Here is a 223,927-nt window from a genome sequence, read left to right as displayed (position 1 = left end):
TTTGACAGATGTAACTTGCTGCCTGACAATCTTGCATGGATGCAGTTCCCTGCCTGCAGCAAATGCCCTCGGTTGTAGGGGTCCTTCTGCCTGAAAATCCCAATTGTGAGCCAGCAGAGAAAATGGTGACACTTTGCATATAGAATAGAATAGAATTTTTATCGGCCAAGTGTGACTGGACACACAAGGAATTGTCTTGGTGCATATTCTCTCAGTGTACATAAAAGAAAAGATACCTTCAGCAAGGTACAACACTTACAACACTTAATGATAGTCATAGGATACAAATAAGCAATCAGGAAACAATATCAATATAAAATGTAAGAATACAAGCAACAAAGTTACAGTCATACAGTCATAAGTGGAAGGAGATTGGTAATAGGAACGATGAGAAGATTAATAGTAGTGCAGATTTAGTACATAGTTTGACAGCGTTGAGGGAATTATTTGTTTAGCAGAGTGATGGCATTCGGGCAAAAACTGTTCTTGTGTCTAGTTTTTCTGGTGTGCAGTGCTCTATAGTGTCATTTTGAGGGTAGGAGTTGAAACAGTTTATGTCCAGGATATGAGGGGTCTGTAAATATTTTCACAGCCTTCTTTTTGACTTGTGCAGTATACAGGTCCTCAGTGGAAGGAACTTGGTAGCAATTATTTTTTCTGCAGTTCTGTTTGGGCAGTTTGAGCTTTTTGAGTTGGCACTCAGTTCTGTTCAGTTCTGTTTAGTTCTGTTCAGAATGAATAGGCATCTCCCCCATTAACAGATGCTAATGCAGTCTGTTATTAACAGCAGCTGCCTGCAATTACTGCAGGTTCAAGTCCCACCAGGCCCAAGGTTGACTCAGCCTTCCATCCTTTATAAGGTAGGTAAAATGAGGACCCATATTGTTGGGGGCAATAAGTTGACTCTGTATATAAATATACAAATGGAATGAAGACTATTGCTTGACATAGTGTAAGCCGCCCTGAGTCTTTGGAGAAGGGCGGGATATAAATGCAAATTTTAAAAAAAATTATAGCCCCAGGGTTCCCAAAAGACACCTACCACCACACCTCAAGGCAGAAGATGATGAAGGGCAGCTTTATTTATTTATTTATTTATTTATTTTGTCACAACAGTATATATAAGCATTGACATGTAACAACTATATAATATATAAGCATATATATGAGCATAAGTATGTAATAACTATATTAATTAGATATAAATAATGAAAGGGAATAATAGGACAGGAACGGTAGGCACGTTTGTGCTCTTATGCACGCCCCTTACAGAACTCTTAGGAATGGGTTTGTTAAAGCTTTTGGGATATTAAAGATATTAAAGATATTTAAAGCTTTCCATCCCTTATCCACTGTTACCACCAAAAATTGGAACAGTCATTTCACTCGGTCATTTCAGTTGACCCAGTCAATCCGTGGCCTCTTATATATGGACTTTTGAGATAGTTCAGACATAATAGGGCCGTGAAAATATTTGCAGATCCCTCGCATCCTGGACATAAACTGTTTCAACTCCTACCCTCAAAACGACGCTATAGAGCACTGCACACCAGAACAACTAGACACAAGAACAGTTTTTTCCCGAAGGCCATCACTCTGCTAAACAAATAATTCCCTCAACACTGTCAGACTATTTACTGAATCTTAATCTATTAATCGTTTCATAGTTCCCATCACCAATCTCTTTCCACTTATGACTGTATGACTATATGACTGTAACTTGTTGCTGGCAATCCTTATGATTTATATTGATATATTGATCATCAATTGTGTTGTAAATGTTGTACCTTGATGAACGTATCTTTTCTTTTATGTACACTGAGAGCATATGCACCAAGACAAATTCCTTGTGTGTCCAATCACACTTGGCCAATAAAATTCTATTCTATTCTATTCTATTCTATTCTATTCTATTCTATTCTATTCTATTCTATTCTATTCTATTCTATTCTATTCTATTCTAATAGTGCTTCACAACAGAATCTCATCCATCAGCCGTTTGGTCATGATTAAAGTGTTAAATAGCATGGGTTAGGGTCAGGGTTAGACCTGGGTTCAAGTCCATGAGAACTTGCTGGGGGGGCTTTGGGACAATTGCTCTGTCAGCATAACTTATTGTGTGGTGTTGTTGCAGGGATGAACAGAAAAGACATCCCAGTGTAAATCATTTTGAGCTCATAGTGAAAATCAGGATGTTACAAATGTAGTGAACCGTTATGTCTATGAATATTACAGGGAGTTCTTCATAAACAATAAACAGAAATGTTTTATCTAGGTTCTCAGCAGCAAGCATTTCTTAATATTTTGAAAATGATAAGGAGACTATGTTTGACATACAGCTTTTATATTTGATTTACTGAGCAAAGTTGTTTTTCATAAATACCACTTCTCAAAAATGGCTTGGAACAAGATACTATCAATGGAATTTTACTGGCCTGTGGAATGTGACAATTCTTTTGGTAGAGTCCTCTGTAGTTATAGTAGTACCCGCTTGCTTGTTATGCAAGGTTTGAGAAGAAAGAGATCTCTCTCTTAGTTAAATATGCCCTCCGAGCATATCTAGTTACTTACAATGGATGGATCTCAACTTGAAAAGCATGCCAGTTTTGCAAAACAATGTATGGTAAATGGCAGGCAACCAACACAAGCATTTAAGGGTGATAAGTTGTTCTACAAATTCTTTACAATCTTTAATCAACTATGTAGCCATTTTTTGTGAGGCAGCTCATCATTACTTTAGTTTTTAGGATATCAAACTAAGATTATAGTTGAGTGTTTGTATACTTACTTTAGTTCTGCTTTTACTTAACTGGACTTGCTTCAGTAAAGGATTGACTTGCATGTCCTTTGAGGATTCTGCAAAAAAAAATATTCACTCAAGTTGAACAATTCACTTTAATAATCATTTGTACTTGGTCTAGTTTGTTTATCCTAAACTGGCTGAAAAGCAATCCAATAAAAATAATCCTTTAAAAAGCAATTTAAAATGGTACTGTATATACTAACCATATATTGACTTATTTGAGAGTTTTCTACACTGATTTTTAAAAAGAAAATGCAATGCCAATTGCAACACATTTTGGGAAAGAATCAAACTTTGCTGTAGAAACATTCCAATCTGGATCTTGTTGCTTTGGTTTTTTAATTGCATTTCCTATCCAGGTGCCAGGAAATAGTGCATGGATCTCAAAGACGGGAAACACTGAATGGTTTTATTCCCAAACAGTGCACCTTAGTTAATTCTCAGTTGGATTTCCTTTAATTGGATGTCATACTTGACACATGAAAATAGCTTTTAAAATAAGCCAGAAAAAAATTTATATAACCATTTTAGGAGATTATAATTGCTGCATTAGAAGGATATTACTGAACTGGGAATTGTGAAAGGTTTATGAAAGCCCTACTAATCATTCATGTGTCATTATTTCATTTTTCTGGAATGAAATCTGAGATAATACAGATAGTCCTCAACTTACGACCACAATTGAGGCCAAAATGTATTTTGCTAAGTGAGAAATTTGTTAAGTAAGTTTTGCCCAATTTTACAACTTTTCTTGCCACATTTGTTAAGTGAATCATGGCAGTTGTTAAGTTAATAACATGGTTTTTAAGTGAATCTGGCTTCCCCATTCACTTTACTTGTCAGAAGATTCCAAAAGGTGATTTATATGGCCCTGGGACACTGCAACCATCATAAATATCAAGCCGCTGAATGTCAGTCATGTTACCATGGGGATGCTGTGAGGGTTATAAGTGAGAAAAATGGTCGTAAGTGACTTTTTTCAGTGACTTTTAACTTTGAATGGTCACTAAATGAACTATTGTAAGTGAAGGATTATCTGTACTATATATCTTACAATATATCTTACTATGATTCTAAACACAGCCACATAGGAGTAGTAAGGGGCAAAAACATTGCTACTTTTCAAAATGAAAAATCAGTTAATTTCCCTAGAACTGTGATGGCGAATCTACGGCACGCAGGCCATAGGTGGCATGCAGAGCCATATCTGTGGGTACACAAGTGTGCCATAGCTCAGCTCGTTCGTTTGCGTGTGCCGGCCAGCTGATTTTCAGGCCTTCTGGACCCACTGGAAGTCAGGAAACGAGCCATTTCCGGCTTCCAGAGGGCCTCCGGGGGTGGGGAAGGTGGTTTTCGCCTTCCCTGAGTTCCTAGAAAGCCTCTGGAGCCTGGGGAGGATGAAAAACGGGCCTACCGGGCCCACCGGGCCATCACGTGCCAAAAGCGGGGGGACCGCAGGCATGTGTGGGGGGACAGGCACATTGAATTATGGGTGTGGGTGCACACATGTACTCCCCCCGCTTTTGGCACGTGACAGCAAAAAGGTTAGCCATCACTGCCCTAGAACTTGGGTGTCAAACTTGCGGCGTCACGTTGCCATCATGTGATGTATCATGAGTCGTCATGTTTTCTCCCTTTGCGGAGCTGGGGTTGGGTATGGCCTGCATGTGACGCATTTGGCCCATGGGCTGCCAATTTGGCACCCCTACCCTAGAACAAAAGGCAGATGCACGATTCTCCCACAATATTTTATCTTCAAAGTGAGATGCTATAAGATAGGTCAAAGATAGTAGCCAGTCCAAAGTCAATAGGCTTCAAATCAGAATGAGGATTTGAACCTGCATCTTAATTGATTTTAATCCAGATTCTACTCATGTGATTTCTGGTATTAACCTACCACCATCTCCAAGAGAATTTCCAGTAACCGAGTGAGACAAATGTAAACAATCAAAATTCATCTCATTGTGAATTTTGTGGTACATACAATATTAACCTGTTTAGATCCTGGAAATGTAAGCTTTAAAGAAGAGGAAAATTGAGAATAAAAACTTCTTTTGTTTTTAGTAAAGGACAATGTTAATCAATTCAAAGTATATCATGCCTTGTTGCTGTTTTTCCTCCTTGTTTAACTTTGTGAGCTTCCAAAAAGCAGATTATGGTGCATTGTAAGAAATACATTTGTTATCTGTTAGAAGAGAGAATGGTACATAAAATTCATTCTTGTTGAAAATAACTTTTATAGGAAACATTGTTAAATCCTTGCACTATATTTAAAAAGCAATTAATTGCATTTTTCTGCAATACAGTAATAAAACTTGTGTTCTTATGACCAAGCTGAAGAAGTATTGGCTGAGTAAGCCACATTTGTTCAACTTTCCTTATGTGAACTTACTAGCACATATGTTTGTTTTATAATTTTAAGTAATTTATTGATCTAAAAACAGAAATAAGTAGGATTTTCTTCTGCAACAAAATATATATTATCTGAAACAGATAAGATTGTGTTTCATGAAGCATGAGCAAAACCTCTGAAATTGCAACCTAAACTTATATCCAGCATTGGTTGCTATTGTGTAATCCGACTGAATTTAGGTATTTATAAGACAGGATTGCTTACAAACAGAATAATGAGATATTGATATTTATTAGGACATGCATGTTTGCAATACTTTAAAGGAAATGCTTTTTACATTGTATGAATCCACTACCTCTTAACTATTTACTAAAACATACAGAAATCTGAAAAATATTGCAGCAGCTTTAAGAGTTATCGTAAAGAGCACCACTTTAATGATTAAGTTGATTAGAGAGTATCTTCTTTCTTCAAGGATATGTGAACACCTGAAAATATATGTGTGTGCTTTGAAGAATAGCATAAAGGTGCTATATATGTACAATTCTAAAGTGCTGACTCCAACTCATATCTTTAATAATTGCAGTTAAGTAGAGCTGAAATACCAGTATGAATGGTTGGAAAATTATTCCTTATCACAGAAGTGGCAAGGAGTCTCCATAACTAATACATAATCACCCTGTAGGTAGATTGCATAATGGAGAAAGAACACTTCTAAGACAGCAGTAGTCTGCTTATTTTAAAACATTCATAAGTTATTACCTGCACTGTGAGTTTTGCTCTACCACTCCTGACCTAACCTATCTTCTAAGCATGCTCAACACACTTGAACCAAAAGTGCTTTTCACAACTGTTCTTAGTTCAGCAGATGCTAAATATGTCCAAAATGCAACAGTTCATAGATAAGGCGGGGTACGTAGTGGGTAATCTTTCTTTGAACAAAAGATAGAGTAACATTTACTCTATCCCTCGCATCCTGGACATAAACTGTTTCAACTCCTACCCTCAAAACGACGTTATAGAGCACTGCACACCAGAACAACTAGACACAAGAACAGTTTTTTCCCGAAGGCCATCACTCTGCTAAACAAATAATTCCCTCAACACTGTCAGACTATTTACTGAATCTGCACTACTATTAATCGTTTCATAGTTCCCATCGCCAATCTCTTTCCACTTATGACTGTATGACTATAACTTGTTGCTGGCAATCCTTATGATTTATATTGATATATTGATCATCAATTGTGTTGTAAATGTTGTAACTTGATAAACGTATCTTTTCTTTTCTTTTATGTACACTGAGAGCATATGCACCAAGACAAATTCCTTGTGTGTCCAATCACACTTGGCCAATAAAAAATTCTATTCTATTTAAGTTGGATCATTTCATGTTGCTGTGATGCAGAAAATAAGTTTATTCCCTGGGAAGGCCAATCCAGAATTGCCTCCAGATGTTATATGTCCGAATTGCTTTAAATTTGGCACCATGCAAAGGCTGGGGTGCATTCAATACAGGTGCTGTTTTACCCCATCCCCTCAAATACAGGACTCACCATTATTTTTGCTAAGATTGATTTATACTCCTTGCTTGAAAAATATATCAGCAGCAAGGTAGCCATTAAATGGCCTTAGGACAGAGGTGTGAAACTCGCATCGTCACGTCATCATGTGATGTATCACAACTTTTTTCCAGGGGTGAAATGTAAAATTTGACACCCCTGCCTTAGGAAGAAGCCTGTAGGCGTCAAACTATTGCTGAATTACATTTCTAATAGCTTGTAAAAAAATGCAGAGTACAGTAGAACCTCTGGTCACGAATGCTTCTGACCATGACCAATTCGGGTTCCGACCAAAAAATTCACATTTTTTTTTCCATGGCCAATTTCCCCTTCCACGCCATTTTTTTTTGTAAGTGCCAAATTTCCAAAATTAGGTTTGTGTCATGACCAAATCAGGTTATGACCAAAGTTATGGAACAAATTATGGTTATGACCAGAGGTTCTACTGTACAGTAATAATTCCATTTCAGGTAGCCAAAGTTTTGTCAACAAATTATATTATATTGCTGTTCCGCTACATTTGTACTGGAATAGTAATTGGTAAAGAAGTTACTATTTGTCTAAGACCCAAATATAGCAGCTGTTAAATTCACAATTAATCTGACTGTTTATCAGTCAGTTTATCAATATAGGAGAGGCTGTATATCTCTCCATTCACAAGAATATTAAGGAACACCTCAAACCTTGATTACTTACTTGATTACTTGATTATCTAAGCATTACTTACTGTATGCTTAGAACAAGAAATATTTATCTTCCTTTGGCAAAAGTCCATTCTATTAGCTTTTAAAGAATTGCATTAAAGTTAAGGTCATGGATGCTGTCCTTTTAAGATTTCCAAATGGTTCATCAAACAAATCAGAAATACTACAACCAATATTTGTTTTCTATACAGGATTACATTTGATTGCCAAACAATATGTTCATTACCATAGAAAGAGAAGGCACTCACGTTTCTATTTTTTTGAGGTCTTTGAACTTTCCAGATGTGAAGGATACTACATGAGCTATAACATATCTTGGCAAGTTTTCTCTCTGCTAAGAATATTATGTACATCATTTATATGTGTGTGCACACCTCAATAGTCAATCCTGACTCATGGTGACTACATCAGGGGTTCGCTGCTGGGGGTTTGCAGGGGTTTGGGAGAACCTCTAGCTAAGATTCTGTGCAGTTCAGAGAACACCCAAATCCACTCCTGGCTGGTCGCTCCCACCCCACCCCTCCCAGGAGTCCCTATGCAGCCCATTTTGGCCGCAAGTAAGTGCAGGGTGCACATGGAGACTTGGGAGGCTGAAAAATGGGCCTACCGGTAGTTCGGGAAGGCTGGAAATGGGCCCATTTCCAGCCTCCAGAGGTCCTCCGGAGCCTGGGTAGGCTGTTTTCGCCCTCCCAGGGGCTTGAGGATAGCTTCTGGAACCCGGGGAGGGCAAAAATGCCCCCCCCCCGGTGCAGGAGGCCGATTAGGCCATGCCCATCATGGCCACGCCCACCCAGCAACCAGGCAGAGAACCCCTTGCTAAATTTTTTGAAGCTCACCCCTCAACTACATGAATATATCCCTGCAGTTTTTACAACATTATCACTTTCTTCTTCCTAGGGCTGTGAGAGAGTGACCAGTTCAAAGTCTTTTAGCTGACTTCCATGCCTAAGGAGGAACTAAAACTTACGGTATCCTGGTTTCTAGCCTGGTACCTTAACCACTACATCAAACTGCAGTATTTGTTTATTCACTCAATTTATATTATAGATATAAATTCCATTCTGGGTAGTTAAACAGATAATTCTGACAATAAAGTAGGCAAATTATTTGTAGTCTGCATAACCTGTGATAAAGCAAAAGTATGTAAGAGACTTTCAAGGGCTCAGCTAGGAATTTCCTTCTTTAGTGTCTATTTAGAACTGAAATAAAGAAGTAACAGCCAAGTATTTGTTGGTTAGGAATTTGCAGTGGACCACGCTATTTGATTCCATCGAAGTTTATATTCTACTACGATATAAAGCACTCAACTCTTTTTTTTGCAAGGTATTATTTCCTTCATATTGACAACTCTGTACAATTAATATTTGCTGCATTATTATTGAATTAATATAAGAACATCATCTTTGATCCATATGCAATCATTGAGAGGAGCAGAAAGAATTGCCAAAACTAGTAAATATTACTATCTGATAAAATAATTATCTAAATCCTTAAATTTATAACTTATCAAGAAAGGAAGGAAGGAATTATCCATGACTAAGCTTTAGAATCTTAACCTTTACATGATAAATAAAAATCATATACCTCAATTTACTACCACAATTGAGATCAAAATTCCCTTCGTAAATCATTGCAGTTGTAAAGCAAATTCTTCATGTGACTGGACCCTATTTTATGACAACTTTTCATTAAGTAAACGTACAATTTATTTATTTGTATTCAGTTTTGTTCGCCACGATGTAAAAAAGATGTTGAGACTCTAGAAAGAGTGCAGAGAAGAGCAACAAAGATGATTAGGGGTCTGGAGGCTAAAACATATGAAAAACGGTTGCAGGAACTCGGTATGCCTAGTTTAATGAAAAGAAGGACTAGGGGAGACATGATAGCAGTGTTCCAATATCTTGGGGGTTGTCACAAAGAAGAGGGAGTCAAACTATTCTCCAAAGCACCTGAGAGTAGAACAAGAAGTAATGGGTGGAAACTAATCAAGGAGAGAAGCAACTTAGAACTAAGGAGAAATTTCCTGACAGTTAGAACAATTAATCAGTGGAACAACTTGCCTGCAGAAGTTGTAAATGCTCCAATATTGGAAATTTTTAAGAAAATGTTGGATAACCATTTGCCTGAAATGGTGTAAGGTTTTCTGCCTGGGCAGCGGGTTGGACTAGAAGACCTCCAAGGTCCCTTCCAACTCTTGTTGTTGTTGTTGTTGTTGTTAATTTATTTATTTATTTAGATTTTTGTGCCCCATTTTTATTATTTTTATAAATAAACTCAAGGCAACGAACATACTAATACTCCTTCTTCCTCCTATTTTCCCTATAACAACAACCCTGCAAGGTGTGTTGGGCTGAGAGAGAAAGTGATTGGTCCAAAGTCACCTAGCCAGCTTCCATGCCCAAATTGGAACTAGAACTCACAGTCTCCTGATTTCTAGCCTTAGCCACTAGACCAAACTGGCTAGTTTAGTTCTTAAATGAATCATGCTTCCGGTTCTTGATTGACTTTATTTGACAGAAGCCAGCTGGGAAAATCACAAATCAAGATCCTATCAGCACAAGATGCTGCAACTGTTGTAAATGCTAGCTGGCTGCCAAAAGCTCAAATTGTGATTATGTCATCAGTGAATACATACAATGGTTGTAACTTTAGGGACTGGCTTTAAATAACTTTTTCCAAGATTGTCATAACTTCCTACTGTTGTTAAACAAACAATCATAAATAGAGGACTATGTAATTCTTTTCATCAACATTAGGCCACCTGGAAATACAATACTGTATATACAATATTACGATATAGTCAGCAAGTTATTCTCTTGTCCTATTGCAAATGTCTTCAATCAGTTGCATCTTCTATTTCAAAGTTGCTTTGTGATGATCTCTTCAATTTTAAACAGTACCAACCAGGGGTGAAATCTAAAAATTTCCCCTATCGGTTCTGTGGGCGTGGCTTAATTGATGGGCGTGGCCTGGTGGTCAGTTGACGGGTGGGCATAGCCAATAACAATAAATAATAAAAATAATAAAGTATAGAAAGCAAGAGGTACCAAAAATCAACTTTCACACTTTACACACACACAACACAACACAACTGACACACACACATTGTAAAAGCAGTTATACTTCACTCAAAATGGCCCCTGCAACAAGCAGGAACCTCACACAGCCACAAAAAGCTCAAAAACCAACTTTCACACTTTACACACACACACCACAACTGACTCACACACACACAAAATGCTACATAGAGCTTTGTGAGATTTTGTGTGTTTGTGTAGTTAGAGTGAAACACTACAGAAACACACCAAATCTCAGAAAACTGCACAAATATTTTATTATTTTATTTTATTTTTAGATAAAAGCAGTTAAATCTAAAACTTCCTTAACTTTAAATTGCTATGTCTAAAAAAAAAACTTCTTAAAAAAACCCCCCTTGCTACCGGATCACCCGATCCGGTCCAAACCAGGAGCATTTCACCCCTGGTACCAACCCAAAGCATGACAGTAAACTACTTGCTTATTGCAAAAACGCCTTGAAAGGGGTGATTATGATTTATATGATACAGTCCTTTCCTCTATTTCCAATATTAACCTTTTTTTTAAAAATGGCCTAATCCAAAACATTTATTAAAAAGCAATTCTTATAGGAAGAGAATGGTATTCATTTCTGAATAAATAAGCTTAAGATCAAACTATTTCAAGATAGTGAAAATATCTGGGTAGATTTTTAAGGTATTATGCCTAGTAATTTGGATTTAATTTCTAATCCAAAACAATATACTTTATCTGATTTGCCAGCAAACATGAATGTACTCTGCTGGAATATAAGCTTATAAAACAAATATTTTAAAATACGCTGATTAATGAGATCTGTAGTCCAGCAGTTTTGGAGGTTCAGGATTGTAGAAAGCTGCTTTAAACATAGAAACAGTTTTCTAAAACGATGCAAAGTATTTTCTAATACATTCTATGCTTTCAGAGGACTGTTAAATGTACAAGATATATTTTTAATCATTATTGTTCAATAGTCTACTCTGTTTTATTGTAGTGCAATCTATTTAACGAAATACCCATTGTATTTACAGCCACTGTAAACATTTTTATTTTATTTATTTATTTATTTATCTTGCATTTTCCTTTTGCTCAGCCAAAGAAAATATACTGATCGCTTCATGCTGTTTCCTGTCTGCTTTCTGTGCTTCAAGGTCTGCAGCAGTGAAAAGACCATCAGCCATTCAGCTCCAAAACAGCTGGAAAGGAACAAAAACGGGAAATGATGCTATGTAGAAATGTCCTAAGTCTGGAAAGGACAGCTTTGTAAAGAATATCTTAGAAACAGTTGCTCCTACTCCTATATTTCTAATATTCAGGTCCATATAAATATTCTCGAAAGACATTCTATATATTGTGTGGTATTTTCAACTTTGTCAGTTTGTAGATGTGTGGACTTCAGCACCCAGATAAGCTATGGCTGAGGAATTCTGGGAGTTGAAGTCCACACATCTTCAAACTGCCAAGGTTGAGAAACACTATATTATTGGAACTGTTACAAAACCAACGAACAAAGGAGCAAGCCAAATCTTTCAACGTTTTATTCATAACACATCAAGTAATAACACTGTTGTAAACTTTGGAAACTTCACAGCCAGCTTACTATATCAAGTCCTGCTTCAATTGAATATATAAGAATCCACAAAGTTATCAAAATAACAACTTGGGTGTCATAACATCATCAAACAAATGTTGTGCTTATATGTTTGTGTTATATGCACAAAAGCTCACTTTTTGCTTGTATGCTTGTGTTATAAAATACACAAATAATAGATGACATCAGTTACATATTAATAGCATAACATGCATGCTGTTATACTGGTTAATAAGTAAGCAAGATCACATATAAATCATGCTAAATCATTATATCTATTTCATTTTTATTCCACCTTTATTTTGGTCAACTCAAGGTAACATACATCTTTAACGCCGTTCATAACCACCTTATATGATAGGTAGGTTGGATTGAGTGCCTGGCCCAAAGTCAACCAACTGATCTTCATGCTTAAGGCAGGACTAGAATTCACAATCTGGGCAGCCAGCATCTCACTATACCCAAATTTGACTGTCTAATTTTAACCATGATTTGCTGAGTAAACAAAAATGGATAGGTTCATGCATCATGTTGAACCATAAATCATGGTTTATAAACTATAATTCACCAAATCAAAAAAATTAAATTGTGCCTTAGTATATTATAATAGGGATATATACTTCCATTCTAGTTAAGCAGTCTGCTAAGCCATATAAGCCGTTAAAAAGAGCAATAAGCCACTAACTATAGTATATAAATCTCAATGGCTAAATAATGTCTATGTCTCATGAAACCAGATATTTCAGACATAACTCAGCTTATGTCTATGAAGTTAGTGGTTTCCTATATCTTCTTATATCTTCTTTTCACGTCTCTTCTCCCTCTGGTATGATCATGCATCATCATCAGAGGTGGTATTCAGCAGGTTCTGACCAGTTCTGGAGAACCGGTAGCGGAAATTTTGAATAGTTTGGAGAACCAGTAAATACCACCTCTGACTGGCCCTGCCCCCATCTATTCTCTGCCTTCCGAGTCCCAGCTAATCTGGAAGAAATGGGGATTTTGAGTAACCTTCCCCTGAAGTGGGGAGGGAATGGAGATTTTACAGTATCCTTCCCCTGCTACACCCACCAAGTCATGCCCACCAAGCCATGCCATGCCACCAAGCCACGCCCATAGAACCAGCAGTAAAAAAAATTGAATCCCACCACTGATCATCATTGTCAGGAAATTGTTATTTGCCTAACTAGTTGGCCAGGCAATATATAAACTAACTATGTACTGTATGTTTGTATAAAGGCATGATATTGCTTTAAGGCTGTGTTGCATCATGCAAGCATCCTGATTGGTTGAGCTCTGTAGCCAATGTATAAAAGGACTACTAAATTATGGCTTGTGGGGAATCTACAGGGATGCTACAGCATTGTAACCTAATGACATGCTGCAACTGTATATTTGAACTTTATGATCGTTGCTTGATCATGGCTAGTTACTGATTCCTCAGGATACTGACTGTTGTGAATTGAACTGTGTTTTGCCGAACTGAAAGAAGACTTTGTTTGTTGTGCAAGTCTACGTTGGTAAGAAGACTTGATATTTTTAACATCCCTGACTGGCTTTATATGTGTATGACCTGGATTGTTTTTGGACTATGTCTTTGCCTTTTCCCTAAAAGTAAAGGAATATCAAACCCCAGTTTGTCTGCAAGTGACTGTTATTGTATATAACCAGTCTCAGTCGTTTTCATGCGTAGGGTACTCTGCTCAACAGTCCACAACCTCGGTTGTGAACCCAGATTACCCTTAACAATCATACTATATTGTAAGGCCTTTTGTTCAATTTGTGTTGTGTGATCTCCATTGTGATGTGCAAAACATGGTTTATAAGTTAGCATGTTGGGTAAACCCTGCCAGTTGTAGCTTGTTCAAGAGATCTCATAAGAAAATCATGGCTTAGCAAATCTGGAAACCTAGTGTTTGCATGCATATTAGATTTACACAACCCTAGACATTCTGTACAAGCAATATTATCCTCACATAAGTCAACACTTGTGTAATTTGTATCAACAAGCAAAAAAGTCTTGGGACACCAGAGAAAGAATTGAAAGGGTAACACAGTCCTCAAATTACAACAACAATTAGGACTTGAATTTCTGTGGCTAAAAAATTTTGTTGCTAAATATTGCAGTCATTAAGTCATGGCTAATTTAAGATCTTTTTCACAGTGGTCTTTAAGTGTATTACCATGGTCATTAGGTGAATAATGCAGTTGTTAAACGAATCAGTTTTTGCCATTGACTTTGCTTGTTAGAAGTTGGGAAGGTCACAAATGGCAATCATGTAACACCGGGACACCACAACCATCATAAATACATGCCAGTTGCAAAGCACCCAAATTTTGCTCATGTGACCTCTGGGTACATTGTGATAGTCATAAGAGTGGGGATCATGCGCAAGTCTTTTTTTCCCCCAATGTTGTCATAATCTGAATGATCATTAAATGAGTGGTCATAAGTCAAGGACTAACTGTATGTATTTACTTGGGGTGGGATGGGGGATAAACAAAAAGGTTCAAATAAACAGCAAAGTAGTAAAAGGACTATAGAAACAAATTTGCTTTCCCTTCATTGCCTCATCAGTTTGAGGCAATGAAGGGAATTGCCTCATCAGTTTGAGGCAATTCCTCAAGAACATTATCACAACCCTGATGCTTTGTAGCCACTTCTGAAGCTGACATTTGTCCATTCTTTTCTAGAGCAATCATGTTACCTCTGTCCATATGCAGAGAAAATTGTGTTTTGATTCCATGCATGGAGTGATTTTTCTAACCTTTTTGATGCATAGTGGAGTCACGTCTTACTAGTTAAGTTGATGGTCTTTGAAGCCAGTGGTTATAGCACTGAAGCATGGAATTTAGAAATTGTACAAAGCTGCTACTGAAGAACTTGAGCCAAGTGTGATGATGAGCCAATTTTAAATCTCTCCTTAAATCAAATTGTTGTGGCTCCATTCAGTCTTTCCGTAAGAACTTGCTGTACAACGATGAATGTTTTGGCTTTTTCTGTACAACATAGTACTTGAATATGCCTAAATTACTTTGAGGCATTTGGCCTTTTTTATTTACTGACTATCAGAATTCTAGAAGATACTTGTGCCAGGAGTATTCTGCTTACTAACTGACCCCAATGTATAAGTCTTTTGGAATTCTTCCTTGCTTGAACAGGTAGTTAAAACTGTTTCTATACTGCTTCATCTTTTCTTTCTATGCCACTTCTGGAATTTGCTAATCTAAGATTAGCTATGTGAAGCGGGAACAGATATGATGTTCTCCAGATGTTTTACTCTATACATTCACAGTCCTTTATTATTAACTTGGATGACTGTAGCTGATGAGACATAAAGTATAAAACAGGGATCTCCAAACTTGGCAACTTTAAGACTTGTGGACTTCAGCTCCTAGAATTCCCCAGCCAGCCAAGGAATTCTGGGAGTTAAACTCCACAAGTTAGTGTCTGTTTTCAGTTAGGGTCTGTTCACTGTTTTCAAATTGGAACTATTAAAATATTAGGCCACGTACTCTTTTGTAATATAAACATTTTCTTCTGTTTGTGTCTATGAAGATCATATTAGTTTAAAAACTGATTGAACTAAATATTTCCCATTTTATTGAAGTACATATCTAGCTCTATTGTACATGTAGCTTATCTCTTATACTTTTAACCATCTATCTATATATTTGAATACATGATTACGATTGAATACAATACAATAAATAGACGCATGGTCCGTGGTCAATAAGGCCCCCCTAATATATGATCTTATCCAGGGGGGTGCCACGGACCTTATGGGCGTTACGGAAACCTGGTTGGGCACAGAAGGGGGCTTGCCCCTTGTTGAAATGTGCCCACCGGGTTTCCTGGCATTCCATCAGCCGAGGGCCCAGGGTAGGGGTGGGGGGGTGGCGGTTGTGATTAGGGAGAGTCTAGAGCCGAGGGAGACCACTGTACCTCAGATGGCCGGGTGTGAATCCCTCTGTGTGAGGTGGGGCCATAGGTGTCAGATGGGCTTGTTTGTCACGTACCTGGCTCCTTGCTGCGTGACAGCTGCCCTGCCCGAGCTCCTGGAGGTGCTTGCTGGGGTGGCGGTTGAGACCCCTAGACTTATTGTCATGGGGGATTTCAACTTGCCATCGACCGGCATGTCATCTTCAGTTGCTCGAGAGTTCACGGCTTCCATGACGGCCTTGGACCAGACTCAAGTAGTTGATGGCCCCACTCACAGTGGGGGTGGCACACTGGATTTGATTTTCATCTCTGGTCAGTGGTTGAAGGATCTGGATTTGAGGGATTTAATCATCGAACCTTTGTCATGGTCAGATCACTCTCTCCTTCACCTGGACTTTCTGACCGCCACTCAACACCACAGGGAGACGGAACCAACACGTTGGTTCCGTCCCAGGCGCCTGATGGACCCGGAGAGGTTCCAGACGGAGCTTGGGCCGTTTCCTGAGGGTCTGGCTCATGGCACGGCCGAGGAACTTGTTGCGGCTTGGGAACGGGCCGCGGCGGGGGCCTTGGACCGTGTCGTGCCTTTTTGGCCTCTGACCCGGCGTAGGTCTCAACCAGCTCCCTGGTTCTCCGAGGGGCTGAGGGGGATGAAACGCCGGAGAAGACGCCTAGAGAGTTCCTGGAGGTCCAGTCGTTCGGAGGCTGATCGGACACTAGTTAGGTCCTATACTAGGACCTACCTAATGGCAATGAGGGAAGTGAGACGTTGCTACGTCTCCTCCCTCATTGCGTCGGCAGATAACCGCCCGGCCGCCCTGTTTCGGGTTACTCGCTCTCTCCTTCAACAGGGGGAGCGGGATGACCCGTTGCAGGGACGTGCTGAGGAGTTTAGTGGTTATCTGTACGACAAAATCGTTCGGGACGGCCTGGACCAAAATTGGGTAGATCCGGGTGGGATGTCAGAGAGCCGTCTTGTCGAGACTATTTGGGATGAGTTTGACCCTGTGGCTCCTGAGGACATGGACAGGTTGCTGGGTAGGTTGAACGCCACCACATGTTTACTGGACCCGTGTCCCTCCTGGTTGGTGCTGGCCGCACAGGAGGTGACACGAGGCTGGCTCCAGGGGATTACGAATGCTTCTTTGTTGGAGGGGGTCTTTCCGGCCGCCTTGAAGGAGGCGGTGGTGAGGCCTCTCCTCAAGAAGCCTTCCCTGGACCCAGCTGTTTTAGGTAATTATCGTCCGGTCTCCAACCTTCGCTTCGCGGCGAAGGTTGTAGAGAGTGTGGTGGCATGTCAGCTACCCCAGTACCTGGAGGAAACCGTCTATCTAGACCCGTTCCAGTCCGGTTTCGGCGGTTACAGCACTGAGGCGGCTTTGGTCGCGTTGGTGGATGATCTCTGGAGGGCCAGGGATAGGGGTTATTCCTCTGCCTTGGTCCTATTAGACCTCTCAGCAGCTTTTGATACCATCGACCATGGTATCCTGCTGCACCAGTTGGAGGGATTCGGAGTGGGAGGCACCGTTCATCGGTGGTTCTCCTCCTATCTCTCCGATCGGTCGCAGACGGTGTTGACGGGGGGGCAGAGGTTGGCCCCGAGATGCCTCACTTGTGGGGTGCCTCAGGGGTCGATTCTCTCGCCCCTCTTGTTCAACATCTATATGAAGCCGCTGGGTGAGATCATCAGTGGTTTCAGTGTGAGGTACCAGCTGTACGCTGACGACACTCAGCTGTACTTTTCCACACCGGACCACCCCAACGAAGCTATCGAGGTGTTGTCCCGGTGTCTGGAAGCCGTATGGGTCTGGATGGGGAGAAACAGGCTCAAGCTCAATCCCTCCAAGACGGAGTGGCTGTGGATGCCGGCTTCCCGGTACAGTCAGCTGCAGCCGCGGCTGACTGTTGGGGGCGAGTCATTGGCCCCAATGGAGAGGGTGCGCAACTTGGGCATCCTCCTGGATGGACGGCTGTCTTTCGAAGACCATTTGATGGCCGTCTCCAGGAGAGCTTTTCACCAGGTTTGCCTGGTTCACCAGTTGCGTCCCTTTCTAGACCGGGATGCCCTATGCACGATCACTCATGCTCTCGTGACATCTCGTCTGGATTACTGCAATGCTCTCTACATGGGGCTCCCCTTGAGGAGCACCTGGAGACTCCAGGTAGTTCAGAATGCGGCTGCGCAGGTGATAGAGGGAGCCCCTCGTGGCTCCCACGTAACACCTCTCCTGCGCAGACTGCACTGGCTGCCTGTGGCCTTCCAGGTGCGCTTCAAGGTTCTGGTAATGATCTTCAAAGCGCTCCATGGCATAGGGCCGGGCTACTTACGGGACCGTCTGCTGCCACCGAATGCCTCTCACCGACCCGTGTGCTCTCACAGAGAGGGACTCCTCAGGGTGCCGTCGGCCAGGCAGTGCCGACTGGCGACACCCAGGGGAAGGTCCTTTTCTGTGGGGGCCCCCACCCTCTGGAACGAGCTTCCCCCAGGACTTCGCCAACTTCCTGACCTTCGAACCTTCCGCCGCGAGCTTAAGACACATCTATTTATCTGCGCAGGACTGGACTAGAATTTTAAATTTTTTAAATGTTTAAATTTTAAATTTGGTTTTAAATGGGGTTTTATTATTTATATCTCTATTTTAAATATTCGGCCTATGTAATAAGTTTTTTAAATTAATGTTTTATCTTGTATATATATATGTTTTTTAAGTGGGTGTAAACTGCCCTGAGTCCCTAGGGAGATAGGGCGGTATAAAAGTATGAATAATAAATAAATAAATAAATAAAGACAAACTCCAACAAAATATAGAATAATTTCTGAAAATTAAAGTGCCAACAAACTTGAAGATTATGGATGAAAACATTTTATAAGGAATATAAGCCCTTATATCAGGGGTGTCAAACTGGTGGCCCGCAGGCCAGATGTGTCATGTGCAGGCCATGCTCACCCTAGCTATGTGAATGGGGAAAATGTTGCAAAACGTCATCTGACAACAATGCGATGCCGCGAGTTTGATACCATGCATTATATGAAAGTAACTCAGGCTAACATCAACATTGCAAGAAAGGAGATCCAAATAAACCAGAGTTCCTTACTTTATGCCATGCTCAAAATCTTCTGTTTGCAAAGAATTCATTAGATAGAACCAAAATGTGAATCTGTTTAACTGGAATGAAAAAAGTGAGAAAAGAATACAGTTTTGAGCGACATTCCATTTATTTTCTCGTCGTCCAAGAGCTTCATTATCAGGAAAAACAGCATTGCTCAACATCCACATTATTTCAACAATGATTGTTCCCAGAGGAAATACTTCCAGGCATTTAAATTACATCTGATGCATTACAATCAGATGCTATCAGTTCAGAAATAGGACCACAAATGCTTGCAAAACAAAAATCCAACAGCTATAAAAAAGGATTTACTGGAAATCGACTTACCATGCTACTCAGTCAAAAAATAACTATTTGTGTGAGAATTTCAATCTATTATAGATATGTAAAATTTAAAGATACAAGATTACTAATATTAGAGCTTGTCTTCTTCACTGAGAAACACACAAAGAGAACATCAACTAATAAGATCATAATGATCTACTATCAACCCAAGACTATTCTCTTTATTATGCAAGTTATCATAGTAGTCAAGTTGTCCCAAAGGTGCTTTTTCAAGAGGCAACTGGACTTTCTTATTTTTCTTTGAAGACGTTTTGCTTCTCATCCAAGAAGCTTCTTCAGTTCTGACTGGATGGTGGGGAATGGAAGGATTTATACTTCTTGCAGACAGCTGGTCATTTGCATTCTTTTAGAGTGTCATTGAGGCCACTTGGAGGTTTATCTGTGTCCCCAGGGTCACCTGAGTAGTGCAAATGGATGTGGAGCCTTCTTGGAATTGCTGAAAGACTATGTTGTAGACTGGAGATAGATGATGTCATATCCCTCCTCCTCTGTTGAGAGAGGGCTGTTCAATTTTGACATAGATGGCCTCTTTGACCTCTCTTTCAAACCAATCATCCTCTGTATCCAAAATATGGGCTTTGCTGAGTGGTCTTTGTCTTTTAAATGCAGATAGACTGTTAAATCTTGTCCTGATTGGTTTGTTCTGCTATGTCGTGCCATGAATTTACAGTATGAAGTGGTTGTTTTGTTTCCCCAATGTACATATCTGCACATGTCTTACTGCATTGTACTGCATACACCATATTGCTCGTTTGTGTTTGAGTGTCTTATCCTTTGGGTGGACAAGCTTCTGCCTTAGTGTTGTCTCTTGAAAAAGCACGTTTGGGGCAACCATGACCTGGATGACTAAGAATATCCATATACATAGTAGCCAAGTTGTTTTCCCATCCATATTTTCATATACCCTACATAAACGTAAAATAATTTCTGAACTTTTTTATTTAGGCAAATTCAGGAATGTCCAAGTGGTAAAAAAATTAACGGTGATTATGACCAAGCAATCAAATCCCAATGTTTTTACAGTTTTTTACAAAGACAACATAGTCACCTGGTTGTAACCACCATCTTGTTTTTCATTTTAATCCTCTCTGCAAACACCCCTGGACCAAATTGTGAGAAGATTAATAATGTTGCTTTATTAGCATTTTTCTTATATGCTTACCGGACAAAGAACCTGAAAAAAATGGATCCTTGTTGTTGTACATGTTGACAGCAACAAAAATGCATTACACACAAAAATGGAAATTATTCCCACAATGGATGATTGGTTGGAAAATCTGATAGAATTAGCAAAGATACAGTGTTTCCCGGAAAATATGACCTATCCTGAAAATAAGTTCTAGCCTGATTTTCATGCTGTGCCTAGTATAAATCCTACCCCCAAAATAAGCCCTAGTTAAGCACCACCCAGTGGTTGTATGAGTTGGGGTGAGGCACAGGCATAAGAATCAAGCGGGGAGGGGGGAAGCTGTCCCATGTGTCCCACACCAGCTTAATTTAGGACCTATCTTGCTGCTGCCTGACTTCTTCTGCAGCCGTTTGTGGCCAGATACCACATGGCACATTGCACGGGTGCTGCCATTTGTGGCAGGATGCCGTGTGGTTCATCGTGCCAGTGCTGCTGCTCATGGCAGAATGCTGCAAGCCTCATTACAATGGTGCTGTAAGCTTGCAGCAGGATGCTGTGAGGCTCATCACACTGGTGCCATCACTCATGCACGCAATGGCACAACATGCCATGCAGCCTCCTGCCATGAGCGGCGGCACTGGTGCAACGAGCCCCACGATGCCCTCTCGCAAGTGATGGCATTGGCGTCTTAAGCTATGTGGCATCTGGCCACGAGCTGCCGCAAACAGCCGCAGAAATTGGGCAGCAGTGCAACAGGTGTTGGGGTGTGGGAAGTGTGGATGTGGTGATCCTAAGGTAAGCAGGTAAGACATCTTACCAGTAAGACCTGGTGTTTATTTTGGGGCTGAAAATAAAATAAAACTGGGTCTTATTTTTGGGGAAACATGGTAGCTAAATTGCTGTTTTAATAAAAAAAAATAACATGTCCAACTTTGTTTCCACTTGGAACCTGCTTCTGGATTTTGTGCTTGAGCTGAAAAATATATATAAAATTTTGACTTTGGGTTTTGCTGATCAGATAGCTTTCTTGTTATAGAGATGGCTAGCATATATTACTATGTAAAAGTAAAACACTGATGGTGTAATGTTATCTTATTCCACTGCACTAAAAAATTGGAAGAGAATTCTTTTCTTTCTTTTTTCTCCCTTTCCTTTCTCCTCTTCCCTTTTCCCTCCCCTATTTGCCCTCTATTTTCATTTTCCTTTGTATTTTATATCCTGATAAACCTTTATACAAATTTGAAAAAATAATATTGCTTTATTTATAGTTTTGAAACTGGGTTCAAAAAATTCATTGTTCAAGTTTTTCCAAAAGAATAATAGTCATTCTCCAAAAAGTAAATCATTTCCCCAATCTGCATTCCATTTCTTAGCTTATAAGAATATGCACTTCTTATGTATTATTCTTATATTGCTAGAATATATGCACACAGGTTTAATAGCATATAGAAATCTAGAAACTCCAACAGCTATTGCCCTTACAGAAAATAAAGTGGTTTACAATTTATCTTGTTGTTTGAAGAGAGAGGGAGAGGGAAAGGGAGAGGGAGAGGGAGAAGAGAAGAAATTTTTCAGATCTGGGCAAGAAATATTACTAATTCTTAGCCATGCTTGAATTGAATTAGAACTAAGGAGAAATTTCCTGACAGTTACAACAATTAATCAGTTAATTAATTGCTTCCAGAAGTTGTGGGTGCTCCACATTGGAGATTTTTAAAGGAAGAAATTGGACAACCATTTGTCTGAAATGTTTTCCTGCTTGAGCAGGGCTTCCAATATTGTTCTGTTAATGAGAGTGCAATGACCAATAAAGAAGTTTCCATACATCTTGTGTGTGTGTGTGAGAGAGAGACAGAGAGAGACAGAGAGAGAGAGAGAGAGAGAGAGAGAGAGAGTTGAAGAGAGGGGGGAGGGAGTGGGAGAGAGAGAGGGAGGGAGGAGAGAGAAAGAGTGAGAGAGAACACATGTATAAATATATTAATGTTTTCTGAAATCTACTTGGAAACTTCCTGAAAAAAAACTCATCGTCAGCTGCCAAGGAGAAGGGAAAAAAGATTACAAACTTTTTCTTTTGCTTCTTTCTATGCCAAGTTAATTCTAGAACTTTCAACGAATTCCAAACATATCCAAAGATAGTGTTGCTATAATTCGGCTTAATGGGAAAGCCAGCTGGAATATTTTTCCTTGGAGAAAATATCAAGCAGTTTCAAGAAACGTTTAAGACTAAAAACACATCTCTGCTTCTCTGGGAATAATTAGCCATTTGTTTCTAATTAGGCATTCTAGACTGCCTAAGATTGACTGTTCGTACAATTCCATTGTTGGGTATTATGGCTTAACCGAAATATTACTCAGCAATGGATTTGGGGCATTTGCTCCACAGGCCAGGATTTATTTGTTGGATTATCCCCGCTTCTTTTTTATAGAAAGTTAATACTTAGTATTCTTGCCATGCATTTTTCTCCACAACAGCCCTATGAGGCAGACTGGCCTGAGAAAGAATGATTGTTGTAATAACTGTTTATAAAGATTCTGAATCATGCAGCTCATGGTTGTTCCAAAGGTGTTTTCTAAAAAGGCAACTGAATTTTCTTAGTTTTTTTTCCTTGAAGGTGTTTCACTTCTCATCCAAGAAGCTTCTTCAGCTGTCTCAATGATTGTTTCGTTCAAAAACTGAGATTCTGGTCTCAAGTTATGACCACAGTTGAAACCACAATCTTAGTTATTGAACAAAACTATCATAGACTGAGACAGCAGAAGAAGTTTCTTGAAAAAGACATGAAAGAGTTTTTAAAGGAAAAGCCAAGAAAGTCCAGTTGCCTTTTGAAAGAGGACCTTTGGAACAATGATTGTTGTAATGTTAACAAAATGTATGAAATTTCTTAAGGTGCACTGAGCATTTCTCAATACTTCTCAATCCTTTATTGTCTAGCAAATTCTTTCCGAAAGACAGTGATATTTCTAATGACCTTAGCTAGGACTAAATTATCCTTGCTGAATCCAACAGAAGCTTTGGATTTATTTCAGTTTTGCATGTGTGGAGATAAAGAATTTCTGCAACTGCAATCAGGAATGCCTTCCAGATTGCTTTCTCGCCCAAAAATATTTTCTTTCGGTTGTGTCCAGTTCAAACTTTGAATGGTTAATCTAATTCCTTGGAAGCTTCAAATCATCTACTCTCCTATTCTTAAATATTTGTAACTTTATCTTTTTCAGCAATGTGGGTAAATCTGGCAGGAATCCCAGGACAAGATTCTGCTTTAAGGGCCCAAGAATAATGGTACACCAGCAGTGTGCAATCCACAAGAAGTCTGCTCAGAAAAAAGTCCCATTCAATTCCCGTAAATTGGAATAAATGTGGTTATTAAATAACAAGCCCTATTGGAAAATCGCTGGATAAGCCAACACTACTTGGCTTGTATTACACAGCTTCACTGCTTTTTAAATGACAGCAAGAAAAAATTCAGTTGAATGTAACTAGTCTTACTTTCAGATTGTTATGCATTGGATGGTGCAATTACTAATTAACCTTTTTAAAACTAATAAACCATTTTAAATTTAAAGCCAATTTCAGCGTCATTCACCCCACTTCCACAAGACAACTGATACAGTTTGACATCATGCAGCAATTGCAATCTGTATAACTTCTCTTTGACTGCAATAAAAAGAAGAATAAGTTCTCAGTTGCAACAGGTTGTCACAGCTAATTTGGCCAGGGTCTTCAATTCCTGAAATTAGCTTATAAAAGTGCAGTTAAATATCACCACATGTTCTACCTACCTTTTATAGAAGAATATTTAATTGCTATCTTACACAATTTCCCCAGTTTATCTTGGATCATGAAAACCTTACTATTTTCAAGCTAGTTTGTCCATAATCAACAGAATCTTAAGGTATTTTTTCATTTTTTAAAAGACTCTTTAACCAATAAATGCATACTAGCACGCATTTACATTACATATCGCATATCAATTTACAGCCTTTTGTTTAGTGACTGTTCAAAGTTACAATGGCACTGAAAAAAGTGACATGCCTGTTTTTCACACTTATGACCGTTGCATCATCTTCATGGTCATGAGTTCAAAATTCAGACATTTGACAACTGACTCATATTTATGACGATTGCGGTGTCCAGGGTCATATGATCACCTTTTCCAACATTCTGACAAGCAAAGTCAATGGGGAAGCCAGATTCATTTAACAACCATGTTACTAACTTAAAAACTGCAGTGATTAACTTAAAAATTGTGGCAAAAAAGGGTTGTAAAATGGATCAAAATTCACATAACAACTATCTTGCTTAGCACAGAAATTTTGGGCTTTTAAACCATCTGGACAATACTATGCTTGCAACCCTAGTCAATTTAATGGAGCCATGCTTTCGTGAATGTAACTCGGAAATGTGTTTAAGCAGACTAAATGGGAGTTTATTTTTATCCATAGGTGTTGCTAATTTATTTCCTAGTTATACTATTTACATGATAGCTTCCCATACTATATAATACTTTGGATCGTTGATGATTAATAAATTGCTGGCTTCAGTGTAATTTCTTATTTAAATTGGTCGGTTGAATTTTGCTTACTTTGGATTACCAATCCGTTAGTTTCCATAATTTTGAAATCTTATTAGGAAACTGCCAATGCTTATATTTCCATGCTGATTTGAATATATTTCAGACTTTTAAAATCTTTTAGCCTCTACAGCCAATTTCCATTTCTTTTTTCCTTGACCCTTAAAAAACTCATCTACAGAAGTTTGGTTCTGTATGGTTGGTTGCACCATGAATCCATTTTTCAAATATTCAGTTCTTTATCATATGAAGTCATTCTGGGATCATTCCTGTCATACAGTTCAAGCGAGGATTTTTGAGTTTGCCTCATGATAATCCCTTGCAAACACCTCTTCTCAATTGGTTTTTAAATCCTTTCACTTAATTTACAAAATTAAATAGATTGCTTCGTGCTAAATAAAATTAAATGCTTAGATTGCTCCATTTCCAAACTGGCTGTTTTTAGCTTCTCTTTGCCTACAGTTTGTATGTCTCTTTTTAAAAAAATAGTTACTTTTTAAATTGATGTTTATATTTTTTTATATTGGTCATTTTTTGTATGTGATTTTATCCATTTGTTATGTACTACCCAGTGTTGCCTTTGCTGAGATGGGCAACTATGATAATTTCATAAATAAATGAGTGAATGAAGATCTGATGCAACATGACAGCTTTTCAAAATAATTTACATTATTAATGACTCTGTCTTTTGCTTCTGATGCACAGGATCACAACACTGCCTAAATGTGAGGCATATGGACAACTGTGAGGCAATGTGTACTTCATCAGTATCTGATGAAGTACACATGGATGAATAGCCTAACCACACAATCTGGAATTTGGCATTCAGGTCTGAGAAGTATGAGAGACCCTCAAATAGAGAAAGGCAGGGTTCCATTGGGATACTATACAATATAACTAAAATGAAACGAATTCAGGCTGGTCTCTCCCTCCAGCTGTCGGTCAATATATGAACAATGTTCTCCATTAAAAGACAGTCTTTACATATATGCCCATTTCCGTATTCTCTTTCAGGGTAAACAGTACCAAGCAGATCTCAGAAAAGGAGTAAGAACTAGTAAGACAATGAAATTAAAGCATGAGAAATGGGAAAAGAAATACAAATATAAGTCTAGTTTATACCAATGCCTTTGAGGCTTCTTCCCATACCCCTCTATGCATACAAATCATCCCTACTTCAACCATGACTACATATTGTTGCATTGCTTTTAGTTCTTTAAACTTTTCACCTCTTTCTGAGGATCTTATCAGCTCTACTCAACTATGAGCTTCTTTATCTCCTTTCTTCTCAATTTATGCACTCTTTCATTCTTCTAACCTGCCTTCCATTCAGGACCTGTATACTGCACAAGTCAAAAAGAGGGCTGTGAAAGTATCTACAGACCCCTCACATCCTGGACATAAATTGTTTCAACTTTTACCCTCAAAATGATACTATAGGGCACTGCACACCAGAACAACTAGACAGAAAGACAGTTTTTCCCCACATGCCATCATTCTGCTAAACAACTAATTCCCACAACACTGTCAAACTATTTACTAAGACTGTATTAGTAATATTAACATAACATCAGAGTTGGAAGGGACCTTGGAGGCCTTCTAGTCCAACCCCCTGCCCAGGCAGGAAACCCTACACCATCTCAGTCAGATGGTTATCCAACATTTTCTTAAAAATTTCCAGTGTTGGAGCATTCACAACTTCTGAAGGCAAGTCGTTCCACTTATTAATTGTTCTAACTGTCAGGAAATTTCTCCTTAGTTCTAAGTTGCTTCTTTCTTTGACCAGTTTCCACCCATTGCTTCTTGTTCTACCCTCAGGTGCTTTGGTGAACAGCCTGACTCCCTCTTCTTTGTGGCAGCCCCTAAGATATTGGAACACAGCTAGTCCTTCTTTTTGTTAAACTAGACATACCCAGTTCCTGCAACCGTTCTTCATATGTTTTATCCTCCAGTCCCCTAATCATCTTTGTTGCTCTTCTCTGCACTCTTTCTAGAGTCTCAACATCTTTTTTACATCGTGGCGACCAAAACTGGATGCAATATTCCAAGTGTGGCCTTACCAAGGCATTATAAAGTGGCACTAACACTTCACGTGATCTTGATTCTATCCCTCTGTTTATGCAGCCCAGAACTGTGTTGGCTTTTTTAACAGCTGCTGCACACTGCTGGCTCATATCTAAATGGTTATCCACTAGGACTCCAAGATCCCTCTCACAGGTACTACTATTGAGCAAGGTACCACATATACGGTACTGGTGCATTTTGTTTTTTTGGCCTAAATGTAGAACCTTACTTTTTTCACTGTTGAATTTCATTTTGTTAGATAGCGCCCAATGTTCAAGTCTGTCAAGATCTTTCTGTAACTTGAGCCTATCTTCTGGAGTGTTGGCTATTCCTGCCAGCTTGGTGTCATCTGCAAATTTGATGAGTTCCCCATCTATCCCCTCGTCCAAGTCATTGATGAAGATGTTGAAGAGTACTGGGCCTAAAACAGAGCCTTGGGGTACTCCACTGCATACTTCCCTCCATGTGGATGTAGTTCCGTTGAGGACTACACGTTGAGTGCGGTTGGTCAGCCAGTTATGAATCCATCTGGTGGTGGTGCTGTCTAACCCACATTTTTCTACTTTATCTAGTAGTAGGTTATGGTCTACTTTATCAAATGCTTTACTGAAGTCCAAGTAAATTATATCGACAGCATTCCTCTGGTCTACTAATTTTGTCATTTTGTCAAAGAATGCGATAAGATTAGTCTGGCATGATCTGTTTCTGACAAACCCATGTTGGCTTTTGGTTATTACTTTGTTTGCTTCTAGGTGTTCGGTGATTCGTTGCTTGATTATCTTTTCCAGAATCTTCCCCGGTATTGAGGTCATCTTCCCCGGTATTGAAGTCAATTAATATTGAGGTCAATCAAGTAATATTCTTTTCATCCTTCCTAGTACCTATCTCCTCCCACTTATGACTATAACCTTGTTGCTTGTATCTTTATGATTTATATCAGTGGTGGGCTCCTGAGATGCATGTTAATTTTCTGAGCACTTTGGAGATCCAGTTGTTAGAAGAAATCTTTTCCCACTTTACTGGGCTAATCCTGCAAGGAATCCAGGAAGGAAAGATTCTAGTGTGCCTGTATTTCTAGCCTAATCCTTAACTCAACTGCCGCCTCTGTTGCTTTAAGTGTTTTCAGAAACTGCCCAGACTTTCTCTCTATAGCTGAGCTTCTCCAGAGTTTCACTCCCACCCCTGAGTTTTTTGTGGTACTTTTATTCCTGGGGCTTGAACAGCTATTTACAGAAGGGTTGGCATAGCCATAGAAGAAATGGCTGAGAGGCAGGATGCAAGCTTGGCATTCTATCTGATTTTTTATTGCCTTTTTGAGGGTATGTGATTTTTCCTTAAATCTGGATGATTACCTTAGGACCGTGCTGGTGAACCTATGGTACACATGCCACAGGTGGCACGCAGAGCCCTCTCTGCAGGCACGCCAGCAGTCGCTCCAGCCCAGCTTCACCACACATACGCGTGCGCCTCCCACCAGCGAGCTAGTCTTTGAGTTTCTGCCATGCATGCGTGGGGGCAGGGTGTATGCAGGGGACACATGCGCGCATGCGCAGGGGGCAGGGCACATGTGCGTGGGTGCAGCAGGGGTGAAATTCAGCAAGTTCTGACAGGTTCTGGAGAACCGGTAGTGGAAAGTTTGAGCAGTTCGGAGAACTGGCAAATACCATCTCTGGCTGCCCCAGAGTGGGGTGGGAATGGGGATTTTGCACTATTTGCTATGCCCACCAAGCCACGCCCACAGAACCAGTAGTAAAAAAAAATTGGTTTTCACCACTGAAGTGCAGTTTGGTGCAGGAGGCTTTCCAAGCCCAAAACGGAGCATGGGGGGGTGTCTTGCGCAGTGCCCCAGAACCCCATTTTGGCTTCCAGGTTGGTTTCCAGAAAGTCCAGTTGCCTCTTGAAAAAACACCTTTTGGACAGGAGTCTTTTGCATTGCTTCAGAGTGGCCAGGCTACAAGATTGCTCACTGATAATGAGTGGATCCTCCTTCCAATTTGTTATAGTTTGCTCTCATGATAATACGGCATGGTAACATGGCCCCAACTGTAGAAAGTTAGCACTCACCCCTCTCCTAGAAGAATGAAATATTTTGAGAAATATTAAAAAGGAAGAATATATTTCCCTGAATGAGAAATGGAGAAACATGTTTTATTAGAGGGAGAAAGCAGCCCCCATCTTTCTTAATAGCCCACAGAAGATGTCAGCACTTAAGAGATAAAGAGATAGATAGCTATATTCATAGGCAAAATTTCCCTGCATCAATGTCTGAACAAAGGCAGAATGGGGTTAGCCCTCACTCAAGATGTCAGTTTGTTCATTTGTCTGTTTAGTTCTGCATTTTGTAGCCCAAATATGCCCACCCACTTTCTGGAGAGCTTAAATGACCTCTCTGCTAAAGGATTTCACTCTACGAGCAAGAGGTGGCTGTATTTTAACTATTTTAATTCCTCAATGTGCTCTGGCACCTGCCTGATACCTGGGTTGCAGGTATTGCTGAGGAAAAGGAAGGTATTCAGACAAAATGGTTTAGCTTTCCATGATGGCTTTGACTCATTGATCTTCAGTGTGTATCCCTCCATTTCTAATCTAATGATTGATATTTAGGGAAGCTTTTTGCAAACAAAGAAGCTTTTTGTATTTTTATACAGGTAATCCTTGACTTAAAACAGTTCATTTAGTGACCATTCAAAGTTAAAATGGCACTGAAAAAAGTGACTTATGACTGTTTTTCACACTTACGACCGTTGCAGCATCTCCATGGTCATGAGAGGCAGGGCGAGGCTAAGCACCCCTCGACGTGAATGACATCAAGCTGGCCATGCCCACTCAGTCACATGACCACCCAGCCACACCTACCCAGCCTGTCATTAGGGCAGAGAGCCAGTTATTAAATTATGTGAAGCCCACCACTGATTTATATTGGTTTTTTTTCCTAGTATGATTTGATTGCTTATTAGTAACCTAAGACTATCACTAAGTGTTGTATCTTATTATTCTTGATGAATGTATTTTTTTAATGTACACTGAGAGCATATGCACGAACAACAAATTCCTTGTGTGCCCAATCACACTTGGCCAATAAAGAATTTCATTCTATTCTATTAAAGGAAAGGAAAGTCTTAGATCTGAACTATTATGCCTAACTCAATGATATTACGTCTAAAGGAGCCGTTCTAAAGATGAAGCAGCAAATCTTGCTCTTAAACTTGCAGAGAGAGGGGAGCACAGCTATGGCAGTCTTTAAATGGATCTTTTTCTTACCTAAATAGCATCTTTCTTGTCTTTTTTAAAAAATAATTTTTATTCAACATTTTTCACTTTTAAAATCACAGTTACACTTTTACAGCTTTCCGTTATCGGAATTTTTTCTTAAATTCATCATATCCTTCAGCTTATTGTGTATATATGCATTCTTATTTCTTAAGTATTTATTTATCTAATATATACAATATATACATATATACTGCACTCTAAATATATATTTTTTCATTATATTATCTTCTTTTAACATTCACTAAACATTGATTTTGGACTTCTTTTCCAGGTAATTATACCACCTATTCCATGTCTCATAATATACTGTTTCCTCTCTGTCCCTTAATTCCATTGTTACTTCATTCATTTCTGCACATTCTGGCACCTTTTTTATAATCGTGTTTAATGGAGTGTGTTGATGTTTCCAATTTTGGGCAAATGATATTCTGACTCCCGTAATTATATGAAACATAAGATATTGAATTTCTTTACTCATCTTTCCTTTTATAATACCCAGAAGAAATAACTCTGGTTTCAAGTCAATTTTTAGTTCAAGCATCTTTCTTGTCTTATGCACAACAATTTTTCAGCTAGTGGACGACTTCCGGTGTCCAGCGGCAACGGACGTCTGGAAGGCTTCTCCTGCCTCCAGCGCCCGAATCCGGCCGCCGCCGAGGCCCTCAGGGGCCAGGTGTTCCGAAAAGGACACCTGCCGCACGGACGGCTCGCCAGGGGTCTCCCAGCCGACATACAGGACTGGGGGGACCGATGCTGGCGCGTCCTAGGCTTGGCGGGGTTTGGAGGCCACAGGCCGCGGCCATTATTTTGGTCGTCGCCTGGGCCGCTGTGCCCGTGACACCGGGCATTGGATTTATAACTGCAGCAGCCTGGTGGTGAACAGGAACGGAGAAGAATTGAGGAGGAGAAGGAAGGAATATCGGTGGCGTGGTGGAGTGCTCCGGAGTGCGGGGGTTTTCTCCCCTGCGGTTGGAAGGAGCACGAGTTATTCTGGAGAGAGGAGAACTTAAAATAAGAAGATTACGGTTTTGTGGAGCTCTGGAGAGAAGAGGTGATGGAGAAATTTAGGAGGGAAGGTTTGAGGCCCCTCCTTCTGGGGAACAGTGGTGGCGTCCAGCTTCCGCCTTCACTATGAGAATTTTGATGACATCACTTCCTTGACTTCCTGGTTGACTAACTGTACTCTGGACTCGTTGCTCCTGTGAGTGCCCCTGGTGGATCCGGAGGAAATTACAAGGATACTGTGCCTGCCTGAGGATTTTGTATTTTTTTTTTTCCTTAATGGCAAAGGTCAGAGACCAACTGCTGGAGAGATGGAGAATTTTGGAAAAGTTATCTAATATGGACAAGAAATTGGATGAAATAAGAGCAGAAATTGTGACTATCCAAAAGGATTTAAAGGATACTCAACAAGTTTCAGCAGAAAACAAGCAGAAAGTGGAAGGTTTGGAGGGTGAGATGCGGGCAGTGCAGGAAGAGAGGAGGCGACAGGCAATGCTGTGCTTGGACTACAGATGGATAAAATGTCTTATTTCCTTAGGTTTCAAAATTTGGAAGAAGTGGACCAAGAAGACTTGAGAGATGTTGTGACTAAATTGTTGGGAGAATTTCTTGGGAGAGGTGTTGATTTCATGAATTGGGATGTGGATCGAGTTTATAGAGTTAATTCGCAATATGCACGCACGCATGCAGTTCCCAGAGAGGTTCATGTCAAATTTGTGAGAAGAGGCGAGAGATGAAATTCTTAGAAAACATAGGAGTGGGGCACTGATTTACAGGGGCAGGAGATAGCCATTCTGAGGCAGATTCCCAGACAGTGCGTGAAAAAGAAAGAAATATTATTTTTGTCAAGCAAATTGTACCAGAAGGAGTGGGCTTCAGATGGCTGATGCCAGAGGATTGATGATTTTCGGGAGGGCATTACGAAAAAATCAGTACAATTGCGGAGGCTACGGCCTATGTGGAGGAACACAAAGCCCTCCTGGAATCAGATGACCCAGGAATTGAAGAAGGGAGGTTATAGATCATGGGGCGGAGCGGCTGCCGCTGTTGCGGCCCTGGAGTTGGGTCAGGCTGAACCCAGAGTTCTGAGATCCAAAACTAGGAAGTGATAAAGATATTTGGGATTGTGTTGGTTTTCCTTATTCTCTTTAGTACGATATTCTGTTTATTCTTGACCCTTCTTTATTACGTATTTAAAATTTGTAAACTTAGCTACTTCGTGTTACCTGCTTGCCATATGGCTGTTGTATGTGTTAAAAAATTTGAGTAAAATTCTTATTTTAGATAAGAAAAATGAAAATTTACCATACCTGATATGTATTTGTATAAACCTTTTTTTTGACTAATAAAAACTTTTTGAATAAAAAAAAAACAAAAAAAAAAAACAATTTTTCAGCTAGTGAGACCCAATGCTCTTGTTATCTACTGGAAGAAAGATTGTCCATGTTCAGACTGGACAACTGAAACAGGTTTCCACATATAGCTGAGTTGTCCTTTTTAGGCTATTAACTTAGGTTGGGCTGATGAGAAGTTTTGTTAGATTTACCTTTTGGTACATTTACAGAAAAATCTAGAAGATGTCTAAATTTTAGGCAATTGTAACTGTCATAAAATTGTATTTTAACTCCAGGAGCACCCAGTGCTTGATCTACCTCTGTACAAATTGTTATAATTTATTCTATTTTTTATTTATTTATTTATTATTTAAATTTATATACCGCCCTATCTCCCAAAGGACTCAGGGCGGTTCACAGGCATATAAAACATCAGTGTACAAAATTAAAATAATCTTTAAAAAACTTATTCCAGTGCCCTATCATTAAAAATAGAAATATAAATATTAAAATCAATTTAAAACCCCTATAAAATTTAAAATCTAAGCCAGTCCTGCACAGATGAATAAATGTGTCTTGAGCTCGCGACGGAAGGTTGAAGGTCCGGAAGTTGACGGAGTCCTGGGGGAGCTTCGTTCCAGAGGGCGGGAGCCCCACAGAGAAGGCCCTTCCTGGGCGTCGCCAGGCAACACTGCCTAGCTGACGGCACCCTGAGGAGTCCCTCCTGTGAGAGCGCACGGGTCGGTGAGAGGTATCTGGTCGCAGTAGGCGGTCCCGTAGATAACCCGCCCTATGCCATGGAGCGCTTTAAAGGTGGTCACCAAAACCTTGAAGCGCACCGGAAGGCCACAGGTAGCCAGTGCAGCCTGCGCAGGATGGGTGTTATGCGGAGCCACGAGGGCTCCATCTATCACCAGCGCAGCCGCATTCTGACTAACTGTAGCCTCCGGATGCCCTTCAAGGGAGCCCCATGTAGAGAGCGTTGCAGTAATCCAGGCGAGACGTCACGAGGCGTGAGTGACCGTGCATAGGGCCTCCCGGTCCAGAAAGGCGTATGGCGCACCAGGCGAACCTGGTAGAACGCTCTCCTGGAGACGGCCGTCAAATGATCTTCTAGAGACAGCCGCTCATCCAGGAGGGCGCCTAAGTTGCGCACCCTCTCCATCGGGGCCAGTGACTCGCCACCGATGGTCAGCCATGATTTAGCTGACTGTACCGGGATGCCGGCATCCACAGCCACTCTGTCTTGGAGGATTGAGCTTGAGCCTGTTTCTCCCCATCCAGACCCGTCGGCCTCCAGACACCGGGACAGCACTTGATAACCGTTGGGGTGGTCCGGTGTAGAAAAGTACAGCTGGGTGTCATCCGCATACAGCTGGTACTTCACACCGAAACCACTGATGATCTCACCCAGCGGCTTCATGTAGATGTTAAACAGAAGGGGCGAGAGAATCGACCCCCGCGGCACCCCACAAGTGAGGCGCCTCGGGGCCGACCTCTGCCCCCCTGTCAACACCGACTGCGACCGGTCGGAGAGATAGGAGGAGAACCACCGATAAACGGTGCCTCCCACTCCCAAACCCCCCAACCGGCGCAGCAGGATACCATGGTCGATGGTATCGAAAGCCGCTGAGAGGTCTAATAGGACCAGGGCAGAGGAACAACCCCTATCCCTGGCCCTCCAGAGATCATCCACCAACGCGACCAAAGCCGTCTCCGTGCTGTAACCGGGTCGGAAACCGGACTGGAGCAGGTCTAGATAGACAGTTTCATCCAGGTGCAAGGAAACTGATATGCCACCATACTCTCTACAACCTTCGCCGCGGCGGGTTGGAGACCGACGATAATTACCTAAAACAGCGGGTCAGGAAGGCTTCTTGAGGAGGGCCTCACCACCGCCTCTTTCAAGGCGGCGGAAAGACACCTCCACCAAAGAAGCGCTCGTAATCGCCTGGAGCCAGCCTCGTGTCACCTCCTGCGTGGCCAGCACCAACCAGGAGGGGCACGGGTCCAATAAACATGTGGTGGCATTCAGCCTCCCCAACAACCTGTCCATGTCCTCGGGGCGACAGGGTCAAACTCATCCCATACAATGTCACCAAGACCACCCTCAGTCGTCTCACCCGTATCACCGCAATCTTGGTCCAAACCATCCCGAAGCTGAACGATTTTATCGTATAGATAACCGTTAAACTCCTCAGCACGTCCCTGCAACGGGTCATCCCGCTCCCCTGGTGTAGGAGGCGGGTCACCCAAACAGGGCGGCTGGGCGGTTATCTGCCGATGCAATGAGGGAGGAGGCGTGCGCCTCGCTTCCCTCATTGCCACTAGGTAAGCCTAGTATAGGACTTCACTAGTGTCCGATCAGCTTCTGAACGGCTAGACCTCCAGGAACTCTCTAGGCGTCTTCTCCGGCGCTTCATCCCCCTCAGCTCCTCGGAGAACCAAGGAGCTGGTTGGGACCTGCGCTGGGTCAGAGGCCGCAAAGGCACGACCCGGTCTAAGGCCCCCGCCGCGGCCCGTTCCCAGGCCGCAACAAGTTCCTCAGCCGAGCCGTGTGCCAGACCCTCAGGAAATGGCCCAAGCTCCGTCCGGAACCCCTCCGGGTCCATCAGGCGCCTGGGGCGGAACCAGCGTGGCGGCTCCGTCTCCCTGCGGTGGGGGATGGCGGGCAGAAAGTCCAGACGAAGAAGAGTGATCTGACCATGACAAAGGTTCAATGACTATTTCCTTTAAGTCCAGATCTCTCAACCACTGACCAGAGACAAAATCAGGTCCAGAGTGCCAGCCCCAACGTGAGTAGGGCCATCAACTACTTGGGTCAGGTCCAAGGCCGTCATGGAAGCCATGAACTCCCGAGCTACCGTCGATGACGAGCCGGACGATGGCAAGTTAAAGTCCCCCACGACTAAAAGTCTGGGGGTCTCAACTGCCACCCCAGCAAGCACCTCCAGGAGCTCGGGCAGGGCAGCTGTCACGTAGCAAGGAGCCAGGTGCGACCAGCAAGCCCATCTGACATCTATGACCCCATCTCACAAAGAGGGATTCGCACCCGGCAATCTGAGGTACAGTGGTCTCCCTCGGCTCTAGACTCTCTCTAATCACAACCGCCACCCCACCACCCCTACCCTGGCCCCTCGGCTGATGAAATGCTCGGAAACCCGGTGGGCACATCTGAACAAGGGGCACGCCCCCTTCTGGGCCCAACCAGGTCTCCGTGCGCCCATAAGGTCCGCGGCACCCCTGAATAAGATCGTGAATTAGGGGGCCTTATTGGCCACGGACCGTGCATTGCATAACATCAGCGAAGGCCAGGGCCCTGAGGATCCTGACCATCCGGGAACGGGAGAAGTTTGAGGCTCGGGCGCGATCGCCTGTAGGCATCGGCGCGCACCCCTAACACGATATGAGCCCCACTTCCGCCATATCTGCCCCTCCCCTTACCGTGGAAATAGCACCACCCTCGACCAATGGAACACCGACTCCCCATGACCTCGGACCCACCAACCCCGCCACGAGCATGTGCAGGAACTGGACTCCCCGACGGGTTACCCCAACACCCACCCCTTCCTCCCACCCCCAACCCAAGCCCGTCGGTTTCCTCTCCCCTTAAAATCCCTTTAAAATTCCCTTAAAAATCTATTAAAACAGCCAATTAAAACCCTAAGCCTCCTATTTTTCGCATGCCACCTCTCGGGACTCCAAAGCCCGTCCTCAAGGTGGGCCCTCGATAATCTGGAGGGCCAAACCCGCGAGAGAGGGGCATCTCGCAGGGCAAGAAGGTCAGCCGTGGTAAATGTTCGCATCACTGAGACGGTCCGGGCAAGGCCCATCCTGGGCTGGTCAAGTTGGCAGCAAAAGTCATAACAGATGATAAAATGACCATGACCAGTCTGTCCTGATGGGAAATAGTTCGAGATAATCCATGTGCGGTAGATGACAAAACCGCTGACTCAGTCAGTTCACCACCCCATACAAACGACCTGGGGTGGGCTAAGGAAGAAGGGGAGAGGAACGATGGTAGGGATGTTATAAAGATGGTAAATAGTGGAGGGGTGTCCGCTGGACCCGCGGGCCTTCCTCCGGCGCTGCCACATATCCGCGCCACTAGGGCAAGGTCACAGCCACCCTGGGCCTATCGGGCCATCCGCCACTTCAAGGCACCGGGGCAGGCCGCCGCCGCCCACCGCCTCCGCCAGGCCATCGCCACCGGAAACGCCCCCATCGCCACCGTGAGCAGGCCACTGGAGCTCCCCCAGATGAGAGGGGGACACCCGTCGCCAAATCCGCCAGCAGACCCAGGGCTCACCGGTACCAACGCCCGACGGAGAGGGAAGGGCCAGGCCGCCGCCCTCGCCACCGCAGGATTCAAAGAGGCCGATGGGGCCCGGGCGGCCCTCCAGATCTTCATTGGGGCGCAGCCCCTCCGGGGCTCCTCCCATCGCCACCGGAGACGCCCAAAACTCCAAACCCAACTTCCACTGGCCAAGTCTTCCAGGCAGGGGTCCCCTACCCCGCCGCCGCCCCCGCCGCCGCCAAACCGCCGAAAAAGGCTGGCGGTGGCTCGGCAGGCCGCTAGGCCGCCAGGATTACCTCCGTGGCTCCGCCGTGACTCCGGGGCTTCTCCCAACGCCCGGAGTCGCTGGCGCCCAGCCACCCTATTTACGGGTGGCTGGATCTTCCTCCATCAGGGCGGGGGGCCTATGATGGTATCAAGGCCCCCCCCAGACCCAAAAAGAGCCCGGAAAGGCCCGTCGCCGCGCCCCCGATCAGCAGGGCGGCGCCATCTTGGACATGCGCATTCTACTAATTCTTTTGTCTTTTTCCTGCTTTTACCAATTGTGTTGTATTTTTAAGTCTCATCCTTGACTAAAATAAAATAAGATAGACTTATTGAGAAATTCATCAACTCCATTCAATGACAAATTTCTTGATTTTCTCCTTCTTAATCTATTTGGTCTTCCTTCACATGCTTGTTTTTCATTTAGCAGGAATTTGATGCTACTTTCTCAGGCGGTTTAAGAAAAACTAACTGGCATTTGTGTCATGGCACTGCATAAAGATGTAGCTGATGTGTTCTCAAGCACATGTAGAACACTAGAAGTCTTCAGGTTTCCACCTGCTATTGAACAAAAAAACCCTTGTTATTCCAGCAATTCAGTTCAGTTCAGTCAGGGTTAATAATTGTCAAGAAATAGCAACTGAGTTGGAGAAAAGTGTGTGACAAATGGATATAAATATAATGAAAGATTCCTTAAAACTGTTTATATTCAGATTCTGTGAGAATCTTTCTATGAAAGATTCTGCATAATGTAGAACTTGTAATGTAAGGTACTCTTTCTAGTACCTACCATCCCACATTTATCAGCCCTTTAAACATTGCTTTCATATAAAAAGGTGCAATTAAGTCATAAAAAGGTTGGTATTATTTAACTCTATCTAACAATTAGTTTCCACCTGTAAATTTGCTACTTATTTCAATTGCAAGCAAAACATCATATAATTATAAACCTTCCAGAATGAAAATTGTGTCAGCAAAGGCTGCCTTGATTCCAACTGATTTTGAATATGTATTTAAAATGTGTTATTTGGATAATTAAATAAATCAGGCCAAAAACATTAGAGCAAAAAATCCTCATCATGTTTTAGAAACATATTAAATTTGTCGACTTGTCATGATTAAAACCACTTTGGTGCCCAATAACTGACAAATTGTATGATATGTTGATTTATCTCTATGATTTTTTGTTTCAAATCCTACTTCTGGGATTTAAATGACCCTATAGAGTAACAAATGTGCCAGAATAGGCAAAAAATTGAGAAAACATATCTGATAATATTATGCATCTGTGTGAGAGAAGCAGAGAGAGATGGATGGATGGATGCTTCTATGCCAGAAGAGTGTGTGCTCTCTCTCTGTCTCTCTGCCTCTCTCTCTGTCTGTCTGTCTGTCTGTCTCTCTGTCTCTCTCTCTCACACACACACACACACACACACACAAATGATACTTCAAGAATGGCAGTCCAGTATCTTAAGGAAGTAAGGTATGCTATTAACACCTTCTTTTAAGCAGCTATTGATAGTCAGTTTAAATAGAAATAAACAGAGAAAGTGACTTCAGATACCTGCAGTTTCTTTCCCCTTCTCTCTTTAGTGGAATAAATATGCAGGCACTTGTTTCTGAGAAACAATATTGTGGATTGTTTAAGACTCATTGCATTTGGGAGGGGTTGGCAACATTTGAAGAAAGAACGCCACAATTTGGCCTCATGACCTTCCAGAGGATCGCAGGAGCTGTCTCAGGATATTATGCGGTCACCAGATAGTATGGGGATAAATTTTCAGCCCGTTTTGGAGAAGAAGGATGGGAAAGAGTCTTTGGAAAGTAAGCTGCTCCCATGATTCCATCCCAACATCTCCAAATACCCCACCAAGCTTAAAATTGTGCCACTAAAATCAAGCTGTTTTGCTTCAGAATTTTTGCTACGCAATCAATGTGTGCTGGATATGGGGCACAGCATTTGTGAGATACAAATTGTCTCTGCCTGCAAAAAAGGGAGGAGAAGATATGATCAGATTGGGGAATCTGTGGACTTTCAGATATTGTTATAATTCCCAAGATAATAAAGATGGATTCAGAGATAGAACATGAAAGGACATCATGGGTTAGATCTGGAACGAACCTTATGGAACACTATGCAGATTGATTGGGGTTTCAACCAGGGCTAGCCAGGATGAGAACCATAGCCACCCAATTGAAGTTCAAATCATTTATTATTTACAAATATTATATATTTGATATTTTAAAAAGGGCAAGGCTTTGATCATGTGGCAGTGGCTGCCATTTTGACACTTTTAACCTCTTCCCTGGTAGATAACCCTGGAAGTTAAAGAGTTCCAAATATATGCAACCATTATAAAAAAAAATAATTTTCACATGTTAAAAACATCTTTCACCAAGTCATTCATATCGCAATAATTACAGAGATTATAAAGGACACCATTGATGATGTATGCATAACAATGTTATATGTAAATCCCAAATATATGCAAGCCTCAAATTCACAAGCAAGAGTAAATTACTATTTTCCTCTATTTGTGCTGATAGTGAACCATATTTTCATTGTGCAAAGAACAAATGCAAGTTTGAATCAGCTTGTGAAAGCTGAAGCCAAAAGATATACTCCTGTTAATCTGTCAAATATCAGATTACCAGAAAATTGTTTGGAACTCTTGAGTTCTCAAAAAATATCTGTGCATTTTTCTCTTCAGCCTTGACAAAAATGTAAAGTGTGTCACAGATATTAAAGGTATTTTTGGTTTGTTACCCAGCTTGAGGTAGATCCTACTCAAACCTTAATATAACACTAGCATACTTGCATCAGCTGTGCCTGACCCTGTCAGGCAAAATGTAGAACCAAAGCCAATTTACAATTGTTAACTCCATTGTTTTTGATTAATTATGTACCCTCTAGTCGGCGTTGACCATTAGCAACCACATCATAGACAGATTAGCCTCAGGAAGATCTCTTCCCAATTGGGTTGTCAGGTCTTTCAACTGTCCCCAACTGACAGCTTTATAATTCAGCCCATCCACTTGTTAGGGTTGATTTCTTCTCTTTCCTCCAACCCTTCCCAGCATTATATAGCCGCCCATCTCAGTTAATTGATCTGACTATAGGCCCGTGGTCTCCAACCCCCAACACTCATTCGTGGTGTGCCAGAAACCAGGCTGCACAAACAAGTGAAGCCCTATCCATGGGATTCAGGCAGCATAGGAAACCATGCCCCCTCCAGTTCTCGGAAAAAACTCTCTCCACGGAATCAATCCCTGATGCCCAAAAGTTTGCCGGTCACTGCTATAGACTTCTTCAGAGAGCTATTTTTTCATATAATATATCCTACTACCATTAGCAAATAGGGATTATCTCCACCCCCAATTTTATCTTTCACCAGAAGATGTCTCTGTTGTTTCATTTACGACCTTGCCAGAAGAATTAACAGCAAGCTTTCCCATGAATTATAAAATGATTATAATACATGGAAGTCAATTATCCTGCTCGTCTACTTTTATAATGTCAGCAACAAACAAATTACTTTTCTGTCAGAAGAAGAAAAACCAGCGTTAACAGTAATTGTGCTGTCAATGAAATGAGGTTGTGAGGTGCACAATTCGTACAATATTATAATAGTTTTAACATCCTGCCATTCTTTTCTAAACATCCTGTTAATCGTATAGTAAAAATGAAATATTTGAAGTTGCTGAAACTTGATTTACCTCATGTCACGAGTTCCTTCCAAACTTCACCAAATGTTGATGATTTATTTAAATCTGCCCAAAATATGGCACTTTAAAAATCAGCTTATAGACAGCATTGGAAGGCAAGCCATACATTTTCTTTCCCTTTCAGATATTTGACTATTATTTAAATCTTCAAGATTATTCCCAGGCACACGCTTTGCTAACAAGCATTTAAAAAAAACAAAACCTGGCAGTAGCTAAGCACAAGCTCTGTCAGTGGCACAGCTGACAACATCCATTATGCTTCAGCCAAGGTTGAAATAGGAATAGAGTGAAAACCTCCCTTTTATCTCCCACCTTTCTCTCAGCCTTTCTCCAAGAATCACGAGGTGGATCAAGTGGATTTGTCCAAACTCATTTTCACATTTGCCTTGAAAAGGAGGGTAAGTGGGTATTTTTAAGGCAATGCAGTTACTTTTTTGACTGGGCAGAAATGTAAATCAGTATCTAATTTTCAGCTCTTAGTTTGCTTGCAAGTACAAAGCTCAGATTTGAATCTTGCATTTGCCTCATCTTTTATTCATTTTACTCAATAAACTCAGCTGCTTTTTTGGGGGGTGGGCAGTGAAATTAATTAAATTAACAAGTTGGAAGATGAGCCTTCACTGGAAAAAAATCATGATTTTCTACATATCATAATTCTGAAAAGTATATTCAATGAGTTCTCTAGAACTTCTAATACAGTATCATTATAAAGCATAGACCAGGGGTGTCCAAACTTGGTCCCTTTAAGACTTGTGGACTTCAACTCCCAGAGTCCCTCAGCCAGCAAAGCTGGCTGAGGAACTCTGGGAGTTGAAGTCCACAAGTCTTAAAGGGACCAAGTTTGAACACCCCTGGCATAGACAATGGAGTAATCATACAATGAGGCCTGCTGTCTTAGCCTCTACATGCAAATGGAAATTTTCTATCATATCTGTAACTATTATGATACTGTTGACAAATGAAAGGACAAAGCAGAGGTGGGTTTCAGCAGATTCTGACCAATTCTGGAGAATTGGTAGCGGAAATTTGAGTAGTTCATAGAACCGGTAGTAAAAATTCTGACTGGCCCCACCCCCATCTATTCTCTGCCTCCCAGGTCCCAGCTGATTGGGAGGAAATGTAAAAAAATTTGGAACCCTCCACTGGGACAAAGGCATATGAGCAAATAAACAACAAAGATTTTAATATTTTTACTGGAGAAGATCTAGAATTATCTAGAGGTGTCTTTGAGGGGTTCAAAAAAGCAAAGTTGTAACTGTGCGACAGAAGCCCCACCCCCTTTTCATGTCCACTGCATGCTTGATGAGCATAAAAAGAGTTAAGGATCTGACTGTTCAGTCACCTCTGCCATCTTGCTCCTTAGACCCACCCATGCAGAAACCTTGAATTCAAATTTACTTCTTTAGGTTTGATACATTTCTCCTCCATGTTATCCATATCATCAGATTTGCAGATGACACCAGGCTAAGGGGGAATGGCTAACACATGGAAGATAAGATTCAGAAAATCTCGATGGATTTGAACACTGGGGCCTATCCAACAAAATGCAATTCATTGGTGAGAAAAGTAAGGTCCTACACTTAGTCAAGAAAAACCAAATACACAAGTATAGAATAGATCAGCAACCTTAAACACTCAAAGAGCCACGAAGGTCCTAACCGGAAGCCCCCCCCCTTCAATTCTGGAGCTGACCAGAAGTCCAGTTCCCCCACCATAGAGTCTCCTCCTAGCGTGACGTCCTGTTTTCCTCTACCTGTCCTAACTGAAAGCCTTATCAATTGTGGAGCCGACCAGCGACAGGGAGCAGCAGCAGAGGGAGGAAAGAGCCACATGCGGCTCCAGAGCCACAGGTTGCTGGCCCCTGGAATAGGTAGTGCCTTGCTCAACCGTCCTAACTGCGAGAGGGACTGGGGTGTCCTAGTGGATGATCACTTAAGTATGAGCCAGTAGCAAACACAGTCCTAGCAGCATCAACGAAGGGATAGTATAAAGATCACGAGAATAGTGCCAGTTTATAATGCACTCATGAGACCACACCTGGAATACTATGTCCAGTTCTGCTCATGATACAAAAAAGATGTTGAGACCATAGAAAGAGTGCAGAGAAGAGTGACACAATGATAAGAGGTCTGGAGGATAAACCTTAGGATGAACAGCTGAAGAAGCTAGGTATGTCTAGTCTAAATAACTCAATAAAAGCTATTTATCTGCTTTTGTTTCAAGGCAGTATTTATTTATTTATTTTTATTTATCTATTAAATTCATTTGCCACCCACCTATCTTGCCATAGGGCTAGTCTGGGTGTTGCTGTTTTTTTAATAAAAGCTTTTAAAAAAAGATTTAAAATCTTTTTTACACTAATCCAAATCATTCCAGACTGTTAAAAAAATATGCAGTATCTTTCAAACAGAGAAATGACCAAATGTCTCCTTGCTTTGGGAGAAGAGGCAGTCTTCTCCCAAAGCAAGTCCTGGCATCTCCTTTTTCAGTCCTGGCATCTCCTTTTTAGGTGAGCGCTGGGCTTTATGTCTGCTTGGACCAACATGCTTTTCCACTTCGCTATTTTGGAGCAAGTAATGAGCCTGATTCAACCTAGTGGGAACAAGCAAACTCACGTGCTTCCACATTACACACCCAGTGTACATGTGCACAAAATCAACCTTCATATAGCTGCTACCTTGGCTTGCTGCTTTATTAAAAATGCAGCACATTTTGACATTTCCCCATTTTCATATTGCCTTTGATTTTTGGGAATCCACGGATTTGCTCACCGCACAGCAACTTAGCCCCCTGAATAAAATGGAGGAACCATCAGCCTAGCTCTGGTTTTTGAGTTTATTCAATGTTCATTCTTCAGCGACTGCTTCGTATCCATTTTTCCTTTCCATATCAGTCCTTATATTCTAAAAAGCTGGATCATTCTGTTGGGGTAGAGATACGTGGAATAATCAGCACAGCAGAGGATGTATATCACAGCATGCAGGAAACATAAACAAAAAGTTAGTGAGGCTTCAATTGCATCGTCATAGATACCATCTTGATTTTTAGACCCACCTCCTCACAGATGCCCTACTTGCTTTGGCTTTGCCCTGTCTTCTCCCATAGATACATGAACTGACATTTGAAGCAAGCCCAATACAGATAGTTGTCGACTTACATCAGTTTGTTTAGTGACCATTCGACAGTACTCAAAAAAGCAGCGGATGCCACAATGGTTGTGTGACCATTTTTCACACAACTATTGCAGCATCCCTATGGTCATGTGATCAGAATTCAGACACTTGGCAACTGACTCATATTTATGATGGTTGCAGTCTCTTGGGGTCATATGATCACCTTTTGAGAACTTCCGACAAGCAAAATCAATGGGGAAGCCAGTTTCACTTAACAGCTGTGATAAGAAAGGTTGCAAAATGAAGCAAAACTCACTTAATGCTTCTATCTCACTTAGCAACAGAAAATTTGGCCTCAATTGTGGACATCAGTTGAAGATTGCCTGTAATGGGCAAATATATTTGGTGGTGTTCTGACCTAGGCTTCCTTAGACAGTATATAGCACAAACTTAGTTCTGGCAAACCTCTTTAATTCAGACGGCTGTGAATTATTGTCATTCCCAGTTGAAAGGCTTATCAGTCTTGCAGGGGAGTGTTTACAAACAGTCACCTTATCTCCCTTGGAATGCTGCCAGAGAACTGATTGCCACACACAGGGCAAGGCCAAACTTAGCACAGAGTCAAACGGAACTTTTCTATAACTTTTACCGGCCAGATGAACTAATTGCTTCCTGCAAAAGCTCACGTCCCTTTCGCTTCTCTTTTATGTCTTATGGGAGAGGCCAATCATCTCCAAGCCTTACTCCCAAGTCGACCCTGTTTTCCTAATTGTTCTTGTCTCTTGGCAGCTCTGCGCATGCGCACACTAGGAACAGGCTCAAGCTGTTCTGCCTCGTTGAAATCAGACTCCGGTGACAGCAAAGAACTACCAGATGGCCTTGGCCTCCTCTCTGCCTCCAACTCAGAGCCATCGTCCGAGCCTTCCCCAGACTCCAGGATTGGCCCAGGTTCCTCCTCAACCTCCTCACCATCCAAATCTGCTGCCAGCTCTGCTGGCCGCTGGCGGGCCACAACAGATGGCATAGACAGCATTGCTAAGTATAGCAACCATGTCCTTCTTCCAAACAATGTGAGAGGTGGGTAGTGAATGTTAGTGATGGTTTGACACACTTTCCTTTGTCATTGATCTCATACCATATTGTGAAACAGGCCCAAATAGGTAGTAGGAAACTCAGTCCTTGAAAAAACAAACAAACGTTGTTCGAACAACTGAGAATTACTTCATTCCCAGTGTAGTTCAACTCAAATGAAAGCAAATTTCTCCCAACACAAATTCCTCAGTCCTATCGCAAACCTTGGTCCAATTAGGCAAACTGCCAAAGGCCTTTCTTGGCAAAAGTTCAGAAATAGTTCAGAAAAGTTCACAAAAATAAATACAAGACGTAGATGAAGAAGAAGACGAAGCTACCAGCGTTGTTTTCCGGCAAAGCCCAAATGCCGTTGCTGGTCTGTTTTAAGCCTTATGGGAGGGGCCAGTCATCTCTTGGCCCTGCTCCCGAGTTGTATTTTTTGCTTGAGCTGCTCTTGCCTTCTGGCAGTTCTTCTTATGCATGCATTAGGAACAGGCTCTTCCTGTTCCTCTGCTCACTACTATCAGTCTCTGGAGGCTCTGGAGTCCGCACTTCATTTCCAGAAAGCCCTGGCCTCACCTCAGCCCCATTGCTGTCCAAATCTGTTGCCAGCTCCGCAGGCTGCTGGCGGACCACAACACACCAGCTGCCCCAGGATAGACACAAGTAATACACTAGTTTAAAAGAAAATATTGACATGATCAAGCCATCAATGCCTGAAGTACTGTGAGAGAATCAGCCTCTGGATGAATACCCCAACACAGTGAATCTTGTGTTATTTAGGTAATTGTCCCCATCTGACAAATATGTATATGTAACTTACTTATTTGTACATTAAATGACGATTTGATGTTACAGTTGAGGATGGCTGTTTGAGATCTGTGACCAGGAATGTTGTGTCTGTGCCCCCCAAGCCGGGCCCCCTGCCAGAAAGTGACATGGAAAGTGAGGGGGAAGGGCCATCAGGACTTACCTCTGGAGCACCGGCTTCCCTGGCTCAGCTCCAGGAGCCAGAGGCAGGCCAGGTGGAGTCCCCTGACTCTTCCCCCACCGGCCATGCCTCCAGACCCGGCTGATGGCAATCAGGCCTGGCTGGACCCTAGGTTTCGTAGGCAGGAGAGGTGGGAACAACAGAAGCAGGGTGGGGCAGGCCTAGGAAGTGCTGAGTCACGGAGCCACACCCCACAAAGTATAAAAGCAGCCCTGGCTGCTCTTCTGCTCCGTGACAAGCAAAAATTGAGCTGAACTAGTTGACTCGGGGAGAAGAGAGCTGAACTCTTTGACTCTTGGAGAATTGAGCTGAACATTCGGCTTGGACTGCTGACTTCCTGGTTGCCTGGCAACCCCAAGATAAAAGGGAGACTTTGGCAGGCAGCTGCAGATTCCCTGCCAGGACTGATAGCAGCCGTGAACTCAATTACTGGCTCGTTTAGCCAGCTTGCGTGGCTGAGGCCAGGAGGGGACAGAACAAGGAATAAGCATGAATGTTGATTAAAACCTTTCCTGTCTTTCCCCGTACCACCTCCCATAGCCCCATCCATCCAAGAAAGAATATTAACCAGTTTGTAGCTACTCTTGTTTTTCCCTTTTTTTCTTCTGCTTCATCCAGAAAGGAAAACAGCACAACCAGCTGCTTTGAGGCCTACAAAAACAAAATATTACTGCATTATGCCCTGTGACTAATTTTGAGGTCTACAGAAATTTCCTTAAATGAACTTACCATTTTTCTATGTGTCAGATTACATCAAAGCCCAACTGCCTGAGCGAAAAGCTCAAAGGAAATCAAATAAATTAGGACCGCCATGATTATTATGACATCATTCCAATATTGCCCAATATCCCCCTCTGATGTCTATCCATTTCCTCCTCTCCTTTTATGCAATTTATCTACCCCCCCACCCCCCACCCCGATGCTAACAGGTTCTAATCGATAGTACACCGTAGCTTTAGAAAAGTCATCATAGGGAAGAAGGATTTCATTTTAAAAGATTAATGGTACTTTTTTTGCTAATGTTCCTTGTGTTGTAATGTGCTCAGAATCCTATGGAATGAGTTGGGCAGCCTTATAAATGTGCCAAGAAAATGAATCATGAAGAAACTAAGACTGATGACTTGAGAGCTGTCCTACTTGTACCCATGAAATATCTTCCAGGAGTTCTCATACCAGAAAATCAGATAAGGCCAAAATTCAGGTTTCAGGAAAATAAGGCTACCATATCTGCATTGGAAAATCTTGGGACCATTAGATGGGAGCAAAGAGTTCTGAAGTCATTTTCTAGTGACTCCTCAGGAAAGAGAAAGCTGTTTATGTGTTTAGATCTATCCCTATGAGATGTTGCAGTCTGCCTGACTTTAATTGCATTGGGCCTGCATCTGTTTCTGCACAGCAATTAACTTTTGTGGTGGCTTTTCATAAAATGTTTTTCACACAGAGACAGAGAAAAAATAGAGAGAGGCATACACAGTTTTGGGAGGTTCTTCTTCCTTTTCATGTTGCTTGTCCTCTGCCAAAATATCTTCTGTTTTCTAAGTTAGAGAAATGAGAACAAATAGTCATTTCTTTGTTAAACACTTCAGGCTAATCATCTATGACAGTCAAGTTTTTTTCTGGGAACTTTTTTTTTTTTTTTTTTTTTTTTTTTATTCAAAAAGTTTTTATTAGTCAAAAAAGGTTTATACAAATACATATCAGGTATGGTAAATTTTCATTTTTCTTATCTAAAATAAGAATTTTACTCAAATTTTTTAACACATACAACAGCCATAAGGCAAGCAGGTGACACGAAGTAGCTAAGTTTGCAAATTTTAAATACGTAATAAAGAAGAGTCAAGAATAAACAGAATATCGTACAAAAGAGAATAAGGAAAACCAACACAATCCCAAATATCTTTATCACTTCCTAGTTTTGGATCTCAGAACTCTGGGTTCAGCCTGACCCAACCCCAGGGCCGCAACAGCGGCAGCCGCTTCAGCCCCATGATCTATAACCTCCCCTTCTTCAATTCCTGGGTCATCTGATTCCAGGAAGGCTTTGTGTTCCTCCACATAGGCCGTAGCCTCCGCAATTGTACTGATTTTTTTCGTAATGCCCTCCCGGAAAATCATCAATCCTCTGGCATCAGCCATCTGAAGCCCACTCCTTCTGGTACAATTTGCTTGACAAAAATAATATTTCTTTCTTTTTCACGTACCTGTCTGGGAATCTGCCTCAGAATGGCTATCTCCTGCCCCTGTAAATCAGTGCCCCACTCCTATGTTTTCTAAGAATTTCATCTCTCGTCTCTCTTCTCACAAATTTGACATGAACCTCTCTGGGAACTGCATGCGTATGCGTGCATATTGAATTAACTCTATAAACTCGATCCACATCCCAATTCATGAAATCAACACCTCTCCCAAGAAATTCTCCCAACAATTTAGTCACAACATCTCTCAAGTCTTCTTGGTCCACTTCTTCCAAATTTTGAAACCTAAGGAAATAAGACATTTTATCCATCTGTAGTCCAAGCACAGCATTGCCTGTCGCCTCCTCTCTTTTCTGCACTGCCCGCATCTCACCCTCCAAACCTTCCACTTTCTGCTTGTTTTCTGCTGAAACTTGTTGAGTATCCTTTAAATCCTTTTGGATAGTCACAATTTCTGCTCTTATTTCATCCAATTTCTTGTCCATATTAGATAACTTTTCCAAAATTCTCCATCTCTCCAGCAGTTGGTCTCTGACCTTTGCCATTAAGGAAAAAAATACAAAATCCTCAGGCAGGCACAGTATCCTTGTAATTTCCTCCGGATCCACCAGGGGCACTCACAGGAGCAACGAGTCCAGAGTACAGTTAGTCAACCAGGAAGTCAAGGGAAGTGATGTCATCAAAATTCTCATAGTGAAGGCGGAAGCTGGACGCCACCACTGTTCCCCAGAAGGAGGGGGCCTCAAACCTTCCCTCCTAAATTTCTCCATCACCTCTTCTCCAGAGCTCCACAAAACCGTAATCTTCTTATTTTAAGTTCTCCTCTCCAGAATAACTCGTGCTCCTTCCAACCGCAGGGGAGAAAACCCCCGCACCGGAGCAGTCCACTCACGTTTACCGATATTCCCTTCCCTTCTCCTCCTCAATTCTTCTCCGTGCCCTGTTCACCACCAGGCTGCTGCAGTTATAAATCCAATGCCCCGGTGTCACCGGGCACAGCGGCCCAGGCGACGACCAAAATAATGGCCGCGGCCTGTGGCCTCCGAACCCCGCCGAGCCTAGGACGCGCCAGCATCGGTCCCCACAGTCCTGTATGTCGGCTGGGAGACCCCTGGCGAGCCGTCCGTGCGGCAGGTGTCCTTTTCGGAACACCTGGCCCCTGAGGGCCTCGGCGGCGGCCGGATTCGGGCGCTGGAGGCAGGAGAAGCCTTCCAGACGTCCGTTGCCGCTGGATACCGGAAGTCGTCTCCGGAACTTTTCTATTCAAAATATTTGCTTCAGGTCATACACAGTAGCATAACATGTGACTTCAGTAATAATATTCCTGTTTAAAAATATAAAACATGCTTCATTGCATCGCTAGTTTGGTACAAACAGGCCAGGGTATTTAAGATAGGTCTCCATCAGAGGTGGGTGTCACATACTGTAACAACAACAACAACCGACAGTTCGCCCAGCACCGGAAATGTGAGCGCAGTGCGCAGTCACTTCGCTCACACACGTGCCACCTGCACGTGTGTGTGGCGTCACAAAACATGTCAATTCACTCTCACGCGCCATCTGCTCATTCGCCCGAAATGGTCCGAACCGGCAGCAGCCCATCACTGGTCTCAGTGCATGTTATGGAAAAGTGCTTTCAGTTCTGCCTGACACAGTTGTAATATTTATATGTGCAGAGTTGCATCGTTGATGACATTAAAGCCAAAGGAAATGCAATTTGATTTTTAGTTTTAAGATTCACTTTATCAAAAAAAAAAAAAGCCTTTAGAGCATGTTATATTGTTAATATGTATAAAGGTATCTGAAGCTGGGTGATTGTGGTTAAAGATGGTTAAGATGATGGTTAAAGATAAAGGTAAAGGTTCCCCTCGCATATATGTGCTAGTCGTTCCTGACTCTGATGAAACGCTCATCTCTGTTTCAAAGCCGAAGAGCCAGAACTGTCCAAAGACATCTCCGTGGCCATGTGGCTGGCATGACTAAACACCAAAGGCACACGGAACGCTGTTACCTTCCCACCAAAGGTGGTCCCTTTTTTTTTACTTGCATTTTTTACGTGCTTTCAAACTGCTAGGTTGGCAGAATCTGGGAAAAATAACGGGAGCTCACCCTGTTACGTGGGACTAGGGATTCGAACTGCTGAACTGCCGACCTTTCGATCAACAAGCTCAGCGTCTTAGCCACTGAGCCACCACGTCCCTCACTTGCGCTCTTTTTTACATGTGCAACATACCTTTAGTTATGGGGTTCTGCCTACCACCTTGACTTTTTTATTATTTTCCTCCCCTGGCTACCTCAAAGCTCTTCAAAAGAAAAGGGAACTTAACTAACTTATTAAGCAGATTTGATCAGTAAGTAATGGAGCTACAGGTAGTTTTCACGTAATGGTCATACTGGGACAGGCAATTCCATTACTATATGATGTGGGCTCTTTATCATGCAAGTGTGACAGGTTTACAACCTCACTTCTGCTACAGTTGTTAAGGCAATATCCAAAACTCTCTTAAACTGGAAGAAAACCCTCCCTGTGATGCTGACTCTTTTATATATCTTCCATAGGATAAATGTGATGAAAAACTACTCCCCTTTTAACTTTTACGTGAGCAGAAAAAGCAAATGTTCTTCCTAAAAAATAGCTCTCCTAATTATTCCCCAATCAAAAAGGAAAAAAATGCAGTACAGAACCCAAGCTGTTTCATATATTACTATTTATAAATGCTAGTGGAGCTGTGATTTAATAAACTTCCTATGATCTACAATGGCTAAAAATAAATTTGGTCTAAAAATGGAGACTCATGCTGCTCACATTGCCTGTTGCAAAGCACAAGGAAATAACTATACCTTTAGCATAACATTTTATAATGACTATTTATATAAAAGGTTTTAAAAACCCTCCAGCTTTATTGGGTATTAATGCTTTTCTGATTGTTAGCTACCTACTGTAAAGAAAGATTGGGGATAAATATTTAAAAATGTGAATTCTAATTCTAAAATTTTAACTCTAATTCTATTCAAAATACATTTGTAGTTCCAGCCCCACTTCCTTTTGGACTGGGTTCCTAGCAGAGAGGTCTATGAGGTGGAAGGTGATGTTCAAACCACCATCTCAACTCTTGGCTTCAATATAACAATCAGATGCCCGAAGATGTGTATCACTTTTTAAAATAAATATCCTACGGCTTTAATAAATTTAACATATTCAGTAGAAGAATATGGAATATGTCTTTCCATGTCTTTGTGACAGGATCGTATGTACAACAAGTTAAAAATATGTTTCTCTGACTTACTTCTTCAATTCTATCTCTCAGGTCAATTTCCACAAATGATGACAAGTCTTTCGGTAGTTGCTAAGACAAAAGAAAATGCAATATAGTTGAAAAGCATCTATGGATGGAATTGCATCTTAAATATAGAAGGGTCTAATGAAAAAGCAAGAAATACTTTTCATAAGGAAAAGCGGTTGTTTTGTTTATAATTTCATTGTTTCATTGTAAAGCGAAGCAATATCAAAGAATTATGTAAAACTCAGGCATCTCAAATTAGCATCTTTGGCATTTTTCAAAGCAATGAATTTGCAGGAGGGGAGGGAGGAGAATATTGTGAAATCCATTGCTAGAGCAAATTTTTGCTTTTATCTTCCAGTATACAGTACATCTTCTGTTTCAGTTTCTGCCTTCACATTTAAACATAGATTTTTTTATTTTTTTTAAAAAGCTGTTCAGCTATTGGCAGTGTTTTCTCTATCACAAGCTTGTGACACTGATGCGTTTCTTCTCTGTTTGGTTGTTATCATTTTGTTTGCTTGATTAGTATTTCTAGCCAGCTTTGCCAAAAGACAAGAAGTCTATCATTTGCTTCTGCCACCCTGGGGATGTCAGAGTCCCTGCTTGTCCTGCCATCGTGGTGTGTTGATAGGATAGGCATAGGAAGTGTTGGCAGGAAATATGGAACTTTGGAACGGGTAGTTATTAAGAGAGTATCATTGTTCAGAATGTTCTAATTATCATCTACACTGTTTGTGATCAATTTTAGCAAATCTTCTCAACATCTGAGCTCTCCAGGACTCGGAATCCGTGGGGGCAGGGGGGAAAGAGAAACAAGTGTTGTAATGTGCACCCAGATGTTCTCACAAAAGTAATCTATGTTGCCTACTCTTCATATATAAAAATTTTCCAGTTTAGCAATTTTTTCCATTACGGTGATGAAGTTATACTCCACTGGACTCTACTTTCAGATCCTCTCTTTTCCACATTACTTGATCCTTGAACAGAAACCACATTGGGTAGCCAAAATCTAATGGTCTAGACTCTAGCCACATCTAATTAAAAATAGAACAAAACAAAATAAAAAGTCTTAAGTGTTGTACATCAGAAACCACCCTTCTATCTTTTTTCTGAGAAACGGTGGGGACTGTAATGCACTCATTATGTCAAATCCAGCTGTACTACATCTGCATCAGCATAGATTTGCCCACTCTTTCATTAGCATGAGGAGATGGATTGACAATGCCATTTATTTAGGACCTGCATCCGTTTTGCTAACTCTACTCCCAGCTGCAAAACTCCAGTCACTATATAAATCTAACACAGATGAACAAATAATGAGCCACATGATGCATTTAAGGAATATACCATTCCCAGTACAATATATTGGTTAACACAGAAATTATTTTAAAATCCCTGTTGTCCAACAACCTTTTGTTTACTGCTGTCCACTATAGCAGAAGCAACTTGTCCATGGCTGGTCTCTTTATCTTTGTTAATTTCACACACTTTCTTCTTTATCACTTTCAGACTGGATGGGAAAGGAAAAGGCAACATTTAATCTCCTTGCCTAGGGATTCAACTAACAACTGAAAATAAATTGGAATTCAGAGCAATAGCTTATATTTCATCTTTTTAAATATATTACTATAGAGCAAATAACATTTTATAATGACTATTTATATAAAAGGTTTTAAAAACCCTCCAGCTTTATTGGGTATTAATGCTTTTCTGATTGTTAGCTACCTACTGTAAAGAAAGATTGGGGATAAATATTTAAAAATGTGAATTCTAATTCTAAAATTTTAACTCTAATTCTATTCAAAATACATTTGTAGTTCCAGCCCCACTTCCTTTTGGACTGGGTTCCTAGCAGAGAGGTCTATGAGGTGGAAGGTGATGTTCAAACCACCATCTCAACTCTTGGCTTCAATATAACAATCAGATGCCCAAAGATGTGTATCACTTTTTAAAATAAATATCCTACGGCTTTAATAAATTTAACATATTCGGTAGAAGAACTGGAGTATGTCTTTCCATGTCTTTGTGACAGGATCGTATGTACAACAAGTTAAAAATATGTTTCTCTGACTTACTTCTTCAATTCTATCTCTCAGGTCAATTTCCACAAATGATGACAAGTCTTTCGGTAGTTGCTAAGACAAAAGAAAATGCAATATAGTTGAAAAGCATCTATGGATGGAATTGCATCTTAAATATAGAAGGGTCTAATGAAAAAGCAAGAAATACTTTTCATAAGGAAAAGCGGTTGTTTTGTTTATAATTTCATTGTTTCATTGTAAAGCAAAGCAATATCAAAGAATTATGTAAAACTCAGACATCTCAAATTAGCATCTTTGGCATTTTTCAAAGCAATGAATTTGCAGGAGGGGAGGGAGGAGAATATTGTGAAATCCATTGCTAGAGCAAATTTTTGCTTTTATCTTCCAGTATACAGTACATCTTCTGTTTCAGTTTCTGCCTTCACATTTAAACATAGATTATTATTTTTTTTAAAAAAAAAGCTGTTCAGCTATTGGCAGTGTTTTCTCTATCACAAGCTTGTGACACTGATGCGTTTCTTCTCTGTTTGGTTGTTATCATTTTGTTTGCTTGATTAGTATTTCTAGCCAGCTTTGCCAAAAGACAAGAAGTCTATCATTTGCTTCTGCCACCCTGGGGATGTCAGAGTCCCTGCTTGTCCTGCCATCGTGGTGTGTTGATAGGATAGGCATAGGAAGTGTTGGCAGGAAATATGGAACTTTGGAACGGGTAGTTATTAAGAGAGTATCATTGTTCAGAATGTTCTAATTATCGTCTACACTGTTTGTGATCAATTTTAGCAAATCTTCTCAACATCTGAGCTCTCCAGGACTCGGAATCCGTGGGGGCAGGGGGGAAAGAGAGAAACAAGTGTTGTAATGTGCACCCAGATGTTCTCACAAAAGTAATCTATGTTGCCTACTCTTCATATATAAACATTTTCCAGTTTAGCAATTTTTTCCATTACGGTGATGAAGTTATACTCCACTGGACTCTACTTTCAGATCCTCTCTTTTCCACATTACTTGATCCTTGAACAGAAACCACATTGGGTAGCCAAAATCTAATGGTCTAGACTCTAGCCACATCTAATTAAAAATAGAACAAAACAAAATAAAAAGTCTTAAGTGTTGTACATCAGAAACCACCCTTCTATCTTTTTTCTGAGAAACGGTGGGGACTGTAATGCACTCATTATGTCAAATCCAGCTGTACTACATCTGTATCAGCATAGATTTGCCCACTCTTTCATTAGCATGAGGAGATGGATTGACAATGCCATTTATTTAGGACCTGCATCCGTTTTGCTAACTCTACTCCCAGCTGCAAAACTCCAGTCACTATATAAATCTAACACAGATGAACAAATAATGAGCCACATGATGCATTTAAGGAATATACCATTCCCAGTACAATATATTGGTTAACACAGAAATTATTTTTAAAAATCCCTGTTGTCCAACAACCTTTTGTTTACTGCTGTCCACTATAGCAGAAGCAACTTGTCCATGGCTGGTCTCTTTATCTTTGTTAATTTCACACACTTTCTTCTTTATCACTTTCAGACTGGATGGGAAAGGAAAAGGCAACATTTAATCTCCTTGCCTAGGGATTCAACTAACAACTGAAAATAAATTGGAATTCAGAGCAATAGCTTATATTTCATCTTTTTAAATATATTACTATAGAGCAAATAACATTTATACAAGGGGATGATGGCAAAAATTTCCAAATGGGAATTGCAGCTCTGCTGTTTTAGTTCTGCATATTTTTTAATTTGTTGGTTGTATGATGGACATAAAAAGGAGGCAGCGCTATGACTGTATTGCTGCGGCTGCCATCTTGCTTATTGTTATCCTCTGGTGAATGATTATGATGCTGTACAGCTCAAGCTAAAACAGAATTAAATCAAACAGGAGGAGAACAATGTAATAAGATTCAACAAAACTACCAAAATTAAAATTACTACCAGGTAAGAGTTGGGGGCTGGGGTATTGTGTCACAGCATTGCTCTTATGCCAGGAAACCTCAGGGAGTAACACTGGGGGTCTTCCCACCCGATAGCTATGCTGTTGGGTGCCATGTTCTACCCTCCAATTTTTACATTTCTATGAAACCACTTGGGATGGTCATCACGGGTTTTAAAGTTGGTTGTCACTCATATGCAGAAGACCCTCTGATGTGATAATGTCTCAATAGGGGAAACTGTTCAAGTCCTTGAACCAATGTTTCCTTCAAGGATAGAATGGATGGAGCTACTAAACTGAGGCTGGCTCTACTAAAATGGAAATATTTGTAAATATATTGAGGAGTTTATTTGTTATAAATAGAGTTGCATGTTCTCTGAAAAAAAGAGTACTGCATTTACTTTCAAGGCACTCTTATCTCTTACTTTACATTTTCTTTTTTGTTATTAAAATGTACCCTGTCTCTAAAAATAGGTGAAATGACCTTCAAGTAAGGTCCTTCAATTGCTCCTGGTAATATCTTGGTCACATTCATCACATTTTCTTGGCAAGTCTATGGAAAAACTGTTTGCCATTGCCTTCCAGAATGTTTTTGGCTTCTTCACTTTAATTTCTACTTAAGGTCATTTCTATATGTTTACATAAAGTCATTTCTACGTATTTGTGGCATTTCCATGCAGAGATCCCTTCTGGGGAATAGAATTGCTCCATTAAGACTCACAATAAAAGCTGACAATGGTTTTGGTGCAAAAGAATGAAGGATGCAGTGATTATGGTGGCTGATTCTACAAAAGAATTCCAATGAGTTCAATATGCCCATCAGTAATTCAATTATTAGAATGAAACTGAAAGGTTTGAGCCACTGTTAGAAAGCCATTCTGTCTATCCATGAGTGTACTTGAAACATTGGTTGTTTTGCATGATTGTGCTGTAATAACCATGGGTTGTTAAATAATACACAAAGTTCGATTTACATGCCAAATTGAACCAAACCAAAGAAATAAACTGCAGCTTAGCAGGTTGTTTGGATCCAATCACTTCTGTCTGCAAATCGTGGATTAGGGCTTTATGTGTTTCAAATGCTGTATTAGTCCAGATTGTTTTTTTCCATTTATGTTTTCTTTTAACCGGTATTAGATTTTGTATGCTATCCAGAGTTTGCTGAACTGGCAAAAAATATTTAATGAAATGAATATTATGCAATCTCAGGTGACTATGATTTGGTAACCATGGCTAAACAAATTTTGCCTTAACATGAAAGCAAACAATATATAGGCATTGTACAAATCAATAAATTAGAATTAAGAAAACAATATTACTGTAATTCTCATTAGATAGCCAATGGAGCTGGCTGAGCATAGGCAGGGTTATAAGTACATTATTGTTACACCATTAGATTGATACCATTACTTTCACAGAATTGTGATAATAATATATTGTATGTGCAGAATTGTGACAATAATATATAGTATGTAAAGTGGATTAGACAAATATATTCTAGGTAAACATATTCACAGCTAGAGTAGATAGTAGCAGCTAAAAAAGAACCCTCAAATACTTGAGCAACATGACAATTAGAGAAAGAATGAAAGTGTGTTGAAGGCTGTTCCCTTCAAACTCTGTTTCGCTGTCACATCTGGAAAATCACAATGAAGAACAGAATGTTGGACCACACATCCAGACTTATTCTTATATTATTACCAAATTACACTTGCATCGGACTGTTACATAGAAATGCTTTTTACCAGCGAAGATCTTCTTCTGTACTCAGTACTTCTTCTTTACCTGAAATTTCTAGAAAAAGGAAAAGTTACATTAGATTTGTAAATAGAGTCCTGGAATCTCATTTTGTTCCAAAGACTGTCTTACCCCCAATAATATAAAAATTGCAGGGCGGATATCAGAATATGTAGAATTAGTAATTTCTGCAATGAGTAAGAAGTTACGGCTCTTGTAGCAAAAGACATGGTGGCTCAGTGGCTAGGACGCTGAGCTTGTCGATCGAAAGGTCAGCAGTCCAGCAATTCGAATGCCTAGTGCTGCGTAATCCCTAGTGAGCTCCCGTTACTTGTCCCAGCTTCTGCCAACCTAGCAGTTTGAAAGCATGTAAAAAATGCAAGTAGAAAAATAGGGACCTCTTTGGTGGGAAGGTAACAGTGTTCCATGCGCCTTTGGTGTTTAATCATGCCAGCCACATGACCACAGAGACGTCTTCAGACAGCGCTGGCTCATCAGCCTAGAGTCGGGAATGACTAGCACATATGTGCGAGGGGAACCTTTACCTTTACCTTTAGAAAAAGGCAGAGAACTACAGTATCTTGCAACCCAAAGGTGCTGAAAGCAAGCATGACCTGGATGACTGAGAATCATCATAGACACTTCTTGTTGCAACTAATTTTTCAATTAATTATACTGATCATAGCACAATGTAAGGTTTTTTTTCTCCTCGCCAAGCTATCTAACTGGATAAGGAAGTCTTTTTTTTTTTGTTAAGAGCAAAGTTTAATGGAGGCGAGGTTTAAACAGACAAGTAGAACTGTGACAAACGGTTACAAATGTTCTTTCTCAAATGTTGTTCAATAATATGATTTCTAAGTTTCTTACCTGCTTTCTGCAATGTCTTTTCAATTAGACCAGCTAGTTCAGGCTTCAGTGCATGACTGCCAAGTCTGACACTCTTACATCTGTGGAGATCAGAGCTTTCGGCAACTCGGTGGGTGCCTGGGGATAGCTTAGTTGCAAAAGTCACACCTTGGAGTCGTTTCCTGTGTGCCATAGCTATAGCCTTTGGCATCTTTTGAGTCTTCATGTTAACTGATCATGGAGAATAATGAAGTCCTGTTTAGGTTATATATTTCCTTAATGTGCCTTGAAAAGATGTGGCTTTTATTCACACTGAATTGTTGCAAAGTTTCTATGACATCACAAAAGAGACTAAAACAATTGTCACAGTCACCAACACTGCTCAGCTTGAAGATTCTTCTAAACCTGGTATGTATTCAATTTGGGATTTTACTTTAGATATCAAAATTTGAGGCAGCTTTTAAAAATAGCTGGTATGATATAGTGATTCAGGAAATTAGTGTTACTCATATTTAATGACAAAGAACTAAGAATAAAATAAAAACATAACAGAATAAATTTCTACTGCAGGATTTTGGCATTCAATTAAATGCTTATCATTGCTAACTATCTCCAATACCATTACTGATTTTTTAAAATACAATGTAAGCCATCTACATAATTTTGGGCTTTGTCATTAAATTCTTTGACTTTCCCATTACTCTACAAAATATATCGTTCAGAATTCAGCTGCTGATACAGAAAGACCATATTCCTTTATTTAAAAAAAAAGGAGAAAATACTAGGAAAAAGATGGGGAAAGGAAACAAAAGAAAACGAAAGATGCAAGTAAATCCATTTCAGGAGATAAATCAACTGAAAATAATGCAACAGAAAAATTGAGAAGGAATCATACATGTTTCCATTTCCAAAAAATTCTTTACATAATTACTTCTGTGATGTTAAACTATGAACATATGTATATGAAATAGCACTTTATTTTTGTATTCCTTTCTTATTTTTCAGACACTTAGCAATCTAACAATGGATTAAGTAAGGTCAAGCCTTTTAATTAGGTAGACTTACCTAGTAATTTTATACTTATTTTTATCCAATGCAAAAATGGACTATCAAATAATTTAGTTGATTGTATGCCTATAGCTGTTTCACATATTAAATTTAGTTAATCTTCTATCGTATTAACCCTTTGAGGGGGGGTGGGTGGGTTTAAGATACTGGAAGCTGAACACTTAATTATTTACTTGATTACAGATAGTCCTCGGCTCACAACTACAACTGGGACCAGAATTTTTGTTGCTAAGCAAAGCAGTTCAGTAAATCTGACAGTTATTAAGCTAATTCAGCTTCCCTCAATGACTATGCTTGTCGGGAGCCAGCTGGGAAGGTCGTAAATGGTGATCACATGACCCTGGATATTGTAACCATTGCAAATACATGCCAGTTGCCAAGTGCCCCAATTTTGATCATGTGGCGGTGGTGATGCTGTGAAGGCCAAAAGTGCAAGGACTGGTTACAAGTCACTTTTTTTAGTGACTTGTAACTTTGATTGCTTAATTGGTTGTAAGTTGAGAAATACCTATATTTACAAACATGACAGCTGATTCTTAAAACATATTATTTTGCATTTTCTTCCTTACATTATTAAAGAATAAGAGTGGTGTGGTGGCCTAGAGGTGGAGCTCTCACCTCACAATCAGGAGGCTGCGAATTCGATCCTAGGTAGAGGCACATATTTCTCTCACTGGGCACAATGAGACTATATCTGCTGCAAACTCTGCATTGGCGACAGGAAGGGCATCCAGCCAGTAAACACTCAGCTCCATTCAGTTGCCCTGACTCCACCCTGATTCAAGGGATTATGGGGTCATTAAAAGACAAAAAAAAAATTATTGAAGAATTATTTCTGAACAAATATAACTTTTCTTTTTTTAAAAAAATGGATTGTTTTGTTTATAATTGAACCAATTGACACTAGATTTCATTGATAGCCAAAGCAATACTGTTTCTCTGCTGCTTGTGAGCCGTGGTAATGCAGTGGTTAGAGTACAGTACTGCAGGCTACTTCTGCTGCCTGCTGGCTGCCTGCAATTTGACAGTTCAAATCTCTCAGGCTCAAGGTTGACTCATCCTTCCATCCTTCTGAGATGGGTAAAATGAGGACCCAAATTCTTGGGGGCAATATGCTGACTTGTAAACTGCTTAGGGAGAGTTGTAAAGCACAAGGCTATGTTGTTTGAAAACAAAAGCAGGCTTTGTCCAAAGTGAATGAGAATTGGCTCATTCACTTTGGCTATTGCAGTTGATTAATTGACTGATCAAAGAGATAAAGCCAATATCCCTTCCGAATTCAAAGTCTTTGATATGTTGCTGTAGCCACTGTGTGTACCTAGCTGAAGATTCAGCTTCCACCTTTTAAAAAGGTTGTCAATATTGAGTTTGTAATGAATACACATACATTTTTCAGAAATAAAACACTTTTTAATTGGCAAATAGAACACACATTGCAGGTCATTAGTATTTTGTCAAAAGACTATTAAGTTACAAATACATTTTAAAAAAAACTGGCAGTTTCAAATGGCAGTTCAGAGCACATGGTGCTGTTTTCCCGTAGCACTTCTGTTGGCAATTGATAGGATATAAATTCTCACCTTGTAGTTTCCTAATGTAGCCTAATGCTAAGAACAAGAACCCTTAAAAATAGATGCTGCATAAGAGATTTGTCATTCTCTTCTTTGTATGGATTTGAATATGTGGGGCTGGTTTTGCAGACATCACTTTTAATATTAGAATCCAAAGAAGCTTTGCATCAAGTTGAATGTTCATTTATTGTGGTCCAAGAATTGTCTCATTTAGCCTGTAATATACGTCGCATTACTTTGACTTTTGTCAAAGCCCAACATGCAGTGAATCAGACTCTTAGAAAAGCTACAACATAACCAATCAGCTATATTGGGTTGGATCCAGAGCGTTAGCCATATCTAGGTTAACTGAAATATACAAGGCTTATTATGATGGTCATAATAAACGTTCTAGCTATCAGTGGGGCTTAAAGTGCAACTAACTTGATCTGGGTCCAAACCATTTTATAATTTTATAGCGCACATACACACACCCACATCAAACCCCCCCCCCCATATTTATTTGCAATAATGAGGTATGCTGCACATTCCATTTCACCTATTCAGGAGAACTTGTGGAGAGGGGATGTTAAAAGATCAAGGTTGTGATTGTATGGTTGTCATCTTGATTTTTTTTAAAAAAATCTTATGCTCTGCATCTACTCATAACATATTAACAAAAGTACAACTGTATGTTAATGTGATGAAAACAACCCAAACTAAACATATCTTTCATTATTGAAGCTGGATGATCTCACAGTTCTTGAAATACTTTTTGTTTAAATGCTTATATATAACAATCAGTAGTGCAAGGAGAACAGGAACTTCGACCTCATGCAACATTCAGTATAAAGCTTCAATAACTTTCTGTTAAGATCTCTTTACTGATATCTTGCTGCTTACACCTTATCTTGCAACTTTAAGGGAGCATGAAGAGTTAATATTACATTATAACTTTGCCGTCTTGTTTGTTTCATATGGAATGTTTTCCTACATTGATAATACTTCTGTGCAGGTTGTGCAAACCACCTTGTAAAAAATCTTTGTCTCTATTCCTTGCTGAAATGTTTTAGTATGTTGCAGTCAACCTCAGTAGAGAAGAAATAGTTTTTTGTATCAGAGACTACAACCATTCTTTGCTTTCCAAATTCCCTGAGGAAGAACCTGGTGAGGTCACCTACAGTACTACTTATTAAGTCAACTTTTCATTGATTAATTTTATCTCTAATTTCATCTGTAAATATCATCAAAAAAGAAGTGTGTGCTCACTTCACTCATTGAGAAATTGCTTATAGTTGATTTTATTTCTTACATGGAAATACAACAACAGTAAGAAATATATTGCATTTGAAATGGCCCTTAAATAGTAGAAAATCGTTAATTCTGATAATCAAACCATTGTTTTTGCAACTACTCTATGAGCATTCTTGTATTATACATACTTAAGTTGTTTGAATATGTATTTTTTCAGGTTTATAACATTTTAAGTTTATAGGAAAAAATAGAAATTGATTGCCTTAGTGGAAACAACTTTGTATCAAAAAATTCCAGGGAGTACCATTAAATAGTAGACTTTCTTTTTAGAAGCCAGTTCTTCTTAAACCAATAATATGCTGCTAATGCTAACAAAATACCCTGTTGTTCAGTCTTCTTAGGGTCAAGGCAAGCTCCAGTGAGGGGAGATTACATCTATAACCAACTGGGCTTTGCTTCATTAAAAAGCAAATGCTGCAAAGCTTTTTCTAATTGCTCTGTGGCATAATGCAAAGTAGCCCCTAATCAGCCATCAAAAATTAGAAATCTAGAAAAAGGCTCTCAGCCATGTAAAAGGAGTGTGGAAGTTGTCAATATGAAGTCCACAGGCTTTGATCATTGAACTGATCGCTAGATTCCAAGAAACCAGAGCAACACTTTTAAAAATGCAGAACAACACATATGATGAAAACCACCTAGAAGGCAGAGTTCCTTCATCTGTTAACACCAGATGAATAAAGTGCATAGCAACAATTGTAATAGTTCTTGGAGAGAGAGAAAACACTTAGCAAGCCTCAGCAAGCTTGACATTTGATATGTACATCTTGCTACAGGTGGCTTTTCTCTTTCTTCAGTCCTTCAGCTACACCTTCTAATAACTTTCTTCAGACTTCAAATGGAATGAGCTGAGATTTCTGACTGTTGCCTTATGTAACTTTGGAAGCTCTTGTCACCAATGGGGTGTTCCCTAGAAAGTGAAAAGAAAGAGGAAAAAGATGAAGGAAAGATTGACATGTTTATTCTTAATTTTCAGATTAAACAGCAAAATTCTCCACAAAAATATATTGATCAAAAATTCTGGTACGAATGATAGGATATTATTGTGAGATGGACATGCCTGTACAGTACATCATTTCACATGATGATTTAAAAAAATAAACAATGCATAATGGAAACCCATGGAATGAATGAAAATATATATATGTAGGTCTTGGCATTTTCGGGTCTTTTCCCGTGTAAGGTTGAGAGTATCTTGGCGACATTTCGACGAGGTCTCACTCATCATCTTCAGGCTGGTGTCTTCAGCTTCGTGCTTCTCGAGCAAAGAGTGGTTGGACCTGCCGTCTCTCTATAAATACTGGTGGGGAGGTGGGGAGTGTTGCTGTGAGCGGGTTGGTTGGATGTGTGCTTGCATCCTGATTGGTAGATGGAGTGGGTGTTTGCAGATTGGTTGGCTGTTTCGTAGCATCCTGTGTGGGTGTGGTCCTGGTCTTTTGTTCCTGAGCTTTGGTGTTGTAGCCTCTGAAGTTCTGTGATGTGATGTCTTGAGCAGATGGCTGTGATGCAGCATCCCAGGCCCTGGTTTGGCTCCGAGTCCAAGGTCCTGTCATGTGTTCCTGGTGTGTGTCAGCCTGCTTTGTGTAGGGATCGGAGGGGGGAGCAGCAGCCAGTGGTGCCAGCATGGTCTGGCTTCTGGATGGTGGTTGTTTTTCATCTGTGGGATGGGTTTGGGTTTGAATCTGGTGACGATGATTGGTGGTGGCATTGTGTGTTGTCCTGGGTCCGGGGTCAATTTTCGTGGCTGGGACTCGTTTGTTGACCAAGGCTGGTTTCCAGATGTCTGGTAGGCTGGAAGTGTCGTCCCGTTTGTTCATATTGTGGGGGTGTTTCTCTATTTCAATGGCTTCCATAATTATTCTCTTGTTATAGTGTTCAGTTTTGGAGATTAATTTGGTTCCTTCAAAATCAATTTTGTGTCCTGTGGTTTTAAGGTGCTGGAAAAGGGAGGAGGTTGTTTCTTCTTTTCTGATTGCGTTTTTGTGTTCTGCGATGCGTGCATTTATTCTCCTATTAGTTTGTCCAGTGTATGTGGCTGGGCAGATTTTGCAAGGTGTTTCATAGATTCTTTGGTTTTCTAGATGGATCTTGTCTTTGGGGTTTCTTAAGATGTTGGCTATTTTTTGGTCTGTGCAGAAAGCTGTCGATGTTGTGTTTGTGGAGAATTTTGCTGATTTTATCTCTGGTGCCTTTGATGTACGGGAGGAGGACGATGCCGTTGTCTTGTTCTGTGTCTTGGTTCTTGGGCGGTGTCTCCCTTTGGATTAGGCTGGTAATTGTGTTTCTTTGGTATCCGTTGGAGAGTGATAAGTTTGTGAGAGTGTGTAATTCAGTTTTCAGGTGGTCTTTGTCGGCTAGGTGTCTGGTCCTGGAGATGAGAGTCTTGGCTACGGAGCTGATCTGTGCAGGGTGGTGATGTGATTGTGCGTTTAAGTAGCGGTTGGTGTGTGTTTTTTTCTGGTAGATGTTGTGTCCTAGGAAGCCACTGAGTTTTTTGTAGATTAGGACATCCAGACAGGGGAGTTGGTTGTTAGCTTCTATTTCCATAGTGAATTGTATTTTGGGGTGTAGGCTGTTGAGATGTGTGAGGAAGTTGTCCAGTTTCTCCTTTCCATGTGGCCAAATTACGAAAGTGCCATCTACGTATCTAAGCCAGAGTTTGGGTTTGAGTTCAGATTTATCTAAAGCGTTGGTTTCAAAGTATTCCATGTGTAGGTTTGCCTATGCATGTATATAGCCGACCAATCTGCAAACACCCACTCCATCTACCAATCAGGATGCAACCACAGATCCAACCAACCCGCTCACAGCAACACTCCCTATCTCGACCAATCTGCAAACACCCACTCCATCTACCAATCAAGATGCAACCACACAGCCAACCAACCCGCTCACAGCAACACTCTCCACCTCCCCACCAATATCTATAGAGGGATGGCAGCTCCGACCACTCTTTGCTTGAGAAGCATGAAGCCGAAGATACCAGCCTGAAGATGATGGGTGAGACCTCGTCGAAAGATTGCCAAGATACTCTCAACCTTACATGGGAAAAGACCCGAAAATGCGAAGACCTACATTCCTATGCCCGTCAAAACCTATGAAAACACACACACGCACACACACACACACATATATATATATGTATATATGTTTTCTGAGGTTTTCACGGGTGTTTGTATATAGGTCTTTGGTTGTTCGGGTTTTCTCCCGTGTAAGATTGGAAGTGTCTTGGCGACGTTTCGACGAAGCCTCATTCGTCATCTTCAGGCTTCAGCTTCGTGCTTCTGGGAGCAATGTGTGATCGCAGCTGTTTCTTCCTTTTAACTGCTAGTGGGGGTTTGAACTGATTGGGTGGGAGCTTGGCTGTGCTCTGATTGGATGGGGTTTTTTCTGTGCTCTGATTGGCTGGGTGTGTGTCCTGTGTTGGTGGGGGCTTGGTTGTGCTCAGTCTAGTCTGTGCTGCAGGGGGATTTGAGCTGGTGAGCTGCATAGCTGTTGTTTGGCTTTGTGGTCGTGCTACATCTTCATAGTGGGTGTCAGTCTGCTGCATGAATGGATTGGAGGGGTTTGAAATGGCTAATGTTGCAGCTGCGGTCTGGCTTCTGGTCCTTGGTCGTGCTTCATGATCAGTGTGGGTTTGGGTCTGCTTTCTGGGTGGATATGTGGTGGTGACATCCTGTGTGGACCTTGTGAGTGTGGGTCTGCTGTCCTTCCTCGTGTTAGGAACTCGTTTGTCAATAAGGGCGGGTTTCCAAATGGCTGGTAGGCGGGAGGTGTCATCTCGTTTGTTCATGCTGTGTGGGCGTTTCTCTATCTCAATGGCTTCTCTGATTATTCTGTTGTTAAAGTGTTCAGTTTTGGCGATAGTTCTGGTCTTTTTAAAGTCAATATCATGTCCTGTGACTTTAAAGTGTTGGACCAGGGAAGAAGTTGGTTCCTCTTTTTTGAATGAGTTCTTGTGTTCTTCAATGCATGCACTTATTCTTCTGTTGGTTTGTCCAATGTATGTGGTGGGGCAGGCGGTGCATGGGATTTCATATACTCCTTGATTTTCTAACTCAATTTTGTCTTTGGGGTTTCTTAGGATGGTGGATATTTTTCTGTTTGTGCAGAATGCTGTCTTGATGTTGTGTTTGTGGAGGATCTTGCTGATTCTGTCTGTGGTGCCTTTTATATATGGGAGGAGGGCTGTGCCGTTTTCTTGTTCTCTGTCTTGGATTTTAGTGGGGGGTTCTTTTTGGATTAGCTTGGTAATCTTATTTGTTTGGAATCCATTGGATGTTAGTACGTTAGTGAGAGTGTCTAGTTCGGGTTTTAGGTGTTGTTCATCAGCTAAGCATTTTGTTCTGGAGATGAGTGTCTTGGCTACGGAGTTGATCTGTGCTGGGTGGTGGTGTGAGAGTGCATGCAGATAGCGGTTTGTGTGTGTTTTCTTCTGGTAGATGGTGTGTCCTAGGGAGCCATTGGGTTTTCTGTAGACTAAGACATCCAGGAAGGGAAGTTGGTTATTAACTTCTGTTTCCATGGTGAACTGTATTTTGGGGTGTAGGCTATTAGCCATTTCAAACCCCTTCAATCCATTCATGCAGCAGACTGACACCCACTATGAAGATGTAGCACGACCACAAAGCCAAACAACAGCTATGCAGCTCACCAGCTCAAATCCCCCTGCAGGACAGACTAGACTGAGCACAACCAAGCCCCCACCAACACAGGACACACCCCCAGCCAATCAGAGCACAGAAAAAACCCCATCCAATCAGAGCACAGCCAAGCTCCCACCCAATCAGTTCAAACCCCCACTAGCAGTTAAAAGGAAGAAACAGCTGCGATCACACATTGCTCCCAGAAGCACGAAGCTGAAGCCTGAAGATGACGAATGAGACTTCGTCGAAACGTCGCCAAGACACTTCCAATCTTACACGGGAGAAAACCCGAACAACCAAAGACCTATATGTATATATGTATATATGTATATATGTATACACACACACACACACACACACACACACACACACGTCTTTGTAAGCAACACAGATCGTATAGCTTGAAAACCCAGAGATTTAGGGAATAATCCCATGATTGTCTGAATTAAGATTTGGCAAAATTAAACTGTAAAGCAAGAACAGGAAAAGACACAGAGTATGTGATTTGCCTGCACAGGAGATGCCTTATTACATTAAAGAAATATGCTGATAGGAAGATTGTGTTAGAAAATGACAGCGGCTATTCTTGTAGTGAATGAGTGAAACAAATAGTTTTGTGCTGAAATTACAATTTATCTTTCTCGGTTAATGTGGCAGAAGAAACAGGCCATTAATCCATCTAACTGAATATGCTGTAAATAAAATACCAGCTTCTCCTGATATTTGGCAACTTTCTTCAGAACAAAATAGCCTGATATTTCACTGTTTGTCTAGTTTCCTCTGTAAATATCATGTAGTATTGCAAGAGAAAGGGGGGATTGCCCAAGACATTATGATTTTTATTCCAGTATTGCTATGGATATTTATTTTGAAAGGGATGGTGGTGGTGGCTATCACCATTTGAATTACTGCTGGGCATAAGAGTAATTTATAGCTTGTAACTTCCAAGGATTTCAAATCACCAGGACCAGATGGATTACACCCCAAGGTTGTGAAGGAACTGGCCGACGAGATATCAGAACCACTGAACTGTATCTTTCAAAGATCCTGGAGCACCGGTGAGCTGCCAGAGGACTGGGAAAGAGCTGATGTAGTTCCAAACTTCAAAAAAGGGGAAAAAAAAGATAGATCCAGGAAACTACAGACCTATCAGCCTGACCTCGATACCAGGGAAATTCTGGAAAAGATAATTAAGCAATGAATCAGCGAACATCTAAAAGCAAACAAAGTAATAACCAAAAGCCAACATGGGTTTGTCAAAAACAGATCATGCCAGATTAATATTATTGCATTCTTTGACAAAGTGACAAAACTAGTGGACCAGAGGAATGCTGTCAATAAAATTTACTTGGACTTCAGTAAGGCATTTGACAAAGTAGAGCATAACCACCTACTTGATAAAACAGAAAAATGTGGGTTAGACAGCATCACCACCAGATAGATTCGTAACTGGCTGACCAACCACACTCAATGTGTAGTCCACAAAAGAACTGCATTTACATGGAGGGAGGTATGCAGTGTGGTATCCCAGGGCTCTGTTTTAGGCCCAGTACTCTTCAACATCTTCATCAATGATTTGGACGAGGGAATAGATGGGGAACTCATCAAATTTGCAGATGACACCAAGCTAGCAGGAATAGCCAACACTCCAGAAGATAGGCTTAAGATACAGAAGGTTCTTGACAGACTTGAACATTGGGCGCTATCCAACAAAATGAAATTCAATGATGAAAAAAATTAAGGTTCTACATTTAGGCAAGAAAAACAAAATGCAGAGGTACAGTATAAGTGGTACCTTGCTCAATAATGGTGACTGTGAGAGGGATCTTGGAGTCCTAGTGGATAATCACTTAAATATGAGCCAGCAGTGTGCTGTAGCTGCCAAAAGAACCAACACAGTTCTAGGCTGCATAAACAGAGGGATAAAATCAAGCTCACGTTAAGTGTTAATACCATTTTATAATGCCTTGATAGGCATTATAAGGCCATACTTGGAATACTACATCCAATTTTGGTTGCCACAATGTAAAAAAGATGTTGAGACTCTAGAAAGAGTGCAGAGAAGAGCAACAAAGATGATTAAAGGACTCGAGGATAAAACATATAAAAAACGGATGCTGGAACTGGATATGTCCTATCTTATGAAAAGTAAAACTAGGGGTGACATGATAGCAGTGTTCCGATATTTCAGGGGTTGCCACAAAGAAGAGGGAGTCAAACTGTTCTCCAAAGCACCTGTGGGTAGAACAAGAAGCAGTGGGTAGAAACTAATCAAGGAGTGAAGCAACTTAGAACTAAGGAGAAATTTCCTGACAGTCAGAACAATTAATCAGTGGAAAAACTTGCCTGCAGAAGTTGTAAATGCTCCAACACTGGAAGTTTTTAAGAAGAGATTAGACAATCATTTGTCTGAATTGGTGTAGGGTTTCCTGCCTAAGCAGGGGTTGGACTAAAAGACTTCTAAGGTCCCTTCCAACTCTGTTATTCTATTCTATTCTATTCTATTCTATTCTATTCTATTCTATTCTATTCTATTCTATTCTATTCTATTCTATTCTATTCTATTCTATTCTATTTCAAGTAGGAATCTTTGCCAGCCATGCCTGGAACTACCAATAGAAGAGAATACCGTGTTTCCCCGAAAATAAGATCACCCAGAAAATAATCCCTAGCATGATTTTTTAAGCATGCACCTAATATAAGCCCTACGCAAAAATAAGACCAACTTAAGAGCCTGCCCACTCCATCCTGTCTGTTTTTGTTTTCCCATGGCCATGGCTGTGATGGGGCAGGCAGCCGCATAGCACATCTGGCAGGCTGGACCGCATGCCTCCCCCACAATGCCGGATTGCTTTATCTTTAGAAGGGGAAAGCCGGCATGGCAATGGCTGGAGAATGGGGAGAGGCATGGGTGGCGAGGCGGGAATGAGGTGGAGGCCTGGGTCGGCCCTCCACCAGGCTGAAACAGGAGATAGAGCAGCTAGCCAAATTCGGCTTCAGGCGCAATGAATTAAAAAAGAGAGAAATCTTTGCTCTGATGTCTCCCTCTCAAGCCAGCTGCAATCACTCCCAATCGCTAGCCTAATCTGGCTTCAGGCACGATAAACTTAATAGGGGAGGAGTCTCCGCTTTAATGCCTCCGTCCTCAAGGCAATCGCAAGCAGTTCAGATCGCTAGCCAATACGGCTTCAGGCGCGATAAATTCAAAATGAAAATAATTTTATGGTTGGGGTCGCTACATCGTGGGGAATTGTATTAAAGGGGTCGCCACATCGTGGGGAATTGTATTAAAGGGGTCGCAGCACTATAAAGGTTGAGAACCACTGAGATAGAGGGAGGCAGACACCCAAAAGGCATTGTTCTGTGTGCCTCAGATCAGTAGCGTGCTGTGGACAGCATAGCTGATGTGGGTTGAGCGGTTTGAATTGTGGGGATTATCTAGTTGGATAATGAAATGTCTGCAAGAAAATAACCAGAGAGCACCAAGGACTCCATGTATTTGGAACTTCAAACATTTTCCTGTAATGCATGGGCTCCAATATTGAGCTATAGCCTTCCACAAAGCATTTAGAATGCTTCTCTTTGTCCAAGAAAAACTCATTTTTGCATGCAATATTCAGCAGCACAGATGCTTTAAGTGCTGCTGCTCTGAAGATGTCGATGCAAAACTAGTGTACTGTTAACTTCTTCCTCTCAAGAAAATCATACTGCTAATTGTTAATGATTTGAAATTAGCCCGCAGAAAACTGCCATTCTATGAAATGAACATCATTGGCACATGATATATGATGGTGGGGCAGAGTGACAGGCTCAATGACAATGCCATAGAGGAACAGATGGTGGAAATATGTTACAAATATGAACAAGCACTTTATGAGCAACCACTCAAGAAAGGCAACAAATCTATCCATTGCAGGCCATTAGTAAACTGAAACTTAACCAACATTCCTTGTTTCAGGGAGCCAAGTGCTGTTTCAACAGTGCTTGAGAGCATCCCACACTTACTGGCTTCCGTATTTTGTCTTCTTGAACTTATCCCTCTTGTACTGGGCATGTTCCTGTTCTAAGGTTTTAACATTTGCTATTATCTGTTTTAGTGTCTTATAGGTCTCTTGAGGATCATCAATGACAAAAGTTGAATATTCTTCTTGCTCTGGCCCATCATACACTGATTTGCTGCCACAAGCCTCTGTCAAAAGAGATTTCAAAAAAGAAAGATTTATAACTTGTGAGTCTAATAAGGATTACACATAATCAGGATTCAGTTAATGCTGTATCCCGGGAATGACAAGACAATCTTAAGAATAAAATTGAATAAGAGATAATACATCAGAGTAGTTTGACCATATAAAGAAATCCTGTAAGATCAGGTTTTCATTTGAAAATCCACAGGGAGTCAACTCCAAGCTGGGCATGGAGATAACAGTATTCATAAGGGGACTGCTAATGAGTTTTTATTGACAGTAGCAAATTACCTTCCATTACTGATATTAGCTAAATATTTATTTTACAAGATTTGTCCTTTTTTATGATAATGTTATAAGACATACAGAATACATTATATATTTCTCTGCTTTTAAAGCTACCTAAGCTGATGGCCATTAATAGCAATATGAATTCCTTCAGCCTATATCAGCCTTCCTCAACTTGGTGCCCTCTTGTAGGTATTCTGGGAGTTCAACACATTTTGAGGCCATCAGATAGGAGAAAACTGTTTTGCAGGTGGCTTAGATAGAAAACCAAGTACAATATTGCAAAAGCATCTATTAGTGTAAAATGTACAACATGCCTAAAGGTCTGAAAATCTAGAAGATTGTAGGATTCTGTATGTACTTTTGCATAGCTAAATTATGGCTTGCTCAGGGAAGGAAGGACTTTATCCCACTATTAGATTAAAGTTTTTGTTATTCACCTTGTGTGGCCTCACCCATACCTCCATTTGGCCAATGGTGGCTCTACAGACTAATGCAGTCTGTTATTAACACAGCTGCTTGCAATTACTGCAAGTTCAAGTCCCACCAGGCCCAAGGTTGACTCAGCCTTCCATCCTTTATAAGGTAGGTAAAATGAGGACCCAGATTGTTGGGGGCAATTAAGTTGACTTTGTATATAATATACAAATGGATGAAGACTATTGCTTAACACATTGTAAGCCGCCCTGAGTCTTTGGAGAAGGGTGGGATATAAATTCAAATAAAAAATAATAATTAAAATCTCATAAATTACATTTATAATCTTTTTACCAAATTATAATCTATCAAATAAGAGATGTGAAGAGTCCTCGTTTTAGAATAGAACTGCAAAATGAAAAGCAGTGAGGTTTCATTCTTTTGATAATGGACCTGTTCTGAAAGTCACCAATCTTAACAGCTGCTGTCTGCACTGAGGGTTTCTACTGACTGGACTGGGACAACCTGCCACCACCAACTCACCATGGCCAACTCGCCACAGGTAATTCACCATGGCCAACTCGCTGTGGGGTAATTCAACAATTCAATAAAATAATTTTAAAAATATTTTAATTTTTGTCATTTACATTTCATTTTGTCTCTCCTTTCTTTAATGATTCTGTTCCACCATTTCTCCCGTATTAGTATAATTCTTGTCCTGCAGTGAGTTGGCCATGGCAAGTTAGCTGTGGTGAGTTGGCTGTGATGAGTTTTTCATAGAACCTCCACCGATAGTAGAAGTTATCTTCCCAATACAAATGGTAGCCATTGTGAAAGGAATGTGTGCAGTGAGAATGGGGGATCCTGGGCAATGCTTTAAACCAGGGGTCTCCAACCTTGGCAACTTTAAGCCTGGTGGACTTTAACTCCCAGAATTCTGGGAATTGAAGTCCACCAGGCTTAAAGTTGCCAAGGTTGGAGACCCCTGCTTTAAACAATTCTGTCTTGAAGAACCCAATTAATAGCCCCACTCTCTCTGCAACTGTAACTTAAAAAAAGAAAACATTCAGGCAACAGCAACTCAGATGATTAACTTCCAATCTAATATTGCCATAAGAAAAAAAAATACAAGTCCTTAAACAGAAAGATCTAAAAGTGTCTTTAGAGGTGGCCCCAGAATCCAGTGCTATCATTAAAATAATGGAGAAAAAAAACTTTGTGTGCAATGTCACAATCCCTGTACAAAAGCAGCAGAGTTTGTGTTGCTTTGGTGCAAAACTATTTTCCTCATTTGTTCTCCTTGCCCTCCTTACCCCACTTTGTAAAGAAAGTGACTTACTCAGAATTGGAGAATGAAGAGAAAGAGAGAACATGTTCAGAAATGGAAGAAAAGTCCATTGTTTTTCAAGAAGTCTCTTAAAATTAGATTTTTATATAAAATGAGTTCTATAGACAAAACAATAACTCATTTTCATACCCACCTTGCATTTTCTCCAGTTTGGTCATATATAGATTGAATAGGGAGTAGATGCGTTCTGCTTCTCTATCCCCATCGATGTCTAATTGTATATTTGCTGGTAGACCCCTACACAATCATTTAAATATTGTCAAGAAATTTTGAAACTCTGTATTTCATTTATGAAACAGTTGAAATGGGTTTTGATGAAGAGAACAAGATTTCACAATCAAATCATTTTCGTTACAGACTGATAACACATTTTTACTAAACTGATATATGAGACCAACAAATTCTCAGGAACAAAATAATGAAAGGAGGAGACATTCCAAACAAGAACCATAACATTTGTATAAAAGAAAGAAAGCATTCTACTGCCTGCAGTATATTTCAGCCAATCAGACTGAGGTTATTAAATGCGTGAGTAAAAATTTGGCAATGAAAACCAAAATTGTCTGTCTGTCTGTCTGTCTATCTATCTATTTATCTATCTATCCATCCATCATCTATCATCAAATTTTTGAAACTGCCCATCTCCCTCACAGAGGCCTACGGCTGTAATAAACTGAAACTTGAACCTTGATCCTTCACAGAGGGATTCTGAGCAGTATGCAAATAAAAAATATTAAAACATAAAAACAGTTTGTGAAATTTACAATTTTAAAAGGGAAGAATGGATTAAAAATTTATATTAAAAGTTAATTACAGTTTAATCGTATTTGCCCTAGTTCAGGAAAAAGACATTCCAAAGCCAGAATTTCCCAAAAGGAAGGACTTTTGTTTTCCAGTCACGAGCACTGAGGACTGTCTTTCTTTCTTGCTGTCAGCTCTTCAAGGCAGGCCAGACTAGAAAACCAAAGCCATGCAAGCTAATACTACTCTTCTTATAAAGCTATTGTAACAGAATCTGAATGTGATTCTCTCCTATCTCCCTTTACTAAGCTAAGAGCTTAGAAAGGTTTTGTCTGTAACATCTTCTTGGTTCTGGTCCACACCCAGATTTCTTTTATCTGACGGTTGTCTTGGTAGCGGTTCTTCTCCTGTTTTTCAAGGTTTTTCCTTATCTCCATTATACTTGCAGATCTTAATACTTCAACAGGTTGAAACTGGGAAGGATGTTCTTTGACCATCAGACTCCTAACTCATTAAGGACCTGACATATTACTAAAATTTTGAAGAATGTTATATATCTGCAGCCAATCTTGGTCCTTCAGGATCACTGTAACATGGGTTCTAAAAGATGTTTCAGACAGAAACCTCGATGCCATGCACTGTATAACCTTTTCCAAATCTCATTCAGGAATGATTCCATATAAAATGCACTGCGCAAGCATGAAATAATCATAGCAATGAGCCACATGGCCTGCCCATCCATGTCCAGGAAAATTCATTCTAAGCCACTAAGCAACTCTATACCTCCAGAAGAAGCACACAAAGAGCACTGATTATGGGATGACTTGAATCAACAAAAATATGCATCTGAATTAGTGCATACTAACAAAATTTTTATTTTGCATTTGGATGATGCACAATTTTGTTGGGGATAGGATTGGTTTTCTTTTTTCTTTTCTTTTTTTGAAAAGGCATCTCTTCTCATAGGATAGAGAAACAGGAATTCTTCTTTTAAAGATGGGGGCCTGTTGCAAGGGCTGCATGCACTTTTGGTAAGAACTACAGCATACAAAAAAAACATCCAAATCCCTTCCTAGCTAACTGAGGATACTCATAGTAAATAAAAAGATCTAGCATAACCTAAGTCCTTAATAATTTCAGTTATAATCCTAGTCTTGTAAGAATTCATCTTCTAAACCAGTCCCATATTGAAAAATTTCCTTCTAGGCTTCTAAAAGGAAAAACAGATAGAGAAGAAAAACTAGGGAGTGTTTAATGCATGTTGTCAGACCTGCCTTTTTATCCATAGCATCAGGTCTCATTCTTTCATCATCCACAGGGATTCGTCTTATCATCAAATACTTAAAGCAAAATTTAAGGGAGGAATTGTCCTTACCCAGTGCAAGGAGTACAACCAGGAGCATTATCTGCTATAGATTTGCAGCACAGCCAGTGCCCATTTAGATAGGCAGAAGGATGGTAGACAGTGAGCCGTTTCTTGTTACACTGGCTAACTTTGGTGAGGATATCAATCCAGTCCTTGGCCTCAACACAATTATTGGCCTGAATATAGAGCACTCTTTCAGGCTGAATCACTTGGAACATCTTAAAGGGAGAGAGATAAAAACAACCAATTATTAACAGGGAACAATACTTAAAATGTAATATTTTAGAAAAAAACTTTTAGGAATATGTATTTTTATCATTGGGTTGCTTAGTGGCTAGTTCTCACTCACACGATGGGCTTACATCCTGAATCCTTTGATATGAATTGTGTAGCAATTTGCAGACTATAAAGTATATTACAAGACATATAGAGACACAGACTCAGACACACACACAAAATTGAGCTGGTCTGAGAAAGCGTGACTGACCGAAGTCGTTCATGGCTAAGATGGGATTTCAACTCAGTCTCCCAGTTTCTACCATGGTGCCTTAACCACTAGACCAAACCGGTTCCTCCAAGAAACAAGTGTATGGTAGGCGCTGTACTTAATAGTTAAGAATGAGAAGTACTTACATTTTTCATTTTGAAGGATTCTTCTTCCAACTTTTCTACCGCCAGAATGTTTTCAATTGGAATGCTGCATAATGGATGATCACCTAAATGGTGGATAATTACAAGAAAAAATGTTTCAAAACTCCCTGTGTATACAAATATATGTATGGTTCAGGTCATAAGTGCATTATTCTGTACCATTTAAATTATTAATCACCATTTCTGAGTTTGGGTTTTTGATGAACTTTCTCCTGGAAAAAACAGTGTATTAATATTTAAATTAAAAGGGAAACAAAAACGTTAGTACCTTTGCTTTTCTGATATGTAAATTCATGATTGCTGAGTCGAAACCACCTCTTCTTGAAATTCTTCATGCCAAATCTTTTCCTGCCTTGTGCCCTTTTGATCATAAACCTATTGTAAAAAAGCCCACAGCAGTTTTACATAAATATATACTCAGCTGGGTCTTTGTCAGAAATTGTGCTCTTCTTATGAAGCGAGCAGTCTTGAGAAATCTCTAAAAGCTGAGAAGCTCTGTACTAAAGAAATCATGGTCAAACCATAATATAGCTGCATCCTCATAAAAAACTACACATTTCAGTTAAGAAGGCACTAGAGAGATAACATCATGTTGATATTTCTGATGGGGAAAAAGTTGCCGTTTTCAACAATAATCCAATCTTCTAAAAACTTAAGAGTAATAATTTGCACTTCTTTTAATTCAATTTTTTTTATTTCCACACCCAAGCTTTTGACACATATTAGACAGCACAAAACTTACATAGAACTTTATAGAACCCTGCTAGACTCATTATACACAAAAAGTGAAACATTTAATTTTACACATTTGGAAAAAAACAACACTGATGTAAGCTCACCCTTCTTTAAGTAGTATTGGTTGTTCTATAATTTTGTGATCTCTCCTTCCGGAGGATGAAATCAAATCTAAGAACTTGGAGCAAACAATGAATAGATATGAAATAAACATTTAACATGGATGTTATCTAATTCTTACTTGTTGGAGCAAGTATGTTCAAGTTTTAAAACACCGATTTATTGGCTTATAAGAAACAGAAAGGAATTAATAATTCCTCATGTACAAATAAAATATATTAAATATCTTATGCTTAATCATATTATGGATCTGCATACATTATGTCTATTTATTCTCCTTAATTTTGATATTTTATTGCAGCTGCAATCGAAGCTGGTGCAATGCTTGCTTCCACATTCATTGGAGGATACACAAATCAGTCTATTTCGACCTGTGCTCTTCAAACATGTGGCAATCCAGCTATTATAAATTCCAGCCAATATAATAGTTTTTAATCTACATTGGTTTAGAATTAAAAGACCTGCAGTCCAACAGGTATGGAAGGCAACAATGAATGAAAGGCTTGAATGTTTTGTCAATGAATTCTGCATAGGAGATGCAGACATTTTAATAAGGGTATTGTCAAATATATTGTTCACAAATGTCTTACTAATCCATATGGCAGATGGTTGACCAGCATAGGAAGGAAAAGGGAAAAAAAACCATCTAGACAAACTTCCCTATTCCAATGTTCCCCAGAGGTATTGGGAGCATAATCTTTAATATATTTCAATGGTGGATAGATGGTTGTTAATTCTGTATTTTATGGCGCCAATAAATCTAGAAGTAACAGAAAGTTGCTATATAGTCTAAAGGTTATTTTTTTTATAGCTATGCTACTGAAAAAAACCATCCTACCCTTCCTGAATGTTCAGATATCTGAGAATGTTCAAAATGATGACACTGTGGCACTATTTCATACGGTTTATTGCATCTCTAAAGATATCTATTGAAGAAAACTTTAAATTAATATGCCAAAACCCATTCAGGGGCCAAAAGATTTATTTCCAATATTTCCCCATCTTTTCCGTTATTATTTTTATTTCTAATTAATTATTTAGAATATACATGCATGTAATTCAGTGTTCATAAAATATTGTCATTCATAAATTCATAAACATTTTTTTAAAAATAATAAATAATAATTTATGGAACTGGCTGGTATTTCCCCAAAGCAGACAAAAAATTGTTTCTAATACTTACATTTTTTACTGCATCTGCATATTTTTGCTCATTAAAGTAGTCATAAAATATAGCCATATATGATTCCTTGAAACTAGCCTGAAATAAAATCACCATTTTGATCATGAAAATTGAGCTCAAAATACAGAAAAAAATCAGATTCATTAACTCATGGATAAATAATTTTCAAAGGTAAAGAAAGGTTTTAAAAACTCTTCCTGATGGCCTAGGTTTTGATTTAAGGCTAGAAACAAGTCAGGAGCATTAGTTCATAAGATATGTGCCTGCAAACAAACTTTAAGCTCTAAGGGGAAAATGGCTGGCCATACTGAGTGGATAATGTGAATCATCTCTCAGGAGTTTTTTGCCGGTTTAGAGAAACTCCTGCATCACAATTCATATATTTTCAAAACTTGCATTGTTTTTGCGTCCCGCTCTTTCTTCCCTCCCCAAGCTGATAAAAACATGTATTTATACAGATTATACTACGATCAAATAAAAAATGTTCCATATTAGTTTATTCTTATTACTATCTGTTCAGTTGCCCTTTCTACACATCAGGTTTCTCCCAAGGACTTAGGACATCTTATTGTATCAGTGTAGTATTAGGTGCAGACCCAAGCAGTGTGGTTTTTTGCAATTAATAGAGGGCAATTTTGTCAACGAACCAATTTTGTAAGTGGCATTCAAGATTTTTTGGCACAGTACCCACTATGCTAATATCCCTGGGACATTTATTTATTTATTTATTTATTTATTGTTTGAATTTATATACCGCCCTATCTCCCAAAGGACTCAGGGCGGTTCACAGGCATATAAAAACATCAATATACAAATTAAAACAAACATTAAAAAACTTATTCTACTGCCCAATTAATTAAAAGTAAAAATATAGATATTAAAATCAATTTTAAAACCCCTCTAAATTTAAAATCTAAAAAAAACTAAGCCAGTCCTGCACAAATGAATAAATGTGTCTTGAGCTCGCGACGGAAGGTTCGAAGGTCCGGAAGTTGACGGAGTCCTGGGGGGAGTTCGTTCCAGAGGGCGGGAGCCCCCACATAGAAGGCCCTTCCTCTGGGCGTCGCCAGGCAACACTGCCTAGCTGACGGCACCCTGAGGTCCCTCTCTGTGAGAGCGCACGGTCGGTGAGAGGTATCTGGTCGCAGTAGGCGGTCCCGTAAATAACCCGGCCCTATGCCATGGAGCGCTTTAAAGGTGGTCACCAAAACCTTGAAGCGCACCGGAAAGCCACAGGTAGCCAGTGCAGACCGCGCAGGATGGTGTTATCACAGGAGCCACGAGGGCTCCATCTATCACCAGCAGCGTTCTGGACTAACTGTAGCCTCCGGATGCCCTTCAAGGGAGCCCCATGTAGAGAGCGTTACAGTAATCCAGGCGAGACGTCACGAGGCGTGAGTGACCGTGCATAGGGCCTCCCGTCCAGAAAGGCGCAACTGGCGCACCAGGCGAACCTGGTGAACGCTCTCCTGGAGCGGCTGTCAAATGATCTTCTAGAGACAGCCGCTCATCCAGGAGGGCGCCTAAGTTGCGCACCCTCTCCATCGGGGCCAATGACTCGCCACCTCATAGCTAGAAATATTTCTATTTTGACTTGTGCAGTGCTACTTTAGAGAAGGCTTTAATTACAGAAGTGCAAATATAATCAGGATACTGAAGTGGAAAAAACCACGAAACACTTACAGACTTAGACTTTGATAAACTGCCCAATGTTTGTATGGTTTTAGAGATCAGTGTCAAAGTTCTTGAAGTTTGTGGATCCTATACAAAGAAGAAAACCACCATGTTATAATTTGTTGTGGAAAACCATAAAAGCTAGCTTCTGGTTTACGTTCATTTAAATGCATTTTCTTACTCTGTATGTAAAGTTTAAGTGAGTAAGTGAGAAGAAATTTTACATCTGGCAGGATTCTCCAGCTACTCTGCAAAGTTTAGTGGCTAGTGGTTAAGGACATTTTATTATTTTCCAGTTTGACCAATAAAATTTTATTTTTTTGGTAGGCAGAAAAAAACTTAAAAGAACAGGATTCTCTTAGTGGCTGCCCCAAAATTTCTATGTAGTTTCCTTTGTAAGACCCAACATTGCAGAATTAAGTAAATATGATATTTATAGAACTAGGCTAAAAATAACTTTGTGTTGAAAAGAATTCAGCCTGGAGAAAATTGCTAATTGCCAATTTGGAAATAGAACTCTTCTTTTTACTAAGAATACAAATGAATAGGGACATTTACAGAATTCCATAACTGAATTATTCATTTAATATTTTTTTCAGCAGCAACCTGCAGCACATTAATAAGATATTTGAATTTTAAAACTAAATTGTTGCATATAAAGAAACAAAAATAATTCTTCACATATGCAGAGGAACAAGTTAATTTTCCTCTGAGTCATTTCTCTGCCATTTACTTAATTCTTGATTTTTCCAAATTTTCACCACTTTTTTTATTTCTACTGCTGGAACAGTGCCTGCCCTTAAAAGTTGTCAATCTTATGGTAAATATTTTTTTTACATTTTATCACCTTTTAGGAATAGCCATGTCTGATATTTGACATGAAGTTTAAACATTCATATTAATATCTTGTGTACATATTTAAGTATTTTCCATTTCAGCATTTGAATTGTAAAAAAGTGATACAAATTATAACCTGTTACTAGCCAGATAAAATCTAAAACCCAAACAATGAACAAGAGCCAACGGTAAATAAGACTCAAGGCCTCAAAGGGGTGGACACAATGGGCTTGTCATTGACCTCCTGAAGCTGAAGTACTTACTGGGTGATGCGGTGTAAGATGAAAAAGGTTTGGAGAAAGAATTGCAGGAGCAAAGAATCTCAGAAAAATAAAGCTGCTTACTGCTGTGTACCTCACATCTGGGTCATCTATGATTTTAAAACAGAATACAAATGAATAGGGACATTTACAGAATTCCATAACTGAATTATTCATTTAATATTTTTTTCAGCAGCAACCTGCAGCACATTAATAAGATATTTGAATTTTAAAACTAAATTGTTGCATATAAAGAAACAAAAATAATTCTTCACATATGCAGAGGAACAAGTTAATTTTCCTCTGAGTCATTTCTCTGCCATTTACTTAATTCTTGATTTTTCCAAATTTTCACCACTTTTTTTATTTCTACTGCTGGAACAGTGCCTGCCCTTAAAAGTTGTCAATCTTATGGTAAATATTTTTTTTACATTTTATCACCTTTTAGGAATAGCCATGTCTGATATTTGACATGAAGTTTAAACATTCATATTAATATCTTGTGTACATATTTAAGTATTTTCCATTTCAGCATTTGAATTGTAAAAAAGTGATACAAATTATAACCTGTTACTAGCCGGATAAAATCTAAAACCCAAACAATGAACAAGAGCCAATGGTAAATAAGACTCAAGGCCTCAAAGGGGTGGACACAATGGGCTTGTCATTGACCTCCTGAAGCTGAAGTACTTACTGGGTGATGCGGTGTAAGATGAAAAAGGTTTGGAGAAAGAATTGCAGGAGCAAAGAATCTCAGAAAAATAAAGCTGCTTACTGCTGTGTACCTCACATCTGGGTCATCTATGATTTTAAAACAGAATACAAATGAATAGGGACATTTACAGAATTCCATAACTGAATTATTCATTTAACATTTTTTTCAGCAGCAACCTGCAGCACATTAATAAGATATTTGAATTTTAAAACTAAATTGTTGCATATAAAGAAACAAAAATAATTCTTCACATATGCAGAGGAACAAGTTAATTTTCCTCTGAGTCATTTCTCTGCCATTTACTTAATTCTTGATTTTTCCAAATTTTCACCACTTTTTTTATTTCTACTGCTGGAACAGTGCCTGCCCTTAAAAGTTGTCAATCTTATGGTAAATATTTTTTTTACATTTTATCACCTTTTAGGAATAGCCATGTCTGATATTTGACATGAAGTTTAAACATTCATATTAATATCTTGTGTACATATTTAAGTATTTTCCATTTCAGCATTTGAATTGTAAAAAAGTGATACAAATTATAACCTGTTACTAGCCAGATAAAATCTAAAACCCAAACAATGAACAAGAGCCAACGGTAAATAAGACTCAAGGCCTCAAAGGGGTGGACACAATGGGCTTGTCATTGACCTCCTGAAGCTGAAGTACTTACTGGGTGATGCGGTGTAAGATGAAAAAGGTTTGGAGAAAGAATTGCAGGAGCAAAGAATCTCAGAAAAATAAAGCTGCTTACTGCTGTGTACCTCACATCTGGGTCATCTATGATTTTAAAACAGAATACAAATGATCATGTTGCGATTCTACTCTGAAAAATGGTTCAGACCACCCCAAAAAAGAGACAGTAATAGATGAAAACATCCCAATCAACCCAGAGAAAAATGTTAAGATGCACAATTGTTGGTAAAAAGATGGCGGACTATCTTCAACTTGCTATCCAAATTCCATTTTGTAAAAATAAGGGGAAAGGTCTGTATATAAGAGATGCTTCTGTCCATGAAAACAAGAGTTGAATATGCCAAGAGTAATCTAAAAATGAACTTAATACAGTGGGAATGGATTTAGGTGGTAAAATAAGAAGTGTCGGGTCAATAATATGCTTAATGACCAATATTTGAACATGTATTCTGATCACATCTGTGGAAATAACTGCAATTCATAATCTTCCTCTGCAGCCAATCTTGGTCCAAACCATCCCGAAGCTGAGCGATTTTATCGTATAGCTGACTGTACCGGGACGCCGCATCCACAGCCACTCTGTCTTGGAGGGATTGAGCTTGAGCCTGTTTCTCCCCATCCAGACCCGTCGGCCTCCAGACACCGGGACAGCACTTGATAACCGTTGGGGTGGTCGGTGTGGAAAAGTACAGCTGGGTGTCATCCAGCGTACAGCTGGTACCTCACACCGAACCCACTGATGATCTCACCCAGCGTTCATATAGATGTTGAACAGAAGGGCGAGAGGATCGATCCGCGGCACCCCACAAGTGAGGCGCCTCGGGCCGACCTCTGCCCCCTGTCAACACCGACTGCGACCGGTCAGAGAGATGGGAGGAGAACCACCGATAAACGGTGCCTCCCACTCCCAATCCTCTAACCGCGCAGCAGGATACCATGGTCGATGGTATCGAAGCCGCTGAGAGGTCTAATAGGACCAGGGCAGAGGAACAACCCCTATCCCTGGCCCTCCAGAGATCATCCACCAACGCGACCAAAGCCGTCTCCGTGCTGTACCGGGTGGAAACCGGACTGGAACGGGTCTAGATAGACAGTTTCATCCAGGTGCAAGGGAAACTGATATGCCACCATACTCTCTACAACCTTCGCCGTGAGCGAAGGTTGGAGACAGACGATAATTACCTAAAACAGCCGGGTCCAGGAAGGCTTCTTGAGGAGGGCCTCACCACCGCCTCTTTCAAGGCGGCCGGAAAGACACCTCCACCAAAGAAGCGCCAGAATCGCCTGAGCCAGCCTCGTGTCACCTCCTGCGTGGCCAGCACCAACCAGGAGGGGCACGGGTCCAGTAAACATGTGGTGGCATTCAGCCTCCCAACAACCTGTCCATGTCCTCGGGAGCGACAGGGTCATTCTCATCCCATAAAATGTCACCAAGACCACCCTCAGCCGTCTCACCCGTATCACCGCAATCTTGGTCCAAACCATCCCGAAGCTGCACGATCTTATCGTATAGATAACCGTTAAACTCCTCAGCACGTCCCTGCAACGGGTCATCCCGCTCCCTCTGGTGTAGGAGGGAGTGGGTCACCCGAAACAGGGCGGCTGGGCGGTTATCTGCCGATGCAATGAGGGAGGAGGCGTAGCTACGCCTCGCCTCCCTCATTGCCACTAGGTAAGCCCTAGTATAGGACTTCACTAGTGTCCGATCAGCTTCAGAACGGCTAGACCTCCAGGAACTCTCTAGGCGTGTTCTCCGCGCTTCATCCTCTCAGCTCCTCAGAGAACCAAGGAGCCGGTTGGGACCTGCGCGGGTCAGAGGCGCAAAGGCACGACCGGTCTAAGGCCCCGCGCGGCCCGTTCCCAGGCCGCAACAAGTTCCTCAGCCGAGCCGTGAGCCAGACCCTCAGGAAATGGCCCAAGCTCCGTCCGGAACCCCTCCGGGTCCATCAGGCGCCTGGGACGGAACCAACGTGTCGGCTCCGTCTCCCTGCGGCGGTGAATGGCGGTCAGAAAGTCCAGACGAAGAAGAGAGTGATCTGACCATGACAAAGGTTCAATGACTATTTCCTTTAAGTCCAGATCTCTCAACCACTGACCAGAGACAAAAATCAGGTCCAGGGTGCCACCCCCAATGTGAGTAGGGCCATCAATTACTTGGGTCAGGTCCAAGGCCGTCATGGAAGCCATGAACTCCCGAGCTGCCGCCGATGACGAGCCGGACGATGGCAAGTTAAAGTCCCCCATGACTAAAAGTCTGGGGGTCTCAACTGCCACCCCGCCAGCACCTCCAGGAGCTCGGGCAGGGCAGCTGTCACGCAGCAAGGAGCCAGTGCGTGATCAGCAAACCCATCTGGCACCTATGGCCCCATCTCACAAAGAGGGATTCGCACCCGCAATCTGAGGTACAGTGGTCTCCTCGGCTCTAGACTTTCTAATCACAACCGCCACCCCACCCCCTACCCTGGGCCTCGGCTGATGGAATGCACGGAAACCCGCGGCACATCTCAACAAGGCACACCTTCAGTGCCCAGCCAGGTTTCCATGCGCCTATAAGGTCCATGGCGCCCCTGAATAAGGTCGTATACTAGGGGCCTTATTAACCACGGACCGTGCGTTGCATAACATCAGCCAAGGCCCAGGCTCTGGGGGTCATGACCATCCGAGGGACGGAAAGGACGGGGATCGGGCGCGCGACGCTTGCAAAACATCGGGTGCGCGCCCCCAAAACGATATGATCCTCCTTCCGCCATATCTGCCCCTCTCACTTACCGTGGGAATCAGGCCGCCTCACCAACAGGAACGCAATCTCCCCTAACCTCCGAACCTATTAAAAACCCACGAGCAGGCGCAAGGACTGGCTCCTCCCGACGGGCTACCCCAACGCCTTAACCCTCCCACCCTTAAAAAGCCCTATCTAAAACCCCACAGGCTCTTTTTTTCGCATGCCACCTCTGTGGGTCCCAAGACCCGTCATTGAGGCCGGCCCTTGATAATGCAGCGGGCCATTCCTGCGGCGGGGGCACCTACGCAGGCGCAAGAGTTCCAAGGCAGAATATCGCATAAATAAATAAGTTAAAAGCATACACAGGAGAGAGCAGACGACGTGAAGTAGCAAAGTAATGTCTGGGGTGGCAAGGTGTAATGCCAAGTCCGGTGGATACCCATCTGCCAAATGTCTTCAGATGGTGGCTGGCTTAAAGCTGATACAAGATGGTATAAGTCGAGATGCAGTCTGGTAGTAAAATGATTGTGGTTCTGCGAAAAGCTCAGTCCTAAAATCCGTCCTAATAGGGTGGTATTCATCTCCCCGTTAAATGGCGTCACCGGTATTTCCAGAGTGGATGTTTCCTCATAAGATGTTGCAAAGTAGGGCCCCAATATCCATTCGGTCTCCAATCACCTTCCCGAACAGTCCCAAAAATGACCATCAGCCAGCCATATAAGATGCAAGGTGACAAATGCAGCTGGCCCATGATTGCAGATGAAAATGCACCCCCAGTCCGAGAAGAAGCAGGCCCCGCTAGGCCTAACCAGGCCAAACTGGGCCAGGACACCTCCGGTGGGGGCCACAAGAGGGATCTATCACAGCGCTTCACCCTAGGCCCTAGAGCCTAGGCCCTCCGCCAAGTCCAAAGGGGTCAGGAAATCAAGAAGAGCTGAGAGCCCAGAAGACATCCAAGACGCCAGATGCCAGAAAAGTGATGAAGCGATGAAGCGATGAAGCGGAAACCCAGCTGCGGCTTCCCAACCACCAAATCCAAGCCGCAGCCTCGTCCGTAGCCAGAGGCCGCCATCCGCTCGCCCATCCCCGGCCTCGTTCCGGCAGGGGGTCAAACTCCCAGACCTCTCCCGGCTGCCCGAGAGATGACATACCGGATCTGGGGCGAAACCGCTTGGCAGGCCCTCTGGGTACCGGCGTCCTTCCTCCAGGCCTCGCTGTTTCCTTCCTCCAGGCCTCGCTGTTTCCTTCCTCCAGGCCTCCAGGCCTCGCTGTTTCCTTCCTCGGCTCCCGCCCGGCCGAATGATAAAATGGCCGCCGTTCGCAGCCCCGCCCTTCCCGGCTTCGGTCCCGGCAGCCGGGGGGCCAAGGGGGGCTCAAGGCCCCTCTCCCGGCTGCTCAGGTGGTGCTAGACCTCACCCGAGGGCGCAGGCTGCTCGGCAGACCGCCTGGGCGTCGCCATCCCCCACTTCACCAAGTCATCGTCCTCCCGATCTCCCGGTTATGCAGCCATCTTGCGCATGCGCAGAGCCATCGATCGATCATGGCCAGTTTATGCCAGAAACTTTTAATTTCGATTTTCAAAACTTGCATTGTTTTGCGTCCGCTCTTTCTTCCCTCCCCAAGCTGATAAAAACATGTATTTATACAGATTATACTACGATCAAATAAAAATAATAATTTATGGAACTGGCTGGTATTTCCCCAAAGCAGACAAAAAATTGTTTCTAATACTTACATTTTTTACTGCATCTGCATATTTTTGCTCATTAAAGTAGTCATAAAATATAGCCATATATGATTCCTTGAAACTAGCCTGAAATAAAATCACCATTTTGATCATGAAAATTGAGCTCAAAATACAGAAAAAAATCAGATTCATTAACTCATGGATAAATAATTTTCAAAGTTAAGAAAGGTTTTAAAAACTCTTCCTGATGGCCTAGGTTTTGATTTAAGGCTAGAAAAAAGTCAGGAGCATTAGTTCATAAGATATGTGCCTGCAAACAAACTTTAAGCTCTAAGGGGAAAATGGCTGGTCATACTGAGTGGATAATGTGAATCATCTCTCAGGAGTTTTTTGCCGGTTTAGAGAAACTCCTGCATCACAATTCATATATTTTCAAAACTTGCATTGTTTTTGCGTCCCGCTCTTTCTTCCCTCCCCAAGCTGATAAAAACATGTATTTATACAGATTATACTACGATCAAATAAAAAATGTTCCATATTAGTTTATTCTTATTACTATCTGTTCAGTTGCCCTTTCTACACATCAGGTTTCTCCCAAGGACTTAGGACATCTTATTGTATCAGTGTAGTATTAGGTGCAGACCCAAGCAGTGTGGTTTTTTGCAATTAATAGAGGGCAATTTTGTCAACGAACCAATTTTGTAAGTGGCATTCAAGATTTTTTGGCACAGTACCCACTATGCTAATATCCCTGGGACATCATGGCCAGTTTATGCCAGAAACTTTTAATTTCGATTTTCAGATCTTGATATTTTGTGATCTTCTCCAATCCTTTGTCTACTATTCTACTATCCCCTGGAATTGCCAGATCAGTTATCCACATTTTCTTCTTTTAAACCACAGTTATATCTGGTGTACTTTGAGCCAAGATTTTATCAGTCTGTTTTCAGAAATCTCACAATATTTTAACCTGCTAATTTATTACTTTTGGTATTCAATGTTTATTACAGGTACATGATAATTTTTACAGATGTTCCAGTGAGTCATTTTGGTAATTATATTATGTCATTGTTTATTAACAGTTTGTGTGATCTTTTGCATGAACTGAGTATATGATCTACTGTTTCTTTTGCTTTTTTGCACATATGCACTTTCAATCATTTGATGGGTTTCAACTGATATTATTATTTTTTGCCCGTTTAAAACTTATTTTGATCAACTCAAGAGGGTCATCATAGCTAGAAATATTTCTATTTTGACTTGTGCAGTGCTACTTTAGAGAAGGCTTTAATTACAGAAGTGCAAATATAATCAGGATACCGAAGTGGAAAAAACCACGGAACACTTACAGACTTAGACTTTGATAAACTGCCCAATGTTTGTATGGTTTTAGAGATCAGTGTCAAAGTTCTTGAAGTTTGTGGATCCTATACAAAGAAGAAAACCACCATGTTATAATTTGTTGTGGAAAACCATAAAAGCTAGCTTCTGGTTTACGTTCATTTAAATGCATTTTCTTACTCTGTATGTAAAGTTTAAGTGAGTAAGTGAGAAGAAATTTTACATCTGGCAGGATTCTCCAGCTACTCTGCAAAGTTTAGTGGCTAGTGGTTAAGGACATTTTATTATTTTCCAGTTTGACCAATAAAATTTTATTTTTTGGTAGGCAGAAAAAAACTTAAAAGAACAGGATTCTCTTAGTGGCTGCCCCAAAATTTCTATGTAGTTTCCTTTGTAAGACCCAACATTGCAGAATTAAGTAAATATGATATTTATAGAACTAGGCTAAAAATAACTTTGTGTTGAAAAGAATTCAGCCTGGAGAAAATTGCTAATTGCCAATTTGGAAATAGAACTCTTCTTTTTACTAAGAATACAAATGAATAGGGACATTTACAGAATTCCATAACTGAATTATTCATTTAACATTTTTTTCAGCAGCAACCTGCAGCACATTAATAAGATATTTGAATTTTAAAACTAAATTGTTGCATATAAAGAAACAAAAATAATTCTTCACATATGCAGAGGAACAAGTTAATTTTCCTCTGAGTCATTTCTCTGCCATTTACTTAATTCTTGATTTTTCCAAATTTTCACCACTTTTTTTATTTCTACTGCTGGAACAGTGCCTGCCCTTAAAAGTTGTCAATCTTATGGTAAATATTTTTTACATTTTATCACCTTTTAGGAATAGCCATGTCTGATATTTGACATGAAGTTTAAACATTCATATTAATATCTTGTGTACATATTTAAGTATTTTCCATTTCAGCATTTGAATTGTAAAAAAGTGATACAAATTATAACCTGTTACTAGCCGGATAAAATCTAAAACCCAAACAATGAACAAGAGCCAATGGTAAATAAGACTCAAGGCCTCAAAGGGGTGGACACAATGGGCTTGTCATTGACCTCCTGAAGCTGAAGTACTTACTGGGTGATGCGGTGTAAGATGAAAAAGGTTTGGAGAAAGAATTGCAGGAGCAAAGAATCTCAGAAAAATAAAGCTGCTTACTGCTGTGTACCTCACATCTGGGTCATCTATAATTTTAAAACAGAATACAAATGATCATGTTGCGATTCTACTCTGAAAAATGGTTCAGACCACCCCAAAAAAGAGACAGTAATAGATGAAAACATCCCAATCAACCCAGAGAAAAATGTTAAGATGCACAATTGTTGGTAAAAAGATGACGGACTATCTTCAACTTGCTATCCAAATTCCATTTTGTAAAAATAAGGGGAAAGGTCTGTATATAAGAGATGCTTCTGTCCATGAAAACAAGAGTTGAATATGCCAAGAGTAATCTAAAAATGAACTTAATACAGTGGGAATGGATTTAGGTGGTAAAATAAGAAGTGTCGGGTCAATAATATGCTTAATGACCAATATTTGAACATGTATTCTGATCACATCTGTGGAAATAACTGCAATTCATAATCTTCCTCTGCAGCCAAGGATATACAGCTATCATGTGAATGCATAATTTAATCTCCAAAATGAAGATATTTAACAGTCTGGATAAAAATAAGGATAATAACAAAACACAAAACATAAGGGAAAGAACATAATCTTCCTCCTTCAACAGGAGCTTAAAGACATATGGGATATGAAATGGGATATATTTCAGTTTCAGTGTGATTATGAGATGATTTCTGAATTCCCCTTAATAATCTTGAAACAATTATAAAGCAATTATAGATGTATCTACTGACTTCCCACAATCTTTCAGCTGAAATAATCTTTTCTCAGCTACATTCCGTTTAGAATTTACAATACTAATAATATCTTTGAAGGCTTTTATATTATATAGAGATTAGCCATCACCTCTTTCTCAATAGCTGCCAAACTGCCTAAGTGGAAGGCAATTGTTGTTAATGTTTATTTATTGGGTCACTGATGATTATAAGAATTAAAACTATAAAATTTTATAAACCTCCCATTTGAAATGTCATCCTGACAACTATTAAGCTTCTTCTGTCATCAACACATCCAGTAATAACATGGTTCAATAGTAACAATTAGTTAATGTCCAATCTCTTGACAAATTTATTCCTCCTTGATTGGTTCCTATTAAACTCCTTCCAGGGATCTTTAGTATTGTTCACTTACCTTATTTGTTCACTGAACCTTTTTTTACTTCCCTAAGTGCACAGTTATTAGAATGAAAATGAGGAGAACACCAATAGTCATCTAACAATAGTGTTATATTTATTTGAAGTTCAGTGTGCTCCCTGAATTTCTTTTTCCAGACCTTTTTTCACCTTTTCTCTTTTTCATTATGGAGACCTGATGGTGTAGTGGTTAGAATGCAATATTGCAGGCTAACTCTGCCCACAGTCTGAAGTTCCATCCTGATGGAACTCAAAGTTCACTCAGCTTTCCATCTTTCCAAGATTGGTAAAATGAGGTAAAAATAGTGCTATAGTCTCATCAAAATGACCCAGAATGTTGGGGGCAATATGCTGACATTGTAAACAGCCCAGACTGTAAAGCACTATGGAGCAGTATTTAAGTGTGCTACTGTTATTGCTAATATTAGAATACTAATTCTAATATTAAATATGTAATAAAGTTGAGCGTCTACTGTATGAATATTAATTTTGACCCCGATGGTACTGTTCTGCTAATTAATTTTTAAACTTTCAAATATAAGATAGACCACAAATCTCATTAAATTTTGTATGAAACATACTATTTAAATAAGGATGTATAAACACAGTACTGTAGCTCACAAGTAAGATGTATATATAAATGTACACACATATCAGAAACATATAAGAGCTATGGTGGCACAGTGGTTAGAATGCAGTATTGCAGGCTACTTCTGCTTCTGCTGACTGCTGGCTGCTTGCAATTTGGCAGTTCGAATTTCACCAGGCTCAAAGTTGACTCAGCCTTCCATCCTTCTGAGGTGGGTAAAATAAGGACCCAGATTGTTGGGGGCAATATGCTGACTCTGTAAACTGCTTAGAGAGGGCTGTAAAAGCACTGTGAAGCGGTATATATGTCTAAGTGCTATTGCTCTATAGTAAACTGGCGTCACAAGAATCTACAATAGAGAATGTTCCAATTAGGTTAAACGGGAGAGCAAAAAAGAGTTTAAGTTTTATATTACCTTGGAAACGTATAGCTGCTGATTCCCTCAATGAAAAAAAGATGTCACACATCACTGTAGGGCAACTGACCCCAGATTTTGTAATAACTGTGAAAATTCGATCTACATACTGCCTAAGATTTTCCTAGAATGAAAATGAAGAACATAAAACATTAATTCCAAAATAATTTCAGACCTTTAAAACATTGAACAAGGTACATTTTAATTAATTTTCATATTAATAGAATTTGATTATTATAAAAATGCCATTACATTAGTAATTATATTACATTAAACTATCTTATACTAGTACAGGTAGTCCTCAATTTAGGACCACAATTTAGCCCAAAATTTCTGTTAAGTGAGACATTTGTAAGGGAGTTTTGCCCCATTTTATGACCTTCATGCCACAGATGTTAAGTGATTCATTGTAGTTGATAAGTTAGTAACCCAGTTGTTAAATTAATCTGGATTTTCCATTGATTTTGCTTGTCAGAACGGTGCAAAAAGTGATCATATGACGTAGCCAAAAGCCTTGATTAATTCAAATTACTTTCAAAAATCTATTCACAAATATTTTCAAAACCATATCCCACATATGATAGTAATGGTATTTGCCATGCAATTTTTCTCTTTGCTCAATTTATGTTACAATCCTCTAGTGTTCCTATATCTAACAAGAAATTTAATCAGATTATGACTTCTTAAATTTTTATTTTGAAATACTATTATATTCATTCATTCAATTTTTATAGCTGCCCATCTCACACATGTGACTCTATGTTTTAATAATATTGTGATTAGCATTGGAATAATATATTGAAACATTGAGCAATTAAATAATGTAAGAACATACTGTATATTACTATCCGAATTATATAGATTTGATGATTGTAAAGAATATGATTAGAATAATTTTGTATGTCTAAATAATATTGGGATTGGCATTAGAATTGTGTATTGAAACATTGAATAATGAAATAATGAATGACTGTATCTTAATACAAATAGATGTAAAGAGTGAAATGTGGGAGGTAGGTTAAAAATGAACAGGATTCAAAGCACCAAAATGGGCAAGAGATGTTGGATAGAAAGAAAACATCTTTAAATAAAAGGGTGACATTATTAAAAGTTAGAATAGAGATAGAAATAAGAGAAAGTGGGAATATTAGTGTATACATTTTTACATAATAAAAGCAATAACAAGAGGGGAGTTTAGAAACTGAATGGTGGTATTATTATGTATGATCAAATAATATGGTGAGTGGTATTTGAAACAAATTCCATATTAAAACATGGAATAGTTAAATAATGATAGACTACAACTTAATATAAATGTGTATTATTATTAGAAATATATGTTGGTTGAATGCAATAACTATGATTAATTTTACTAGCTTTATTTGTATGAGAATGTATGACACTCAGGTGCCACACGATTCACGCATTGATATGTATATGTAAAATAAAATAAAAAACTTGGGGGGGGGAGAAGCAATTAAAAACAAAACCATTGAAATACATTTAAAACTGTAACAAAACAAAACCATGAGAGAGTACACTCCAAACATCCAAAGAATATAATTATATTTCCATGATCCCCAGTCCAATGACAAAACCAGTTTTAATAGCCTTTCAGAAAATCATATAAATTGTTTCTGAAGCATTATTTGGCTATGTTGTGCTAGTAGTTATTCTATATTACACCTTCATACATTTTTATTTTTAAATCCAATTCTATGTCTTTACAATGAATCATGTGTCTTACTTATGGCATATAAAATAGGAGTCCTATCACAATAAGCCATCAGTAAGTAATTTTAGAAATACTTACAAATAAGAATATTCACATTTAGAATAGAATAGAATTTTTATTGGCCAAGTGTGATTGGACACACAAGGAATTTGTCTTGGTGCATATGCTCTCAGTGTACATAAAAGAAAAGATACGTTCATCAAGGTACAACATTTACAACACAATTGATGATCAATATAGCAATATAAATCATAAGGATTGCCAGCAACAAGTTATAGTCATACAGTCATAAGTGGAAAGAGATTGGTGATGGGAACTATGAAACGATTAATAGTAGTGCAGATTCAGTAAATAGTCTGACAGTGTTGAGGGAATTATTTGTTTAGCAGAGTGATGGCCTTCGGGAAAAAACTGTTCTTGTGTCTAGTTGTTCTGGTGTGCAGTGCTCTATAGCTGCTTTGAGGGTAGGAGTTGAAACAGTTTATGTCCAGGATGCGAGGGATCTGCAAATATTTTCACGGCCCCCTTCTTGATTCGTGCAGTATACAGGTCCTCAATGGAAGGCAAGTTGGTAGCAATTATTTTTCTGCAGTTCTAATTATCCTCTGAAGTCTGTGTTTTTCTTGTTGGGTTGCAGAACCGAACCAGACAGTTATAGAGGTGCAAATGACAGACTCAATAATTCCTCTGTAGAATTGGATCAGCAGCTCCTTGGGCAGTTTGAGCTTACTGAGTTGGCGCAGAAAGAACATTCTTTGTTGTCCTTTCTTAATGATGTTTTGATGGTAGCTGTCCATTTGAGATCTTGCGATATGATAGAACCCAGAAATTTGAAGGTTTCTACTGTTGATACTGTGTTGTCAAGTATTGTGAGAGGTGGAAGTATGGAAGGGTTTTTCCTAAAGTCTACCACCATTTCTACGGTTTTGAGTGTGTTCAGTTCCAGATTGTTTTGGTTGCACCACAAGGCTAGTCGCTCGACCTCTCGTCTATATGCGGATTCGTCATTGTCTCGAATGAGACCAATCACTGTTGTGTCATCTGCGAACTTCAGTAGCTTAACAAATGGATCATTGGAGATGCAGTCATTGGTATACAGAGAGAAGAGAAGTGGGAGAGCACACAGCCTTGGGGGCCCCTGTGCTAATTGTACAGGTATTTGATGTGATCTTGCTTAGCTTCACCTGCTGCTTCCTGTTTGTTAGGAAGCTTGTGATGCACTTACATGTGTGTTCCCGTACCTGTAGCTGGTTTAGCTTAGTTAGAAGAATGTCTGGAATGATGGTATTGAATGCTGAACTAAAGTCTACAAAAAGGACCCTTGCATAGGTCTTTGGAGACTCAAGATGTTGTAGGATGTAGTGCAGAGCCATATTAACAGCATCATCTGTTGATCTATTTGCTCGGTATGCAAATTGCAAGGGGTCTAACAGCGGATCCGTGATGGTTTTCAGGTAGGAAAGCACTAGCCTTTCAAAGGTTTTCATGACTACAGATGTTAGAGCAACTGGTCTGTAGTCATTCAGTTCCTTGATGGTGGGCTTCTTCGGCACTGGGATGATGGTAGAGCGTTTGAAGCAAGAAGGAACATAGCACATCTCTAGTGATTTATTGAAAATATGGGTGAAGATGCGGGCCAATTGGTCAGCACAGACTTTTAAGCAAGAAGGAGTTATCTTGTCTGGGCCTGGAGCTTTTCCTGGCTTTTGTCTGTGAAATAGGTCCTGCACTTCCTTTTCTGTGATCACTAGGGGTTGTGAACCCAATGAAATGGGGTCAGTTGTAGGAGGCTTGGCTGTTGTTGGTGTGTCTGAGATGGGGCTTGTGGAGATAGGTGGCTGTAGTTTCCTTTCAAACCTGCAGTAAAACTCATTCAGGTCATCTGCCAGTTGTTGATTACCTTCAGCCTGGGAAGGAGGTTTGCCATAGCCGGTGATATTTTTAAGAGTTTTCCACATGTTTGCTGGTTCATTTGCTGAAAATTGATTCTTTAGCTTTTCAGTGTAGCGTCTTTTGCTGCTCTTATCTCCTTGTTAGTGCATTTCTGGCCTGATTGTACAGCATTTTATCACCTTTTCTGTAGGCTTCCTCTTTGGAATGTCGTAGCTGCTTAAGTTTAGGTGTAAACCAAGGTTTGTTATTACTGTGTATTCGCAAGTTCCTTGTAGGTACACATAGGTCTTCACAGAAGCTGACATATGATGTTACAGTATCTGTGAGTTCATCCAGGTCTGCAGAGGTATCTTTAAAATATTCCAATCAGTGCAGTCAAAACATGCCTGTAGCTTTAATTCTGATTCCTCCGTCCAGGTTTTCACTGATTTAATTATTGGTTTTATGGCTTTAAGTCTTTGCCTGTAAGCAGGTACAAGGTGAATCATGCAATGATCAGAGTGTCCTACAGCTGCACGTGGTAAAGACCGATAGGCATCTTTTAGTGTTGTGTAGCAGTGGTCTAGAGTATTCTTGCCTCTGGTGGGACAATTGACATGCTGAAAGTATTTTGGTAGTTCTTTCCTTAAGTTTGCCTTGTTTAGATCTCCCAAAACAATGGCCAGTGAATCAGGGTGTTTGGCTTCAGCCTCCATGATTTGGTCAGCTAGAGTTCGTAATGCCTCGTTTACACAGGCTTGTGGTGGGACATAAACAGCAATTAGAAGAAATGAGGAAAATTCACGAGGCGAATAGTAAGGTTTGCAGTTGATAATTAGAGTCTCTAAATTGTTGTCACAGAATTTGTAAATTATGTTAAAATCTTGACACCAGGTTGAATTAATATATAGGCATAAGCCTCCTCCTTTCTTTTTACCAGATGTTTCTGGAATCCTGTCTGATCGTTCAATTTGAAATCCTGGAATGTTCAGGCTGCTATTTTCAATTGATTCATTTAACCAGGTTTCAGAGAAGCATAGGACTGCTGAATTGCAAAAAACAGAATAGTATTTGTTTAAGAGGAGTATTTCATCCATCTTATCTGCAAGTGAGCGTATATTTGTTAGGAAAATTGAAGGCAGAGGAGTTTTAGTGCGAGTTCTTAGCTTGATTAAGATCCCAGATCGTTTACCTCGTTTCCTTCGTTTCCGTCGTTTGGTTTTTTTAGTAATCCATGGCTCCGTGGGAATTGCCTCCTCCTGTGTTAGAATCTCCTCCGTGTTTGTAAAGACAGGCGGGGGTGAGATTAAAGAAAGCTGCTCCTTAAAGAAATGTTCCTTAATTTTTAGCAGATGGTCTCGTGAGTAGGAAATCCGTAGTGAGTCACAGAGAACAATTATAAATAAAGAAATAATTAGAGAGCATTTCACCGAGGCAGCCTTCGTCGGCGCCATCTTAGGTAAAAGTGCTTCAATATAGATGAATTTATATGAAACCCCCAAATAGATTATAGTACTGTCTACAATACACACACACACACACACACACACACACATATAAAGCCACGTGTATAGATGAATTTTGATATTTTGATTTTGTGTGAAAATATTAGGTGCTCACATTCTAGAACAGGGCCGGGGGCCAGATCCGGCCCATGGGTGCTCAGATCCTGAAAAGAGCAAAGGATTGGCCCGTGGTACCTCTGCCAGAGAAAATGAGCTCCCGAGCTCCGTTTTCAGTTGGAACGGCCTCCTGCAACCCTCTGCCAGTGAAAACGGAGCTTGGGAGGGCCTCAGGAGCCTGTTTTCTCTGGCAGAGGCACCAAGGGCCACCACAGGTGCCCCTGACACAAGTGACAAAGCTGGCTGAGGAACTCTGGGATTTGAAGTCCACAAGTCTTAAAAGAGCCAAGTTTGCAGACCCCTGATCTAGTCCCACCTAGTTTACACTTGGTAACACATTTCAAGGAGTAATCATTTTCATAGGTGAAAAACTGATTTTTTCGCCATCACTTGAACTACCTACCCGATTATTTTCCAAATTTTCAGCATCTTTCAACTTTACAGGATCAATTTCACAAGGTTTATGGAGCTGGCAGATCTGTGAAAAATAAGAAAGAAAATACATAACTGATATCCGTGTAATGGATTAGTTACCAATGGGATTTGACATGTCTCAATTTTCAGATGAAATTTGCCCTACTGCAGTTGTTTTATAGGAATAAATGATTTGAAAATAATGTTCTTTCTTGGGTTCAGTTTCTTATTTCTTTTTACTTTGGCAGTGACACTAACCATTTTTTTCCCTGATTGAGAAGTTTATAAACCCATTGGAAATCTAATTTCCAATACTGGCTAAAATGTAAATTCCAGTCTTAACTGTGTTATTGACATTGCTAATGTGGTGCACATGATGATTAAGGAAAATTAGGTAAGGAGACAAATATTTAGGCTGTAGAGAAAAAGTTATCATTTGGAAATAAATGGTCTACAAAAAGAATGCAGTTGTAGTTTTTAAACTTTCTCCAGGGCTTTGAAATAATATTTAGTTAGTTAGTTATTCTATATATCTAAATTTATTAGCCACCTAATTCCAATGGACTCCAATGTTATCAATATCCTATCAAACGAATATGTAAGGCAAACAATCTCATTGTTTTGAAAAAGACAAAATATGACTATGACATGGTGTTGCAAACTGCAATGTTTTTTAAAAATAGCATAGATTATTGGCTAGCCATGACATTATAAACTCAGGAAAATGCTGAATCAACTAAAGGAAATATGTGGTTTGCTTATTTCTGTCATTGGAAAAAAGACAAGACAACTGCAATATGGAGATAACAAGTATTTCCATAAATTTAAGAAAAAACATTTTTTCTGGATCTAAAAATAGTTATTTACACCATTTGCTTCTTTTGTATGTAGATTGCATTCTTTTTTTAGAAACAAATGTTTATTTCTGTAACATACTGTTTATATGTTCTTGAGTTGGTACATTGTTGATGGTCAAACACAACCATAAAAAGATATTGCATGTTCTGCTAATAAAGATGAGCTCACCTCATCAATAATAGGCTTCAGTGTGACTTGAAGATAATGCTTCCCTGCTAGTTTCATGGTTTCATCAATGCACTTTGAGGTTAATGAGTTTCCTCTGAAAATGGTGTTTGGATCTCTGAAAGCAAACATCTTGTTAATCATTTAGCCATCTTATAATAAACTTTTAATAAAAGAATTGCAGGAGATACGGGTGTATAATGTATATCTAGAGGCCCACTGAAAAGGACTAGTCATAGTGTGAAGACCACTAATGGTTATCAGCCTCAGTCTGCTGCAAAGGAAGGAGGCCACCATAATTTGCTGGGCACAGATTGTTCCTGCGTAGCCAATCCATTGGCATCTCCATAAAAAGTTTAATGTTGGTATTGCAAGGCATGTGAAAAGCCTATCTGCAACAAACATTTCAGAGATTTCTGGAACATTTCGTTTCTTCTCTATGCCATCCTATCTCACTGTACTAGCGGACTTGTTTGAACTAGTACCAGTGTGTGGCAGTGGTGGGTTTCTACCAGTTCACCCCAGTTCTGGCGAACCGGTAGTGGCAGTGGCAGGAGGCTCCACCCACCCACCCGGACATCACCATGGATGCTCTGCACATGTGCAGAAGGTTCTACTTACGGGACCGCCTGCTGCTACCACATGCCTCCCACCGACCCGTACGCTCCCATAGAGAGGGACTTCTCAGGGTGCCGTCCGCCAAACAATGTCGGCTGGCGGCCCCCAGGGGAAGGGCCTTCTCTGTGGGGGCTCCCACTCTCTGGAACGAGCTTCCCCCTGGTTTACGTCAAATACCTGACCTTCGGACATTTCGTCGCGAACTGAAGACCCATCTTTTTATTCGCGCGGGGCTGGTTTAATTGGATTTTAAAAGGGAATTTTACCAATTTTAATGGGGTTTTAATTGATGATGATTTTTAATATCAGGCTAATTTTGAATAAGTTTTTTAAGGGTATTTAAATTGTGTATATTTGTATTGTTGTTTTTATTTTGCCTGTGCACCGCCCTGAGTCCTTCGGGAGAAGGGCGGTATAAAAATCAAATTAAATAAAATAAATAAAAAATAAATAAAATACGCATGTGCATAAGCGCCACGCATAAGCGTCATGAGCACGTACACGCTCACAGTTCTGAACCGGTAGCGAAGGTAAGTGGAACCCACTAACTGGAACCAAATCACATCTGAGGCATCACAAAACATCCAACTGAAACAAACTCACTGCATCTTTTCTGGAATAGCTGAATTGGCATGGTCCTAAAAAAACCCGGAATAGTAGTTTGCACAAATCTCTAGCATTGATTTTTACAACACTCATCAGAGCATCTTGTGGTGCAAAACTCCTCTCCTTGCTGCCCTCTCTGGCATTAAGATCTGCAGGAGAGATCCTCTTAAAATGGTATGGAAGGCACCTTGCAATATGAGTATTCTCCAGGCCCTCAGCATTTAAGAAATCCATAAAGGAAAAGCTCTTTTGCCAGGCTTGAAATGATCACATTATTTTAATACAGGTAGTCCTCAACTTACAACTATTCATTTAGAGACCATTACAACAGCACTGAAAAATGTGACTTACAGCAATACCTCACACTTACAATCGTTGCAGCATTCCCACAGTCTCATGATCAGAATTTGAGGGCTTGGCAACCAGCATGCATTTAGAACAGTTGCAGTGTCCTGGGGCCATGTAATTTCCATTTGCAATCTTCCCAACTGGCTTCCAATAAGCAAAGTCATTGGGAGATTTGCTTTAACAGCCACATGATTCATTTAATTGCAGTTATTCACTTAACAAACTTCACAAAAGTATCATAAAATTTTGGACCCAGTTGTGGGAGGAAGTTGAGGATTACCTACATTCATCATGTTTTTAAATCAGCTGTATCATGCTTTAAAATTAGCAATTGTAAGTGCTTATTTGAATAGAAAGGCAGGGCAAACTTTAAATGAATAAATAAATAAACTAGAGCAGCTGTTCTTCTGTTAAGTCTGGTCAGCAAAACCCAGGATTCTTCTAGAAAAGCAGGCAATTGAACAGGATAATTGTTTTAGTGCAGTAGCTGTCTATAAGCTGATAAGCCTATAATTCATAGCTGTAAGAATAAATCTGTAGTGAAGTAAGTGTAGAAGATAAATGAGCTATCCAGGCTTCAAGTCTGGCTGCAGAACAAAGAAATACGCAGTTCTGCAGCTTGGTCCAATCTTTCTCTATCAGATTTGCATTCTTTCCTTAATCCATGGATATTGTATCTGGTATCAGCATTTCTTCTTATAATAAACATGTGAGGCAAGTTACAAGGCATTTAATGAAATGGGATCTATCCTACTACTATTGTTCTGTGTGCTCTCTTAGCTAAGTTTTAGGAGAAAATAGTTCCCAGGATATCTTTGGACTACTGCTCTCCTTGTAAAACTATTCTACTGGTTGGTAAAAATAGCATAAGGAATTTAGCTATGGAGCTTAAGGGAAAATATTGACCTTGCTTTTTAAAAAAAAAATAAAAAAATCTTCATCTTTAAACCACTCGTCAGCCAAAATGTTTAGATGGTGCAATTCTCTTCCTATCTTTATTAACCACAATCACAACTTTTTGATGCTGAAAATACTTGCTATGGAATCCTTATCAAAAGCGAATGTGGAAAATCAAAGGCCCATTTGTCCTTATGCATGACCTTCCCCCCAAAAAATCATTATTTGCTACTCGAAACCTCTTTTTACAATACACGCACTATTGTACTTACTGAGTTCTTTTTATTTCTGCATTTGCAATTGCACTAATGAAAGGCACAATTTTGCCATAGTGGAGGAAGAGTCGAACCAGAGGTATGGCTGCCTCCTGTTTTTCTCTGCAGACTTCACCCAGTATGTGGGCAGTTGATGCTGAAACAGGCTAAACAGAGAAAAACAAAAAAGTTTAAATAGAAGCATCCTAAAAGAATTTTTAAATGAACTGCCAAATTCTTAAGAGCAATGCCATTTACATAGAAACCTATGACACAATGTATTGAGGTCTAATTGTATGTGTGTATATTTATCATATTTCTTTCATTAAATGTTAGCTTTTAGTTAAGTGGAATTACAAAAGAAATCTTGTATTTTGGGCACTTATCAATTTAAGATATACTATCTATAACTACATTTTCTCCTTATTTTATCCCAGTCTGGGTTTGTGAAATGGAAAGAGTTTGGCTTGGTTGACATGCTGTATTAAGCCATAATGTAAACACTAACATTATGTGTAAATCAAACAACTATTGCTTTTTCAATAAACTGGTAAAAATAAATGTTTAGTGAAATAAGTTATCTCAGTCTCTGGTATTTTTTGTCAAAGTTGCTACAATATGTTAATATGAGATTTGGACTGCATTCTTCTGTGAGGAAAGGAAATTAATATTTCATGAAAGAAAGCTGAGAGCTGGAAGAGATTTTATAGAGGTTTAGAGATCATGGGGACAGGTCACTCAGAAGATTATAGGAGAAACCTGGCTCATTAAGAAGAATATAAAGGAAGCATTGGCCCTTGATCTCCTGAAGAAATGACCAAATCACAAGTTCAGGAGAAGCCATGCAGTTGCATCTTCTCAAAGAATAGCAAGAATGCTAAGTAGACTAGAGAAAAGGGTACTCGAAAGTTAGAATTAAAATCTAGTTTCTGATACAGAACTTTAACTCTGCTTAGCAGGCCGCATGTAGCTTGTATGTTATGCAGGGCTGCACTGTCAATTTTTCCTCAAAATTTCTGTACTTGTCAGTCACTAAATTAATGTTTGTAAAAACGTGTAGTCCACCCACTGAAAACACCTTCTCCTAATGCTTTTTCTCCAATGGGAATTAAGTTTTTTTGACAAATAAGTTAATGACCATAGTTGTGTTTAGGTATGCTTTTCTATTTCCTCTTAATTTTTCTAAAGATATTTCAGCTAATTTTGTACCCATGCAATAATAACAAATCTTAACATGAATTTGATCAAGAATGTTTCTTGGGTAAAAGTCTTTTAGTCCTAAAGACTTGCTTGAAAATAAATGAAATCCCAGTTTTAGATACCAATTAGCATTTTTCTTTTTGAGCTGCTTGTATGAGACCACAGATTTACGTAGCAAAGAAAAAGAGGAGTAGCAGTCTACTCTGAAGACCTGTTTATTCTGCCACTAATGCATTTTGTCATACCAGCTGACTTACAATACATGTGGGTAGGTTTCAGCTGACCACCTGAGAGATTTCTGCAAACAGCCAGTATTCTATAACCACTGTTTGAAAATTACTGCATTAAGTCAAGGATTACCAATTTAGCAAGACAGTAGCTCAAGGGTGTGAAACTCGCTGTGTCATATTGTCATCACATGACATATTGCAACTTTGCCCCCCTTCGCTAAAATGAGGGTGGGCGTGGCCAGTGCATGATGCATCCAGACCGCAGGCCACGAGTTTGATAACCCTGCAGTAGCTGATTCTAATCCAGTAGTAGCCAACCAGCTATCTTCAGAAGCTATCTGTACGATATGCTTCCTTCCTCCCATAGTTTCTACTAGCTTATTAATCAGGTGATTAATAGACTATCAAAACAATTTACTGCAGTGAAATTCTCCATGCAGGGTATCAACGGCCTACTGATGAGTCAATGGATAAGCTATTGGAGAAAGTTGGGGAAATTATTATTTTCCCACAGTTTACAGATGGAATGCAGAAGCAGGTGGAATTCAGAAGGTGAGATATTAACAGGAAAGGGAAAATAGGAAATTATCAAATGTTCCCTTCTAGGGCCTACTCAAGGAACAAATGCAATGCACATATAAAAACACTAGCTTTTCATTGCTAGTAAGTATAGGAATCCAGAGATTAAAATGGGCCCCCACTGAAGTCTTTTTCTCTTATTCCAATGATCCTGGTCAGGACTGTTGGCTTCCCACAGCCAAATTATTTTGGGGACACAGTCATCATAAGCAAGATTATTTCCTGGACATTTGCTCCAGGGGAGGCAGAAAAATGCATATTTCAACATTTGCCTTCAAATTTGTTAATTAGCAAGGAGCCCATGTTTGCAGAGAGCTTGAAGACATCAGACCGTTTATTGTAAAATGATAAATATGAGAAGAAAGGAAAAATTACCTCAACATCTGCAGATTTTAATAAGAGATCTCTAAGGGGGTTGTAATGCTCTGGAAGAAAGACATGGTCCTCTGTGTAAACCACATTTAACCGTAAAGAACCAAGGTCATCGGGTTTCAGTGTTTTGTTGCCATTAACTCTGGGCTGCAGGAAATACCTAACAAAGGAGAAAAACATAAAACAGCTTCTAAAACTATATATAGATTGTATTGCTTATAGAAAGCCTTTCTTCCCAGTATTATGAAAGAGTCTATAAATGTTTCTTCATATCTTTTCGTTTTTATGTGCCTAAACACATTATGGTTGTATTTCTACTTAAAATTGGATTGGGCAGGTAGGAGAAGGATTTAAAAAAAACACACTAGATAAGAAATCAATTACGACAGGGAGCAAAATTGTTCTGAAACAACTTATAAAGCAATACAAATAAAGGGTAAAATAGTTTAATAAAATAGAGTACCATGCTTCATAACAGCTGGACTGTCGAAGAAATTTGAGTGGCAGCCTCAACTCTCCCAGAAATTCATCTCCAAACTTCAAGTTGCTTGCATTCCAAAGATCAACTCTGTAACAGAGCAAAAGACAGAATGAGAGGCAGAAGAACAAACTCTTTTTCCTCGTCTTTAATATTTTCATTTCCTTCTTCTCCAAAAAATACAAATCAAAATTCAACTAATTAACTAACCAACTCCAAGACAAAAGAGGATGTTTTTTTAAAGCCCAAGCTGAAGCAAACTTAAGAGTATTGCTATGTTAACTGGTAACTCATTTTAGGTTGACACAGTAAAAAGACTTGAAGCTGGTTTCTATCAACTGAGAAGATTGTTAAAGAAACAATAATCTGATTTCAGCATGTGATAAACATATAAAAATGGATTCAGGTATTCCATGTTCACAACACAATGTTTTGGCTGTGTGTATTTGTTCCCATTTCTTCCTGTTGTTTAAATCTAGAAGTTCAGGTTGTAAGATCATAATTCTTATAGCAATGAGTTCATATTAAATTGATGTGAGACACTAGTGAGCTTTGAAAGGCGGGTCATTCTGTTTTCAAACTATCCAAATTTAGCATTGCTCAACTGATAATCTAATGTTACTTGCAGCAAGCCTACAGCAGAGTTAAGTTTAGAGTTAGATGAACCTTTGGAGCTACCACAATCATTGCAGTAACAAAAATCTCACCAGTCCTATTCCTATGCAAAAAGAAAATAAAGTGCTAATGCCCTCTGTCCATATTTTTCTGTACATGGTGTTTGCTTGAATTTGTTTGGTTGTTTGAAAAAAACCCAGAGATTGTTATGATTCAAAGGAATTTTGATAAAAAAATCTTTTCAAAAGGCACTGAAATTCTTCCAAAATTTCTTCTCAGCCTCTTTGTCATCACTTTTCTGTTGTATTAAAAAGTTTCTGTAAATTGCTATGGTGAAATTATATTGGCAGTAATCAGGCAACTTCCCCAAAAGCTCTGATTGAGGTTAAATATTACAACAGGGAATGGATTAGATGTGGTAAGTTCTAAATGCGTGCAGGAAAAGAGAATAATTACTGGCATCAGGAGATGGAAGGTGGTATACAAGAAGCAATCTTCAGAATTGCATGATTCGGAGAAAAATACCAATACTGAATTATTTCAAATAAACTGGAACAGAGACAGAAACAAACTCAACTTCTCCAACAGATGGTACTTTAAAAAAAGAGGGGGAACCAGTTTCAAAGTGGAACAAAACACTGGTGTAGAAATGCCCCAACTGTCCAAGGAGGAAAAGCAAAGGTAACAAATAGAAAGGCACTGCTACTTCCACTCATTGTTGATTTTACCAATAATGCAGAAGGTCCCCAACCTTTGTGGCTTGATGGACCTTTTGCGAAAGGGGAGAGGGTAACTGGGCCATGTGAGTGGTGGGCTGGCGAGTGTACACATGCCTTGCATGAGTGGCGGACCAGTGCACATGCACACAGCTTAACTTGTGCAAGTGGTAGGCCAGTGTGCACATGTGTGAGTGTTCACCGGCCTGCTGCTCGTGCAAGTTGCGCTGTGCGTGTGTACATTCTGGCCAGCCACTCACACACCCCAATTCTGAATAGGCCACAGCCCGATAGTGGGCCACTGGTCAAGGATTGGGACTTCTGATATAAAGTATTTTACCTTATTTCCATCTTGTCAACTTCATCAGCATCTTCAATTTCAAAGTGAGATTTCTTGCTATAGCTGCTTGGCCTAGTAATCTAGCGCAAATAAGAATTTTTTTAAAAATCTGGATCTTATTATTAAGAAAAATCCATTGAATACTTTATATAAGGAACCGCAATGCAATTGCACATTATATTTGCTTCGATTTCATAAATTTAATTGTATTAAACTCCAACCTTTTTAGATAATGCTTTTATAAGCATACATATGAAGCTGGATCACATATTGTAGTGTAAGTTATCTATAATTGTTTTAATAAAGATATATGCAAGCCATTGAAACAGTCTCTATTTGTATACTACTGACTCTTTTAAAATACTAAAAGGATCATTCCTATAAACTGATTTGGCAAGTGAGTTTATTTTACTGTACTTATGTTTAACATTATTCACTTACAAAAAGTGCATTATTTTTCAGATGCTTAAAATATTGCAGAAAAAAATCGATTTCATTTAATGGAGAAAAACAAAGAGAATGTTTAGAAAATGAAACAAAAACAAATGTTAGTTATTGCAGAGTATTATGCAACATCCAGCAGATTAATTGCAATTTGCTTAGGTTTTATATATCCATCATTCTAACACTGTATTTTACTCAGTTTGTGTGCAAAGCATATTGATCACTCACACAATCATTCTGAAGCAAGAGTGACCAGAATTTACTCCTGATAAAGTAAAGCAAAACATGACAATGTAAGATTTCTGTTCATGCCTAGTCGATCCATTCCATTTCTTTCTTGTTTCTAATAGGTAGTAAGCATTGCAGGCAGGTCTCAGCAGGATGATTTACAGAGGATATCTTAACTGGAATATTTCTTCCCTCTCTAACCAATGGCTTGTTCAAAACTTGGTGTTTTCTTAAGTCCAATGTGTGTGATATACCATTCTGTTTATTTATGACTAGTATTTGAAGACTGCAATTGGTATAATAAGAGTATGAATGCCACCCCTCCACACATTTATCAATTTTGCAGAATTCATTCATTCATTTTGACAATCCCCAAGGTAAGACTCATATAGCTCCATGCTATATAGCAGGATTTATATTACAAATCCTGCTCTTGTACATTAAATCCTATATTCCAAATCCTTTTTTGTGTTAAATCCAGAATGACATATTTTCAAGTGGCCTGAGGTCAAAATTCTGAAGAACAATGGCAAGAGATATGAGCAAGAATCAAGGAAGCATGCAAGCAAAATAGCTAAGACATTTGAATGTAAAGCAAATATTTCTCTTACATCCTGGATAGCATAATGACTGAGAATTCATTATAAGCAATTGGACTTTCTACCCCAAAGATTTATGATTCATGGCTGCACAAAATCTGGACCTATGGTAGTATGATTCAAATAGCCTAGGGAACATACATCAAATCAATTGATACTGTTTGTTAAAACAATGTGGTCCTTTCATCTGATGTGACAAATAATCTCCCTCATGGACTCGATCAATTACAAATACTTGAACATTTTTCTTAGTTAAAAAACATCAGGTAATCAATATCCAAATGAGAAGAGGAGGAAACCAACCCAAATTAGTAATCAGAAAGAAATTCAGAAACAAAGTCTAGTGAAGTCATTCCTCCAAATTTTAATTTCATTTTTAAGGATGAAGCAAGCTTTCTTGATTTTTCCCTCTTCCTCTCATCTAGTTCTCTACAATTTTATAAGTTACAAAGCGAAGGATGGAAAACACTGTTGATAAATGTAGAACATTGTTTTCTACCATTAAGACTAAATTTTATTCTCCTTGACCTAGTGGCTAGGAGCTTTATAACAAATAAATATACCCAGCATTCCTATTGGCAATGTAAATTTCAAGTACATGTGGAAATTTTTGTGCAGAAAGCAAAAAAACCCAAACTATCTATAAACAGATATTGGGAGGACTGCTGCTTCACCTGCCAACGTCTTCTATATTTTAACATGATATGAGAACATGGAACTTGCAAGAAAAGTGTTTGCCGATAGTAGAGAAATCAGTGGTGGATTTCTACCGGTTCCCTGTTAGGGCGAACTGGTAGTGGCGGCGGTGGGAGGCTCCACCCACCCACCCGGATATCATCACGGATGCTCTGCGCATGTGCGCACTCACTGTTCCGAACCGATAGTGAAGGTAGTGGAACCCACTACTGAGAGGAATGTCCTGGGACTAGATATTTCTCAATTTCCCAGAGCTCCCAGTAAAAGGTTCTTTTTTTTTTTTTACTTTCTAGAAAGGTTTGAAAACACCCAGACCCTTTGGAATCAAAGTAATTTGGCTTCATCTACTACTAATTTATTATTATCCTCGCTATTCAGATAATAGGGCAATATGTTATTATTGCTATATCCAAGGGAAAACCGCTATCGGTCTGCCAATGCTCCAGACAAATTGTAGAGTTGAAGGCAGGAAAACCAACTGCCCTAAGCAACAACTGAAAAGCTTAGATAGAAGATGAAATGAAGGGAGGAAATAAAAAAAGGGAAGAATTTAGTCTGGCATCCTTCACAGCAAAATAGCCTGAAGGCTCAGTTTCACAGGCTGTCTTTAAAAGGCCTGGCTTTATTCTTTTGGAGAAATGACAACAGGACTGAAGTCAGATGATGGGGCTTATGCTGATGCTTAATTAGCCCCCTGAGAAATCTGGCTCAGTCCTGCAAGAAGTCAAGGGCCAAAGGAGCTCCAGTTTGAAACTCATCTCTCCTTCTGCAATTCTTCTGTATGGCAGATGGCAGTTTAAGAAGAAGAAGAAAAAGAACTCGCATTATAATGACCGCGGCTTAGGTTAATCTGTATTTATGAGTCAGTTTGAACTCATCTTTTTGTAGGCAGATCTAAAATGTAATAACCTTTGGAAGTGATTGCCGGAAGGCTAGAAACACTTTATTTATTTATTCTGTACAGTTACAGAGTGACTAGTATAATACATGAATATTATATTCTGCAATGAAACGTAAGTATATAGTTTATGAAACACAATGGGGTAAACATGTCCCAAGACACTTTGTCTCATAGCCTTAAAATCTGAGGAAGGAGAAGCAAGTTCGCTTGTATAAATAATATGAATACTCATTTCCCCCTGAAAACTGATATTGAATAATTTTTGCCAGACATATCTGACCTTTCCCATCTGAGTCCAGGTATCTTTTCTTATTTGTCCTTGCTGTAAGTGCAGATAGTCCTTGACTTAAAGCTATTCTTTCAGCGAGAGTTCAGAGTTATGACAGTGATAAATGGTCCTACCACCCATGCCCAAAGTTACAGCTTGCAATGCTCTCATGGTCATGTGATCAAAATTTGGGAGTTTGGCAGCCCACCCATACTCACAACTGCAGGGATGTTGCAACTACCGCCACCCACCTATCTCCCCCCGCATCGACGTCATTTTGACCGTGCATTACATCTCCTAGTTCGCGTTCACTGCTTTCTTGCTCTCTTTGCTGACAAGGTGTGTCTGTCCTGACTACTATATAGGGCTGGCTTTGTGTTGTGAAAAACAGGGGAAAAGGCTGCTTTCAGCCTGTTTCTCCCCCCCACCCCCTTTTTGCAACACAAAGCCAGCCCAGTAAGATTCAAGAGTGTGGTGAAAAAAAGGGTGTTTTGGCACACACTGTCCTCGTTAAGTTACCTTATGGTTTGCTTGTTTGTTTGTTTTCTTTTTGCCATATGAGCCAGCCTTATATGGCCCAGAAGCCAGACCTGGCATCCCTCAGCAGCAGCGGGAGCAAGAAGACAGTGGCAAAGATGAGCTGCAATGGCAACGCACCGGGCAGCAGGGTGGTGAAGGCAACTGGGTCTGGGGAAGCTGGGACTTGGCAAGCAGCCCCAGAGCCACACACTGTTTGCCGTCCTGCAAGGCAGGGTGGTCAGTAGGGCAAACATGAGGGTAAAATAGTGGACAGGGTCCCTCTTGGCCCCTTATCTTGTTGAGGCTCAGGGCCAGAAGGAACCAAGTTTGGAATGGCTTTGAATTTGGGTGCGTCCTTAGCTAATGACTGCTAAAATTCATTTAATGACTGCATGGAGACTGCCAGAATTGCAGTCATGTGATGCAGTTATGTGATATCTCTCTTTATGACCACATTCTAAATTGAGGATTACCTGTACTTCAAGGATGGAAAAGCAAAAGGATAATAGAAAATAGTATCCGGACAGATTAAAAAGCAATCAAATATAACAGGTTCATGTGTACATGCAAATATATATACCAACAGATTTTAATGCTTCTTCACATTTCTATGTTCCTAATAATTCCTAACAATTTCCTATCTGCTAAATCAACGATACCATTCAGCTAAAGCCATGAAAGTCAGTCTCTATGAGGAAATTAAGAACTGCAGATTGTATTTATCCATTTTGTTTGCCTGTGTTTTTTTTTACACGTGTTATTTATTTTGGAAATAAATTGAAAAATGATTTGTTTTCTGAAAATCTCCGCTTTGACTATATTCAGTACATGAAAGTTCATTTTGATACCCAGAAATGTCACCTTCCTTCCTTCCTCCAGCCTCAAATATGCTTCAAGGTGCTTTTCAAACGCCTCAGAAGCAGCTGCATGTTTAAAGCATAGGAGGGGACCGATTTATCTTTACTGAAATTATCTATAAATCTTTCACCTAACCCAACAAAGGCAACAAAAACGTTGGTTTTTTTTATTTCTAACGAAGTCATGACACAATATGAGAGTACTCCACCCAGCAATAACCACAATATAATCTCCTCCTGTTAAAAATTCAGAAACTTCTTCCATAATCAGGTAGCATTATTACCATATATTTTTAAAATGTATTAGCAAACTGATTAAACCGCATTTTAAAACTGAGTCAGGCAAAGAAAATTCAGTTCTGAATACAAAGCCAATTAAACAGACATCTATGAGAAGATTCACACACAGTGCATGATAAACAATGGAATTAAAACACCAAAACTAGAAACTTTAGTTATGTATTCAACTTAAATGTATCTTGGAATAAGAGTACAGTGACTCAGTGTGCATTACCATGTATGTTGCAATATTTTGTAAAATCTCTCCACCACTTCTTATAGAATTAATTTCACTTATGAGTCTTATAAAGGATAGAGACACCATAAATTCAATTCAATTAGCACTTTAAAATTGGTTATACCTTCCACATTTTATTAAAATTTTATCACTTTGAGTCTTTGAAGTGGAAATATAGCCATTGATATACCTGCAGACTGAGTGTCCCAGAGGACGTAGGGGGCCTTAATAGATATGATGCATATGTATCCTGCAATGTTCACGATTCGTACTGTACATGTGCATATAGTAGCTGATTAAAATTCAATTCAGCTGATAGCTGTGTCTGCCCCCATGGCATTTTTATCTTGTTCTCCCATTACCCAACCATAGACATTTGTTGTTTTCAGCAAGCTGCATGAAAATATACCATACAGCTTTGATATATTCCGAAATATATTTTTACTTCTGTACTCCTCCATACATCACAAGTACCACACAGATTCATAGTGCGCTGTGCAGGATGAAAACAAAACCCAAGGACTTCTGGCTTCACTTCCTGGTATTTTCCAAGTACATTTCAAGCATTTTCATATCCTGGCCTTTTGCCGTTCTGTACTCTATTAGTACTCTCTGCCAGTACTTTCTTGATTTGTTCTATAAAATCTTCTTCCTTTTTAATTGCTGTCCAGCATTTTCAGGAAGTATTCCTGTACAACTGCTTCCTATTTTTCTCATGTATATATTTCAAGACAAGTATTAACTTCTGAGTAGGAGAAGAGTTGAGTATTCAATCCTACTAAGTATATCTTGCTTCTTCAAGAAGTGTAGATAACACTACTTCTTTTTTTGAAACAAGTTTTATTGATTTTTTTCTTTCACATACATATTTTATGAACAGAGTATTGACCGAATCACATCTTATACAACTTGTCATATCCAAATACTTTAGTTTCAATTTCTGCCAAAATATTCTTTTACCCTACTTTTTTATCTTGTATTAATATTTCTATACTTATTATATAAACAGTATCACCATTCACCCTCAAATCCTAATTTCTTAACATTATTTCAATTAGTTATTTTATCCATTGTTAATCATATATATTCTCTTTTAACTTTCATATTAGTTCGTTCTTCATCCTAATAAGTTTAAATATACTTGGGGTTACCCTTACCATTCTATCTCCCTTATTTTACAACAATCCTTCTTCTCCTTCTCCTATCTTTCCCTTCCCTCTCTTCTTCTATCCTTTTCTACTTTTGTCTTTTCTCCTCTCCTTCACTTCCCCTTCCTACTGTTTCCTCTGTGATATTATCATTGCCACCTGCATCATCACCAGCTGCTTCATTTGTTTCACCGTCTTTCAGTTCTCCTCACTGATACCCAACCACAATGATCCAGAGTCTATTTCCTTTTTCAACCAGACCTCTTATTTTTGTCTCCTTTTTTTTCCTGCGCCAAAAAAATATACGTGCTTCATTTTCTTTTTCAACAGCTGAAGAAAATTTAACCACCTTATGAAGGTCTTTTGCTTCTTTCCTCCTCTCCGAGAAAGCAAGTCATAGGAAACCCCACCCTGAATTGCTTGTGTCAGTGACATTATTCATTGAAGCTTTTGCAGCACCCCATACAAAGGCACCATAAAAGGGCCAGATGCAGAAATGCTTCATCTCTTGGTGTACAGCTCAACTGTTCTGCCTCTCCCTTCTGTTATCTCCTGCCTCATTCAAGGAACCATCACCACTCAAAACTGGTCATGTGCAACAGTTCTGACAACTTTCCTCACCCATGCTTAGATCTCCTCTACTTCAGATCACTGTGTGACCTTCCAAGCCTCTTAATCGCCACCAATTTACCAGCCTCAATTTTCCAGATATGTACAAAGTCAGGTGGAGTGGAGATCTTCACTACTCAGATGAGGTATTGTCCTGTATTTAACCCAGGGGCTCTGCCGCCAGATAAAATTTCTTGAGCCCTTGATTTGAGTATCAGTGAGCTTATTTCTTCTTAAACCATTATCCTATCCCATTGTTCACCATAGCAAAGCATTATTAAAATTAATTTATACTTAAAATATATATGTGCAAACCTTATTGCACTATGATCCCACAAAAAATCTGGACAATATCTGCATAGGCAAATGCAAGATTTTAGTTCAACTAGTAAGGTTCAGACAAGTTATGTTTTTGTGGTTCTATAAGGTTGGTAGGCATGTATCAGTATGCCCTTGAAGTCTTTCCTCAGGGTTAAAAAACTCTAAACTCTGGCCCTACTCAGAAGTTTTGGTCTGAAACATGACTAAGCTAACCTGTGTTTAGATAATAGATAGGATAATTTGTTTTGCTACAGGACTCATTCTCAAGGTCACACATTGTGGACATAAGCAATTGCCAGCAAGAGTAAGGCAAGCGATGAGTAAAACCTGAATCCAAGGTGGCATTCATTGTTTCTTTGGCACATACCCTTTTCTCTCTCATTCTTTCATTTTCCAACATCTTCTTCCTCCTTTCTCTTGCAAAGAGCTGCCTTTTACAAAAAAGACTGACAGCTCTTAACAGAGAGTCTATCTTTTGTGGTATGGAAATCTTTGGAAATCAGACCAAAGCTTTAATCCAAGGTTGACAACTTTGATTTAAATTGTGTCTTTGATGGTCTAAGTAATTGTTTATCATTCAACAAGGTGAATCTCATGCAGAAGAAGTTAGATAGAAATGCAATTAAACTCACATTTCAGAATTGTGGCAGCATGAGATCTGGAAAAATCTCATTATAAAACAGGATTTTAACCATTGCACCTAGAAGTCATACTCTATTTAAAGTTTCCCAATTATGTTTCATATTTTTACCATAGTAATTTTAAATTTTTCATGGAGAAGAGTATTCAGGACACTAATTACACTAATTAATTATATTAAATAATTAATTCCACAGTGAGTAGGTACTTCTAGATTCCAAATCAGTAGAGCTCCATGTTTGTTTGTTGCCTGGAGCAAGGAAAGTGTAAAATTAGTGTGTGATTCAATTTTCATAGTGAATATATCACTTTATCCATGAAATCACTGGATAATATTAAGTAGACAATCAGGCTACAATATAGCATTATTAGGGAGCTACACTGCAGGATAATGGTTAGGATAGTTGAGATAAGTCATAAATGGGCAATGTGCTAAAAGTACAGGTAGTTCTCAACTTATGAGTGTAATGGAGCCTGCCCCATTAGTCATAAACTGTGAGAGTCACAAAATGGGTCATCAACTCAATTTTACGACTTTTTTGTAGCTGTCATTAAGTGAATCACCACGATTGTTACGTGAATCTGCAATCGTTAAGCAAACCCATTGATCACTATGGGGCATTTTTGCTGGAAAAAGGAAGTAAATACCTGTTCTCAGCAAAAACGTTGCAATTTATAATTATGTGACCGTGGGGCACTGCAAAGAGGTATAAATTCAGTCTGGTTGCTGAGTGCCCATGAGACTGCGAGGGGGTGACCATCAGAACTGGGTTGTTAAGTACCCAAGGGGATGCAGTCCATCAGCACTTTGAGCTGTCACTAAACAAGCAATTGTAAGTCACAGATTACCTTTACTTATTTCCATGAGCTAAAATTTAGGCCTTGTGCCTGCAATCCTACTGTAACTGACATGTCAAACTGGAATTAATCACATGCACAATTTCCATGCATCCTATCATTTCCTAAATGTATCCAATACTGGATAGGAACAGCTGAGCCCTTCAGAGGATCTGAGGAGCTATTGTAATTATTGGCATCCTATTCAATACTGCAGTAAAGTGGGAAAACCAGCACAGTGTGAACTGTCAGTGGGAACACAGGCATTGAAGATGACAAAGTACTGATACAGGGCTTCAGGTCACACACATCAAACTCTTTGCTTCACTACTGCACAGAATGCAGCACCAACTGGTGGTGCCGCACAGAAAAAAGAAAAGCACTCAGAGCATTTTCTCCTTTTTTTCCTCTAACAATCTGGCCAGGAACTATACCAAGATAGAGAAGAAACAGTGTTTGCCTCAAACCTGGTAGCTGGCACTAACGTTTTGAAAATGGCCTGTCAACACAAACAATGCTGATGTAGCTGGATCAGTGGTCTGATCCAATAGGAAGAATCTCTATATTCAGCAATTTGCTACTGCACCCTAATCACTGTGAGGATGTTCCTTGAGGATCTAGTAAATTATTTTAGTACACAAAAATAATGAGATAAAAGGATCTAGAGTGACCAGGATTCAGAACTGAAATAAACTTCTGTTCAAAGTTTGCATTTACCCCTCTAGCGATTGCTATCAAGGCAAAAGAAAGTAGGGGGAAGGGGAGGGTGAAGGATGCTAGGTTTCACCTCCCTTCGTTTTTTGAAAAGTCCTGTTATATAATGTCTTTGGCATTCTCAGTGGAAAGGAAGTTCTTTCTATCGAAGCAAAGAGACCTTTTTTTGTGTTAGCATGTTGGCAATCAACCAATGAACTCCAGTTTTGAATTGGTTGCCACTACTGTTTTTAAAGCTTTTTATATTTCCTCTGAGACAACCATCCCATTATTGATATTTTTTTTAAAAAAAAGATCGGAGAGGAGCCGTAAAACCCCAGAGTCAAAAGGAGTCACTTATCAGCACCAATTCAAAATTGGATGACTGGTTCAGAAGTCCCAAACGAGGGGTTCAGAAATTCTCTGCAGAAGAACAGTATTGCATTCAGCTGGAAAGTACATTTCTGCTCCACCAAATAGCTGGCTGGCTCCACGATACTTCAGGCTCTATCTTGAGCACTCTCTAAAATCCAGCAGCTGGCACAGCATGGACCTACGGCGGTCATCTACAGCAAAACATCCCCCCCCCCAAACTTCCAAAATACTAACCTCAAAATAAAATACTTCATCAAACTGTGGGTTGTTTGTCTTCTTTTTAACTTTAGTCTTTTTGACTTCAGATCTGCAAGGAAAAAAAAAAGGGCAAGGCAGAAATGTTACCCAAAATAGGATAAGCTGAAAGGGTCAGGCCCGGTGTTATCTTAAAAGTATGTTTAACAGTGGCTTTTTTGGTTATTTCATCTCCCTAAGCTTCTTGCAGGATGAGACAGGAAGCAGACTTTTAGCTTGTCCATCTCTCTTAGTGCATTTTAAAAAAAACAATTAATTGAGGACATACATATGTACATTCTGCCTTTCCTTTAGTTCAACGAAACCTTATGAGTTTCTGTTGCTGAGAGTGGACTTGAATCTGCATCTCTCTGATTCTAGTCCAACACTTTCTAAACTCTCATCAACAAAAAGCAAGCATTTTAATTATCTTGTATTGAGTTTTTTTCTCATTTTCTTAAAACTTTATAAAGTAATTTATAAAGACGATAACTTCTTCCATGCTCTTAAAAAGTGTTATAGGTCATAATCAGCCCTTTGAACTATGCCCATACCAGTAGTGAGTGGACTTCTTAAAATATAATCACATGACCTGGGGCAACAGCAACAGTTTGATCAGTAGATGTTATCACAATAAAATCAGATTCTCCATAGAGCGAAGTAGGAATTTAATATTAAGTCACAAATTCTTAAAGATAGTTTCAATTTTTACTTATTTCTTAGAATTCTTCACTTAACATTAACCAGATTGAGGAAAAAAATGAATAAGCAATAAATGTTACTAACCTGTATGGTCCTGCTAATGTAACTGTTGCGTAGGGATCACACTGGCCATTCACAATCGGAAGTCCTTGGCATTCTAGAACTCTAAACAAAAAGACAACTATCACATAGATTATCAGAACAGGAAATGCAGCAAAAGGTGCTCTTCCAAATGTTTGTTTCACTTCAAAAATGCAGAATACCACAAATTGCCACATGGATTGACCTTTTGCTATGGAGATGTCTGCAGCTTAAAAAAATATCTCAGAATGGCAGCTTTAATAGTATTGATTGAAGCTCTGCCATGTTTTATGTATGCTCCATGTTGACATATATTAAAAACAAAAAAGATGGTTGCAGGAATTTGATATGTCTAGTCTAGTAAAAAGGACTAGGGGGTGACATGATAACAGTGTTCCAATATTTGATGGGCTGCCAAAAAGAAGAGGGGGGGGTCATCTAGGGATAAAATCCAGCAGGTTTTGACGGGTTCTGGAGAATTGGTGGCGGAAATTTTGAGTAGTTCAGAAAACCAGCAAATACCACCTCTGGCTGGTCCCAGAGTGGGGTGTGAATGAGAATTTGCAATATCCTTCCCCTGCCATGCCCACCAAGCCACACCATGCCCACCAAGCCACGCCCATAGAACCGGTAGTAAAAAAAAATTGAATTTCACCTCTGGGGTCATTCTATTTTTCAAAGCACTAGAAGACAAGACAAGAAACAAAGTATGGAAACTAATCAAGGTGAAAACCAGCTTAGAACTATGGAGAAATTTCCTGACAGTGAGAACAATTAACCTGTGGAATGACTTGCCTTCAGAAGTTGTGGGTGCTCCAATACTGGAAATTTTTAAGAAGAGATTGGATAACCACTTTGTCTGGAATGGTATAGGGCCATGATTGCAAAATGTAATAGAGATAGAATAATAATCAGATAAAATGAACTTTTATAACCATACTTTTTTAAAAAAAATGGGCTTAAGATGTTCTTCAAGATATATTGCAAAACAAAAGACATTAGATACTTTCTGCACTGTAGTCTTCAGTCAAATGTCAGGAGAACAGAGAACCAAATTCAACAAGCATCTGGATAGAAAGCCAAAAGAGAATCACTCTGCACGGCCATACAATTATTCATTCATGTGGAAATCTATAAATGGTCATGTAATTAATGTCAACTCTATGGCCCTTAAAGGGGGACAACAATCTATTGGCTTTGAGCTCAAGAAAGGCAAGTTATGAGCTCATTTTTCCCTAACAATTATGAGGCTCTGGTATTTAATTAAGAAAAGGTTTGGGATTTTTTTCTCTTTCTGTTTTCATTTTTACTAATCTCTGAAATGTAACTAACATGAAAATCTAATTAAATTCATTCCATCATTTCTTCCTCTCATTAGAGGAACTTTAAAGTTGCAAATGGCTTCTTATATTCCACCAAAGGTTTAAAATACAATACATCCCGACAACTATAATATGGATTTCTTTCTTAAATGTTTTACTTGTTCTGATGCACTTCCTGACTCACTGCATTCCAGGCTCACACTCTCTGAATAGAGTGGCATTTAAGAAAAATTATTAGGAGGAAGTAAGGGAGGGAGGAACAGGAGAGCGTGGGTATCATTCTGTCCTTATTCATGGTGTGGAATTTTCTTTGCAACAGCACTCTGCTCCCATCTCACCTACATGTGAAGTAGCCACACAGCTGTAGCATCTTTGCTGGTAGGGAAACAGAAGATCACTCATGTGCCTCATAGGAAGGCAGAATGAAATCAATAGATTACAGAATCTGAGGAATCAAATAATGGTCTCTCGAGACTATTTTGCCACTGTATAATAGGCTCTTCAGCAAATCATATTAGCAACAAGCATCCAAGAAACCAGTTCTGCTTCCTAATCCGACACATTTTCTATTAACCCCAAATCCGTTGCAGAACCATCAGGTACTTATTTTATTTGCAAGTTTGTAATAAATAAGTAGAACTTGGTGGTCTTTCTTGACTAAACTCTATTAAGTTACAACTGCTACCTCCTAACCTGGATGCTGCCTAAGGTTAATGACAGTTGAGATCATTCTCAAAGCCATGTTCTTACGTTCTCCTTCTGTCCTTCATTTAGGAGGAAAGTGTATTATTATCAGATTTACTGGCCTCACAGCCTGCCTTAATTGTGCTTCAGTAACTAAGCCTAGTGATGTTGCTATGCTCATACAATGTTGAGTAGTTTTAGATCAGCAGTGGTGGGCTTCCAGTCATTCTTTCAACCAGTATCATAGATGAGTGACAAAAGAAGCACCAACCTCTCCACTGTATATATCATCAAATGGAATTGGGGGTTGAAGCACTAATTTTGGGGAAGAAAGGAGATTGTTTGACAGGTATATCAATCTTCCATTTCTCTGACCATTTAATTCTCAATTAAACTGCAAGTGATTGGAAGAGCTGATTTGAAATACAAAGCTGAGATGCCTGAACCAGAGATGTCCTCCCCCTCTTGTGTTTGCATGTCTCACATGCTTTCTCTTTTTTGTGATCTCCCAAATAGCAGGATTTTTGGGTGACAAAGCTATCAGTCTCCTGGACTGCAATGTAAAGAGCAAAAGACTACTTGTCCATTCTCTTTTACAGCCCTGCAGGCACAACATCCAGCAGCTAGATGAGGAAGGGGCATTTCCTCCACAATCTAGTTGGACCAACTGGAATTGTAGAGATCCCTTCCCCAATCAGGTCACCTCTAGGCTTTACTAGAAACTGAAGAGCTGCAGGAAAAGGAAGTATTGCTTCACAAGAATTTTAGCTCTGACAGAAATCACCATACACCATAGGCTCCCAAACAGATCCTACCTGGAGAGAAAAAAAATCCATCATAAATTCTGTAGTGATGCTTGTTTTATTCTAGTCTTTCCCACCTATCCTGGAAATACCAGTTTGGAGAACAATATTCTCAAATTTCTTGTGAATCAAGAAAGCCTAGTTCTCCCTCTTTCATCCAATTTCTTAGGCTCTCCTGACCAACTCAGCAATTAAATACAGGCATTCAGACTTTACATAGCTCAATTAATTTTCTAGGCTAGGATTTCCAAAAGTCTCACAATCAGAGTTTGGTTAGTTAAAAATCTTCATTGCCAACAAGCATGAGACTAAACAAAACAGGTGACTGTCCACTGCCAGTGTCAAGGTGCAAGTGGATCTTATATCCACAGTAGTTCAAACTCATAACAATTTCCTTCTGCCCTTTTCACAAATTACAGGAACCAGTAGTCCTCGAGTTACAAATGCAATGGAGCATGTCAATTACATTTGTAACCCGACGATTCGTAGGAGTGAATCATGTAACTTGAATGTGATCACTCCCTGCTTTCGTCCACGCATTCACTAATCAAATGCATGGGTCATTAAGTGCACATGAGGTATCTCAGGGTGGTGAAGGTCATGGTGGGGCCTAGTGCAGGGACAACACTACTGCGACCAGCCACCAAAGGCCTCCCCCCCATCCACTGAGAGACCTTATTTTCTTTTTTCCACCCCTTTGGGTCCCAAGCTGCTTTGGCCTTGCCTCCCCACCCCATCACCATCTGCTAATTTATCTTTGGCACCACATTTGAGAGCCCCGCACTTCCCACACTCACCTCCTAGGCAGCCTTGGGTGGCGGTGTCCTTGTCCAGCCAGGTGGAGAGGCGCCAAACTGGTCTCTCCCCTTCTCTGCTGAGCATGGCCCTGCCCAGCCACTTGCTGGAGTGCTGAACCTGCCCAGGTTTCATAAATTGTGCCACCAAGGAGCTGGAGAACATGGCGTGCAACCACCCCACTCCTCTCACTTGTCAAAAGCACTCCTCCAAATTGTAAGAGGGGTCCTAAACAATCCTACTCTCCAGCTTGGTCGTGTTTCTCTGCCACCACGAAGCTGGAGAGCTTGGCACACCACCCATCTCCCTTCGCTGGTACAAAACATTCTTTTGCTAAATTGCAAAAGGTACTCCTAAATAAACCTGCTTTCCAGCTCTGTTGCATTTCTCTGCCACCACGGAGCTGGAGAACTTGGCACTCCACCGCCCAGCTCCCCTCGCTTGGTAGCATTTGCTCCTGTTTGGACATGAGCACCCAGAGGAAGCTGGTTGCCCCGTCTAGCTTCTAGATCAGAAGGAATGAGACTTGCTGGCCCAGTTCTTCATCTCCTCCCTATGGCCTTGCTGAAAGATCTCCTAAACAGAAATTTTGCACAGGTGCAGAGCGCAGCAATGCCTTTGCAGCTTTGTATAGCACAGGTTGGTGAAACCAGCTCACCCCTCATTGCAAGCATGACTCCACCGGTCTGGAATCTCATTCCCGGCCTCTCCTTCTAACCTGGAACCAGAGGCAGCCCAGGGAAGTTGGGAGGCTGACCTCAAATGTCTGAGTGAAGCTGCTGTTTGTGCTTCATTGCCTTGTGACTGTTAGGCAAGCAAATACCAGGTAATTCTGGTTCCCCTCCAAGCAAGAACGGAACAAGGAATACCTTCCATTGCCTAAACGCTTCTCTTGGCTATGCCACTTAAAAAACAGCCATCCTTCCTGACAACCAAGCAGGGAGTCCAGCTCTTGAAAAGGCCATTGTTATGTCTGAAAGCCTCGCTGGCTCACTGTAACGATTAACTGATCAATCCTATAGCATCGAATCAAAGTGCTCATATCAGGCATTTTAATCAGGGACCGTAGCTTTTTGTCTGGGAAACAGTGTTAGAGCCCATGACAAATTATAATAGCCCAAACAGCTCTGTCCCTACTTTGGAACAGATTAAAAAGCTTTCCCACAAGATAAACCTTGGCTTTCTGAAAGTCTACAGAAGTTAGCTCCTAAACAAACCTGCTTTCCAGCTCCGTCACGTTTCTCCCTGCAGTTTAAGATGCTCTTCTTTTGCTAGAGGAATGGAAAAGCCATGTTGCAAATGGAAGAAACGTGCAGAAAAAAAAAAGTTTGTGGGACTAAAAAAAAAAAATTCAATCAGACCTTCCAACTTTTCATGTTAAAAGATAAGATCTCGCAAAGTTGGAAAATTGAACTTTTTTTCCAATCAATCAGGGAAGGGGAGAGGCCAGACCGGCACTCCTCTGCCTGGCTGGGCAAGGGCTCTGGCACCCAAGATTGCACAGGAGGTGAGCGTGGGCAGTTCGATACTCTCAGGCATGGCACCAAAGTAACATGTTGCAGCATCTCTGCAATCAGGTCACAAGTGCAAACAATCGCTGTGATGTTGCAACATATTAAATTTGGGACCTGGTCGTAAGTACTTTTGGCAACTTTCAACATTCGTTAAGTGAATGTTCGTAACTGGAGGACTACCTGTAATTGTGCTAGGGGACCTTGAAACGGAGTGGTTGTTGACTGTTTATATTCAAGAGGGGGGTGCGGACCTGATGGGCATTTCGGAGACCTGGTTGGGCACAGAAGGGGGGGGGTTCCCCTTACTGAGATGTGCCCACCAGGCTTCCATGCATTCCATCAACCGAGGGCCCAGGGTAGGGGGGGTAGGGATTGTTATAAATGAGGGTCTAGAACCGAGGGAGGTCATTGTCCCGCAGATAGCCGGTTGTGAAACCCTCCTTGTGAAGTGGGGCCATGGGGCGCAGGTGGGCGTGCTGGTTACGTACCTGGCTCCTTGCTACGTGGCAGCAGCCCTGCCCGAGCTGTTGGAGATGATAGCCGGGACGGCGGTTGAGACCCGCAGACTTATGGTTATGGGGGATTTCAACCTGCCGTCGGTGGGCGAATCGTCGACGACAGCTCGGGAGTTCATGGTTTCCACAGCGGCTTTGGACCTGACCCAGGTAGTTAATGGTCCCACTCACACTGGGGGTAACACTCTGGACCTGATTTTTGTGGTAATGATCTGGAGTTAGGGGAGTTAATTTTTAAACCCCTGTCATGGTCAGATCATTTACTCCTTCAGCTAGACTTTTGAACCGCTGCACCACACCGCAGGGAGATGGAGCCGATTCAATGGTTCCGTCCCAGGTGCCTGATGGACTCAGAGAGGTTTCTGACGGAGCTTGGGCCGTTTCCTGGGGAATTAGCCCACAGCTCGGCCAAAGAACTGGTGGCCGCCTGGGAGGAGGCGGCGACCGGGGCTTTGGACCGCGTCGTGCCTTTGCGGCCTCTGACCCGGCACCAAACTCGACCAGCTCCTTGGTATAACGAGGAGCTGAGAGAGATGAAGCGCCGGAAAAGACGCCTAGAGAATGTCTGGAGGTCCAGCCGCACTGAATCCGACCGAACACCAGTGAGGTCATATATTCAGACCTACCTAGTGGCGATAGGAACGGCAAAACATAACTATTTTCTCGCTCTTATCGCATCGGCAGATAATCGCCCAGCCACCCTGTTTAGGGTGACCCGCTCCCTGCTTATGCAGGAGGCTCGGGAGGACCCCTTGCAGAGGCGTGCTGAGGATTTTGTACAGTATCTGTCCGATAAAATCGCTCGGATCCGGGACGGACTGGATGCTGATTGGATAGATTCAGGCGGGATGGCAGGGACGGGTCTTGTGGATATTACCTGGGCTGAGTTTGATCCTGTGACTCCCAATGATATGGACAGGTTGTTGGGTAGGCTGAATCCCACCACATGTTTATTGGACCCATGTCCTTCCTGGTTGGTACTGGCCACACGGGAGGTTACACGAGGCTGGCTCCTGGGAGTTACCAAAGCTTCCTTGTTGCGGGGTACCTTCCCCATCGCCTTGAAAGAGGCGGTGTGAGGCCCCTCCTCAAGAAGCCTTCCCTGGACCCAGCTGTATATTGGCAAACTATTGTCCAGTCTCCAACCTTCGCTTTTTGGCAAAGGTTGTTGAGAGTGTGGTGGCATATCAGCTTCCCCAATACCTGAAAGACACTGTCTATCTAGACCTGTTCCAGTCCGGCTTCAGACCTGGATACAGCACTGAGACGGCTTTGGTCGCATTGGTGGATGACCTCTGGAGGGCTCGGGACAGGGGATGTTCCTCTGTCCTGGTCCTTTTAGATCTCTTGGCGACTTTTGATACCATCGACCATGGTATCCTGCTGTGGCGGTTGGAGGAATTGGGGGTGGGGGGCACGGTTTATCAGTGGTTCTCCTATCTCTCTGACCATTCGCAGACGGTGTTGACAGGGGGGCAGAGATCGACCTCAAGGTGCCTCACTTGTGGGGTGCCACAGGGGTCAGTTCTCTCGCCTCTCCTGTTCAACATCTACATGAAGCTGCTGGGTGAGGTTATCCGTGGTTTCGGGGTGGAATACCATCTGTACGCTGATGATACTCAGCTATACATTTCCACCCCGAACCACCACAACGAAGCCGTCGAGGTGATGGTCTAGTGTCTTGAAGCCGTGCGGGTCTGGATGGGGAGGAACAGGCTCCAGCTCAACCCCTCCAAGACAGATTGGCTGTGGGTTCTGGCGTCCCGTACAGTCAGCTTACGCCTTCGCTGACTGTTGGGGGTGAAGTATTGGCCCCCAGGGGAAGGGTACACAACTTGGGCGTTCTCCTGGACGATCGGCTATCCCTAGAAGAATATTTGACGGCTGTCGCCAGGGGAGCATTTTATCAGATTCGCCTGATTCGCCAGTTGCACCCCTTCCTTTACCGGGACTCCTTATGCACGGTCACTCATGCCCTCGTTACTTCCCGCCTGGACTATTGCAATGCTCTCTACATGGGGCTCCCCTTGAAGAGCACTAGGAGGCTCCAGCTAGTCCAGAATGCGGCTCCCATATAACACCTATCCTGCGTGGCCTGCACTGGCTGCCGGTAGCCTTCCGGGTGCAATTCAAGGTGTTAGTGACCACCTTTAAACTGCTCCATGGCTTAGGACCGGGTTATCTACGAGACCGCCTTCTGCCATCGATAGCCTCCCAACGACCTGTGTGCTCCCACAGAGTGGGCCTGCTCAGGGTGCCGTCGACCAAACAATGTCGGTTGGCGGCCCCCAGGGGGAGAGCCTTCTCTGTGGCAGCACCGGCCCTTTGGAATGAGCTGCCTCCGGGGTTACGCCAACTCCCCGACCTCCGGACCTTCAAACGTGAACTGAAGACTTTATTATTTCATCGTGCGGGACTAGCCTAAGTGTATTTTAATTGTAATTTTAAAGGGGTTTTATGTCGGTCTATGACCGTTTTAGTTAATTTGGCCTACTAAATATTTATTTTTAATTCTTTTTTAAATGTGTTATTTATATTCTGTGTTTTAATATGGCTGTAAACCGCCCTGAGTCCTTCGGGAGAAGGGCGGTATAGAAATTAAATTATAAAATAAAAAAATAAAAAAATAAATATAAGTAAGCAGTAAAAACTATGATCTGAGAATCAACGGATATTAGCTTACAAGCCATGATTTATAGCTTTTTCCCATTCAAGAAATAATATTGTAGTTATTTGATTATTTGTAGCAATATTTGAAGGACACTTCCATTATGCTTGAAAAACATGAAGAAATTGTGTCCCTGAAATTTGCATTTGCTGGACAAGTGTTCCTTCACATATGCTTTGAGACAGATACAGGAATGCCTTTCAAATAATCATTGACAAGAAGCAATTCATCCCTAATGGCTTCACAGGAACCAATCTTGTGTTATAAATCATGAAGCGTCTCTCAGAATGATGCTTTTAGTTTGTAAAACACCAGCTGGGATACTTAGTAGAGGAAGCAGAGGGGAAAAACCTGTCAGTTATAATGCTGTCTTAAGACAGAGAGTCAATTCATTAGTTGCTGAATTGTTTTATGAGTCGATTGTGAAAGTGCTCCAAGCTTTTCTTTTCTTTTCTTTAAGAAAAAGACCATTCAGAAAATCCTTCCATTCATATTTGTTACTATAAAAACCCAGATTCCATTTTCTCCAGTGAAGACGTGACCAGAATTTTAATGAATGCTAATATATAAAGGGATGTCAAAAGAATGACTTTTATGCTTTTTTAAAAAACAACTGAAGATCCGGCATTCTGTTTATATGTAAAATCTCACGTCTTACTTAAAACTCTTTTTGCACAAGTTAATAATTTATGAACAAGAAAGTGATGTTTCCAAATATTTAGAATGAAGGGGCAAAAAAAGACTACACAGCAGCTTTAGTCAACCAGTCTTAAAAACAAGGTAACTGTGTAAGTCTAGAAAGTGTAAGTGACATATAAAACGTTAACAAATGAAAATACTAGTTGCATAAGTTAGGTTAAAGATTTCTCATTAAATTAAGATAGCAACCTATTATAATATTGGAAACAGAGGGAGATGTAAAACACTGGAATTCTTAGTGAATGGTTAATAGTAAAGAAATACAAAAAGGACAAAGCAATGTTATAAGAAAATTAAACTATTTGACTTTAGTATCCTCTAATGAAAAAAATACATCTTCAACATCTGTTAAATTTAGTTAGTTTTCAAGAATAGTAAGAGAGTGAGAACCCATGGAATATTAAATAGAAGGAATTATTAGAGTCTACTTCACTAATCCCAATTAAGGCAACTACCGGTATATACTTTTAAATATACAGTGATATTATATATCAGCCTTAGGGAAATTTACTAAATGTATGAAGAAAAAAGAGAAAAGGAAAAGACGAACACAATAGAGAAGCTGTATGATCTGAGAGATTATAACTCATCTATGAAGGATATTAAGGCAATCTCCTAAACATACCCATGAAAGACTATCCATTTCTTGGTGAATAAACAGAGATTATGTGATCTGAGGGATTATAACTCATCTATGAAGGATATTAAGACAATCTCCTAAACATACCCATGAAAGACTATCCATTTCTTGGTGAGTAAACAGAGATTATGTGAGTAATATAAGGTAGCCAAATTCCAGACTCACTGAGCAAATGAACAGGGGAAGCAAAAATCAGCTCCTAAACAGTGGAGTTTGCACCAAATTTGATAGCTAATACCTTAGGAAGAAAAAATAAAATGTATATATTAAAAAGTTAGAGAAACTGGCTCAACGTAAGAGAATAAAATTTATCAGAAACAAGTGCAAAGTTCCTCACTTAAGAAACAAACAATAAATGTACACTTTTAGAATGGGAGATACTTGGTTCATCAATAATACTTGTTAAGAATATTTATCGAATGGTTACTAGATATATGAGTTAGCAATAGTTGTAAAAAAGAAAAGTTCAGTTTTAGGCAACAGAGTAGCTATTTCCAAATCATGCTAAATCAAGCTAAAAGAGGGCTTAGTCAGTACTTTTATAGTACCAGAAAGATGTCACATAGAAAGTTACCGAAGTCTCGTTTTGCATTGCTCAAGGGTACAAGACATGGAATAATGGATATAAGTTACAGGAAGTGAATATCAAAAACGAATTTCCTAACATAAAAATAGTTTGGTACTGAAATCAATTATCTGGAAGAGTGGCAGGTTTCCTTTTACTGAATGTGTTCAAGTAGAAGTGAGGCAGACCATCTGTCAGGGGGGGGATGCTTAATCTGTAATTCAGTCCTGACAAGGAGCTGGACTCAATGGCCTCTCTAATCCTGATTTCTCCTATGCAAATCTGATAGCATTGCCATTATCTGTATGTAATGTATCTTTTTACTAGCATAATGGTATATTTGAGGAAAGACTAACCTTAATTTTTTGTTTGTTTGTTTGTTTATAAAATATAAAATGTACTTTTAAGTTCTCTGACATAATTTAATGAGATACCTACTCATAGCAGAGAGAATAATTTTTTCTCCACACTGGAAGGAGGATAGAATTCCAACAGCATCAGATGGAGAACTTAAACTTGGCGAATATACAGCAATGGTAAAACTAACAGTATATATTCACAACAGAAGCTTAATCAAATTTAAGCAAAAATGGTTCCCATATATACAGTACATCACAGCAAACACAAACATTTGCAGTCTTGCTTCCCAGGAGGCTTAAATGTTTATAAATCTTGTAAATTAGCAAAAGCACAAACAGGGAGAAGGTAGAAACTGAGTAGTCTTTTTTTCTTTTTCCTTCATTTTAATCTTTTTAATTTTTTTAATTGTCAAATTTACAAATTCATCGTTTTTTTGCAACATGAACAAATAATATTAAGTAATAATATAGAAGAGACCTTAATACTAAGTAATCGGCTTAAGACAGAAACCTATATTGTCATAACAAATATTTTGATGCAATCTGCAGGGCTTTTTAATGTTGTATTCAAATTTAATTAAACAAACTAAATAATTTTATGCTCCTTAACATTGACAATATAAATTATAGTTAATACTGATATAATAGCTCTATTTTTTATCTTCAATAGTCTTAAGTTATCTAAATATCAGTGTTAATTATCTTTAGCCAATACTGTAAAAATACTACTTTCTTGAAATAATGTTATGTATTTTGTATACTTCAAAATAAAATTTAAAGCTATGTGGAAGCACCACAGAAGGCTATGAAGAGTTTTCAGCCATCAGTATACTGATAGCACCCAACTCTGCTAATCCTGACAGGTCGTCCTCAATGTACAATCACAATTGAGCCCAAAATTTCTGTTGCTAAGTGCGAATTTTGTAAGTGAGTTTTGCCCATTTTATGACTTTTCTTGCTACATTTAAGTTATTAACTTAGTAACGTGGTTGTTAAGTGAATCTGGTTTCCTCATTCACTATACTTGTCAGAAATTCACAAAAGGGGATCACATGGCTCTGGGACACTGCAACTGTCATAAATGTGAGTCAACTGTCAAGCATCCAAATGTAAATCACTTGACCATGGGATGCTGCAACGGTCATAGGTGTGAAAAATAGTTATAAGCCACTTTTTTCAGTGCTGTTGTAACTTGGGTCACTAAACGAACTGTTGTAAGTTGAGGATCACCTGTACCTTTTAACTCTAAGATAGCAATCATTACTCTTCAATATTGCCTAATCTCAGTAAAGGGTTAGATGAGGGCTAAGAAGCTGAAATGAAATGTAGACAAAACAGAGTGTTGTTGGTACTGTAAAAGCTAGAGCCTGGGATGAAGTTTGTTCTAGACAGAAGTGTGCTTGGCTGGAAAAATCAGGATTTCCAATTTGGGAGTGTTCCTGGGCCTTCAGCAGTCACCGCATTGCATTGTTGCAATGAGGAATGTGTTTGTGCAACCACAGTACACGAATGAGTTACCTAGTTTGGCAATGAAATGTCTGCAAGAAAACATCCAAGGCTCAGAGAACACCTAAGACCCCACATCCCCCAAAAATTTGTGTAGGTTTGTAAAGCTGAAAAGGGATTTTAAAAAATAAATAAACAAACTCATAAGCATAGGATAAAAATGAACATTACATGAGAAGCGCACTAGCAGTAGGTTGGAGCCAGAGATAAGACATAAACAGAGAAGGGAAGCCTAGAGAGATAAAACTAGAATAGAATAGAATAGAATAGAATAGAATAGAATAGAATAGAATAGAATAGAATAGAATAGAATAGAATAGAATAGAATAGAATAGAATTTTTTATTGGCCAAGTGTGATTGGACACACAAGGAATTTGTCTTGGTGCATATGCTCTCAGTGTACATAAAAGAAAAGATACGTTCATCAAGGTACAACATTTACAACACAATTGATGGTCAGTATATCAATATAAATAAAGTGGAATCTTCTAAGTGAGGATTTAACAGACAAGCCATTCAATCTTGCTCAGCCTACCTCATCTCACAGGTTTATTGATGAGGGGCATAAAGGAGGAAGGAGTATTATTTGTTTTTACCATTTTAAGTTATTTATAAAAAAATAATAAAGGCGGGATACAAATAAATAAAGAAAAATTATCTCTACAACATTTTTTTTTTACCTTTTCATCTGTATTGTCTTATACAACAGCGTTAATTTTGGAGTGTATTCATTTTCTATTGCTTCCAATTTGTTCCTTTGTCCTTCGTAACAGTTTCCATTTAGAAGACATGTTTCCTTTCCAAGAAACTGTAGACAAATACACCATATCTGGACTTTTAAATAAATCTTCCATCTCCACTAATGCTCTGTTTCATAATCATTGTTAAAGTGATACGTGTATGGGAAATTCTGGCATCTGTTAGCTTGTTAAACAAGGAACAACTTAATTATTTGGGCCAAAATGTATGATATTTTGAGGCAGAGAAAGGAAGAATACATAGACATACGAGATGAAACTCAGTATTTTGTTTTAACTCATTTCATCTTAATACTGAATAAAATAAGTTTTGTCCGTGAAATTATTCAGTGCTAATCATCCATTTCGGCTAAGGTTTTGTGAAAATTGCTTATATCCATCTCTATATAACACTGCATCCTAAAAAGGTAGCAGCAAATGCGCAAGAATTCAATTGCTCATAGCAACTGTATTTTGGGAGTGCAAGAAACTGCTTAATATGGATTGATACCATTATTCTAACTTAGTTCCATATTTTTTGTGACAAAGGACACAGATTCTCCAACAATTTCTCAGGGAATAGGACACATAACTAGGTTTTGGTAAGGCATGATTGAGCCACAAATCTGTTAACTTGTCCAGTACTAAGTATCATGAATAGATAGAATCTACCTTTTTTTTAACAGAAAATCTCTTCCTGATAATACCATAGGTGAATATTTATTTATTTATTTATTGCTTCAATTTCTATACCGCCCTTCTCCCAAAGGACTCAGGGTGGTTTACAGCCAAAGTAAAGACAGTTAGTATAATTTTTATGAAATTGTATATTTAACATTCTACTAACAGTCATTAGGAAGATGAATTTGTCCTCCAAATAATTTCTGACTTGTTTGCTTGATAGATTAAAGATATCCTAGGTAGATTTTAAATTTTTTTTTAGCAAAGCAATAGTCTCCCCAAGCAGGCTAACTTTCAATTATCCTTCAATTACATTTTCTGTAATGAATTATGATTATATGCTGAATATTAAGAATATTAACTGTATTAATAATTAGATTAACTGCATTGATTTTATTATAAATTCTAATTCTGTAAATGTTGTCTTGTTTTTCCTACATTCCTTATTTCCTATAAAAAACTCCTTTTTTATATGTAGAGATTTAACTTCATTGACTTAATATGGAGTTTATTATTAAAACTTTCCCTTATCCAAGACAGCAAGGTTGCTGTATTATTTATTGTTCCTATTCTATTCTGTTGTGATGTATTGACTCTCCATTATACAGTTACATGGTGAGTTTCAGGAATCTGTAAATTTCTGGGTGTTGGCTAGTGGATTCCAAACCATATTCCTCTCTGTTTTTCCTAGGGCTGGGATGTAGGAGAATAACTTGATGTACAGGTTAGAAATTAATCTTAGTAATACATATCCCTGGCCTTTGCTGAATGTACATATGTGGGAAAATAGGATATCCTATCGCAACATTGCTGCAGTGCCATTATTTTGCAAAATAAAATTCTTAAATTATTTTCTCTGTCTTTTCCTCCTGAACTGCTATATGTATAAAAATATTCCTAAGAAATATTTCATCTAAAGCAGGGGTGTCCAAACTTGGCAACTTTAAGACTTGTGGACTTAAATTCCCAGAATTCCTCAGCCAGCTTCTCAGACACCCCTGATCTAAAGTGATATAAATGAAGGGGGAACGTTCCTTCACACCAGCAAGGTCTTTTCCAAAAACTCTACACTACTAATCAGAGCATTCAAAACATTTGCCAGACCCATTCTTGAATACAGCTCATCTGTCCGGAACCCATACCACATCTCTGACATTAATACAATTGAACGAGTCCAGAAATATTTTACAAGAAGAGTTCTCCACTCCTCTGTAAAAGAACAAAATACCTTATTTCATCAGACTTGAAATCCTGGGATTAGAAAACTTAGAACTCCGCCGACTCCGACAAGACCTGTGTTTAACACACAGAATCATCTATTGCAATGTCCTTCCTGTTAAAGACTACTTCAGCTTCAATAGCAATAATACAAGAGCAAACAATAGAGTCAAACTTAATGTTAACCGCTTCAATCTTGATTGCAGAAAATATGACTTTTGTAACAGAGTTGTTAATGCTTGGAATACACTACCTGACTCTGTGGTCTCTTCTCCAACTCCCAAAAGCTTTAACCAAAAACTGTCTACCATTGACCTCACCCTATTCCTAAGAGGACTAAAAGGGGCATGCATAAGTGCACAAAAGTGCCTACCATTCCTGTCCTATTGTTTCCTTTCCAAGAAACTGTAGACAGATACACCATATCTGGACTTTTAAATAAATCTTCCATCTCCACTAATGCTCTGTTTCATAATCATTGTTAAAGTGATACGTGTATGGGAAATTCTGGCATCTGTTAGCTTGTTAAACAAGCAACAACTTAATTATTTAGGTCAAAATGTATGATATTTTGAGGCAGAGAAAGGAAGAATACATAGACATACGAGATGAAACTCAGTATTTTGTTTTAACTCATTTCATCTTAATACTGAATAAAATAAGTTTTGTCCGTGAAATTATTCAGTGCTAATCATCCATTTCGGCTAAGGTTTTGTGAAAATTGCTTATATCCATCTCTATATAACACTGCATCCTAAAAAGGTAGCAGCAAATGCGCAAGAATTCAATTGCTCATAGCAACTGTATTTTGGGAGTGCAAGAAACTGCTTAATATGGATTGATACCATTATTCTAACTTAGTTCCATATTTTTTGTGACAAAGGACACAGATTCTCCAACAATTTCTCAGGGAATAGGACACATAACTAGGTTTTGGTAAGGCATGATTGAGCCACAAATCTGTTAACTTGTCCAGTACTAAGTATCATGAATAGATAGAATCTACCTTTTTTTTAACAGAAAATCTCTTCCTGATAATACCACAGGTGAATATTTATTTATTTATTTATTGCTTCAATTTCTATACCGCCTTTCTCCCAAAGGACTCAGGGCGGTTTACAGCCAAAGTAAAGACAATTAGTATAATTTTTATGAAATTGTATATTTAACATTCTACTAACAGTCATTAGGAAGATGAATTTGTCCTCCAAATAATTTCTGACTTGTTTGCTTGATAGATTAAAGACATCCTAGGTAGATTTTAAAACATTTTTTAGCAAAGCAATAGTCTCCCCAAGCAGGCTAACTTTCAATTATCCTTCAATTGCATTTTCTGTAATGAATTATGATTATATGCTGAATATTAAGAATATTAACTGTATTAATAATTAGATTAACTGCATTGATTTTATTATAAATTCTAATTCTGTAAATGTTGTCTTGTTTTTCCTACATTCCTTATTTCCTATAAAAAAACTCCTTTTTTATATGTAGAGATTTAACTTCATTGACTTAATATGGAGTTTATTATTAAAACTTTCCCTTATCCAGGACAGCAAGGTTGCTGTATTATTTATTTATTGTTCCTATTCTATTCTGTTGTGATGTATTGACTCTCCATTATACAGTTACATGGTGAGTTTCAGGAATCTGTAAATTTCTGGGTGTTGGCTAGTGGATTCCAAACCATGTTCCTCTCTGTTTTTCCTAGGGCTGGGATGTAGGAGAATAACTTGATGTACAGGTTAGAAATTAATCTTAGTAATACATATCCCTGGCCTTTGCTGAATGTACATATGTGGGAAAATAGGATATCCTATTGCAACATTGCTGCAGTGCCATCATTTTGCAAAATAAAATTCTTAAGTTATTTTCTCTGTCTTTTCCTCTTGAACTGCTATATGTATAAAAATATTCCTAAGAAATATTTCATCTAAAGCAGGGGTGTCCAAACTTGGCAACTTTAAGACTTGTAGACTTAAACTCACAGAATTCCTCAGCCAGCTTCTCAGACACCCCTGATCTAAAGTGATATAAATAAAGGGGGAACGTTCCTTCACACCAGCAAGGTCTTTTCCAAAAACTCTACACTACTAACCAGAGCATTCAAAACATTTGCCAGACCCATTCTTGAATACAGCTCATCTGTCCGGAACCCATACCACATCTCTGACATTAATACAATTGAAAGAGTCCAGAAATATTTTACAAGAAGAGTTCTCCGCTCCTCTGTAAAAGAACAAAATACCTTATTCCATCAGATTTGAAATCCTGGGATTAGAAAACTTAGAACTCCGCCGACTCCGACAAGACCTGTGTTTAACACACAGAATCATCTATTGCAATGTCCTTCCTGTTAAAGACTACTTCAGCTTCAATAGCAATAATACAAGAGCAAACAATAGAGTCAAACTTAATGTTAACCGCTTCAATCTTGATTGCAGAAAATATGACTTTTGTAACAGAGTTGTTAATGCTTGGAATACACTACCTGACTCTGTGGTCTCTTCTCCAACTCCCAAAAGCTTTAACCAAAAACTGTCTACCATTGACCTCACCCCATTCCTAAGAGGATTAAAAGGGGCATGCATAAGTGCACAAAAGTACCTACCATTCCTGTCCTATTGTTTCCTTTCAATATATGTGGTCGTATATAATGTTGTGACCAAAAAAAAAAAAAAGGACACCGAGTATGCATGTGTAGACAAATCCATCACAAACCCATCTTGCAAGTACATATACCACAAACCCAACTTGCAAGTACATGTAAAGAACTAATACACACCTACTATTAATCATCTAAGGAACATACATGTTGGACAAATGAATTAACATAATATATTATAAGAATGGGAAGGAGAAACAGGAAAGGTGCAAGAAGCAGTGAGGAAAACCAAAGAACATTTAGTTACTTCCATATCATCATTTCTCCTCCCTCATCCCTAAAAAATGCTCCAAACTTCAGTACTGTGATAATAGTTTTTCTTCATAGGTTTGTTAGGGAGGATGCAAAATATGCAATTTTATCAGATCACTACCTTATTACTACTATGTTGTGCTTCAAAGATCTGGAACAATCAACTTCTACGGGAAGCGGTTAGCTTGCGCCCAGGAGCCAGGATGGACAGCTTCCTGTCACAATTGAGCTGGAAAAATTGACTCACTTGTTGAACCAAGATAACGAGATGAGAGTACACAGGTATGTCTCTATGACTGAACTAGTACCAAGGCAGTATGTGGAAATCTTAACAATGCTGGGGTTTCCATAATGGTTAATGCTAGTTGGAGGAACCTGCTTCCACTGGAAAGGAAAACATGAATGCACGCAGCATTTCTTTATCTTGTACATAAAGTTAAGGGACTGGAAACATTACATCCGCACAGGCCAAAAACAATTTAGTCCAAATGCAAAAGAGACTGGCAAAGTACCATATAGAGATAGAGAAATAGATAACTAGTGAGACATTTGCTCCCCTCTCAAACTGATACATTTTTGGACAGAAAATGAAGCCATACAATGTTTGTTCTCAGCAGTGGTTGAGAGAAAAAGCTTGTATCAAAATATCTATGTTAATGAAAATAAAAGACTCTAGAAGCTATTACGGCCCTTGTCAGTGTTGAGGCCTTTCCACAACTTGGTGGATTGTGCCATAGTCCACCTCAATTTGGAGAACAGCAGATTGTACAAGGCAACTCTCAGACACAACCAACTTTTCCTTGGATTATTTTAAGACAGAGCAACACTTTAACAGAACACTTTGTAGTTCTTAAATCGTAATGGGGGGGAACACTCCACTGCAATTCTGACCATACTTTAGAACAAACTGTGCCATAACTCTTCTGAGCAGGTTTTATAGCATGATTGAGAAATGTAATTCTTATCAGAATTACTGCTGACATCACCAAAACTGCTACGATCTATGCCTTTTATTTAAAGAATAGTAACATAAGATTTGGCTCATGTAAGAAAAGCTGATAGCATAGCCTATTTATTTTTTATCAGCATTTCTTGATTTTCTGGAGAGAGTCATGAGTTTCTAGGAAAGATACTTATCTTCTGATGTTCCTGAGAAATTCAGAATGTGTATACAATATAGATATCTCTAACCAAAAATAACAATATCAAAGATCTCATGTGAGTTTGCTATTCCAACCTATACTTAAGAAATAGAAAAAAGAACATCCTCCACCCCAAATCATGTATCTTTTTAAAAAAAAAATTAGACCATCTTTTATTGACTGTATAGTTTGGTGTCTAGCATTCAAAAACATGAATAACATTAATAGCTAAAAAAACAATCCAAACCCAGAAAGAAGGAAAGATCATTCACAGATTTATCCTTGCTAAAATAAGAAAAGCTATCTGAAAGTTGTTAATTATTAGACTTGTTGATCACTTATTGGATACAACAATGCCTTTTCCTAAACTAAGCAACGAGTTGCTTTTTAGAACTTCCATTAAAAAATTACACCTATTTTGTCACACTTAGATAGTTGGTGATTACACTTCAAATCCATACTGTTCTAATTCAATTTTCAGAATAAAGAAAGAGTTTTTTAAAAAAAAGAGTATAGAGAAAGGAAACAGAAGTACTTCTATCCTCTTTTAGTTCTGCCGTCCTTCACTGCCCAAATGGATTCCCCAACAGCCCTAAAGAAAGGCTGTGGTTAAAAAAAAAAACCCTTCCTTTATATATTTCCCAATGATGCAAAAATATAAATTGGTAGCATATGGCAATTATTATGCTATGTAATACCACTATGCTGCTTATGCTGTAGAACAGATTATGTGCTGGTTAACATGCCAATTAAAGGATGTAAATCCTGTGCATCTTGTAAAATTTAGGCTTCATCCAATGCAAGTTTACTTTTTTAAAAAAAATGTTATCAACGGAAAATATATATTCCTATTACATATGTAATGTGATTTGCAAAGTTTATGTAAACCTAAGGAGTATCTGGGATCCAAAAAAATATTTCTGGCTACTCATTCAAGTGGATATTCTCTACTCACTCCATCAGACTAATAGTTTTTGAACCATCCAAAAAGATGGCTTTTCATATTCATGCAGTTGACAATCCTGCTTGAGTTTTTAAACTGTTTGTATCTTTCCCAAGCTATTTGAAAGGTGTATTCCTGTTTACCTTTGGTATATATTAGGATACATATTCACAGTTATTGAAACAACAGTGTTGGTAAATATTATCAAACACCAAGGATACCTACCGTGTAGCAAGTTTATGGCAAATCACACCAGTATCTGTTATGACTTCACTTAGCCTCAATTCTAGATGGACCTTTCCCTGAAATGTAGAATTGCAAAAAATAAGACTGTATGTACACAAGTGTGATTAGTAAAAGAAATACAAAAATATTGAGGTTATTGATGAATAATATGAAATCTTGCAATCCAGCATCAATCAGCCTATCAAACAAATAATGGAAGGAGGGAAATCAACAACAGATAGTTTCAGACAAATAATCATGCTATTTCAGTTCAATAGTTTAAATAAAAGATGTGATTATATATGCCTCTATATTGCTGTAAATTAAATAGGTATTAAATGCTTATATTTATATATACTGTAAATTAATGATAAATGATTAAATATATGCCTCTAAATTGCCTGTAAAGAATTAAGAATAAATGACACTCATGTTCATGATCAGGAAACATCCACAATCCATACTGAGCCAATTATCATCTCAAGGAAAAAAATCCAGAAACAGGGCACAAAGAATAGACTTTAAAAATTGGATTTTATATTTCCAAAAATGGAAAATAACTACAGTATGCGCTTTCTTCTTCTTCCCTGCAAATTCCCAGAGAGTGTCTGATGCAATGCAACATTGTTTCTCTGCACAACCTAGACTACAGCCTAATCTGTATGACTAGAAATTCTCCATCCAAGAACATTATCATCTACAGACAAATTGGGGAGTTTTATCTATCTTCTCTGATGAAAACTTCTTGGAAATGTTTCCCTAACATTAAGTACATAGTGTACATTGTGAAAGCAGTTCCTAAAGGTAGTTTATCTCAGAGGAATGGATAGCATATTTTCTCTGTTTTTCAGTCTGGAAAAAAGTCTATTTGGTTACCTATAAAAGAATTTATTTCACAACTTTCATCCCTGTATGTGATGAAACAGTATCGCATATATGAGTTTACTGTTGATTTAGCAAAATCCTTTGTGAGACCTGACAGGCATATGAACTGCAGCATGAAAATGTCAAGCACTAGGGGAAAACTATGAAACTAGCCATAGAAATTAATTTTCAAAAGCCTACTGACAGTCATCAGGCATGAGACATGATGGTACAGAATATTAAAAAGCACTTTTTTCAAAACACCTTCCTTTTCAAAACAAGAAAAGGGAAGTACTATTATTACTCAGATATAACAATTATAAATAGGCTTGCATTCAAGATTTTAAACGGCTGGGCTAAACAGATTTCAGTTTTAGTAAATTTTAGATGCACTTTTTTTTCTTCTCCAAAAGTCACAAGCAGCCAGCAATACCTAGCTGACCTTGGCTGATCTTAAAAAAGCTAAACTGGGTCAAACATAGTTAGGTGGTGGGTCAGAAATTACTATACTAGGAAATCCCAAGACACCTAAATTGAAAAACAAATATTTTTGAAGCAGACAGTAATCAACAATTTGGAATACAACATTGATACAATCATCTAGTCAATGGGACTCAAGTTTTATTCAAGTGTGACTTTATTTATTTTTTCAAAACAGGTAGTCTTTTTAAAAAAATTAAAACTTCTCAAAATAATAAATACAGCTCCAGACATACGGGAAAAGGGAGTTGGGGTTTATTGGATTTTGTATGGGATTATAGTCTTGTAAACTGCGTGAAATCACTGTGAATTGAGCCATATACATTTTGCTAATAAATAATAAAATAAAATAAGATAAGATATTGCTAATTAGAAAAATATTTCCCACCAAAATAAGAACTAGATGCCATGCCCCACATTTAGGAAACTTTGATATCCTCTCCATCTGCATCCTCTCCATGCTGCATCCTCTCCATCTCCATTATCAATTGTTGCCAATAACTTGGGAAGATGAAGAAATGCAGAATGTCAGGAATAAAGAAACTGTATTTGGTTGCTGTTATCTGTTAAGCATAAACTTTTCTCCTTGTGCAGAAGTATCTGAAGGGTTGTCAAAAAAGTAAAGATGGTATCTGCAATAGGACAACTGAAGTTCCATCTAGTTTTTAGGTGCCTCACAGCTGCCATCTTGAGTTTGACAACCTCCTCTGGACATCCCTTGTATAAACAGATGTAATTACAAGGAAGATAGAAGGATAAATGCAATGCTTTCCCATCTCTAGTCAGTCTCTATGGGGGTAGAAAGGCAGCATTTTTCACCAGAGGCCTTTTTGTGAAGACTGTCTGCAGGTAGTTCTCACTTATGATCATAATTGGGACCAGAATTTCCATCATTAAGCAAAATGGTCTTTAGGCAAGCATTTCATGATTGCACTACTTAATAGATGGGCAGATTGTCTGAGTTCAAGTACATGCTGTAGTTGTAAATGTGGGTGAGCTGCCAAGAGTCCAAATTTTGATCACGTGATGATGGGGATGCTGCAATGGCTGTAACTTTGAAGAACAACCTACACAACTATTCCCTTTCCTTCTTCCCTATGTACACCTGCAATACAAGAATAATGCAAGAATAATATTTGGAGAGAGGATTAAACTTTAACATAATTTCAATCTTTGTGCTTCTGTCCAATACAGACTGCTAGCAATGCCATGTGGAGATGACAGTTGCAAACAATTACTCAGGCATTTCAAGGGTTCAAAACATTACACTTTTTAAAAGTAATCTATGCTATAACCATCTGAGATGGACCTTGTAGAGATATCACTTTCAAAAACATGCAATTTTCCCATATGTCCATTTCCAGAATGAAAGTAGAACAGGAAGTGCAATTGGAACCTTGCTTTTGGTTGTGCACATCATTATTACAGGGTGAAATACTTCAGGGTTCCATTTTAATTCCAGAACATGTCAAGTAAACTGGGTTTTGTGGTTTTCTGAGAATCAAGCTTCCAGAACAACTGTAATCTGTAGTGTTCTGGAAGTGGCCCAACCCTAAAACAGTGAAAGGTTCAACTTTAGTTAAAAGCCATTTTCTTGAGGTGCTTCTGCAGTTCTGAGAGGGGGCTATTGCCAAAATTGGCTCTATTTTATGGATTTTTATCAGCACATGCAAGACAAGAAGGATAAACAGTAAACATCTTGTCTGAACTTAGCTTCACGAGAGACTCCTTGATTCGCCTCCAAATTATCAAACTCAGGATTTTCTCTTTTTTAATTAGATCAGGGTTACTGTCTATATTCAACCTTCTATACCAGGGGTCTGCAAACTTGGCTCCTTTAAGATTTGTGGACTTCAACTCCCAGAGTTCCTCAGCCAGCTTTGTTCCACAAGTCTTACAGCCCACAAGTCTTAAAGGAGCCAAGTTTGCAGACCCCTGTTCTATACCAAAAGTAGGCAGTTAATTTTCCCAAAAAGCCACACAAGAAACTGGGAGTGTTGTAGAAGGCCAAACCAATAGCTGCACTTCACCTACTTGCCCACAAGAAAGCACTTCAACTGAGGCAGTAGTAGGTGGCCAAGCCTGGCTCCATTCATGCAATGACTACCACCACTTCCTCCAGGCGAGAGACAATCATTGCATGCATGCAGAAAAACACTCCTTCTTGCCAACTGAAGGAGCACATGGCAACTGTTGTGTATGATCCCATTGGTGGGAAATTCCAGCGGGAAAACATTTGAATTCTATTGGTGACCAACTGATCCAGGTGTGTATATAAGGAGAGCATCCTGCCTGCATCTTTTGCTGAAGTCTCACTCTAAACAAAAAGAGCTGTTGTCACGAATCCAGTCTCGAACTCCTTACTCGACTAATTAAACACTGGCGACGAGGGTGACCTAAAATTACGATCGGGACAGAGACAAAGAAACCAGCCCTCCCAAGATGGCCACATCTGCCAGCAAACTGGAACCATTTGATCCGGCGGAAGAGTCATGGGAGATATTCATGATAAGATTCAATTGTTTCCTACACTTGAATGATGATAACCAACTACCTGATGATAAAAAACGGTCGTTTTTCCTCACCAACTGTGGCTCGAAAGTATTCCGGATGGTGGTGAAGCTATTGTCTCCAAGGCCAGTCCACCAAGTTGACTGGTCCGTCCTGCAAGATACACTTAAAGCTTACTATGAACCGACCCCATCGAAATACTCCCAACATTTCGATTTCCGCCAGCGTTTCCAGTGAGAGGGGGAATCTATCTCCGACTTTATCGCCTCCCTTCGGCAAGCCGCCTCCATGTGCGATTACGGGGCATACCTAGATGAAGCTTTGCTGGAACAATTCCTTTGTGGCATACGGGACGTCCAGCTGAGGCGGATACTACTGGCTAGACGCAACAACCTCACGTTAACCATCGCAATTGATGAGGCTACGGGATACGAGCAATCAAACTGAGCAGCTGTAAAGATGCAGCAGCCAGGGGTGAGTAAGGCTCCACCAGCCTATCGAGAGGCACCGGTTCATTACGAGTCCGCCCAAGCCCACTCTTCAAGTTCCAACTCCTTCGAAGAGGGGGAGGAAGAAGAGGCAACAACAGTTTGTTGAACAGAGTGTTCTCTCCGGAAAAAAAGTTTTGAGTTTCCCTGCTCTAGCTGTGGGGGAGACCATCAGAGAAACAACTGTCGTTTCCGTGATGCAACGTGTCGCCGCTGTGAGAAGAAAGGCCATTTGGCTCACGTCTGCAGGGCTACATCGCCGATTCAAGTTTCCCGCCAGAGAATTCACAGGGAATGGCGGCCAGCTAGCCAGCAGACATCACCGCGCAAGCACGAACAAAATGGCCGCCAACAGAAGGGCACGTATGCAAACCTAATCACCATTGGCAGCGCCATCACGAAACCAGAAGAAAAAACATACACCATGGTCACAGTGGACGGGAAAAAGATCAAGATGGAAGTCGACACCGGATTGCCCATCACTATCGTATCCTAGCCTATAATTCAAAAGCTGTTGCCGCACATTAAGGAAAATCACCTACAAGCCCAATACCTGCGTATCCGTGATTTCCAAGGCAACAAAGTTCCCGTGAAAGGCACGTCCACCGTAAACGTAGTCTATGGGCAATATAAAGAAAAGCTGCCTATCACCATCGTGCAAGGAAACCTCCCAAGCCTCATGGGCTGGGATTGGATCCGGAAATTAGGGATCGGTTTATTTGGAGTACTCGAGATCAACGCTGACTGCCAATGCAGGAAGGATGACCTTCTTCGCGAATTCCAAGAACCTTGGGCAAGTATGTGGGAACCCCTATATCCTTTAACCTAGACCCAGGGGTAGCACCCATTAGACTCAAAGCAAAAAGGGTTCCTTTTGCACTTAAGCGAAAAATAGATAAGGAACTGGATAAGTTAGTTCAGCAGGGAATCCTCATCCCCATTGACCATGCTAAATGGGAAACCCCCATAGTAACACCTATCAAGGCCGATGGGTCTGTTCGCATCTGCGCAGACTATAAGGCAATGCTAAATAGAGCCCTATAAAAGAGTGCCTATCCAGTGCCGGTTGTGCAACACTTATTGCACTCGTTGGGCTCGGTGAAAGTTTTCGCAAAACTTGACCTAGCTCAGGCTTACCAGCAGTTGCCCGTTGACAATTCCACAGCAGAAGCACAAACAATAGTGACCCATAGAGGAGCATTCAAATGCACCTGCCTACAATTTGGGGTCAGTGTGGCACCAGGACTTTTCCAAAACCTGATGGAGAGACTGTTGCAAGGGATCCCTGGGGTGGTGCCTTATTTCAATGATGTCCTAATTTCTGCTGACGATCAGCACTAGCTAATGATTAGATTAAGAGAAGTCTTGACGGTATTCAAAAACGCAGGACTTCAATTGAAACGAGAGAAATGCCAAATAGGGGTGCCCTCAGTTGAATTCCTGGGATACAGAATCGACCAGATGGGCATCCACCCCACTGAGTCGAAAATTAAAGCAATTAAGGAGGCACCCACCCCCAAGGTTAAGACAGAACTGCAAGCCTTCCTTGGCCTCCTGAATTTTTACGTTGTATTTTTAAAACAAAAAGCCACAGTGGCAGAGCCCCTTCACAGACTCTTGACTAACAAAAGACCATGGTTCTGGGGAAAGGAGGAAGCCAAGGCATTTTCTAAAGTTAAGGAACTCCTGACGGAGGACAGTCTCCTAATCCAATACAATCACACTCTGCCATTAGTTTTAGTCTGCGATGCATCCCCGTTTGGAGTGGGGGCTGTACTGAGCCATCGGTTGCCGAATGGGTCCGAGGCACCAATCGCATATTTCTCCCGAACTCTGTCCAGCCCAGAAAGAAATTATAGCCAACTGGACAAGGAAGCCCTGGCTGCAGTCTCTGGGGTTAAGAAGTTTCATGAATACCTTTTTGGGAGACAATTCGACCTTGTTACCGACCATTGCCTCCTTCTAGGACTACTGGCCGGGGACCGACCCACTCCCATTGCATTATCCCCTAGGCTGACGAGATGGGCATTGTTTTTGGCAGCCTACAACTACAAACTGATCCACCATCCCAGCAAGGACTTAACACATGCTGACGCCCTAAGCAGATGCCCACTGCCAAAGCTAGTAGAGGACCCAACCCCAGGGACACCGGCTCTGCTCATTGACTTTATGACAATGGCCCCATTGACCTCAACCGGCCCATTGACCTCAACGGCCCTTGCAAAAGCTTCACGACGTGACATGCAAATAAGAACAGTCATGGGTTGGGTTCAGAGAGGGTGGCCCACTAGTAGAATGGCAGATGAATTCAAGGATTTTGGAAATAAGAAAAATGAGCTAGCCACACAAGGGGGTTGTTTATTGTGGGGAGACAGGGTTGTGGTACCATTGGCACTAAGATCCAGGGTTCTGGAGATGTTGCACGAGAGTCATCCTGGCATAGTGCAGATGAAAGGCCTCACCAGGAGTTACGTGTGGTGGCCACAACTTGACAAGGATATAGAAAAGTGGATTGCACAGTGCTCTCCGTGCCAGGAGTCCAGACCTGCCCCCCCCTGTCTGCCCCAGTCAGGGAATGGGAACGACCACGAAATCCCTGGTCCCGAATCCACATTGACTTTGCCGGCCCGTTTCATGGCCAAACATTTTTGATAATTGTCGATGCATATTCGAAGTGGTTAGAGGTATTCCTAATGAAATCTACAACATCAGAAGCCGTCATCCGAATTCTTCGGAGACTATTCTCAACACATGGGTTTCCCGACACCCTAGTATCTGACAATGGGCCCCAATTTACGGCCCTACAATTCTAAAGTTATTTGGCGGGTTTGGGGATCCGACACGCGCTATCGGCTCCTCACAAACCTTCAACCAATGGATTGGCTGAAAGATTTGTGAGATCCACAAAGGAATCACTAGCACGTTTGGGGCCAGGGGATTGGAAAGAGCGCATTGACATTTTCTTGACTTCACAGCATGTCACACCTTGCCCAGCCACAGGCCTAAGCCCGGCCGAACGCCTCATGGGGCGCAAACTTCGGTGTACGCTTGACCGGCTAAACCCCAACTACTCCCCGGATAATTACCACGGGGGAGGAGAGGGAACTAGAGAATTCGAAATAGGAAACTCAGTTTTCGCAAGGAATTACTCAGAGGGCCCAGCATGGCTAGCCGGTTACATAGTAGAAAGAACCGGTCCCAAATCATATAAAGTAGACTTGGGGAACAGAAAACTGGAATGGAGGCATATCGATCAACTCCGTAAACGAACAGAAAACAACTCCGGCCCTAACTATCATCCAATTCTTCCAACAGCTGACTCAAACCTAAGAGGACTGGATGACTCACCTGATCCCATCACCAACCCAACAGCAATTATTCCACCAGGGTTTGAAGAAACAACCACAAATAATCCACAAAATAGGGACCCATTGGAAAAGCTGGGAGGCACAGAAAACACCTCCGAACCAATGGAAGAGCTGGGAAGCGGGGAGGGCACCTCCAACCAGCATGTGTCCCCCGCCTCAGCTGAGCAGGTTTCCCCCACCAAACCTGAACTGCGCAGGTTGAGTAGAAACAGGGAACGCCCGAATTATCTACACGACTATTATGACTATTATTACAATTGCTAAATTTGCAAACCTGGGTGAAGTGAAATTCAGGGGGGGAGGAGTGTTGTGTATGATCCCATTGGTGGGAAATTCCAGCGGGAAATTCCAGCGGGAAAACATTTGAATTCTATTGGTGACCAACTGATCCAGGTGTGTATATAAGGAGAGCATCCTGCCTGCATCTTTTGCTGAAGTCTCACTCTAAATAAAAAGAGCTGTTGTCACAAATCCAGTCTCGAAATCCTTACTCAACTAACTAAACAGCAACTGTGCAGAACTGGACCTGACTCAGCTTCTTCTTCTCCTGCTTCTCATAGTGTGCTTATTTGCATTCGATTTCTGATTTCCAATTGATCCCACACATGCTGAACAGGGTCAGCAAAAGGGCCGGAGGTGGTCCAGGAGCCATAAAATGCACAAGTCTATTCTACATTCTCTGATACACCTGACTTGTGCAAACTCTAAAGGAAACAAAGTAACAGAATAACAGAGTTGGTAGGGACCTTGGAGGTCTTCTAATCAAACCCACTGCTCAAGCAGGAAGGCCTATACCATTTCAGACAAATCATTGTCCAATCTCTTCTTAAAAACCTCCAGTGTTGGAGCACCTACAACTTCTGGAGGCAAGTCATTCCACTGATTAATTGTTATGTGTTAAGAAATTTCTCCTAACACATAAGTTCTAGGATGGTTTTTTCCTTGATTAATTTCCATCCATTGCTTCTTGTTCTGTTTTCAGGTGCTTTGGATAATTGATTGACTGCCTCTTCTTTGTAGCAGCTGCTTAGATATTGGAATAGTGTTATCATGTCACCCTAGTCTTTCTTTTCATTAAACTAGACATACCTAATTCCTGCAACCATTCTTCATATGTTTTAGCCTCCAGTCCGCTAATCATCTTTATTGTTCTTCTCTGCACTCTTTCTAAAAGTCTCAACATCTTTTTTTATACCATAGCAACCAAAGTCCATGGATCCTCTATGGATCAGGCACACATTGTATGTGGCCTACTAGGCAGCCATGTGCGGACTGTTGATGTTTTTTTTTAAAGTCAGTGAATGAACTGTTACACTGGATCACTCAGAAACGAGGGCATAAACTCAAGCCACAAACAATTCATGTTTATCATTCTTTTCTGTTTTCTGATTTTATTGCAATTTATTTGATTATTGTGAAAGTCATACACCCTACAGATGATGAATAATGATGATGACCACGATACGTTAAACCAAGGCTGCAAAAGCCATCAGCCAACAATTATTTCAAAATGGTTTATTAACTGAGCTTACTTCCCCTTTGCCAAACAACATTATGGTTTTAGCAAACCAGTGTATTCTGCCCCTTGAAATAGACCCTATCTGTTGATCCTTTGGAGAAATTTGGTGCCAACAAGGCAGCTGACAGTGGAGATTAACTGGCTGGGCTTCTTTGAATTAAATTACAGTGGTTAAAACCACTGTGTCAAATCTTGCTTAAGGGGATGTTTTATTGTAGCTTAGAGGCCTGAAACCAGACTAGTGAGTCATGACCATGACAATGTGAGGTTCTTGCAAGCACATGTTCTGTGCTGTCTGCAAAAAAAAAAAAAAAAATTAAATGAATTGGGAAAAAAAAGATTTTGAAAGTAAAAGGAACAACATTACGAGGTCAGATAAACTGTGCTGGAGGCCGGAAATTTTAGTTTTGATTTCATTGAGACAACACAGCAAGCGGAAATGAATGAGACGAGGGCAATTTAGTGATTACACGGTTAATTAAATGATCTCGAAGAGAATGTGTATTCCTTGGATTTAAAAACAAGATGCCAACTTTTGACTTAACTTGCTTATCTACTTGCTAGCCCACATTTTCTTAAGGAGCTAAAGCAACATTCCCCCCCCTCCCCATAATACTATGACATATATACAGCTGAAAGAGTGATGGCCCATAGTTGTCCAGAAAGCTTCCATGCATCTCCCTTGTCTTGCTCCAATTCCCTAATTTCTGAACTAGAGTGTAATTGCTGCCCTAAATCAGCAGGATAAAACACTCTCAAGATTTCTCATTCTGGAAGTCTGAATATACAAGGTAGTTTATTTCTGCAATACGTTTCTCTCCCCCCCACCCAAACTTTTGCTTCTTTTACGGGGCAGGGTAGAGAAAGGGTGTACATACACTTTGCATTGTGATGTTTTCTGCCTTTAATTTTCTGATCTATTTACTAAAATAAGGCACCTATTAAAATTAGTAACCTACCACTGACATACCTCACTGCCTCCTCTCTTGTAAATTTAAATAGATTTAATTTGCTAGTAATTTATTCAATTTGCAATGCAGAGTTTCATTCAAAGGCCATAGAAGCAATTAAAGTGGGTCACTGGCTGCTTTATCTCACACAGGAAAAATACTAATAAATAACCATATTCACACTCTAGAATGAATGTGAAGACTCCAATATTGATTTGCAAGGCAAACTATTCCAGTGCATTCAGATGAAGCTGCATGCGTTTGTGTTGTAAACTCTGTCAAAGTACATTTCTGGAACTTTATTGAACAACAAAAATATTTTCAGACTTCCTCACTCTCATCACATGATGGGCTACTAATATAAATTTGTCCTCAGCTGCTTGGATTGGATAGAATCCACTGTAAGTACATAGAAATACATTAGCATACTGAATCTAATGTTTTAATTTGTTAACCCAAACTGAATAGGTTCAAAAACAGGAGCAGAGCATTCTAATTAATTTCAGTTAGTAGGTTTGAAAGCTGCAAAGGTTCAAGGGTTCCTAAGCACAGCATGTTTATAATGTAACGATTTTTACAGTTGAACAGGCATGCAATAAATTTTTTATTTCTTTGGGAATAGAGAAAACAAGAGCTATAAAAAAAACGATTGTTTATTAGAGGAAATGGTCACACCCTTTTGTTTCCTGGGTGGGGAGAGGCTTGCCTGCAAATAGTGTTTTTTCACTTTCACATGGTTTGTGTGGTTACACTTCAGCAGCACCCTTCTGAACTCTGTAAATGATTAATTCTGCTGTTTGCTACTTGATACATGCAAATCAGTTGAGCATGCATTGCTAAAGCAACTACTGAATTTTAGCCACGCTATTTGTTAACTATTTATTGATTCCTAAATTAAACTTCTCAGGCTGAAACTTATCCCATGAAAATGGGCTAATCTTACCATAAAAATGAGAATATATATTATCCAATCAGAAATATAAAATATAATTGAAACTTGATAGTGCCCAGTTAATATCCAACTTCTAAAACTGCAGAGCATTCTTTTGGCATAGCCTAAAAGAATCCAATAGTTAAAAAAACTAAAACCTAAAGTTTAAAAAAAGGAAGTGGCCTCACTGGAAATTATAATTTTCTCCTCGATTACTGTGATTCTCTGAAATCAAGTTACCTTACAATTCTGACAATGGAAATTAAATTGTCTTAGATTATTCATTCCTTGGAGAATATTCTTGAAATCAAATTAAGTCATAGGGTTTGAGAGTATGGTTGTACCATTTGTATAAACAGATCTGATTCCAGAGGTGTCCAGATGATTTTTTTTTAATTTGCATTTATATCCCGCCCTTCTCCAAAAACTCAGGGCGGCTTACACTATGTCAAGCAATAGTCTTCATCCATTTGTATATTATATACAAAGTCAACTTATTGCCCCCAACAATCTGGGTCCTCATTTTACCTACCTTATAAAGGATTTTTTTAAATTTACATTTATATCCCGCCCTTCTCCAAAGACTCAGGGCGGCTTACAGTGTATAAGGCAATAGTCTCATTCTATTTGTATATTTACAAAGTCAACTTATTGCCCCCCCAACAATCTGGGTCCTCATTTTACCTACCTTATAAAGGATGGGAGGCTGAGTCAACCTTGGGCCTGGTGGGACTTGAACCTGCAGTAATTGCAAGCAGCTGCTGTTAATAACAGACTGTCTTAGCAGTCTGAGCCACTCAAGGACCCCATATTAAAGTGTATGCAGTGACTTCATAGTCTTACTCCATGCTAGGTTACAGATTATTGTAGCCAGATGACCAATTCCAAAAAAGACTTTTAAAAATTCTCTTCCAAACACTGAGAAGCATGTTCTCTTGCACATTTTAGCTCATGGATCTACACTAATTCTGGAATTAACCTCAACATTCAGGCCTGGAGACAAAAAGGGTGAAGCCCAGAAGGATAGACATAGTTTGGAATAAAGATCTGTTGAGTCTCCAGGAACGGTTGATTGGGAGGGCAATGTCTAATTGCCCCATATGCGCTTGCAGCATCACACCTAATAAAATGTGAGCACTGGAATTGTGTACAATAACATTCAGTTTCACCCATTGCTTTTATCAGTGAAAAGTCTATTTTGTGCTGTACCCACATCCTCCCTGCCAGTAACTAAATATGCAGGTGGCTGTTATGAACTATTCACAGCAGGCAATTTCATTTTGTGGGAAAGAAGCTAGATCTTTTGAGATTCAAGCCTTTGGAATCTGCATTTCTCATTTTATCAATAAATCAGTCTGGACTTCATTATATCATTAATTCATTTTTATTCTATTTATATGTTATGACTTCAGTATTATGAAATATACTGATAACGCATACTTAAGATTTTAGGAATCCTTTATATATCATGAATATCCCATAGTAGAGGAAGAAGCATAGGGGGTTTTATATGGTTATACTCTACTCCAGGTTTGTCAAACTGGCGGCCCGCAGGTCAGATGTGTCATGTGCAGGCCCCACCCCGGCTCTGCAAAGACAAAAAAATGTCACGATACGTCACATGACGCAATCGAGTTTGACATCCGTGCTCTATTCTAATCTGCTGAAAAACTTGGCATTTTCTAAAAATGTCTCCCATCTCTCAGCTCTTCCAATATCTGGTCCAGATCTGCATCATCTTAGAGTGAGCTCTAAACTGAACTGAGAGTCCATGTAAGTAAGAATGGCCATCAAAAGAAAAGAACACTTGTAGACAAGTGATAACTTTACAACTGAGTGAAAGAATTGTCTTTGTAAAACTATTTAATGTTAATAGAAATCTTTCTTATTCCTTTCAGAAGTGCCAACAGTGTAACACGTAAAGCATCCATTAAATCTAGTTCAGCTTCTGGTGACCAGAACATTCATACAGTTTTCTTATCAACACTATGGAAATGATTGATACTGCCCTCTTCTAGGATATTTTTCTTTACTTCCTACTCCAATCTATAGATCCATGTATGCCAATAGTTTTCCATCCAAGTATCAACTAGGTCCATGCTTATTTTTTTTTAGGTCAGTCAAGTAACACAAGCAACTTTTATCATTAATGAGTAAGAACAGCCTCACTTTGCATAACTGAATGGTAATCTCACCAACTCTGTTCCCTGTTCTCTGAAATAGCCTCCTCAGTGACAGTAAATTGGGAGGCAGCTTATTATGTTTTCAACACTAAAGACATTGTTATTCTTTCAGATTGTTTAATATTATAATGTTAATTATGACAGAATGCAATGGAGACTTCAAATTCCTTTTAATTATTTTAGTTGGTGCGCTCTGTAAATTATTGCAAATTGCACAACACATTGCTTAAATCTCTACTTCTAAATATTTTAGAGATATTTTTAAATGATTTCAAAGCTACCAATAGGGCAATCTATAAATTTTCAGACTAAATATACCTGTTTTTACATTTTTACACCGCACAAGGTCAAAATTGTCCTTTCAATTCACAACATAGAGATAAAACCATAAAATACAAGAATATAACATAATGCAAATCACTTGACGTAAATATTTATAATCAAGCTCCAAACATAAAGAAGCTGGCTTTTACAAAGCAAAAATAGAGGAAGTGATAAACTACATAAAAATACTCTAGCATTTATAATTAGCATTTAAAATCCATGTCCTAAATAAGTACTTTTTTTCGTAATGTACTGCAAAAATAGAAGGAGACATGCTATAAATTATCAGCAGTCTCCAAGAAAGTAAGTCCCTCATCTGCTTGTATATCAACAATATAGTGAGTATTGGCAACAGATAAAGGCCATATAAATATTGACTAACTTCACAAGACAAAGGAGGTTTCTCATGTCTCACAGGAAATAAATACTATGAACATTGTGTTTATTTTCAACTCCTGCCGTTATATTAGTTAAGTCCAATTTAACATGTATCAATGGTTATTACATATGCTGCAAAAATAATAGATGAGGGGGCTATCTTGATGTATCAGAACATTAGCATTTTATAAAGCAATTGAAATAAAAATTTTCCAAGGATATTCTGATTTAAATTCTAACATTGCAATACACAAACAGGGTGAGATAAAAAAAACAGGAGGCTAGGAGAGAAAGGAAAAAATGCTTCCCCTCCCCCAAACAAATCTTGTTTTACATTCATTCAAATTTATCTGATACTTAAACCTAAATATATTCTAAACATTATTCTTTAATTATCTATAAAAATACAATGAATTTGGAATAAATCAAAATATATTTCAGTTGAAAGCAATTCAGGAATTTTAGAAGTTAATGCATCTAATAATATGGGTGTCCAAGCTTTTTCCTTGCCTGGGCTACATTGAGTGAAGAGCAATTGCCTTGGGTCACATATTAAATATATAATATATCTAATATACAGGTAGTCCTCGACATACAACATTTCATTTAGTTAGAGTAGTTTGAAAGTACAACGGCACTGCAAAAAAGTGACTTATGACCATTTTTCACACTTACAACCACAGCGGCATCCAGAGGTGGGCTGCTGCCGGTTCAGACTGGTTCACTCGAACCAGCAGTTCTAATTCTGCATGGATTGGGGAACTGGCAAATCAGACTACTGGCTGGCCCCGCCCCCACCCATTTTTCGGGCCATTTTCAGCTGTTTTTCGGGCAAAAAAACAGCCTGAAAAAATGGCCTAAAAAACAGCCTGAAAAGAAGCTGGGTGAGCCGGACCCAGACATGTCCCAGGTTCCCTCATCCCAGAAGCAGCAACCTGGCACTCTTTCCCTCTCTGCTAGCCCCCTTCTTTGCACAGGATTGCCCAGCAATGCAGATGGAGAGGAAGAAGGAGTGGCATTTCTGTGTGTTCCCGTTTCTGTGTAGCACTCTCCACTGAATGCTAGCAGCCGCTGCTGCCCCCTTCTCCCTCTCTGTCTCCACTGCTGGGCGATCCCATGTGAAGAAGGGAGCTAGCAGAGAGGGTAGAGTGCGAGGTTTCTGCTTCTGGGATGAGGGGACCTGGGAAGCGTCTAGATCCAGCTCACCCGGCTTCTCTTCCTCTCATAGACAGCTTTCCCAGTCTAGCTGATGCAAGCTTCCTCCCCAGATCCCCGTCCGTTCTCCTCTGGCTGGACAAAGCTAGGCAAAAAGCCAGCCCACACCGTTGTCTAGCCTCACCGGTGCCCAGCCCTTTCCAAGTCATAGTAGGCTTGGAAAGAGCAATGTGAGCTGGGCCTGTGTCAAGCTAGACTAGGGAGGGAGAATGTGAGCCAGGCAAAGGGGCAAGTAAGGGGCGTCCGCAGTATGCTGGGCCTGGCAGACTTTCTAAGCCTGCCTAAAGTACGGAGGGAGGGAGGGAGGGAGAGAGAGAGGGAGGGAGATGGGGAGAGAGGGAGAGAGAGAGAGAGATCTGATCCAATCTTGGAGAGTTATATCAGGGCTAGAGGCGGTGTGTTCTCTCTCTCTTTCATGCACTTGTGTGCACACAGACAGGTTGGATCTTTCTTTCCTCCCACCTCCCTCCACCAGAGCCCCTGGATTCCCTCCCCAACCCTGCCTGTCCCTTACAGGTACCATCTACATAAATGACAGAGTTGGTCACGCCCACTAAGTCACATACCCCCCGGCCACGCCCACACGCCCACGCCCACAAGGCCAGTCATTAGGGCAGAGAACTGTTGTTAAAAAAATTTGCAGCCCACCACTGGCGGCATCCCCATAGTCACGTGATCAAAATTCAGATGCTTGGCAACTGACTGATATTCATGACAATTGCAGTGTCATGTAATTCCCTTTTGAGACCTTCTGACAAGCAAAGTCAATGGGAATCCATTCATTTAACAACTATATTACTAAGTTGACAAGTGCAGTAATTCACTTAACAACTGTGGCAACAAAACTGTGCTCCATAAAATGGAGCAAAACTCACTTAACAAATGTCTCACTTAGCAACAGAAATTTTGGGCCCAATTGTAATAGTGCATCAAGGACTACCTGTCATATCAAAATGTTAAAAATGTAGATCCTGTGGAGCCGCATTACTAGCTGTCCAGGGCCACATGTGACTCACAGGCTTGACATGCCTGATCTAAACTAAGTTGTAAAATCAGAAATGAAATAAAAAAATTCAGTTACAGACAATCCATTTCTCTTAAAATATGCCAAATAATTTGAAAAAAATCTGATTACCAATTAGCTGATCTAAAGTATCCTTACTAGCCATGAATGTAAAAAAAAAGTACCAGCAATTTTGAGACATAGATTAACCTAAATTTTATATTATTATCATGTGGCTATGACTCAACTTTTTGTATCCCAATCTCTTCCAAAAATACCCTTGCAGCTGTTAATGCTGGAAATGCAGTAGAAATTTCCCCAAATAAGATTGGGAAGGTATGCAAACCATGGCTTCCACAATTATTTCAAGACACTTAATTATAGCTCCACTCTGTATCAAATGACGAGGAAGGAGAGGGACTTAGAATAGAGAACTTAGCAATTTTCTAAGAAATTCTCCCTTTCATACAGATGCACTAGAGATTTTTTTTAAAAAATCTTGGCAGGACCCTTGGCATGACTTAAGCCATTTTTAACTCAATCCTTCTTTAACAGAAGGATTTAACAGGATTATACAGAAGGATTTAACTTTAACAGGTTCTCCTCCCAGATCAAATTCTGTTTTGTTCAAGTTTAGAGAGTTACCATGCTGGCTGATAGAGAATCCTGAATCCATCTATATAATTTATCTCCATCATTCCATTAGCCTAAAAAGAATAAAGAAGACCAAGCCTCTTCCAAGATATTAAGGGTACGTAAAGGTTTGTTGACTTGATAACTTGGATTTTAAAGCTAAAAGTCCTGGAAACATATATCAATCTTGTAATATTTTTTTTAATGTTTAATTTAAATCTTTTCCCAAGGACTCAAAATATCACATTTAATTAAAAAAATAATTACAGTATCTATAAAGATGATAATTTTCTTGGGTAATCATTCTAGGACAGGGGTCAGCAACCCACAGCTCTGGAGCCTCATGTGGCTCTTTCACCCCTCTGCTGCGGCTCCCTGTCACTCAAAATATGCATCATAACCGCCAATCTGCGACACCCGCTGGCATGCAATTTATTGAGTTTTTCAACCCCCGGTAGGCCAACCATGGATAAATCCATGAAAAGAAAAGTTTCAGAAGAAAACAATGTTTAATTCAAGTACATATTGCTAGTTTTGTGGCCACTCAGGAAATAGTCAGGCATGGGAAGGGTTTTGTGCCTCTCGGTGTTTTCTTTTCCGTGGGAAACGGGTCCAAATGGTTCTTTGAGTGTTTAAGATTACAGATCTCTGTTCTAGGATATTGCAAATATTAAATTAAGGTCCAATTTTTAACACATTTCAATAAACACATTGGAAGTAACAGTAATTCACAAAACTATTACACTAAATCAGAACATTTTGGTATACAACGTAATTATCAATTACACAAAAATATCACTAGCATATAATAACAGTTCATCTACGTAAAGCATTTTTATCATCCAAATGTTCTTTGATTGCCTGTTTAGACATGCCAATGGACCCCATATTAAATTAAAAGACATATTGAAAGCATTTTGATAGATGAAAAATTATTTGTAGTAAGTTTGGTAAGTGAATCAGAATTGCATATTTTAATTCAGTTAGTTACAAAAGAAATAAACATTTGGCCAACATTTGATCCCCAAATTTGAATTGCATCATATCAAAGGCATCCCTTAAGACGGGGGGGGGGATTAATTTTCCCAAGGGGTTACCTGAGAAACTGGGACTGTTGTGGAGGGCCGAACCAATGTAACCTGAATTGATGTCCTCAAACTCTCTCACCTCAACTCTTCAGGCTGTTCCAGGCAAGCGGAGAGCAGGCACAAAAAGCACTTTCTCTCCTCGCCCTCCAGCAAGCCCCAGCCAAAGAGGGCATGGTAACTACACAGAGCTTCTCTCATCCCCTGCAGCACGCTTATCTACACTTGATTTCTAATTTCCAGTTGACCTCATACAGCCCAAAAAGGAATAGCCAAATAGATGGATGTGGCTCAGGTCCCCTCAAAACTAGCATTGATGTTTTATTTTTTTTCCTGAATTGATACCTAAAATATCTATTAGTAAACTAATATGTAATTAGCAAACTAATAATTCACAAACTGTAAGGGAGTGGTCTTATAGTTCTTGGGTAAATAAATACATTTGAAGCTTGCTAATATTTTATGAATCCCTACAATCAAAGCTAATACCATCACTTTGGATAAAAAGTTTGAGGAATCCCAATTCATTAAAGGAAGTTGGAAAAACTTTATTCAAAAAGCATTATTATAAGTCTCTAACAGAAGATAAAAAACCAGTATAGCCCTATTTAATCAAACAACCATCAGGAACATTTTTCATGGATTTAATAATGTGTACTATTTTCTGAAAGATGCAGTTTGATAAACAGCTTGGTTTTGTTAAAAGTAAGGAGTCTAGTACTCTAGTAGAACCTTTCTAACAAATGTTATTAAAAGGTATAAGGTTTTGTAAAACTATAGCATTGATAATGTAGGTCAAGCGTGTTTGAATACAATGCAAGTATCTAATTATGAAATTACAGTATATTATTATATTTCGCACCACTGCACCACTCAATATACCAGTCACCGCACCACAGTACATTATTATATGCTTGTGATTATTTTGGTACCATTGTAGTTTGCTGCTGATACCACTAGGAATTCTAAAAATAATTAGGAACAAGTGTGATAAGGAATGGTAACAAAATGTACTCTTTCTGTGGAAGATTTATAAACTGACTTATATTTTTCTAACATAAGCTTGTAATCTTTTCCATGTATAAATATTAGATTTATCTGGAACAATATTAAGATCTAATAAAGTATCTAACTATAGAATAAGCTCTCCAGACATAATTATCTAGTCCATAGCTAAATTAGTACTTGAATACTTAAATGTATTCAAAACACGTAGGTTAAGTTATTGTTTTGATCACTAATATTTTTATTTCACTACAAGGTTACTACATCCCTAACAGATTCTAGAACTTTCTCATATTGAATAGTATGAGTTAAAAACAAAAATAATAATAATTGTATTTTAAATTTCTCAATTTAACAAGCATTTCCCTGCTTCTCAAAGGATAGCAAAGCCCTTTTATATGCAATGAAACTATTAAAGTGAAGGTAAGTGAAAAAACTGTACATAAAAAAACCTGAAATCTAAATAACTCAAAGGAAAAAAGAAAAAAAAATGTAAGAGAAAAACTTTAAAGAACTTAATTGTTTACGTAGTCTTTGGTATAAAAAGTTTGCATATCCCTCATTAACAAACCAATGGTTTGTTTAGATAAACCATTTATATGGTTTAGAGAATATTAAATCTGTTGAATTTAAGATGAGATTAATTCTGTAAAATAGATATTTTCATGTTTGATGCATATCTCAAAAACATTCTAAAAGGATTACCGGTATCTGTCAGCTTCAGTAAACTTGAAATGTAAAGAGAAGGGGGTGCACTAAATCATATAATATGGTCTTCCTATATTACTGTTCTTTGAAAATATATTTAAAAATCCACTGTGCCTCGACATAGCTAAAATTATGAAATAATGGTTGTTTAAATAACTGTTAAATAAACAAGGACCTAAGTGTTATTTTTTCCAGTTTTAGCTGTTCTGATGTTGTAGATTATATCATAATTTTCCATTATGTCAAGACTAGATATCTCTGTCTTCTACCTGGATATGGGCACAATAATGTTTCCAAACATATTTGGATAATTTAATTTAAGACTCTTCCCATATATTCAGTGAGACAAGGTGATTTGGGAATGTCTGTTCTCCTCCAGAATAAGCAGATTTATCTAACATCTACATGAATGTGTCTCAGTGATCATTAGGTGATCAATTGATAACCTTATCAAGTGAACTCCAAACATTATTCTATGTCACACAGAATATCACTTATAAGCAGAAGTTCCTATTTAACAAAAGTTAAACAAATTATCTGAGACTACATAATATTTCCTCTTTCCACTCGGAAGGAAATATAGTGGTTTCCGCTGATACAAATGCCAAGTTAACGTAGTATGTTTATTACAACACAGCAACTTTTTTTTATAAAATTAACTTCTTGGGATACATGTACAGATGTGATTATTCAGGCATTGACTGAAACATCCTCCATGCAGTTACATTGATCTATAATATTTTCAAAAATAATGGGATCCAAGAACATTTCTCTTTCAATTGTGACAGCCACCATAATCATAAAGACCATGGAAGAGACAATCTTACCTGCACTTCTGAATCAGCATCAACATGTTGCAGTTGAAACCAAGTGTCTCGATTATGATATTTCTGCAAATCTTCCTTCAAAATTGCTACTTTTCCTGCAAATAGATCAAATTGAATGCATCTTGATGAACATAAATATTGTTATATAACAGCCTTCCTTACTTTGGGATATACAGTATTAAAACTGCAATTCCCTTAATTCCAAGCAAAAGTCCCTGTTGGCTGGAAATTCCAAGAATTAAAATCCCAACATGCTCTCAAGGTTCCAAATTGGGGAAGTTACAATATATATTTTAGGTAAAACAATATGTAAAATTATTTTGTTTAAAAAGTGATTTCTGCAGAGTAGAAAAGTACATGCTTTAGATACTAACTATTCAAACAATGTTTAAAGAGCAATTATGAAATCAATGAAGTTTACTAATAATATTATACATCAAGTTCGTCATCTTGGAGAAAAGCTTATTAACATCAGGAGTTAGCTTTCTGAATCCAAATATTTAAACTCTAAGAATGGTTCTTCAGCTGGGATTAGAGACAACGGCTTTTATCTAGAATAATTGCATCAAAGTTTAACTGCACCTGAAAAACTTTCTATACAAAATGAAAGTTTCAAGAATGTTGAAAATTATTTCAAACGCTTGACCTAGTGTTAATTATATAAAAATGAACTTCACCTTTTAGAAGTTTTCTATAGATTACTCACATGAACAGAAGACCCAAATCATCTAAGAAATTTTATCAAATACTCGGAGAAAGGTTTGTTTGAAAAATGCGTCGGGGCACATTATTCCAATTGCTTACAGTGCTCTGAATTTTCTCTCAGCCTGAAAGCTACTTTTGTCAATTAATAAACTCTTTGAAAATTGTATGGGAAGGGAGGTTGCAATAACAAAAGCATATTGGAAGATCTGAGAGGCTGCCTTGCATAGCTTTCACACAACGTGATTATTAATACTATGATAAAAAGTAAATTGTAAATCTTAGTCAATAGCATATTTTCCCATTGGGCAATATTCTTGCCATACATAGTAACATCTTGTTGATCGAAGGAGGTAGCTTCACTCTATCTAAACATTTCGCTTAAGAAATTCTCATGACTGAATTCTGGATTTATATTTGCTACATAAATGAAAGCTTTGGCTTCTCATCTGTCCTCCTAGTTTGTAAATTAGGCCAGAAATAATTGTGCATCTGTCACATGAAGGGCACCCGGTATAAGACTCTTTTATTCTTTCAGATAAGTGCTAAACGATCAGATGATGTAGCATGTTTCCTGTTTTTAACTGAAGGTCACAGAGGCTGAACTGTTCGTTGCACGGCTGCTAAGAATTCTGTTGTTAATCTATTTTCTAAGTTCCCAGCATTTGGCCTAAAGCATTTTCAAAGCCTCTTTTAAATGTCCCATAGTTAAATCAACCCAGTCTCCTAGAAGTTGGCTTCAAGTCCTAATACATTCATGGACAGGGTTACACAGTTTATTGGCCACTGTAAAATTTCAAGATGTTTTTCATCTAGCCTACACTCTTGGTACTCTCTGGAAGCTTCTCGTCCAAATATCATCCAGGCTGAACCCCATTTAGCTTCTGAGCACCAACCAGTTCAGACAGGCAATGTCTAAATAGTCCATTAAATTTTCTTTTGAATGTTTTTATCATATTACAAAAAGGAACCATTTCAATACTTTCCTAAATAGTGTCCTAAAGTTAGTAAATCTAGCTTCCCTGTCGATTTTGTTTGTCAGAATGTCACATGACAATACATATCATATTATTTTATATAACAGGCTTAGCAAAATCCTAAACATAAAAGCACTGAAGTCAATTCATATTAAATTACTTCAGAGAAGATGTATTATAGGTAATCCTCGACTTACAGTCATCCGTTTAGTCATCAGTTCAAGTTACACTGGTGCTGAAAAAAGTGACTTATGACAGTTTTTCACTTACGACCGTTGCAGATCCCTGTGTCACATGATAAAAATTCATACCCTTGGAAACTGGTATGTATTTAAGACAGTTGCAGTACCCTGGAGTCATGTGATTGATCACCTTTGTGACCTTCTGACAAGCAAACTCAATAGGGAAGCCATATTTACTTAACAACCGTGTTACTAACTTAACAACTAAAGTGATTCACTTAATAACTGTTGCACGAAAGATAATAAAGTGAGGCAAAATTTACTTAACAATTGTTTTGCTTAGCAACCGAAATTTTGGGGTCAATTGTAAGTGGAAGGCTATCTTTATATTGGTAATTGTGTGGATCCTAATTAGACGTCTATGCGTAGAGAATCACTTTCCATTCATATGCAGCACTGAATTCCAGTGGAGTATCCCGTTCAGGCAAGGAAAGAAGCCATTTTCAAGATTTCACCCCTTTTCTAAACCCTTTCAAATGTTTCATGGGATTCCTCATCTTTCTAAGCAGATGTAAATGACTCAAGCGTCCGCCCATTTCCTTGGCAAGAAAACCCCAAAGGTAGATATTGTGGAGGATTAGTCCCACTAGCAGAAGAAAATAGATGCCCACCTTCATTATTTATAACCACCTTTCCCAATCCAGTGAGCTGGACTATATCCAGCTATATTACATCTTGAATATAGCTGATCAGAGAAGGCTGATGTAGGTACAAATTTTAGAATATGAAATGTATTATTATGGTTAGTTGCATAGTCAGCCAGACGTTTCAACTAGATTTAGCATTTCTATCCATCTATCAAGTCCTTCCCAAAGGTCTGGGATGGGCAGATCTTATGGTTGGATGGTATTAAAGGTACCGTATCATCGCAGGGCGTAAGCTGTTCCAAGTAAACCTACCTTTTGCAATTGACTATGGGGATTTGGGAGGCAGCAGTTCAACTTACTTTCTGATAGTTATGCCTCTCCATTGAAAACAAGTAATAGATTTTGGTTTGTCTTAGTGTGAACTATCTCCCTTACCTACAGTCATGGCCGAAAGTGTTGGCACCACAGAAATTTTTCCAGAAAATCATATATTTCTCACAGAAAAGTATTGTATTAACACATGTTTTGCTATACATATGTTTATTCCCTTTGTGTGTATTGGAACAAAACAAAAAAAGACAGGAAAAAAAGCAAAGTAGACATAATGTCACACAAAATTCCAAAAATGGGCTGGACAAAATTATTGGCACCCTTAACTTAATATTTGGTTGCACACCCTTTGGAAACAATAACTAAAATCAGTTGCTTCCTATAACCATCAATAAGCTTCTTACACTTCTCACCCGGAATTTTGGACCACTCTTCCTTTGCAAACTGCTCCAGGTCTCTCTTATTGGAAGGGCGCCTTTTCCCAACAGCAATTTTAAGATCTCTCCATAGGTGTTCAATGGGATTTAGAGCTGGATTCATTCTCCAGCGCTTTGTTGCCATCCATTTCTGGATGCTTTTTGACGTATGTTTGGGGTCACTGTCCTGCTGGAAGACCCAAGATCTTGGACACAAACCCAGCTTTCTGACATTGGGCTGTACAGTGCGACCCAAAATCCTTTGGTAATCCTCAGATTTCATGATGCCTTGCACACAGTCAAGGCACCAGTGCCAGAGGCAGCAAAACAACCCCAAAACATCATTGAACCTCCACCATATTTCACTGTAGAACTGTGTTGTTTTCTTTGTAGGCCTCATTCCGTTTTCGGTAAACAGTAGAATGATGTGCTTTACCAAAAAGCTCTATCTTGGTCTCATCTGTCCACAAGATGTTTTCCCAGAAGAATTTTGGCTTACTCAAGTACATTTTGGCAAACTGTAGTCTTGCTTTTTTATGTCTCTGTGTCAGCAGTGGAGTCCTCCTGGGTCTCCTGCCATAGCGTTTCATTTCATTTACATGCCGACGGATAGTTCACGCTGACACTGATGCTCCCTGAGCCTGCAGGACAGCTTGAATTTCTTTGGAACTTGTTTGGGGATTCTTATCCACCATCCAGACTATCCTGCGTTGCAACCTTTCATCAATTTTTCCCTTCCGTCCACGCCCAGGGAGATTAGCTACAGTGCCATGGATTGCAAACTTCTTGATAATGTTGCGCACTGTGGACAAAGGCATTTATTTATCCACAATTTTGAAAGGGTGCCAATAATTTTGTCCAGCCCATTTTTGGAGCTTTGTGTGACGTTATGTCCAATTTGCTTTTTTTCCTGCCTTTTTTTGTTTTGTTCCAATACACACAAAGGGAATAAACATGTGTATAGCAAAACATGTGTTAATGCAATACTTTTCTGTGAGAAATACTTGATTTTCTGGAAAAATTTCTGGAGTGCCAACATTTTCGGCCATGATTATATACATTCTTTGGATCCAACTAAAGATACCTTAAAGTACAGGCGGAGAGTTTTGGATCCAAATTACAAAAACATAGCAGATTTTATTTATTTTTTGCTATTGTGAATTCACAGGTGCCTCTTTTGTTGTACTTGGATACTGTTATATTTTCCATGCTCTGCACAAAAGGGCATTTACTCTGGTATAAATGAATAACCTGCCTTCAACAGTTATACACAGAGATATAATAATACGCCTTATTGTTCCAGGGGTTCAAACACTGAAGTTGTGTCTGTGGCATGTGTATGCCTAAATTGCCTTCCATTTCATGGCTGCTGTTTATTGAATCATTTGTCAGCAAACGCTGCCAATTAACTCAGTCTCTGTTAGATGAATTTGTTGAAACACAGAGGAAGGTCAAGAGATATTTAGTTCTATAAATGGACGTAAGCAGCACCCTAAAAGTTTGGGATTCCATTATTATCATAAACCCTGATTTTGTTAAGTCATACAGAGTGCTGGTCTCAGGCAATTTTCAATCCATCCATTCATCCTGGATGCTAGTGCCTTATATGGAAGGAAAACATATAGGTATATGGGCAAAAAAATTTCTCTTTTTGGATGTAACACATCCAGGAAATAGTAATAAGCACTATCTGGGATTGCCATGGTGACTGACTTTGCATTATGCAAGCCTGTTACATCAAAACAAAAATAGAGACAGAGGGAGAGGAAATGGGCAGCTTAGTGTCAATCAAGCAGCCCAGAACAGCCGTGGATCCTACAACAATTTCAACCCTTAATAAATAAATAGACAGAGAAGACAGCCTGACATTTCACAGATAAAGAGAAAAACCCTTTGGAAAGTTTTTGTAAACAAAGTCCAGTAACACAACTTTGCAATATAAACATATAAAATTGAATGTGCGTGATAAAAAATTATGACCCAGGAAGCAGCTTTTTGTTTCCTCTCTTGTTTTTTTGGACACATGCTGTTCTTTTCTTGTTATACTGTTTTGTTTGTAATGCACACTGCCCAGAATCTTTATGGGATCTGGCAGTCTTATAAATTTGACAAACGACGCTATAGAGCACTGCACACCAGAACAACTAGACACAAGAACAGTTTTTTCCCGAAGGCCATCACTCTGCTAAACAAATAATTCCCTCAACACTGTCAAACTATTTACTAAATCTGCACTACTATTAATCTTCTCATCGTTCCCATCACCAATCTCTTTCCACTTACGACTGTATGACTGTAACTTTGTTGCTGGCAATCCTTATGATTTATATTGATATATTGACCATCATTTGTGTTGTAAATGTTGTACCTTGATGAACGTATCTTTTCTTTTATGTACACTGAGAGCATATGCACCAAAACAAATTCCTTGTGTGTCCAATCACACTTGGCCAATAAAAAATTCTATTCTATTCTATTCTATTCTATTCTATTCTATTCTATTCTATTCTATTCTATTCTATTCTATTCTATTCTATTCTATTCTATTCTAATAAATACATTCTTCGCTCAAGCCTTTCTTTGGTTTCTGTCTGAATCTCAATATGTAAATATGTATATCCTAGTGTTGCCATTTGTTAGATTATCCCATACAACTAAACTTTTTAAGATTAAAAAGCACTTTGATATTAAAACATTTACATTTAACCAGAGAAGAATACAAGATAGCCAAGTATTATCCGACAGGTCTCTGGATTTTTTTCAAGCTCCTGAAGTGAAACTATAGTATGGCATCCTCAGTAAAGTGACCTAATTGCATCAACATTGCCACTATATCCTGGTTTCCTAACTTATACACAGGTATATACATTGCAGCATTTGCATGTTTTCAGCTTTTACAGCACATAGTTTGATGAAATCAAGTATGAGTTGTTCCCCTAAGAACATCCATGGAAATATGAGAAATATGCAGCGGATACTTCAGTAGTTCAGTTAGGCTAAGACCAATGTTCAATCCCACCAAGAAAAAAGACTGAGGCTAAATTGTATATTATGCTTTCTCACCTTAATAAAAACCTATTTCTTTATACCTATGTGCTATCTCAGCAGATTTGCAGAAGCCAATAAAAACATAACAAAACATGTTCTGAATTGTAAGAAGGTTTAGGAAATTAGAGAAAGAACTGCATTCCAGACCATACGACTGTACAGGAATATTTTAAATGAATGCTATCTTTTCTCCTTTTCTCTTTTCCTCATTTCCCTACCGACTTTTTTTCCATTTGCCTAAATTTTGCTCAATGTTTTCCTGACTGCTACAATGCTTTCATTTCAAATTCCTTGTGTGTCCAATCACACTTGGCCAATAAAATTCTATTCTATTCTATTCTATTCTATTGAGAATCCCTAGCAGCACCTCTGCTGAAGATGGAAACATCCTAATCCTTTGTTTTTGTTTTTTGCTTCCAAAACATCCTCCTGACTCACTCCTTTTGTTTTCTGCTTGCCTGCCTCCTTTTGTAATTGTGATTTAATTTCATCTGTCTGTCCCAGAAATGTATATAAATCATCTTTGGTCTTTGGGCTATTTCTCAACCACCCCAAATTTAATAAATAAATAAATAAATAAATAAATAAATAAATAAATAAATAAATAAATAAATAAATAAATAAATAAATAAATAAATAAATAAATAAATAAATAAATAAATAAATAAATAAATAAATAGACAGAAGACAGCCTGACATTTCACAGATAAAGAGAAAACCCTTTGAAAGTTTTTGTAAAACAAAGTCCAGTAACACAACTTTGCAATATAAACATATAAAATTGAATGTGCGTGATAAAAAATTATGACCCAGGAAGCAGCTTTTTGTTTCCTCTCTTGTTTTTTTGGACACATGCTGTTCTTTTCTTGTTATACTGTTTTGTTTGTAATGCACACTGCCCAGAATCTTTATGGGATCTGGCAGTCTTATAAATTTGACAAACGACGCTATAGAGCACTGCACACCAGAACAACTAGACACAAGAACAGTTTTTTCCCGAAGGCCATCACTCTGCTAAACAAATAATTCCCTCAACACTGTCAAACTATTTACTAAATCTGCACTACTATTAATCTTCTCATCGTTCCCATCACCAATCTCTTTCCACTTACGACTGTATGACTGTAACTTTGTTGCTGGCAATCCTTATGATTTATATTGATATATTGACCATCATTTGTGTTGTAAATGTTGTACCTTGATGAACGTATCTTTTATGTACACTGAGAGCATATGCACCAAAACAAATTCCTTGGGTGTCCAATCACACTTGGCCAATAAAAAATTCTATTCTAATAAATACATTCTTCGCTCAAGCCTTTCTTTGGTTTCTGTCTGAATCTCAATATGTAAATATGTATATCCTAGTGTTGCCATTTGTTAGATTATCCCATACAACTAAACTTTTTAAGATTAAAAAGCACTTTGATATTAAAACATTTACATTTAACCAGAGAAGAATACAAGATAGCCAAGTATTATCCGACAGGTCTCTGGATTTTTTTCAAGCTCCTGAAGTGAAACTATAGTATGGCATCCTCAGTAAAGTGACCTAATTGCATCAACATTGCCACTATATCCTGGTTTCCTAACTTATACACAGGTATATACATTGCAGCATTTGCATGTTTTCAGCTTTTACAGCACATAGTTTGATGAAATCAAGTATGAGTTGTTCCCCTAAGAACATCCATGGAAATATGAGAAATATGCAGCGGATACTTCAGTAGTTCAGTTAGGCTAAGACCAATGTTCAATCCCACCAAGAAAAAAGACTGAGGCTAAATTGTATATTATGCTTTCTCACCTTAATAAAAACCTATTTCTTTATACCTATGTGCTATCTCAGCAGATTTGCAGAAGCCAATAAAATTCTATTCTATTCTATTCTATTCTATTCTATTCTAATAAATACATTCTTCGGTCAAGCCTTTCTTTGGTTTCTGTCTGAATCTCAATATGTAAATATGTATATCCTAGTGTTGCCATTTGTTAGATTATCCCATACAACTAAACTTTTTAAGATTAAAAAGCACTTTGATATTAAAACATTTACATTTAACCAGAGAAGAATACAAGATAGCCAAGTATTATCCGACAGGTCTCTGGATTTTTTTCAAGCTCCTGAAGTGAAACTATAGTATGGCATCCTCAGTAAAGTGACCTAATTGCATCAACATTGCCACTATATCCTGGTTTCCTAACTTATACACAGGTATATACATTGCAGCATTTGCATGTTTTCAGCTTTTACAGCACATAGTTTGATGAAATCAAGTATGAGTTGTTCCCCTAAGAACATCCATGGAAATATGAGAAATATGCAGCGGATACTTCAGTAGTTCAGTTAGGCTAAGACCAATGTTCAATCCCACCAAGAAAAAAGACTGAGGCTAAATTGTATATTATGCTTTCTCACCTTAATAAAAACCTATTTCTTTATACCTATGTGCTATCTCGGCAGCTTTGCAGGAGCCAATAAAATTCTATTCTATTCTATTCTAATAAATACATTCTTCGCTCAAGCCTTTCTTTGGTTTCTGTCTGAATCTCAATATGTAAATATGTATATCCTAGTGTTGCCATTTGTTAGATTATCCCATACAACTAAACTTTTTAAGATTAAAAAGCACTTTGATATTAAAACATTTACATTTAATCAGAGAAGAATACAAGATAGCCAAGTATTATCCGACAGGTCTCTGGATTTTTTTCAAGCTCCTGAAGTGAAACTATAGTATGGCATCCTCAGTAAAGTGACCTAATTGCATCAACATTGCCACTATATCCTGGTTTCCTAACTTATACACAGGTATATACATTGCAGCATTTGCATGTTTTCAGCTTTTACAGCACATAGTTTGATGAAATCAAGTATGAGTTGTTCCCCTAAGAACATCCATGGAAATATGAGAAATATGCAGCGGATACTTCAGTAGTTCAGTTAGGCTAAGACCAATGTTCAATCCCACCAAGAAAAAAGACTGAGGCTAAATTGTATATTATGCTTTCTCACCTTAATAAAAACCTATTTCTTTATACCTATGTGCTATCTCGGCAGATTTGCAGAAGCCAATAAAAACATAACAAAACATGTTCTGAATTGTAAGAAGGTTTAGGAAATTAGAGAAAGAACTGCATTCCAGACCATACGACTGTACAGGAATATTTTAAATGAATATATCCATTCAACAACAATCGGAATTGATGAATCTCTTTATCTATTAATTCACAGCATGTTCAGATTAATTGCTTTATTTTTTTCAAAACAGAAGTGTTTTTGAAAAGCTTATTTCATCTCACTTAGAAATACAACTTGTACAGATTTTTATTTTTAAAGAATTTTATCCTCTTTATAGTTACTGTATATAGTTATTTAAAAACCTAACCATAACTCAACCATGATGAACAGTATGTTGAAATGTTTATACTACATTTAAAAGGAAACTATACATGATTTTTTTAACCCAGTACTGTTGTTGACAAATGTGTGAAAATACAGAACTTCTCCAGTTAATAATTAAGACTGAAAATTGAACATAGAAACACATACCAATGATTGAATCCCTGCGGAAAACATCTCTATCGAAAATGTAAAATGACAGATGTCGAAAACTCCGTGGAATTTCACAGTAAAAGTCTTCTCCATAAAAAGGGCTATGTAAAACAAAAATAAAAGACTTTAGTACAATTGTTAGAAGCTGGAAATCATCTACTGTCAACTTTCCCATTAAAGGTTTTACCTGAAGTAGGCAATTTGTCTATTTCTATCTCATTCATGCCACTTAACTCCCCTATCGGCTGCCACTGCTTAAAGTACCAAACTTATGTGGCTTCAAAACATAATTTAACCTGCAATTCAAGTGAAATGTTCAAACTAAAACTAAACCAAAGTTTAAATGAATACATCCATTCAACAACAATCGGAATTGATGAATCTCTTTATCTATTAGTTCACAGCATGTTCAGATTAATTGCTTTATTTTTTTCAAAACAGAAGTGTTTTTGAAAAGCTTATTTCATCTCACTTAGAAATACAACTTGTACAGATTTTTATTTTTAAAGAATTTTATCCTCTTTATAGTTACTGTATATAGTTATTTAAGAACCTAACCATAACTCAACCATGATGAACAGTATGTTGAAATGTTTATGCTACATTTAAAAGGAAACTATACATGATTTTTTTAACCCAGTACTGTTGTTGACAAATGTGTGAAAATACAGAACTTCTCCAGTTAGAGAAAATAATTAAGACTGAAAATTGAACATAGAAACACATACCAATGATTGAATCCCTGCGGAAAACATCTCTATCGAAAATGTAAAATGACAGATGTCGAAAACTCCGTGGAATTTCACAGTAAAAGTCTTCTCCATAAAAAGGGCTATGTAAAACAAAAATAAAAGACTTTAGTACAATTGTTAGAAGCTGGAAATCATCTACTGTCAACTTTCCCATTAAAGGTTTTACCTGAAGTAGGCAATTTGTCTATTTCTATCTCATTCATGCCACTTAACTCCCCTATCGGCTGCCACTGCTTAAAGTACCAAACTTACGTGGCTTCAAAACATAATAACATCTTCCCAACTGGGAAGTTTGGAAGTTTGATCTTTTCTGTATCTTTTCTTGACTTTTGAAAATGGAAGTCCAAAACTTCCTTTTCAATGATTAATTAAATTAAGCATACAGCCATATTTTTGCAGTGTTGCAAAATCTAAAAGAACATTATATTGCAATATCATTTTATGTATTCATAATTATTCCAGACTACAGGTTTTGCAATTTTCTAGAAAAAGAAAAAGGAAATGCTTATATACAAATTAAGATAATATGAAAATTCTCACATTTCAGACTATGTATATATAGTGACCTAGACACATCAAATTTCTTTTCCTTTGTTATGGAATAAATTGCCATAAAATAATTATAAGTACCACCCATTATATGGACACATTCTTTTCAACGTAATTGTTTAAAACTATCCCATTGTTCAATAAAGAGTCTGAGTGTCATAAAAAATAGGCATTAGTCGGCAAGTTATATGCATTCCATGTACAAGCAATTGGAATGTTATTAGAAACATCTTAAAATAATAGCTGCATATTCCTTTATTTTTTTTCCACACTTGCTTTTTTTAATTCTCTTGTGAGAGTAGGACATGGCCTCCCGCTGCCAGGATAACACCTCTGCTACTTTCTCTTGTATTTTAGTACTATGTCTCATCTGCTTTTCCATTCCTTCTCTCCCTACAAACTTGGCAATCTATGGGCACAGCTGAAATCTCTATGCTGCAAGGAACAGCCTTTCTTCTATCCTGCTAAACATGTTAGTACTCTAACTCTCAATTAGTATGGACAACCAGAGGCTCCACATTCAGAAGGCTGATATTTGTATTGCACAAAATATTTATTCTAAGGGTACTTAAAGTGCGCCTACAAATAATGTCTTTCATCCCCAGATAATCATTTCAGGGTTTATATTTAAAATGAGCAAGAAAATAAATAGAATCCAATGGAGAACACAGTTGGAGAAGTATGATTTGAAATATCAGTTCCCAGTACAAGGTTAACGCTTGAACATATTGAACAAATATTGTACCTTATGATTCTCGATGAACGTATCTTTTCTTTTATGTGCACTGAAAGCATATGTACCAAGACAAATTCCTTGTGTGTCCAATCACACTTGGCCAATAAAAAAATTCTATTCTATTCTATTCTATTCTATTCTATTCTATTCTATTCTATTCTATTCAACATATTCAGAATCATTTGTATTTGCTGTCTGATCTGACTAACTGGAACTAGATTGCTCATTTGGTGGGTGTCTTTCCCCAGCTAGGAATGAATATTCAGCACAAGGCAAAAAAATAATTTTATAATTCAGAAGAGTTCTTGAACAATTTCTTCTCTTCCAGACTACTAAAAGTGCTATTTTCTCCTATAGAATGCAAGTTAATATTGTAGCAACAGTTGTAAGCCTAGACCTTTAATGGGCTTATCTGTAACTATGATTTTCTTAATTAGTGATGAAGGCCTAAATAAGGAAAAATTAATTTCAATCCATTTGTTCCATGTTGGAAGGAAGCAAGCCCAAAGGGGAAAAAATGATACACAATTTTTGGGAGTGCCTATTTTTTTTAAAAAAAGTCTTATTTTTACAGAATTCCTGAAAGAATACATATGGGAAGGCTGTGACATTCCCACCAATACAGCAAGTCACATGGGCAACAAAGTCATGTTATCCAGTGATTTCAGAACAACTTCTAGAAGCAGCGCTTCCTGTTTCTACTTGTCTGAAGAAAAATAAATGCTAGAAGAATGCAGCTGAATGAACACTGGGAAGACCTTCAAGAACAATATATTCTTTGTAAGAGAAAGCTGACTCTCAGTGTGTCTTTCTCACTAAAACAAGAACCTCTTGAACTATCAAATTATTATAACATTATTTTAGAGCAGTACAGACCACAGATCTTAAATATCAAAACAAACACCTACAGATGCAAACAGAAAATATTTAAAGCTAATTTCAAAGAAAGAGAAATATTTAGATAAGAAATTGAATGAAAACATGCAAAAAATAAAACCAAAATTTAGAACCATACCCGGGCTTTTAAAAAACAGCCTTTGGAACCTACTAAAACCTGAGCAAAGAGGGAGTTGATCTGCTTTCTTTATGTAGAGAATTCATAACAGAAGTTTTACACAGAATAAACCCACCACATTCACTTTTTCATGATAATGGAACCTACAGAAGAAACTTTGAATGTCACAAATTATACAAAAATGTATGTGTGATAAATATAAAAAATTCATGATTTGATATTTACTACAAGTTTCAATTCTTGAATGCCTAACAAACATCTGTATTTAAAATCAGGTTAAAAATTGATTACATAAGTTTACAATGAAATTATTAAGTCAATATCTATAAATTAATTTCCCCAAATCCTTTCCTAGCTGACAAACAGTAAAATCAGTGTATTTAAAGATCCAGCTTTATGGCCAATAGGACACATTAGTTTTCTGGACTCATTCTTAATTGCAAGATATTTCATGTGCATACTCTTACCCAGTTTTTAGATAAATTCCATATCCAAGACTGTAATTCTTTTTAGTTTTTTCCCCCCTTATATTCTTTTACATTAAAAATGAAGACTTGGATAAGAGAAAGTAATAAACATGTAATGTTAACAATTGGCATTCATAATTATATTTTTTCGTAATTTAACCTTTTAGCTCTGCAAGATATTCAATTTCATTATAATGTAAAACCTATAAGCAGTTAACTTCATACCCAATTCTATGAAATTCCTTTATTAGCTTGGAATGAAATTTGATAATTTTAATAATGCTTTGGAGGCTTTCTCCCTCAATTATATTATCTTACAACTGAGTCTCTTGGATAGCATTTGATAAATTTAAGAAATAAAAATACTGTTTACAATTATGAATTGCAACCTTTACAGCAACTAATAATAAGAGATCTCAAACTGAATGTCTCACATGTGCCTTTTAAATGATTTTTAAAAAGAAAGTAATTAAAAATGCCACAGCAAATGTTATATTCCATGGCAGGAATTTACATCACAGAGTTAAAACAGAAAGAAACCAAATATGCATATGAAAAGTATAACATGCAATGTACAAATAATTAGTAAATCATATGCAAAAGTTTAGGTTCCCTTAGTCAAATTGCATGTTTCAATGAATTCCTAAACGAATACAAACTGAAACAGCTTCCACACGGTACAAAGTTAAATACATCCTTCTGTAAATGTAAATGCACCCTTGTTTTTTCTGTGCAATTTGTTTACAGATTCAAAGTAAGAAATATGGCAGATGCAAAAATTGGACACCCTTCCAGGCAGTACTTTGTAAGGCCTACTTTGATAGAGATACATGTTTCTAAGCATTTCCTGTATCCAACTTTAAAAAACTTTCTATTTAAGCTTTGGGATTTTTTTCCCTACTCTTCTTTGCAGAAGTCTTCTAGCTCAGAAAGATTCTCAGGTCTACTTGCCTGCAGTGCAATTTGGGGAGTCAGCCCTCCTCACTGAAAGTTCTTTGTATGCATTTGTTTCTACCAGGATTGCCAGCAAGTATAGTCAATAGCTGGTCTCAGACAATGTACAGTAGAAGATAATAAAGATGTGTTACTACTTCTTTAGGTAAAAATAATAACTCTGGAATAGTTCCATTTCTTTTGTTCACATAAAAAAAAATGGAAATTTTAAAATCAAAAATTTCCATTTAAATAAAATTTAAATGATTTCAATGCTTTAAATGCTATTTAGATGTTGCATTTTGTTGTTGTTAGTTGAGAAGTAATGTCTGAGCCATCATGACCCCACGGACAATGTTCCTCCAGGCCTTCCTGTCCTCTACTATCCTCTGGAGTCCATTCAAGCTCACGCCTACTGCTTCAGTGACTCCATCCAGCCACCTCATTCTCTGTTGTCCATTCTTCTTTTGTCCTCAATCTTTCCCAGCATTAGGCTCTTCTCCAGTGAGTCCTTCCTTCTCATTAGGTGGCCAAAGTATCATCTTCAGGATCTGGCCTTTTAAAGAGCAGTCAGGGTTGAACTCCTCTAGGACTGACTGGTTTGATTGCCTTGCAGTCCAAGGGACTCGCAGGAGTCTTCTCCAGCATCAGAGTTCAAAGGCCTCAATTGTTTGGCGCTCAGCCTTTCTTATGGTCCAACTTTCACAGCCATACATTGCAACTGGGAAAACCTATAGCCTTGACTATACACACTTTTGTTGGCAGGGTGATGTCTCTGCTTTTTAGTAAGCTATCTAGATTTGCCATAGCTTTCCTCTCCAGGAGCAAGTGTCTTTCAATTTCTTGGCTGCAATCCCCATCTGTGGTGATCTTGGAGCCCAGGAAAATAAAATCTGTCAGCAACTTTTTAAATTAGAAAGTTTAGAGATGAACATTGGTAGGACCAATAAGCAATACCTGAGACACTTCAGGAACTTAATAGAAGAAAAAACCTGCTGAAATTTAAAGAGTTTCACCCTTTTATCTCCTTTCTCCCTTAAAAGGAGCTTGGATAAAAGCAATCTCTTCCCAATCTGCTTTATCAGCCAATAGCTACCTTTAGCTGCACATCAGACTCAACAGGCAGAAAATGAAGAAGAAAAACCCGGATGTCTAACTGCCTGACTGGTATTGTGTCAACTGTGGTTCAGATGTAAAATCTGACAAAGAAAGGGAGAAGCATAATATGGACCAGGGGTCTGCAAACTTGGCTCTTTTAAGACTTGTGGACTTCAGCTTTGCTGGCTGAGGAACTCTGGGAGTTGAAGTCCACAAGTCTTAAAAAGCCAAGTTTGCAGACCCCTGATATGGACTAATGGTCTATTCATGTGGAGATATATTCAAGAATTAAGACAAAACTTGTTCAAGCTGTTGCTGCTGCTACATTCAAATGCTTCTCTAAAGAGAAAAAAGCTTGAGATGGGACTGCTGCCCAGTCACTGTAATGCTGAAAGAACTTTTTTTGTTGTTGTATAGTTATTAGTGAACTGCTTCTATGCACGGGGGGAGATTTTTTTGGGGGGGAGGGTAGTGTACATAATCTGCAATTCTTCTTCTAACTTTGCAAAGTGTGTATCTGGGAGATGGAATATTCCCAGCCTCTGAACACATTCCATATGAATGTCATAATGATATTGTAAGAGAAAAAACTTAATCTAACGTGATGCCAAAATGTTAGATGTAAGGCATTGTGTATGCAACATTATGCTTTATATGTATATAAAGACTCCATCAATTCGCTGTGATTCACAAGAATCCTTTAAAAACCAAGAATTCATATTTTAAACATCTATATCAGAAGAGAAAAGGATTTAAAAAATAAAGAAAATGAATACATTCAGCCTTAAGTTGAATATGTTGTTTAAGATGATGTGTCAACTGAGGTGATAAAAATTGTTTTCATATTTTATGTTGTAATGTACCTGTCATTGGATATTCATTTTCACATACTGTACTGAAGTACTTCCTTAATCTACCCTGCTCTGTATCCCTATGCCTAACGAAACACAAAAGAACAAATTAATCATTATGCATCCCTAACAATGCTAATCATGGATGCTCTTTTCCCTGTTTTGCTCCCAATCAGTTTGTTTTTATGAACATGTGTAAAGTCTCACCAAATATTAGACTTTGAAACAAGGCAGCCTTTGATGCTTCAGTTCCCAATAACTGAGTCCCCCTCCCATTTCAGGCATGACAGTTATGAATCTGCTTGTTAAAAATGAGTGCAGACCAATGTCTATGTGGCTGATGAAGAAAAGGCCAAAAAAAAAAAAAAAAAAAAAGGATGCTTATAACCTAATTGGGCAGCAAATGTTTGGGACTGCAGGCTTTAAAGATGCTGTTTTGGCATAAGGTCCAGAATTACTTGCAACCAGTTAAGTAAAAAGTAAAGTAGAAACTTGTGCCACTGTTTGAACCTTTCATGTTCGTCTACAGTAAGACACGTGACAATTCTGCTACAGTGGAAAATTGCATATTCATATAATTATTTCCTGAATATAATATTCAGCAGTGCAGGCAAATGTTACCAAATGTATATATTAATTTAAAGATTCTGTCTTTCTGTCCAAGGCCTGCTTCCTAAAAGCAGAAAAGGATCTTTTTCTGTATTCTGTTCCCAATTCCCTACTCTCTTGAGGCTTAGGAAATCTGTAAAGGTGCAGCCCTTTCTGTTAGTATTAGACTATTTTAGAACATAATTCTTACTTGGACACTTTCTATCCATACATTAATGGCCCTCTCTTTCCCATGTTTTCCTGGCAATATGTGCCCTAATTTCATGTATGGAAGAAGGCTGTAGTACCGCCACTGGCCCTAATCTCACCCCACAGCTCTACATTCCCTACGGACACTCTTCCCCACACCTCTTTTCAGCCACAGTGGGTGACTTTAAACCCATGATGGTGAACCTATGGTACATGTGCCAGATGTGGCACATAGCGCCCTCTCTGTGCGCATGCGAGCCGTCGCCCTAGCTCAGCTCTGCCGCAGATATACATATACCTCCCACCGGCCAGTTGGCCTTTGGGTCTCTGCTGCTCATGTGCGAGGGACGGGGAACATTGGGGGGCCATGCGCATTGCATTTTGGGGGTTCGTGCACACTTTGGGCACTCAGTCTGGAAAAGGTTAGCCATCACAGCTCTAGGCTCACATGCTAAATATGGCACACAGAGCCTTCTCTGTGAGCACATGCGCTGTCGTCCCAACTCAGTTCCAATCACATTTCTCCATCGCATTTCACTCAGTCAATTCCAACTTCTCACAAAAGAAAAAGATCTCATGAAGTTGGAATTGATTGAGTGAACTTTTTCACTCATGCACTTCACAACGGGGGAAGTGGGATCCTGTTCTCTTCCTGAAGCCCATTACAATGCGGAGCTGCAATGCGACCCTTGTAGTTCTTTCACGCCTCTGCTGCGGCTCCCTGTCACCCTGTCACAGCAGAGTGATGAAAGTGCTGTCACCTTGTCACAGTGGTGGCGATGGGTGGAGCCTTAGTGCGGGAGCGAAGCGCCCTGTACTTGCCTTTGTGTGACAACAGCATTCTGCCTTCATCATGGTACTGTTGCCACCAGCAAAGAGGGCTGGGAGACAACAGCGGGGGTGGCTCTTGCGGGGTGGGGGCCATCCCCCAAACCTGGCCTTCCTCCTCCCTTGTCGGCGGGCCAAGAGAAAGAAGAGGGTGGCATGGGCAAGCACTCCCCTCCCCCAGCCTAGCGTTGAGCACAAAAGCCCAGCAGTGGGGGTGGCTGGCCCCACAGAAGCACTCCCATTGGCGAGTCGGACAATGGAGAGGCTTGGCCCAGCTCTCGCAGCTGTCCCGCTGTTCAGCACCTCCTTTGAAATGCGCCACGCCTTTGAGAAAGCAGGGCAGTAATGGCTGGGGTCGTGGGGGGGTAGCAGAGGTGTCTGGCGTTCTTCCCCCTCCTCAGCAAGCCAGACCTACAGGAGCACAGAGAGTTGCGGGCTGAGCACCAGAGCATCAGAAGGGGAAGACCCAATAAAAATCCAATTTTCCCCAATAAATGGGAAAAATAAAGGCCCAGAGGTCCAGAGTTCAAAAAGGGGGTGGGGTCTGTTCATCGGAGGATCGGAGAGGAACTCAGTTGAAATCTGGGCAAGAGGTTATTCAAAGAGCGATCTGCCTGGGTCTCTTCTTACCTCCCCCTTAGATTCCCCCCTACCAGCTTTCTTCCCTACCATTGTTTTATGGGGAGGGGGAAGCAAGGCGGGACAATAGTTGCTAAAATAGTTGCTAAAAGGCTGCGAGGGGGGAACATTGGGGGGCCATGCGCATTGCATTTTGGGGGTTCGTGCACACTTTGGGCACTCAGTCTGGAAAAGGTTAGCCATCACAGCTCTAGGCTCACATGCTAAATATGGCACACAGAGCCTTCTCTGTGAGCACATGTGCTGTCGTCCCAACTCAGTTCCAATCACATTTCTCCATCGCATTTCACTCAGTCAATTCCAACTTCTCACAAAAGAAAAAGATCTCATGAAGTTGGAATTGATTGAGTGAACTTTTTCACTCATGCACTTCACAACGGGGGAAGTGGGATCCTGTTCTCTTCCTGAAGCCCATTACAATGCGGAGCTGCAATGCGACCCTTGTAGTTCTTTCACGCCTCTGCTGCGGCTCCCTGTCACCCTGTCACAGCAGAGTGATGAAAGTGCTGTCACCTTGTCACAGTGGTGGCGATGGGCGGAGCCTTAGTGCGGGAGCGAAGCGCCCTGTACTTGCCTTTGTGTGACAACAGCATTCTGCCTTCATCATGGTACTGTTGCCACCAGCAAAGAGGGCTGGGAGACAACAGCGGGGGTGGCTCTTGCGGGTGGGGCCATCCCCAAACCTGGCCTTCCTCCTCCCTTGTCGGCGGGCCAAGAGAAAGAAGAGGGTGGCATGGGCAAGCACTCCCCTCCCCCAGCCTAGCGTTGAGCACAAAAGCCCAGCAGTGGGGGTGGCTGGCCCCACAGAAGCACTCCCATTGGCGAGTCGGACAATGGAGAGGCTTGGCCCAGCTCTCGCAGCTGTCCCGCTGTTCAGCACCTCCTTTGAAATGCGCCACGCCTTTGAGAAAGCAGGGCAGTAATGGCTGGGGTCGTGGGGGGGTAGCAGAGGTGTCTGGCGTTCTTCCCCCTCCTCAGCAAGCCAGACCTACAGGAGCACAGAGAGTTGCGGGCTGAGCACCAGAGCATCAGAAGGGGAAGACCCAATAAAAATCCAATTTTCCCCAATAAATGGGAAAAATAAAGGCCCAGAGGTCCAGAGTTCAAAAAGGGGGTGGGGTCTGTTCATCGGAGGATCGGAGAGGAACTCAGTTGAAATCTGGGCAAGAGGTTATTCAAAGAGCGATCTGCCTGGGTCTCTTCTTACCTCCCCCTTAGATTCCCCCCTACCAGCTTTCTTCCCTACCATTGTTTTATGGGGAGGGGGAAGCAAGGCGGGACAATAGTTGCTAAAATAGTTGCTAAAAGGCTGCGAGGGGGGGTTAAGGTTAGGGTTTATTAGGGATGGGGGAAAGATGCCATTCCTTTTCCAAGGACCTAGGGAAAGTGGAATAAAAATAATTGTGTGTGTATATGTGTTTGTGTGTGTGTGTAAATAACACCCCGGGATAGCTACAACCACAAACAACAGCTGCTATCATTTTTGCTGAGAGCTTCTAAGCTACACAGCATTCATTAATAAATACTAACAATAACGAACCATAATATACTGGATGGATGGATGGATGGATGGATGGATGGATGGATGGATGGATGGAAGGGTAAAATCAGAGGAGGAGGGAGGGAGAGTGGGAGGGAGGAAGGGAGGAAGGGGGGGACAGAGGAAGGAAAAAGAAGGAAGGAAGGAAGGAATAAGGATGTGATGGCCCTCCAAAGGCTACTGCACTACACTCCCATCATTCCTGAGTTGTGCTGTTAAAGAAATCCAGTGCCACCAGGGAGAAGTCAAGTTGTGAAAGTGTGATTGAAATTCCTCACAAACCTCATTATTCAGGTTAAATTGCCATGTTGGCACTTTGTGATAAATAAGTGGGTTTTGGGTTGCAGTTTGGGCACTCAGTCCCTAAAAGGTTTGCCATCATTGCTCTAGGCCAATCACCTTCTACCTGCCCAGCCTACCACGTAGGGATGTAATTGTAAGGAAATAGTGGAGGAAGGAATGGCATTCTGCATACTACCTTAAACTCTTGAGCAAAGGCAATGTACATATAGTACATTGAATATATTAAAACAAAAACTAAATATAACAGAGTATTTGTTGTTTCAACATTTGGAGGAATAAAGTTGCTAGGAAACTGTTGATTTTATTGAGCATTCTGCATTATGTTTGTGCTCTAATATACATACATACATACATACATACATACATACATACATATATATATATATATATATATAAAACAAATTGCTTGATGACAGTTCTTACTTCACAAAACAGAGTATTGTGCTTAAAATAAATTAAGATATAAATGCTGAAATAATAATTTAAATTCAGTGAAATATTACCATAGTGATTTTTCCACTATTTTGGTCCTGAAAACTTCTTCCTGGTCCAAGTTTACTGTACAGTAACAATCCCGCATTTTGTTTGGCCCTGGATACGTAGGAAGATTCTTAGCTTCCCCTAAAGACAAAAAAGAAGACATTGAGTGCTGATACAGCTGAGAGATAATCAACTCATAAACTGATATTTCAACTGAATGTATCCTAGCATGTGCAATATGCTTTGCTCAAGTTGGAGTATACATTTAAAAGATACTTTTATGAGGTGCTTTTAAAACTAAGATATGAAACTAGGGTATCATCCTGCTGGCCATAGAGCAAATGAACTAGCCATGTTTGATGGACATCTTCACATGATGTTGCCTCCATCTTCACCCCAGCCCAGAGCCACCCTTAGTTGTTCCAGGTGTCGTGATTTCCTTCTTCTCACAATACAAAAATTCCCATGCAGATAATCTCAGATGCCTCAAAGTGAACCATGTGAAAAGAGCTACCAGCTCAGCTCCAAATAGCCCATCAAAAGACACATGGAAGTGCCACCTTCCCATCCACTCCTGGGCCTTGTTTCTCCATAGTCATTTCAGTTTGGCTGCAAATGAGACTGGACATGTGGTTTTTGTCCCCTTAAACTGGATTTCCAAACTCTCAGAACCGTCAGTCAGGAATCCTGCTATTTGGTGGTAGTGGTGGATATAATATATGTGTGGGTGTACAGTACATGGTTTGTACTAGGAAGATGTTAAATTAGGAAACGTATGTGACTCACACATACTATACATGCAAAAGTGGAATGGGGATGGGAGTGAGAAGAGAAAAATTGGCTAAATGCTCTGGTTTATACTTTGTGCTTTATATTTCAAATTACTGGTAGCTCTTCCAATCACTTTGACTACCTTTGGGAAGATGGGCTAGTTCACCTTCTATTTAGGACCTTTGTGTGGTATTTTTGTGGTTACAGGTTACTGCAGATTTCTGACGGTATAATCTACAAAATCACTGGATCCCAAGAATAAGTGGAACACTGATCAGAAAAATCATTTTTGAGAGGATGTTATTTTGAGTAAGGTGGCATCACTATATGCATAATGTTATGTTTGATGCTAGCTTGAAACTGCAATAAGGAAAGTGACAAATTATGGAATGATCTACCATTTCTATGAGTATAGTCTAGGGCTGTGATGGTGAACCTATGGCTGGAAGTGGCACGCAGAGCTATCTCTTCAGGCATGCCAGCCATTGCCCATTGCTCTTCCGGGTTCTGGCGTGCACATGTGCGCCGGCCAGCTGGTCTTCATGCGTGTGCACCAGAAACTGGAGGAGCAGGTCCCTGGTGCAATGTGTGCACCGGAAACACACAATCAGCCAGCTGGTCTTCGCGCATGCGTGCTTGCCAAAAACCAGAAGACCAGAAGACTGATGCGCATGCGCATGCCGGAAACCAGAAGCTCAGCTTCCCGGCACGCACATGTGTGCCCGGGAACTGCTCTTCCAGTTTCCGGTGCTGCCACACATGTGCGCCGGAAATCTGCTCTTCCAGTTTTTGATGCTTCCCTGCGCACGCACGATCCCGTTTCAGAATTAAGTGCCAAAAAGGTTCGCCAACAGTGGTCTAGAGAAATAGTACATCTGCCAAAAATGTGGCATTTGGACATAGTATCTTAAGAAAAAATGTAATATAGTTTCTTAGAACTAAGCTCTCTGATTTGTGTTTTTTACCATGCCTGTAAACCGCCCTGAATCCTTTGGGAGAAGGGCGGCATATAAATTAAATTAAATTAAATTAAATTAAATTAAATTAAATTAAATTAAATTAAATTAAATTAAATTAAATTAAATTAAATTAAATTAAATTAAATTAAATAAACAAGCAAGCAAGCAAGCAAAACTATTCAGTGGACTCAATGTTCTTCCAATGCCACTGATTGAATCCCCAGAAAACAAAGGCTTAATTTACATCAAGAAAACAAAGATTTTGGATGAGTATCATAAATAGAATACAGATATCCAATATCCAAACTACTCTTGTCAATTATTTTAATAATCATTGATTTAAAGCTACCTTTTGGCAGAATTTACATAAAGACACAACTAACAAGCTGGATGCAACTTTAATTTAATCAGCTTTCCCACACAACAAGAGATTGGCAGGCAAAGCATACATTAGGAATAGGTCAGTGGACAATTGAGGGTTTCAGCTGTTAAATCACTGTGCAGATGGCTCTGCATGATAGGGTTTAAAAATTTAGCAGAGATTTTGTTTACCTTTAATAATGAGAGAGATGTGGCTGTAACTGCACATATCACTACACGTTCATTTTGGATTTTTAGTATTTAGAAATAAAGCAAGAGAAATAATCCAAAGGAAAGGAAAATTTAATCACCCTTCCTTAAAAATTGAAGCTTAGTTTTAATGTGCCAATTGATTATATTTTTCTGCATAGATCTATCTATTGGATTCCCCCTAACAGAAAACAACTGGGATTGAATATTATATTGAAAGGGATAAATGCTATTATGATTTGAATTATGCGTTCAAGCACTTTAATTTTTCAGGCTTTTTTGATCATAGCCATTTTTGGATTTCAGCCTTTGCGGTTTTAGGGGATTATCTAATTTAAGACTGAGACTATTCACAAAAGCAGAATTTCAAAGTACACTGCTTCAAAAGACACTATTTCATACCTTTTTTCTGATCACCTTAACCATGATAATTTGCAAGCATGGATAGAAATTTCTGATACTTTCTGATTTACAGAAGAACTACCAATAGCAGCATCTTACCAAAAATCCATAAAATTCTACTTCTTCCGTCCCATCCCCACCAATTTGACAATGGGGGAATGATTTTTAATGAGCCTTGAAAGCTTGAACAATATATGCCTCATAAATGTACAAAATGTCCTTTTTAATATCTAGATAATATCTTATCTAAGTAATTGTCTCTATTGAAACACAAATTATGCTGGTCATTCAAGCAATCTTTCCTCCACACTTTTTTTATTTTAATCTCTCATCATCTTTGCCTTAAAAAAACTAACATAAGGCCTAAAGGCCTAAATTCTTCTTCTCTATGAGTTATAAGGTTGGACCAAGAAATAGAACTCCAACTTAATTTTTCCCTTATATGACATTTTGGCATTTGCACTCGCTTGCTCTCAACTCTAAAAACTACAGAACTGCTATCTTGATTTTTACTTCAAATAGAGATGTTCTTGTTAGAAAGTGGAACATCCTAATTAGATGCATAGCATTAAAGTCTGTAAAAGTCTTTCCAGTTCATGTTCTCAGTTTATTTTCAGAAACATGCATGCTATTTTTACATATGCATATAAATAAAACATTTTATTATCATGCATGATTCTGATTTCAGGTTTAAGTGTTTTTACAGATAATCATTTCCCGTAATTTAAGTCTTTGAGCAACAGAATGAATAGCGACAATATTTCTTCATTTGTATCTCATTAGATTTGATATTGGGTCTGTCATCTTATTTTACCATTTGATGGAAAGTAGGGGAAAAGATGACTGAAGCACAGAAGAGCATTATACTCAACACACTTTAGCATCCATATAAATTTCCAACAGGTTTTATACCTTCTGCCAAGCTGAAGAATGTTGCAGAAAGACTGGTCCACTGACAGAGGTCTACTCTTAAGTGTCTTGAGGCATTCCTGAAGAAAGCTCACTGGCTTGGTATGACAATGAAGAAGGAAGTGCATTTGGCTATCTATAAGGAACAAATGGTGGAGACCTTCAACCCATGCATTCCAGAACTCTAGTTCTCTTGACCTTGCAACTACATCAAACAGAATCAGCTATTTTTCCTTCCACAAATATTGTTAGAAGGGAAGCTTTTTAAAAAAGGGGGGGGGAATGTGGAAGAAGGACTTTCTTATCTCCTCTCTTTCTGCCCTATTCACCGTACACTGGCAACATTTAAGAAGCCCTTAATTCTTCCTCCATGGAATCACTCTACTTACTTCAATAAGATTGTTGCATTAATATTGGATTTTACTATTTACTTTTATGCTTTTCAATTAGAACATAGTAAAGAAAAAGCAGAAATTCAGTCCATCTCTCTGTTCCCAAAGCAGTCAACCACTGAATACCCAAGCAGCGAATGAGCACAGCATCACACTGCTATTTGTGCATAGCCTCCAGTATTTGCGTCATATTATCCTGATATGGGGGAAATCTTACAGTAATTATTGTGACTAACAGCTGTTGATAGCATTATCCTTCATTTTTTTGAGTCCCATTGAAAGTCACTGAAGTTGTTTGCCATCACTTTATTTTATGGTAACAACTAGAATAATCTATGTGCCCTATGAAGAATTATTTCCTTTATCCATTCAAATTTTTCCACTTTTTTCAGGTTGCAGCATTATGAGATCCAGAAAAAATGTTCCCATCCACTTTCTTAAGACAACATGTGACTTTAGATGACTCTATGGGCCTATGTTTGAAGCCCCAAGTTCCAAATCTTACAAACTTTCACAACAATAGAATTGTTCTAACCTGTTGATTGTTTCGGGTATTCTTCTCTGCCCCATGTCTAACTCCATGATAACCTTTTATACATCCTCCATCATACCCAGCAGCTAGAAGGCCAGATCATTCTTATCAGAAAATTGAACTCATCATTTGCAGAGGCTTTTCACTCTTTTTCCCTTCCATTATTTTTTCTCCCTCTTTTGTCAGTGATAGATTACAGCTCTCCCTCCCCTTCTTTTTTCTTCTCTTTTAAACACCCTTGGCATTCATCTGCAAAAATTACACTAAGTGTTACAGGTTGCTCCACATTTATAAATGTTAATCTTTAAATACGAAGGTATCAAATAACTTATCTCTGCTAGAAATCACAGAGAGATTGTTTTTCTGTTAATTTGCTTAAATCATTTTAAGGCTTCTAGTCATCATCTTGGGATAGGATATTCTGTTAAGTTAAATATACACTGCATTAAGCCCTTTTGGAAGAAAGAAAAATCTATCTACAGCATCTACTTTCTCTGCAATGAATCATTGGGCATAATTTTTCTAACTGCCATCATATTCCACTAGTGTTCTCTTCCCCACTCCCCAAATTACATGTTTAGCCTCACATGTTTAGCTTTTCCTTTAAAGAAATAGAACCCAAATCATAAATCATATAAACTCTGTTCACACGTTTTGCAATAGTACATCATCTTTCATCAAACCTAAAATCACAACTTTCTCTAAATTTGGTTCATACTCCAAACATGACAAAGCTGTTACAACACTGATTACTTTATTTCCAATTTCATCCTAACCATTTTTCTTCACTGCTTATTTTGTACAAAGTAATATTTATTATATTCCCAAAGACCCTGCACCTTAAACTGCAAATAAATTCAATCTTCATTGCTTTCCTTCATTTTCAACTTTCTAACCATTATTTAGATTTTCTTGTGTTGTTTGAATGTTAACATAGCAATATACTTTTTAATATTGTTTTTGCTTTTCTTATGTCAATCTTATGTTTATTAGGTCACAACTGTTTATTTTCTTTCTATGGGTCCGACTCCTAAATAGTGCTGCTTATGAATTATACTGTTACGTTCTGCATTTGCCTATGCCTTTCCTAATCTAAAGCATGCATTTATTTACAGTTTTTATTACAGTGGGATTGAGTCTTCTAATCTTTTCTTTCAATTTCTTTTTTTAGTTACTTCAATCATTAAAAACATTAAAGGTTTTCTTTTAAAATGAAGTGTAATTATAAGGGGCTAAAATTAATTTAGAAGTCTGATGAAATGTAATTCAACTGATTTTTTAAAATGTCAATAAAACAAAGCAAAACAAAAACTTGAACCAAATTGTAGAGTTGAACTATTTTAATCAGTTTTAAAAATACATTAATTACCTTACTTAGATTGGAGTAACAAATCTTTTATCTTATCCTATCACACATGATGTCCTTTCAAAGCAGTAGGCTTCAGGCATCCTAAACTGGCCTATTTTTATATTAACAAAGCTGGCAATTAATTTCAGGAGAAAAATCAATAAATGTCAATCTAAACAGATTTGTTGGAAAAAATGAATCTTGCATGTTCCATTTTCAGCTGATTTTGTCGTTTGATTTTGTTTTTCTGAATCCAAGAGTTCCAAATGGAAAACTATGTATCATGTAGTACAGGTAGTCCTCAACTCACTCACAACCATCATCCTCATGGTCACGTGATCAAACTTTGGGTGTTTGGCAACCAGCAAGTATTTATGATGGTTGCAGCAATCCTGGGTCATGTGATTACCATGGGCAACTTTCCCAGCCAGCTTCAAGAAAAATCAACAGAGGGAACTGGATTCACATAATGACTACGTGATTCACTCAACAATTCCATGATTCACTTTATAACCGTGGCAAAAAAGGTTGTAAAATTGTGTGTGACTCATTTAACAACTGTCTTGCTTAGCAATAGAATTTCTGATGCCAATTGTCATCATAAGTCAACAACTACATGTATAGTATTATGGGTGTACTGTATCTTAAACTTCTTTCTATTTTCCTTCAAAACTGTAACCCCAAATAGGTTTTGCAACATCAACGAAAAAACTTTTCTTCTCCATCTAGAGAAGGAGTCTAGTCTAAGAGTCAATATGACAATTCTGATTTTATGTGTTTATTGTTTAAATTTTCTTTATCATCAAAAGCACAAAATAGAACACAGAACAATAATATATTCATATATTATTGGAACAGTAGTGCTCAATATAAAATTGGGTATAGTACTGTAACAGATCTCAGACATTCTTTAGAGCAACATTTGTGCTAAAGAATCAGTTGTTATGCTAATGTCAAACCTCGGGGTTTGCCTTACTGGGGTGGGGTGGGGGAGAAGGTCCTGGTGGTTGTGGGAAGTTTGTGACGTCGGCGGCTGCAGCCACGTGCCAGAGCAACCCCTTTGGAGGGCCAATCAGCTGTGGCAGGGAGGCGGTCAGCGTGAGGCAACTGGGATGCCCGACAATCAGCCGTGCAACCGGGACACCTGATGATTGGCTGTGCAGTCACACGGAGCGAGGCAAGGCTTGTGCCAGCGGAGGGTGTGGCTTGCCTATATAAATGGGCTGAGAAGCGAATTCTCCTAGCACTGACTTTAATTCCAGATTGCATCTGTTTTGTGACCAGAGCTTTTTGGTGCCTGAGTCTGGCTTAATAAACCCAGTTAGCAGCCGCCCACACGCCTAGGGTTGTTACTACTGGATTAGGTGCGGAGCTCAGACATTTTAAGAGCTAAAGAATAACTAAAAATATATGGACGTAGGTCCACCAGACATATAACTAATACTTAAACAACTAAAGTTACTGAGAATTATCTGCTAACGTTTGTTCTGTTTTGTTTAAAGAACTGACAGAAAAATACAAAGCAGTATTTAAATTATGAAGAACAATGCAAAATAACCTCTGAAATCTTGTAATTGCTTATTCAAAAAGTATACTTGATTAAATTGGATTTATTAACTTGTTTTCAGCTTTGCTATTCAGCTTAAATAAGCTAACTTATTTCATTGTTCTGAAAGGAAGCTGTCAAAGAAGCAAAATGGGGGCTGCCAATCCTTTTCATTGCAGCAGGTTATCAGAAAAGGGATAGGCTGGCTTTGTCCAAGGTCCAACCTGGTAATTGCAGATGGCCTCCAAACATTGGCAGTGGCTTACCATTGCTCCCCTCAGCATATAGACTTGTAGCTGATGTCTCTTCTCCAAATAACTATCCACTATTATGTTCTTTCGCTTCCAGACAAATACAGCCACATATCAAACTATCACTGTCCCTGTCAGGAATTATTGAGTCTTATATATAATTTATCTCTTTAAAAACTTCAGAATGGGTTTGTCTGATCTGTGACCAAATGAATGACAATACTGATAGCGATTATACAATCCAACACTATTGTGTTGCCTTTCTAGACCAAGAATTGAATTTCTGGATGAGAATTTTAGGATGCTCAAATTATAATCTTGAGTTCAATTTATTTTCCCTGTTCATGACCTGAATTAAAGCACTGAAATAATGTACCTACAATATCTAGCAAGTACATTTTTCACTGAAGGAAGTTGCTTTGTTGTGAGCATAAAAAACATAACCCCAATGGATGTTTGTATCATACTTATTTCTTAGGAGTTGTCCATAGGATATAGTAAACAAAGCTTAACCTATTTCTTACATGCATTGTGGCCATAATCTACTATTTTGATCATGTTATTTCAGCTTTTTAAAATCAAAGACGTTTCGAGAATCTTAAAAAAAATGCAGTTCTTAAGGCATTTAAAAAGCTGTAAGCAAGCTCATGTTAAGCAGTAAAGCGTATTACTGGCAAAATACCAGGTTATTTAAAAGAGAATTCATCTTCTCTCATCTTCACCAAGAGACAAATTATATTTCAAACTGAAAAGTAAACTGAAATATTGAAGAGTGTTCACTAATCAAGCTTCATTTGAGAGCCTGATAAGACTTTTACAGGCTCTCTTGTTTATTTCTCTGGTAAGAGGTTGTGTGGTCAAAGGCCTACTTTAATTACAGTGTTTCCTCAGATTACCATCAGCCAATTGCTTTGTCAAACTATGTATGTAATCAGGATAAAATCAGATTACGTTGACCCAGTAAAATATGTTATTTTAGGAAGAAGAACAAAAAAAAAAAAGAAACATCCGAAAGTCTAAGTCATCATGTTTGATTTATGACCAGTTTTGGAGTTTGGGGAGAGCTCTCAGACATTTTATTCCTCTTGTTCTTGTTCAGAGATGGAAGGCAAAAATAATCATACAATAGCAATTTACCCTAATGTTCCTTAATCACCATAATCAAACCCTTAGAATACACCCTGCTATCTTGCTTAACTACATCCTTTTTACAAGGTAAACTGACAAACAATACTGGAATATATCTGTGCACATTTTTTTCAACATACCGCTTAAATATAAAATCAAGTGAGGCAGGATACCAAAGGAGGTTTTTGCAGGAGAATGGATCTAGAAATTCTTTCGCCAAAACCTTCTTCCAGAAAACACTTCCGTAAAAGAGCAAATTAAATTTAAAGAACTGCTCCCACAATTTAATTTCAACCAATATCTCAGACAACTGCACATGCAAACAGTTATAGAAGAAAATCCTACTTCAAGTCTCCATAAAGCGTCGGCAATAAATCAGGTGGTCTCGATTAGATTCTCATAAATCTAGATTGAAATACTTGTAGGACCACTACATCCTTGTAAGGATAGAATTGTATGCCATACTTTGTATTAAAACACAAGGTTGCACATTCACATTTTTCATTCCTTACAAAGAAATTCTTCATATAGATATATACACGTGTGCATTGTACATAGGTTGAATAAGAATCACCAAGATACATGTTAATTTGTATCAATAACCAAACATACGCTTGATAAGAAAATGACAAAAGGACACTTTTTCAGGAGTAACTCCCACTGAATAAAAAAAGAATTTCTTCCATATAAGCATCTTTCATCTATATTTTCCCCTTAATTTAAAAATATTAGATATCACTAATTAAAACTTATGAAATGTAACATTTATAAAGTTATTTTTATTAGAGGAGTTTTAAAAGTTGATGTAAACATACAGTAAATATAAATATAAACTTTTTAGAAAGATTAAAGTTGATAAAAATATACAAAGCCATGTTGTTTGTTTCAGAAAAAATATTATGAAAAGAGACTAAAAATCATGATTCTCCAGATCCTTAAAAATGAGCAGTCTTTTTTGTTTTACAATAGTGGGCAGATGAAATAAAGCACATACTGTAAATTAAGGACCAAACATCTGCTATGCGATTTGTTGTACAAAATTTCCAAACAGTGACTAACTTGAACTTTTGAGAGGGGAAAAAAAAACATTGTATGAATCTAGATCTGGAAATCAAGTCAAACCAAAACTGAGTCACCATCCAATACACTGAAGATGATAAAAGTCAGATTCTAGCTTATTTTGATTCACAAATGTTCTACAAGAAGTTCTCCTTCTTCAATATCATAAAGTGAGGAAATAAATTTTGAGTTTTATGAATATAGGCATAGAGAATTTCAATCCAGATGGTAGGTTAACTTTAATATACTGCACGAATCAAGAAGAGGGCCGTGAAAATATTTACAGATCCCACACATCCAGGACATAAACTGTTTCAACTCCTACCCTCAAAATGACGCTATAGAGCACTGCACACCAGAACAACAAGACACAAGAACAGTTTTTTCCCGAAGGCCATCACTCTGCTAAACAAATAATTCCCTCAACACTGTCAAACTGTTTACTAAATCTGCACTACTATTAATCTTCTCATCATTCCCATCACCAATCTCTTTCTATTTATGACTGTATGACTGTAACTTTGTTGCTGGCAATCCTTATGATTTATATTGATATCATTTGTGTTGTAAATGTTGTACCTTGATGAACGTATCTTTTCTTTTATGTACACTGAGAGCATATGCAGCAAGACAAATTCCTTGTGTGTCCAATCACACTTGGCCAATAAAAAATTCTATTCTATTCTATTCTATTCTATTCTATTCTATTCTATTCTATTCTATTCTATTCTATTCTATATCATTGATCTCATTGTATGTCTTGTTAATTTTAATGAGATAGCAAATAGGTTGAAATGCATGAAACTGGATTAATAAAAAAAGTAAAAAATCAATTTAAACTTGAATGTGCATAAAATTTGAGGCCTAACTTGATTAAACCTTTTATCCAGGTCAGACATTGAAGTTTGTTTTCCCCATCCAATCAATGCTGCTCTAGCAATATATTATTCCAGCTATGGAGAAGTACAAAACTATTGAGAAGCAAATGAGTAAACAACTAAGCATCTTCAGATTTAAGTTGCTTTACTTCTCTCCTTTTTATTGATTCTTCTAACTTTGTATCCATCCCCCAAAGTCTTAAGATGCTTCATGATCATCTTCACATTTTTTCCCCTTTTGAATAGAGGAAGAATCTTTGCAGTTACTGGGACTGAAATTTTGGAAGATTTAGATATTCTCTCTCAAGCCTATCACATCTTGTGCATGCACAAATGCTCTATGTGAAGATGTGTGTAGGATTATCTGCTCACTTTTACCAATCCCCATTCTAATGTAATTCAATATTGTTATTTCCCATATTACATATGAAAGAGAAAGCACTTCTTAAGTCTAACTCATAAGATTAGATGCAAAAAATGCACATTTAAGGCTTTCCATTTTACAAGTTCTGTACCTTAGATAGCTGTGTAATAACTTGATAATAATATTTATGTCAGCTGGCCACCGGAAGCCGGTAATGCTGGCTAGAAATATTTTTGTTTTTGTATTCACTTTGTGCCGAGCCAAGTCCAGTAAAGATTTCTATTGAACCCCTCAGCGTGGTCTCTTCCTTTGCTGGCCAAATTTGGAATAGTGACAATTAACTTTGTAGCCTAAAAGGATATTTTGTTTAACAAACCTAGGTTAGGTTTGGTTAAGTTAGATTAGGTTGGGTTGGGTTGGGTTGGGCTGGGTTGGGTTAGGTTAGGTTAAAGTTGTTATGAAATGAGTTCAGTTCCATCTTTCCTTATTTTTCAGAAGTCCTTCAAGATTTGGCTTCAGCATCAGGCCTGGGGGAATCTTAGCTGACTAATCAAATCAAATCAAATTGACTGCTAATCAAATCTTGTGTGAGTTTTTCAATTTTTAAAAATATGACTGTATTTGGCATGTCTATTGTTTTATACTTTTTTGCTGAATGCCACTCAGAGTCACTTCTTGTGAGATGGGTAGCCATATACATTTTATAAATAAGGTTGGAATATTGTCCTTGCTGGTTCATTTTAAGTGAAACCTAAACAGTCATTTTTCTACTTATTTTGCCCATGTATGACTCTTCAGAAGGGCTAGGTTGAATTTTGACATTTTACTGGTACTGTATTAACCTTTCAAGATGGGCTAGATCAAGAAACAGGAAGACTAGAGCTACACTTTATTGAAGTAGGCTCTAATAACGAAGCTTGTTTGTGTTTTAGCAAATCTGTTTGTGTTTTCCTTTCGCTCCCTCTGATACCCCAGGAAGGAGGGTAATCGGAATATGTTTGTAACACTCCTCCCCCACTTCCCTGGACTAAATACATGTTTCTTCTGAACCTGGTATTTCCTTAATGGCCACTGGATTCCTTCCCCAAGGTCATCTCCCTGACTCTCTACAAAATGTTATTTTAACTTATGTAATTTACCATTGCTTAATTATATCCACTGTTGTATTGCAAACAACCGAACTGCTTGCCAGGAACATGCAAAAATAAACTTGACCATAAAAACCTCACAAATGAATAGCTGACTTCAATAAACTAGCCTATTACATTATCTTGGGTGATATTCTGATGAGGTGTTTTTAAGCTGTGATTTTTATAATCGCTCTTGAGGCCACCTCAACAACATTTCAGGTAAATGTTTAAATATGAAGAAGTGGCTCTGTTGGCCAATCTGTTCCTGTTTTGGGAAAGAAGTGGTTTGAAAAAGAAAGGAAACTGAAAGCATTTGAATGGCACTTGAAATATCCACAAATATTTGAAACGCACTGTTACAGCCTTTTCCTAGTGGAAAGATGGGAATACACACTTTGTGTCTGGACTATGGTGACTTTGGAGGGGGCAAGGGTACTGGGTTAGCTCTGGACATTCAAATTACAATTCTGCTCAGATACTTAGCAAATATAAAATTATACACAACAATACAAGACAAATTGCAAACTGGAATAAAAAGTTTTTTAAAATGAATTATATGAAAATAATGTTATATGATTTGTATCTTCCACCTTCAGCCTCTGAAGGACAGATGGTCTTTAAATCTAACAAGCAACCAAACAAATAAAATCAAGTTGCTGACTTGAAGAACATTATTATTTATATGTTATAAGAAGGCATATAACAAAAGGCATATTCTTGTCTTTCTTCTCTGCTCTGAGGCCATTCTTTTTTTTTATCCTATGTATATAAATGTACCTGAATTATGGGTATACAAAATAATTAATTACTTTACATATCCTGTTTCCCCAAAAATAAGATATTCCCTATAATAAGCCCAATTGGGCTTTTAAGCACATGTGCTAAAATACCCCCCCCCCGAAAATAAGCCCTCCCCGAAAATATTTAAACACAGAGCTGGAAATCAGGTAATATGGCAAGCGATCTTGCTCCACGTGCCCCAAAATAATAAGACCTCTCCGAAAATAAGGCCAAGCACTTATTTCAGGGTTCAAAAAACTATAAGACAGGGTCTTATTTTTGAGGAAACTCGATACTATTTAAGTCATCAAAATTATATGTATATCTTTCATTAATATGGTTACTGTCAAGTTATATGTTATTTATTCTGCTTCTTTTTATTTTAATTGACAAATATAAATTTGGAGCCAGGATTTAAAAAACAGATTGGCATGAAAAGCAACTCTGTTTAAAAATAAGGTATGATTTAGACTTAATTGTATTCAGAGTATATCCTCTGAAACAAATAGGACTGAATTCCTACTGCTTTCAATAGACATACTACATAAATATAGCTGGATCCAACCCATTATGCATAACTTCTTCATAGTGTTTACTGCTATTTATACAATGAAAGCAATGGGGTAGAGTTTGGCTTACAAAATTAAAGCCAAGTGGGACACCCAGCAAAACATCCACGTCTTCCCTGCTAAGAAGTTGATGAGGAGCTCTTGCTTTCTTAGAAATATATCTACAATAAGTGAAAGCTATTTGTTTAAAGTTCCAGAACATCAAACATCAAAAATATCTAGATAAAATAGATTATATTTAGATTATAGAATAATCTATTTTGCCAACTTAAAGACAAATTCATACTTTCATACTTTGGGATATAACTGTAACTAACACATGGTCTGCATAACCAAGGAAAGCTGCAATTTAGTTTATTTTAAAAGGATTGCTAAATATAAACTACAGTAAGGCATAAACAGCTCTGTGTCACAAAGAAAAGATCAGCCATTAGCAAGCTAAGAATATGGTGGTTCTTATATTTTTAAAAAGGATCTGGAAAACTGAAGCCTGAATTTCATCATCCAACATCACTCAAATTCCCTTCTAGATGTGGTAGCATGTGCCAAGGTACATCTATCAAATTACTTCTAATAAAGTACAATTTTATTTATATTCAATTCACTATTGTACTGAATACCTACATTTTTCCAATTATATTACACACTCGCACACACACCAAATATTCCAATTAAACCACTTATGATGAAACCCTCATGGACTGTGTTTACTATTGTTGCAGACCGTCCCTACAGAAGAAAGAAGATATAATAACCAGAGCAAACTGAATGTAAGTGCTTTCTATCTTTAATAAAACAATTCTAAATAATCCAATTTAAAAAGGTGCATAACAATTTAGATAAATGACTTTCATAAACTAGATACATTCTTGAACAGATTTAGAAGTGCTGATTTTCACAGTACCATTTTTACTTTACTGGGGAGGGAAGAGAGGAAAGGAGGGAGGGAGAGGGGGGAGGGAGGGATGACAAAGATTTGAAACAACATCAGATTCTATCATGTAGAACAGGGGTGTCAAACTCACGACCCAAGGGGCAGATGCGTCACGTGCTGGCCATGCCTACCCCCATTTTAGCGAAGTGGGAGGAGTCATAATACATCACGTGAAAACATGATGATGCGAGTGTGACACCCCTGATGTAGAATCAGTGGTGGGATTCAAAAAATTTTACTACCGGCTTTGTGTGTATGGCTTGGTGGGCGTAGCAGGGGAAGGATACTGTAAAATCTCCATTCCCTTCCCACTCCAGGGGAAGGTTACTGCAAAATCCCCATTCCCTCCTGATCAGTTGGGACTCAGGAGGCAGAGAATAGATAGGGCGGGGCCAGTCAGAGGTGGAATTTACCAATTCTCCGAACTACTCAAAATTTCCGCTATCGGTACTCCAGAACTGGTCAGAACCTGCTGAATACCACCTTTATGTAGAATCATACTAGGGAAGAGAACTAAAATCTGGAGAGAGAGGATTATTAACAGGCAAACACTTCCAATATATTCTACCTGAAAACCAATGAACTACTACTTAATTTTTCTGCACCTTTTCATAACCAAGCAACCCCAAACAGCCAGTGAACAAGAGGTCACAAACACTAAATTAACATTGTAGGAAAATTTTGACTAGCCTGATTTCAGAAATCATGACCAATATATTTATCTGTGTCTGTTATTCTGTGGATGGTTCCTTAAACTAGACCACAAACTTACATTTTGTAGTATCTCATGAGGATACTTTTACATTTTTTAATTCGGTATAGTTTGCAGGGAGCATAATTCATCAATGAAAGTTGGAACACTGTAAAAGTATCACAAAACAGAGCCTATCCTTCAGGGTGGATTTAAAACCAGTGAAACCAATCATGATTTAAATCACTAGTAAAAAGGCTTGATTTAAATCAACTCAATTTAAATCATATTTTTTAAAGAGAAACTGTCATCTCTGTCCTGCAGCGGCTCCTCTTCTGACCTTCTGTTGACTCACCGACAGTCCCAATATTGCAGAATATACAGCCTCATGTTACATAACTAAGCTCCATTTCATGCTGAATAAACTAAATTATGAATGTATATTAAATAGAAAACTATCTTTAGATAGATTTTTACTCCAAAAGCATTTTATTAAAATAAATTTGATTTAAATAAAAAAAAATCTGATTTAAATAAAAAAAATCATCCTGCTACCCTTTTACTGGTAGTCCTCAACTTACGTCCATATTGAGCCCACAATGCTGTCCATTGGCCCGATTCCCCAATGCAATTCTCAGCTGTGTTTCACACGGGAAATCTATCCTGATTCCAAAGGAAAGCATTTTTGGATGGCAGACCTGCGATCCCCTTCCTGAGTCCAAAAGGGGTGTGTAGAGGCAAAAAAAGTTCATCGCATTTTAAGCAGCAGATCTGGCCAGGAGGAAAGAGGTGAGTCTGCTGAGAAGGAGGATGAGGGTGGGCGACTCTGCAATGTGTAATGGGAAGGAAAGCTTTTTCAGGCGGCAGCACTGCGATCCCCTCCCTGAATCAAAAATGGTTCCCGGTTCGCCGCTGCACATTGCAGGGGAACTGGGCCGCCTGAAACACGGCTCTGAGAATTGCATTGGGGAATCGGGCCAACGGGCAGCGGTGGCTGGAAAGGAGGGATGTTTCATTTTAGGGGTTCCCAGTCGGCTCCTGGGCGTAGAGAGGGCTTAGGCGGTGGTGGCAGTAGTGGCTCCTCATGTTGCTGGAGAGTGAAGTCATCACAACCGTTGTCTGGCCTGAGCTGCCCGCTGGGTAGCCAGAGGGGTGACCAGCTGCGAACCTTGTTTGCCGAAGCTGCTGGGCAGATTTCCCTCCCTCCATCCTGAAGAGATTTGTTCCTCAGGCTGTGCTCCGACCCTCCTCCCAGAGCTATAAGTAGGAAGATGGGGGCATCTCAGGAGCAGATCCTTCCGTACCAAGTCCCTCTTTTGCCCCCATGAAAATCATCCCCCACCCCACTCATTCCAGTTAAATGCATGTAGAGTGATAGGGTTTGTTTTAAACAAATAAAAAGATCTGTGCTGCTCGTTATCAAAATCAAGTGGAAGTGTGGACACGGCGGATCTTGATGCTGGTAGGCAGAATTCTTGTTTTCTTGTTTTCTTCCCCAAAAATTAAGGTGCGTCTTATACTCCGGTGCATCTTATACACAGAAAAATAGAGAGGTTGAAATAAGGAAGTGCTGAAAACTAAGTAAAGGAAAGAAAGGAAATGACACCAAATTGTCTTATCCACAGAATATAGAGAATTCTGTTTTACCTATCACATACTATGGTTTCAGTTTTCTATTTCACATTTAGATGAATACTTCCAAATTTACTTTCCAAAGATCAACATTTCAAATTAGTTTAAACTGGGCAGTACAGAGGCCTCCCAAATAATTTTGTAGTCAAGCATTGATTTCAGCCTGCAATTTCCCAACACAGTATCCTATTTGCTCTTGACAATTTGCAGCTGAGTTCAATTCAGACAAAGATCAGCACAGCTTTAGGCTGATTGCAGGCTGATAAATCAAGACTTTTGCTGCCTGCCTGCAACTAAAAAAGGGACTGTAAAACACCTGGCAGGCCACCATACATAGTTGGTGTTCTATATTTGTCCTAAAGGGTTACAATTTGTGCACCAGCTCAACTCTCTTCCACTTCCATTTTTATAACACTATTAAGAAACAAAAAAAAGTTGCATTAATCTCCCGATAGGCTGATAATCTGCACTGACATGATGTTCTACATACCACACAGACCTGAACTGAAAGGGATCTACATTTTTAAATCTCATCTGTAAAAGTAAAAAAAAAAAAAGTAAATTAAGAGAATGCCACCAGTCTGATTCTTCAACGTTTCAAATTTCTGACCTTCATTCTAGCTGCGAAATAGGATTGGATTTTGTGACTTGCCAGACAGATTGTGCAATACACTCATGACCTCAAGTGAGCCTCATCAGTTCCAGAGATACTAAGTTCTTCCATGGCACCAAATCAAGAGCTAAACATGAATCACCACTTCCTCTATTTATGGCAGAAGAAACATTAACACAAGACGGGCTGTGGCATTTAGCACCTCTAAGTTTCATTTCCACATTACAGTACTCTCAATTTCTTGCTATGCACCATTCACTTTAGCAAATGATGAGAAATGCTGCTAATGAAGTGAGCACATTACTTGACAGATTTTGCAGAGACTTGGCAATGCTTTGCCCCAAACACATAGTGTCACCAAAACAGGGAATTTAAGACAGCAAAATATTGTTATGTAGGGAAACATGGGTTTTCTTGCAGGCCAAAGGCCTGGGGCTGTGTTTTAAAATCCATAATCAAAAAGTCTTTTTGTAATTGCTTTTATTAAAAGTTCATAAGCCTGCATGTCCCTCATCTCATAAATATTACACTGCTATAAAATACATAAGCATTTTCAAGCCTACAATTCTACATACTTATTAATGAATCAGCTCATTAAACATAGCTGAACATATATTTAATAAAGTTGGGTTGCCCTTGGGATTCCCAACATAATATTCTCATGTGCCATTAATTTGTTAGCTACTGGGATACTTGCTTGCCATGCCATGCTCTCTGAATGTTTACATTATTTTTTAAAGGAAACTGACTTTTAGGAATAGAAAGCATCAGCGTCTAGTAGCTTCTTCATTTCCAAAAATAGCTCTAAACCCAAATGGGTAGTATAAACTATTTTAGAAATAAAAAGACGAAAGAGGCAGTCCAATGGCTTGTTTAAAAAATATACGTGCCTGCCAGAAAAAAAGCTGGGAATGAAAGAAGCAAACGAGTGAAAGGGGCACTGGTAAATTGGCACCTTGTTAAAGTGAATCCCAACCTGTGGATATATCTACTTTACATTATAACTTGATATCCCGCTTCTACCATATGCATTCATATGGAACCGGAACTTAACTGGAAAGGCATTCCCAAAATACTTACAGAAAACTGCTTAGTGTTTGCAAGATCTTTATAGTTTATTTAAAACAGTCATGGTAATAAAACTGCCTTTTAGATCCAACAATTGAAAATGCACTGAGTATATCTTAGTGTTACTTGCCTGTTCTCGCATCTTAATAAGAAAATAATAAAGCAGCAACTAAACATTTTAACATGTACTTTCTAAAAAGTTTAAGAGTGATCTAATGAATTTTTGGAAGGCACTTGATTGCACCACAGTTCCTATACTGTCGCTGTAACATCTATGTCAGAGTTTATATTTCCTGAGAATGTAAATATTATTCATTTTTATTTTTAAAAAAATATATGGGTGGATTGTTCAATATTTGCACACTGTGTTTAAAAAGGGCCTTTTCATGCAGTGCTGTAAAGATTGAGTTTCCTCTTTCCACCTCACTCCCCAATCTCCCTGAATTTTTGCCAGAGCCTCTAGTAATCAGCTCACTTTGGACTGGATAACTAAGAGGCACACTTATGAAAGTCAGAAGCGCAGCAGAATGCTTTTGGTGTTGGCACAGATAAAGCTATCCTTAAGAAAATCAGTGGAAATTAAAAGTAGACTACCAGAGCCTGTGAAGTCAACTCCATTATATCCACCTACACTTAGTGAAAAAGGAAATGATGACCAACTAAAAGAATTTCATGGATTCAAGATGTAGTCTAACACCAGCTCTGAAGGGCAAGCTGGAAATTTATTACGAAGGCCCCTGCTCTGCCATATATTCTCTTAAGGAGATTTTAAAAAGTGTTTTCAGTTTTAACAAAAAACATATATATTAACATTCATGTTAATCTGAGATTAGTTATTCAATACTCAGTTCTGGACAAACAAAACTTGACTATTTAAAGGAGCCAATTTTTTTCAGGCATGCTTAGAGGCCTTAATAAAGAGAGGCTGCTTTAATTAACAGAGAAGGTTTCTGCTCATGTGAGGTCCAAACCATTTATTCAGAATCATTTGAAAAGCAATCACAGCCCTAACAGGTTTAGGAGATCAAAGTCTGACATACAGAAAATGCAATAGCTACAGCAGAGGTGTGCAATTCTGTAAATTATGTAAGCAAGCAAACAAAAAATCCCTTACTATGCTGGAATGGTCTTGACACAGATACGGTAGATGGTAGGAATATTTAGCAGGAAAAGATAGAAAACAAATTTATTTGATATTAATAATGAAATAAAAATGGATTTGTACTAATGCACTACTGAATGTGAAAAATGTAGGCATGATGCTTCTAATAAGTCATGCAATTTATCTTCTCATCAGGGATTTACCAAGGACATACACTCAGCGACACCCTATTGATCAGAAAATACATAGATGTCTGCTCAAGATTCCTTTTGATGCTCTACCCTGATTCAATTTCATTTTTGTAATATTTTGTAAGTTAAATTTGTTAGCATTTTATATGATAAAATGCTTAAAAATGCTGTTGATTTTAACTCAAGCTATTTATATTTTATGTTAGCATGTGATGATACCTATGGGCTGAACAGTGGCTCAGTAGTTAAGATGCTGGGTTTGCCAGCTGGAAAGTTGGCAGCCGAAGTTTGAGACCCAAGATCCATGTGATGTGGGGTGAGTGCCCGGCCTCACCCCAGATCCTGCCAAACTAGCAATCTGAAAGCATATAAATGCAAGTAGATAGATAGGTACCATTTCATTGGCACTAACAGCACTACATGATATCATGCTGGCCACATGACTGCGGAGTTGTCTTTGGACAGTACTGACTAAATGGCCTTGAAATGGAGATGAGCAATGCCCCCTACAGTTGGTAACAAGTAGCAGAGTGAAATCCATAAGGATTCCTTTACATTTATTTATATACATACCTACATACATGTGTGTGTGTGTGTGTGTGCGCGCGCATGAGGTGTGTGTGTGTGTGTGTGTGTGTGTGTGTGTGTGTGTAAAGCAGCTGACATTGTCAAATATAAGAAGGAAATATAAGAGGAAAAGTAGTTTTGAAAATCCAGTACTACTATTTGGTGCTGAAGCTTTTTTCCTAAGCACTTCCCCACACGACTACATGCATCCTATTTACATAGTACTCTCGAGTTTTGAAAGCTCTCTTTCCAACAGGAATGTACATGCACAAAGCAGATATTTCAAGAACACACTTATATTAATCAAAGCAAGTTATGAAATTAACTTGAAAATTTCAACATCAAGCAGCCTGGCTCCAGAGCAAAGTGAATTAAACTTGAAGGCTTATGAGCAGCAAAGGCGGAGCAATATAAACACAAGGGTACTTTCAATTAATTTACACCACAGAAACTAGAATGAATATTTGAGTAGTCATAAGTTAAAATGACCAATTCCAGTGACTTGGGAACTGAACAGAATTTAAAACCAATGTAGCAAATCAATAAATATTCCAGCATGTTAATCAGAAATGAACAATCTGGGCCTCTAGCAGTTCACACACCATATGGAGCTTTTTTTTTTTTTTTTTTGCAGAGCTGGGAACCTTCTTCCACCACAATCACTGAAAACCTGCTGAAAGATTTCCTGCCTTTTTTCAGATGGGAAGACAAGAAAGCTGAAACTTTAAGCCCTAGAACAATATTATCATAGTTAGAAAACAAACAAAGGAAGATGACGTAAAATTACAGGGGGGAAAAGTATGTCCCGCGAGGTTCCATCCACTTTCATCCTCCTCCTCCTTCCTCTTCCAGTCCTGGCCCTCCAGAAGAGAAGGGTCTGTCCCTAGGCTTTCTCCCCAGACTGCTCCCACTCCTCATGTAATCCATTAATGAGGTAATTTTTAAACAAAGTAGTCTTTTTAATTAGATAAAGCCTCCAATTCATGACATGGCTCACAGGGTTTGGCTGTAATGTTGTATTCTTTGTCCTGTGGTTCACAAGCTGACCAGCTTAAGAGGATGGCCAACACTTTAAAAAAAATCCTCAGGCATGGAAGGAATTTTTGAATATTAAAATCCTTAAGAAATGGTTTTTCCCCTGCTACCTATTCTTAGCAGAAGACATTTGGGTTCTATGGACCACCACTAATATTTTATTCTGGTAGAATGTTGTTTTGAAATAAACATTTTAGCATTGAACTGTCTAATTGTTTCACCCAATATAGAACTTGATCCATTCAAATCCACTGCTATACCAAAAATGGTCAAGACATTTCTGTTACTTGGTTTCAGTAAAGTACTGTATGATGTATATTGTGGACTAGGTTCGTAAGACAACTGAAATGGACATAATGCTCATTTTTACAGGAGGTAACTGCAGACACCTATTGATCATTTGGGGAAAGTATTTTTGGATGATGGCATTCCATTGGTCACAAATACATGATTCAGAATTTGTATACACCTCAACCATCTGTCCCACCATAATGTGTAGAAATAGTCCATCAACGATGGAATGACTATATAGGTGTATAGTATGCACTAAGTGGCTGCAGTTATTTTACAAAGTTGCAAGATTCTATCTTGGATATATAGAGTAAACATTATATATATTTTCTGCCAGACTGAAATATTTTGTTTTATTCAAAATAGGGATTGCACACTTTTATTTATCATTTTAGGGAGTCATGATACCATGATACTATGCCTTGATATAATAAAAACATGCCCATTTAACTCAATGAAATTGAGTTTACATTATGCACAGGGAGATTTGTGCTGTTATCGTCTAGTGCTAAATGGATCTTTCATAAAAAATGAATACATAACGTAAGAATAATTGTCAAAATGGCCGCTCAACTCGCCTAAATTCCATGTGTTGCGTTCCTGAGAACTAAGCTTCCCTGCTGACACTTGTCCAACCCCCTGTCCGACTCCCTGCTTCCATCAGGAGCGCTGGACTCCACTAATAGCCTGTCTGGAACACCTGCAGTTCAATGGAAGGCACAGATTAAATTACAGCAAGCTGTCTCTCAAATACAGAAGGGTCCTTCCAACAGCCAGAGCCGAAGCTCTAACCACTGAGAAAGAAACAGACCCTCCACTCACAGGTAGAGCTGTCAAAACTCATAATACACAATCGAATCCACAAGTAGTTATCCAAATAGAAAAGCATCCAGGAATAGATCTAATGAGAAGACCAGCTTTTGACGCGTCCGTCCAGGCTGAATGACTGAGTCAAAAGCGGGAAGCCCTAGCAACAGAAGCGAAGCTTGGCAACTTTGACAGACTCAGTCCTTCAGCTGAACAGACGAGGTCAACCCATTCCTGGATGCTGTCTCCACCGAGAGGGAAAAGCACAGTGTATTTTTTTTTATTGAAAAAATTTTACAAGATTTTCCCACATACATCCCCCCTCCTCCCAACCCTAACCCTTCCCCTCTCTCCTCCCTCCTTCCCCCATCCCCTCCCCCCCCGACTTCCCAGAGCAAATACAGGGTATCGTACCTAACAATCATAAACTAAAATATGCTAATTAACATAAACTCCCTCCCTCTTCTTGAACCTCAACTCTCCTTTTCCATAAAAAAAGAAGAAAAAGGAAAATATTAATACTAATACAATTACCTTCTATTCATTTAAAAGCTCTTTAGTATTTTGTTATTTAAATCTCCATTATATATATCTTTCAAAAATAATATTTCAAATATGGTGATAATTCTACCTTCTCATCTAAATCCCTTCAATTTAAAGTCCAATCTTCTGTAATAAACAATATCCCATCTTCCAATGTTGTAATTTCAAAAATTATTCCTCAGTATACCTTATAATCCATCATATTTATATATCCATCATACATAATAATAAACATCATCTTTCTTTATATGAATTTAACATTTACCTCATATTCTTCCCCATATTCCCCATACCATAACTTTCTAAACAATTTACACCCCATTTATCATACAATCCATAACTTCTTTCTACTTTTTATATTCAGAAATATCGCTTATAATTTACCCTATCCCATGAAAGGAAAGTCTTTTCATTTGAAAATATTACTTCTTTACTCCTTGCTGTTTACGTTTAATAGTTACAATCATACTTTGATCCTTCCCTACGGCTTTCTGTGTTTCTTCTCCCAAATTTACAGCCCCAATTTTAGGTTGTATTTGCTTTGCTTCCTTTCCCCCTTTTTTAAGCATTCCCACCTCTCCTTTCATCTTAACTTCTAACAATGGCAAACTTCCAACCTTCAATACTTTAGTATAAAAATCTCTTGCTTTAAAAACTGTATTAAGACAATATCTCCCTCCCTTATAGTTTACTGTTAATCCAGCTGGTACATTCCATCTATACTGTATCTGGAGATTTCTAAGCTGATCCACCAAAAAAGCATATTCTTTTCTATTTCTTAACATTTTAGGAGGAATTTCTTTCAATACCAATACCTCTTGTCCCAATATTTGAATTTTATTTTTATAAGAAACTTGTGAAATTTCATTCCTAATCTTCCTAGATGTAAAATAAATTACTACAGCTCTTAGCAAATGTCTCTGCTTTGCAACCCATGAATTAACATGGTAATTTTTTTCAATTTGGATTTCAAAGTCCGCTGGTTTCTGTCCAATCAGCTGTGGAAAAGCCTCTGCAAAAATCTTTTTTAAGTCCTCTCGTTTATCTTCTTTTAAACCTCTTACTCTCAATGCAAATTCCATAACTGTATTGCAATAGTACCCGCTCTTCTTCTGCTCTCTCCGCCTTGATCTGGAGCACCTCTATTTTATTTTTGAAGTCCAAATTAACTTGATTAATTTCTTCAACTCTATCATCCAACTGCTTTATATTCTCTGCCTTGGTCTGAAACTCCTCTGTTTTGCTTTTTAAGTTCGAATTAACTTGATCCATCTCTTCCACTTTTTCACCCAATTGTTTTGTGTATTCAGCCAGAGTCTTAAATGCTGCCAGCACTTCTCTTATCTCTTCATCCTCAGCTGCAACAAAGTCTTTAATTTTCAATATTTTCTCCTCAATTTCCTTAATTTTTTTATCCCGAATAGAAATTTGAGCCTTCAGAAATTCCTTCAGCTCCTCTTGTAATTCATATAGTTGAACTAACGGCGCTCCAACTTCCTTGAAAACAGCAGGCTGTATTTGTAGAGAAGCCATCTTACTTTAATTTATAATTTGAAACAAAGTCAAAGTCTTTCCATAAACACAGTATTTAAGATAAATTAGGTCAGTTTTATAATCCTTCCAGCTTTCACTTTATAATTTCTTCATAATAGCGTAAATCCAGCAAGTTTAAGCAAAGTTATAAACTGTAACAGTGTTAATAAACACCTCTTTGACTTTCACTTTCATTCCCATTATACTCAGACACCATTTCCTTTCTTCTCAAACGGAATCCACACACGGGGTTGAGGTCTTATACTTACATCTACCTTGCCTCCGGACATAGCTCTGTCTGGTTAAGTCAAAAATCCATTTAAACTCAATATTGATCGCAGAAGTGGTCACGGCATTTTGCTCTGCCAAAAAAGACAGAGGCGTCCTGGATCCGGAGCTCTTCGGGTTCCCAAGGGAGCTCTCCCCTTCAAGCCTCCAGGATCATTGGGGGAGCTCTACCTCCACCCGATCGCTCACCTTTCCCTCTTCACCCGAGGGAAAGGTTTCCAAGCCGCTAGACAGCTGATTTTCGCTGTCTTAGCGGCTCTACGCGATCCAGGGCTGGCGGTCTAAAAAGACCGTCCTCAACGACCAGCGGAGCCACAGGAAGTACGGAAAAGCACAGTGTATTGAAGGCCAAGTATTATCATCATAGTATGCCCAAAACATCCCACTTTGGAATCTAACGCTTGCAACTACTGGCAAGAATGTCACAGCTATAGCTTTTCATACAGGCAGTACATAATTCATAACACTATTCCATTTTGGAACATTATTTAAAGAGCAAAAAAAGATTACGCAACAGAAATTAGCCAGAGGAATTATAAATATAACAAAAAGAAACACAGCTAAAGCATGTTTACATTAACAGATTTATTACATTTATATATTGCTGCAAATCAACATATAAATGTAACTTGGCAGTTAATACAGTATTGTATTATTAATTAATTCTGTATTAATGCACTTAATACAGAAAAATGAAATAAATTCAGCATAAAATCAAAACAATAAAACAACAGCTCCAGAACAAAACTATTTAAAAAAACCAAACAGAAATGGTCCAGTCTCATTACAATGCATTCCAAAACAGTTCTGTTTTTATCTTCCTGAATGTAATCAGGGAGGAGCCTGGTTCCCACAGAGAGGATGTTCCCCAAACCATGACCGATACCAAAAAGCAACACCCCTCCTGGCCTTTGCTTTCAAAAGTGAGGTAATAGGAGCAGTTTCTCTCTAAATGACCAAACAGATCTGGTTGGAGCAAGCTTCATTTTGAGAACCAGATGCCAAGCCCCATGCAAATCATCATTTCTTTCATTATATCCATACCCTGAAGTATACCATAAGCCAGGCAGGTGATTGGGTCAGTCGCTCTCTCTCAGTCCCACCCATTCCAGAGTTGTTATTGTGGGAAAAATGGGCGGATGAAGGTGTGTTGGATATGTTCGCTGCCTTGAGTTATTTGTAAATATAATAAATAAATAGAAAATAAAATACTCAACTCGCGTTTCAATTTAACGAATTGAGCAGGAGAACATTGTTCATTTGTGTATCTTAACATACCTCCATGTATTTTCACATATTTAGTAAAACTGTATCATAAATTAATAAATTAATCTACATGCTCTAAATTACAACCCTTTATGTGAAGCTTCTCATCATTCATTCCACTCTCCCTATCATATATAACTATTTTCCCTAAAAGGGAACAATAAATATTCCAATCATTAGGCACAGACATACAATTCACCCACTCACTCACACACACACATTATATAAGTTGTAGATGTACTTCATAAGCATACAGCATCCTTACTTTAACATTTATTTACGCCATCTAAACTTACAGTTTTATTATTTTTCAACATTTTCAAAGCATTCAAGACTTCCTTTTCATCATTTTATCCTTGGAAACGAACATTTATAGCATTTGTTTCAATTCCACTTTGGATTATGTCACTACCATTCCCTTACAAATCTCTAAAATATACAGTATATTTCAGTAAAATTTTTCTTATTTCCAACTATCTATTCATCCATATAATAGAAGTGTTTTTCTCAATGATCACATCCATTTATAATGTTGCACAATTCTATCATATTACATACACTTGCATTTTTTAATGAATCAAAAACTTATACTTGAAATAGAGGACCAAGGACCGAGTTATAAACGGCTTTATTAATATGACATACCAAAAAGTATAAAGAGTTCACTAAATATTTTATCAGTTAATGCATCCTATTTTCGCTTTTTTCTAGCTTGCCTCTAATGAAGTTCAGCTGATGCCTTATCTCCCACAAGCAAGAAATGGCAAGGCTAAACTAATGAAAAGCAGCATCCTTCCCCAATGAACTACCTGGAACAATTCCCTACCTATCCCTGAGAAACTGTTTCCCTGAGATACTGAGACAGAGTTTCTAGTTAGCCCAACATGACTGGGAACAAGCTGTATCCTTTGAGCAAAACTCTCCTTGTGCAACAGAAATTTAGCTTCTTCCTCTTGATCTCTAATATGCATGTCTCTCTTAATCTCAACTATTGTGTAATTGCTTGCATTCCTTTCTCAATTCTAATTTTGCACAAGTGTTTCACAAACCTCTTGGCACTATGCCCATGTCTCGTTTACTCTTTCCTTCCTAACTGAAAATCATATCAGAATTATGTCAATATGATTTCTCTTGAGTAGTGTATAACGTTTTCATTACAAGAACCACCAGCATGGCTTTCAGATTCCTCACATGCATCCCAATAGTAGATACTCCAAAGAATCCCTTGTTTCTTAACTAAATTTCTTTTCTATGTTGGTCATTCCGGACCAGTAAAAGGATTACTTACATTCAACTGCTGATGCAGCGGAGACTTCTGGAATTAAAGAGATTGAAACTTTTCTAAAGACCTTTCCCTATTGTTGAACCTTCTACAACAGTATTTTGAACTTGGCAACTAGTACTGCTCTACAACCTGTGTAGAGCAAAATCTGTGAATTTGCTAATTCCTGTCCTACCCCTGTTGCCTTTGATCCCCATTATGCAATCACGTGACTTCCCTCAAGAAAGAAGTTTACAAAGCCTAACAATATACTTTTACCCAATAAGGGTAAAAAAGATTATTTTTACACCAGTGCAGCTAAGGATGATCTAAGCCTGACTCAGCCATGAGTTTGGGGCAAAATAAAAGCAACAACACAGAGAAGCAAAAAGATGCTGAAAATGTGTTTTTGTGCCATGGTGAGGTAAAAACGGGGAAAGGTCCTAAAATCAAATCCCAGGGGTTAAATCTGCATATTGTTACTCTGCAAAGGGACCATAATGAAGGAGGCCATTTGTAGACATTCTTCCTCACTTGATCTCTATGTCTAAGCTATAAAAGTTCTTTATGTGGCCCATGATGCTATGTGGGAATGGGCTTGGGAAACAGGAGGAAGCATGATTCTGTTAGTGTAATCTTACAATAAAAGTATAATTAGTACTCATGGTCGTTGCCTCCTGTCTGGACTATCTCAGAGGGCCAATTCAGTCTTGAAAGTCTCAAAATTATCTCTCCTTCCCTTATTTTTACTCTCCTGAAAACAAGGAAGAGTCCCTTCCTCCACCCCACCTCTTTCGGACTCAGATTTTGTTCATGCGGCTCTTCTTCCTGTCAAGGTTCCAGAAAAACCTCTTCTGCATAAAAAAAACTCCCAAGATCATTCCCACACACCATTACAGGGCTATTATACCTCTTTTGCTGAATGGAAAACAATCAGAATTCTTTCTTATAGATGCACACAGCATGCTGCCAGGCCTTCAGAAGCATTCACATTACAATGGGCCCTGGGTCCTATCACCCAAATCATGCAAGTTATTAGTTTGCCTATGTCAGCTTATTTTTGTTGGAGATAGCAAATCCTCAGTTATCACACAAATGCTTTCATCTAAAAAGTTGCTTGCAATGAATTCTTCCACTAACTGATAGTTGGACTAAATGACCTCTAATACCTCCATGATCCTATTTCAGTGGGAGCACAGCCTTCAACTAAAAAAAAAAATTAAAAAGGAAAGATTTCCAAGTGGCAGTTTTCAATGGCAGAAGGGAATTTTATTCTTACACACTGGGGGGGGAGGCAGTCTAGATAAATACTTCCATAAGACATCACTCAACCTCTGAAGTATTGGGAATAAATACATAAGCAAATTGTGCCATATGTTGCACACTACCATCCAGTAAGAGCTGCCATCTTAAGCAATAGCTAAAAGCAACTCTGACTTCTATGTAAGCACATTGCATAGATTTGCAAAGGAGTCTTCTGGCAGTATTCAGCCTCTCTCATAGTTGTTGCTGGCAAAACACAATCTCTTCATAATGCAAGGGCAATCCTGAAAAAAAATAACCAATGCTAACCAGAAGCAACAGCCCTGTAAATGCATCTTCTATGCCGCAAAGCTAATTATAATTGGTAATACCAGCATCCAGAGAAGTCTTTCCCAGCAGGTGTTCATTGACTCTTTGGGACTACAATACCCAGAATTTCCAGCAAGCAAATCCAAAATCCCACAAAATCTGACATTTTAGGCAGGAAAGGACAGACAATACTAAACTTCACAAATCACCATTCTGTGGTGTCTGAACTAGTTTTCTCTATCCCTATGCTATAAATTAAACATATTGAAATGTATCCCGCCCCATCCACTTATGAGCTTCTGATTAATTATAACAATATATATATTAAATTACCTACTTTTAAGAGAAGTTTAGAAACATCCAATGTGTCTTATTGGTGGCATTTGTTTACAACTTGCTACTGAACGAAGGTGTTTGCCATGCCAAGTTATCAAATACATTTTTCATATATTTAAGTTTTATTGTCAACAGAGATTTATTTGATTCAGATGTCAAGTAAAAGATTTAGTTGCACGTTGTATGAGAAAGTGTCAGCTTTGTAACAGCTAACTTGGGATAAGTCCACTAGGTAAAATTAAAGGCCAGCAAACAATAATTATGCACTACATAACTTACACGTCACCTACCCCCACAAAACAAAATTATACTGCTGAGAAAACAAATTGAAAGTTAAGATATCTTTGTAATACTATGCTAATTATACCTGTTTCTATGATTTCAAAAACTCTGCATTGTCAGAGATGAGGAGAGAGTAAAAAAGAATGAGGAACGAGCTTGATCTGTTTCTTGTCAAAGTAGAATTCTGTTTTTTGGGGAAACAATTTTTATTCCGGAGAAAGAATAGTTACAACTTCAATTGAAAAGACCCTTTCACATCTAAGCAAATGCTTAACTCTTGTTGCAATGACACAAAATTTACTGTCTTTCCAACCACAACCATCCTAAACAGACAGTTCCAACCAGAGATGCCTCCAAATTATATGTAAAGCAGCTCTTCACTCTGCACTTGAGGAATGTCATCGACGTCCATTTAGTTAGAGCCCAAACTCCACAGCTATATTTATATATTCCAGCTACAATCAAAGCCCACAAATTACAGATGGGCTCGCTTTGCAGCAATTGTTTCTTTTTAACTATCTGTTTATCCCTCAAGTCACTCCCTGATGATGTCCTTGGTTTTCTGACCTCCCTATTTTATCCTCTCAGAAAAACTATGTACTAAATTGGACTAAGTGAATGAAACACAACTTTTTAAAATTCTACTCGAAAATCTTACAATTCCATTTGCTCCCAGATAGATGGGATTATTACTTCAGGTTAAGTGATACTTAAGGCCATACCTTGAAATGAAGAAACATTACTGACTCTTTTGAAGTTCAACAGGATTACACAACAGCATTGTTTCATGGCACAGAAAATTGAAGAAAAACCAAGTATCAGTCCTAATTATCTCCTTTTGCAGTATGGGAATATAAAGAATGATAACTAAGTTCAACAATCTAATTTATTTAGGATATTGTGTAGGTTTTTTTAACACAATTATATAATTGTACACAAATACGTATGTGTTTGTGTGCGTGCATGCACACATACGCACTCTCTCTCTTACATATGCGCCAACAGTCCCCCTTCACATATAGACCATATTGTACATATTTGAGACAAAAATATAGGATGTAGCCATCCTCATTCCTTACCCTATACACATACAGTACCTTTCAGCAGCTGGAGAGAAGACCTTACTGGTTCCAGCAGTACAGCATTGGATCTCCTCAAAAACTACTCTATTATTAGTTTCACAAACAGAACTATGGCAGTATAAATTATGCACACATCACACATGACAGGAGGTTCTGTTCTTCACTGATACACTTTTCATTACTACTAGAGGTTTGCTGTACCTCTTGCCTCTCTCTACACCAGTGGTTCTCAACCTTTATAGTGCTGCGACCCCTTTAATACAATTCCCCACGATGTGGCGACCCCTTTAATACAATTCTCCACGATGTGGCAACCCCAACCGTAAAATTATTTTCGTTTTGAATTTATCGCGCCTGAAGCCGTATTGGCTAGCAATCTGAACTGCTTTGCGATTGCCTTGAGGACAGAGGCATTAAAGCAGAGACTCCTCCCCTATTAAGTTTATCGCGCCTGAAGCCAGATTAGGCTAGCGATTGGGAGTGATTGTAGCTGGCTTGAGAGGGAGACATCAGAGCAAAGATTGCTCTCTTTTTTAATTCATCACGCCTGAAGCCGAATTCGGCTAGCGATTTGAAGAGCCTGCAGCTGGCTTCTGGAGTCAACCATTGGAGCGCGATTTTTCGACTGGCAAGTATACTTCCCATATTTCCGATGGTCTTAGGTTACCCCTGGCAAATCGTCATTCGACCCCCAATGGGGTCGGACCCATAGGTTGAGAACCACTGCTCTACACCAACCTGAAGAGCTCTTTCATCTAAAGACTGTGTCAGAAGTAGAAGAGAATTTATTTTATTTATTTATTTATTTATTGTTTATATTTATATACCGCCCTATCTCCCAAAGGACTCAGGGCGGTTTACAGGCATTTAAAAGCAATAAATACAATTCTAAAAACAATTAAAAAACTTATTCAAAAGCCTAATAATTAAAAATATAAAAAATTAAAACCCAAGTTAAAACCCACAAACTCAGTCCTGCGCAGTTAAATAGGTATGTTTTAAGCTCGCGGCGGAAGGTCCGAAGGTCCGGAAGCTGACGAAGTCCTGGGGGCAGTTCATTCCAGAGGGTGGGAGCCCCCACAGAGAAGGCCCTTCCCCTGGGCGTCGCCAGATGACATTGCCTCGCTGACGGCACCCTGAGGAGTCCCTCTCTGTGAGAGCGCACGGGTCGGTGAGAGGTATTCGGTAGCAGCAGGCGGTCCCAGATAACCCGCCCTATGCCATGGAGCGCTTTAAAGGTGGTCACCAAAACCTTGAAGCGCACCCGAAGGCCACAGGTAGCCAGTGCAGTCTGCGCAGGATGGTGTTATACGGAGCCACGAGGGCTCCTCTATCACCCGCAGCCGCATTCTGACTAACTGCAGCCTCCGGATGCCCTTCAAGGGGAGCCCCATGTAGAGAGCATTGCAGTAATCCAGGCGAGACGTCACGAGTGCGTGGGTGACTGTGCACAGGGCATCCCGGTCCAGAAAGGCGCAACTGGCGCACCAGGCGAACCTGGTAAACGCTTCCTGGAGACGGCCGTCAAATGATCTTCCAAAGACAGCCGCTCATCCAGGAGGACGCCTGTTGCGCTTCTCCATCGGGGCCAATGACTCGCCACCGATGGTCAGCCGGATTTAGCTGACTGTACCGGGATGCCGGCATCCACAGCCACTCTGTCTTGGAGGGATTGAGCTTGAGCCTGTTTCTCCCCATCCAGACCCGTACAGCCTCCAGACACCGGGACAGCACTTCGATAGCTTCGTTGGGGTGGTCCGGCGTAGAAAGGTACAGCTGGGTGTCATCCGCATACAGCTGATACCTCACCGAAACCACTGATGATCTCACCCAGCGGCTTCATGTAGATGAACAGAGGGCGAGGATCGACCCCGCGGCACCCCACAAGTGAGGCGCCTGGCCCACCTCTGCCCCTGTCAACACCGACTGCGACCGGTCGGAGAGATAGGAGGAGAACCACCGATAAACGGTGCCTCCCACTCCCAATCCCTCCAGCCGGCGCAGCAGGATACCATGGTCGATGGTATTGAAAGCCGCTGAGAGGTCTAATAGGACCAGGGCAGAGGAACAACCCTATCCCTGGCCCTCCAGAGATCATCCACCAACGCGACCAAAGCCGCTCTGTGCTGTAACCGGCCGGAAACCGGACTGGAACGGGTCTAGATAGACGGTTTCATCCAGGTGCAGGGGAAACTGATATGCCACCCATTTCTACAACCTTCGCCAAGCCAAGGTTGAGACTGGACGATAATTACCTAAAACAGCCGGGTCCAGGGAAGGCTTTAAGGAGGGTCTCACCACCGCCTCTTTCAAGGCGGCCGGAAAGACACCTCCACCAAAGAAGCGATCGAATCGCCTGAGCCAGCCTCGTGTCACCTCCTGAGTGGCCAGCACCAGCCAGGAGGGGCACGGGTCCAGTAAACACGTGGTGGCATTCAGTCTACCCAACAACCTGTCCATGTCCTCGGAGCCACAGGGTCAAACTCATCCCAGACAATGTCACCAAGACCACCTCGGACGCCTCACCTGAGTCACCGCAATCTTGGTCCAACCCGTCCCGAAGCTGAACGATTTTATCGATAGATAACCGTTAAACTCTCAGCACGCCCCTGCAGCGGGTCATCCCGCCCCTGGTGAAGAAGGGAACGAGTCACCCGGAACAGGGCGGCTGGGCGGTTATCTGCCGACGCAATGAGGGAGGAGGCGAGCAACGCCGCTTCCTCAATGCCACTAGGTAAGTCCTTGTATAGGACTTCACTAGTGTCCGATCAGCCTCTGAACGGCTAGACCTCCAGGAACTCTCTAGGCGCCTTCTCCGCGCTTCATCCCCTCAGCTCCTCGGAGAACCAGGAGCCGGTTGGGACCTGCGCCGGGTCAGAGGCCGCAAAGGCACGACACGATCTAAGGCCCCGCCGCCCGCTCCCAGGCCGCAACAAGTTCCTCAGACGTGCCGTGAGCCAGACCTCAGGAATGGCCCAAGCTCCGTCCGAACCTCTCCGGGTCCATCAGGCGCCTGGGACGGAACCAACGCATCGGCTCCGCCTCCCTGCGGTGTTGGGTGGCGGTCAGAAAGTCTAGGCGAAGGAGAGAGTGATCTGACCATGACAAAGGTTCGATGACTATTTCCTTTAAGTCCAGATCTCTCAACCACTGACCAGAGACAAAATCAAATCGAGTGTACCACCCCAGTGTGGGTAGGGCCATCAACTACTTGCGTCAGGTCCAAGGTCATGGAAGCCGTGAACTCCCGAGCTGCTGTCGATGACGAGCCGGAAGAAGGCAGTTAAAGTCCCCATGACTAAAAGTCTGGGGTTTCAACTGCCACCCCAGCAAGCACCTCCAGGAGCTCGGGCAGGGCAGCTGTCACGTAGCAAGGAGCCAGGTACGCCACCAGCAAGCCCATCTGACATCTATGGCCCCACTTCACAAGGAGGGATTCACACCGACAATCTGAGGTACAGTGGTCTCCTCGGCTCCAGACTCTCTAATCACAACCGCCACCCCCACCCCTACCCTGGGCTCTCGGCTGATGAATGCACGGAAACCTGGTGGGCACATCTGCACCAGGGCACGCCTTCTGCGCCCAACCAGGTTTCCGTAATGCCTATAAAGTCCGCTGCACCCCTGAATAAGGTCGAAATTAGGGGCCTTATTGGCCACGGACCGTGCATTACATAACATCAGCCAAGGCCCAGGCTCTGAGGGTCTTGACTATCCGGGAACGGAGAAGTCTGGGGCTCGGGCGCGATCGCCTGCAAATATCGAGCGCGCCCCTTAACACGATCCGAGCCCCGCCCGCCAAATCTGCCCCTCCCCAAACTGCAAATAGCGCCACCTCCACCAATGGAACCTGAAATCCCCCATAACCTTCGGACCTATTAGCTCACCGCCACGAGCATGCGAGGAACTGATACCCACCCGGCGGGTTTCCCCAACACCCGCCCCTACCCTCCCACCCCTTAAAATGCCCTATCTAAAACCCCAAAGGCTCTTCCTCTTCGCATGCCACCTCTGTGGATCCCAAGATCCGTCATTGAGGCCGCCCTTGGTAATAAACGGGCCATTCCTGAGGCGGGGCACTGCAGGCGCAAGAGTTCCTGTACCGAATAACATAGGCGAATCGTGAAAATAATACTACTTCGCTAGGGGATAACAGTCGCCGGGAGATGATCATTGTCCAGGATGGCAGAATATTAGTCCATAGTACTTCACACGGATACCCATCATCCGATGGTGGCTGATAATGATGATAAATAGGCTAAAGATGGAAAGATGGAAAAAATAGCCCAGTCCAAAAATCCATGGGGGAAAACGAGGTGGGTGGGTAGATCTTCTACCACCCTCGGCACTGTCTACAGCTGTTCCTGGGTATATCCACCGGTAGATCTCAAATCGGTCTCCAAGTCTCTTCCACCATAATTCCAAAGAGCAATCCTGGCCAAAGGTCCCAAAAGGCCAGATAAGTGCAGATGACAGTGCACAAATAATAGTGGGAGAAACGGGCCTCAAAAGGCCGGGACACCTCCCATAGTCACCACGCCAATTCCCTTCGTTAAGATGGTTCCCTTCGTTAAGATGGTTCAAAGATAAAAATCCTCCAGGCAAGCCCCAGGCAAGCTCCACATTCCAAAGGCCTGGCCACTCCTCCAGGGCCTTTCCCAGAAACCGGGCCAGGCACCTCTGAGGAAGGCCGGTCAGATGTAATAGGCTGTATATCCCAGATACGGCATAAGTGGGGTAAAACGTCCTCAGGGCCCCTCCCTGCAGGGAAGGCAGTGGAAAAGCCGGCGATGGAAAAGCCGGCAGTGGAAAAGCCGGTAAACTCATAACCCCCTTCGTCCCGAAATAACCAGGCTGGGGGGAGAAAACGTACCCAAAGTAGCCAGCGCTCAGCAATCACAGTCCACAGGCCATGATGGGCTGACAGGCCTACGATCCGCGGCTGCGGCCTCGCCCCGCACCACGCACCCAGGAAATGGCCGCTCGCCGCCTCCTCACCCGGCCTCGCTCTCGGCAGCCGTGTCACCGAAAAGGCCCGCAGACCTCTCCCACGGCTGCCGAGAAGCTGACAAAGCGGGCCGGGGGGTACAGACGGCTCGGCTAGCCGTCTGGGTGATGCCATCCCGCGTCGATCATCCCGTCGGCGGCTCCGTTCACCTAGCGAGCCGTCATCTTGCGCATGCGCAGAGCCTCTACCCACCCTCTAGGATAGATTAGCAGCTAGTAAGCAGAAATGTAAAGTGAACTGGGGAGGATATATACAGTACATGAGCTGTCAGGCAGGGGTGTTACCAACTGGTGGGATGCAGAGTGTTTGCTGGATGCAAAGATAGTTGAGTGGTCTGGCAGGAGTTACATCAAGAAGGCTGATATGTAAAGCATAGGACCGAAGTATGAAGAACTATATCACACTGTGGAGGAGCAGCTTCAGAAGTAGCACAAATGCTGCAGTCCTAGTTTCTGCCATATATTTTGGAACTAATATTTCTAAATATGGAGGCTCCTCAGTGAGAGCTATTTACTAGTAACTATTTTTAAAAATAGAAACATAAGTACACTCTTGATTTAATAGAGCCCTGTTTAACAGATTTGATATGCAACAAATCAAATCTGTATATCTTCTTTAAAATAACTGCCATGTCCAATGCAACTCCATGAGTCAGTTAAATTACATTTCTTAAATTGTGTTATTTGCATAATTACATCATTCAGCAAATAAGGTAAATTGCCAGTTAATAACATTTTCAAATGTAATGCCCATTAGTCTATCAAAAAGTACAAGGTATTGCCTATATTTATGTTTAATTCCGGGGTTACATTCATCATTCCCCAAAAATATATGCTTGGAGATCAAGCATTTAGATGAAATGGCCATTAAAAAATCACAATGTTCTCCTTTTTCAATTTAGTACACTTTCAGCTTCTTGGAAACGTAGAAATTAATTTCCCAAGATATCTCTAGGACACAAAGGTGCCTATCTTGTACAGGAACCCACCTGCATCTACCACCCTCTTGGATAACAACATAATCACAACCAGGGATACCTTAATATATCTGTGAAAAATGTAATGTATAGATCATAAAATAAAAACTGTAAAGATCTCTGTAGTGGTACTTCTTAAACTTTTGAAGAAGACATTGTTTTAAATGAAGAACATCAACGTCAATAAAAGTACATTAAAATACACTTAGTGAATCCTTCACATTTTAAACACTGGTTATAACCATTATTATATGGCATGTGTATGAAGTGTAGCATGCAGAGATGGCATGAGATTTGTCAAACAAAGATCTAAAGTCAGTGCAGCATTCAGCCTATTTCAATTTTTGATTTTGGCTGTAGCAAGTACTGAAAAATCCACTTTCAGGAAATAATGAAGGAATATTTAACGTGTATTAATGTATATTGTGTTGTTGAAGAAGAATTCTTCCAGAGCTTCCCATAAATAGTCATCTGATACATGGCATACATTGTTTCTTTATAGACTTTAGAATAAGCTACTCCTGTAATATCAGAGCCACTTAATTATATAAGCTCCCAGTCTTGTATCAACTGTTATTCTTCCATAAAATGACAAGCAGAACCAAGAATTGAGCAAAAATGTTTCTTTCAGCAGCAAATATTCAAAGGCAAACTTCTGAATGGTCCAGAATGTCCTTTGCTTTCAGTCCATTTTAAAATAGGTTTAACACTTCTAAACAGAAATTAAACAGATGGCAATGAATAAACTTAGTGTTATTCTACTAGAGGTATTGGGAGGGGGGGGTTGTCTGTGTACCTTCTAGTCCAGTGTTGACTCCTTTTGACTGCCAGGATTAGTCCCTGCAGTTTTCTTGGCAACATTTTTGGAAGTGGTTTGTTAGTACTTCCTTCTTTCTATGGTTAAGAGAGAGAAACTGGTCCAAAGTCACTCAGCTTGCTTTGTGTCCAAGGTGGAACTACCCTGTTTCTCCAAAAATAAGACCCTGCCTTATATTTTTGCTAACAAAAAAGGCACCAGGTCTTATTGGGGGGGGAGGGGTTTGTCCACTGAGTCACCTCACTTGCACCATCGCCCACGGCCTCTTTTTCGCTATCAGAGGCCTTCAGAAATTTGTTCGTCCGGCAAGGCCAGCAAGGCTTTCCTGAAGGCCTCTGTAGCTGGTAACAGCTCAGGATTGATCCAAAGCTTCGTTATCAGCTATATAGGCCTTCAGGAAAGCCTTGCGGGAAGAAGAAATGGACCGAGGTATGAGAGGCCTGGCTGCAACTATTTGAAGGTAAGTAGTAGGACAGCTCCTCTACCCCATATCCCCCGCTACCTTAATTTTTTACCTGAGCACCCTGGAGTGGGCTGGGTCTTAATTAGGGCTTATTTTTTGGAAGGGGCATATTGGGCACATATGTAAAAATCAAGCTAGGACTTATTTTCTGAGTAGGTCGTATTTTCAGGGAAACACAATAGATCTCAATGGCCTCTCGGTTTCTTGTCTGGTGCCTTTACTACTGCACCAAACTGGGTTTTATTCTACTATTTAACCATATAATAGCAGCGGGGTTTTTTTGTATTATTTTGTAATCTTCACTGAAGGATCAATTCCATATCCTTCCAAAATGATACAAAATAGTCTCCATTCCTTCTATAAAGTAATATACTATTTTTAGTATATTGTTGTAGAAGCCATGGGCTTTGGGAGTATCAGTTATTACAAGGAAAGCTAGCATTAATCTTCTGTTACATCTCCTGGTGCTAACAGCAAGAGGAAATTCTGTAGCATGCACTTTGCACAAACGGTTTTTTTGTATCCAACACTGGCAGATTCTATGAGCAAATTTTGTTTTAAAATGCTAGGATTCTGGCACACTCAGAGGCCTTGGACTTCATAATTTTCCTCACAAAAATTGAAAAATATAGTATACTGACCAGGATACACATTTAAGGTGTAGCACTGAGATAGCCTCAGTGCGTGGAGAAACAGTTCTTCCTTAAGCCATTTCATGATTGTAACAATCTGAGGGTAAATTAAAGACAGCTGGTTCAATATTATAACAGAATAACAGAGTTGGGAGGGACCTTGAAGGTCTTCTAGTCCAATCCCGTTCAAGCAGGAGAACCTATACCACTTCAGACAAATGGTTGTCCAATCTCATCTTAAACCACCCAGTGATAAAGCACCCACAGTTTCTGAAGGCAATCTGTTCCACTGATTAATTGCTCTAAATGTCAGGAAATTTCTCCTTAGTTCTAGTTTGCGGGTAATATTTGGAAATGAAGTTGTGATTTCCATCTGATGATGATGATGTAATAAACTTGTATGCCATCAGACGTTCAATGACTGTTGGCAGTACACAACAATCAATAAAGAAGTTAGAATAAAACTGATAAAAGATAAACGCTGCAATTTTCCCGAATTAATTTTTTCTTTTGTTTATATATGTATTTAAAACAAAGGTACAGTTTCAAAAAGAGATATTAGTCTCAAAAAGAGATAAAGTAGACAAAGACAATTACTGAAAATATACAATTGATAGTTGATTTACCTACAAATTGCTGGAAGAATAAAATCTGATCTTAAAAATTGAGAGGGACATTAAGAAAAATGTTCCAGTTTGTAATGTTCATACACAATCCAGGCCACTGTTAGGGCATTTATATGAAGTCTTAGATGTTATACAACAAGAGAACCAATTAAAACATATATAATAAAAGGTATAATTGTGTTATATTGATATAATCTTTGTCACTTTCAGAATGATTTATGGTAAGTCAGCTAAATCTCAACAATATGTCAGAGATTACAGTACTCATGAACTGAAGAATTACTCACTTATAGAAGACCCGATTCTCCTATTCTCCTATACAAATACAAATCATACAAATATCTTTTAATCAATATCCAGATATGTGCATGACTAAATGTTGAGAAAATCAAAAATCAACAATTTCAAAATTATTCTTCAAAGAAGATTGATATTAGTACAAATATAACATTTGCTGACTACAATACATACAATGTGTTATGTGCCATCATCAAAAGCAACTGATTCTATTTCTACTACATTAGATATGTGGTGGGTTAACAGTATTGCAGGCTAACTCTGACCACAGCCAGGAGTTTGATCCTGATTGTCTCAAGGTTGACTCAGTCTTCCATCCTTCCAAGGTTGGTGAATTGGGGACCCAGACTGTTGGGAGCAATATGTTGGCTCTGTAAAACTGCTCAGAAAATGTTATAAAGCAGTATGGAGTGATATTTAAGTTTAAGTACTATTGCTTTTAGGAATGGAAAGTGTGTGTGTGTGTGTGTGTGTGTGTGTGTGTGCATGTGCATTAACCCTCTGTTCAATGGAAAAGCATTTTATATATGCTTATGAGATGGTATCTGGGTTACCTGCTATGACTCTTAAAAACAAGAAGTGAGAAACCTGTTCTTCCAATTCTAAAATGTGTAAAGGTACGGGGTGGGGGGGAGATAGCGCCCAAAAGGCACATACTTCAAGTTGTTGAAGTGTTAATTAAATTAAAAACTACTCAGGAGTTTTACAGCATCTTTAGGACTAAGTAATGCACTTATGAATGCATACCCTTTCAGTACATAAGGTCTTGTTTGAAATGCACAAAATATCAGATGTTGGATAATATATGCATTGAATACATAATGTAATACAATCTTAAGCATTCTGTATTTAAAGCGTTCAGAATATTTAGAATACTTAGATACCTTTATAAAAGCCTAATGGCTGCATAGTATTATACCAACACACTCCTGAGGACAAACCATGTAGTGGACCTAAAATTGTCTGTTGTCAAATCATGATCAAAGTTTGTGTTACATAAAAAACTTGTCTAAACTTGCATCAAAGTTTATATCCTATAGGCCACAAAGTTTGCATCCTATGGGAACAATACATGTTGCCTTTTGTTCCTTGGAGAAAAGAAAATACAAAAGAAATATGGGCATTATGTTTTTCAATGTGCAACAATTCAAATAATAGGCTATAAAAAACTGCAGACCATGGAATTATGAATATAACCAAATTATGCAAATATGCCGCACTATAGCTGGTGCAGGATAAATGATGAAAGAGGAAAGCAGGAACTGAAGGAGTCAAAATAGAGAGTAATGAATACCAAGTATTTATTTAGCCCAACATTAAGAAAAACTATTCCTTTTTCAAGGGCACTCATGTTAGTTTTACAGAGCACACCCATCAATTAGTCCAAGGCCATTTCAGATATTCCCTTTAAAAGGAATACATTTTCAAAAACATGTCAGACCAAATAAAAACTCATTTACAGATACTTAGATTTTTTTCTTAATTTTTTATTTTATTTGAATTTATATCCCGCCCTTCTCCGAAGACTCAGGGCGGCTTACACAGTGTTAAGCAAATTCCATCTACCTCTTTTGTTTAGTACAGGCAACATATTGTCCTCAAGCCACTTTTTTTATTTTCATCAAAGTTATCTTCAGATTTATTGCTGAAATTCCCATCATCATACATTGGCCTCTGGGGTTTAAACATCAAAGTATCTTTACAGTAAGTCACCCCACATAAGAAGAAAAACTAAAAAGCTGCATCCCCAATTAATTTCAGTGATATGTCTTGTCTACAAAAGCAATAAAAATGCACACATACACAGACCCTATCCCACCCTCAGAAAGGTCTCAGCTTAGCATTATGTGCAAACCAGGTCAAGGCTACTTCAGCAAACCATAGCTTAAAAAACCTAGGATTGGATTACATGACTGTTACACTCCATCAGCTTTTCTATAATCTGTTTCATTAACCAGAGTTCATAGTATAATATGCTGTAGAAACAAACACTAGCTTATTCACTTATGCACTATTCATTATGTAAACGACATCTTAGCACAGGCTTATTATCTCCACAACAAAAGTTTAAATGAGATATTTCAACACTTGAAACCTTAACAATTAGAAAGGGGAAAGATGCTCATGTCCCATGCCAATCATGACAAATGTTTCAATAATGCCCAAAAACAGAAATAAGCTAACCTTCTCTTCCTACCTAATTTCAGTGGGACGGAGGAAGAGGGAAATAGCGTAATCATCTGTCAGTTACAGTATTGCATCATGTTTTCATGGTGCCTTTTCTACTGGTAATTCATGCTCCCTTTTGCACTGCTGCAACTAGAAAACCTTCCCGTAATAACGACCTGCCACTGGTCCAGCAATCATTTGTAAATTGATTGCTAAGACTGACTAGAATGACTGCCAATGTAACTGAGGCCCAAGTCCAGAGACAAGACAATGAGAAACAACTGAGGTGCTTATGTGGTTATACCTGATGGACAGAATCTTTCCAAACTAAAGCTATAATCTTCTAACCTATTAGATATATCCTGAGATATTCTAAGGTGTAGCTACCCTGACTCTCTTTCCTCTCCCATATCCAGTTTGGGACTGCACAGTCTCTTAATCCAGGTCTCTTTCTGGGAAAGCTCTGTGTTGCCAAAAAGACTTCCTTTTTGCTCCTGCAGGTGCACATTCCATCACATTAGCCAACGAATGAATGGTTATAAATGAATGAAAATATAATATATGATATGATATATAAAATATAATATATTATATTATATACACACAATTTCTGAACTGATTAAATTTTTCAAAAGCTCAATGATACTAAATTGAACTTTTAAAAAACCTTTATTTTAATGTTAACAGAGTATCTCTTAAATTCATTTACTTGCCAATTTTTGTAGAGAAAGAGCTGCATAATTTCCAACTTAGGTCAATACAATAATATGGAATAAGGGCAACATGGCAAAGGAAGTTCCCATCCTTTTGTCTCCAGCTGCAACTCCCTGAACACAAAATAAAAAGTCTGTCCTGAGGATTGCGGGAACCTCAGGAAAAACCCAGGATATGAGTCAGGAGTAACTATGAGAAGGGAAAAACTGGAAATTGCCATTTACACAGTACAAAGAAGCAACTGCTGAGTTAACTTGTTTATAGCGTATTTTTAAATAATAAAATTAAGACAGATTAAGCCTTTGTCTTTTTTTTTCTATTTTGCTTCAGTCAAAAAAAGTTACAGTATATAAATGAAGCAAATTATGAAAGAGGTCTTTTTAAAAAAAAGGAGCATATGAAAATGCATCTCAGGATAGAAAAAATAGAGCAATCATATGAACCAGTCTTCTAGATTTTTTTTAAAATCAGTCCTGGAATATAATACACATTTTTCAAAAAGCTTCTTAATAAAGATCTTACTATTTAACAGCAAGCGTGGGTGGAAGGAAGCGTTTTTTTGCCAGGATCATCACAAGGGTGAAAAGGATTATATTTCACTTATCCAAATGCTGTTGTCCTAACGAATATTATCTTCTCAGTGCTATTAATATTGGCATCCACTGTAATTATGCATTTCAATTTGTCTAGTTTAGGCCCAAACTGCTTTAAAACAGGATAATGCAATCTTTTGATGCCTGGAGACCACATTTAATCATTGGGATGGGAAGGGAGAGCTAAGTTTTAGAAGGTAAGGCTATTTTACATACAGATATCCTTTTGAGCTCTAGTAAGTGATTTGGGTTTGTTTTAAAACTAAGTGGAGCCTATGTAAAGGTGCACACTCCAGGGATTAGCCTAGCTGCTTTCCATCACTAGAGAACAAATAAGGTTCTTTAAACCTCTGGAGGCTATTCAAAGTGAAATCTGGGCTCTCCCCACTCTTCTTTTAAAATAAGAACTCCAGTGACAAATGAATGAAGAGGGTTGGACATTTTGATGAGTAGCTAGAAGTATAAGAAGACAAATTATCTGTTTTGTATGCAGCTCTTTCTGTATTGTTCTCTATGAACTACCCCAAGATTTCTGACCTTGAGATAGGAATAGTCTAAACATTAAAGGAAAATGACTACTGTTCAATTAATCTTCACTGGACTTGGCTTTCAAATTCTAGTACATGCTTTTACTTCATTTTCATTCATTCCATTTGTACATTGCCAAATCAACTCCAGATTCACAGTGGTTTTTCCTAAGGCTCAACAATAAAAACACCCACAGTACAAAATCCAAATTTATTGTGAGGCTTATGTTTTACTCCTCAGTAAAGTTCTTTTGACACTTCGTTTAGCAGACCCATTCATAAAAAGTATTTTACACAACAAAGTCTTCCTTTCTTTGAGGAATGTAAAAGCAAATCCTGAATTATTATACTGGATTATCCACATTCTGATGATATGCCCTTAACATCCTAGCACATGCTTATATCCAATATATTTGAGTAGAATTCTTATACTGTATCCCTTAAGCATTTCCTGAACAAAAATATAAAGGCTGTGGAAAGTATTTGAAATGTGGTGTGAGGGTGGGTGCAAAGTATATTAGCACCCTTTCTTAAAAAGCTAATGCAGCTGCATCTAGAAGGCTTGCACATTTACTATAAAGGCTGTTCCCCTTCAGTACATTTCTGTGTGCATGCATAGCTGCTCTGCTTCCCTGGAAGTTCTGCTGGAAGGACTACGTGTTGCATGTAATACAGTCATAGACACCCATCAAACCAGCCACACGTGTCCTTCAGAGGATACATTGGTTTAATGTCACCAATGCAGGTGTTTCACTTATATTAGAATGCTTTGTGAAATAGCTTTTTTCAAATATTTTGCCCAGCCCTAGTAAATAGACACTTTCTAACCAAAGGCACTGTGGTTAGGTGAACCAAACAGAATCATCCTACTAGATTTAGTTTGTTGTTGAGTACAGCGTTTGCCCTCTAATGTACAGTCAGATCAATACCAGCAAATTTTTATCTACAACCATGACATTTGCTACTTACTTTTTAATGAAGTAGTCTAGAAGTGATTCACAACAGTCAAAATAATGACACATCCTTCAAACAAATTAAATTACGGTGTGTGACAGGCATGCAATTACATGGCGTGCTATGAAGAGTTAATAATAGACTGAAGGATTATCAATTGGAATATGGTGAAAGTTGTTATACTAACACTACTGATTTTAAATTTAAATTGTTTCAGAGTCTGTGTATACACTAAGCCAATCTTAGTACCTTTTGTCTAAGTACATTCAAAACAATTCTTCAATGATATTGATGGAAGTTTTTCAGCAAATTACAGGCAGTGATTCACAACCATCATTATCTAAAAGTATAGATTTTTTTTAATCTTGCAAAATCATTTCAAAAAGTTTTAGACAACTAGAGAAATTATCAACAGTTTAAGCAAAAAGAATATGTAGCATGGAGTAAAAATGAGTATGTTTGCTATTACCCCATCATGTCCCAAAATATATGAAATATAAGTCCATTATATGATTTTTAGCAATCAATTTAAAGAACAAAATACTTAAGGGCTCTTCTCAAAACCATTAAAATGAAAGAATACCTGCTTTGCAAAATATCCTACTGTAGCCATGTAAGTATTTACTGATTAAACAAATTTAGTTTGATTAAACTTAGTGTGATTTACAACTGGATTAGACATATATAGGGCCAAGTTATAAAGTTCCAGCAGGTCTACATTTTAAAAAAGAAAGAAAAAAATCTTAAAGGAATAGCAATGGAAACAAAGAGGAACAAAAACTGGTATTTCATCATGAAAACACTGTGCCAACAGGAAATGGCAATGAGATTGGCAGCCTCTTAAGAATTATGGGATGCAGGAATGCAAAAGGAACACATAAGTGTAGTTATAAGCTCGTGTTGGGTACTAGACATACAGCACCAGCAATCCAAAGAACAGGATAAACTGTTCCTTCTTTTCTTCATAGGATTCTCTCGGGAGAAAAATATGACAGAAGCAGACTAGGTACACGTGAGAAATAACAAACGAAAGATAATGGTCCCTTGAGCATCTTTCAAAATTTTGTGAATGAAGTGGCAGGATGGCACAGTGAAAGCCCCCCCCTCCACACACACACACACACACACACACCACCACCACCACCACCACCATTGGTGGCAGAAAGCATGAAAGGGCTGCATGGGGATGCCACGAAAAGAAAGCATTCCTCGGTCAATAAGCAAAGAAAAAAAAACAAGGATCATCAAGAAGTTGTGGAAATGATATTGAGTGAACTGCACATCAGCTGTCAAAAATGAACCTCCGGAATCTTCGAGCAGAGCTTTGTCAAACTTGATCATCGGAAGCCGCAACTAACTACCTTTTAATAATCACCTAGAGATTTTAGCACAAGAAACTCGTTTCGGAGCGCCTGGCTTCAGCCAAGAGCCCGGGATTGGGGCCAGCAAGAGCCGGGAGTCACTTCGCCCGGCAATCCCGGCAGCAAAAGGGCGATTTTTTCCTGCTCGATGCTAACTGGCAAGTCACCCTCTCCTCCCGGATTTCTCTCCCGCCCGCTCCTGCTTCGCAGCATCCTCACTTCCCTTGGCCACCATCCTCCCGCAGCACGCCCTTCCCGCGCCGCCGTCCTTGGTTGGACCGAGGCTCAAAAAGCAGCAAAGCCCGGGCGAAGCGACGCTTCGGGCCCGCCCCGCGCAGCCGACAAAAGCGGCGGGTTCTTCAGGTTCCCCCTTTTCCCCGCCAAGTACTTCGGAGAAAGGCAGGGGAAGAGGGCGCGAGGCTTAGGGAGCCTCCCACGGAACTCCGCGTCTGCCTCCCGGGGCTGGCAGACCGTTCCCGGCGAACATGGCAGGAAGCTCGCCCCGCGCTCCCTTTTGTTGCTCTGCCGCCTCTTTCCCGCACTGTACCTATTTTGATCCGGACGCTCTGAAACACCCGGAGCCCCTCTTCTTCCACCGCCATGCTCGCAGCCGCAACGGAGAGCGAGCCCGGCTCCGCTGGGCTGAGAGGCTGAGGGGGGGGGCGCCGCCGGGCAAGTGCAATGCGCCACGCGCCCCGAACTAGAGGGGGAAAAGACGCACGACCGCCCCCACTTCGCCCCCGCTGGGGAAGACGAGCGAGAACATCTCCAGCAACGGCCGTCCCCACCCCCGCCCCCTTATTGGCTGACGGCAGGCCGAGTGGAGCTCCTCATTGGGCGAATCCGGGCGGCCCGCTCCCCATTGGAGAAGAGGAGAAGAAACAGGGAGAGATTTGTCGCGCAAACCAAACAGCTGGAGAGAGCGCGGCGGCTAAGGCGGCGCGGGCAAAGGGGCCGGCGAGTTTGCGAGCGGCTCTGATGGACGCCGGAGGAAACGGCTTTGGCGGCAATGCCTTGACCGGCGGCCTGCCTTGCCATCTGTCACAGCTGCAGCCTACAAACCGCTTCCTCATCTACGCGGCTCCTTTATGTTAAGGG

At 39.4% G+C, this 223,927-nt stretch overlaps 1 protein-coding gene across 1 annotated transcript; it reads right to left on the bottom strand.

Moving 5' to 3' along the window:
• Positions 1–60,808: 60,808 nt before the first annotated feature.
• On the bottom strand, positions 60,809–223,618 carry RASA3 (RAS p21 protein activator 3). Its single transcript, XM_058185446.1, has 24 exons — positions 223,377–223,618; positions 177,034–177,151; positions 166,750–166,853; positions 156,164–156,258; positions 135,692–135,768; positions 115,761–115,841; positions 114,975–115,047; positions 105,090–105,169; positions 103,404–103,508; positions 102,944–103,100; positions 100,578–100,726; positions 97,840–97,954; positions 96,803–96,877; positions 91,171–91,294; positions 88,986–89,092; positions 87,898–87,975; positions 86,597–86,674; positions 76,762–76,835; positions 76,191–76,297; positions 75,905–75,987; positions 75,281–75,489; positions 73,298–73,401; positions 70,933–71,116; positions 60,809–63,191 (listed from the first exon to the last, which is right to left on the bottom strand). The coding sequence occupies exons 1-24, from the start codon at positions 223,429–223,431 to the stop codon at positions 63,116–63,118; spliced, it is 2,508 nt and encodes an 835-aa protein (XP_058041429.1). The 5' UTR covers positions 223,432–223,618; the 3' UTR covers positions 60,809–63,115.
• Between the last annotated feature and the right edge of the window lie 309 nt (positions 223,619–223,927).

This window comes from Ahaetulla prasina, chromosome 5, assembly GCF_028640845.1.
Source record: "Ahaetulla prasina isolate Xishuangbanna chromosome 5, ASM2864084v1, whole genome shotgun sequence".
Lineage (NCBI taxonomy): Eukaryota > Metazoa > Chordata > Lepidosauria > Squamata > Colubridae > Ahaetulla > Ahaetulla prasina.
This window is presented reverse-complemented; position numbering and strand designations above follow the sequence as displayed.

Excerpts from the sequence above, each read along its gene's own strand:
- RASA3 (XM_058185446.1), bottom strand. The coding sequence starts at position 223,431 with ATGGCGGTGGAAGAAGAGGGGCTCCGGGTGTTTCAGAGCGTCCGGATC. Across the intron at positions 87,976-88,985 it reads ATCTTACACCGCATCACCCA|GATCCACAAACTTCAAGAAC; the intron begins GTAAGTACTTCA and ends TTCTTTGTATAG. Across the intron at positions 71,117-73,297 it reads CAAACTGGAGAAAATGCAAG|AGGCTTGTGGCAGCAAATCA; the intron begins GTGGGTATGAAA and ends CTCTTTTGACAG.